General features: G+C 42.0%; 3 protein-coding genes across 5 annotated transcripts; 1 reads left to right on the top strand and 2 right to left on the bottom strand.

The window, feature by feature from the left end:
• Nucleotides 1-110,614: 110,614 nt before the first annotated feature.
• On the top strand, nt 110,615-180,429 carry nr5a2 (nuclear receptor subfamily 5, group A, member 2). Of its 3 annotated transcripts, none has more exons than XM_076727201.1 (7): nt 110,615-111,240; nt 114,401-114,519; nt 118,338-118,479; nt 126,420-127,132; nt 150,742-150,861; nt 156,346-156,493; nt 177,326-180,429. In XM_076727201.1, exons 1-7 carry the CDS (start codon nt 111,159-111,161, stop codon nt 177,571-177,573), a joined length of 1,572 nt encoding a protein of 523 aa, XP_076583316.1. In that variant the 5' UTR covers nt 110,615-111,158; the 3' UTR covers nt 177,574-180,429. The 3 variants fall into 3 exon arrangements, with proteins under 3 accessions (XP_076583316.1, XP_076583317.1, XP_076583318.1); XM_076727202.1 differs by lacking the exon at nt 110,615-111,240 and adding an exon at nt 112,694-112,778; XM_076727203.1 differs by lacking the exons at nt 110,615-111,240; nt 118,338-118,479 and having other exon boundaries at nt 114,459-114,519.
• A 1,875-nt stretch (nt 180,430-182,304) lies between these two features.
• LOC143318636 (adhesion G protein-coupled receptor D2) lies at nt 182,305-267,452 on the bottom strand. The gene is made up of 25 exons (XM_076727078.1): nt 267,338-267,452; nt 267,172-267,208; nt 266,303-266,327; nt 265,413-265,637; nt 264,464-265,105; nt 262,045-262,224; nt 261,705-261,778; nt 260,953-261,252; nt 260,742-260,853; nt 260,081-260,227; nt 259,542-259,644; nt 259,245-259,356; nt 258,928-258,983; nt 258,492-258,618; nt 257,376-257,479; nt 255,382-255,484; nt 253,538-253,691; nt 253,110-253,243; nt 252,667-252,782; nt 250,655-250,775; nt 224,414-224,455; nt 220,119-220,172; nt 216,433-216,586; nt 199,406-199,488; nt 182,305-182,442 (listed from the first exon to the last, which is right to left on the bottom strand). The coding sequence occupies exons 2-25, from the start codon at nt 267,205-267,207 to the stop codon at nt 182,305-182,307; spliced, it is 3,342 nt and encodes a 1,113-aa protein (XP_076583193.1). The 5' UTR covers nt 267,208; nt 267,338-267,452.
• Nucleotides 267,453-268,195: 743 nt separating this feature from the next.
• On the bottom strand, nt 268,196-287,826 carry kif14 (kinesin family member 14). The gene is made up of 29 exons (XM_076726586.1): nt 286,787-287,826; nt 285,972-286,226; nt 285,725-285,812; nt 285,421-285,519; nt 285,022-285,074; nt 284,895-284,925; nt 284,529-284,636; nt 284,241-284,357; nt 283,949-284,067; nt 283,172-283,344; nt 281,758-281,905; nt 281,247-281,310; nt 280,835-281,019; nt 280,445-280,547; nt 280,177-280,334; nt 279,882-280,029; nt 279,509-279,655; nt 279,088-279,220; nt 278,568-278,661; nt 277,834-277,975; nt 276,897-277,003; nt 275,314-275,414; nt 274,742-274,972; nt 274,212-274,399; nt 273,550-273,702; nt 272,112-272,234; nt 271,897-271,971; nt 269,878-270,028; nt 268,196-269,217 (listed from the first exon to the last, which is right to left on the bottom strand). The coding sequence occupies exons 1-29, from the start codon at nt 287,824-287,826 to the stop codon at nt 268,850-268,852; spliced, it is 4,902 nt and encodes a 1,633-aa protein (XP_076582701.1). The 3' UTR covers nt 268,196-268,849.
• Nucleotides 287,827-288,358: the final 532 nt, after the last annotated feature.

The following is a 288,358-nucleotide window of genomic DNA, read 5'->3' as shown; positions in this document are numbered from 1 at the left end:
TACACACAAACACACAGACAAGATGGACTGTCTGGTTCAAAAGCCTGTCCCTTAAGCATTAAACGCTATACGCTTTGGCCACAGAAACACGCCACACTGGGGGCCTGCATGGCATCTGCCTCCCAGCTCCCGGAGCCAAGGCATGGGGCCGAGGGAGGGGCCTGGGGCCGAGATAAGCTCTTCCTCCCCTGGTCACTGCTCCGCCGTGGGGACCGGACAGGCCTGGAGCCTCAGCTGAGCACCGCTGATAATATCCACATGAGTGTATGTGTGTGTGGTTTGGTGGATGGGTGTGTGATGAGAAGGAGAGGCTCAGTTTAGGTGATGTGAGCGCGTGTGGGCGGGGTGGGAATATGCACGGATGCACACACTTGCATGTTTGCCCAAATAGTCAAATATCACAGCAAAGACAAAACTGCCTGTCCCTGTGGTATTAAAAGTTGCTGCACAGTTTGGTGCCAAATGTTCACAGAAGTGTGAGCAGATATGTTTCCACATGAGATATGCCTTTGCTCTCAGGACTCATAAATGGTACGACACAAAAACAAAACTCACAAAGACACAAATGAATTGCAGTGCTGCAAAAAACGTCGGCGTGAATAACTAATTTAATCTACAAATGAACTCTGACATCCCGATTTTCCTTAAAATGGCTTTCCAAAGGAAGTAGTCCCGTATGAAGATATGTTAAATTGAGTGACATTATGCAAATGGACTTATCTGCCTCATTTCAGTGTTGATATTCACACAAAAACCTGCACAAGAAACAAATGAAATTATCCAATTTGCAGATTGTCGTGCTTCTTTTAAGGAAATACAATTTTAAGACAACAAAGTATGAAACCCCTGTTAGGCAGGGGAAGACACAGCGTGTAATAAGTACAGTACATTACACTCACTACATTTGACAATGACATGAAACAATGCTGCTTTCACAATGGTGCCCATTGTGTTTTTTCACTCTTTGTATTTTTTTCCTGTATCCTCATTTGCGGTGTAAGATTAATTGCCGTGCTGCTAACAGCAAATCAATCTGTTCTTGTTCACTCGCTCTAATTCATTGTTTATTTAACATGAGTGTAATCTAGTCCTTTGTCGAATGACAGAAAATGGTCCCTCTTTGTTCAGCAGCACTGACCTTATCATTTTAACTTGTCATATTGGAATACTCATTTACTCGTCATGTTAAGAGTCGCCTCACGTAACGAGCCAGTGAGGCAAATTAAATTAATTCTGGACTACTTTTAATCGTGTTGATGTTTCAAATAGCAGTACAGGACAAAAAGGTCTGGATGATGATGATAGAGGCACTAATTGGTAAAAAGATGTTTTTGAGATGGAAGGGATAATTCTTAATATTAAAATATTATAATATTCCACAACATGAGGACCAGGAGGAGGTTTTATTCAGGCTGTTTCCCATCAAATAAGCAGTATTTCTTAACTGTGTTATGTAGTGGCATTGAGAAGTAAATATAATCAATTAAAGTAACAAGTTGTAAGATCAGCTGCATCTACACTGCGTTTTCCATTTTGTTTATTGGTGACATGTAGTGGGAAATTTTGGAATTCTTTTCCATCACAAAACAGGAAGAGGTCAATTTTTTTTTTTTTCCCTCGCCAAAAGAGCTTTGAGTTTTAGAGTGAGTGGAAAAAGTCACTGACAGCATATTTATCCTCTTAGTGAAGCCCAAAAGACAAACGTTGATGGGGAAGCTCGTTTCTCTTTGTGGTAGGAAGCAACAGAGTTTATGGAAGCTGTGGTTTTAGTTTAAAAAAAAAAAACACCAACAACACCAGCACTGAGAGAAATACGGAGATATTAAGTTAGTTTTTGGGTTATTCTCTAAAAGGTTTACGCCTCAGCAGCAACTGCATCAAGTCAAATTCCTGCACATTCATTCCGTGTAGTGATTCTCCAGTGTCCGGCCTGAGTCATTTAATTACAATATCCTGGGTGTGAATCCAGTCAAAGACGTTTTTCACGTCATGGCGTATTTCCTGTCGCCCACCACTGTCAGCCGAGGCAACAATTAAAAGAAGTCTCTGTCTGTGCTCAGACAGTTGCTTTCATGAGTCAGACATGCAGATCTAACCATAGGAGACCCACTTTTTATTACTGTTTGGTGCTGCATTATGTTTGATCCTTGGAGGAAGCGCTTTGACGGAAGAAAGTTTTACTCACTTCCTGCATGTGGAAAGCTGTCTGCCTTGTTAAGAATCATTGTGCTTCAGTGCACGCTTCTGCTGCAAAGTAGTTAGCTGCAATACGATGCAGGATGGACGCATGGAGGGTGACTTTTCGAGCAAAGGGTGTTAGTTTTTAATTCCAGGCGATTGTGTGACACAGCCTAGTTGAGGAACTTGCCATATTATATGAAGAGTAGCGAACATGGTGTAGCATACCATAGCGTGTCGTGTGTGTAACCCTCAGAGTTGAAGCATGTGTTTTAGTGGGGGGAGAGAGAGAGCGTGAGAGAGAGACATACACACAGAGAGAAATATCAAGAGATCCAGGTCAGCTGTGAGGCCTCAGCTGGAGTGGAGGGCTACACCTGTCGGCGCCCGGGGGCCTCTCTCTCTCTCCCCCTCTCTCGCTCTGTCGTCTTTCTGTCTCTCTCTTTCTGTCCAGCTGGACGTGCAGGAGCCTCTCAACCCCCCCACCCCACCCAGCCTCCACCTCCCGGATCCAGGCCAGTTCAGCCCAGCCATGCGTGGCCATCTCTGGGAATTCATTCCGGATGCTTCCTGTTCATTGCATCCACTCCTCTCTCCCTCTCTCCCTCTTCTCTGTCACTCCACCCCCACAACCCTGCATCTACAGGCCATGTCTTCCTCTTTACTATCTGTCCCATAAACCATCTCTTTTTTCCCACGCACATTCTGAAACCTCTCATTTATCTGTCTTTTTTTAAAAAAGTACATTTTAATATCTAAATTGTTTTGAATCTGGCAAACACAGCTGATCTCCATTAAAAGTTCGAATTTTCGCTCAAACTTCAACACCAACTAATTCAGTTCTGGTAAAAAAAAAAAAAAAAAAAAAAAAATGCCTAAACACCAGAAAAACACATGGTATCCGATTTTCCCGATCACATGTGGTGTTAAATTCCCATAAAAGCCTCCCTGCCAATGTCTGACCTGGATTCAAACACCTAGAGTGGAGTTATACCCTGGGCTTCTTTCCTGTCACTGGCTGGCAGAAATGAGCCGCTTACTTTGTTGGCACGAATATCCAAAGTTTTCCTTTTCATTCCAAAGTTTCAGCAGGAACCACTGAGGAGTGCAGAACACATTCCCACCACTCCTGACTCCTGCTGTGCATCCAAAGCCTGCTTTCAACACAGTCAGCGGAGACAGCAGCTGGAAACATTAAAATGCTCCTACAAGCATCCTCTTTATTCTCATATTGTGTCTGTAGCCTATTTCTTCCAAACAGTGCCTGTACTGTGAAATTGTAACACTATAGTATTGCTACAGTGGTGATTACGTTTGCTGTGTCGGCTGAGCGGGAGGAAAATGCCACCATATTGTGGCTACATATTCTGCTTAGAGTTTAAAACAATGCATTCAGTTTGCTGACCCCATCTGTGCAGGAAAAGCTGTCATGCGAGCCCTTTCTGAAGGCAGTAGAACGTCAAAACATTATTTGCTGTTGCTGTATCATTCGTGTCTGCACCAGCCACATAGAGGCTGAACACGAAATCAACACAGGGGTTAAAGGTCGTACCTCATTTATGTTTTCTTTCAGTAAGTGTACCTCGGATATCCCAAATCTTTTGATAAATGTTTTGCAATCCGTGAGAATGTAACATTTATCGCAGTGCAATTTAGAATGATCTTTGACCCAAGCGACTAATGCAAAAACGGGGATTCAATCAAAAGATGAAAACAGGAGAATTGACGCTTTACTTCAACTCCACAAAGAGCAGCTGTGTCATCCGCGCCGAGGATCCTAACAAACCCAATGAAGCTGGCCATGTTTGATGAAAATGAAAGAAGCAGCTTTCTGTCTGGCCTCATTCTGTACAGAAGTGTCAGCGCAAATTATACCTCAGTTATGAATTATATTCTCATTTTTCATCTTAAAAGGAACACAGCAAATGCTATCAAATCGGTTCATTGGCCGCTGATCAAAACATAGGGGTTTCTATACGGTTTCCTCCTCTAAACGGACAGCGTTCCTTCCTTACGTGTAATATTCAGTCTTTCAGCAGCTACAGAAGCAGCATAAAGATTACATCACTTCTGATTTGCCAATCCATTCTGGTCAGTCCTTTGATTCCTGCTCAGAGATGCAAAACTGAGCGTCTTCTCTCTCCCCTTGTCATACAGTAAGATCTTTTTTTATTTATAGCTCCACCTGCAATTTGCTTTCTCATAATGGAGGATGTGTAAAAAAAAAAAACATTGAGCACCCAGGATGAAAGAAAGATAACGGTAATGGGTTTGGTTGAACATGATAGCAGTCACCTGTCAACCTTAATAAACTGCGCGGTGTGAAAACGTGGGCATGGTTTAATGCGCTCTCGCTTACTCTGCGTTACAATTGATTTTGGGATAAATGGCTTGCCAATGACTTGTACTGGCTTTAAAAATAAAACGGCAGCAAGCAGCTGCTGTCAGTCTCTCGTAAACTACAACACTGGTATTTTTCTGCTGGATACCTAAAAGGTGCTCTGGATGGTTTGTGCCTTGTACAAGCTTGTAAAAATCTGCCATTTAACCTCACTGAATCTCCATTTTGTCCCGCAGCAAGATGGAGCTGAGGGTTGAATAACAGTAAGCTTATTCTCCTGCTGCACTCACACCACATCCTATCCTACACGCCGGCTACTGAATTATTCAACTGTTTGTACCTGTGAGGCAAGCAGGCCCTGTTAAGGGCTGCCCCAGTATGATCTATAATTAAATATAATGCAACATGAAAGTGCATAAGACATGAGACGAGGGTTTGGACAAGTCACTCAGACTTCCTCCTAGTTATCCATTTTGTGTTGGTTCATATGCTGACTGCAGCTGTTTTTTTTGTGTGTGTGTATTTATTTTACTAGCTTTTTCAGCCTTGTGCACACTGCAATGTTTCTTCTTCTTTGCTTGGCTACTCTGAGAGTCAGTGGTCCTGAATGTTTGCTACAGCAGTTGACATTTGGAGGGCAATAAGATCATGTCATGTTTGATTATGCTATTATTGTCTCGCTGTTCTCTAAGTACACAGTATTACACCCAATAGGGCCCCTGTCTCTTGCAGTGTGTTTGTTTTGCTCCCCCTAGCAGCTCAATCATAAAGCCTTTCCAAGCTGACACTCAGACATAATCCTGCTGTGCATTTAGAAATATGACCATAACACAAGCGTTTACAGGCTCTCTAAATTGACCATTTGGGATACGTAAAACCCAGCATCCGTCCATTGTTCCCAGCAAGCATCCAACTCTCCCGGAGGTAAATGCAAACAGCTACCTCAACCACAACCACACAGACACTGACATGCTTCCCGAAGTTTAGGACAAAAGACATTTTCTTTTCTTTGAATGGACGGTAAAATCACAGATGTCTTGGACTGGGAGCAGGAAAAAAAAAATGATGCTTAGCAAAATCAAGCGGTAATAGACATTCATTTTATGAGAAAATCAGTTGACAGTTGAAGGCCTTAACCTTGCACACACACACACCCACACACACACCACAGTAGGATCCTCACATCTGTCCAAATGTGAACGGTAATATCTCCACCTTGCAGGCGGCTGCAGGGAGGGAAGGCTTAGCGGCTCGCTCACTTTCTTCCTTCACTGGCTGTGAAGTGGAGTCTGAGGTGTCAGGAGTTTTTTTTTCTTTTTTCCATCCCCCTCTTTCCTTCTCTCTCTCTCTCTCTCTCTCTCTCTCTCTCTCTCTCAGTCTTTTCACAGCGAGTACGTCTCTATAGTGGTTGAGTCTGTGCTTTACAGCGAACACTGTGAGCGCCTGATAAGAGGCTGAAGGCAGATATATACATCCTGGAGTGAGCCACAGATACACAGTCAGGGAGACGGCAAACAGATCACATACATTATGTTTTCAGGATTTACATGTGGCATATGATACAGAGGCGTTAACGCGGGGTGATGGTAAAAGGCCGGCTAACTTATATCTTTGCACCTGAAATGGGCAACGAGTGTTAGCGAGGACATTTTTTAGCAAAAAAAAAAAAAAAAAAAGCCATGCCATGTCTCATTTCGCTGCCAGCCAAATTGGATTGACCCTTCCATTGCTGTTGTGCCAGAAAAATTATAAAAATAATTTCCCGTCAACAGGCAATATAAACAGAGCGAGTGTTTATTCCCTCCAGCCATGTGCTGGGAGTATTTAGAGTCACCCCCCCCCCAGAAAAAAAGCTCTTACCTCTTCCCCTTTATAAAGACCCAGCAATTACTCTGGTTTGCTGACACCCTGAATACCAATACAACAATGCTGCTTCTTTCTCTGCCCCCCTCCCCTCCCCACACACATCTTACTACCACTCTGCCCACCCAAACACCCCACTCTCCCCCCTTATTCCCCTCCTCAAATACAAAGTTGCCCGTGGTTGCCATGGCTACCACTGGAGTTCATAAATCCAAGCGCAGAGGGACCCTTCATTCCTTGAAATTATCAGGAGGATTTTTTTTGGGGGGGGGGGCGGGGGGGTTGGGGAGTGGAGGGGGGTGATCTACGGGACATAGGATGGAGGATTTGGATGAAGGGAGAAAGAGGGGATGGGGTGGGTGAGGCAGGGAGGAAGCCCGTCCCTCTCCTCCTCCACCACGTGCCCCGCTGAAGCAGATGGTGCCGTGCGGCTCTGCCATGCCACCGCGGTCGCCTTCTGAGGACTGCTGCCATAAGGAGGCAGGTTAGTAAGAGATTTGGGGTGACAGTGTTTGGCATGGGCTACAAAGTGAAGATGTAGGGAGGGAGAAAGCGCTCGGCGCCTTGGGCTGACACAAAGGTAAGCTGCTGTTATGTTCCTGTCTCTGTGATTTAGTGCCCATGTGGTGCAAGAAGTGGAAAGCAAAGGTAGATTTCAGGTTCAGGGTTTCAGCACCACGCTGCGCCGCATCACGCTGTGCGTTTTAGTTTTGATGGTAAACTACTTCAATGGTTATGTCTTTCAGTGATCAAAGACTGTGGATACACAGTTTTACACCTTACTATATTTTGCCAGATGGAACAAAAATGCATCTTAGAAAGATGCTTTACATCTGTGCTCAACTCTTGAACTTTGGAATTACATGAAGTTTCTGCTGCATTCAAGATCGAAAATTATTGCCACGTTGATTTGAGACACGTTTAAAAAAAAGCTATCATACCATTGTCAAGACAAGCATCAGATTCTACTGTACATGGTGTGTGTCTGGATCCCATTTGGTCATTAATCAGGTGGAGCACTTTGCAGCACAAAGGAAAATTAGGTCTGTGGCACAAAACATCAACAGAGATCCTTTTGTTTCCATTTCCACCATGTAAATATCCCAATATCTGTGTCGTTCTAACAGTATTTCAAGTTACATATTTGTATCTGTTTTTACACTTGTTCTTGATCATCAAAGAAATCCCAAGAAGCAGTACGGAGGAGTAACAACGTCATCTTTGTGACAAGAAGCAGCATGGGTTTTGGGAACGATGTTTTTTTTACGTTTGAAAAAGACAAAATGTTACATGTCCCTAAAAACTCCGGTCAAGGTGTGATCAAGAGATGACAAAACCCTCGCAATCCATCAATTCAAATTGTTGTGTTACAGAGTGAATGTGGGTGACTGTGAAGTTACTGAGACCTCCATTCTGAAATCCTGTGCCAGGAGATGACAGGCTGGCCTCGGTGAGAACATTGTGTGCAGGCCGAAGAGTGGTGGAGTGGAGATGTGAGTGGGGGGGCGGGCTACAGAGTGGAGGGATGGCAGGCTGGATTGTTGGGGAAAGAGAGGGTTTTAGGGGTCATCTGCCTGAATACTTCTGCACACATCCTGACATGCCGAATCCGTCTGTCTCCCTCCCTCTTGCTGTCACATGCAAACACTCATGCACACATTAGCCTCCCACATGCATTAGACCCATCTGCAGTCTGTGCCTTCTGCACACACATTAACAGCAGAACCACTCCAAAAAACATGAAACACACACAACTGTAGTCTTTGATGCGTGTCCTCACTCAAGCACACATATACACTGGCTTCCCGGCACACTCTATGCACTGTATGCACCAATACACTCCTAAACACACACACAAATGCACACACGGACACAGCAGCCCCTCTCAATCCGTGGCCTGGAAGAATGGAGCCAGTGTGCAGCAGGGCAGCCGGCAGACAAGGGCAGGGCCGGGGTTTTGCAGGGGCATGTGTGTATGTATGTGTGTGTTGGGGGTGCAGAGGGCTGGGAAATGTGGGTAGGCTTTGGGAGGGGCCCTGGCCTATACGTCTGAAACGCAATTAAGTAAATAGACAGAGTCGCAAATAGATTCTGAGACATTCTGGGAGTATTATGACAAAGTGGGAGATCTGTGGCGCATCTACAGCACAAAGCCCTTGAAGGATGTGAGAGTTGGTCCTTACAGGCTAGTTTAGGAATAAATTATTAAAATCATGGATGTTTCCATGCTAAATTTAGCAACTTGTCTAAAAGAAGCACTCAAAGGAATAGAGCAAAAAGAAGAAGAAAAAAAACTGCCTTTAAAGAAATACTGAACCTCAAAATGAAAATTCTGTCATTGTCGTCTCACCTTCTTGTCAGCTGAAACTCCACTGAACTTCACAGAAACCGCAAACATGGCACATTAATACCCATAGGTCTAGCTCAGCCTAAGGGAAAATATAGGAAAAGCATAATTATTGAGTTTCTTGGCACATGCTGCCTAAAAACTACTGCTTCAAACCATCTGGACAATCCTGCTTTGGAGTACTGTGTTCTTCTCGGGTAGCTGTAACACAGATGAACCTGTTAGTCTAGTAGAGGAACACAAGAAGAAAATTCATTCTAAAATCCTCCAAACTTCACCTGAGTATGTGATGAAATTTCACTTGAACTCTGCCTTTAAAATCTCTTTTTTCCCTTGCTCAAATTTCTTGAAGGTACTTTGGAGTCAGCCTCTTAACCTGTCACAGTCTACTCCAACATTTAACTGTGATTAAGATTACGAAACTAAATCTGACTTCACTATGTCAGTGTTTCTTTTAACTTTTAAGCCATTTAGCCGACACTCTTATCCGAAGCTGCTTACACTCAGTGAGCAGGTAGGGTGTTACTGTGTTTTGCTCGAGGACACTTCAGCAGGACACGCTCTCTCAGAGACAAAATGTTAAGTTCACAGGGGTTTATCTCTGACCCCTTTCCATCCAGGAGCCCTTTCAAACTTTCTAAAAGCCATAAGCAGTCGGCATTTGCTGCATTCAAGTTGATTGTGTTTTCGACTTTCCTCATTTTCTGTGTTCGTGATGCAGTTTTAATCACAAGTCCCATTAAAAGAACCATAACACTAAACTCCTTAATGCAATTTGTTGTATTAGGAATTAGGAATCTTCCGCTCTTCTGCACTGCATGGGAACAACAGTGAGTGTTTATGAGCAACCACGTTACAGTACGTTTTCCCATGTAGTTATATATTACACACAGAAGGGCTCATACAGTGGGGTGTAGTGCAAAGCCTCAAAGTTCATAAAAGACAGCCACCAAACTGCAGGTGTTCTTTGTACAGCAGCCATGTTGTGCAACATTTATGCAACGTAGGTGGGTGTGTTTTTTTTTCTTCCGTGCTGAACTTGTCACATTTTCTCATCGCCCGTGTTCACGTTTCATTGTGAGGGGGGTTCTGACAGGAGTGGAGACACACACAAAGCCTGTGGACGGCAGCTGTTTCATTGAATGGGAGGAGCAACGACTGTCTGTGTGGGAAAATTCTGGGTCAACCAATAAACCCTGATTTTCCAACTCGCACCAACCACTTGGAGAATGACGTCGGTTGGCTTTTTCCAAAATGTGTGTACCATCACTCCCACATGGCACTGTGTTGCCAGAGCAGCTTGATGTATGAAAGAATTGGAAAAGGGTCTTAAGACAAAAGGAAAAACTACCACTTTTTAAATAACCTTTATCCAGCACTGAATTATCTTTAGCGTGTGTTTAACATGTTATTAACAGTGAATTTGTTGTCACGTATAAACACAAAGGCTGAGGCTCAATGCTAAGTACGGTTTATGACACACACCTTTGTAAGAAGGCTGATGTCAGGTGAATTTACAGCGCGACTTCCAATCATTCTGCCATTATGCCTCATCATTTCACTCACAGCTCTTTCTTTTCTTCCGTTTCACTCATCATTTTCTTTTCAGAGAAGCAGATGTGAATGAGTCTGCATGTGTGCCTACAGTTTATGGTTGAATGTGTGTGTGTGTGTGTGTGTGTGTGTGTGAGAGAGAGAGAGAGAGAGAGAGAGAGAGAGAGAGAGAAGGAAGTTAGCCAACTAACCCTCTCTTTTGAAACCCAGAGGGCCTGGCTGACTCCAGTCTCCAACATGGCTGCCGTAAATCAGTGGGAGAAGGAGCTAAGTTAATTGCACAGGCGTTTATGAAGGAGAAAGCCTTGATTTACTCCAAAAGCTTTACATCTCCCTTGTGGATGTGGAGTGATGAAAGGAGCGGAGCAAGGGAAAAGGGGAGGAGGGGTATGGTGTAGGGGACAGGGACAGCACATGTGGGGTGTGAACAAAGTTCACTTGCAGCATATCAGATAAGCTGATTGGTAAACTAGATTGTGGACAGATATGCATCTATTGCCTTGGGAATAATTATTAAAACTTGATAGAAGTCAGGATGACTTTGGTGTAGAAGTGAAATTTTAATTATGGAGACAAGGAAGCAGCACAAAAAAACTGCATGTAGTATATGGAAATTAGCATATGCATATTTGCATAATGTAAATACTGTGAAACAAAGTATCACTAACAATTAGGTGCAATGTCTGTATATGGCGTTCCAGCACCATCAAGGTTTACATGTGAATTGTTCGAGGAAAAGCAGAGTCTCACACACTGGAGGCCCACAGCTCAGTGCTTTTTTCTGACATTTTTATGGTAGTGGTACTTTAAGTGTTCCCATTTTGAGGCTGTTAGCAATTTTAGTAATTTTAGTTGTGTGTGTATTGCTGATTACATTTACCCGATAATTGCAGGTTCTATTTACTTCACTTTTGCAAAAAGCTACAATAACCAGTAATAAGCATAAATTATTCTCCAATATTATAGTTCATTTACATTGCACTGTATGAGGTAGTTATTGCTGCTTGTACCCCCCTGGATTATTCAAATATGTCAATCGACTTCCTCATTGCAATAAAAATGTTTAAATGGCCATTGAACTGAATTTGTTCTAATTTTAATACATGAGCAGATTTCAATTTTATTCAATGGATGATGAAAGTTTTGATCTTCTGTACATACTGTGCATGTAAGTTTGTAAATTACAGTTTTTAGGTGTAACCACCTGCCCCAAAACCTGCCTCATGTACTGCCACTTCAACTCATTTTGTACGTTTCTCAGGACAACCTCCACGTCACTCCAGAGAGGCTCGATCACGGTTACACCCCTCGTTCAGTTCATAGCAGTACAGTGGGTGTAACTCTTCTGCACACTGTCTGATTTTTGACCACTGCTGTAACAAGTTGGCTCCAGAAAGAAACCTTCGCTATTTTGCTACTACTATATACTGCAAGCACTGACCACAAAAACTGACATCTGCCCCCAGTGAAAGAAGTGTTGACTATAAAACTGTGCGGCCACATTGGCGATATCTCGACACTCCACCCACCACCAAACAAAAACTAGACAAACAGATGCAAGGTGAAAGCTATTTAAATCAATTCAAGGTGGATGTTTCTTTTGGTCTAGACTGAGGATGTAACTTCATCTCCTCTTTGAGAGCTGACTCAAGCCTATGTGTGAACATTTGGTTACACACACTGTGCATCCATCTTAGCTAATTAGTAGTGGTAACAAACTTTGGATAAGGACACGCTGCTATCCTGATCTCCACCAAAAAGCCGCAGTGAAGAAGTTTGAAGAGTTCCCATGCTTTCTGAACATCTGTTTTATCCACAAAGAGACAGATAAGGACATAACCCCACTTCTCCCCTTTACTCCACATTTAGCAGCGCCAGCTAGCGTCACAAGCTTCTTTCCTGTGTGATGATGCTACCAAGGTTTCGACTGCCTTTTTGGCAGCTGTGTGCTGCATACTCCCCCCCCCCCCCAACACACACACACACACACACACACACACACACACACACACACACACACACGCCTACACACACATATAGTGAGCAAGGAGGTGGAAGTGGTGAGGAACCGTTGAGGCCGTGGTTTTGAAGGTAGGCCTATGTGGCTGATGATGGGAAACATTCGTTACAGTAGGGTAGAAGAGCTGTAGCCACGACATAGGAAGACAGAGAAAAGGAGAATCAAGAAGATAGTTTTTTAAAGAGTGAAAGGCAAAGGAAAAACAGTAAAGAGTGAGAATAGGAAGCTTTATTTTTACAATATATTTTACTTGTGGCTTTTGGATCAACATCAAGGGAACCTTTTTTTTTCCTCTGAGTAAGCTGATTAAATGCTACATATCACGGGGAAAATGAGAGTTTTAGCTTATATGAACATCTGAATTTGACATTGCTCAACACCATCATTTTTATCTTGTTTTTAGCTTCAACTTTTTGATAACATCACCAGAAAAAAAAATCCTCTTAGATCACATCCTCTGTCACATTTTGCACTTATTTAATAATAAATGAAAAGAAAAATTGATTTTATTGTTCTTATTCTAATCCAATGATGTTTTCTTTCTGTAAAACAAAATACGACGTGTGCTTACGTAACACTGAACCAACCAGTTTCAACCAATAATGTCATGACGCCCACCAAACAATCAGTCCTCCTGAAATGCTGTTTCATCTGCGCTTTAAAAACTACAACTTTGGTTTGATTTTGACTGATATAATGGAGAAGTTAAAACTGCCACTGACTTTTTGTCAAGTATGCAGAATTGCTGTCTTCAGATGAAAAGATCTGAGCATTCACACAGAGATACATTAGGTGTTGTAGTTATGTTTTTACGTTAAGCTAAATTAAGCTTAACCTACCTCTGATAACTTCAACTATATGGGAACCAGAGCTGATTTTCTGACTTGATTTCGTTGATATCTTGCTGGAAGTCCTAACATGCAGCTGAAACACAGGCACAGGTTAATGTGGTTTTATTTGCTAGTTTTATTAACCTACCAAGGTCGCCTTATTACACAGGAGCTGAATAGTTTTCAAAGTGTGTTCAAAAATAAGTGAATAAAACATGAAACACTCTCTGCCTTGTGAATGTATTTCTGTGACTTTAATATGTTGTCATTGCAGTAAAGGGGAATAGACTGTCATTCAGTCAAAGCTTTAAAAACATTAAAAAATGCTCCATTTAGGAATTCATAGTGCTGTTCCTCTGTGGTTCTTATTTTCCAGTTCACCACTGGTCTCCAGCAGTGTCGCCACACATAGCGAGGGGGGAAAAAAGGCTAATCTATCGGGATTGCAGTGTGGATACAGACTCAATGCATACGTACAGGAGAGCTACTGTATTTGTGAATGCTTAAAACAACTTCCTGACTGCAGTAAATTTAACCCAACAAGGTTACAGGTCCCATGTGCAAAGAGGCTTCTATCACTGCTGAGCCCTGAAATGTGAACTACCAGCGACCTTTTGCGTTTCCACTGCACCGTAGAAAACGTCATTATTAATAGAAAGCCGCAGGGAATATGAAACCCTACAAACAAGGCGTTCAGAAAATAATTAATCTTCAAGTCTATTGTTTAATATATCAAAACTATGCATGATGGTGTCTGTCAAATGATTATATGTCAAAGCGATGAGTCATTTCAAAGATACCCTCATTTTTCCGCATTATGTGCAGTCAATCACTGTATGAGAAGAGTTGTCACTTTCTTGCCACGGTGGATGTCTCTTTGTGGAACAAAACTCTTCAAATGCCTCCTTTATACGGCGCCATGACCTCAATAGAGAAATCTGCAATCCTCCCTCCTCCGCTAAGCGCTCCGTGTACTCAGGTGCTTGAATCCCTTTAGTTTTACTCCAGAGGGGATTTGAACAGCATGAATATGGATGTGACGATGATGAAGCCAATGATGAAGGTAGTTTGGTCTTCCTTCAGATAAGCGCTAATCGCATTTGGAGACCGTGGCGGCAGAGCTAGGTGTAAACTTGGCCAGCGGCATTATCCGGATGGGGGGTGCAGGGTATGAGTGAAGGTGCTTTTGTGTGTGTGTGTGTGTGTGTGTGTGTGTATGTTTCGATGGGTTAGGGAATCACTCACCGCAGCCTTGAAACACTCACCCAGAAAGGGAGCAGTGGGTGGGGTGGAGGATGTTATCTGCGCACACGTAATCCCAAACTAGGGATTGATCTCTTGACTCCTCCCCTGCTCAATCCTTTCTTCCTCTCTCCTCTGCCTTCCTTCCTCCTACTGCTCCCTCCTCCTCCTCCTCCTCCACTCTTCCATGCAGTTTTTTGATTCCAATGAATGTCGCTTAGTGCTGACGAGGCAGCAGGACGAGGGGTTATAATTAGCCCAGATATCCTTGTTCATATTCAAATTTCACATCTAATCTCACCACGGATTTCTAACGAGGAAACAGGATTGGCTTGCCCATTCCCATCAAAAGATGTGATAGGTCACATCACCTAGCAACAGAGTAAGCCACATCTCCCTCGGTATGCTAATTCGATTGTTAGCACTTTGCGTTCTGCATTGGTGAAGGTGCTTCTACCTGCCCTGACACACTCCTGGCACTCCAAACCAGTTCTTTCAAATGCTTATTCCACTGCGCAGCTCTTCATAGCCCACAAAATTATTACATTAAATACATTTTATTTCAAGTTGAAATGCCCACTTTTTTGGAGCTCACTTCCTGAACCTTGCACTGTGGTTTCTCTTTGTTAAAGTTGAGTCAAAATTTGAGTTCTCCTTACATTTTGTGTAAGGGAATTCTAAACAATAATGTTACTCCAGCTATTGCACTTTTTCAACAAGCTCACATAGGGTTAGGGTTAGGGTTAGGCTCAGTCTGCCATTGTCATAACTTCCTCTTGAATGCACGAAGTCTATCTGCTGTTATTGGCTGGGGGCTACACACCCACTGTCCAACGGCTGCAGCCCAACCACAGAAAATAAAAAGAAAATACAGGTAGAGGGCAGGGTCTCTGCAGATCAATATGCCACCACACATTTCCAGTGGGTCATAAGTGGTGATTGAGAGGGGTTACATTTGTATTGAGTCTATTAATTGTTTTTAGGAAAATCCTGCACAGTATACCTTTATGATTGTACAAATTAATGACCCTTCATGAACTGGAAGTTAGTTAGCCTAGGTTATGAGCATTAGCACTGATTCACTACTTCTTTTGTCAGATCAACACCTGCTGAGTCATTGCCAGCTCCTGCACACTCAGTGCTATATTTGTCATGCATTATACAAAAGAGGGGGTCCAGTTAGCAGGTGTTAGAAGGATATATTTGTTTTTGTAGCAAAAAATGTTTTTTAATTTAAGTTTGACTCATTAAAATGATGGATCACATCTCCTTTAACCTTTTGCTATCCTTGTTGTAAATCACATCCCCTAATATACACAAGCACAAAGGTGCCCTTGAATGACACCACGAGTGTTTAAGAAAACAATCCAATCCTAATTAATAATAACTGACTGAAAATAATTTTAAAATTCCAAATGACAACTTTTGTCTCCTCCTGTTTTTTCAGGGCTCTTTACCAACAGATTACACACTTATTGAAATCTGCTGAAATAAAATCATATCAGCGCAAACATTTTCAGGCCCCAGTTTATCTTTATCCTGAACAATTTACCATATTCCGTGCTGATATCAGGCCTATTTTATTCAGCACAGGGCGGACTCCTCTCTGAGGCAGGGGTTGTGTCACAAGGATGCAGTGAAGCTTGCTTGACGTGTATATAAAAAAAAACCCTCCACTCACCTCAGGGTGTGTGGTGCATCCATGGAGTATGGCCTACATGCTCGCTCAAGCATAAGCCGATGTAGCCTCTGCCTCCCTGGCGCTGCAACTCAGAGTTTGTCATTTATCTCAGATGGGTTTTTATAATGCGCTGAAAGAAAATTCAGTGTTTTTGGACGGAGGGTCACACAGTGGCAATCTCAATAGATATTTGTATGCATTACATGTATTAGAGTAAACCACTGTGTTATGCATTCAGATTCAAAACCTTTAGTTGAGACTCTTAACTAGAGCAACTTGCACGAGTGCTACATTGAAATGAGCTTTATTTCTAGCTCTCCAACACTAAACGCAACCACCACCGAGGACTGCATCGCAACCGCAGCTGCCAGAGAATAAATTTAACTATATATCTCTGTTTATAATAAGGAAGCAGATAATAAGAGCTTTCAATAAAGGTAGGCAGGTGTATTTTTTTTTTTTAGTTCAAAAACAGGAGCAAGTAGAGAAGGAACATGTGGGGAAGAAGGGTGGGATTGAAGGGAGGGGAAGGGAGCACAGGACATGAATTATTTCTTGAAGAGCTGAGTCTACTGGCTATGATGAAAAATAAGCAGTAAGAATTTTAAATCATCTTGTTTTCTCTTGTTTGATTTTTTTAATTTTGATGCTGGCGATCTGATTTTTAGACACATTTTGTCCCTTTCAGGTCATTTAAATAAACAATACTATATAATATACTGTATTGTTATAGTATATAGTATATATAGTATTGTATATTATATATTTTGAGATTGACAGATTCCCAGTTTCTACCAGTAAGATTTGTTCTGTTTTAACATCTTGTGCTTCTTTGCAACTGTAGTAGCAGGTTTTATAGACGTTTTCAGCTCCCTGTCCCCAGTTTTATTGTATCTAGTCACAGCTAACTAAACACAACTCCTAGCAGTAAGCACTGCCAATCATACAGGAGGTTTTTCATTGTTTTTTAATTCACAGCCATTTCTATCAACATTCAAGGCCATTTTTATTCTGTACCCAATTTACGATCCCGCCGCCAGCGTACGCCATCAGACTATCCTGATGCAAAAACTCCACCCATCCAGTCCTCCAAGTAGGTCACACCATCCGCTAAGAATGATTTACACATGCTAATTGGCCAACATGTGATGAAAGCATGACAGCAAAGCTTAATTGGTGCAGAAGCTTTTCTGTCACAAGGTCACATGTTTATCTTCCACCCTCAGCTCCAGTTTATTTGAACAGCAGAGCCCCACACCTGCTCTACCACTGAGAAGTCGCTCTGGAGAACAACATCATGTTAACTTCTCACATGCAAAAAGACATATCATACCGCTGTGATTCCATCAACACAATCTCATATATTTAGTTTGTCATCTAGAGACCAAAACAATTTCAACGATTGTTATTTGAACCATATAATCTGTCACATTGTTCACTATTTGTTCCTGTTTGAAGCAGCATGATGAAAAGTCCACAGACAGAAGCCACCTTGTGACATGGCCGGTGCCAGCTTAAATCTTGTTCGCCCACTGATTGACGGCAACGACATTTCATGGTTGGGAGGCATTCGTTCTGAGTGCTTTGTCTCAAGCTTGACCTGCCGTCATGTCCTTCCCCCATGAAGAGTTTGAACATTTTTCTTGATGTTTCATGTCATCTGTGGGCTTTGACTTTAGACATTCTTATATAAAGCCAGTTTTGTGGACTGTCCATCATTGGAATAGATCAGAAAAGACATGGAGGTAGTTGGCACCACAAATTGATGCGGTCAGTGGTTTGATTTCAAGTTGACCTTAAGTGGTATAACAAGGCATGTAATCAGATTTGTGTCCTTGTGTTAGCTTGTAAGCTTACTGTCCTCACATTTGTAAATCATGAATATGCCCCTTTTATCATACCTCAGCCAGTTAACTCAACCTGTTCAGCTACATTAGAGAAATCTTTGCACATTTAAAACACTAATCCACCATTAAAGGCCTCCTCGTAGTCAGCTCAAACATAGATGATTACAGTGTCACTTTGAGGTCAATGGGTGCCATGTGTGCCTGAGTAGTGGGTGTAATTTGCAACCCACCTGCCAATTTTGCACTTTTAGCTTAGAAAAATGATAAAATGAAAGAAAGTGTATTAACCACATAGTTGTCATGGAAGATTGGGAATTTGAGGTTGGAAATTGCAGAATGAAACGTCATCGTTTAAATGGCAAGAGTTCACAACAGATGGACGCACACCTTGGAGCCAGCCTGGATTTGAGAAGGTGACCTTACTTTTACGGGGCATGTGTTCAGACCATTAGACCATCAGGCCAACACAGGTGACACTGGCAGCAGCTCACACTAAACATTAACTTTGTTCTGCGTACAATGAGTAAAACATTGCATTGAAATCAATAACTTCATGATTTAGTAAAAGGTTGAGTTATTATAGCAGCCCATTAGCCCTTTTACCCAGGACCGCATGGTGTATCAGGACCTTAACTCCTGGACTATCAGCTCTGCGGTCTTTTGCTTTCACAACCTAAAAGTTTAAAGTTAAAGAAGGTAGTATATTTCATAAGTATCTTTTGCTATATTTGTTAAAATTCCACTTACATCCCGACGGCAATCAATAAATCAAATGCTCTGACAAAAAAAGAGAAAAAAATCCGGTATCTGTGGTTGTTGCCAGCTTGTAATAAGTCCATCAAACGCACTCTGCCCCGGCACTCATTACCCATGATCAAAGTCTTTCACAAGGCTAGGCACATATATTGCTAAATCTACAACGAGCGGGTCCCGCAGGAATGGCAGAGAAAGTGCAGCCAAAATTTCCCAAAATTAACATGCTAGCGTGACAGCTGTGAACAATAAAAAACATTCATGTTTGCTGTTTATATTCATTATGATAATCTTCGTGTTTTATTGTATGTGAATGAGACATGAGGTAGTTGGATAGAGGTGAGAATGACGTGCTGCGCTCCAGTACACATCCCCTCGTTCAGTATACACACACACACACTCACACACACACAAACACAGCAGTGAGCAGTAACTACCAAGCCAGGAAGCCAATTCATACTGAAAGACTGAAAGTTGCGTTTTTGACGGCTATTTTGCTTGTATCTACACGGTTGTGGCCTTTAACAGAGATGTGTATTTACATATTTTTCAAAAGAACCACTCTTCTCCTCACTGCATCTGATAACTTTAGATCAGCGAAGTCCGTAGGTGATCCTGACTCAGGATTGACTTTCAAGATGATCAACCGACGGTCCAACAGCTTCTGATGAGAAGTCGAAAATAGGATTTTGCGAGAATGAAGTAAAAGGAAAAACATTCATTTAACAGAAGACCAACGGAGCAAAAATACAGATGAATTGCGAGATTGAAATGATGACAGAATTTTGACTCTTAGCCGAGCCGTTTTACAGATACAGTGCCACCTTGAGGTCGATGAATGTTATTTTATGTGAATTTGCAACACACCTGCCCATTTTGGTGACTTTTGGTCTTACTGTTTTAGTGCAGAAAAATAAGAAAGAAGAAAATTAAAGGCTACTGAGAGAAAAAACAGTGGGGAAAGCAAACGGCAGCAGAGTGAGGTGATGACACGTCTTATTTCAAAATGAATATCATCGTCGGTTCCTCTCAGTCTGGAGATAGAAACTGTGTCTCTCCAAACCTAATGCTATGTAATCAACTTGAGGACACAATGTGCAAACTAGTGAATTATCAGTCTCCATTTCTAACAATTCAGTCGCTCATCAGCTTCAGCATAACGCTGAATTGTTTAGCGGCACTGAATGTTTTGGTGACAAGCACCCTGTACTGTATGGTTTATTCTTAGCTGTGTTTTCCTTGACTCTTGTGTAACAGCTACTTGTTTCACAGCTCGATGGCTTTGCAGACTCTTAAGCATGAATGGTCATAGTTCTAATTGACTGTTAAGGACCTACACTACAGTCACATAAGCTTCCATCTCTTGTCAGTGAATTATTTTTCTGTCTTCGATTTTGATGCAGCATTCGAAATAATATGGAAACAACTGCCCACCTTTACATTTTTCCCATTCTGCCATTTGGCCTATTTATCCACGTTTTGACCTGCTGGCATCACATCTGTGATTCATACCCGAGGCTTCCTGATTACAGATTCATCTTCAGGCAGCTCGTCAGATCTCCTGTACACGGATCACAGGATAATTGGGTACTGCCAATTATTTTGATGCAACGCATGTGATGAGGAAGAGGTTGAATCTGCCTCTGTCCCTCTGAAAAGTAGCGCAAATCAATATCCACACAACTGTGGTCATTATGAAGATCCTGCATGATATGTGTTTAAAACACACCGAGTAATGGGTTTGTGGGGAGTAAGGAAGGAATAGGAATTCATATATATTAGCTCAAATTTTCATATCAAATGGATAAGAAAGGAATATTTTTAGAGAAAATCGACATCAATGCCTGTTTTGCCAACATCACCGAAGTCTGACAACAAGATGACATGTGTTTTATTCAACTTTTAAAAAGTGCACAGCCAACACTCAAAAGCGCACAGCCCACAATAATGCAATTAACTACAGATATGGGTGACGCCAAGCCTTCAGTCAGACTTAGACGATAAATCTCATCTCTTCACTCTAAGAAGACAAAATTAAGCAACTGATTCCTCTGTGCTGATGTAAAGTATCTTCGCCCAGTAGTTATTATTGTTATAATGTTAACACATGCAAATGTAAATTTGGCATGTTTTTAATAAGTCTCGATGTTATACAAACTATTTTCTGTTTTAAATGCACAAGGTGCATTCACATGAACATTGTTCATGAATGCAAACATACAGAAACACACACAAAAGCAGACAAGCGTGGCTTCCTTTCTTCTCAACACATGCATTAATGCACATCCTCTATCTTTCATTCTGGACATGCACTTGTACACCTTCTTTGTCTCTGTCTATCAGCATGCCATACAGTACCTTGTTGTATTCTTTCTTTCCACTGTAAATCTATCGACAGTGCAGTGTATACTGACACAGACATCTGCACACTGTTTTGTCTATAGTGACTGAGTATTGCGTTCATATAATATAGTACGCTACTATATAAACACGGCTATACACACACAAAAAGAAAAGTCTATATCCTCTAAGCTGGATTTTCTCCCTCTTTTTTCCCTTCTTCATGTATCTGAGCAGTGTGTGGGTCCTGTAGGAGACTTAATGGAGTGTGTCTTTTCCAGGCTCTGGGAGTCGGCTCCCTGCTGTTAATGCAGTAAGAGAGGAGCAGAGGAGCGACCGGGCGAGCAAAGACAGCCGCCGCCTCACACCGGGTGACTGACTGAAGGAACTCCATCCTGCGCAGTAATAACACAGCATCAGTGGCTCTAGGTGCTTGGCTTGCGGAACGGTGGCATTGGTAATGCTATTTTGTGTTCAGTATTGTATTTCTGATCTGAAGAACTTTAGTGTCCTATTTTCTTACCCCATGCTGAACTATTGCTGCGCTTTGGGTCTGCCTCTCTGCTGAAACTGTTCAGAAATGAATACTTTGCTCTCTTTGCTGCTGCATTTGCAAATACTGATTTAAAAATGTGTGGTTGAGATATATTAAAGGCTTAAAATGCACTGGATTGATCGAATTGTATAATATTCCTGAAAGATGTGTCTAGTTGTCAACCATTATTTCTGGAACAAAAATCAAATCCAAGACTCTACTGGAGTTGAACTAAAGTGGTCTGGACTACATGTATAATTAAATGCATAATGAAATCTGACATAGGGCACTCGTGGTGCGTCTCACAAAGTGACACCATTGACAGACAACCTCAAGGCCAGAGTTAAAAAGAGCACCTATAATGTGGCAGGTAAAGTTGAGTGCCAGAAAATCAGTTAGCAACCACTGGTGCATACATCAGTGTGATCAGCTAACATATAGCATCATAGCTCTAGGGAATGGCTGTTCTCTTTCTAGGGAAAGAGGACAAACAAAGCATTTGTCTTTTTTTTTGAGTGGCTTAAAATGTTTGCCTATTTCTGTCCAGACGGCACTTCTGGTCACGCGAGTGAGGACTGCCCTCTCCAGAAAATATCATCCGAAAATGACATGCGTCTATGTTCAGTAGCAGAGACGGCAGTAGCATGCCATCAGTGGGTTGCTTTGGAAAGCACTGAAAAATTACTTACTTTGTCTTTTGAGTGTGTCACATGAAGTCTGAAACCCAGGCTGAAACCACGATACAAACGTCTACGGCCTCAAGTTGTGGTTCCACCTTCCTTGTCGTGCCTCCACTGTTGGTGCTCTCATTACACTGCTAATGTAACAAAACACACAGCTGACACTATAACAGATGTAACCTAAATCTCAACAGTCAATCTATTAATGTCCATGCACTTGCACGCGTGGAACAGAAATTTGAGAACACGAGTTTCATCCTGAACGTTTTGGCAGTGCACCAGTCGTGTATCAGCTGTAGCATGTTAGTCCAGCTCATGTGGCAATGCTGCTCCACTGCATTACTGTTTCCCGGAGTAGTTACAGAGAAAATGGACGATGATTGGTTTTGAACTATTGTTTAACTGAATTCAGGTTTTTCTGTGGAAACACATTTATGACGGCATCACCTGAATGCATCGATTACAGACAAGAACGGAATGGAAGGTGAGTCCATTGCACTGAATCGTGACCACAAAACTGAGCTTCATGACAAACCATGAATTTTACATACCCATATGTAAACCTGTTGATAGGTCAATATAACATCCAATATAACTACAGCTGCAGACAGACAGACTGTAAACAGATGTAATTAATAGAAAAATCAGAGAACAGAGCTTATGGAAGAGTGAAGAGTTACTCAGCTCTGAAATAACTTGATATATATCAAAACAAGCTCTTTTTTTTCTTACTTGATTTTAGGTTAGTTGAGAGCTACATTTCACTTTGTAGCAAACCACGTTTGACTGTATGTGTTATTCCATATACCTTCATCAACACAGATGACTATGGTTTGCCATTTTATAGTGGTGTTATTGGCTGTAAGTGGACTGATGCCAGCTAATAAAACATTGTGCTCGAGGAATATTGTCAATAGTGAGAAACCAACAAGGTTTTTGGCTGAAATCCAAGCCTTGTTATAACTTTATGGAAACATCAAATGAAATTCTTCGCATGCTGGGTTAGGCTCCGGCCACAGAAAATGTATGGAATTTATTTATAGTCCCAACCCGCTTTCCACCCAAGCTGGGCTGTGCCTGGTCTTTCCAGATGTTTAATTGAAGCCCCGTCAGTTCCCATGTAAAGTTTTTCATTTGAGTCGACAGTTTCAGGCGGTGGGAGCGAGTTCAGAAAAAGAGGGAAAAAAATGCCTACACATGAAGACTCTATCAAAGCAGTCAGACAAGATATAGCACAACGCCTCTGGGATGATCACTGTCTGAATTTGATAGAGGTACATTCTCTGAAAACGTACAGCCTAATTCCTAACCAGTCCCTTGGCCACCATTTCAAAGCTCAAAGTTGATTTGATGTAGCTGATTTTAAAAGGCTAGAAAGAGACGGGAGAACAAAACCAGTTAACCAAGATCCAAAAAAAAATAAACAATGGATTTAGCTCATCCAAACTGCAGCCCCTGCACAGCAATTGGAAGTCAACAAGGCCCAAGGGAAAAGGGTCGAGGGATCCATTTGGATGTGGGCCCACAGTACCTTTGTATCTTGTTGGCAGGCAGAAGTTGCCCTCCGGCTACGAGCGAAACCACTCTTGCCTTTCCTTTGAGATGCTGCCTGTTGTTGCTGTCTATTTGTGTGGGTAGGGGAGCATGCTAGTGACTCAGGCAGACAGTTGTAATTAAGGCCAGCTTCTCAGCCGGATGAACAGCGAGAGATAATACGGATGTGTACAAACTACCAACCCCCCTCCTCTCCTCTGCTCACACACACACCCATACAAAGCACGGACAACTTATGTGACACACAAGGTTTTGTAGTTATACACAGAGGCATGTGCACAAGATGAAAGCATCTGAAAATCTCTGTAATGAATTGAACAAGTAGGCCACTACTCATTAGAGATACATTTGTGTATGTGAGGCATAGGCCATTCATTATTTTCAGTCGCACAAATTCTGGCGCAAGTCGGCAGAATCAGAAGATATTTTAATATGTTTTCAGCTCAGAAAATCTGTTTAGCAGTTAGTCAGGATGGGTGCACACCCAAACTGGATAATAAACATTTGCTTTAAATGGCTTTTGCCGTCTTCATGTTTTTTATTGCGGTGGCACGCAAAGATGAAAAGAACTTGAATAGAGTGTATTATGTTTAAATGTCAGGGTTGAGGGTGAGGGCAGAAAAAAATGCATTTCTGTCCTGTTGTGCTCAAAGTCAGAGGAGATATAAATGGATCGGTGGCGTGAAGATGGATTAACACAGCAGACACCAAATATGCATTTTGCATTTTTGATGGCATTTCAATCTCGAGCCTTGTCAGCTTTCGCATTGGTTCCTTATATTCATTGATGTCTACTGTAAACAAACTGGGAAGAGTCAAAATTTTTGCAGCGCTAGTAAGTAGCCTAAACAAATATGGTGGCAGCTCGAGCAAAGTCAGCTGTGCCCCACAACAACCCCAAAAGCCAGTGTGCTGTAAATCTGTCATAACTTAATTCCTCCTCTGCTGCCACCTTCCCGCTGCTAAACCCCAGTCCACCCCAGTGCCCAGGCTGCATCGCTGCTTGGCTGCCTGAGGCTTCATTGAATAGACACTTCCTGTAGTTTAGGGCCGTGATTAACCAGCCCCTTTATGCTCCCAAGCACCCGTCGCTTTTGTCATCAGTACGCCTCACTTCCCCCTCACCGGGAGTGCAGCAGAAAAGACAACAGAGAGCTCCCATGCCTAGTCAAACACACAAGCACAATCATGTTAACCCACCATTGTTTCCCACTCTTCTCCATTGTAGTATTTTAAGAGTAGTGGTACTGTGGACCTCATTGCAGTAAACCTCTCAACGTGTTTAGAGCCCCATGGCCCCTTTCTGGGCAGGGGCGTTGCCTCCAATTACGGTGCTACTGAGACCCCTCTTCTGTAATTACGCACAAGCCTTCATCCACATGGCTCTGAAAGAGGGCCTTCTGTTTTGCATGTGAATCACCCGAGCCACATTGTTAAAGTCAGCTTTTGTTTAGCTATATGAACCAAATGAGCTATGGTCCCTGTAAATATTAGATGGATGCAAAATAAATTGGTTGCGTTGCTTTTAGCTTCATGAAGGCGCCTGTTGTACAACTCAAGGACAAGTAAATAAAGACTGCAGAGCTCAGAGACGTTTCAGATCATGGTCTCTATTATCTTTTGTTAATATTTATGATTTGCAGCTTTTTTCCATGTCACAAGTTAGAGTATTTTTACAGGAGCTAGAAGCAAAGGGGACATATTGTTCCCTTTGAAATACAACTAAGGCAAGAAGAAGAAGAATTCAAATTCCTGCACTGAATGCATTTCCCTTGTGATTGCCTGGCTTAATTGGTGGCAAAACCAACCAGAAAGAACCTCCAGAGCTGAAAAATGAACGTGAAAGCGGCAAAAACTGCAGTTCCTCAAATGGCCACTTGAAGCTGCCAACAAAAGCGAGTCCATATTAAAATGTCCAACTTTACAGCAGAAATAAACATGTTTACAGTGTGGTAAAGAAAATCTTTTTGGTCTCTATTGCTAATTTCCCTGTTCATAACAAATGCCTTAATTATATTAAGGCTTAAAGTTATGCATAATTATGGGCATGGTTGCTTTGACTGACAGCTTGCTGGTAGGTTTCAGTGAACAGGCTTCATTCAGCCTGCCTCAGCTCCACCCATGTTCCACCTTATTGGATTAGGACTTGCCAAGATGGTGATGGCCGCAGCCACTGTCATTAAGCTTCGCAATAGCTTTTCAGAAGCCTACGGGTGACATCACAGAGCCGACGTCCATGTTTTAAACAGGCTGTGATATTTACATAAACTTGGTCTAGTGAGTGTAAATGGCATTCTGTTTTATACTTTAGCACATTTAATGTCTTTAAATGTATATGAAAGATTGTGGACATTTACTTTGTAATAACAGCGTATCACACTCAGAGTGGTGGCAGTGTGGTCTGATGTCAAATTTACGATCCAGTGACTGTTCAGTAACATGAACTCTTGCTTCAACTTTTCCAACTGTGTTTAGCTCGCTTCAGCTGTTTTGGGAAACTTGTTGACTTTGTATCACCCGGCCCACTTACAGTAAAATTACTGTCCTGCCATGACGTTTAGGAGACAGGTGGGAGGCTCAAAGCTATTTTTTACATATTGTCTGGTTTCCTCTGCTTGGGGGGCATGACACACTCTATCCAACCCGCTACTATGGATGCCACAAGTACCCTCAGATGTGACTTCCAAAAGCTATAAAATGTCTGAGGGAGGACAACAGTGGAAATAAGCCTCAGCTTTATTGTGTGTTTTATGGCTTTTATAAGTGCATGTGAATAAAGTTTACTTTCTGAATCCTTGTCATTATCGTGATGATTTATGATTATTCCATAATGTATCTAAAGAGTTTCTGTTTGTTTTTTAGTTGTAATTTTTAGCTCATGTTGATTTAAATTGTCTAATAAATCATGTGCTAACCTTCTTTATGCATGAGTCAAGTAATGCGTGTGTGTGAAACCAATATGATTCATCAATCCCTTTTCAAAACACAACAGTGCTCATATCACCGCTGTCAAAAAACATTCAGATGAACACTGACTTCGATAGGATCTCCGCTGAAGTCTCATCTCAGCAGCTGTATCACAGCACACTCCTCCTCTCCATAAATAACACCACTGATGTTCTACCGAAAAGAAGCTCAAGTAACTCAAGCTGCCCGAAAGGCTGGCGGTTCGGTGCTGGTTATGGTTAATCATGATGAGTCTCATTTTAAGAGAGAGGCTCTGTCATGAAATGGCTGCTCTTCACTTTTTATTTGACAAAATATATCTAAAAAAAAATAGCACCACATCAGAGACCAGACCTCTTGTTTTCGTAGTTTCAACTCTGAGGCTGAAGTGATGAATGCTCCATACACACTCACACGACATCACAGTGAGACACCTTAAAGTGACCTTTCTGTGATTGTGTCACATTGTGCATTTGTGGAACTTTTTTGGAGCCTTTCACCAACAGATGTTTTTACTTCATCACTTTATTATTTTTTTTTACCTTTAAACAGCCAATTTTAATAAACTGTCACTGAACATTTCTATCATTTTAATGTAGTTGCAGCCTGCATTTAACTCCTATTTCAACATTTGGAATCAGAAGATGCCGCACACAAAGCATGAACGCGCAAATTTGAAACTGATGTGACATGTTTTGTTGCTGCTGCTCTGTGCACGTCTGTTTGACCTTGGAATAAGCTCAGTTAGATGTAGGTTAGAGCCACGTGTTGTTAAGGAGAACTGTTTATTTAGAACAAAGGATGAAGAGTTACATTGTCAGCTCTGGAAGTTCTCATATGTAACCACATAAATGCGAAATAGGATGAAAACACACTACATTGGATAAATAAAAGATTAACTAAGAATGCTCTCTCACATCACTGCTTTCTGAAACCACACAAAACCAGATGGCTACATTTTCAGTAACGTCCAACTGTAACAAATCAATATCAAAATGCATTTTCCCTCCAAAGGCCAGGGAGCCCCCACTCACCTCTGATGGGCCTCTCGCTGGATCACGCACAGACACTCACAGTCTCAAGAATGAAAGGGGTTTGCACAAGGAGGGAGAATGAGAAGGACAAAGGTGATAGGAGGTGGTTAGTGGTGTGTGTGTGTGTGTGTGTGTGTGTGTGTGTGTGTGTGTGTGTGTAAGGGGACGAGGGTGCTCCTTCCTAACCCCTCCCTTTGTCTTGGACTAATTCCACAATCTTGTCCCCAAGAAAAGGGCTCCCACTCACCATGTTTACAAAGGGCCCCTCAAGCGTGACCCCTCATTATGTACAGCCCCTCCCCTTACAACTGACAGGGCCCCTCAGGGCATCAAGCACCAGCAACAGAATAAAAATCACACACACACACCACATTTGCATTTGATTTGATTATCCTTCATGGTTGATTCATGGCCCTCTGAGCTTCTGTTGGGGGACCGTTTAGACAAGCCGTCAGACTGACACACTAACTTGCGCATCACTTTATTTTTCTGAAAAACCCAAATTCCTTCAGTCTCGGCAAAGCGAGAGCGATCAGCAGGTACTTTTTGAAAATAGCTTGAGTTCACTCCATTTTGCAGAACAAAATAGCTGTAACCTTCAACGAGGAAGAGGATAAGTCTTAAAGTGCAGGCTTAAACAAAGTGCTGTACATCTGTGCAAAAAAAAAAAAAAAAAAAGTTCTCCTCACTTCCACAAGCTTTCAGTTCTCAGTTTATTTTCCATCTATTTTCAAATCTGTCTGAAATACTGAAACGTGATACTGTGGTATTTTTATCCACATTCCGAGCTAAGTGGGTAATGGACTATACAATTTGAACACCTTGTAATTTTAATCAAGATAAAACAAGTTATTTTGGTATGAGCCTCACGCGCACACACACGGCCTAGCTGAGCAGTGTGTGTGCGCTGTGGAACCTCTTGCGTTTCATTTTGGTGCCCACATTAACACACAGCCACCGTGAGCAGCGCGGCTCACATGTGGCTGCAGCACTGCATCATCGAGAGATTTGGCATGCCGCCTATTTTTCCCTCTCAGCAAAATTAGACAGGGAAAATCATTAGCTGAGTTCAAATTGACATCATACCAGCAACATTACACCTTTCACTACAGTGTCAACATCTGCATCTGGAGAATGTCACTTCACACTTTTTCTGTCTAAACTAAATGTAAATTAACTTTAGAAATGAAATTATTATTGCTGGCCATTATCAAAGGGACACTGGATGTAAAAACACAGAGCTGGCAGTAGCAACACAGTCTGCGGGGACATCACACACAGGCGAGCTGCAGCAGTTCAGCGAGGTGGCCGTCACACACAGGTAGACGTGGGCAGGCAGTGTGTCCCAGGTGTTAGCCATATCCGTATCAAAACCTCAGTTTATGATTTATGCTGAAGCTAAGTTATCTGAGCTTGTGTTGCCTAACGTTAGCCTCTTTCTGGAATATGTGAAGGAAAAAAATTAATCCACACATAAGAGAAAAGAAATTGCACAGTTTTAACTGAGTTTGAAATTAAACCGCTTATTTGGAAATGAAAATATACAGCAAAAACGGCTCTCAAAGACAAGAAAAAAAGGAAATAAAATGGAGGAAATATTATTTTAAATGATCAGCACAGTGTTCCTGTTCTGCCAACAGAACAGGAAAATGTCACTTAGTGAGTCTTTTATAACAAGTAAAAATATCTAGTCTCAAACACCCAAAGTTATCTTTATCTAACCCAAAGTAGTGCAGCCAGACTAAAAACAAGTACATTTGTCTGAACACAAAGAAATTCTGACTTTGACAAAGCAGGTTTTGTACTTGTCAGCATTGATCAAACAGCTTTATAGTAGTGAAGTTCTAGTTTCAAGTATTAAGTTAGTCAGTAACAAAATCTCAGTAAGTGGTTTTAAAAGAACAAAAAGCCTAAAACAAGTGCAATGCTTGATCAGAAAAACTGCTTGTATGTTAAACATCCATTGGATCTTCTTCCATCTAGAAAACAGTGGCAATTATAATTTAAGTGTGTTTACTTAAGTTTCACCTCCAAAGCTGTTTACATAAGCAGGTGTCAGACAGCTTACAGCAGGTTCTTTCATTTATTCCTGTTGTGAAGTTGCAGCAACTACTAAGTGTCACACATCCCATGATGTAAGCAAAGCAAAACCAAATGTAAAATATGTTATCTTCATTGCTGTAATGATGGTGAGAACAAAGGTTAAAGCCTGCCAGTGGGTGTTGAAGCAGGGGTGGAGGTAAGGTGATGTTGTTATAGAGGAACAAAGTCCACGGAAGGATGACATTAACAGGCAGCGTTGTTGTTTTTTTGTTTTTTAAACCATAACCTTGATTATAACATAACCTGAACCAAGTCTTTATTCTTGTAACTGTGACAACGAAGGTCACCTAACCTTGACAAAGCAGTAAGTTTAACCCAAACGGTGATCTTTCCTGAAACCCTTTTGTGCCTAAACTGAACCAAACCTTGACAATCGCACGTCACATCCACAGTGATTTATAACAGTTTTGGAACAAATTCTGTCATCCCACCAATCAGAGCGTCAGAAGAGAAAATGCTTCCCTGATTACAAAAAAGTTGGGATGCTGTGTTAATTGTAACTACATTTGCAAACTAACCGTTTCCTGAGCCCATGGATGCCTCTTTTATACCCAATCATGATGCTATCACCTGTTACCAATGAGCCTGTTTACCTGTGGAATGTTCCAAACAGGTGTTTCTGAAGCATTCCACATCTTTCCCAGTTTTTAGTTGCTCCTGTCCCAACCTGTTTGAAATTATGTCAAAAACATTTAGCAAATTATCACATTCTGTTTAATGTGTGTATAACTAAGGGTCCCAAAATTTTTCAGAATCAGGGTTTTTGTTCTCAAGGATTGACAGATCATGTATTTTGTCATTTCATTTGGATGATGACTGGATCGGATGACTTGCTGCTAGTTTGACATGTCACCTCTGACCTAATCGATGAGGCCTGGTGGATCAATCCTATTTTGTCATTTTGCTTCATTTGGTGTCCCCTCTGCCAAAGTGTCTAATGAGACATCAGCCATCTGTTTAAGTCATTCTTGCATTTTGTCAACCAGTTATGGGAAGTGTTAGAGCAGCCATACGTCAAATGGACCTCAGTTACATTGCCTCTGTGTAAATACTGACAACGTTGAGCTTCACAGTTTCATTAGTTCATAAAATTCCAGCAACCTTTTATTTAATGTGTACCAGAATGCTGTGCTCTCTGTCTTCCTGCTGCAGTGGCACAGTGCAAACGCAGTGCAAAATGAGGTCTGACATTTCAAGTCTGTCTAGATTATATGCTTATGAGAAGCAACAATAAACTTGTGAAAAAATATACTTTATTTTATTTCATTGTTTTCAACTTTGCTTAGTCAATTAGTCACCCCTGACTACAGTATGAATCAATCAGAGCCTCTGGCCTGGTCCATGAGCAGTCAGCATAGCAATATATGAGAGTTTCTGGTGTTAGTTAGTCTGGGGCCTGTTGTTGTGACTGACACAAAATGATTCATTTTGAGTAAAAAGCTTTGTTTGGGCAACAGTTTGGAACAAGCTGATGTGTTCTGCAGCCAAGGAGATAAACAAATTCAGAAACACTGCTGATAATTGCAGGCAAATTGAGAGACAAAGCAGGTCATGTTTTGAACATTAAAAAGGGAAGCTTTTCTCTCCTAAATGGAAAAATTTCAACGCAATTTATAGTCCTTGAACTCTCTACTTTGAAACCTCTAGTTCAGTAAAGGATGTATCTGAAACACATGGGGATCATTGGGACAATAAGCACTCTTTTGTTCTTTTCTGAAATATCTTTTTGCAGATACATGGCTTTTGTCAGACAACAAAAATGTAGTCATATGTTTCTGCTCCGAGGCTGTTCAGACGCTCTGCTTTCCTGTTCCTGTTTGCCTGGTGCATGTGTGTGTGTGTGTGTGTGTGTGTGTGTGTGTGTGTGTGTGTGTGTGTGTGTGTGTGTGCGTAAGCACATGTCTGCAGGGCAGCTGTGTCCCCGATATGTGGGGACCTGACCCAGCTGTCACTAACCATACTGTGGGAGGTCTCTCCGAAAGCACGGAAATAAAATGTACGTTCGTCTCTCAGCAGGAACTGGCAGGGAATTGTCAGTAGTTAATATAAACAAATGAGTCTCTTCTGAGCACATCTCAACTTTAATTTCTCACATGATATCGGTGAAGTTAACGTAGACTCAGTACAGGACCGGGAGAGGCAACAACGCTTGTCTTTATGCCTCGTCGTGCTTACAAAATGCACGGCTGGTCGAAAAAACATTGTTGTACATGGTAGGTCAAAGGTCACTGGTTACTGTCCTACCTGCTCACATGAAACTCAGTAACATGTAAATGTATGGCAATAGAGATGTTTACAACCATGTTCCACGCTATGCAAAGAATAGACCTGTCACTGTGATTATTAGAGGTTGAAAGATGCAATGTGACATATTGTCGTGGTTCACTGTTAGATCCTCTGGCTGCACATGCTGTTGTAATGTGCAGCGATGATACAGTAGACATAAACAAAATCAACCTTAGTTTTCATTCATACATCATGTTGTAGAACTCCGCAACAATTGTGTATCCTCTATCTTTTCCCCCCTGTCGTCCACAGTGCGCACAGTTCTCCGGGGTTAAATATAATGTGGACGAGCCCTTTCAAGCAAATGCGATCTGAAAGGCTGGCAAAGGCAAGGGGACGCAGCTGTCGGCGAAACATGTCTTTTTTAAGGGCTGCCCCTAATGATTGGAGACAGTTGGCAATTACGTAAGTATTCACTTTTAGGCCACTGGGCTGTACACTGTGCCGAGCCCCCCAGACCCTGGCACACATGCAAAATGGGAAGAAGAAGAGGAGGAGGAGGAGGAAGGTGGGGGTGGGTGAACAAGAGCGAGAACAGAAGAGTGGGGGAGCTGGCCAAGAACCAACAGGGAACAGCGATGCACGTGGCAACGTAGAGAAAGCAACATATACAGATGGACAGAAAGAGAGGGGGATGGAGGAATGGGAGGAAGGAAAAGGAGAGCAGCGAGTAAGAACAAAGGAAGTATAATCGCTTGAAGAGGTCGACAAGAAGAGAGGAAAGACGGGGAAAAACGTGAGCAGAAAAAAAATGGCGAGGAGCAGCACTCTGCAACATTTCACGTATGGTCCTGCAGGTGGTAAAAGTTCACTCAGGAGCTATAATTTAATAATAATACAGCATTGCATGTGTGAAAGATTCCCATTCCTCCTCTGCAAACTGTTTGAACATCAAGATATTTAGGCCTTTCTATCTCAGAATGATGAAATGAGAAGATATGGATGACAGCAGATGTCGCTGCGATTTTTATTCTGTTGCTATATTTACTCAAGTGTCAACATATGAGCAGGGTGTTGTAATACTATTGTCTTGTTTCAGCAACGATTTATTCATTGTCAAAATGCGTGCTGGGTAAAGTGGGGCAGAGATCACAGCGACTCAGAAGGAGAAAACCTGGCTTTCGCATGCAACCGCTGCAAAGCTAGATTTTTACTCGTGCGTAACATGGCAGAAAATGAAATATACAGTACAAAAGAAATACACCGAATGACCTCATCGGGCAGTGTTTAGCGCAGCATTAGCAACATGTCTGCTGTTCGGCTGTTTTGGTGTTTCCTCAAGAGCATGTGTTTGGCCCCACCACCTGTTTCTCATTCAAAGCTTGGAGGTTAACAGCTGCCTGAGAAGAAGATTGATGCGAGCATGCACGCACACACACACACATACCCAGACACGCGCGCACACGCACATTGCATTATTCATCAAGCAAGTGGGGATTCTGACTATCCACAGCGTGACCATCAGAATGATACTTTATTTGGTACAATTTGTCTCAAGTGTAGCAGCAAATGCACGCAGATCATTTGGAGGCGCGGTATTCCTCACACGCAGCATTATTATTGAAATCACAGTTGGTCAAAAAGCATCAAATTGCTTTTTCATTCGCTCTGTTATTGATTGTGTTGACAGTCTCTCAGTAGCACTTGTTGATGGTGTGCACCGACATGCACAGCACTGCACGTGCACGTGCGTGTGTGTTGGTGTTGTTGCGAGTGTGTGCGCAGGTTTGCACAAGTGTGCGCATCAGCAGGGGTGTGCGTGTATCAACTGCTATCTCGGCCGGTGGATATTGAGTGTGGTCTTCAACGCAGGAACCGCTGATGGCCTTTGCTTTATTAGCTGACTTGTCGGTGGTGCTTGGAGTGGCGTCCCACCGAGCCCACTCATCTGTTGTCAAATATTCATAAATGTCACGGAGCTAAGGCCTCCAAATGATGCCAGCATATTCTGTGAGGGTCCCAGCTATAATGAGGCAGTTGGTTTGTTGAAACACTTTAGTGTGAGCACGGCTATGAAAAAGATTTCCAACCCACCTTGACCTTTTTTGTACATTCTCTTCTCTAATCTAACTGATTCAAAATTCATTTGAAATGAGTTAGTGATGATAACTAGAATCTAATCTGTCGCTGTGATGTTTATTTATCTCGAAACTGGAAAACGAACCGCTTGCAGATTGAACTTGCAAGTATTTGGTTGCTTTTAACTTTTTTGGCCTCATTTTCCACATGGGGAGATCAACAAGAGACATTTTTTTCTCAATTCTGCAGTCGAGTTTTTTTTTTTTTTTTTTTTTTTATTGTTTGCTGTTCGACTGCCTTAACTGCATGAATTACTGAAAACAAGCTCATTGTACTGTATGAATAAGGATTTGGCTAAAGAGAGAATATAATGCATGTGTCCTGATGATTCCTGCTTCTTTTTTTAAGAACTTAAAAAACCCTCAAGTTTTCTCTGTCATTCTTTATGTAATAAGCAACCTTTTACTTTTGCTTATGTAAATTTATTCAGCATCACTTTTGCTTTGAATCAACTGAAAGTTCAACAAAGCTCTACTTGAGCAGTATATTTTATGTGCATTGGCAAACATTATTTAGCATATATCATGTTAATTCGGTGTCACTGTGAGCTTGCATACTTTTTGTCTTCAGTCCTCTTCTGCACAGTATGTGCTGCTGAACCCCACTTATTCTATTACAATCGGCATTTGCGGTAAGAGGTGCCAGTGGTGACTGGTATTCACTTGCACACTTTGTTTGTCTGTTTAAAACAGTGTCTCAGTGAGGAAGCTACAACAAAGGAGCTGTGTTTATTCCCTCAGACAGTCCTTGTCGCATTCTGTTTGTTTGAGCAGAAAGATTATCTTAATAGATTAAGTCTTAGGCAAGAGAGAAAAAACTATGTGGAGTGCGTTCAATTTGATACCGGTCCTGCTCATGAGTTGCTCTTTTTGCATTTTTCATGAACACTTTAATTTACCGAGACTTTTGCTAAGACTACTTAAATCTTTGTTGGGCCCTTTGTTAATGTGCAGGCACCAGCGAACATTAAAGTGAACAGTGTTAGCACCATTTCCTTTAAATATTTACATCCACATATACACATCTGAGTAATACCACACCATACATTTAAAGAGCCTCATGTCAACCCGCAATCAAAGATCATGTGAAATCATAAATCATAATATTTGTACTCCTAATGGGTCCGTGCAATGAAAGCCTCCATCCATCATAGGCAAACAATGCTAGAGAGCAGCAATCAAACAGACAGCTGCTTTAAAGCCTGCAGACCTCGTTTGCATATTTTACTTCCTGTATCCTCGGTACTCTGTGATGCGCCGGCAAGTTTGTCTCCTGTCTCATCACTCCTAAATTCCGAACGGATTACCCCCTGTCTCTGACATGTTGGTAAGAAACAGCTTCGATTTTCAAAAAATTAAATAAATAATAACTTGCAGGGCGGCTTGTCAAGCTGCGATTGCTAATCTATGAGGGAGGATTTGAATAAGTCCTCGGTGGCTCTGCGCTCTCTCTCCTCTCCTCAATCTCTCCCTCATCCCTCGCTCGGCGGCCGACTCAGAAGGAGGGCCCCTCTTCGAGAGCCCATCCTGCTAAGTGAGATTAATTTCGACATCATAAATAACTCGGAGCGGGTCGCTGCAGGGAGCGGGGAGACTGTGCTGCGTTAGAGAAACAAATGTATTTGACTCTGGTTTACCATTTCAATCCGTGCTCTTAATCCTGTCTTTGTTTTAGCAAAGCTCTAAAAAGCCAAGAAGGGACCTATCACAATGACATGCTACATTGTCTCCAGTTCGCTCATCTAAATGGGTTCTTCAGGAACGACTGATAGCGTTTAATGAATGGAGATCTCATATATAACCTGTCCGCCATTTTGACAATCACCATTATCCTCACATGTGGCATAATTCAAAGGCTTGTCATCCAACAGAGACACGTTGTAAATTTCTATCTGTGAAAGGTGACAGATGAGTCTTTCAAACGGCTTGTAAAAATGCTGCTTTGTCTCAACTGCAATTCAGCCTCGCTATTGAGCGGTTATGAATAATATAATATCTAAATGGGAATCCTGATGATTTAGACACACATCTTCATTCATAATCCCGCAGCGGTGCAGGCTCCTGAGTGCTCATGTTACTTGAAGCATGGTATTGTTTTAATCACATCTGGAACAGGATATAAATTTTGATGATTCTCCATATTGTGTCATGAGCAGCTGTTCACTGAGTCAGCACAAGAGATAAAGATATATTTATATTGTTAAAACCTGTCAATTTAAAGATGCATTTTTTTTTCTCACAGCTTTAAGCACTGAGACGATTAAAGCTGTTAACAAACTAACAGAATGATCACTGAATCATGGATCCAGCAGTCGATGAGCATCTCCAGACAAATCTAAGTTCAACATTTGCTCACTTTTTAACTCTGCTATCTGGGTCTATAGCTCATCTTTACCAGCCACTCTTTTATTTCGGTTTGACAGGGTAGGGCACAAAAACTCAGCTTGTCTGAGGATGGTGATTCAGTCATTATAACAGCATTGATATGTTGGATGTACGGTCAGCTGACACTTGGAACAGCTGTCAGTTTCTTGAGCAAGAGTCTGAAAATCCCCAGTCAGTTTTAGAAAATAGACACTCTGAAAACAGAACTAATCTGAGCCACATATGTCCCCATAAAATTAGATATACAGTACAATATATGTTTTTACTCGCAAGCCTCTACCAGAGCGCACCCATATTTATATATATTTATATGCGAGTGCATCCACTGTGCCGAATTCTTTTGTACCTCCCTGACTCGAAACACGCACACACTTCGCCATAAAAACCAGCCGTACAACACAAGCAAACACAGTCACATTCATTACATCAGACTTCAGAATACATGAATACATTATTTGACTCGCAGAAAAGCTCAACAAACAAAACGCAAAAAAGAAAAAAAAAAAATCGGCCTACGACCAATGCAATCTAAACAGGATTGACCTTAACTCAAACAACCCTCCTCGGTTCCCTCGCTGAAGCTGAATTTGCGTGCGTTGGTCTCCATTTATTTGAGGGTGTCAGGGCCTGTTCCGCCTTGTTTACTGTTAAGAGGATGAAAATGAACAGCCAAATAGTGCTCCATTTATAAGCCTGTTTATACATGCTAATACCGGAGGCTGTTTTGCACCCACAGCAGCACTGTGACTCAATCAACACAACGGTGCCCCCCACACACACATCTTCATAACCAAATATGAAAGTACATTTAAAGGCACAGCGGAATGTCGATAGTGGCCATGACTGACAAAATGGCTCCTTGGCATTGAGGTGGAAATCAGCTGCATTGACCCTTTATTTGAAGACTCTAGGAATTCACATATTTTATAATTCATGTACATGGCCCAGTCAGTGCTTGTGTTGATGAACAACTTTCTCCCATAGCCGGCACACACAAGTACTGAATGTCACTCCATCTTAAGTCATTTAATCTGCTGCTGCAGCTTCAGAGGAGGCATATTTCTCAAATGGAAAAACCACAGGCTGATACATGAGCAGAGTTTTGTGCTTTGCTGGCTTTAATGAAGGTGAGCTTATTACAGCAGCCCTACTTCTGTCAGATTATATCTCCAAATTTTCATTACATTAGCACTCACACCCTGGTAATGAATGTTGTAACATTTAAAGGCATAATATGTAACATTAAGATATCTAAAAACGACTAGACCATACGTTATATATTTTGATGGGTTGCATACTTACATTATCCCTGATGTTTCCAACAATGTTCAAACCTAAAAAAATCCATCATTTTCTTAAAGCTAGTTTCATATGGTCACCTAACAACGGCATCATATCCACTTTACCCCCTCTCACTGCTATAACTTCCAAGGGAAACAAGGAAAACACAAGAGAGTTGGCGAACTAGCAGCCTACCCACTCTGCAGAGGTGGTTTTTTAACAATGAAGACAACAAATCCGATGATCGCATGTTACTTCACGACGTCATCAAACCCCTCGCAGCAGAGATTATACATACCGTGCATTTCAACAAAAGCAATGTGAAGCAACTGTAAAAGGGCTACGTATTGTTAAGTTTGTATAATAAGAAAAATTTCCTCTACTTTCAGGCTTCTCCTCTGCACTAGAGTTCAAGAACAGCTCCTACGTAAGTGGCCTTGAATCAAGATAAAAAGAAAATCCCCTTCAGCAGATTTGGTGTGAAAACATCCTTAGAGTCACTGGTTCAACATGTTAAACTCCTTATTGATTGTTTGGGTGTGTGTGAGTGTTCAGTCCTGGCAATAAAAACGCAGTGAGAAGTGTGGAAATATTACTGTGGCGCTGGACTGGTCATACTGGAGGGAAGTATAAAGATGTGCAATAGTTGTACGGCTGTCAACAGAAAGCATTTCTCTGCTGTACATTGGGTGGAAGGACAAACACTTCTACCTTGTTTGGAACTCTTAGAGACAGTTTTACCCAGCTGGCACTGGAAGCAGAGAATTCTAATAAAATGGGAAACTGTCTGTTACCAGGATTCCTGGTTTGATAAGTCACAACTATAGACAACTTAAGCTTTCTTTGTTGTTGCAAGCTGTTTCTATTAAAAACTAATCCATGTCAGAAACTTTGTTGGACCTCTGCGAGATCCGTGGGACTATCTTCAGGCATGGGAATATATCTGCATATTTTAGAGATGAAGTGCAGTATAATCGCTCTAGAATTTGGTCAAACTGAATCACCTCTTGGCAAGTCAAACACCGTTTGTGTCTGACATTATTGACACAGACAGCGCTGATGTGTCCAGTAGGTGTTTTGGGTGTCTGAGTTGGAAAAACTCCCTGGCTTCCTCCTCTGCTATCACTCCCAGGGACACATTCAGAGAGTATTCAACACCTCTTGACAAGAAGAACACAAGTTAAAGGGATGACAAAGTCAATGTTCCTACACCTGCCCTGAATCCCCTGCAGGAGATCTCCACACTTTGCCGACAAAGAGCTGACAGAGAGGCTTAGGCAAACATTTGCCTTTGCGGTAGACATCCTGCATTGCTTGACTTATTCACTTTGGTGTCTGTAAGGTTGTGTTGAAATGTTTTGGCAGGGTAGATTATTGCCAGGTCCTATTAAAACCCGATTAAGACCACTTAAGTGCCAATTGGCACGACATGAACAAATGAACACATTCTTGAGGAGGCGATGAATGAGTATTTCTATTGCAGTTGACAGGAATGTTGGCCAGAAAGTCCATCCTGTTTACCTGTGGAATGTTCCAAACAGGTGTTTTTGGAGCATTCCACAACTTTCCCAGTCTTTAGTTGCTCCTGTCCCAACTCGTTTGAAATATTTTGCTGACATCAAGCATTTATTTACAAAAATCAATGAAGTCGATGATGTAAAACATTAAATATATTGTCTTTGTACTGTTGTAAAATGAGTTTTTGTCAAAAAGCATTGGCAAATTATGCAAGTGCATGTAAAACTGTGCCAGCAGTATGCATATTTGCATGTTGCTTAGAAATTCAGGCTCTGTCTGCTACCATCTGAAAATAGCGTATGACGTAGAGGCTCTCAGTAGATGCACAAAAAAAAATTTATAGACAAATGTCCAACGTGAACTCACAATTTGATTGTTAGTTTGATTAACTATTGTCACTGATAGAATCAGTGACTCTTAGCAGCAGATCTCCCCTCACTGTCAGCTCAGCTGTGATTCACTGTATGCTCTTTCCTCTTTAAAAGCCAATTAAAAGACCTTGAAAACCACAAAAACAATCATAACCTGTAAATAACAAGCAGCTGCTATTAACCTTCTGTCCTTATGTACAGTGCTTGTATAGGCTACCTTTGTCCTGAACTGAATGTGACACATTGGACGAGCACACTGAATGTATTGGTGTTGCGTAATGAACTGCCTTTGAATGGTGATGCATTCACTTACTGGTGTATTGTTCATACTCAAATGTATTTCAATGGTGATGTGACCTTAGAGAATCGATCTTAGAGAAAAAAAAGTGGAGGAACGACATGAACAGTACAAATCTGAATGAACTGACTCAAATTAGCAAAGTGATTAGTGGTACTACTCGCTGCTTCTCCAAACTGGGGCCATGTAATACACTGACTGTGGATAAGTCCATCATACAAGCCCACTTCAAAAACCCTGAACTATTCCTGTAAGTTTCAGGGTTGGTCAGTTTGTTTGTGTGTTTGTTTGTTGATAATTCACCTACAGAACTCACTTCAGCTTGATGGTAAAAACACTGCCCTAAAGAAATGTGAAAAAACATATAAAAACATAGAAAGCGTTAAGAATTTTATTGGCTAAAGTGTGACTGGTGTGATGAGTTGAAAAAGAAATTTCTCTTTCAGTATCAAATACAGATTCTACTTGAGCTTTTAGCTGTATTTTGCTTTTTTTGCATTCATCACTCAAGTCTGAGTCATATTTGCTTACAGTCATTTTTGTGCTTGAAAAATCTTAATTTGAGGCAAAAAAAAAAGAAAGAAGAAGAAGAAAAGAAAAGAAAAAGAAATATAATCTCTCCTGAGGGGAGGTAACCTCCACCAACTCTGCTGTACACAGGCTTAAAAATGGGACATTTTATTCCCTTCACATGAATGAATTCTGTCTCATAATGTTTCACACAGTTCTAAGCAGCGCCGCGCTCCAAACAAAACAGCTTGTCCAAATTGAGAGCAAATGTGGATGGATGGATGAAGTGAAATCTACAATACCTCCAAAGCATGCATGTTGTCATTCTCTTTGTCATCCATCTTGATTTGCTGCCGTCTTTCATTCGTACACAGTCTCTGCATTCTACTGCTGATTGTGAGCGCTGCTACTGTCCCTCTGGGAAACAGACAAACAGACAGACAGACAGACAGACAGACAGACAGACAGACAGACAGACGGAGGGTTGAAGGAGAAAGGGCCCAGCAGCCGCCCACTGCACCCATACAGATTTATTATTTGTGCAGTTGCTCAGGACATTTCACAGCTGTGTTTACCTTGGACCCTGCTGTGAGTATTAGGTGGCAGGGCCCGGCATTGCAGATGTGATTACCCATTCACAGATCCACCACCTCTCCATCCACAGAACCCCTGACAACCCCCCACTACATTTTTTAATATGTCTTCTGACACTATTAATCAAAAAAAAAAAAAAAAAATCCCAACAGGCGTTTTCCTCAAGACCGTAATTCACAGCACGATTCAAAGTCAAAGCTTTATTTAAGGGGGATTTAGTGGTAATGTCATGACAGTTCCCCAATTAGGTCGTCTCAGGGTGAAGTCATCACGAGCAGCCTCAGCCTTCGTAAGTCTGGGAACGCTTCCAGCACGTCTCTGGATGGAAAGATCGACAGGGTTTGGAGTTTATGTACAGCTCTGCTGGAATTGGATAGACCGGCTTTGTCTGCTCCGTCTGGCCCATACATTCAAAGTACCATATATAGGAAATAAGAACCATACTGTACCAACCACACAAATGTCTTGACTTGTGTAACCAGGCCTGGGGGAGGCTTTAGGTTCGCTTGATTTTAGGGTTGTTATGGAGGGAGTGAGGGAGGGTGAATAAAACCAGCCTTGGTCTGTATCAGCATTTGTGTTTTATGAATTATTTCCTACTTTTCCTTAACCTTAATCAATCCATAACAGTGTATGAAAGACTTTTTTTTCTCTCACTAAGTGTACCACACATTCTCACCTGGGAGTACAACCACGGCCAGCCGCTGACAAATACCAGCCATTTGACATTCATCACTGTCTTCGTCATTATCAGCTCAAAACAAATATCATGTCATTTGTAAAACTGTCTCCCTCCATTTTTTTTCTTGCTGATTGCTTCTCATTTCCTCTCCTCTTTCCCACCTCACTTTCAGATTGTCCATCACTTTATTTGAAATGCAAATAAATGTGCTGCTGCTGCTGTGTTTGAAAGCCGACCCTCAAGTAGAAAAATCTCAGTGGAACCATCAACAAATAGAAAGATTTAGAAAAGCATTTTGCCAGCCTGCCTCCTTCCTCTCTTCCTTACTGTCTTTCACCTTCTCTATTCATCACCTGTTTTAAAACTGTCTCTTAAAACTGGCCTCCTTAACCTGTGGAAGGGACTCGGAACAACCTGGACTGATGAATGCAAAATGAATGAAACAGTTAAATAAAGAAAGCATCATGCCTACTCGTCCTAATGCTCTCTGTCATTCTCGCATTATAAAACCCACTCCATAATGATCCAATTTTGTGCACTCACTCACTGAAATAATCTGTGCTGAAAGCAAATAGCCTGGAACTGGTGATTGCCTTTGCCAGACATTTTCTCATTAAACTCCCAGTGTATCAGGCAATTACCAATTCACATACATAGCATTTGAGGGTAAGGGATAACAAGAGAGCGAGAGAGAGAGAGAGAGAGAGAGAGAGAGGGAGAGAGGGAGAAAGAGGAGGCCGGTTGCGACTGTGTGCTGCCGTAAATTCACACTCGCGTCCAACATAAATCCACCCTGTTTATACTGGTGCACTTTAGTCTGTGCCATATCCGACACATAGTAATCCCATATGTATATTATCTCCTGGGTTGCCCCATCCTGTGTAGCTCAACTCCAGATTTACAGTGAGCTAAAACCATTCCTCACATAACACCACCACACCGTAGAATGTAACAGCGAACGTTGTGCCTCCAGAACTGGAGGATTTAAATAATTTTTATCACAGGGTTAAAAAAAGAATAATAATAATAATGAATAACATGCATCAGCTCTCGAGATGCTCGGCCTGGTGGAGAGGGCTGATGCTCCACCCGATCAGGACATGTGTTGCAGGATGTTGCCCGTGTCCTTACGGTTGACATGGTTTACACACGCTCGGCCGCTTGATAAGTATGTAAATTCTGTGTCACTTCACATGCAGGCAAAACAAGCACATATGGATCCACTTTTACATGTCACTGAGGCCACGTTAGAATTAAACCTTTGTGGATAAAGCATGGCCACAGTGAAAGGTAGTGTCGATCAGCGTGGTTCATTCGGCCATCACGGTGATGATGCTGGTGAGAGCCACTCGTTTGTGTACTAATGACAGTATTCAAAGTGCAACGTGAAGCTTACGGTTCCATAAGAAATGTCGCTGCAGAGAGGGCAGAGCTTGGTGTGTAGGTACAGTAGGTCATGTGTGATGGAATACGCATGCATGCATGCACACATGCTCGCACATATGGAATGCCCATCCACAGGCATGCATAAACATTAATTCAGATGCATGAATGCACTGGCATGCACAAACACACTTTCAACGAAATGCAGTTGCTGCTAATTACACTGGGGTTGAAGGTCGTGCATCATGTCATCGAACTTCTTTATTGTATCTGTCAGAAAAGTTACAGATTGTTATAAAAACATGCAGCCTCCCATCAGAGCCACGGATTTCCTGTATATAAACTTTGATTTTGCTCTTAAAATTTTAAATGGCCCCCACTGTTTTGCTTATATTGTTAGATGTTGTTGTCATGCTTTATGTTCTGCTGCATGTTTAAATGCAGGAGTGTAGAGGTCTGGAGGAATTAACCATCCCACAAAGGGCCTTGATGATGTTTTCACAATGTAAAGCTGCAGTTGTATAAAAGTGCTGTTTTTCATGTTTTGAAGAAAAACAGATGGAGAAATCAGTGACAATTACAGCAACTAATTTGGAGTTAAATTACTGTCAAAACAGTGAGAGCTCCTTGCAAACACTTGCTGATCTGGCAGGCAAACTGTGAGTCCGACCTGGTCTTTCTGTCTCTAACATACAGTGCTCGTGTGGCACAGTGAGTCAGGCACAGCTGTCCTTGGTGAATGAATCTTAGATAAACAATGTCCATAGATGTCAGGCGCTCCAAGGAAAGTGACACCCTTAACCCTTGCCCTGCGTCGGGCATTTTGCATTTCCTTTTTCCTCTCTCGTGGCGTTGTTTGAAATTTGCTTTTTCATTTTGTCTCTTGTTGTTTTTCCATAACCACAAATGTATCATGATGCGGCTCTCTTGACCTTGTCTCCCAGAATAAAAGATTCCTTATCTCGCTGGTGCTACATGGTTAAATAAAGGTTAAATTAAAACAAGACAAATATTGTTCTTCACCATCAAATAGCTTCCTACCACCTCGGACACAGAGATCTGCATCATCCCTTGCCATCTGTTGTCCGCATACCAAAAAAGCCCCCATCACAATCATCCTCTCAGGATCAAATCAGAAACAGACTCAAGATGCAAACAGCGAAGGAGACCGTGGCTCCAGCAGCCTGTCAGCTCCGTTCACGTCTTTATCTTTTCTCCGTGTCTTTCTACAGAGAAGACAAGTGGGAGAGGGCCCTGCCTGTGGCGTACGGAAGAAGGAAACGTCCATTCTAATATCCTGTCTGGGGCGTATACTCTCTCTGTCAGCCTCACGTCTATCAGTGGATCTGGCTGGATCTGGTGTAGGGAGGACGCAGCCGCACTGATATCTGATGTTCCCCTTGTTCTCTCTCTTTTCACATTCAACATGGCAAGGACATGCGGCAAATTGCTGGGGAAAGGAGACACGCATTGCACATGGTTTATGAGGCGTGTGTGTAGAAATGAAGTCATAGAGGATCCATGTGTTAAACCAAAGGAAGGCTTGCGTAGATATTACACTAGCCAATGAAGTGCACCACCCTGGGTCAAAAGTCAAATAGTCAGGTTAGATTTTTGTTTTGCAACAAAAAGAGGGATATGACCAACCTTAGGTACAAACTTCAATGCATAAACAGCCTCCACCATATGGACAGATTTTTTCTGTCAAATGCAGCCTAACCAATCCTGAAAGGTGAGGGGAAAAAAATACAGTTTTTACTGTTTTCAACATGTGCAAGCAGAATCTTTTTCAGAGTTTCTGTCAGCCTTCTGCAGATGCCTGACTTTAACACCACTGGCGCATGAATTCAACACAGATTTGTCTCAAGGTCTCACCACAGTGAATGATTCTAAAACAATTATTTGCTGACTTTTGCCAGATTCCTGCTGTTGCCAGACAGTGGCAACCGCTAAAGCAATACTGACTCAGAATACCAGTGAGCAAACATTACATTTCCCATTTGTACATCTATTTTTTGCCAAGTATTGGCTGATTTATTGAGGAGTGTACAATATTTTGTGAGAGAAAACTTTGTGTAATACTCTCCTGAAGAGCTCACAGTGCAGTTTGATATGGAAGTGTTTTACTGCAAGGCTGATAGTTCATCAGTTTTGGATCTCATAAGCATTAAATTCACACATGCGCAATGGGGGGGGGGGGGGGGAGTGTGCAAAGACACCAGCAGTGCCTGAAACAAACTGAAGGAAGTGAGGGAAGGAAACAGGGGGAGAAAAAGAGACAAAACGACAGCTCACACATCTGCCAGAACCTCATTCATGGCACCTCTCCATCTTGCCTTGCATGACCTTTTTTTAAAGTACAGGCTGTGAGGTTTTTCCCAGTTTAAAAATAGTCCCTGCTAAATTCTACACTACACTGAATTATTTCGACAGTGAGGGTTTTTTTTTTTCCTGCTAACACTGGCACTTTTACCTCACCCTTCATTGCATATCGTACGGACAGAGTGCCAGGAATATGCCCAAAGGTGTGTACCAACCACCTAACATGTTTACTCTTACCACGCTTGTGTGCTTCCAGAGTTTGTCTGTGGCTGTACAAAGCTCCCATCGTGCAAAAAGCAAGCTTCAGGGACTACAACGTTCTGTCTCTGAGATTTATTTTTTCACAAAAATACACGTAAAGGGAACTCGCTGAATGTGCTGAGACAAGGTGTGAAATCATTATTTTCACACACCATCTTTTCTTATCGAGTTCTGGCGCTGCTTGAAAAAAAGAAAAAGTGTCCAGCTGGAAACTGGTCACATGGTGTAAAAATAGCCAAACATACTACTGAGTTAGTTGTTACTGTTGTAGATGAGGAGTTAAGATGTTTATTGTGAAGAAGAAGTGAAACTATTTCATTTGTCAGGAAGCTTCTCCAGTGTAGTTAGTATACAGGGATTTATGGTGTGTCAAAGAATAAAGCAACCTGTAGGTATTCAGGTGATTTTATTTAGTTTTCCCTATCATCATGTCTTGCTATAAACTACTTTGTGAGAATGATCTTTTTTTAATCTGGTGAAAAATCTACAGTCTCTCTAATAAAATGAATGTACATGAAAACCAGCCTGTCGATACCTCATTGAGAATGTTTCTGTTTTTTTGAGCGAAGAGATTAATCTTGCAGAAAATGCCTGCATTCAGCGTCCTCGTTCCCCTGGAAAAGTGTCCTCCTTTCGCTTGACTTATTACTGTGTGAGAAAACTGCATATGTTTTGCATTGGGATACCAGAGGGGGTGCTTCCACTAACATTATGGATGCAATTTTAATTGAATAAGCACATACCTTAATGAATAAAATGACAGATCCCAAACAGTTGGCATAGCAGGAAAAGCTGCCATGCAGTATGGGAATCCTCACACATGGAGCAACAATGGAAGCCTAAATGTGAACAACATGAATGTAATTAGCCGGCTATTTATTTGCATATGCTAACTGCACCCGAACAATAACACAAAACGCCATATGTGTTACATTATGTGTACCAAGTGATTATCATTGATGCATACCAACACCTAAACAACTAAATAGGTCGATTGCTGTTTACTCCCAATACAACATATATGACCATTGCAGAGTACCAACCTGTCACGTGGGTAACATTGTCGAATGGTTGCATTTTGCTCAGGTTTAGATACAAAAACCACTTGGTTAGGTTTACACAACACAACTACTTGGTTAGGTGTGGGAACAGATTGTGGTTTGGGTAAAAAAAAAAAAAAAAAACGTCACTGTTGTACATGCTACATAACTATAGTTTGCTACAGAAGTTACAGGTTAGGGGTTCGGTTGACTTTCGGATTCACACAGCCAACCTGTTCCTATTGCCAGACCGTCAAATACTGCTGCTTTGTCACGCCCCTGGCATCTCATACAGCTGCACAACGTAGTGTCTGTGTGAGACACATCAGGCTTTCAGCTAATTCCACTGTACACCCGTCCAGGACCGTGTCGGGACGTCCAACACATTCTCATCCGAGCAACACTCAAGGCCTTCCTGCCAAAAAGCCTTTCTAATACATAGTAAATGTTAAATGCCCACAGTTTGGAGAGGTTTAGGCACCAAAGCGACTTGGCTAGGTTTAAGCAACACAATCAAAGTCGTGTGTTTGTTTGACCCATCCAATTCCTCCATTTGTGTACTTTCATGCTCTTTACACTGTCATCTTGCTCTGAATATCTAATATTACGTGAATGAGTTTACAGTGGAATTAGCTGAAAGCCTGGTGGCCCAACCCGTCTGACACATGATACATTTGTGCATCTGTATGAGTCTATCAGCAGTCTCCAAGGGCAAAGTCCTGGGTGAAAGTTACGTGTTTGTCTGACACATCCATCCACCCCCACCACCTCCATATGTGGACTTTCTTGCTCTTCATACTACGTCACCTGACATCCTCCTTTGCCCCTGTCATAATTCTTATGGCCACTAGAGGTTGCGGCCTAACAATAAATATAAATATGGGTCATAATAATGACTACTTGCGCAGAGGACCTATATGTTTCCTCCTATTTTTTGTGTCTTGCTGTACTATAAGTATATCACATCTGAGTTTCCTCTGAGGGGAAAAATCACAAGATGCAGTGCAAGTGCCCTCTTTGCCTGGGTGGCTGCCACTGATCTTGCCACTATGTCTTTTCTTGGAATGGATGGTGGGGAGGGAGGTGGGGGACAAGGTTTCAGCTTGGGCCCCAAGTACAAAACCCAAAACAAAAAGAGAGCCCCAATCACCAGCTTGGGGTGCAAAGTGCAGCTGCCCTGCTAATGAGATTTTAAAATGGGCCATAACGCCCCCTTAAACGGGCCCTACATGGAGAATTATATGCTTCATGTGTTGATTTATTCAAAGGGGGAGGGGGATTCGGCATATGTATGTGTGCATCTGTGTGTTAGTGTGTGTCTGTTATTAGACAACAATAGCCTGCAGCTAGGTCGACTGTCAGTGAGCGGTAAGCTCACAGGACAACTGCCCTTCACCTTCCCAGTCTGACAGACTGCACAATGGAAGAACATAATTTTAACCACATATTGATTACCTGAATATAATAACCTGATTTGTGAATATATGTAAGAGACTGTGAAGTAGTCGCTATCCTGTTTAGTCTTGTGAAACATTTGGTTAATAGAAAGGAGATAGAATAGAAGGGTGGATATCTCTGCTTGTTCTAAAACACAGTAAATACTGATCAAGACATTAAACGGTGCTAAAATCAACATGGAATGTAAACATATCACTACCTCACTCATGCAGAACATGCATATGATTGTACTCTATTCCCAGTGCTAACAGAGTCCCAAACCTCACTTACTTGGTTCAGTGCTTTTGCAAGTGAGCCGCACACAGTGCTAATTGCTGAGATAATGTTTTAATATATTGGCTGCGTACTTATGGTGGAAAGAACAAGCGAGCTAGAATAAATGGGTAAATGTTGTTTGTGTGAAGGAGGACGGAAGAGAATGAGAGCAAGAGACAGAGCCAGAATAAAAAGACAAAAAAAAGGACATTTATCTCTTGATTGGGCTTCTTTGTTAGCATGCTGAGAGGATGTGGTTATTTAGGGATTGAACAAGGACAGCCAGCTGAGAGAGAAGAGATAGAGCAATAGAAAGAAAGAAAGAAAGAAAGAAAGAAAGAAAGAAAGAAAGAATGAAAGAAAGAAAGAAAGAAAGAAAGAAAAGCTCTGGTAGTGACAGAATTGGATATGGAAAGGCCTTTTTGTGCTGTACTTTCTGTGTGTGGGCATGTGTGTGTGTGTGTGTGTGTGTGTGTGTGTGTGTGTGTGTGTGTGTGTGCATGTGTGTGTACACACATAAGTACCAGTGATAAGATCCACTTGCTCGCATTCAGAGGGGCGACCAGCTGTGAGGATGGGTACAAGCGAGTGCATTTGTGCATTTGTGTGTCTTTCCCCTGCGAGTGTGTAAACGCATGCAGGGGTTGTGTACGTGCGGGCCCGTGAGTATGTGTCTCACGTAGTCTGCGCGTGAATCTCAATGCGTCACTGTGTTCATCAGACAAGAAATGACTGTATCTGGCCACTGAAATGGGACTCTGTCAGAGCGTGCGTACTGTGAGCGTGTTTCAGAGAGAGACAGAGACGGAGAGTTACGGGCCTGTCTGAAGCCATCTTTTGTATGAGCTATGTATGCTCTTTGTGGGGGGAAATTGAAAAACATTAGCATGATAAAGGCTGGCTAGGGCTGCCTCGCTGATCATGTGACACATTACTGAAAAAGCGCATAGATAGAAAATGACAGCCAGCTCATTCACGCACACAGAAACCAATGGGTGTGCCACTAATATCTGGGAGAGGCAGCATTCATGGCATTCAGTGCACAAGCAGCATCAGTTCATGCAACAACAACAGAAAAAAGACACTTGCTACTTGTCATTTTTTTTGGAAGGGGTGTTGTAAATACACTAACTACTGTACTGTGTTCTTTTCTTTGATCTCTCTGGTCTTTCTGTAATTTGTGTGTGTGTGTGCATGTCTGCATGTGTGGTTTCTGTGTGTGTGTGTGTGTGTGTGTGTGTGTGTGTGTGTGGGAGCATGCAGGCATCTGTGGGCCTCTCTAATTAGAGAGTGTGGCTGGGCCAAGCTCTTGTTTTTAAGATCCCATTTCAAAGCTGGAGACATAGAGGGCTTATTTTTGGGCCGGGAACGTGTTGGTTTATCCACAAACCTTACTTGCTTGACGACTGACAAAACAGGTCAACGAGGATGCAGCAGGAGTGATTTGTTCACTAGAATTGTGCTGTTAAATGGTGGATTCAGACAAAGGCCGTGTGCTCATGTGTCGCTGCGTGACTCTCTAAACGCTGACAATAAGTGATTTGGTGTGACGGTTGTGTGAGGCTTTATTTAATGAAGTGATGATGGTGGGGGGGGTGCACACAAATGTCCAAACTGAGACCAACATCACCCCCTTGTGGAAGGATAGTAAATTGCACCGATAGCTTATTAATGCCATCACACATTCAGAAATTAGGCCTGCTTCAAAATCAGGTCAACTGAGATGAGATTTGAGCAGTAATTTGATGTAGCCTTCATACTGTTGTGTTGGGGGTATGTGATTCTTTGTGGTGATGATTTAATATAATTACCCATCCACGCTCTGTACATGTATAAATGCGCATGCATTACCTTCTTTTATAACCAACATACCTACGGCGCGGTCACCCTCCTTTGTTTCATTTGGCATCAAAGCCAGCTTTTCATGTTGGTGCTCATCCTAATTTAGAAGCACGAAAGGATAATTACATCAGATGTCTGTGCATTCATAAAGGAAAACCTGCAAAGCCAATAGTTTCATCTTACCTTTTTATCTAACAAATAGGAGTGTGGGTGTTACCACAACAGCCCATAATTTACATGTGTCTTCTGACAGTGACACACCCCGGTTTGGTGCAATTAGACACCAGCTGACGGAAGTGAACATCATCATTATGGCACAGTGCCTGGACACATCTTTCATGGCCATACAATGCTGTTTTTAATTGTTTTATAACGGCTAATAAGAACCTGTTGAAGTGTCGGTGAAGAGGGCAATAAACCCCTGCTGACTCATTCTAATCCGCTCCAGGATAAAGCATCATCTATGTCCATTAAAAGATGAAAATGTAGCATCTTCTGAAGAGAGGACAGCTTTGAGTGCATGGACTGAGCTCCCCTTTTTTCAATGGAAATATCCACTCAGAGGCGGTGTGCAAAAGATGAAAGCCGTCCAATGGCCTCTGACTGTAAAGGGCGTTTCCTTTGGTCTGGTGGATGTTATTAAAGAGGAAGATGCTGTCCTCTAGTGACAAATTTCATCATAGCAGGTTACCTCTCAGAGTCCAAGGTCTTCAGCCCAGTGGGAATAAATCCAATTTTGGAAAATATTGCAGCCCGACATGAATCAGTCTGAGACTGTTTTGCAAGCAAAGGTCTTAGGGTGACTAATAACTTTGATAGTAAGACATAATGTTCTTTTCTAGTAAGATATCAGAGGAGTCATCACGTAAGTTTTATTAGTTTTATTACCTAATATGAAAGCACCCATCTGCATCTGATAGCAGAACAGGCTCAGGATGGTTTTGAAATTTAAAGACCAAAGGAAAAAATGTCCTCTAATGATTCCTTTGAGAAATATGAGCAGTCAAGGAAGTTAGTTAGTTATAAGGCTTAGGAACCGAGGAAAGGACAGACAACAGAGGGATAATTTCTTGATGTTGATGACAATATGAATATTAAAAAAAATGTATATTGATACGCTTGTGTTTAAACTTTAAAGACTTTTTTTTAATCCAGTGATGTTTTCTTCGTGTTTTCTGTGTAGCTGCATGTCTTTTCTCTTTTTCTTTTGTTGTACACATCTCATTTATATCCATGCAACCACTATGTTAAGAATGGTGATGAAAACACACGTTTTATCAGAAATTCATAATTCGATGTAGTTCTGAATAGCCACACCTATCTGCTTTAGCAACATGAATTCATAACCTTTTGAGATAACAAGAAAAACAAGGAAATGAAGATGATGCAGCTTTCTGACAATGATGAAAGACCTCTGAATAAATATTCATAGACAGTGAAGCAGTTGAGCAGTTGTTTTTAAGGGAAAATATCAAAGCTTTTTCTTCATTGGCTTGCTTCTGTACACCTGTCAGTATTGAGTGCTACTAGTACTGTCTTTTAGTAACATCTACATTTCAGTAATCATTTAGCAAAATATGGAACTCTTATACTTGTAAAGTGGTCGAGTTTAAATTCCACTGAGATACAATAGTTGCTTGTCTCTGTATGTATGTGTTGCTTTACCTTGAAGATAGCGGTCATGGCACTTTTCTGAATCACTTAAATCAGTTTGATAGCAGATTGAAGGCTCAGCATCATTCCTCAAAAGACATTTCAGTCTATATACTAACTGAAAAAACCGGACCGCATATACAGGTGCATACATTTCCCAGCTATCCCAGATTAATAGCAGACCTACTTTGTGTCTTGGTACTGTCACGGGTCTATGGAGAACAAAATTATACTCTCTGAAAAGCTTGTTTGTCATATATCAAATAATGGACTTTAGGTTGTGACTGCAACCTATTAACAATCTTCACACATATTATTTCTACTATTCATACTGCTGCTTACATTTGATCTGAGTGAAAATTCGCTGTACAGGTTTATTTGTTTAAACACCAAACTGGAACATAGAGGAGACAAGCAGAGGCAGATAGCCCATAACAAGGACAGTGAGAAATATTTGTCCTGTTGTCAGCGGTGAACAGGAGAGGTTAATCACTGACAGCAGGAGCGACAGCGGGAAGCCTCACAGGTCCTACAAACGGCTCTGTAACCGACAGATCCCGGGTTTGATCACCCCAAAACCCAGTTTGTGTCTGTCAGCCCTGCGAGTGCATTGTTAAGGATTTGCTTATTCATTGTTTGTAATAATACTTAAAAATGCAAAATTAGTTCTTTTGATTCTAACAGCAGTCACACGTCTTGTTAAAAGTATCCTTGAGAAAGGCGCTGGACCTCCACCTGCTCACTCACTGTAAGGCGTAAGTCAGTCAGTGAAGTGCCTCATGGGAAAATAACATAGAACAATGCTCAGCTGCAACAAAATAGATATACCTCACTGTAGCTGTAATATCTCCTCCAGAACCCATCCTCCCACTAACCAGCCAGCCAGCCAGCCATTGTCTATGATAGGTGGGGGTGGGGGGAGAGACAGATGAGAGCCACGGCGCGCCACGCCACTTCACCTTCCCTCTCCTTCAGCCTGACAGGACCTGAATTACAGTAAATGATAGCCCTCCTCGGCCACAAAGCGTTTTGACCTGCAGCCGTCTCTCTCCCTGCTCTCCCACCCCCCCTGCCCTAATGGGTCCCCAATGGGTGGCCGAGCTCCCTTAGGACCCAGTTGGCAGAGAGGGACAGTCTGTTTGGAGAAAAGAGGGATGGAGGTGAGAGGATTGAGGAGGTTAGTGGAGGAGAGCTGGCGCTGTCTGCAGCAAACAAATAGATATCAGTCGCACTGAAGAGCCACAAATATAGTCAAGGCATTTTCAGAACAACAGGCTGACTGTGGCAATTCTACCTTCCACAGAAAACAACAACTGTGTACAGTTATTAAGGAATATAATACATATTTCTCATATACATTACATATAATAGAACACTGAAAAAGGTTTTGAGCATTTAAATTACAGTAAAGGTAAGTAAAAATTGGGAGTCATAATACTTGAAGATGGGGATGAGCAGCTGCTGACACTGATGTTTTATGAGCCCCTTGATATTTTTTTCAAATCAGCCTTCATTCATGTTTCTTATCACCTCATGACCTGTCTCTTTTATGACTGCAAATCTACATTTAATCACAGTGCGAGGAAAAACGGTAGGGTTTGATGAAAGTGATGAAGAGGAGGACGGTCCAGGGAGTGGCTGACCTGCCAGCAACCCGCAACTTGGGGTCCGCTGTGTCACTTTTCTCATTTGTTGTCATTTGTGTATACATGAGTGTGCCGTGTTCCTGTGTTAGTGTGTTGGCCTGATTGAATATTGCGTTTTAATTAACAACCAAAGGTCCACAGTCCCAGGGGACAATTGCTAAAGTCTGCCCGTATGCATGTTTCTCTCTGCATTTAGCTGTGTATTCAGTGTACTTAGGTGTCCAGGAAATCAAGAAATTCCAATAAAATACGTGTTGTGTGGTAGCTGTGCAATAATCTCCGAGGAATCACTTCAGCTCCTCAGTGTGTTGCTATTTTTCCTTCACCTTAATTGTAACAGTGAGCCGTATGCCTCACAGTGCAGGAATGTTTCCTTCGAGGACTTTAGCGAGAGACACTTTAGCTAGATTGTTGCTTAACAACTGGCTGGCCTGGGACAGCGGAGGGTTTGGGTTTCTGCCTCACCAGTGACTCGTGAGACATTAAATGTGAACACAAGTCTTGTGTGGAAATCAAGGCTAAACAAATTGAAGGTGATTATTTCCTCTGAACAGACACAAAGCAATTTCTGCAAAATGTATCTAGGGAAGGCAAATAGGATGCAATGGGAGTTTGTATCAGCAGAAACCAAGCTGAAAGAAAGAACACAGAACATGTTGGCTCTGCTTCAGATTACACCTCAGATATCTGTTATTCAATATTTTGTCTCATTTTACTCTGTGGGTCATTTTAAGCTTCTGGTAAACACAATTGCAGTTATACTGGTAGGATACTTACATGACAACAGGTCAATTATCCAGATGCAGGGTGATTAGGTCTGCTTTGCGGGTCAAAACCAGTTGGATGCTATGGCCTCATCAAGTTCTTGCTCATCATCTCCCAGTGTCTGCTTGGCATCTTGCACTAGTGGTTTGACTGAAAAATAAAGCTGCATGTCATCAGTATAGCAATGATAAGAGATGCAACTGAACTGGCTAACTAGGACACCTTGAAGTAACATGTGAAGTAAGAAAAGCATGGGGCCAAGGACTGAACCCTGCAGAACGCCACAGAAAGAACAGAAGTGCAGCTGAGGGAATAAAATTGCCTGACAACCTGAAACTTTCTGCTTGACAGAGAGGACATGAGCCAAGTGAGAGCAGCAGGACCAGGACCGAATGACAGTCACACTGTGACAAATTGCTGTAAAAATACAGGAAATTTTGTACAGTAATGTACTGTTCTTCATAAATACGGTTGAATACTGTAAATGTCGATGCCTCTGAGGAACAAAATATTAACAAGCTACTGTAAAAACTTGTAATCATGTTTTGTTTCTCAAAATAGCTCATGAAAATGAAATCATTGTTTCATAATGATGAGAAGGTCGTTATCATAAGAAAACATCCGAGAATTTTTATTTGGTGAGTGCATTACATGCAGACAATCTTACCACTCCAAGTATATGCTTTCTCTGTCATTACACATTCAGGCGCTTCACTGGTATCAACCCCAAGAGAGGAACAAAAGGTCAGCAAGGGGACGGTCGTGTCCAACAAGCAGCTGTTGATCTCCATGTGACTGTCCTTATGAAAAACCTCATGGACTCTGAGTAGAGTTTTAGGCCACAACACATCTCCACACAAGACCTCCCTTTCACAAAGGAATTGCCCACATTTCAAACAGATGGTCATGTTATTTCAAGGTAACAAGTCTCAGTATTATGGTGTGTTAAGTTCAGTATAGTTCACTCCTGTTGTGTCTTTTATGCAGTGCCAGGCTTGTTCTTTCACTTGCTTTCCATTGCACATGATCACAACTCATGAAAAATGGATACTGAAGGCAAGGTGCATTAAGTGTGATATATAAGTTGTATACAAATTGTTGAGAACCTGTTTGAAATGATTGATTGATCTTGTGGATTGTATTTTACAATAAATTTGTCATTTGAAGTGCATTGGCTACTACGAGTAATAATAATGTGAAGGCATCTCTTGTCTTATGTCAGGAGAAAGAGAAAGTGAATTCAGGGAAGATGGACGAGGACATGCAGACTGAGAACCTGTCAGCACGAGGAATTGTGTTTTTAAGGATTATGTTTTACGTATTCTACAAAAATGAAATTGTTTTAAATTTGTCAGTTACTGAATGTGTTGGATAATGCACTGACTTTAATAACAGACTAATTTTGTAAGGTATTAAGTTCTCCAAGTCATTTCTGTGCTCGCAATTTTCAGGGTTTTTATTCTACATTCCACAGTTCTATAATACATTTTATAGTAATAAACCAACCAACTGGTTGACAGTATTATACTGAAAAGCTAAAAATTATACAGCACGGTAGCGTAATTGTCTTACAGTAATAAACTGTTGTTACTGTAGAATAACAGTTTCATGCATTCAACTGTAGCAGCCAGTAGTTTACTGTAATTTAACAGAGAAATTTCTTAGACTGTCAGCCCACATGAGCATGTCATTTGTCACTCACTCCGGATAGGAATTTATTGAAAATATTGTGTCCTTCAATGACCTCAAAGAGCTGCTGTGAAATTATTTTTTCAAGAATTCTGGAGATGAATGGTAGTTTTGAAATTGGTTTGTTATTTGGCCGGGGGTTGAATCAAGGACAGGTTTTTTTTTTGTTTTTTTTTGTAATAGGTTGGAGGCTCGTCAGGAAAACAGCCAGAGGTGAAAGAGATTGATAATGGAGAATAGGCGCACATGGGATATAGTGTCAATAAGATTGTACAAAGAGAGCCGGACAGTAGACGGATGACTAGGAGGGAACAGTAGCATTGTTAAAATTAGATCAAACTTTTTTCAACAAAGGAAGACAAAAAAAATGACCGCAGTCTTCAGGGGAGGAGGCAGATACAGCAGGATGCGCAGGGTTTACAAGCCAGTCAATGGTATTAAACAGGAACTTTGATTGTGTTTGTTGTCGCTAATTAGGCCTGCAAAGAAGGCAACTGTCACAGCTTTGAAGTCCTGTTTGAGCATGAACAGCGATTCTTTCAGACAGAGAAGATAGACCCTGAGTTTGGATCTCTTCCAGCTCTGCTCCTCTCCTCTAACTTCCCGTTTCAGATGACAAATGTTGTCATTGCTCCAGAGGCAAGAGTTAGCTGAAGAAAAAGTAGTGCAGGGAGATGTGATATCTGGTGAAGAGGCACACTGATCATTGAATCAGGTTACAAGATCATTAACATTGTAGGGGTCAGGTGGGGGAGTACAAGAATCAGAAAAATAGGATGAAAAAGTAGTCAGACAGAGCACCGTGCGCTTCTGCGGTTGAGCAGAATAGAGCATAGTGTCAAAAACAATGCATTTGTGGTCAGAGACAAAGCCAAACATAGAAAGAGAGTTCATGCATCGAACCTGACGTGTTCAATGAGACCAATAACAAGAATAAGGAGTTCCATCTATAAAGAGCTTGATTATGATACTCAAAGCACTTCAGTGAAGGGGAAGAACTCACCTCATCCACCATGTGCAGCACCCACCTGGGTGACGCACAATAACTCACCGCACATCAGCTTGAGGAGGAGAGAGAGGGAAACACTGGGCAGATTACACCAGGTGATGATCATCCGGCAACACCTCCTCCAGCAGCAGCTTGGTTTTTCCCCAGAGGTCTCCCACCCAGGAACTCACTAAACCCACACATGCTAAGCTTCAGTCACTCAGCACAACCAGGGTACATGTCAGTATGACAGCTGGCAGATTGGGTAATATTTTAAGCAAGTTGGTAGCAAGAGAATTTGAGAGGTTGTCAATATGCACATTAAAAATCTCCAGCCACAATAACTGTCATATTTGAGAACCCCTGCGGTTAAGAATTCAGAGAGTTCATCCAAATAAGCATCATTAGGTTTGGGTGGTCTAGACACCTGAGCAACAGACTGGGATTTCACAAAAAACAAATTTAAAGCCATGTCATGTAATTTGATTGCAAGTAAAATTACTTTACAACATTATTGTTTGATATTATTTTATAAACAACTGCAATACCCCACCATGACCTGTGAGCCGAGGGAGATTGAGGGTGTGGCAATTGGAAGGACAGAGCTCTATCAGAGGGCAGCAGTCCCCCCAGTCCTATGCCGCTCCAAATCATATAAACGGCCCTTTTGGACGAATCTCTAATCAAACCATTCTAAGCCGCTTGCTTACTTGGTTTGGTCTGAATCACAACACTGTTATAAGTCAACCTATAGACAGATGAACAGCAACAGCCACCGTGGCAAATTAGAAAAATGGAGCCACATCCACAGATATTCAACCATCAGCGACATAAAATCCAAAGAAGACCTGCGACAGAACAGCGGTGTGTTCTGAGAGCTATTGTGGAGCTTTCATCTGTGAATCTCATGAGAAGGGAGGATGGACCGAGGTGAGAGAGGAATCGAGAGGAAGGGTGAACTCAGTGTGTGTGTTGTCATTTGGGATGACACATGCCCTTCGCTAATGGCCTGAACTGCACCACTGAGTCCCAAATGTGATCAAATACATGTAGAAGGGCCCAGCTGGATCCCCTCTGAGGATTATATTTGGGGAAGAGTCCCTTTTGTTGGCTGCGGGATCCAGGGAAATATGAAGGAGACTCCCCTTTGAAATTTGAAGTTCACCGCAGTGAAGGTCATGCTGTAAGAAGAGGAACATTTTTTTAAAAAATGGCAAAAATTGCCTTTTGCACCAAAGGATTAGCTTGTATGAAAGGTCATCTTGTCTGTTCAATGTGGAAATAAACACCCCTTCAGATATTTAAAACCTATCACCAGTCTGATGTAAAAATAAACAGGGGTATGTCATTACTTTCAACTTCTAATAATTTCGATTGGTTTGGAGGTCATCCTGTGCCTCATTTTAATGCCATCAGTTACTAGAAGGTTTTATCTTAATCCATAAATCTGGTGCATTTACCATAGATTACCATAGTTTACCATACCATTATTATTATTATTATTATTATTATTAGTATTATATAGATTTTTTGGAGGCATTTTGCAGTCAAATTAAAATGATGAAGGGTTGTCATGGCTTACATTTAATTTGCTAAGAAGAACCTTTTTTTTTTTTTTTTCAATCTAAGAGTAATGTCACAATTTTGGGGAAAAAAAAGACTTTATTTATATAAGACTTCATAAATAAAATTTAAACCGTGCAAAGCAGAACAGAAGTGAGACCATCATTTGAAAAACTTTATAGACAGCTGTGCAATAATGGAGCAACAATTTCCAGTTCTGACAGACACTGAATACTTTTAGACTATATTTTGGTGCTTGTAATATCATTGAAATATACTGTATAATTCTAAATTAAAATAGCGTTGAGTGCTACTCAAATCAGTGTAAAAATCATCACTGCAGGATATTTCATGAAATGAAAGTTCTGCTTTTAAAAAATCTCATGAAAGGAATGATGGATCCCTAAAATGTTGCTCTAAAGAAACACTTAAATCCTGTTACGGTCTCACCTCTGACCTCAGTCACAATGGCATAAAAAGCACCTTTGCGAGGAAAGCACCTCTCTTTGGCTTGAGCGTGCACGTGTGTGTGCAATGGGAGCTGCCTTGGACTGAATGTCCAGTGTAGATTGGGTGGTGTATGTGGTCTGTCTGTCTGTCATTAGATGGCAGTATTGTGTTGGTAAAGGACAGGCAGGTTCTCAGTCTCCCAAACATCAGCTTCAGTGTGTTGACAGATGTCATATATTTTCACCGTGTGCTTAATAGATGCATGTTTCATGAATTACAAAAAAATCATCTTAACTAAAGCAATGCAAATTCTTTCCAGTAATGATCTGGGCTCTTACCTCTCTCTAATGTCATAATCAGAGTAAATCGAATAACCTGTCTATTAATTGCCTTAAAATTAGAAAAAAGTCTTTGAATGGATCTGGAGAAAAAAAAGCAAAATAGGGGGGGTTTGATGCTTTTTGGATAAAGAAGGTTCTTCTATTCAAAAATTCAACGCATCAGTGATCAAGGACAGCGTGAACTGACTGAACGCTCCTTTCTCTCCGATTTTACATTAAAGATGTGTGATGATAGCAAGCTTCTCTCTTAAGTCAAGATACATCAGTTGTCTGTAATTACCACCCTGCCAGCCTATTTTGATCGTAACAGCTCGCCATGCTCGGGCGTATTTAAAGCAGTCTGAACTGCAGGAATGCCATTGTTGCTATACATAGGTCAGTTTAACACTCAGCCTGTAATGACTCTGTTAACACATGCTTCACTGTGCTGAGATGTTTATCAGGCAGTATGTAAATAATGGCAGGTTATGTGTTTATTTTTGGTTGTTTAATGGCTTTCTGCTCTAATGGTTTTGTCACTTACACTTTTAACTGGAGCAGAAAACTTTGGTCTTTTTATTCCCGGGCTTTTTAAACTGTACTTTTTCCCTCATCATGTCACTTTTTCTTTACTTTTTAAACACTTTTATGTGACGTGTTTCAGTCTTGTGCTCGCCAAGAATCAAACTGTGTTGCCAGTACCGACACACATTTTTCTTATTGATTACATTTGTTTCTGCTGGCATCCATGTTAGCAATCACCTCTAATGCTAACCACCCCGTCAAATCCGATTTGCTCCAGTGTTCCAGTAAAACAGATAATGTCAAAGTGTTCATGAACCGGCTGATTGAATCACAATTACAATATGTAAACAAAGACATCTACCAGAGCAGCACTTTAATCAAATGAAAATGTTGCTGATTATAGATTAAAGTAAGCAACTTTTTTCCACACGCAGACCAGTATTGGAAGAATAAGCAGATTTGTCCATAGCCCCAGGTAGACTTCTCTCTGAACACTGTGGTAATAGCTGACCCGAGCAGTGCCGCTGCTCTCTAGATGTGTAGAACAGGTGTTTTACTGGACTCTTCCCTATTTTTACTGGTGACAGGGGAGACACAGGGCCTGTAAACCAGTAAGTGAAGTTCCCTAAGCCCACAGAGCCTGGGAGTGGACCTGAGGCCATATATCTGCCCCGGTTCACACAGCCCCCCTGCTGTGTGTGTGTGAGAGAGAGAGAGAGACAGAGACAGAGAGAGCGCGTGCATTCACCTGCGTTCATATTTTCAGCTTCGGTCTTTTTCTCACGCTTGTGTGTGAGTGTGGGCTGTACATATGTATTTTGTGTGTGCACTGAAAAACATATTCAATGAGGTGAAGGTTAACCAGTAAACTGTTTTATTCCAAATCTACTACTGTGACATCAGCTAAACCAATTCATGTGATTTTCAATGTTTTCTTTTCAGTAGTTTTCTAATGTAGATCACATCAGTCCTTAAGATGCTTCATAAAAATAATCCTTAATGCAAATGAAATGTCTTTCAAAACATGGATCCACAGTGTGGAAGAAATGCACTAATGAAAGAACAGGTGGTGCTTACAGGCTCCAGTTCAAACAATATGCTGCACAGCAAAACATCATTCATAACATCTGAGATCCAGTAGGTGGATTATATGATTCTGACTGGACAATTACACCCAATTAAATCTTTATTTTCCTGTCAGGCTACAAATAGTTCCTGTCAATTTTTCATGATTTGCTAAGCATGGGTTCACCGATGGATTAATTTCTCACTTAAATCAATCGTATCAGACAAAAAGTATCCTCAAGGCCAGAATGCATGTTGAATGAATGGTGCATGAATGTCTGTCAGTGTTGACTGAACGTGTCGTCTTTGAATATTTCAAAAGGTACAAAGTACAACAGCATACGGCGGTGCTGGTATTAAATAGTGATTTCACACATCAGAAGTCATTCATAACTCTTCTTTGTTAATGTATGCAGCTGAGTACAAGTATTACTCATGACTGCTGCAGAGTGTGAGAAGCACATGCGTCCTTCTCTAGACAACACTATTTAAATGCTGAAGATTGGATACACTGAAAAAGTGCATAATTTTCATGATATTTAATGCTCCCATTCAACAGACACTTCATGTTAGACTAAACGATTAGAGTGATTTCAGAGAAGTTAAAGCCAGCTTCTTACCACATTGTTCTGCATTAAGAGTAATACCAAGACAAGGTTCAGGGTGGGATTCATGTCAAACTGTTGAGGCAGAAAAGGAAAAAGGGAAGAAAATAGAAAAAAAAAAAACAGCAAAGGTTAATATTTGACATGGGTCGTGGGAAAGAATTTCTACAAACATTTGGGATGTTTTACAGCTGGATTTTATTCTCATTTCCAGCTAAATTAAAGGTTATCACTCACTGGTTTTGGTGTGATTTTATAAAATGTGAAACTGAAGCTCAAAATTTGAAGGATGTGTTTTTATTGAAGCAATAATTAAATTGATCTAAAATATGTGTGTGGTTTCAAATACAATACTGAACGGTTCAGACAAGAGCTGTATAAAATACAGCCCATGCAAATTATTATGTTAATCCTGTGTGTGTGTATGTGTGTGTGTGTGTGTGTGTGTGTGTGTGTGTGTGTGTGTGAACGCAGACATCTGCGCATCTGTCTATCTATATTTGTGTATGTGGGTTTTGTGTTTATACATATGTTTGCATAATAGCATCTGTTTGTACGTGGGTGCGGTGTGCAAATGTGTTGGACATGTGTAACGTGCGTGTGGCTGTATTCTCAGCAATGAATGAAGGACAGCTCGAAATAAAAAAAACATTTCCAATGCTGAACACTAAATGTGTCAAATCTAACTGCTCACCGTGGTTTGGATACACCCATTCAAGTCAGTGTTTGCTCTGGAACGAGAGGTTTGTTGTGGGGGCAATGCTCCAAGTTGGGGGGGGGGGGGGGGGTAATACATGTAGTACGTTTATCACAGTTCTGAGCTTTGCAGGTAGAGTAGCAAACATGCTGCACACCTTTGAATGTGCTGAAGTGATTTTTTTCTGAATGTAAATGAACCACAATATGCATCATGAATGGCAATTTGGAAATAAGTGTTTTTATCGAGCTAATACACTGTTTTTAAACAGCCAGCCTGCAGTCAAATTACCCTGCTTTCAGAGTAGCCTGACATTATCATTTGATCCATCTAAGTGATCCCGTGCACACTGACAACCGTGTGCTCTCAGACAGACTCTGCCCTCTAACCACTTTCTTATCGCACTCTAATTCAATTTAACTGCAATAAACCACCCCCAACAGAAAATTGATAGCATTGGTCAATTAAGAGCTCAAACAAGCAGTGACGGAGGAAGAAAGCGCCGTGACACACTGCAACACTGCAGAAGGTGACAGTTGGGAGGTAAAAACATTTGATGTCAACGTGAGGACTCAGGGTTTGCAGCTCATCCTCTGACCAACATTCCAGCATGACTGCAGTCTTTCCTTTACCCAGTAGCTTTAGTTGCCTCAGTTTAACCATAATTTAACCAAAGAGGAGGTGGATTAAAACAACCTTTTTTTGTCATTTAGATATTTACTTATCGCCAAAAAAGGTTTGAAGACATTTTTTTGAAGTTGGGTTGGATTTAAACTGTAAAGTGTTTGCAATAAACAGACAAAGGCAGACAGATTGTGTAATGTGTCTATTATTAGAATACTTTCCAATGTGGACTGGGGAACACTGTGTGTGTGTGTGTGTGTGTGTGTGTGTGTATGTGTGTGTGTGTGTGTGTGTGTGTGTGTGTGTGTGTCAGATACAGCTGTTCATTTGCTCAGTGATTCCCTTTTCAGTTGTGCAGACATGGGCACATGGTGTGAATGTGCTCATCAAACGCTACACACACATTCACACACACATGCGCGCGCACACACACACACACACATACACACACACACTAGAATGTGCAATATTCAGTACACTCAGAAATGTACAAACGCAAACGCTTTATCAAACTGGCTGTTGAATTGCAGACTAAGACACAGTTAAAAACATGTTAACACACACACACACACACACACGCACACACACACACACTCACACTCACATGCTCAAGGATATCGTGTTCATACAAATCGTGATGCCTGCTGTGAAGTAACCTTTAAAAAGACTTTGGTTGATAAAGTGAGATACTTTAACTACTTTAACAGAGTGCATCTTTGATATTTGACAAACTTTGGGTACAGGTTGTTTTTAAAAACACACACACACACACACACACACACACACACACACACACACACACACAGCACATATGCTTCCCTCGAGTGAATTAGCATCTTTACCAAAGCTTCCCTGTCTAGTCTGCTATGCTGTTACAAGGTCACATTCTCACTTTACTAAACAATATTCCACACAGCAGCATCACTGAAATGTCTATAAACTGGAGGTTGGAATCACTTTGAGTTTAATTAGTGCAGAACGTGGATTTCCTTTTGAAACACTGTCAAAAATAGACACATATGTCTGAATCCATAATGGAAGAACGAGGAGTGCAGCTCTTCCTCATTCTGTGAAGAGAAGTTTCTGTTTTCATTCTGGATTGATTAACCTGAATCAACCTGTTTTGTGTGTTTTCCAACTGATCAGAATGAGCTTTTTCTGTTGTGTTTATAAACCTTTGACATAGTCAGAAATCTGTATTAAAATACTTTAGTATCAGTATGGGAGAGATAAAAGCAGTGAGTTTTGAACTATGGGTTTGGCTCGGCACACTGCTGAACATATTCGCATTAAATCAAACTGCTGAAAGCTGCATTATTTTAACCGAACAAACCTGTAATCAGGTACGTGAAGAGGACAGAGGGAAAAACAAAGAGTTTGACTGTGGGTGGTAACAAGGCTTGGGGTTTGGCTAAAGGTAAAAGTTTGATGGGGAAAATATCTTCTTGGTAGCCTTTTGAGTTAATTGAGCCATGATGGAAACGCACTTTAACTCATATTTTAATGATCAGATTTCAGTTGTTCTTTAATGTGCTTCACAGCTGCATGAAAACACAGCTTATGTGTGCATTTGCAAACAAATGGGTCCATCTACACACATAAGCCTCCCAAACACCTCCCTCTTTAACCACCCTGCACGTTGTTTTAATGAGATATAGGATATGCACGGTACACGTCCAAGTTGAAAGAATCAGTCACTGGTGGCTACAGTGCTGATCCATCAAGGATAGCACCTTTTACCCTGAAAATTCTGCCAACTCAGGAGGGCAATTAACACCTCGGCAGCCCGGGTCAGAAATGAGCTGAAGATTTCTCCCCTGTGGACGCCGTGGTTGGCCGCAGAGCCACAATGCTCTTTGCTGATGCACTGGTCTATGTGTGTGTGTGTGTGTGTGTGTTAGTGAATTTGTATGTGTGTGGGAGAGAGAAAAGAGAGGGGAGGGTTGTGCGACTGTGTATGTGAGGAGAAAAGAGAGAGAGAAAGTGTGTGTGTGTGTGTGTGTGCGTGTGTGTGTGTGTGTGTGTGTGTGTGTGTGTGTGTGTGTGTGTGCCTGTGGTCCTGTGTGTGTCTGTATGCAGCGCTGACAGGCGGCGAGAGGTGTGCAGGTAAGGTGCTCCGCAGGGTAATTATGCACAACCTCGGGAGAGTTCACACTGGGGCATTGTGGGTATTTTTGTTTGTTTTAGCCATTTCCTTTTCCCTTCTTTTTTCCACAGTTGTTCACATGAATGAAATATCAAATGTACCTCAGTGGCCCGTGCTAGGTTGAAAAGCGCATTCATCTGCATATTAGGATTGATGCTAGTGGGAAATGTGATCACGTCTCTGGACTCCAGACACAGGTTTGTGAAATTAATATGCACTCAATAGGCTCACAGAAGAGATGTTATGAATATTCATTAGGCTTAATGTGGATGTCTGCAACCGATATCACTGTCGATTAGAATAAAACATTCTTAATGTTCTTAATTGGCCACAGTCCCATGACTGCATTAGGTTTTCATCTTATAAACATTCGACGTGTCCAATTCAAATCCTGCAGCCTAACCTCTGAATACTAAATCTCCTGACCTTTGATCAAGGCAATTAACCCGCTCTATCAATTATCAAATGAAGCATAACATGGCAAATTCATGTTCACTTACAGAGTAGAGATCCATCTTGACTCAATTTCCTTCTCAGGGGCCAAAGTACACTACGAAATTAAAGAAAATTAAACCAAGATATCCTGCTGTGATCAATACATTAGGAATTATTCAATTATTTGCACTTGTGTAAGGATTCCAGTGTGAGGTTCTTACAGTTTTAGTCACTTTTACATGTGATGGGTGTTGTAATTGAACTGAAAAGCAGAGTCTTCATCTTGGCCTCCGTGAGAAAACACTGTATAAGATCAGGAAAAACCTGCGGACACATCAGCAATATTTAACCTGGACACCTGCTCCTACTTAGATTAGTCTAATCCAAGTGACTGAAATCTGACTATGTAACCACAGCTACCAGCGCTGCACACCGCTCTTGTTCGTCTTGGCCCTCATAAATGAGAACGGGAATGTGCGGAGAGGCCTGTGGACCGTGGGGTTCACGAGGCGGCTGCTGGGGTCGTCATCCGTCATGGCTCTTTTGCAAGACTAAAGCAAGTGGAGTCGTACTGGATGACCAGGAAACCCGAGCCTCGGTTAGACAAACACATGGTACTTCCAAAATAACAATGTGCTCCTGTGACAGCGACCAGAGCATTCTCGGCAGACAGGAGGCATCATGACAGTTAAATAGGGGGGGCGGGGGGGTTGCATTACCAAAAATTTGTACTCTGAACCACGAAAAAATAAAATGAAGGAGGAATAAGAGAAGGGGGACAAGCACTAAAGATAATCATAACTGACAGTTTGGTGGGCTGTGTGTCATAAAATGAAAAAGGTCAGGAGGGATTGTTTCCTTGCAACTGATACCTGAAAATGTAGAAGGTCTATTGTCCTCGGGTGCATCTTCAGAATGTGGTTTAACTCCGGGCCACCAGTGGGTCTGTATATGGAGCCAGGGATTATATATAGCAACTAAAATACAACATGCTGCCAGCTACTGTGTGGTGGCTGCAAATACTTTGGTCCCATACTCAGGCTTTCATTCTGTCTGCCCTGAACTAAGCGAAACATTTTTCCATTTGTTTGTAATAATTTAGGTTTTTTTCAGCAATTCAAGCGTCTAAATATCAGTTGATTCAAGCATTTTTCTGTTGGCTGAAAAGAAAAAAAGAATTACCCAATAAGTTGATGCATAAAAGACACATAAAGGCAGGACTAATTATCAGTCCTGAATGGAGAAACTGAGGTGCATCATTTTTTTTTTTGAGTGCCAGAAGATTTTCTAAATTCTTTAATGAATTCCACATTATACTTTATGAGGATGATGCATTCAATCAAATGAAGTGAAACAATTAACACTCATTAAAATCAGCTTTTTAACATTATTGAGATCTATTTTTCTATTTAAAAAAATCCTCACAGCAGTGTTCTTCTAGTATTACCAATGGGTTTTCCGTCTTGACAGAAAGAGTAGCTGTTGTTTGACAGCAGCATCACGGGTTCAATGCGGCAACAGCAGCGAGTGCCTGTGCGTTTGTGAAGTCACTCTGGATACAGTGTGTCAGCTAAATGCAACGTGAACATGGAGAAGGAAGTGTTCTGTCAGCTCAGAGCAGGTATCTGTCAGCAGGCTGTATCCTTTTGGGTTACAAGAGGAGGAAGCAGCCTTGACCAGGTCTTTTTGCCCCGCACCGCCACCCAGCTGCCCTGGACGGGTGGGCAGTAAATCCATACTGGCAGCACACACTCACAGACACACACACACACACACACAGCTGGATTACACACACATGTATCTGCACCTGGATTCAAGTGTTGCCCTGGTGTGTGTGTGTGTGTGAGGTGCTGATTGAAATATATATCAAGAATGTTATCACGGTGGCAGTGTGACTATTTCCACAGTGTGATTCGTGTCGTGTGTTTCCCAACAGTCGGCAAATGACTTAAAAACAGTAATAATAATAATAATAATAATAATAATTATAAATGAATTAAATGACTTTCACACCACTGCCTGATTGGTGGTGTTGGCACTGGACTGGACTGGATGAATTGTGTACAGTGAAGTTGTACAAGACTTTTAAGGGAGTCTGGGCTTGTCAGAACTGAGGAAGCGTCTTGAACTTTTTAAACTAGTTTACCAAACAAGGTGGGGGAAAAAAGCAGCTGCTACCAACCTGCAATGGGAAAAGTCACTTATTTTTGCCACTGAGCAAGACTGCAATAAGTATATTCACCACAACTTCTATAAAACATTATTGAGGAAACTCTGATGTTGACAGGGATACTTGTCAGGGTCATTTTGGAAGGGTCTGACTTCTTAGGGTGCTAGCCTCTGATTAGCATTAGATTTAGCTTAGACTGAATTAGTGTGTGTGTGTGTGTGTGTGTGTGTGTGTGTGTGTGTGTGTGCTTGACTGTGTTTTTGCTAAGCAGCAGGGGCAGTGGAGAGCTGGCTGAGCAGCTAAACTCCTTCCTCTTCCTCCCCCTGCTGCCGTACTTCTTCCAGCTGCTCAGATTTACAGGTGCCACTGACCTTTTCATCATAGGAAGTCTCCACAACCGCCTGGGCCTCCCTCCGCCAGCTCTCATCCATCTACCCATCGCTCCTCCTCCCCTGCCTCTCCTGCTAGCAAGCCAGGAATCGCTCTCAGTGAGTCCATCTTGCTGGTTAGAAAGAAGAGCAGTGTTGGCACGGCCCCTGCGATCACCATCTTACATCTGTCTTGCATAAGCCCACACTGCATCTGCACTGGTAGGTGGTTGTTGAGACGTTTAGTGAATGTAACACCTGGACATTTATTTCAAAGTTTCTTACTATACCACTTCGTGCATTTATTTTACAAATGCAGGAGGTCAGATTCTGGCTTTGTTGGGGCCGACCAAGGTAGGTATGAGTATGACTAATGAGCACTCGGTAGAAACCGCAACACTTTCTGCTGCAACACTTTATGCCTGATTGTTTCATTACGTTGTATTGTGTAGGAGTTAAATTGAGCAGCCAAAGTTGGATGTTGAACACTCAGTAATAACCATGATGAGAAAGACTTCTAATTAAACATGTCTAAAGTCTGTATCGCCAAGGTATTATAAATCAAGATTTCAACCAGATCTGTTTCTAGCATTTTAAGAACTTCCGTCCTGACAGGGAGAAGAAATTAATCCCCGATAATCTAGAATTTAAAAAATAATATAATAATAATAAATAAGCCAACAAAACAAGCTGAATTTTGGTTACTTCAACTTAAAAATGTTATGGGTTTAAATTTGTTTCAATAAAACTCACACCGTCTTGCCATTTATGATCTCCATAAATAAAGTTATTACTCAAACAGAGGTTTATATCTATTTCTATGCAGATGATACAACCATTTATGCACATGACTCTTGTCCAACTCAAGCCAAGTGATGATAAGACAAAATGTGTTTCATTCACAAGAATCTGTAATTTCATTTTACTTTTTTTTTTTCTTGAAAAAATATGCTACTGTTTTTCCTTAACATCATCAGTAAAACCTTAGTTCTACAGTATATCTGTTTTATGTGCTTATTGACTGACATGATAGCTCCAAACCACAGGATCACAGAGCAAAGTTGGCTCACACTGTGCCATTCAAAGTGGCTATTAACATCTCCCCACCAGATAGATTAGTGCAAATAGCCTCTTATATGCCTGAAAGGCAATTACACCACCATTCTTGTAATAATGAACTCATGAACCCAGCTTTATTGGAAAAGGCTGAGAGATTGGAATCAATACGAATGGACTGGCGAGGCAATGGGCGCAGTGAGCTAGATTCACTGCGCAGTCTGAAAAGCTTCCCCAAATTTGAATTTATTTGGATGTCAATGGCTCCCTTACAAAATCCATCTCGCTCGCCTGCTCAGCCTGTATTGCTTATTTGCAGGGAGTGATAGAAGTAGTTGAGGTAGACAAATTCAGCTGTGTAAAATGGATATTTACACATTTGTATAACAGGGTGACACGGTAATGACAAAATAATTAATCTAAGTTACAGGTTCCATCTAGAAATTGTGCATAATATAGCTATTAGTTTCTATGGATTGAACCCATGGGATCATTCAGGGGTCCTGGGAAGAGGAGTGAGTTTGTCTGGTACAATTTCACACTTGTGCATACACACACACACACACACAGAGAACCACAGCAAGCTAAATGGAACCCTTCCAGCCTTTCGCCCAAATGGGATCAAAGTCCATTGACCCCCTGTACTCCATTACGGTGAATTAATTTGCCTGCATATCAAAACACTATTAAAAGCCTGAGGTCAGAGTCAAGTAGGGGCCAAAATGCTATTGATTTTGGAGGTCACATACACGCTTAGAGGAATGGAATTCAGAGCAAAGACATTTACCGGACATTGCGAGATTACCTCTCTATAAGGTTGGATCATTGAGGGGGAGATCGACATGAGCAAATGATGCCAGTGGCAGAGACAACACCTACATGTGCTGTAAAATGGACATCAACTTGTATGATTTTAGACTGAAGTCCTTACTTTGGCTCAGATTTACCTGCTGACCAACCAGCCAGGATGCCTATGTTTAGTTTTTGACCCCTTTGAAAAGATGAACTGCTCATTATGCAGCGATGAAACGCTGATGAAATGTTCATAGTTGTTTTATTACATCCACACACACTGTCACCCTCTCACTTCCCGAATGGACGGATCACATTTTAATGAGAAGGAGAGTTGAACGCCAAGATATAACAGGGGAAGTTTGAACTTTTCCTGAAACATGAACATATCAGCCAGCAGGTGAATAATAAATCCTTGAAATAAACCAGCTTTTATCAACATGAGCTGGCATTTATCGCTTTATCAGCATTTCTTTTCCTTTTTGGACTGGGTTGGGGAGGACTACAATGAAACAAGCTTTAAAAGCTTATACGTTTGAGACTGAGACCAAAATGGAGTCCAGGGGACATATGAGTCACACAACGGTGTGTTTTGTATTGTGTTTTGTTGTCTTGGTTGTAAACTCATCCTGTGCCAATTCTTAGAAACCCAATGACGTCATCTCTCCTACTTGCACGCGATACACTGCAGTCCTGAGTTTTAAGTTTGATCTCTCTGAGCACACATTGTGTTTCGGACCTACTGTAGCATTAAGAGATAAGGAAAAGGTTCCTTTATAAACACACACAGTCTGTGTTTAACAAGATGGCCCCTGGCCACTGAGAGTCCCCTCTGATGTGAACATTTTTTGTGCGGCTTGTCCCTTTTCCTGGTAAACAGTGCTGTACCTGACGCCTTTCCCTAACATGGGGATAGTGGCACGGGATTCTCAGGATGGGACGTAACCGCTTTCAGCACTTCCTTGCGTCACCCCCCTCTGTCTGAAGTGCGACTCTTGCGTGTTTTATTGCGAGGCCTGGGTGAGTATGAAAACAAACGGGGGCCCGACTCAGAAGCTTTGATCTCCCGTTTCCTGGTCCATTATTTACGTCTGTTTCTCACGAAGCTTTTTTTTTTCTCTCTTTCACTTGATTACTATGTGTTTCCTCGCACATTTTCAACCTGACCCCCAGACAATGTGCTCAACTTTAATGGTTTCTTCTTGCAGGAAGCTATAAAGGGCTTTCGAGTTATTGTCTATTTTTTTCTGTTGTTGTTGGTCCGTCTGACAAACCAGCCGGAATAATAATAAAAACAAAAATATATAAAAACAGGGGCAGCATATGCAGTTAATTGCAGACATAAGAGATCTTGTTGAAATCATAACTTCTATTCAGCGTGTCGTCAGTGTGGATCAAATATGTCTAAGGTAATATTTTTCACGCCAATAGAAATAATGGAGAAAATGATGAACTCGGTCAGAAAGCGATGAAGGAAAATAGAAGTCAGATTAATTCACCTGGGTAAGTGGGAAGTTTACTGCTTCCCTCTGTAGTATCCTCTGGATTATGGATTATGTGGTTAAATAAACACATTTTCATTTATTAAGTCTTACTTGCAGCCTTACTGTTGAGTGAGCGCCTTGTCTGCTCACCAGGAAAAAGATTTAGAAAACATGTACTGATGAATTACTTTTCTAATTGCATCAGTGGAAATTTCAGGATGGATAATTATTGATAATTTCACAGTACGTAAGGCAACTACAATAATTAAAATAAAAATTCCTGTACATACCGTCAAACTTTCTCTTTAATGCAACATATAATGTGTTTCCCTAACTGAAATACTGTGCGGACAGAAACTATTAGTTGAACCTGCATCGTCCAAGTTTGTGGTTTGAAGTTAAAAACCTCTGCTTCCAGACCACCTCTGAGCTAGACCCAGCAAAATACAAGGGGGAGAAAAGGAAAAAACCTGTTCAATGAAATGACCAAAAAAACTGAAAAGACAAAACATGGAGTCGGTTGCAATTAACCAGAGCTCTTCGCAGGTCTGATCAGCAGGTCTCTCACCCTGACCCATGCCCTGCACCAGCTCAGCAGATAGATCAAAAAGGCCTGTCCTCAGTGGAAACCACCGCACTGTTTGAGTCAAGCTGGTGGATGTCATTAGGGACCCTGCCACCGAGGGTCACCGCAGGGCCCAGTTTGTGTCCTGGGCTGAATTTGATGTATGATCCAGGAGTTTTTTTGGCCAGTGTTGCACATAAACACACACAAACCCTCCAGTTCCCTCACTGTACTAGGTACTGTACGGTATGTGTATGACTGTAAATAGTAAACGCTTTCCCCTTGTCTTCTCCATGATGCTGCTTAAAGGAGCTTTGTGGTGTTTTCTTGTAAACAGATGAAAGTTATGTTTACATTCAGCATCAATGTGAGAATTCTTGAGGTCTAACAAATGTGTTGAGAGTATTTCCAGGTGCAGGCAGAATTTCTTTAGATTTCTTTGAATGTTTCAAATACTACATTCAACTGCAAGTATATTTACTAATTGATTGATTGATTAATTCATTAATTCATTGATTGATGGTAGTTTGTCAGCAGATTTTACTTTTTTTTTTTTTTTTTCGTCTTTTGGTGCAAAGCACTCTGCAGTTCTTCTGCTTGCCAGAGATCATTTGTCAATCATATACTCTGATGTCCATCTCTGTGATTGCTGGAGGCTAAGTTTCAGGCGATGACACACTTTTCTTTATTGATTCAGCCATGGTACATAAACATTACTGTACAGTGAGAATCCCAAGAAACACTGAAAGACAGCAGGTGTTTCCTGCGGCAAACATGAAAACTGACTACAGTTAAGTGATACAACAGCGAGCTTAAACGAAGTAGCCAGAGTCCATTTCAGAACAAACCTACAGTGAGGCTTTTGTTTTAATGAGCTGTTTTATACTTGTCTCCAATCACCCAGTCATCTGTCATTACGTCTTTCCTTGCATCCGCCAGTCAGGTTCTAAATATCAGAAGCACTTAAAAGCGCCAACGGAGAGACCGGAGTCGTGACACTCACTCGCCACAAACACATCATGGGTGAAATAATTGGAGCTTGTTTGGGGGTATTTAAGCTGACATAACTACAAGGAAAGACCCTGTCCGGAGAAGGGGGTAGACATAAAAGGGCTGAGGGGGCGAAAGTGACAAAGAGCTGGACAGATACAGAGTGCAAGATGGGGGAAGTGAGTCTGGCCATTGCATGTTTGAAAGCAGCAGTTGGGACCCTGATGACAGAGTGGTCTTTGGGAATTTAAGAGCAAGGGCTCAGAAGTAGGCGTTTCCCCCCGCAGAGGACCGGGCCAGGAAGGAAGGCTTTGGCTTTCAAAGCGTCCACAGCTTTATTTATATTACATATTTTCATCGCCAGGACTCTTTCAAAGGGAGGAGAGTGCTGTTTTCCGATTTCCAATATGCTTTGGCCTCTGTCTTTTATTTCCCTGCTCTGTCTCCGACAATGTATTTGTTTCCGGAGCGACGTTCACCCGGGTCTGCATGTGAGGATTGTGTTTACTACTGAAAGATAGAGTCAGAGTGTTTATTGAATGTGGAGGGAGTGATGGGAGGTTGCGTGATTGTTTCGCCTCACCTGTTTTCCAGTGGGGTCTACAACCAGGGAGGAATAGCTAAAAAAACAATGGCACAGAGGCCTTGGAACAACTGTATGATGAAAGGTATGGTCCCCACACCGCAGAGACATCAAGTCCTTTTGTTGAAAGTGGCCTTTGTTTTCTTTTTCTTACAACTGCATGTGCTCCCAGGCTCAAATTACTAACAATGACAGATAGTTATGGCTGTATTGTTGTTTTGTGTTATGATTATGGTGTCAACAGATATATACTGTATAAATACTGAGGCATCCAGGGTGAATTTTAGTTCAAATCTAAATAAATCCTGAATGGAAAGTTTTTGCTGAATGTGTTTTCCATGCAGCCCGCCTGGGCTTTATTAATGTATAGAATTTGAATTTGGAAGAAACAAATCTCTTTTTGTTTGCAGCCACGACTCTCAACTCTAATTTCTGAAAATCTTTGCGCAGCAGCTTTTGCATATTAATTTTCCACTTGATTTATTGACCAAAAAGCACCAAAAAGTTCAAAACAGTACACATCACCTCCCCTTTGACAGTTAACCCTGGCCAAGCCACCAGTGGCATCATTAACCATCATTAGGCCAAGACAGCTACTGATAAATTAGTCATCCATCAAAGGCTCCCATATCATCTGGAGTCCCCTAGTCATTATTGGAGGCAAACAATGGTGTCACATGTTCCACTGTCAACCTGGTGCCTCCTCTCATCTCTGTCTCCTCTTGAGAATGGACAACCCCCACAGCCAAGAGAGGGCAGAGGACATGTTTTACCTCCGCCTGCCAGACAGCAAAGCTGTCGAGGTCCTGTCCAAAACTCAGGTAACTCTCTGATAAAAGAGATGGCATCACCTTCCTGTATCTCTTGCCCTGCAGGTTATGCTGGCTGTGATTCAGTGTGTGAGCTGTCCTCCGAGGGCTTTAGGACTGCTTTTAAATGCCGTGGGCAGCTTGAGTGAAAGGGAGCTGAAAGAGGTAAAAGTGGAGCAACATGTTCTTTGACCTTGTTAATGTGTAGTTAGTGTGTAGCGTCACACATACAGAAACATAAAAATAAATATATATAAAATATATATGAGAATAGTACATCAATTTTTGAAATGTGACCACAAAGATACATAAAAACTGAAAATGCCATGCAACACTAATTCATTGTGATTCTTATTAACAATGATTTATATTGTGTTAAACATTGTTAAATTGTTAAAAGTTGATTTATGTGATAAAAAAGATCATTCGGTCTCTGTCTAACAATGTAGCAACAGAAGTTTGCAGGGAAGTCTAATGCAAAAAGATGACTTCAGGTAAATACACTGTGTGTGTGCCTCTGCATAGCAATCCTCAGACACCTTCCTGCACAATGCTTAATTAATTAAGAAGGGGGTGCCAATTGCCCCCAGGACCCTGGGGTAATCATACAGGGCAAATTACAGCATGTTGAGCTGTGGGCTGGGAGAGGGAAGCCGCTGACGCTGTTGTCATTGTTGATTAATTTCTCCATATAGATCCTGACACCGCTGTGCATGTGTAGCCTGTCACAGACCACCTATGTGTCTATTAATCACTGCCTGGGAGGTGTGTGTGAATGTGTGTGTGTGCATGTATGTTTGTGTGTTGAGTGTCTGACAGAGTGTACATTTTTGTATGGAGTTTTGCAATGTGCTGTGTTTGAATATGTGTGCATGGGGTGTTGACTGTAGGTAGCAGGTGTTCATTGTCTGTGTTTGAGTGCGTGTGTGAGCCTTTTGGTTGCATTAATATGTGGTTTGCGTGTGTACAAGAAGGTTCATGTGTGTGCCTGCTGTATATATTATCATTATTGCATGTTTGCATGTGCTTATGTGTGTGTGTCCTTGTGCGTGAGATGGGCAGCACGACCATGTAAACAAGATGGTGATGCCTGATAAGAACAATTGACGTTCCTGATGACAAACGGCTCATAACGTCTTGGGACTGAGGGGCTGGGGAGTACTGTGAGGAAGTATATTGATTAGCCTTATTACCCAAAGCATCCGTCTTAGAGCGAGCGAGGGGAGGGGACAGGGGTGGGAAATTAGCCGGGCTCCACCTCCGCTGACGGACTGATTGCTCCGGGGGCCCTGAGGAGAACAAATGGCCCCCGCCTGTCATACACTCACTCACACACTTCATGAAACATATCTTCCCTCATTCAGTTTCACAATCTTTTCTCCCAGCTGTGTCCCACACAGTCTCCTCACTTTTGATCTTATGTGGAGATGGTACGAATATAAAGAACATGACTGAATTTAAAACTCCTTCAGTAATATAGAGGAAGCAGACTGTGTGGTTTTGTGTTTTTCCAACCCTGCCTCCTAGAAATTCTGTTTATATACGACTAATTTGAATTCATAATTATGTTGCAGTGGTGGGCATGCAAAGTGTAGGACTATGACACCAAAATCCAGTGTTTGTATCCAGACTGTGGTCAGGTTTAGGCAACAAAAACACTTTCATTAAGGTTAGGGAAAGATTGTGATTGCTGCTGACTTTGACTGTATAAAAATAGACCATGATCTTTCCCTAACATTAACCAAGTGCTGTCAATGCATAAACATAACCATAACAAAGCTGAACAATGCTGTAGTCACTGTGAGTGGACAGTCCATTGCCTATTTTGACAGAAAACACATGTTCAGTATCAACATTTTTGCAACTTTCCAGGTACATCAATAAAATTTCCTCATTATGTTGATACAAAACATAATTTGCTCAGCATTTCCTTCTAACTGTGTTTGCTGTTGCTAAATTAGTTCTATATACTCAATTTTCTAACCATAATTTGGTTATATTTAGGGTCATCAACTGCTCTTTTACAGTAATAAAAAAAAAACAGTTATCAAATGCTGGCCACTGAAGTAAATGTCTTCATTATTATACAGTTATTGCACTTAGATTGTACACTGATTCAACTGTGTAATAATTAAGACATAATGACAAGTGAAAAATTTGACTTTAGGAAACAGTTACACTATTACTTATCTGAAACCAGCCGCTGGTATCCTTTTGCTATTAGCAGCCATTACTGGCACGGTCCCATGTTGCTTTTGCCCGGGACGCACTGCCCACCTTAGCAGCATGTGTGCGTCGGGGAACCTCTTGCTTTTCATTTGGTCGCTGATGTTGACAGACCAGAGCAGCTGACGCTGACTGGGAAAGTCCTGACCTGGAACATTCTGTCGCATTCTGCTTCTATTTACTTTTTGCACAGCGTCCCAACTTTTTTTTTGGAATCAGGATACTTGTTGATTGAATTGAATAATGGTAAAAACAAATCACGTGCAGTAACAGCTGCACATTTCATGCTCATTGTTCTCTCCGAGGCAGCACTAACACATCCAAAGTTACCATTAGTACATAATCAGTATCCTCTCATCGTTTTCAATCAACAGTAATTTATGCTATGTAAATTATGTAGTACACTTGTTTTATTCCATTTCTGTATATGCCTCTCCACACTACCCTACAACTTCAGAGTTAATCACATTTCACTGTAATGATCTACTTTACCGAGCTTATTGATGAAACAGCTGCAATTACTTAGCTCAATATTTCCCACATTAGTCAGCCTAAGAAGTGTTTCACACGTCAATTTATCTGCATGGGTTTTTAAAGGGCATAAAATCGGCTTCAAAGTGCATTCATATTTTATTCTATTGAGATATTGCTTGGCTGAAGGGCTGCCGGTAATTCATAACCCTAAGTAGGGGTAATAGCCAGATGAACATGGACTTTCCTGATAGGAAAGCTGTTTCCAGTGGAAGGAGTTTCTCTTCCACTGCTGAGCTAAAAGATTAATCCATTCAATTACCAGTTTCCCTGTCAAGCAGCTATGAAATATGGTGACTGTTTTCCTACAGACAGAAGAAAGATGATGAGAAGGGTTTTTTTGTTTGTTTGTTTTTTGGTTGTCGTTTTTTTTTTTTTTTTACTTTTGTTTGTACATTATCACTTCTTATTTGCGAGCAGAAAGTGAAAATTACTTCTGTGAAGTGCTGAGATCTGGGATGCTCAGGTCTGTTCGGGTCACCATAAGTGTGACCGTCTTCGCGCTATAAAAATGAGGTCACATTTTTCTGCTGTTTCACCAAAATTCCTCAGAGGTCAGAGCAGAGAATCCAGAGCCATCCAGCTCCTCTTTTCCTTTCCGCCGAGCATCCTTCTATCTCGTCTTCTATGCGCTCTTAAAAATGGATTCTGCAGTTAACAGTTCATATCTTTTCAAAGGAAATCTAAATTCTGTCCTCATTTTTGGATAATTTCTTCCCATGCATTTGTTTTACACTGAAATAACAGTTAGTTACCACCACTAATGCTCATCAGATACCAATTACCGGCCCCTGACATCCTCCTTACAGCAAGCCAATTCGTATTCCGAGCTCTTCCCCACTTAACTGAGGGTAAAAATCATTATGTTTTCCTCTGTTTTCTGATTGCATTATTCTTGGTTAAGAAAAGCCCCTGGTTCATTAAGGTACTCCACATGGAGGGAGAGGGAGGGCTGCTGTGTTAGTGGGATCAATCAATAGCCATCTTCCCCTCGCCTTACTGTAAATGTGCTAAAGTATTTATGAATTAATTGACTTCCTTTGTCCAAACAAGAGGAACCTACGAGTGTCTGAGCTGTGGTGTGGAGGTCACAGGCACTCTTGGTAATAAATAGAAAAGAACTCTTTTGTGATGACAGTGGAGTTGGTGGTTACCGCAGCTTAAATGTTGATGAAGTGACAAGTAAAAAGCTGAACTTGACCTGTTAGTGTAGGTGTTTTGTGCATAAAGACAGCTTTTGCATCGGTGGAAATTAGATAAATATTACAGAGATTAAACATTTTTTTCATTAACGGCTTGGAAAATCTGCGCAAGATTGCTCTTTTACTAAACAGCAGTCAGCCATATTGTCTTTTAAAGACCTAATGTCCTCCAAACTGCCTCCTATCATTATGTAGGAAATTCTACCTGTCGAAAAGCTGCCCTATTGCTTTAGAGGCTTCCATCCAAAACAATGCTTTACTTTCAAGGGTAATTTATGGCATTCAAATCGTCAGATCCACCACTTTTTCAGGGCTTGTTAGATAGTTTTCCCAGCAATTAACAGAGTTATTCCAAGTACAGGAACCATTTTTTGATGTTTTGATGCTTGATTAGATCTTGCAAACCTTAAGATGGAGAAAATATCTCCTTGTAGTTGTCATTTATTTGTTTATATACACACATCTACAAACATACCAGCGGAAATAGTGCACCACAGGCAGGGTTTCTTTTTGTTTTCATGGAATAGTGGGGCGAAACGCTTGATGAGCTTGTTGATTGCAAAGCCTGGTGATTCTGTGGATGGATTGGTGTGTGTGTGTCACACAGATCCATTGAGTTTTGGTGAAGGTCAGTCCCATTGTGACCAAGACTGTAATAACCACAGTGACGGATTGGATCGGGGAGGAGGGGTGTATCTTTAATGTCTGCATCGCTTCATAGCCTGTATCACTGAGGTGTAGCAGAGAATGAAGATCACACCTTGTAACCCTGGTGCTATGAACAAAGATGGTGCATTAGAGTCTGTCAGTTGGCCCAATCAGGCTTGGAGAGCAGTGCACTGAAATATGCATCTGTTTTTTAGCTAATCAGGATGGATTAATTAATGCGCATCGGTTTCAAGGTTTTCCACAGGTCTCTGTCAGATCAGGTACAAAATATTGGATCCATAGACCTCTTCTACAGGTTTGATGGAGCAAAGCTGAATGCTTTAAATTCTGCCATGACACCAAAACTACAGAATGAAGTGTGAGAAAACTCCCTGAGAATGATGTGAAAATTGGTGGACATAGCAGCCAATGTGGAATCTGCCATTGATGTGCACTGGGTTGCTGCAGAGTAAAGAGGTCACATGACAGGAAAAGCTGTGTATTCTTTTTTACATTTAGCCTTTGTGTTTTCTGAACTGGTTCTGTAACCTTGTCTATCAGATCAGGGGACACAACATCCTTAGTCCCAAGACTAACCCAGGTCAAGAACCCAGTCCAACTGCTGCTTTTGTAAGATTTTCCATCCTGGGAAAATACAGTTATCAAATTGAAAACACCAATTTAGTCAAAAGGAAAAATATTTTGTATCAGTCAAACCCAAAAAAACAACTAAACTACAGCAACAGCAACAAGCTTTAGAATATACTCTCTGAAAAACCTTCTCTCATCTGTGTATTTAAATGCTTGTACCTCTCTGGAGTCTTGTGGAAGAAAGTTCTACTTCTGTGGTTGGATTCTTCTAATGCGTCCCAGATTATGGACCACCACTATTTGAGGTGAATTACTTTTTGGGGCACCCAACATACATTAGCAGTCTGTATTTGAAGCAGTCTAAATCATGTGATGTCACAAGATTCAGTTTGCTCACATTTTGCCTACCCCCACTTGGCGTAGGAGGCTCCCCAACACTTGGGTGGTATTGGAGAAAGAGGGAGGGAGCAGAGCTTTTTTTTAAACGGGAAACATGTTGAACAAGCTTCTTCCTCTGCCATGGTCTAGCAACCGCGGGAGGAGAACAGTGTAACCAACCGCCTTGAGAAAACATTGTGGTTCGACCACCACTTATGACGCTGGACTGAGTATGAAGAGATGCTGGTGGGGGGGGATTCTCAAAGGACAAAGGAAGGGAAGGTTTGCCTGCAAGCAAACACTTTCCATGGCTGCATTTTAGAGATACAAGATCCATGTGAAAAGCTGTGTTTCTCCTCGAAAGCTGTTAGCAAAAACCTACCTCTGCTGTCCCAGAGAGTAAAAGATATGGCATGTCTTTTTCCTCTTTATTGGAGAGAAATGATATTTTGTTTCTGTTTGGGCACAAACCACAAGGTTCGCCACCTTCCAGCTGTGATATTAACTCTTTTCCTTAAGGTGAGACCACACGTGAAGCCCTCTCACCCCTGACAAGGGAAACCAAAGAGTATTTTTAGAGGAAAAACTCCTCCAGTTGACTTTTCTTGTAGAGATTTATGATCCCCTCTCTCAAGGCAAATAAAAAAGAACACACGAATGAACTAAGAATACCAGCCACCTACATAGAAAATGATACCAAGATATATTTGTATCTTTCCTGTTTAAATGAGCGTCAAATACAAAAGCAGGGCGTTTCAGCTTCAGTTTTTCACCTCTTATCTCTTAATTCTGATTTGCCAAAGCAACAGATGTTTTGTCAATTGGATAAATTCTGAAATGAATGTAGGTGTTAAATAAAGAGAGAGTAGGCAGGGAGAAAATGAAAAAAATAAAATGAGTTCAGCATTGACCAAGAACTAGATGAATATGATCAGCAATACAATATTCCAACTTGGTCAGCAATGACCAAAATAAATGAAGGTACCTACATGGTCAGCAATGGATGCAGTGATGGTTGAACATGGAGGCAGGTTGCATCATGGACGGCTGAGTAGCAGCGAGGGTTACTAATGATGAACAAAGGCTAAAGCATTTTTAAAACAGGTACCAAATGCTGGCATCCATTGCTTGGGCCAGAGACTGCATTGGTGGTGATCAGGATGTCATCAGCAGCAGAGTGGCCTGGAGATGAACAGGTAAAACTTGAATACTGCATCATTATTAAGCATCAGTCGTGGGGTTTGTGTATGAAAATGCTCTGAGAGAAATACACCGTCAAAGTACATGTGTGAGAGAGAGTATTTGTACTTAGCTCTTGCCTAAAGCATTTCCTTGATCTTGCATTATCACTTCACCGTTGGCCCGCAGCCCAGTTATTTTATTTCAGACCTGTGTGTGTGTTGGTGTGATTGGGTGTGTGCGTTGTCATTGTTCGCACAGTAACAACATGACCCAACCACAACGTAGCTTCACAGATCCTTTTTGTTGTTTGTGGGAGCACTTGTAAAAATATGTGTGTGTGTGTGTGTGTGTGTGTGTGTGTGTGTGTGTGTGTGTGTGTGTGTGTGCGTCTGTATGTGAGTTGACAACCCTATCTGCATCCTCCTTGGGTTCGGTCCCATTTCCGTGTGGACAGTTCCAAAATAACTGCCCCCCTTTCCCGCCCTACACAGACACACACACACACACACACACACACACACACACACACACACACACACATACATTCACACACTTGCAGCTTCCTCTGAACACAAGAGCACATCGATCAAGACTAGACCTGGACTTTCTATCTCTTCCTGAGACAGCCAAGAGGAACTGGCCAACAACACATACACACATATACAGCAAGCACATTCACAAACAAATGATGTTATTTGTTTCCTACTTGTTGGTACACATTTAGGCATGCTCACTCAATCAAAGACACATACAAGAAACTGTCGCAGTCATTTTAAATGCAATAATTGATTCACATTTCTGTGCTTGATCACTGGCACACACACATATTCACACACTCCCACAAGTCACGTTGGCATTCAAACTGATTGGCACACACACACCATGCTAAACTAAACTAAAGATATCCAACGTACTCAACCTCCACATTTTCATACACAGCAACACATCTCGCCATGTTCCTGGTGGTTTCCTATTTACTGGCAGGCTGCATTGTTTGAGCAGCACAAGAAGATTCTCTAACCACTGAGTCATTCACCTGCTTCAAAACTCGGCTCACAGTAAACAACCATCCGTCAGTGAGGAAGAGTGCCTGTTTTCCTCCACCAAGAAACCAGGAAGTGCATAGCAACCAGTGAACCAGATATTATATATATAATTATGATTCCTTCCAACTGAATTCTCATTTCTAATTATCTCAATAAGGAAATGTTGGTAATGTGTTGATACTGAACGTATCATTGAAATGTTCACTGATAGCACATTTGTTTCACATCAAATGAGGCAATCTTGCAATGCATTACCCTCTTGTGGTGAATACAGCATTGATCAGCTTATTTGTGGCGATGTTGGTTAACGTAAGGAAAAGATCAGGGTCTGTTTTAATACAGAAAAAGCCAACATTAACGTAAGACATAAGATGTTTTATTAACATTTAGTCAATGTCACAGTCCTTTCCTAACCCTGACCAAAGTGCTTTTGTTGTCTAAATCTGACTGCAGGTCTGCTGGTGCAGTCCTGCACTTTGTGCAGCCGCCATCAACTGCGGCCTCTTCGCTGTTCTGCCATAACAAATGCACATGATATTTCACCCCATAATTGTAGGGCAGGACACAAAATATTTTAGGCAATCATTAAAGGAAAGTTGTGATGCAAAATGTATTTACTCTACTCCTATTAAGCTTCCAAACATACCGATTACCTTACCAAATTGCAATAAACTGTGTGCACTATGTAGGTGTGTTATGCAGGAAACAAATACAGTGTGCTTTTTCATTTTCTTTATTTTGTAAAAAATAATGTTTTTGTCACTCTGTCTCACCAGAATGCAACATGTGCATCCCATAATAAATATGCTGTATACATTGCCACTCTCATAGAATATCTGCAGAATTGATTTTTTTTAAAGAATTTGAAGCATCTATCATTTATATCCATATGCGCTTGCTAGTAGTTTTCCTTTCCCTTGTTGTTGAGCGTTGATTCATTTCTTCATCAATAGAATAGCATGAAACTACTGCCATGGGGATCCTCCTGCCCATGCATGACATATTAACATAATGGACTCCCAGTCTTGAAATCCCTGCTCCAAGTTTTTATGTAGGTCAAAAACATCTTTGTACTGTGTTGGAGAGATATCAACTGTTAGCATCTAACCCGCTAGCTGAGGTCAGGTTTCTCTATTTTACTGAAGTAAGACAAGCTTAACTGCCAAATTGTAAACTCAACGGAAACAAAATAAAGCTCACCAAAGCCATCTCATCTTTTCACTGTTCCAACAATCACCAACTCTGGTTTGGTTTTCCAAGTTAGAAGCGAAAATATTCTGGCTCCACACGCTGCTGATGGCCGACCTTCCTCTCACTGTGCTCCCAGTTCACAGCTCTCCTGTCCTGTCCTGACATGTCTTCATCATCCACAGAATCAGAGTCCTGGTTGGAGCTTCCATAAATCACCTCAGCACCGTTTTCCCTGTCGTCACACTGGTCTCAGAGGTTGTGTTCGGTCCCAATCCAAGCGTGTTCACAGGGAGGCTGCTGAACACGGTTCCGATGTCCACAATGTAAACACCGAAAATCCCCCGGTGTTGCGGGCAGCCTAACCCAGCTAACACCAGCTACAGCCATAGATAGCTACAGCAAAAAGTACAGTGACCAGTGGTTAGCAATTACTCTGGTGATATGCTGCCCCCTGTTTGTTGGAGTAACCTCGACAGGTGGCCAATTCTTATACACTGAGCCATTAAGCAAAAGTCGCTCCAGTGCATAAATGCTCTGTTAGTTCTGAAGCTATGAAATAAAGCCTTAAAATGAATGTAGTGCAGTAAAAAGTATATTATTTCCCCTTGAAATGTTGCCACACTCTTACAGTAATTGAGTAAATGTATTTGCATACTTTCCACCACTGGCTTTCAGGCTTGTCAATAGTTGTTTTTCATGTTCTTGGTGACGAATATAACAAAAAAATCATGTTAGTTTAATGCATCAGTGACTCACTGATGTTAACGCACCTCTAACAGCACAAAGTCCTCATCTAAAGTTTCATCTGAGTTTTCGAACAGTGTCAGAGATAATGTTTTATGTCTGTCACTTGATTCCTGGCTGTAGTTCCCCTCAACAAAGAACACGCCACCTGCTTTCCTTCAAGAGCAGCTCTGCGGAAAAGTACCATACAACTCCTCATATGGTTCCTCTCTGAGAAAATTATGATTATATCCCAAAATTCAATATGCAAACACAGAATGCTTCCTTAACAATGTGTTCTGTATATCCACGTACATACAGTATCCATTTGTCCATTTCTATATCCATTTGTGGATATTTCTACATATGCATGCTTGTGTGTGGTTGTGACTGTATGCATGTGTCTATGTATGTTGACGTGTGAGCTAGTTTCCATATGCATCCTGTTCCACTCCTCTGTGCTGGCTGTTTGATGAAGTTTGAAACATGGAAATCCAGGCATAATCTCCTATCCGATCCCTCTGTGATCAACAAATCCTGGAAGGGGATCCTGGAAGTGCAGAGGGGAGGAATGACAGGACACACACTCACACAAACACACGTGCGCTTTTTACATATTCACACGGATTTTGAACTGACATGAGCCCCCATATGTTCCCACTACGCTCACGCACAAATTTACATGTATATATAGCAACACACAGAAATGCACACCATTCTGGCACATAAACAAACATGCATACTGTCACTCAAACACACCTGTATGTACATAAACACACACACTTCACGGATGAGCGAGCTGTAGGGGGCTTTTGCAGACTCTGGAGGGCTGAACATGAGTTTTCTTTCCCAGCCTGGAGCTTTTTCCCCTCTGTATCCTTCACATATTAATTATTCGGCCTGTATGTCAAGGGGGAAATAGTTAATAAACCATTCAAATACTTCCTGGAAAACACTGACATTGTGACACACATGCAAAGAACAGTACCAGATAATGTTGAGTAGTCTAGACACTCAGCCTCATCAGATTAAAATAAATCTTTTTCAATACACCGGGAGTAGTGTGTTTCACATCATTTGAAATGAAAACAAATCACTATGAGACTTTTATTGTTCAGTGTCTCTAAGTCTGAATCCGCTCTGTAACAGGATTCTCACTTTGTCAAGCGAGACCTCCCTTCTTAATTTTATGTTAGTATTTATTTTGTAAGAGGAGACACGTTGTCCAGTGGTGAAAAATACGTTTTGGAATGAAACGTTTCAAAGGCTGAAAACCTGCACATAAAATGCAGATTATTCATCAAGTGGTGTCTTAAACACTTCATTTAAACAGACACGGACATGGTATCCCTCACATCCTCACATCTGAAGGGTTTAAAGTTTATCCCTTTTGATTGGGAATTGGCCAAGCATAGCAAGGGCTGCTCTGTGTAGAAAATGTTCTTCTTCACTCAGGATCAAGCTTCGTATAACTACAGTACGAAGTATTTGGCAGAATGCTCAAAATGTGTAAATAACTTGAATTTCATGAAAAATATCACTGCATTATTTTTCGAAAGTGCTGAGTGACTTTTATGACCCCTGTACAAGTAACAGCACAGTTGTTCAATGTCGAAATGTATGGACGTCAGTAAAAAATCTGTAACCTTTTATTTCATTCTAGAAAAACATACGTTCCTGCAGATGCGTGTATTTAATCTGAAAAAAGCAATATGTTCAAGTCTAACATTGTGGTTTTATGGCAAATCGCAGAACATTATTTAAAAGAAAGTCAAGGTCCTGCTGGCCCAAAATTTAACTTGGAAAATGTGCTCAGAAGAATTTAAGTGCTCCTTTTGTCCAATTTATTTACAGCACTCAGCACCTACAGCATATACACCTTGCATGAAAACATTGTTAAAGCCCCATCGTGTTGGAGCACTGCCTGCCTCACTCCCGTCTCTACCCCAGGAAGGGAGTCTTTTCCTGGGGCTGCTCTAAACCCTCAGACCCACTCCCCCCACCCCCCATGCTCCCTGGCTGCTCACAGCCGGCAGGGCTCCCAGTACTAGACCCACTAGCCTCCACAGATATTTCCTGAGGAAAACATATCACCTCAGGCTAGACCGGTCGGCTGACTGTGCTGAGGCAGCAAGCAGCCCCAGCCCATAATCCACCACAGGCCTCAACCTCACTCTCCCTCCCTTTTCTTTCTCTATTTTCTCTCTCTCTTGTTTGCACTTTCTCTTTTCTCTGTTTCACTCTGTCTATCTTCCTCTCTTCCCCTGTTTCTGGCAGTTTCTGTCTCCTTCTCGTCTTCCCTTCTTTTTCTCCCGTACTGCCTGGGAACAGACACCCGTTACAACCAGTGGTCGGAAAGTAATTGCAAATACAAACACAGCACGGTCAATCGTTTTTATATTAAGACAATATTTTGATTGAAGAAAAAAAATCCATGAAATCGTCTCCTCCAGTCGTTAACATGGCTGAGAGAGGCCAAAATGTACTGCGAAATTTATCAGAAGGGTTTTAGTATTAACATGGCCTGGTATTGAAACAGGTGCTTGTGGCAGATAAAGGAAATATTTTTGATATTTAGAAGATTTATTTGTCATGTTTGCATTTTGCTAATGTGTTTTTCAAATAGATTTTTTTTTGTAAGATGCTGTAATCTTGTTTGCCTGTGAAGTGCAAAATAAAATGAAGTGCAGTGTAGCATTGTGTTCCTTTTCAGTGTCTAAAAGAATTCAGTCTAAACATTGACATTTACAACGCTGCACCCTGAAAAAAGGGACTATTTATTAATACATTTGAACACAATTAAACACGTGTGTGCGCATCCAGAAGCGTTGGCATGTACATCCTTTATACACAAAAAAGTTATGAAGGCCATGTGAAGCATGCCATCTCTAGTCAAACATTTCCATAGAATAAAATGATTACTAATGAACAGACTGTGGGTATTTTTTTTTTTTACTGTTTGGTGCAGATAATTACTATGCAGCACCTGCAAAGATGTATGTTCTCGTGCTTCGTGAAACAGCCATAGTTTGATAGAAGGCCAACCGTCTCTGTTGTCCATTATAATGCAATACAGTTATGAAGAAGGCTATGATAACTAATATCAACTGACATTCTTAATTCTTCTGAATTCTTCATACTTTAAACTATAGCAAAGTGCAAATGATTATCAAGCTATCAGCTGGAGATACAGAGTCCTCATACTCAACATTTTTCAGCATCGGTCAAAAACCTTGTAAGGGCAACACACTGAAGTCTCTGCCTGCTTGCTCTTTCGAAGTCGCTCTGACTTTGAATGTTTTTGCCGTATAAGCTGACCTTACACGTTGTAGCCCCGTCGTCTTTGTGGCTTTTCTTTTCTGCTCTCCTTTTTTCTCAAACATAACGCCGGTTAAGGAGAACATAGGACTTGGCTTTTGGCAACCGTCCCCATCCTTGAGTCCAAACTAACATCCGTCAACATCTTTGCAAGCTGCCGAGGAAAGGAAGAACTCGATGATGTGTTTTATGTTGGGACGGAGGGTGGGAACCCAGCGGTGCGATAGTAAAACAGAGAGGACATGTTAAACGTATTGATACCATCGCCTCAGGAAATCCCTTTTACCCCATGTGTTCTCATCTCCCCGTCTCTCTCTCTCTCTGCCTGTCTGCTCTCCGGTCCCCTCTTCCCATGAAAGCATTATAAGACCAAGGTCTGCCGTCTTTGTTCTCCCACCATTCTTCCTCGATATTTCTGGAACAAATTGCTATTATTGGATGAAAAGTATGAATCCACAGAAAGTTTGAATTTTCAGTACGGTACATTTGGTTGTTTTTGAACAGGTTTTAGAGTCACTTTTATCAGGATCTCAGTGGAAAATCTGACATCTTGATGGTCTGCATTAACTGAAATACCCGTGGCCATCCACCAGTTATTGTCATAAATGACAGTAAACCACCAGCTCCTAAGGTTCTGTGAAGTGGTCTGTATAATTGGCTTTGTTTCTCTCTCTGAAAGGTTCTAATCAACATGGTGAATTTCATCTAAATGGTAAGTTTTAACAGCAACACAAAGTTTGCCTATTTGTTAAGGGATTAAGCAGGAGCTTCATTGTAGAAAAAAATGGGCCTAAAATTGACCCATGAGGTATACCGTAGGTACCGTAGGCACAGGCAACTCAGTGAAATTATGGCGCTAATTAATGAATTTCTTATGCTCTATAGTGTCAGAGGAGCACAGAGGTCTGGCACTGCAGTCAGGTGGACCTTCTTCAGCGAGTAAGTAAAGGTTCTTTGATACTCAGCATAAAACTGTCTGTTATATCATGACCTTAAAACCAGATTAACCTTTTTAAAATTATTTATTACAACTTGTTTAATTTTTGAGACAGCTACTCCAAAAAAAAGTGTCATGGCTGGGCTTTTTAGGGAGTATGTTTAAAATATAGGTTGTCACAAGAGGAGCTGAGAGAGCTGTAAATAATTTTAATGAATATTGGGTTCAAATGTGTGTTATACTGACTTGTTAAGATATCAGCACATCAAGTAGATGAGTTTATATAAGTTCACACAACACTTACTCTTACAGAGTTTGTGGAGATACCATCTGAAATGAGTCAAAGTTGTCGTTACATGAAAAATGCTCAGGTCAGAAGGGAACAATTTCTTATATTACATACATATATGTACATATGGGTCCAGATACAGGAGCTGCTGCATCCTAAACTGACTCTGACACCGTGCAGCATCAGCTTCACTAGCTGGAGAGCAACATGGCAGTTTGCTTGGCAGTGATTTCCTGATTGTAGCTGATGGTTAGATATACAGTATCTGACAGTGCTGACACAAACACAAGCAACCATGCATCCGATGAATTAGACACATCTGCGTCTAATTCAAATTGACTCATTCAGAAGAAGTATAACGTTTCTTGGAAGACATGATTTTAAATAGAGATGCGTGTTAACTGGCAACATTTTGTTACAATGCAAGAAATGTAGTTTGGCATTTTAATGCTGCAGTAAAAAATAAATAAATAAATGGAGGCTGCTGGATGAATGTGTATGTGGCTGACTGTGCAAAGTATATGAGAGTAAATTAACCTGATGAAGGTCATGAACCGCTGTTTAAAAAGTCAAGACTTACTGGAGTAAAATAACTTCAAAGAGATTTGTTATTACTGATAACTTTATGTATACCCCCCGATTAATTATGGCGTATGTTGCAGAAAAAGTTCAGTGCAGACATTATTCAATAAAGTCTATTTAAAACCTGAAATATTAGTATTTTAGTTAGAAGCAACACTCTGTGTGCCAAGGCTCCATTTTAAAACAGCGAATATATTAGTAATACCATTTTTTCACCAAAAACAGCAGATTTATGTGTTTGACATTTCTATTCCAGTTCTCAAGTTTCCTCTTTTATTACTTATTTGTTGTTATTGTAGTGACTTCACTGCTCTGAGACTGCTGCATCATCTCAGTTGTCAACGAACAAACTGTTTACACCCAAAACAGTCCCAATATCATTAAAATGCCAGCAGTGCATTGTGTCAGGAGGATGGTGGGCACTTAAGCAGTAGGAACATACTGTGTGTTATGAATACAGTATGTCCTCTTTACTTTGCTACCTAATATGAAAAGTTAATACGGAAGCTTTAAAAATGAAAGCACACAGCAAGACTTGTGCCATCAATCATTTTGTAATTTCAAAATGGCAGCTATTTCACTTTGGATCAAAACTGTTCAGCCGCTGTTTGACCCAGGTCTGCTTTCCACCCCGCACTGTCTCTGAGGCCAGAGGAAGTCAAGGCAAAGAGGTCCATTACACCTCGGGGTCTATCTCAGCCTGCGTCAGGACAATCCCACTTAGCATGAAGGATGACTCTATCTGTCCGCTGTCTCATTTTGCCTGTCCGAATGCCCCCACTGGCCCGAGCCTACCTGCCCATCGACCGCTGTGATTTGTCGGGATCCGATCCCAGGAATGATAATTGATTTAATTGGAGGTGATGAATGAAGGGCTTTTATGGAGCATGGATCATAAGTTGGTGACAGTCTGGGGGATAATGGGGAAAGTTTATGGGTCAAAAGGCAGAATGGTCTTGTTGTGGGTTTGATAAGTCATAGCTGAAGCAGTTTGTTTGGTCCATGCTGGAGTTTTCTTTGGAAATGCCTCTTCCAGGCAGCATTTTGTCAGCAAGTGATGAATTTGGGAGGTTCAGTTCAAGTCCCTTTGAGCCTTCAAGTTACCATCTGTGTGTGTGTGTGTGTGTGTGTGTGTGTGTGTGTGTGTGTGTGTGTGTGTGCATGTTGCATGTGTCTATGTATGAGTATCACTCTGTTTATATTGTTATATTCTATATTTGCATGTGAATGAGTGCAGACACATGATGAATGCAGACGCTGCCATATGTCAGTGTATGTATGTATTTTTTTTATTTATTTATCCACTCCTTGTCACTTGGAGTATCTTTGTGCATGTGATAGTTCATACCCGTGCTTATACATTTCTATTAATGTATCATAGTGTCTGTGTCTGCACGTGTTTCTATTTGATATAAAACATATTTACTTATGTATCTATGAAAACATGCATGTTTGTCTTATGTGTATGTGTGCAATATTAGCATTTAATTTTTCCTTTTTGAACTGTCATAAGCTTAAATAAGCAATCTGCATCTGTTTAAACACATGGTGACTCTGTGGCGAACACACACACACACACACACACACACACACACACACACACACACACACAAACCTACAACAGGAAGGCCCCAATGAGATCCTGTTTGATGGATAGGTTCCCATTGCTGTTGCACAGGTTACAGATGACATGTTAAAAGTGTGTGTGTGTGTGTGTGTGTGTGTGTGTGTGTGTGTGTGTGTGTGCGCGCGCGCGGTTTGGTAAGATAGGGTACATCAGAGAGAAACACTTTTACACAAATATGTTATATAAATATTCACTCCCTTCCTTTCACATGGCAAAGAAATGACAAGTTTGGCAAGCTATTTTATGTTTCAGCCAGACTTGGCAGCCTCACTTCAGGATATAAGAAATTAAACCTTGAAAGAAGAAACCTGTTTTAAAGTGCACTGACTTTAATCTCAGTAAATGCAGTGAAACAATCTGCAATCAATCAACCCAGGAAAAATTACAGAAACCAGTTACCTGGAAGTGTAGTCAGATGATTCAACTGAGCTATTCTTAAATAAACTTGATAAGTAAGGATGCAAGAAGTCACTCAGTACTTTGTTATTTTCCTGCAGTGCTTTCTACCTATACATTCACCCTTTTCGCAATCTAAAATGAATGTAATCTAACTTCTGCCTCTCCATGTCTAGCATCTTCTTTGTCTCTTCATGTTCAGTGTCTGTGGGCAGAGGAAGTGGAAGAAAAGAGGAAAACCTAACAGTTTGTTTCAGACAGATGAGCGGAGTCGTCTGTTTTACGTGCAGCTGAGACAGGAAGAGGGTGAGAGAGTAAAATAACGGGATTGTGATGCGGGAAAGAAAGGGAAAGACGTGCTGAAAGAAGAGAGGAAGTGTAGGGGGATGAGGAGAGGAAGGACGAGTAGAGGAATACTGCATTTGGGAAGAAAAGGGGAGAGAGAGGAGGGTGAGGAGAGGAAGGAGGGAGTGACAGACAGTAAGGGATGGAGCAAAGATAAAGAGAGGGAGAGTAAAAGCAAGAGAGATGCAGATTTACAAAGACAAGAGAGGACAGGAGGAAAGTGGTGGAGAAAAAGAAAAAGCTCAAGAAAAAAACAGAGTTAGTAGGGTGTGGGCTGCCAGGATCCGATTCCACATTCTTCCTATCGCCACACCTAAATCCTTAATTGTGTGGCCACAGACAAAGTACTGCAGAGACCACAGCACTCCTGCTAGCCGGCGTTTAGCTGCCGAAAACCTCGCTGTTTAAATTGGTCAGTGACCCAGTCTGCATGCGACTGGGGTTTTGGAGCGAGCAAGGGAGAGAAAAGGATTGAAAAATAATACCAGGAAAAGAAAGGAGAGACAAATGAGAGAAAATCCTTTTCGGAATTCGAGCTTGGCGAGGGCAACTGAGAAAATAAATACCTACATTTCTGCAAATCAAATCGCCACCACACCATCAGTGTGTCAAATGTTTTATGGAGGGAGTGTGGCGCCTAACGTTTTTTAATCAAATCATGTAGGGGAGAAAGTGATGGACTTGAACATAGTTTGTCTGCCCAGTTACAGTATTTCGGTCAGGTACTTTGGCCAAATAGTGAATTTGGACAAGGAGAACATAATGTGGGAGTCCATTCGCAGTGAGTGAAACAGTACAAAGGAGTCAGCCATGAGGGATCAGCCACAATATTTATATGATATTTACCTTTAGGTGGAAATCAGGGAGAAAAGAGTATGATGTGTCCATGATATAATAACAGTTAAATACAGTAATAAGGCAAGTAGCATTGACTGAAAACTGTTTTGATTAGCGAGGTATGCCGGCTAGCATTTTTGCAGTGAGCTAAGCTAGCTGCAAAGTATCTGAGTATTCACACTTCAAGAAAAGTTAATAAACTTTCTCAAACCAAAGCTGATTTTATGCGCAGTGAGCAATGACGGAGGGAGAGTGGCACTCCTTTCTGAGGCCAGATAACACTGTGGAAGTTTTCACTTCAGTATTCTGCAGCACTTTGAGTGACCACAAGAACAATAACAAAGATGGGTGCAAAAATATCCCCACTGGACCTCACCTTTAACACAAACAAACATCTGGAAGAACCGCTGCCGCGTTGCAGCGTTGCCGCAGCCTATAGAGGCCTCCTCATTATCCACCCATCTATTCAAAACAGTGTGTGTGTGTGTGTGTGTGTGTGTGTGTGTGTGTGTGTGTGTGTGTGTGTGTTGGGAGCGAATGGGACGGGGGAATAAGTGACTTGAAGTGCGTGCAGAGGGGTGGGGGGTTGGTTGTCTATGAAATAGAAAACTCAGAGAGAACATCATTTTCCTGGAGGTCGACGGGCCTCAAACCCCCCACCCCCACAACCACTCCACCCGACATGCTGTCTCTGATCAATAAACCTCTATTTTCTCCCCCACACAAGGTTTCCCATTCAATACAGCTGCCACTGGCTTTAAAAACATAGAAGCATGATCCATTTATTATTGGCTGTTACTATGATCTATCTACTCACCCCACCCTCACCACCACCCCACCTCTCTTTATGTTGCTGCCTACTGGGGAAAGGGGGGGGGGCTCTTTATTTCCTGCCCATGCTGCTTATTGACAGGCCATCACTGAAGTCCATCAGTCATCACGCACTGTACATGAATGTGGAGATATATGGCATATTGTTTGGAAGTGTATGCGATTCAGATGGTTTGCTTTAGGTTTATGCAGTCATCCTTTATTTGTTGAGCTTCTCCATTTCAGATGCTTTACTGTACATGTTGAACAGTGCAGGGCAGACTGTAGGGAGAAAATACAGCAGCATAAGCAGCAAGTTTGTCTCTGAAAATGTTGCATTTGGCCGAGTCTTATTGAGGATGACGTAGAATAACAGCAACAGGAGAATAACCTGCTCACACTGCAAGAGAAAGGTAGAAAAAGGTACATAGATTTTTTTTTAATGTTACACATACATGACATCATGGTAACAACACAACATCTAAACGTATTTTCATATTAACTTCAAGCAAAGTGCCTGATGAGACATCTAAGGGTCCATTACCACTTGTCATTTCAAGTGTTTCTTATCTCTTTCATTTACAGTTTATCACATCCATCTCTGTTGACCACAAATCTGAATGTAGCCCTTCTCGGTTTTTCTGGGCTACATGAAAATCAGGGTCAACAATAAGATAACTTGCGACCATCCATAATCTAATAATTTGGATTAATCACAGTGATGAACTACAAGCCAGACTAATGTTTTTTAAATGTTTTCATGGTCTCTTACTCACGTCGCTCTTTCACCCTCAACACCACTCACAGATTCATTCTGTGGGTTCAGATTTTATTCCATCTCAAATGATTCTTACAGAGAGGCAGTCTGTCAAAAAGCGACAAAGCAAAACATGTGTAGCATTGAGACAGTGGGCAGGATTTTAACTTCTCTCTTTAGGTCTCTTTTTTTTTCAATCTATACACAACTACTTCCATCCTTTTCCTGTGTACAACACACTGCAACATCATGGGTGCTGTCCTCCTTTCAGAGCCAAACACTTTTGGCTGAAGACATGATCAGATGAGACATCATTTGACATGATTAATTTTAAGTGTAATGAGAACTTTAAGAAGCTTAACTGTGAGTGGTTTCAAATTTTAGTTTTTAACTTAGTCCCCTTGGATTTGTTTGTATGTCAGAAAATGGCTTTTTTTTCTGCATTTGTCTGTTTTGTGCATGTGTCTCCTCATCTGTTTTGTGCCTGTGTGGGAGAACGGCTACATGTTTCAGGTTTGCATCCATGTCCATTCATTTGAATGTGCTCTGTGTCTCCATATTAAAACATACGAGTATGAACAATTCCCACACACACACACACAGTCTTGCCAAACCCAAACTGGCTCACCATTTTCTCCAGAGGACGAAGCTGTCAGCTTCCTGGCCGCCACAGGCCCAACTCTACCTGACCGCTCCAACTGGAGGTCCTCATTAATGTGGTCCACGGCATGCCAACTTTTAATAGCTACACACAACTGTACAACGTCAGAAGATGGGGCCTGCTGCTGTACGTAAAAAATAATAATTAAGAGTGACCACTGAAGCCGTCTCACCGCATTCTATAAATACCACACACGACTTTTCTGACTGTGTATTAGTGCCAACCTTCAATGACCTCATCTTATTTCCAACCCATGGTGTGTTCTGAAATGCTGATGCCATGGGAGAAGATGCAACAGCCAACCCGTCCACGCCGCGCCAGATGAAAAACGGAAGCACGGAGATTCAGTATTCATTTTTCACTCAAGAAAAACAAAACAAGGAAATGTTAGTAATATTGATGAGGTCAGAGAAAGGTAGCAAACAGAAGAAAAAGAAACCCTACGACACACACTTACACGTCACCTTAAAACTTGCTTACCACAGGATGTTTTGGCTGGTCAGCGGAAAAGGACGAAGGCGACCATTTTGTCCAGATGATGAATGGGCTGGGCTGACAGGTCACTTCTCTCTCCCTCTCTCTCTTTCACTGTCTTTCCCTCATTCCCTCCGTCCTTTCCTCTTCCTCCTGCCTCTCCACCACCCCCTCTGACTCAAAGCCACAATTTGTTCCCTCCGACTGGGGGCCCGGAGACGGATTCCACCAGGTGACAGATTTATTGGCATCGGCACGAGGTAAAACGCCTCAAACCCTCAGTAACGCCCGAAGAACCACTGTCGGGGAGACGAGATTGAAGCGCCATTTATATCTGCTGGGGTCCCAGTAAAGGGCAGCTCCTATATATCTCTGCAACAGGGGACTGCATTTCTCAGAAAATTGCTCTCACTTCCCAATCCAGCTGGAAGGTTAGAATTTTCTCATTCCTAAAAACATATCTGGATTTCTTTCTTGATGTTTCTTCACTTCTGGACAAATGAGTATATGAACCATATGTGTGAGATTTCCCCCTTGGGCCTAAAGGGGGGGAAAGCTGGGAGTCATTTTCACCCTGGCCAACATACCTACCGCCCCATGTCAGGGAGCTGGCTGGAGGTTTGCAGTGACGGAGTTCACAGGTGTAACACCCCCTCCAACCTGCCACAAAACCACCTCATACAGGGACCATAATTAATCCAGGTCCAGGCCTCACCCAGAGACGCTTCAGACCGATGGGTGGTCCACAGCGAAGTACACACAGATACACACATGCACATACTGTACTGTACTATATGTACATGGTGTGCAACTTACACATGAAATGTACCACTTGTTTCCTCTCTTTCTGGTTCTCTAGCACACACACACACACACAGACACACGCACATGTCTGCCTGTACTGCTCTGAAAATATACAAAAGGCTTACTTGGCTGTTTTGGAACCCGCCAGACAGACTAGCGGGCCAGCTGCATGGCTGGCTGACTGGTGACTGACTCACTCATTAACCAGCTAACTGATTGGCTGACTGGTTGTATAACTGGTGGAATAACCTGACTGGCTAACTGATTAATTGTACCACAAACTGAACGGCTGGCACATTGGAGAGTTTAGGGGCTGGATGTCGGATAGACTTGCCAACACGTCAACTGACCAAGTGACCAAGACTGACTTACTGACTTACTGGATGGACAACTGTTGAATTTGTTGGCTAACTCAGACAGACTGACTTTGGATGTCTGGTAGACTTACTGGGTGGCTCATCAGCTGAGTGATTTTTACCTGTCAGTCAGTTATCAAGTTCTGGTCATCTCCCCAACCCATTGTCTGTTTGGCTGAATGACTGAATCTTAACTGCTGGACTGGCTAATCAACAGACAGACAGGCTGTGAACTCAATGGCTGCCTCACCAACTGGCTGGCTGACCGACTCTCTGGCTGACTAAATGATTCAGTGCAGAAGGGACCCCATCCAGATAAAATGAGCCCACATCTCAACTCTCCTTCCGTCCAAACTTCTGTCAGAAAACTCGCTGGCCAACCTCCTCTCTCCATTCCTCATGTCAGCTGAGACTGTAAAATGACTGCATTAGTTTCAGGGAGGAAGGTAACATTTTTCATTTCAGGCATTTAGCTGACTGTCTTATCCAGAGTGAGTGGGTGAGGACTCAGGAAGATGATCAAAGACAGTTCAACGAGACATATAGTGTGGCTGTAGTGTCGACACAGTGACATTATAGGTATCAAACTGGTGATCTTTAGCTTAAAGGGGCTTCTTCTAATGCTGCTATTAGCTGCTGCCTCACCAGAAAGCAGAAATATGGAGAGAACTATATATCTTAGTATCATCTGGCATCTCTAAATGTGTGGATCCAGTCCAGAGAGACGTTATCAGTGACTAAGTTTATTGTTCAAATGACTTACTGTGATCTGCAAATGGCAATATTTTTTTTATCAAAACATAAAATCAGAATAAAGTCACTTTTTTCAAATGGTTTCAACCAAATTGTTTCAAAAGGTGTTCAGAAGAATTCTCTGAGGGAAGTGAAAGACTGAAGGGATTATTTGATGAAAAAAATAGAGAAAAGGAAGTGGACTTGTTGGTATGACACTCTGATGCAGTGTTTTTGAATATTTGGGAGTAACTTCTCGAGTGTTTATGTAAATCCATAAATACTGCACGTTTGTTCTGGGAGTTTTATTAAGTTTGATTAAAAAAGTGCCTCCATATGAATGTGATAGGATTTTGTTTTGCATGTGTTTGAGAGCAAATGTTTGATGCTATGAACTGTTGTCTTTATGTTTTTTGTACTTGCCATGGTTACTCTTGCTGTTCATGAGTATGCCCCTGTTTTTCTATGCTTGCATAAGAAACCATTGAAAAGGAGTTTCTATTTAGTGTCAGGTGGTCTCAGTGGAAGCACTCTTTATATTCTATTCCCCTAAGACACATGTTCCCAAACCTGTGATTCTCTTCTTGTACAATTGATTGCGCATTGTTGGAGGGAGCCTGAGAATTAAGAATTTCATCGCCAATGACTGCTTCACTGTTGAAACTTGAAACAAGCTGTGGTGAAAACAAGCATCAAACAAATAGTCCCTTCATCATCAGTTGGGTCACAATTGGAAAAGTATGTGATTTAAATCATATTCTGAGTCCGAAAGCTTTCTTAAATAATTTTATAACTTGCTGATTGACAGGGGTTTCTGAATGAACAAATTATTTTGTCAAAAGATAATTTAACTATGAGCCAGACTATTCCCTTGCTTATTTTGGGAAATTTGGGGATCTGATAATGCAAAAGGTGTTGAATTGGATAGAAATCTGATATGGTCTCACCAAAAAATGTGTGGACGAAATAATTTTTAAGTTATATGGATCTCCTGATTACTGTGACTTTAACATTGTGTAACACTGTCATGGAGGGGGTTAAAAAAAAACATAATATTAGCCATCATGAAAAAAGTTGTAACTTTTCAATTAGATTTTAACAGAATTCTTACAACTCCATCCATCAGTGATAGATTATGCTTAATTAAAGTGCAACCCCCTTCCTCCATCACTATACGTTCCCATGTGAACAGAAAAGAACAGAAGAGCATAAATTTCCAGGACCAAATTCCTTCAGTCAAAGAGAGGAACTGGCCATAGATAATGTTTCCTAGTGTCTCCATGACCAAACATTATGGCACAGTTAATGGTTAGGATATTTGTATTTACTCTCCATTAAGTCTAAGCACACACAGTAACACACACACACACACACACACACACACAAGCTGTCATAATGAACAAGTGACCTGCACATCACCCACTTCTTCCACCTCTCACTTAGAGGTAAGCAAACACACAGACACACACGTCACCAAAAATTATACCTTCAGGCCTGCACAGAGAGGTAGGTAAACATACACACACAGACTAGAGTGGGGCTTTATCATTGGAGAACAATGCCCACCCCCACCCCCTCTTTTAAACCCATAAAGCAGCCCTGCCGGCCTCTTCACCTGCCTGACTTTATGGATCTCTGCACCGCAATTAGGCTTTATTAGCCATTCCCTGAATGACACAGCACAATAGTTGCCCTAATTGAATACCAACACATTGATTAGAGGTGTTAGCCCTTCAAACTCGGGAGCAGTGGAGGATTTAGGTCAGAAATGTTCACAAGAACGATGAATGTGCAGAGAGGAGTCGTCTTGGTAGTGATTGTCAGAGCAATATGGTGGAAATCCTCCGGAAACAGTCTTCATAATGTAGAAATCTTAAAATGCCGACTTTGTGTTATACTGTATGCAGGCCTTACTTGTGTAAGCCCAGTGATGGTCGGGTAGTCGTGTGTTATATTTACTTGAAAAAGAGGATAAGGAAGGAAGAGATTTAGCCATTTTTCTATTGTTCCTCAGTGAAAATGCGAGCATGGACACAATCATTTTCACACAAAAACAGTGTTTTAAAAGTAAGACTTCGGGTAGGCATAGTGTCAAAGTCAGAATCTAGTATTTCTGGGGGAGTTCATCCTGTATATTATTTCAAAAATATGCCAAATTTAGGATTTAAAAAGAAACTCCTGCTCAGGTCTTAAAGGATAAACACGAAACCCAATATTATCCCAAATGTTGTTTTATACCAATTTTATAGCTATGCTAGAGGCAAAAGTGAATCTGAAAAATGAACTGTAAGGTTGTTCATACAAATATTTTCTTGCAAGGTTGCTAGTACATTCATACTTAACACTCATATCTAATATTTACAGTAAAATATTACAACAAAAACTCATGAGTTTCTACATACAGTAGCTCTCACTGATGTGAAGGACTGCAACAGCCTGATGCATAAAATGTAAATGGGAAGCTATTGGAAATGACATCTTAATGTTATGCATGTTGGCAGAGGTGGAGGTGTGTGTTTCTTAGATGGCCTTTTAGCTGTTCTGTGCCATTAGCACAGTGGTGAATGGTAGGGCAGGTTTGTAGAGAGGGACAGGGGTTGGATAAAGGGAGAAGGGAATGGTCCATTGGGTGCAGTTGTGTGTGTATCTCTGTGTGTATATATATGTATGTGTGTGTGTTAGTGGCCAAGGGTCAGCCAGAGGGGATACAATGTGTCTGTCACAACTGACCGCTCCGCGACCACAGACAACAGTCAACCAGCCACTACTATTTGTGAGTCTGTGTGTGTGTGTGTGTTTGTGTGTGTGTGTGTGTGTGTGTGTGTGTGTGTGTGTGTGTCTGTGTGTGTGTGTGTGTGTCTGTGTGTGTGTGTGTGTGGATGGGTGTGTGCGTGTGTGTTACAGGCAGAGAGAGTAAAAGCAGTCCATCCTCTCAAACACACTTTTCCACTATCCACACTGTTACAGCCAACCGCACACTGACCCCAGGGTCGACGTGAGTGTGTGTGTGTGTGTGTGTGTGTGTGTGTGTGTGTGTGTGTGTGTGTTTGTGTCTCAGATAGAAGACTAAAGCTGTTAACAACCCACACAATCACCCAGGATTCACCTATATTAACAGTGATGTGAATAGAGAGTGTATAGAGTCAGGTGTGTGTGTGTGTGTGTGTGTGTGTGTGTGTGTGTGTGTGTGTTTGAGTGCGTAAGAGCACCTTTGTCATGAATGACCGCACACTCACCTGGTGCCTGAAACTGTCCCAGTGAGAAGATTCTGTCCTTGTTGTATTCAAATCACCAAGTCTGCATAGGGAATGTGAGTGATGGGGTTGATGGAAAAATCCTTCTAAAGATTCTGTTATATATACTCTGTGATGCTTGTTCCATTACTATTCCACTATATATTCGGTGATAAAGTGATATAGTTTACTCCTGTGTGTATCCATTTTGCCTCAGCCTACTGCTTATACGAGAGTCAGTGAACCTGCGTGTCCCCCAGAATGGTTGTTGAAACTCTTTGCCTTATGATGCTTTACATTTAAGCAGCTGTTGTCGTGCCATTTCAATATTTTTGCAGTTATGGTGGTCAATAGTGTCTTAAAATGATGTTTTATTTTCTCAGCTGAAGAAAAGTTAGACTCCACTTTATGGCCTCGACACACCAGGATTTCAAAATGTGAAATTTAGTGAAATAATTCCATTCAGATTAAATTGCTGCAATCAGGGGTCACTGTGCTGACCTTTGAGGGTGTAAGATAGAGGAAGGAGTCAAAACTCTTAGCTGCTGCACAATTCACTTTTATTTAACCTTCTCCGTTGGAATAAAAATGATCTTGAATTTGTGTAAATATAAGTACATACATTACATAAATTCAGTTACATTCATAACACAGGAAATGAACAGCAGCCTCCTGGGTTAAAGTCGTCCATCAAAGACGACCTCCTCCCTGCGTGGACTTTGTCAGTCTTTATACTATGTCACCTGACTTCCTCTTTTGCTTCTGTCATAACAACTAGAGGCCACAGCCTAGCAATAAATGTAAGTATGTCATAGCTTTTCAGACAGCAACTCATCCTATGGCAGCATTGTATATTGCAAATGGGCTGGTTGTCAGTGTCATATGGTTAGGAACAGTTGTCTAATGGCTGAGGTATACTCAAAACTACCACACCAGAGGGCAAAAGCGTGTACAGCTGGCACGAACAGCCACACAACAAGGTGGGGTAAATAAAATGGAGAGAGAGGAGGTGAAGATTAAAGGGCACACTGACGCCCGATTTCAATGTCAGAAAGGTGTGAGGGGGGGCTTCAGATGCTGTTTAACTATCCGACAAGCCCCTCTGTTGGTGTATACTGGCTCCTTAATGTGGCTTTTAGTGCTCTATTTTGTTGCCATTGATGATAGTCCCACCTGCACAATTAAAGCAAAGCCGATTCTTTATTAGATTCGTACCATCCCACCTGCAGTGTGTTCAGTAGGAAGTTGGGCTTCCCTGTAGGTCTTCAGAGCTGAAATTAGTGGAGACATTTAAAGCCTTCCAACAAACTATGCCCTGTAGTTCAACCATGTTGCACAGCCATGTGAGACGACAGCCAAAGAGAAAGCCAGCATGTGTATGTTGAGCATATGGGTTTATATTAAGAGGTGGACAAGGACACTGCTGCTGATTAAAGAACACTTTTTTAGAGTTTCTCCTCGAAGCTATTCCTGGAGAAAAGCTAAGCAGTCAACACACGAATGTGAAGATTTTACAGAATGAGAACTGTTGACCACTTGTATCCCTGCTCAGTGTCACACATGAGCACAGCCGGCCAGTTGCTGCAGCACTAGCTGTTTGAATCCCACACTAATATTTTTTCAGCTGGAAATTCAGGCTAATTCAAGAAGTTAAATTCAGAAATGATATTGGACTTTGACTTGACAAAGACAATGCTCACATGTGGACAACAAGTCAAACAGAACAGTCCTATTCTTAGGAATTTATTTTTATATTGTCAACTGTGCATCCTCATATCAGTCCAGCTCATAAGAATGTCACATTGAGCAGCAGCAGACATCCTCTTTACTGTGGAGTAAAGAGTCGCACTTAAACCTGCATGTTAGGAACTGCATGCTTGTCTGAGGGGAACAATGCCATAAGCTGAAATTCCTTCTGCAGCTGTTTTTGATGTTTGCACTCACTTCAACCTTAGAGCATGCAGTCCTTTGAATTTCACCTGACGATGCTAACGCTAGTTCCTGTAAACAAACATCCACAGATGAGAGAGTGCAGGGAGCTGATAAGGTGTGTGAAGTTATTAATCCATGCACGCATGACATCATAAACACAGACTCTACACACACACACACACACATAAACACCGTATTTCCACAGAGACCTCAGCCTGTGGTTTGTTTGGCGACCTGAACACCTGACCGTGTTGGTGACCACTATTGTTCCTCCTGCTGGCTGTTGAAAACAGGAGTTTATATGAAGCAATGAACAATGACTGTTACATGACCTGTTAATGGATTTAGCAGTCACTCCGTGTTTGTGTACGTTTGTGTAAGTGTGTGTTTGTGGGCTCATATACATGTATCTAAGTGTATGCCAAGTATTCAACATACCATCTCATGGATTAAGGAAAACCTATGGTCTTTAAAGTGGCACAACAGCTCTCGGGTCTCAGCATGCGTTCCTTTTACACAAGGGCATAACCTGAAATGGACCGCAGTGTCTGGTATTTGTATTGTGAAGAGGAAAATGCTTTCATATCCTCATTTTCCGATTTGACATTTTGGGTTCTGGCCTAATGCTCCTTTACAAATTCATTTACAGTCTGTCCAACGGTAGTTACTTCTAAATGGCCCACATTAAAGAAACAAGTAGAAAGAAAGTCAAGGGTCAATGCTGCAGCAGTCTGACAGTAGATATAACAATTACGCCTCTGTTCCTAAAGAAGTGCTTGGAAAAGATCCAGGAAGCAGGCAGATTAATTATCATTGTGGACATGCCGGACTGTGTGTGTGTGTGTGTGTGTGTGTGTGTGTGTGAGACGATGGAGAAGTGGTTAGGTTGTGTGAGTCACACAGTTACCGCAGCATATATCCCTGGACATTCTCCGGGCATAATGTTTATACTAGGATGAATTATATATGTGTGTGTGTGTGTGTGTGTGTGTGTGTGTGCTTTCTCACACTCTCAACCCCCTCTTATATTCCGTATAGGACCTTAATTGTTTCTTTTCCTTCTCTAATCGTGTAATCTTGTCTCACATTGTCTCTCTGCTCTTTATCTGACAGCCTAGTTTCAAACTTTGTAAAAATGCGTTCAACGTTAAGAATGCAAAGGAAACACAAAAAGAACAACAAACTTGGTTTTCTGCGACGAATGCATTTTAACGGGAAGACAAAATTAGACAAAGACCATCATTTGACATTAGTTGATAAAAGTGTTCCCTCAGCCATCAGATAAAATTGGCTTGGTGTCCAAAGTATCCACCATTCCCATGTCTGTAGGTGCCAGCAGGGGCGGAGCTTGTGGACAGGCAAGCCAGGCAGTTGCTTGGAGCCTTCGGCCACTAGGGGGGCCCCGGTCACTTATTTACAACAACTATTATTGATAGGCCTGGACTTTCAGGGACCTCTGTTGGTCCCTGGACCTCACTTTGAAAACCACTAATCTATTTTTTCAGTATTCATCTCAAATGTCCCAGAAATTGTGCATTTATGTGTGCAAAAACCAAATTTTTGCGGCGTGCACAGGTGGGTTGGGGGCCCCAGGGATTTCTTGCTTGGAGCCCCAAGAGACCCTAGCAACACCACTGGTTGCAAGAAGTGCAGAATTGCAGGATGAACCAGCTTGCAAAGTTTTGCGATAATTCGTTGGAGGTTCTTGTCCATTTGATAACATGACATACAGGTGGGTGACAAATTAGAAAGAGACCCAACACAAAAAATCTTAGGAAAGGCCGGCAGCCAAAACAGCTTCGCTGCACTGGGAATGATTCTTAAGTCTAAAACCCAATTCTTCTAAGAGATGTCTGCTGATTTGGTGTTTTAGTGCTGGCAGTGCAGAGTCTCAAATGAGTGTTCAACTGGGTGGAGATCTGGTGACTGTGAAGGCCATAAAATAGGATTCACATCTTTTATTTATACTCATCAGACCATTCAGTGACCTCTTGTGTCCTGTATGAAAACACGTGCATTTCCTATATTTTCCTCCACTTTGCCATGCGCAAATGTTGCAGAAAAGAGGATTTTTGAGAAATAAATAAAATAAAATAAAAGCATTGGAAGTAAAAAACATTGTCGCTGAACATAATTTGGGCTTTTGCAGAATATATACATCCTATCAGCATTCGTGTCTTTTGATTGGTGTTCAGCACAGCTAGAAAAATCCCTCAGCATTTATCGCACTCCGTCTGCATCTCCTCCCTCCCCGTGTTGGACACATCAGTGGTCTTTTACCCCATAGCAGCTTCCTCTCTCCTCTTCCCTCTGCTCTCCCCTTTCATTCTACCCCTCCCCCACCACCCCTCATCCTTCTGTCAGAGATGTTAGTGGGACATTTGGCTCTGTCCAGATCTTCCTCTTTCATCCTCTTCTCCTCTCCCCTCCTTCTGTCAGAAACATTAACAGGGTAGTCCTCCGCTGCCTCCCTCCCTCCCTCCCTCCCTCCCTCGCTCGCTTCCCTTTCTCCTTCCACTTTTTCTTTGCCACCCAGTTTACCATCCCTCACTCCGACGTGATTGACACTTTATCAGACATGTGGAAGTGCCAAGCCTTGACCTGTTCTATGTCACAGTAGCCCACAGCATTTTTATTAACCTCTTATCTCCTGTCTGCACCACTCCATTTACCAGCATTACGGCTGCTATGTGGAGCATATGTTAGAGACACATTAATTAGTATGCCTCTCTGTAAGCACCATAGACAAAATAGACTAAAAGACATAATTGGTCATAATTTGTCTCAACGGCTGACGTGAATGATTTGTAACTATGTTTCCCAGCTTGTTGCAACTTATCTCTCTTTATGAGTATATATGTTGTCTGGCTTTATGAAGAGGATCAATATGTTGCCCATTCCACAATCAACCACTGCAACACATAGAGGCTAAACTTTGCTTTGGAGTGGAAGAACAGCACCGTCTTTCTGTTCAGCAGAGGCTTATCTTCTTAGTGATATTCTCATTTGTCTGGTTCCGCAGCATTTGCGTCAAAACTTCTTGCATATCTGTGTTTCTGTGAGCACAAAGATGCCAGACAAATACTCTGGCTACTTGCTTGTCATTTATATATTTATATCCCTGTCTTTTCTTTTGTAGGGGAACCAATCATTAAAATGTGCATGCACGTGTGTACTCCAGCTCACCTCACTTTTATGTTTTCTCAGCCGTTTGACATGGAGATAACCGAACCCCACAGACGACATCAGCGCCTCCACTTGAGGCTGTCAGCAGCAAACTTACGACACTGAAACCTCTTTACGCAAACGTGCGCACACACAAACACACACTCTTTTGTTCAGTCAGAAGGGACAGTTTTTGTTTGATCCCTTGTGAGGTTTATCTCCTAAGCCCAAATGTCAACACTTGTTGTTTACAGACTCAGTTTCCTCCAATAATCTAGTGACCGTCTACATCCTCAGACCTGGAGGCCAGCAGGTAACAGCAGTTGACCTGGGCCACAATGGAAAGTCAAAGGGATACAAGATATACTGGTGAGTGTGATGATCAGAAACAAGGCAGCGGCATCATGCAGGAATTATGCCCACGCTTTGAAAATGCACCCTTTCTTCTATTCTGTTTTGACCATCTGTCCACACAAAAGCAGTTTTCTCAACCAAACACTAAGCTTTGTGAAAATGCTCTTTAGAATAGATGTGAATGCCAGCGCAGACAGCCTGAGGTAATCTAACTGATCACTCATTTTTAACGCAAGTGCAGTTAATCCCATACTGCAGGGGTTCTCCTTGATCTGTGATTAAGTTGTTAAATTGTTGTCAGACAACTATAAAATGGTAATTTGATCAATAATCAAAGAAATTACAGTCCGCCTCGGTTAACAGGTACCATGCATGACCCACAGTAGAACAACTAATTTATACTATACAGTTGTCCTATCACAGAAACAGGATTTGTCCCTGAGGACAAATTAAATTTGGTTTTTGGTTCTATTGCAGCACAATAAAAGGGGTCACTGAAAGCAGGAAGCAACAGAGGTTTGACCAAGTGAGTCTGTGGCTCAGCAGAGTAACTGCGCTGTATTTCTGTCCCATACTTTACCACCTGAAGGCTATAACGCAAAATGTTAGCATTTATCAAACAAAATGAGAGAACCAGGAAGGTGGACAAAATAATAATATAATAATCAAAGCTAATTAAACGTCCCAACGCTGTAGTTTCTTGAAACCTTTAAGCATTGTTCGTGTAATTTTGTTTTGTTTTGTGTTTAACATGCAACAAACTTGACTGTTGTCAGCCTTCCAGCAGTGGCAGGCAGCTGTTTTCAGCAAGCTGCTCAGCACCGAACGGCAGGCGGACACAATGAACTTGGTAGAGCATTGGCATCTAAAGAGCCAAATATCTCCTTGAGGAGCTGGTGGAGGGCAAAACGGAGCTCAAAGGAGAGTGACCGTTGGACTTCCTTCTGTCAGGTTAACTTAATAAGGTGACACAGTGTCAATGTCTTGTTTACAGCTTGTCGGTTAATGCAGTTGTATGTTTTCCATTTTGCTTTATTATAGACATTTAGATCACTGTATCTAAGACAGGGTATTATACTCTCTGCTCACCACTTTCATCTGTATCTACTTCTTACAGTTTGAACTGAAGGACTCCTGTTCTTGGGTCTTGTTTACATCAGTCACACCATGCTGTTTGTGTCACTCCACCACCTTCTTTGTTTTGCTTTGTGAGTCATAGCTCCGTATGCTGGGTCCTGCAGTATTTTTAGAGCCAGTGACTGTTTACATTAGATCTTCAGTACAGAAAGCAGAGGTAGGTGGGGGGAGAGGTGTGTATGCGTGTGTTTGTATCTCTGTTTGTGTGTGAAGGGGGTGGGGGTGGAGGGGTGGTTTCCTGGTTATGAATAGCAAGTGTGTGTTGATTATAATTTAATGATCTTGGTGTGTGTGTGTTCACTCATGAGCACAAACATGCACACACACACACTCATAACAGACATGCATGCTCAGACCTGTATGCAAACACACCAGCATGGAAATCCTTCGCATATCCCATATACCAGGCATCCACATGGTAATGTACACACATACAACCTGCAACACACACACACACACACAAAATAATGCACAGAGGCTCCTCATTAAATTAAAAATGAGAGACAATGATTTTTACGCTTTAATCACTCGCTGCATGTAAACGTTTATTTCATAGCCAACAAAGTTGCTGCTGAAAGGGTAGTGTGTGTGTGTGTGTGTGTGTGTGTGTGTGTGTGTGTGTGTGTGTGTGTGTGTGCGCGTGTGTGTGCGTGTGTGTGTGTGTATGTGTGTGTGTGTATGCGCCAATCAGATAAATCCAAACTTGGAAGTGAAACGTGGCACAGGATTAGTCCAAAGTTTGAGTCATGGTGTCGGCATGACTTCACTTCTCTTTTGATGAGACTTTCACCACCTCAAACTGCAAACCGTCTCCATGTCAGTAAGCTCCTGGGTGACTCTCTCTCTCTCTCTCTCTCTCTCTCTCTCTCTCTCTCTCTCTTTGCTGTTTGCTTGTCTGTTGTCTGTCTTTTTGAGTTCAAACCTACTGACCTGTCTTTTACCCTTCCCGTCTTCCTCTTTGTCCCTCATTACATTTAATCACAGCACTCACTCTCTCTCTCTCTCTCTCTCTCTCTCTCTCTCTCTCTCTCTCTCTCTCTCTCTCTCCATACAGGTTAATCATTCCAGCAGTGCTATCTTGCCAGAGAAGACCTTATCAGTCTCTCTGTGTGATTTTATAACCTAACCTGCACCCCCTCCCGAGCCTCCTGGCCCTACTTGTCCTCTTCCCTTGTCATCCTCTGACTCCACCCACTACTGGCTGCAAGTTACCCAGCTTCAGCGAATCACAGCCTAACATTAAGAGTATGTTGCTGATTGGTGGAAGCTCCTGCAGCCTGTCAATATAGTGGTTGATGTGCTGGTCACCAAATGATGATGAAAAAGAATCTACATCCGTGTGTTTATGTGAAGGGATTCTAGGTCAGGCTAGTTTCAAAATAAAAGTTCACAGCAAGTTTAGTGTATTTAAATTGAGTGTATTTTCTTTTCCAATTTTAATGTATTGCATCCCACCCTTGTGCTGACTCCAGGTGAATGTGAGAAGGAAATTATTCAACAGGGGTGAAATAAATGGGATATTTCTGGTAAGGAGACATTAAAGAAACTCTGTGTGTGTGTGTGTGTGTGTGTGTGTGTGTGTGTGTGTGTGTGTGGACCTGATCTGGCCAGGTGAGCTTGATTATAGCTGATGCTGTATTTTCAGCACAAAGCACTTGTTAACTGAAACATTTGTTTCCATTGGATTTCTAAAGCCTTATATCCAATGTTGTCTTAGTCATATAAACTTTTAGAGGGCAAATTTTATTGAAGTGGTTGAAATAACATCTGGCTCACACATGAGGATATTTGAAAAGAGGATGAAAAGCTAACACAAGCGTTAGTGTGACTTTAGAGTCTCCTGGTGATAATGTGGTATAGTTTCAGTTGATCACCAAAGCTCCAGGATGTGTTCTGCACATAATAAAGCATATTTATGTGTAGCTGCATTTCAAGTGATGCTGTGGAAATGAAATGCAACAGGTCAGTGTGTGTCTGTTTTTAGACAAGGCCTGTGGTTTTACACTTTTGTTCTGCCAGCTTTCCTCTCTCTCTCTCTCTCTCTCTCTCTTTTTTTTTTTTTTTTTTTTTTTTTTTTTTTTTTTTTTTTTGGCTGTATTTGTGCTGCTTTTCAATACAGGTTTAGAGGACTGGGCGGGGTGTATCGGGTGAGTAGCCCGATAAATATAGAGAGAAAATCATAACCATTTTTCTAAAGGTTTCTCTTGGAAATTAAATGCTGTGCTTACAAATTCCAGACACAATAAAAAAGGACGTGAAAGTGCGTTGAGGAATTTATTTAAATAATGTAATGAATGCAAAAGTCTAATAGAAAAAATTGTTTTATTTTAGGATCTGAGGGTTTATATTCCCCTCATGTGCTTGGTGGTGCATTTTCCTTCTCTATTACTAAAATATTATCTTACAGGTTGATATTAAATTAAAATGTGTATTTCTCTGGGCTCGTTTTAAAGGGGTCCTTTTGTTATTCTTAACTACTGGACACGACTGAGTGTCCACGTGTGTGTGTGTGTGTGTGTGTGTGTGTGTGTGTGTGTGTGTGTGTGTGTGTGTGTGTGTGTGTGTGAGTAGCTCGCCCTCTGCGACCCTTCAGGTGTGTCTGGTGGTCCGCCCCGTGACTTGTCTGTGTCTCCCCCTGCTCGTGGTCGCCGGCTCAGACCGAAGATGAGGATACACAGTGTTTAACTGAACTGAAATAAGGGTGCGTGTTGAAGCGCGTGGAGAAGGGGCTTTATGGGGACGTAGACGCATAATTATTATCATTTCATATTTGTGTATTTCACTTGGAATAGGCTAAATAGCCCGAGTCTGACGTCAGATCACTAATTGATCCCTGCTCAGCCAATTACTGATAATAATTCAGAGGCGAAGGTATAATTTATTGCGTAAGGGGGATGATTTGATACGAAAAATAAAGGCCGTTTTAAGCCTGAGGCCGGCGATGCTCACGTTTTCACAAAACTGAACAAACAAACCCAAAAGCCACCAATGCTACAGAGATTATTTTACATCTTTTTATTCATATGGGTCTCATACAGAATTCACTACGTCCTTCACCTGCATTTAAAATGGGATAGCCCTTTTAGAAAGAAAGAAAGAAAGAAAGAAAGAAAGAAAGAAAGAAAGAAAGAAAGAAAGAAAAGGATTGTTACGTTGTATTTGACCATGTCTTATGACTTTTTAATGATCATGGGGGGACGTCACTACAGGCTCCGTTAGACACAGAGAACATAATGAAAAATAATTGATTATTGAGGTTAACTAAACATTGGGATAACATGGATACAACAGGCAGGCTGTACAAAGTTGGGGGGAAAAAAACAACAACTTTACATTGTAGAAGCGTGTGTGCCCGCTTTCGTGTGTGCGTTCGTGTGCTGCATTGCGCTCCTTTTAGAACACGCTCCAACCCACATACCTTGCGCGCTGCCTTTGCGCTCTGTGCGCTCATGGGGAGTCTGCTCTCACATGCAGTTGCATCACCTAGCTTGATTTCCTTGTTCTCTCGCCGCTTTTAAAGTCCATCATTAACGCGATTAATCAGCTGAGATTTTGGAGAGATGGAACTGGAGGGTTTGAGGCGATGTTTCCCGGTCTCCTCGCCTGATTGGACCTGGGAAAGATGATGTCAGACGACCGCATGCGCCCCGGATTGGAGAGAGCGGAGTAAACAAAGCCGCGAGGAGGAGGAGAGGTCTCCACATCTCCAGACAGTCCGACCGACACACCGAATCCGTCTTTACGCACAGGAGAGGGCGGCCCCGGCGGCGCGTACACGTCTGCTAAAGGCTGAAAGTAAAACTAACAGCCGCACTTTAACGGGTGACGTCTTTTTCCAAAAAGACTTTTGGAAAAGCTAAAGGGAAACTTACCATCGTCTTCTAACTCGGACGCTGTGCAGTTTTCTCGTTTGAGTAAGAGACTGATTCCCAAACTCAGCGCGCAACTGTTCGAAAAGTAGGCTGTCGAAGGAATCACTCGTGTCAGTTCTGCGTTATTATCGCTGTTCGTCGCGCAAATGCAATTATGAGAAATTAAATGAGTGAAGTCAAATCAGAGCAGACGCGCACCGGCTGTGCAGCCCGGCCGTTGGGAGACAGAATCGTTTGAATCAGGCTTCACATTCAGAGCATTTCCCGATAACTGGAAGACAGAGAGAGACAGAAAGGGAGAGATTAAAAGCTATAAAGCTATTTGGGACACTCTGAGGCGTGTTTGTGGGAACGTGTGTCTCTCACGTCCAGGTGTCCCGCCGAGCGGTGCGGAGTCTCCAGCTCAGGCCGGCAGCGCTGACATGCTGCCCAAAGTCGAGACTGATTCCCTGGGACTCTCTCGATCGTATGGGGAACAAGGGCACATGCCAAGGAATATGCAAGGTAAGAGCTGTCATTCCATTTCCACCTCTTAAAACTGCAGTGTAGATTCATACGCTTCCACTTCAGTCGACTTATGGGACGTTATCGGACTGAAAGTCCTCAGTGCGTGCCTCAATGTCACCAAAAGTTTTGAACGCGCTTATACCCGACACACTTCTGCGGACAGTGTAGGCTAATGACCGATGACTGTCAATGTAGGCTATTAATGACTGATGAACGTGTAAAACCATTAGAATGTCATTGGTTTAGAGAGAGCTTTGAATTTCTACAGTTGTGGTATTACGGTAAGTTTCCGTTACATTCTCTCAATCTTTACTCGGACATTATAATTACAAAGTATGATTGCAGATCAAACTTGGAAACACTTCTGTAAGGTTTGGCTCGTGATCAAACGGTGATTGTACTCAGCTGTCACTCACGCTGGAAGTGTGCGGGCGCCCGGTGCGTAAAAGCGGCGAGACGGAGCAGAGGAGACCTGTCTGTGTACTGACGAGCAGAACTGATGCGTGATTTAGTCTGTAGCCAAAGAGCAGTTAAGACAGAGCTGTTGATAATTTATCAGGAAGGGGGAAAAAATATGCAGAGTATAATTGTAGAGATTTAATTTCGTTATTGACCTCGGGACAGTAAACTTTAGGGTACGAAGTCTTTTAATTCTGCTCTGATTTATACTTTATGGACACTGTAAAATGGTTGTAAATCTGTGAAAAATAAATCTAAATTAATTTAGATTTTGTTACGTTCTTAACTAATTTCTGCTTTGTAGTTTCTAAAATGTTGGCCTAAAAATGAAATGCAATTTCAAAAGCAGATTGAACTAAATTAGAAAGGGCAGCCAAATGTCGCTTCTGTGATTCCGTATTTATACATGTGCATTTATCTTTTTTGACCATTTTTCCATCTCACAAATGATGTCAAGATTTCGACAATAATTACTTGAGATCCTTGAATGTGTGAAATTAGGTTTCTAAACTGTGCCGCTTTGACTTAGAAAAAAAGTTTGCAGATTGAGCACATATAATAAAAATCCCTGCGGCATAACGTTAAAATTATCTTTTTTTTAATGTATCGGTTTAAATCTGTTTAATTTAAAGAGGGACCGACTCTTGTCGAGATGAACTCACGATTCCCCCCTCCGCCCCCCCCCCCATTCCCCTGATGCCTTTTCACAGCCATATAAGCGGGCAATCAATTAGCCCGGTCCTGGTTTATGACACGCTGATAACATATACTCAAGACAAGGGTTGGCTTGTTAGAGAGCCTGTTATCTACTTTTACGCATGGCTAAAACAAGGTAGCTCGGACTGGAAAGCCTCTCTCTCTCGGACTCATCGGCGTTTTTGACAAATGTTATACCTTTTTTGGACATTGCATGAGCAAGTGGCCGTCGAAGTGAGAGCGACCAGGTGAGAGACTTCGTGGACCGGTGTGTTTCTGCACCTTCTAAAGCAGTGGAACCTGCACACGCTCTGTTTGCGCAAACCTCCGCTTGTTTATGAAGCAGGCATGCAATCCCCCGCATGTTGACACCAAAAAAAGTATGTTCTGAAATGCAGACATAATGCATCTTCTTATGCTGTTTTAATTTATCGTGAAGTCAACACGTGGTCTTCAGCATAGCAGCAGCATAGAGACTGTACAATTTTAATATGTGGATAAAATCCTGAAAGATAAATGTTCTTTATTTGTGGCGTTAATTTAGAACTAGAGGTGCTAATTTGATAATTATTTTAAATCTACCACCGTTTCATTCGCTGCATAACCGCAACCAATGATTCGTGAATGTTTATTTCCTCTCTGAAAATGTGTCTGCAGCTGTCCTGCGTCATGAGAACAGGCCTCTCAGATCCTCTCCTTTATGCGCTCGAAAGCAGGAGAAATTTCGGAAATGGAGTTTTCTTTGAGCTCCTGTGGAAAAAAAAAAAAAAAAAAAAAAACGGCAGCTCGTGGAACTTGTTGCTTCAGCTGGAATATGCAGCGCGGATCCCAGCAGGGCAACGCGCTAACAAACCAGAAATCATGTCTAATTAAAAGGTCGAAGTGAGCAGATGAGTGCATTTTGAAGCAGAGCAGTATCAGCCTATATGTCAAGGCCTTTGAAGGGGTCCAGTTGACAAAATATTACCACTTTTACAGCCACATCCACTGAGGTTTTCCTGTTTGATCCTGGCTGCTTTTTATGATTAGAACCATAAATGCTTTTGTAACTGCTGTAAATGTCAGCCTGACTGTTTGCTTAGCGCTGTCACACACAGTCTTATCAATGCAAGTATGTCTAATTCGCAAGCCAAAGGGGTGCTACATACATCGCAATAATATCCGGCGTGTTTAGAATATTGAGTCCTAGATCTTGATAAAATGAAATGGAGAAAATGTGCAAATGATGTGAAATTCCACTGATTTTTAAGTCGATTTTAAATTGCAGTAATTTGTGTCTTTGTTTACTCTTCATTCTTAATGAAGCTGCGCTGGAAACAAGACAAATGATCATATTTAGCGCTTGTAAAATGCACTAGTTTTTCCAGCGCACGCAGAAAGTCCCATAAAACGCTGCATCTGCTTTTGCGCCACTCAAACACATCGAGAAAAAGAAAAAGGAATTAAAGCAATTTGTGTCGGAGCATTGCGAGTTATTCTTCGAGAGGGAAAAATGCTGTTGGTTGAAGTTGGTTTTGGATGTTTTTCTCTTCGCCTGCAGAGATAAGGGCTTCTCTGTGTGTCTTCATTTGTCTGTGGGCGGTAACATTTTCTCCTCCAATCCTTAACTCTAATATCTCTCCATTTCCCCCAGCGATTTCACGACTTAGATACATGCATATTTATGAGGCTCACTTTCATGCGCTTTTTTTTTTTTTTTTTTTTTTTTTTTTTGTATTTTTTGGCTCCTGTCTGCTGTGACTATAGAAGAGAAGGCGGCAACAAGAAGAAATAAATGCTTGCGCTCTTTCAACTCTTTCCAAAATCGACTATTCATCGTCTTCCCCTCCTCAAATTAAACCTCCAAATGTCCGACAGAACTTTGAAATAAAATAAAGTAAAAAAAAAAAAAAAAAAAAGCGTCGCGTGGTTCATCCTGATGGATGAAAAGTGGGCTTTTGGAAAAAGAGATTGCTCAGCACTGAACTAGACCTCTGTCTGTGTGTCCGTGTCTCCTCCGCAGCACCCCAGATAAAAATGATGGACTACTCATATGACGAAGACTTGGACGAGATGTGTCCCGTGTGCGGAGACAAGGTTTCAGGATATCACTACGGGCTTTTGACCTGCGAGAGCTGCAAGGTTAGTGGCCCCATTCTGCCCAGTGGAAAACCATTACACTGTTACAATACACACAGAAAGTGTCCTCATGGTGACCCGTATCCGCTTTGGTATCTCGCATTTTTTAGGTGGTTGAGTCTCAATTATGTGGCTGCCTAATTTATTCCGTTATTATAAAGCTCCTGTGGTGCATCAGAGCATGTCAGTGTTTACATCAGGGTTTACAGTGGGTGAACATGGTTTGAGCATCTTGTTATGTGTGTGTGTGTGTGTGTGTGTGTGTGTGTGTGTGTGTGTGTGTGTGTGTGCAGGATACAGTAGTGAAGTTAATGTGCTCCTTGGCATTTTTAGTTATTTACTGTCATTATTTTTGTTGAATTGCAGGTACAGCTATCTCTGCAATGTGGGATTTTAAAATACATCCCACACATAGTAACACTGTGGCTCCTCGCTGCCGCTGCTTTATTTCAGTGTATTGACCTCTCTGTTCATCTATGGAGATACTTTTTTTTTTTTTTTTTTTGCACTCTAGGCATTTAGCCGACATTCTTGCCCAGAGTGACTTGAAACAAGTGTAACTAAAGGATTCAGTTCCTCATCATTAACATTAGAGGAAAACCAAAGGTAAAGAGGCCGAGGGTCAAATATTGTTGTGACAATTGATCTAACAAACTCTTCCTGTGAGTGTCAGAGGATTTTGTAAAGCAGTGGACGGCTTGGCAAAGAAACAGGAGTTCAAAAGCACGCAAAGGGGTTTTTTTTTTTTTTTGATTTTTGCAACCAGCAAATGCAGGAGGTGGAGAGGAGGAGGATTCAACCCAGGAAGCAAAGTACACAACAATACTGACTCTGTTTGCACAGTCCGTATCCGACTGTCTGAAACTCTCATCACAAGTTCATTAAGAGAACAGCAGCATTGCCTGCTTGCAAAAATTTTCCATGCACATTAATAATGAGGCGACTGCAAGGCAAACTGTTGCTGCAATGAATCTGAGCTCTATCAACAACCTGTTTGTCCCTCTCTGCTTCTTTTCACGGCTCTCCTCAACACTGAGCTAATGGGCTTTAGCCGAGTTTTTTGTTGGCCCAGTAAAGCTGTCAGCACAAAATTAAGCTAAGACAAATGTCTCTGTGTTAACACTATTCAGTGTAAAATTGCAGCTCGCAGTATTGATGCCGCAGCGCACATTTCTTGCCTATGTGGTCATTATTCAAAGCAGATGTTATAGATTTTATCCCATATTATTGACCTTGAGATGCTCAGCACTTGCTTGAAGGCAGACGTCAGTGACATCTCTGCTGCCTTTCAGCCTCAGCACAGGCTTTTCCCAGTTTAGAAATGCTCTGGTGTGTGTGCGTGTGTGTGTGTGTGTGCATGCATGCAGGATGTAGATGAAGAGATATTTTATGAAGTGCTGCATATTCTTGTAGAAACATGAATAATATTGATAATTACCTGGAGTCATTGATTATCTTTTAAATGCAGCCAATTCAGTAATTAGTGGAATTTTCAGGGCTGGGCGGATGTATCAGCTTGTTGACATGTTACAGGCTCATATTGGCATTAAATATCCCTGTGCAGTGTAATCCATCTCCAGTGTAATGGAGGTGCTTGCCCTGGCCACAGCTGGAAAACCCAGCAGTTAAATTTTATTATAAGTATTCTATTAAAATGAAAGTATGTCTGTTTCAGTTTTTCTTATGTGCTACCAGAGTGAGATTCACATTTTCCAACTTTGTGGTATCAGATTTTGGAAATGCTTAATAATTTCTCGCGAGTTTTTTGATGGAATCTAATTTGAGTGTATTGGCATCTACCCTCTTCCCCCTGCTTGCGCGCTCTCACCCCACCCTTGCTTATACTTTTCAACCTCCAGAAACACGGTATATTCAGGTCAGATTTTTTTGCCAGTTGCCAGTTTTGAGCTGAGGGGCACACACACACACACACACACACACACACACACACACACACACAGAGAGAGAGAGAGAAAGAGCGAGAGCATGAATCACACAAGTAAAAGATTCCTTAACCCCCTCATAATCCTACCACCTCTCCGAACACACGCACGCACACACACTGCCTTTTATTCACACACACAGTGTTAGTTCATACTACACACCAGCCCACATAAAGTAAACACGGTGCCACATCATACCTGTAGGAATAACAACAAGCTGAAATGGGCTTCATGGTGCTCATTGTGCACAAACAGGCTCAAACCCTGCGTGCTTCATTTCAGGAGACTGACGCACAGAAATAAAATAAAATTAATGCACGCAAAGCAAGTGGAGGTCAAAGGGATTGTTGTTGTTTTTTTTAAGTTTGGTAGAACACATATGAAAGCACATAAAGACTAAGGCAGACAGGGATCGGAGGAGATGGAGTGGTGATGTGAATTCTACTTTTCCTGCTTCTTTGATGGACTTACTGGCCAGTATTGACATAAAGTAAGGGCAGCTTCCTGGTTGCTGCTGTTGTGCAGAGAGTGCCGTTTGTTAGGGAGAATTCCAAGGTCAGCAAAGCCCAGTTACGCAGATAATTGATCAAATTAAAATTATACGGCACTTTTACGAAGATCGACTTCACAGCATGCACTACCAGATTATTGTGATGATTTCAGATTTTAGGTTATTTGTGACATTTTTAATGGGTAAATGAGAAACTTTGATATTTTTTAATGGCAACAGAAAGAGACAGAATTTGCTTGCAGCAGTCCTCTTACAGACAAAAGTTAGCCCTGACAAGTGCCCACTCTCGGTTAGAGCTGCCAGTCAAATGAAAGCTTTTCAGTTAAATGTTGTCCGCTTAATCTCCAGATGTGATATTGTGCGGTTTTTAAAGCATGCTACAATCCAGCTCGGTTCAGATATTTATAGCACACGCTGTGTACTAAATGGAAAATTGGAAAGAAAGTTCTCTCTGAAGCATGGATTTTTTAGCATCGAGAAAGTCGATAATCCAAAACCGAGTGCAGTGGATTTTTTTTTTCTTTTTTTTTTCTTTTTTTTTTGGAGAGGGGGGATGGATCAGGCAATGCAGATTGTCAATTAAATTTGTGTTTGGTGAGATATTGACAGCAGCATGTTCTTTTTTATTTTTTTTAAAGACCAGGTTTAAGGATTCTCCTCCTAGGTTATGGATCTAGAATACGTTAATACCATCTTCCCTTCGTTTGATTTTCGCTGCTGCTGCTTATAATTAATTCCACGTTGCAGGTATGAATCTCTGTAATCCCGGAACTGTGAATTATGGATTTAATTTATTGGATCTTTTGGACTCCTGTGCTCACATTTTTCAATAATTAAGTGGAGAACTGAAAAGATGCTTTCCCTCGTAAATTCTAGAGACGTGAATAGAGAATATTGAGAATAGTAATGTAATTTTGACAGGACACAAATTTTATCCTCTTTATAAAGTAGTTTATAATGCAGCTGAAACACTCAGTAAGGCAGGTATGTAGAGAATTTCTGTTTATTCTGCTTATTTGTCCAAAGCTGAACCAAATGATGCCCCACTGATAATATAGGTGTAATTTTATGAATCATTTCCTTGTGTTCTCAGTTTTCATCATTACAGGAAACTTTTTACAAAGACAGAAATTTGATTCATTTCTCAAAAGTGTGTATTCGTGCCCTGCTTTGTATTCTGCATGTGTGTGTGTCCATGAAGCATCAATTGGAGTGTGGCTTTCAAACTTCATTCTGTGTGTGAGTGTGTGTGTGTGTGTTATCCATTAAGCCTGTCCCTCTCCATCTGTCTGGGAGTGTGAATGGGCCAATTACCATCGCATTGCAGGGGTCAAGCGGGTTGACGTCTTAATTGGTTCTCTCCGTAGGGCTTCTTCAAGCGCACCGTCCAGAACAACAAGCGCTACACATGTATAGAGAACCAGAGCTGCCAGATTGACAAGACCCAGAGGAAGCGCTGCCCGTACTGCCGCTTCCAAAAGTGCCTCAACGTCGGCATGAAGCTAGAAGGTACAGCAACATGTTTACATTTTTACAGTTCAGGTGTTTGGCTTACGGCGGAATGACGCCACAAGTTTTGCTGGTGTTTCGCATCTGTAATTGAGTGTGTTTCCAGTTTAGACATGAGGTAACGATGAGATGTAGCACAGGGAGAGACATTCAGAAGGGTTTCAAAGTGAAATACTGGCTGAGTAGATAATGTGAGGCTGTCAAAAGCTTTGGTTTCTACAAAACAGATTACCAGGACACAGTCGTTGCATGAAGGAGGACGAGTTTTTACGTCCAAACAGCCAATGATTATAACAGACTGGCCACTGGGAGTTCGGTGTCTTGCTCAAAGGCTCTCAGACAGAACAGATGGCCGTTATTAGTACTGCACATGTGACGGGCCAGTCATCAGTGGTGGGCGAAATATTCAGATACCTGCACTGAGGTGAAAGGAGCTGTGTTACAATCCAAAAATACTCAATTAAAAGTAGAGGTACTGTAAATATCATGCAGGGAAAAGTACGTATTATTAGCAAAACATGCTTAAAGTGTGAAAAGTATTCATAAATGAGGAAACTGTCCCCATGTGACTGATGTACTATTATATATTATAATGTAGGATTATTTAACCATGTACTGTTGGGTTGTTTAATTTATGACTATGTATTTTATATTTTATAAGATAATCAAATGTACAGTGACCACTGGAGTAACTAAAGCTGTCAAATGAATGTAGTTGAGGAAAAAGTGCAGTATTTGTCTGTGAACTGCAGAAGAGTAGAAGGATAAAGTAGACTGAAGTGGGGAATACTCAAGTCCCTCAAATATGTACTTAAGTACAGTACTTGAGTAAATGTACTTAGTTACATTCCACCACTGCCACATGGCCTCCAAATGCACAGCAGGTTGTGCTTAAAATGATATAATCCTGGGAGAATATTTCTGTTTTTTGTACACATACTGTACTGTTTATTCTGTGCCATTTCATGAATAGTTTAGCACAGATTTAGTCTATTCGGGGGTTTCACAGCAAACACCTCTCACTCGACTGTGACCTAGAACTTACAGAACGCATCTTTTTTAAAGCACCTTTTGCATTCTGCTTGCTGTGTCATATGTTTTTCAAGATATGATGCCTGTTTGCAATTATAGTGGCTGAAAGTTGGGGAGGAAACAATTATAACACGAAGCAACTAAAATTAGAGGTTGACTGGACTTCCACAGAGGTGCTTTAAAAACTTGTACCAGCGTTCTGGTGAAATGACGCTGCTAGCCTCCTCTTTCATTCACAACTGAACGCAGTTAATCGTAGCACATTAACTTTTTTGGAAACCCAGACTGAAATCTTCCTCCAAGAACAATTTGCATGTGAATAGTTTCCTTCCAAACTGAGATGTCCACCATTTAAAAATGGTTAATACCTGCTCTGACATAATGATTGCCCGTATGAAAGGAGAGGATTATATTTATTTAAACGTTTAACAATGAATATCTCAGTAACATCTGTTCTTCAAAATGTATACCTCGAACTTTGTGAAGTGAAACCTTTCATTTCTGCTACAGTGTTGAAATCCAACATTGCTTATTAGTATTTAAGATGGGGTCAGGGGGAGTTGGGGGATATCTGGTAGCTGCTTTGCACTTAAACATGCCAGACGGAGTAATAGATAAAATATTAAACTTGGCGGCAGGGCGAGAATGGTAATGATGATACTTTTGGCCGGCTGTTTCGAGGCCTCTTTGTTTAATTTGAACGCGGCTCAGAAGCTTGTTCAAACATGGCTATACAGAAGTGACAGGACGGCAGGGCAAGAAACGTTCCTCCAATGTTCAAAGATAACATTTAAAATCAACTATTTTTCCACACGTAAGATTACAGGTTTTATTCTGAAATCACTAATTTTGGATTGAATAAAGCGACCTGAAGGTCACATTTAGAAGTGTAGGATAGAGGACTTAAACTAAGCTGAAGGCAGCACTTATTATTTTGTTAACTGAGAGGTTAAATTACAGTGTTGTCCTTTAAAAATACATTGTTTTACGTTTGATAAGAGCGGGTGTTGCTATTCATACAGTCTCAGTCTAATACTGAAACGAGATTCTTCACGCTTTTGTAAATGAAACCAAATTAAAAGTCCTTGACCTCCTGAAATGATCACATGCAATTGAGAAGAGTTAATGTGTTAAAGAAATAAGACCCTGGGAGAGTGAAAGTAGAGCAAAGACTAACTAACTAAAATCTTTCTGGAGGCTTCTTCTCCCTTTACCTGCCATGTGCGGTGTAATTAATTGCCCTTAATTGTGAATGGCCGCTGGGCAGAATGTCCCGGCCTGTCATTTTCCAGCTGACACAGGCGGGGAGGGGGCAGCATTTGATTTGTTTTGCTGGCGGTAGCTTTCAGCTCGGGGGCAAGACGGGCCCTGCAGCACTCTGTCAGGGGCCAGAAGCTCCAGTGGCCGACTCCTGCCACAACCAGTAAAGACGTCCCATACAGAAAGCCTGACACCCCTCAGCACACACACATACCATACACACACGTACAGCCCTCTCCGGTAAACACATGCATATATTCATGAGAAGCCCAAAAAGGTGTTCAGAAGGCCACAGGCGAGAGGGAGAAGCTGTCATTTGATCTAAAAAAAAAAAAAAAAGAACTGTGTGTACGATAGCGGTGAAAGAGGGAAGGAGGTTTGGGGTCATGTGCTTTGTTATTGCAATCTTTTCATTCCATTACACAGCAGCTTGCAGCAACATGTGAATTCCGGACATCAAGCAGAAACCAAACACGGACTGAAAAAGTGAGGGAAACTTTAAAATAGCCTCAGACTGTAAATTTTTGTCTGTATTTTTTGATTGTTTGCTTTCGCCTTGCTGTTCAGTGTCCGTCCCGGTTGTTTGATAAGCCTGTCAGCCAATGGGACAGTGTGTACAGTTTGCTGTGAGGGTGGAAGCAGTGAAGGAGTCTGTGTTTGTAGTCTGTGTTTGATAATGATTCAAAGCTGAGGTGAGCAAGGTGAAATGGCAGACGGGCACATATTAGCAAGGACATGCACAAGGCTCGGCTTAAGTTGCCTGATCAACAGTCCACTGGCCCTCTTTGGATGAGTTGCCCCTCAGGAGGAAACAAAAAAAAATGTGTTTTTGCTGTTGTGGCTTCATAAATACAAGTAATTGCTAAAGTTAGAGGGTGTTTTTCAGTCCTGGTCCTGCTCTTCATTTCCCTACTCCAACACACCTGATTCAAATGAAATGCCGTATATTATGCTATCACATGATCCGATCTCAGCTAGATAACAGGTGGACGTACAGGCAGCAGGGTTAGGGTTAGCCCCTCAAAATGTCTGTGCACGTCCCTGCACATCAGAGTGATGTTAGCAGTGTTGCCACACGTCTGTCACCCCATCCCAACACTTAAAGATCAGTCGTATTGTCTTGGGCTGATTACAAAAAAAAAAAATGTTAAACCTCGGTGACGCCTATCATATTCTGCTAGGATAAGTAACTTACCTTTGACCCAGCGTGCAACATTCAAAGACACACCTCCCAAAATAAAAGAACCTCTTTCCTGTTGCTGCATCGACTGAGAGCAAAGAGCAGCCTGATGCTGTAGGTGTCAACACACCCAAAAAATGTGGACATGAGTGTGATCTTCAACCTTAATTTTACAAACCCTATTGTTTGTCATGAAATTAAAACAAGCGAAACATATGCGTCATTTTAACTGTATCACTATTAATATTTGCCTATAAAAGGCTTGTTTAATCTTCACCAGTTACTGTGAGGGGCACACACGCACACACACACACAAAGACACACAAACACACTTCTTGGTAAGCACTGTTGCATCTCTGCCAGTGTTGACTCAGTGAAAAAAGAAGAAGAAGAAAAAACAATCCACATCCCACTAAGGTTGGACCCATTAGCACGTCATTCGCTGAAGCTGATGAAGCGTGCCGCACGAACAGCTCCCACTGGTATGATTTTCTTTTTATGCTCGCTTGAAGTTGCCTTGCATCATATGCTTCACTGAGCTGCCTAATATCTCCTTCACTTATGTATCATCTTAAAGACAGAGCCAAACAGTGGTATTTCTGAGGCTGTGAGCTTGACACTGGCTTTCCACTGGGTGCTATTTAATGAAGCAGGAGTTACAAAATGTTTTCAAATAACCTTTGAAAAGGAAAATCTGCGGCAGGCGCTGCGTGAAAAATGGTCACGGTGAATGACGTCTCAACAAAAACGAAGAACAGCGTGCGACCGTCGTGAGAAAAAGCTGATTATTTATCATTTCTTGTCTGGTTCCTTTACAATCAAGATACTAAATGGCAGATAATATTTTTTTGCGTTTAATCCCAGGTTGATTTGAAGCTGTCATGTTTCACCTGGACTTCACTTCATTTAAAGCTGCTGTTTTTGGAGAAGCTCGTTTAGTTTTATTGGACTTTTACTGAACAGATGCACACAGGCTTCCTCAGGTGTCACTTTATCCTGTGATTTTTATTTTTAACCATTGTTTTCACGCACTTAGTCCTTCATCAAATCTAAAAAAAAAATCATTAATTACTATTAATGCAAAATCCTACAGAGCCTTCCAGCTCAAATTAGCGACACCATGTGAGTATTTACTGTATATATTCCTCTCTGTATCCCTCTCCCTCCACTTTTTATTTCCTCCCTGTCTTCACCTTCCTCTCTCTGATTTGTCTTCCGTCAGCCTCCCAGTACCTGCAGTGGAAGCCAGGGAGCTGTCCCATTACTTATGCATAGGTATCATAGGTATTCATGTGTGTGCATGGGATAGGGCGCATCCGGAGCAGGGGCCGGGGCCCCGACATGACAAACAGGGTGTCAGCAAGGCTCCGCGGGACCCATTAATATGCCGGCGGCCGACAGGGATCCTCACCTACGTGCGCTTAATATTCCTGTATATTAAACAACCATAAATCAGAGGATATAAGCGCTGAGGGCTGTGTGTGCGGTGTTTGAGTGTGTTAAGGGCTATGTGTGCAAGGAAATTGTGTGTGTGAAAGATCTGTGTGCGTGTGTGTGTGTGTGTGTGTGTGTGTGTGTGCGCTTGTTTGTGTTTGTACATATTCGAGCTGGTGTGTACAGTACTGGATACTTTTGGGAAGGAGGAAGAGGGTTTTGGTTGGGTCACTTTGTGAATTTATGGATGTGTGTGTGTGCCTGAGTGTGTTTTTTGTGTGGACGTGCTCTCAGACAGCAAGTCAGGGGAATTCAGAGTGGAAGACAGCGTCAGCCTTTTAGCCTTTCAGCCTGGCTTTAGCCCCAAAGCCTCACTGCTAACCCACAATATCCCCCAACTCAGATCCTTTTCACACCAACACAAGCTCCTTCTCATATATTCAAACAGCGTGTTTCTTCCTTGTGATGTTTTCTCTTCACATATTCATTTTCTTCTCGTAGCCTCCCGATTTTTTCGGTTTCCAGTTATTTTTTCCCGAAGCGAAGTGCTCATAGCTGCACTTTCCAGACAGCTCCTGTCAGTCAGGCTGTGTGTGCAGCACTGCAGTCATTTTTTCTTGCATTTTCTGTTGATGAAGTTTGAAATTGTGGAGCTGTCTGTCTTTCTTGTTTGCCTGTTCAGCAGCGGTGTCTGTCACTGCCACGCTAACTGTTCAGTTTGTGGTGTTTATGCCAAATAAACCACAAATATCAAACACGTGACTTTCTTGGCACCACAGAAAGACCAACCAGTGAGCTTAAGTTTGTAACAGACACTGCAGGTTTTTAAGGAAGGGAAATGTGATTCTTATTTATTTATTTATTTATTTATTTATTGTTGTATGAAAACATCTACAGATTACTACCTTAAAAGCAGTTTTTTTCTGGACATAATTTTAAAGTTGCAGGGTCATATGATAACTTTGCCATCATAAACTCAGTGCTGCAGCATCTAACATTGTATTAACATCTCTCCACCTCAGTCAAACACACACACTCACCTTCTCCTCCTACACACACACACACACACACACACACACACACACACACACATACACTGCCCCCACCTTCCATATTAATCTGCATTACATGCATGCAAATCACCTTGTTTAATTAGAAAGAATCGGGGGGTGTGTGTGTGTGTGTGTGTGTGTGTGTGTGTGTGTGTGTGTTTGTGTGGGGTGGTGGTGAGACCTACATCCCCCAGTCCTGATATTCATGATGTGATGTGGGTCCCTGAGTCCGAGGCAGGCAAGAAGGCAGTCAGGGTCTAATTTTATTTTCCCAGTAGGGCCAACTATTAGTTTCTCAGCTCATTAATTACGCTGTTGTGGAGAAATCATTAATAGTTAAAGTCGCCCTACAATAATGTATAATGGATACATTTGACGGCTCCTGATTTCTTCTTTTTTTGGCTTTGATGTGTTATCAATTTTTCAACGGTCGTGATAATCCCTGAGCCTGAGTAAGTGGGCACTAGAGTTGACCTGAAGCGTGTTGGGAAATGGTCGTGTGTGTGCGTGCGTGTGTGTGTGTGTGTGTGTGTGTGTGTAAAATCACTGTGTATAAATTACACACCGTTTGAGCCGTCGGGGGCTCTCCGAGGTGGCAGAGCGTCTGGCCTGCTAAAAACTCTGTGATCTGGACCGGTGTGTGTTTGTGTGTGTGTGTTTTCTTAAAGAATGTATGAGAAAGAGTCAGCATGTGGGTGTGAGTGTGAGAGAGTGCGTGTGTGTTTGTATGTGTGTGTGTGTGTGTGTGTGTGTGTGTGTGTGTGTTTCCCCTCACGGCTCCTCTCGCTCAGATCAGTGACAGACACTTTTGTGACGGAGGTCATTAAAATCACTCCCAAGGCAGCTCGGAGTGTGTGAGCGTGTGTGTGTGTTTTTGTGTGTGTTAGCCCCTCTTCACCCCCAAACTCCGACCCCCCCCACCCCCCTCCCAATTTTCTTCTTCTGTTCTTTCATTCATCCGTCAAGACATCATGAGCTGGAGTGGACCCAGGCTGAATCTCCATGTTATCTGACTATTCAGTGTGTATGATGTGCATTTATTTGCATATATAGTTGAATATATGGGTTTCTTTTAAAGCCTGAGCCAATACCTTTTTGAATACAATGAAAACAAGCCTATAATATTCTACAGTATTGGTATTAGTGAGCGTTTTTCTGTTGCGGAGTCTCCCAGACGTCCGTTAGCTCCTTGCACGCTGGGCTCGTCAGAATAAGAGGTAATTAAGTATGAATAATTAACACCAGCAGCCCCCGACTGGGAGACAGCAGAGCAGCTTCCCCATGGCAGCAGTCAGCCAGATCACACATGGTCCTCGTAGCAGTCCACTTTGTGCCCGGCTCGTTCATTAGAAATACCCACGGCACAGACTCGTTGTGATCCTCTCCACAGGATGCTGCACTGAGGGGCGAGGCAGGGGGCATCACGGGTGTGTGTGGTTCATCAGGGGGGAAAAAAAAAATCCAATTTAGTTATTGTCAGCCTTTTCAGCCTTTTGGGTTTTGTAAAGAAAAAAAAAGTTTCTGCTAATGGACTGTGGTGTTTTGAAGTGGCATTTCAGATATTGCATAATCAGATGCCATTTTAAAACGTTTGTTCTGCAAAGACAATTTTCTTTGATCTAGCTTTTGAGGTATGTAATTCCTGAGTGGTACACAGAGATAGCCAGCTGTACAATGATCATTTAGCAGCGCGGTTCATAGAAGTTTGTGGCTCTAGTCAATGAGTAACAACACTATCTGTTAGACCTGTGGAGTTTAAGAGTCAACATGTAAGTGTAATCACCACAGGAAAACCTTTAACCTACATACCAACTACAAAAAAGGAGTTCACTTTCATAACACCATGCTTATATCCACATACATGGAGAAATCTAAGCATGAATCTGAAAGGTGGTTAGTGTTGTGCACAATCGTGTGTTTTTGCAAGGACGAGCTGTAAGTGATAATATTGTCCTTTCTTGTCTCCTTTGTCCGTCTGTCAGCTGTGCGGGCAGACCGAATGCGTGGTGGTCGCAACAAGTTCGGCCCCATGTACAAACGTGACCGGGCCCTCAAGCAGCAAAAGAAGGCGCTGATCCGAGCCAACGGCCTGAAGATCGAGGCCATGACCCAGGTGATGCAAGCCGTGCCCACCGACCTCACCATCTCCTCAGCCATCCAGAACATCCACTCAGCCGCCTCCAAGGGCCTCCCGCTGAGCCACCACGCCAGCCACCACACCGGTCACCACCACCACCACCACCACCACCACCATGCCACCGCCCTCCCCCCCACAGACTACGACCGCAGCCCATTTGTCACTTCGCCGGTCAGCATGGCAATGCCACCGCACGCCGGCAGCCTGCAGGGCTACCAGGCGGCCTACGGACACTTCCAGGGTACGCGCACCATCAAGTCCGAATACCCAGACCCATACACTAGCTCGCCAGAGTCCATCATGGGCTACGCCTACGTCGACGCATACCAGTCAGGCTCGCCGCCCAGCTTCCCTCACCTGATCGTAGAGCTGCTCAAGTGTGAGCCAGACGAGCCGCAGGTTCAGGCCAAGATCCTGGCCTACCTGCAGCAGGAGCAGGCCAGCCGAGGCAAACACGAGAAGCTCAACACCTTCGGCCTCATGTGCAAGATGGCCGACCAGACACTCTTCTCCATCGTGGAGTGGGCACGCAGCAGCATCTTCTTCCGCGAGCTCAAGGTAGGTTTGCATGATCCATGGGGTGAGAGTGATTTTGTTTGAGCGGAAAAATCTTATAAATGTTATTTGGCGTTGGCCATCATTCCCATCAGTAAAGGTAGCATACTGCTGTTGCATCTTTAATTCTATTTGCAGTTACTCTACAGGCCTTAAATAAATTATCCCTCATTTTGTTTCAGTGTTAAATCTTTCACCAGAATGTCATCCATAATTGACAGTACTTTACACAGTTCATGACCATCATCTGCTCAATCCTTTATCTTCAACAAGCCTTTAATCTTCCTCTTGCATGCACTGGCTCAATACTACTGGCTCAGTACACAGGGCTGTGGGGGGCGAAGGGGGTGTGCTGGTAGCTGCCACCGCTGTCCGTCCCATTGCCTGATCAAAATTCAGCAGCCAGCCGTATTTACCCTGTGTGTGACACATTTTGGCTATGGGTTGTGAAAACTTTGACTCAGAGCTTCAGGCACTTTTCATACTAACGGGGTCCTAGTCTGAGGGTTTTATGTGAACTGAAAACTGAAGACCGCCCATCTCCCCTTGAAATATTCCTCAGATCTAAGTGGGCACACACTGTGTGATGATATGAGACAGTGGCCATTAGCATACTGGCCAAACGAAATGCAGAGCGGACCATATCACACAGAGGATAGAGCCATAATAGCAACAAACCCTCTATTGCTTTTCCCTTGAAATTTCAATTTAATTAAATTTGGTTAGTTATCTGTGATGGACATTGTTCAAAACCATTTTTTCTTGGTTTACATAATCTATCAAATCTATTTAAAAAAAAAATTGAGCCCGGCAAACACTGTCCTCTTTGAATGTTTAGCATAGTCAATCCCAACTGACCAATAGTAGCCGTCCACCAACGGCTCACTGTAAAAATGTGATAATTCTTGCTTATTCATCACAGAGCCCACGGGAGAGATTCTGGTGTGTGTTTGTGTGCTCGCGGCTTTATTTGCTCTGAATGAAGGTTAATGTTCAGAGCGACATAAAAGGCATTTGATTAGTCTGTGCTTCACCTGTTTTTCTTCCCGTTGTCTGACTCCTTTGTCTGTTTGTTTCACATCGCATCGCCAAAGGCTCAGCTGCATATTCATGGGCCCGGGCCTGTTGCAAAATTCCCTCCAAATATTTAATATTATTTTGTTTTCAAAGGGGAAAATAACACATGAAATAAATGTAATATTAAAGACGGAGCCAATTACAACACAGACAAGAGTCCTTGAAAAACACATGTTGACATTTAGCACGCGTCATGTCCCCACTATTGACATTTTCGAGGTGTGCATTTGCATTCAACTGGGGTGTGCAGCACTTCACACATACACACACACACACACACACACACAGTATCGTCGTAGGGTGTAGCCGCGGTGAATAATTGTGTGTGGTTTGCCCATTAACTTTGAATGATCATTTTTGCTGCACTGCGAAGCCTCTCTATTTCTCACACCCTCGTCCTAATTCAATTATCTCACCCACTTGTGTTTGTCACTCCCTGATTTGCTGCTGAATGAAATGTCATTATTTTTGCCTAATGACTACCCATATTACTGCAGCTTAATAGAAACTGAGCTGGGTGCCTGTTTACAAAAGAAGAGAATAACCTGTGAATGCAGGAGAAACCTCGTCCTGTATCCCCGAATCCCCCCCAAAAAAGCCTCTCCTGCTCCTGCTGCACTGGCCCCATTGGTTCAGAAGGGGTGGGGGCGTATTTCACTTAAGTGAGGGAGATAATTGAACTAACCCCCCCACCCCCACCCCCACCCTCCTGTTTTTAAAGAGCCATCTAAAACACAAGGGGGATTGAAAAATAATGTGCTAGCTGTGGCACTGACAGTTTTTCCCACACAATCCTCTTTTCTTTGCTTGTTTCTCATTTGTAACTACAGGGAGGACTGCTGAGCAAGGCTCAGTGTGGGTGATGGTGAGGAGAATAAGCAAACCATGAGCTAGCCAAACCGATTGGCTTTCTAGATTATCTGATGCCGACTTTGAACGTATGCACTGGCATTGGGCATATTGTTGTGATATGCTTTTGGCTTTAAAATGTCTCCCTCAAAGAGTTTTTCTTTTGTTAGCTCAGCTTTATTGCTTTGATTCGGTTATTAATCGTAATTGGAGAGAGTGTGTACTGTGCAGTGGGTGTGTGGGTGTGTGTGTGTGTGTGTGTGTTCGTTTGTGTCGTGATTCTTTTCTGGTGCCAGCTTTTATGTGTTTGCTGCTGCAGTTCAACACCAAATTATGTAGAAAAACCCACCCATGACCTCTGCACTGTCCACTTGTCTCCCTGTGAATATGCCTGCTTTGTCTGTGTGTGCGTGTGTGTGTGTGTGTGTGTGTGTGTGTGTGTGTGTGTGTGTGTGTGTGTGTGTTCATACATAGGAATACAAGCGTGCAAACTGCTCAAGCATGACAAAAATTGGCAATGTTTTCCATAGATGCTAAAAATGTACACACCTGTCATACTGTACGGCCCTTCTACGAATGGTGTGTGTCCCGTCGTTTTAACTCTTGACTACCATTTCAAGTAAAAATATCGCGTTTTTGAATCCACCTGACCTTTGACATCTCCCGTTAATATAGATCTGGCGATCAGATGTGAGGTCAAGCCTGGGACCACCGAGACAGGAAGCGGAGTAGAATTAAAAGTTAGTCACAGGAGTAGTGTGGTGCTGTAGGAAGCTATAAATACACTTTCATCTCACACATACACACACACACACAGACACATACCCACATTAAGACACAGACACCGCTCACACATAACGCACAGCCCCTCTCACTATTATTAGCTCTGTAAGAACAAAAGAATTTCTCTGGTAATAGAGCCAAGCTGGGAGGGTGTGTGCGAGGCGTCTGCCAAAAAAAGTGTTTAAAGATTTAGTTTCCATAAGTTGGCCTCGGTCACAGGACTCATAAATATTTAGCCATTAGGAGTACCTTCTAAAGAGCTCTCCCCATTCTTTTCCACTGCAGCACGATGCCGCTCTCTTTCTCCCCCTCTTTCTGGGAATGAGGCATGACGTGAGGGACGTTTATTTCTAACACCTTGGATCCGAGAAGTTGGGGTGGGCTCTTACCGCCAACTCTACCCCAGCTATGATTGGTTTAACACATCGACAGTTAGAGAAAGTCAGGTCTGGTGCACTGGTTTTGAAATCAGTGACTCCACGTCATGATGATGTGTGGTTATTTTATAAATATTTGAACGGGCTGAAGACAGGTGCGTGAGTGCGATTATGCCTGTAGGTTTATGTCTGTCTAGATGCGTATGCTTTTGCACCTGTGAGCCTATAAATTTTTCAAGGAGTCTATTCAGCCCTTAATATGAGTTTCTAATCCCAGAGTTGTGTTTTCCAACATATTAATGCAGTTTTTGAATGTATGTATCAGAGTTTTTTTTTATTATTGTTGTTAAATGGCCCTAAGTTGTTTTTTTTATTTCCCCCAAAACTACTGCAAAGTGTTATTTTTTATTAGAAAATATATCGATGTCTTTGGGAAAATGACAATTGCTGAACTAATTTTTTTAAAATGATTATGCGTTGCAGGAAATATTTAGTAAATATTTCATTATTCACGTGGGTACAACTGTATTTTAAAATGACAGTGTACAGAAACGTGTTTTTCAGCCTGCATTTGAGTTCTGAAAACACGCAGAAATGGGCATTCCCAAATGTGTTTCGCAGTTTGTATTTCAAAGTATATTATCAGTGCTTAATCCAGTGTACGAGTGTGTATTAATGGACACATGCCAGTGTCTGAGTGTGTTCTAAGGGGGGAAACACATGTGTTTGTCTCTCACAGACATTTGCGAGCACAGGGCTGGTACTCTGCCACCCCTCCCCTCCCCATCCTCCCCTGTCCTGCCATGAACCCCTCTCCACCTGCAATAGTGTCGACCGCCAAATAGGCAACTTTGTGTGCTAAAGGACAAATCCACTCGAAAACACTTTTTAAAGGCGTCGACGTTGATCTTGACTTCTAGTTATTAAACATCCCAGACTGCAGTTTCTCTAGTGACAGTGGACTCAGTAAAACTCCAGATGGATGCTGTTTTTCATTCTGGGAAATGTAGTAATTGTCTGACTGAAGCAGAAAAAGGAGAGACAGGATGAGCGAGATGGGAGACTTTAACGAAGATCGCAGTTTGAGTTACGGGTTGAAAAAAATGTAAACAGATGAACCTTTGAATTTTAAAAAAGGATGCTTTCTTTGTGAACACTACAAACACGGCCTTCTTAAAAACGCCTCCTCTAATGTTCCTGTTTGTGCCGAATATGAGAGTGGATGACTGACTGAACATGTGTATCAACACTGTGTGTGTGCGTGTGTGTAGGTGTGCGTGTGTGTGACGGTGACTCATCCTGTAGCTGCTCCAGTGCTACCCTCTCCTCCATTGTTCCAGCGCTGGGATGGCTGGCCTGACTCCCACCACAAACACAATGAGAGGGAGAATTTAGCAGGGCAATCGGGACTATTGATGATTCATATGTTTATATCTTACCTTCCTAGCTCTACTCCCTTTTCACCACAGCCCCTGTCGCCCCCCTTCCTCTCTACACCCTTTAATAAAAAGGATGTGTGTCTGGTGTTGGGACAGCGAGCACTTTTGTGTGCCTTGTCAACACGCAACATACAGAGGTTGATGAAGGAACGGAAATGCCCACGTCAGGAAAGACTTCTAAGCAATCCAATGTATTATGGCTGCTGCAGCTCAGCCACATTACAGGAAAAAGAAAACACACCTTCAGATACTTATCGTATGTTTCCATCTCCCCTTTAACCCCTTCGTCACACCACTTCAGGCACTTTACTTCATGTCCCAGCCTTTCAACAACACCCAGAAAAGAGATATGATCTTGTTGGATTCAATTAGACACGGACATTATGGACACGTAGATTAGTTAGTTTTGCATTCTTGATGCATCATTTATAGCCCGACCAATCACTGCCAAATGGTATGCCCAGAAAGAAACACTTGCTCCTCCATTGTGATCGTGATCTTGATTGATTTTGATCCACCACGGCATATGAATGCTCACCTCTTCAGAGAAATAAGTGGGCAAGTTTCTGGGAGGACTGCCAAAGGGCAGGTAACAGTGTGTGTCAACCTACTTTAAACAAATGAGGTCTGACAACACTGTTTTGTGTTTTAATACATGTGTAAACCAACTGGGAAAGCCCTAAAGAGAGCGACTGCAGGTGCATCACAAAAATGCTGAAATAATTACTCATGCCAATACATGAAACAGGAACAGTTTGCAGGATGTAGCTCTGCGGCACAGAGATTTTTAGGCATCTCTATTTGTCTAAATCCTTGTCTGAACTAGATTCTTGTGACTTTAGTTATGCTAAAGATGACATGTCGTTTGGACTGTGTAACTTTATACATATATTTAGTCCGTCCACCTGATAAAAGTGTAGCAGGGCGGAAAACTGCCGCGACGTTTTGAAATGTGGATTCACTGTTTGTTTTAGCCATCCAGGGACAGTTTTTTGGGGGGACCCAGACAGGTTTCTGTGCTTCTCTGTCTGTTTCAATTTTTTTTTTTTTTCTGTTTTGTTTCTCTGCATGTAGCGGGAATGGCAAAAGCAGAACGGAGGGCCATTAAGTTGAGGAGGAACTGTATTAGAAGTCTTGTTCCCTGGGAAAGCTCCCAGCTGAGATGGGACGGCCATATTGGATAAACAGATGGCCGGGGAGAGGAAAGGACAGGCGAGGAGAACAGAGGTGAAACAAAGAGAGGAGATGAGAGAGGAGACGAGTAGAGGAGGAATGCAGGGAAAGAGAGGAGGAGAGGGAGGGAGAGGAAAGGGAATGACAAAGAGGAAGAGGTGAGGCAGAAAATATCAAAGGTGATGTGATGGAGGAGAGGAGAGGAGGATAAAAACACAGAAGATAAAAGCGAAGAGAAAAAGAGATATGAGCGTTAACGAAAGTCAACATGAAGGGCTAAAGGGCAGGAGGGGATGAGGCAATGCCTGTAAAACATGGAGCAAGTCAGGTATCGTTTAACTGGTGTTCACATTTAACCAGATCAATGGCAAAAACATTTTTTATCGCAAAAAAACGGACTGTTTTACTATACACACACGTTTACAGACACACACCTGCTCACACACTGTGGTGGCCTCAGGGTTTGAGATGCTGACCATGTAGCTGCGACATCGACGGCTCACATCCGACCTCTGTTGCATGTCAACCACACCTCTGTCTCCAGCTGTCAACCATTTGCTGACATATAAAGGCAGAAATTATACAATAATAAAATAATAATAAGAAGAAGAAGAAGAATAGTAAGAACAATTTGGTAGGTGTCTCGCTCAAAGGAGCTTCAATAATGATACTGATGAGCACATCATTATATAAATTTATATATAAATTTAAATCTAAATATCATTGAAGAAGTCAGTGATATTTAGATTTAAATTAAAACTACACTGCTGATTTTGTATTTGAATAAAATATGGAAAAAATGCTCTACTGAAAAGTTTTTCAGAATTTTTTTTTTTTTACATTTTTCAAATGTGTAATTTCTACATAATTTTGATATAACTTTCTATTTCTATGTTTTAGACATTTTTAACTAACACATTTTCACACATTTTTTGTTACTTTTCAGCAGAACATTATATTGTTAACCACAAAATAATGAATGAAGCTACGCTACTGCAGCTGCATTGTTTTAGAAGGAAAAGTCTGCAGGCTGTGTTGAAATGTTCAGAAACCATGAGCTGATTTCCACTGAGCTGGACTTCCTTTCATACGGCACAAATTCAAAGAAACAACTCCAATTTCAAAAAGTCTAAAAAAAAAAACTCACTAAATTCACAGAAATCTGTAACAATCTAAAATAATAAGAAGAACATGTTAAGCAGTGGAATTATTCACACCACCGGCTCTCCTCCACCAGTTTATTCCCCTCCTCTAAGCGGCAGCACGTCAGTCAATCACGCGTGACAGATCCCTGGGGTGGGGCGAGAAGGGGGCTGATGTTCACAACTCACACCTGAATATTCTCCACTTATAGATTTACCTGAGTGAATAATGTAAGGTCCTCTGATGCGCCCCACTCTGCCCTGCTGCATAATTTCACCCCCTCCTCACCTCCCCTCCATCTATATCCATAAATATTACATGAATTTACTTTGGTAAAATTATACTTACACCACCTACCCGCCCAGTTCAGACTGGAGGGTCTTTTTCTACAGTCTTAGTTATCCTCCTTACACACACACACACACACACACACACACACACACACACACACACACACACACACACACAGCCACACAGCCACCCCTCCCCACATACACACACCTTGTTTTCCATGACCTATCCAGGAGCAGTTTAATTTTCAAGGTGCAACCAAGTGTGTGTGTGTGTGTGTTGTGAGAGGCAGGGAGGTGTATTGCCGCTGCCATGCTTTGACCGCTGATTGCACCTTTTCTTTTTTTTCCTCACACCCCATAACTGAGTGGAAATTAATAAGCCGTTTTAGGCGTGATCTGTGAACCCTGGGAAGTGGTATATCTATACCACCTTCCACACGCACACACACACACACACACACACACAGATTCAGAGCCTCAGGCTGCAATGTCTGTCTTGTCATAGAGGTCAACAGGCCCCCCACCCCACCCCCGCAACAACCTCCCCTCCTGACACCCCAATCCTGACAAACTGCAAGTGTGATGGGGTTGGCGGCCGCACGCAGTTGGCAGAGATTTGTAACCGTGTCCCTGGTCCATTGCATTTGAATTATTCGGCAGGCTGTGCTGCACACACACACACACATCCCATAGCATGCTTGCTTTGCCTTAGCTGGGAGGGAAGAATGACTAGAGAAGGACGGGGAGAGAGCGAGGGACGTAGGAGAGGAGACGTGGAGTTTAAATGAGTTACAGAAGGAGTAGAGAGAGAGACAAGCAAAGACTGTGATGTGAGAGGCAGAGGGAGAAAGAGGGACAGAGTGAATGATTTAGAGTGAGAAAGTGACCATGAGAGAAAGAGGGGACAGAGTCAGAGATGGAGTTAGAGACTGAGAGAGATGTAGCAGCGAAGAAGGGGGAAGGAAGAAAAGGTGAGAGTGAGAGATAAAGAGAAATAGAAAGAAAGAAAGAGAGCGAGAGAGAGAGAAGGAGATAATGGAGGGCAGCCAGAGAAGAACAGAAAGAGGGAAATAAGGAAGAGAGGAAGGTGGGGGGGGGGGGTAAATAGGAAGATGAACAAGGGGGCTGCGAGAGGCAACGACCAAGGGCAAGCAGAGAAGGAGGAGGAGGAGGAGTATGGCGAAGGACAACAGGGGAGGGTGTTGGGGGGTGAAAAGAGGACCGCTAGGTTGGGCGAGGTGGGGTGGGGGTGTGAGGGGGGAACAGGTGGAAGGTTAATGGGCCTGGAGCGGATCCACCAGACGCTCTTGGGCTTGATATATGGACCCGGGGCCTGGTGCGGGGCGTAGGCTTTCAAAGATATATTATTTCATTTGAGGAGCAGCACCATTCTGGCCGACAACGACCCCCCCACCACCACCACCACCACCACCACCCCCACTTCCACCAGAACCCCCCACAGTCTAGCATTTGTCCAGTGATAGATGACACGCCCCCCACCACCACCCCAACACACTTGCACAAATACACATACAGTATTGTCCCCCCCAGCACATACTCCTCTCAGGAGACTTTTCTAAATTTTCATTTAATTTAGCTTCTTTCTTTCTTTCTTTCTTTCTGTCTTTCTGTCTTTCTTTCTTTCTTTCTTTCTTTCTTTCTTTCTTTCCTTCAAGCCTTCCTCACCCCCTCCCCTCTGCTGTCAGTCTTTCTCCCAGGCTACAGGCAGGTCTTATGGCCGCCTGTGTGTTTTTTTAAGTTGCTATTTTAGTGGTAACAATATCTGTTTGATCAGTGGCACTGGGTAGGAGGCAGGAGTTTGGTGGGGGGGGGGGGGTGCTGGGGGGTGAATAGGGGTTCACAAAGGCCTCTTTTCATTCATAAATTATTGACCATTGCGAAAGACATCACTCTCTCTTTTTCATGAATACTGTAAAACGGCCCTCCTGACTTTTTCTTCAACACTGCCAATATAAAATGGAAAAAGTTGATTTTTTCATGTGATTTTAAGACACAGTGTGTGGCCGGACAAAAAGAAAGCATCAGTCAGACGTAACAGAGGCTCTTCTGTACCTGTAAGTCTACAGGTCAGGACCTCCTGAATGTGCTCCTCCTGCTGAAGAGTACCTTAATGAGGTGAAACATATACAGACATGTATACTGTATGTTGCTCTGAAGTATAACAGTGTTTGAAAAAGTCCTTATTGCACTGCATGCAACATGTTTTGGCAACATCAGTATTTATTTCCTCGCAGAGCCAAAGTCGGCATTTTCCAGTGGCATCTGCCATGCTTTGGCTGTTTGACTGCAGGCGACCGCTGACCTGACAAAAATCACATTTTCCAATGTCTTCCTCGCGTCCCCTGATGGTTGTAGGGAGCTTTAAGATACGGCCTTTCCAAATACTGGAATGGTCCCATAGGTCCAACCCCAGGGGACTGCAGGAGGCCGGAAGGAACAGGAAACTTGTTAAAAGACAAGATTTAAGGTCGCCTGTCCCACAGGAGCGGCAGCTATAAGGAGACGACGGGGGTTGGGAGGTTTCAGCGTGCACAAAGTCTGCTCATCTACTTGTTGCTTTGATGAGGGATGAAAGGCTGTCATGAAGTACAAGTTTACAGAGCTCCGAGCAATGATAGACTCCACTGTTCCCAACATTTCCTCTTCCTTGTGCTGCTTCATCCACTCAAGGAATTTTTCCTTTTAATTTTTTCACCGTTTCGACATTTAACCGAAGTCCTCACTCAATATGTGAGGACAGGTAGAGGAGCACGCTTGCTTTTGGACACTGACATGTAGCTGTTGACGGATGGACACTGTTGCGTGGATCAAGTGTCTGCACCACCCTGTTAAACCTGTAGAAGAGTTTGTGTTTTTTTAACTTCCATCTGTCTTTGCCTTTCTCCACCCCCCCCCCCTTAAACCACCACTGATGAAGAAGCAAAGAAAAGCAAAAATTGCCTCCACCTCTTCTGTAGTTTTTCATTTTCAAGCAAGTTAACACAGCCTGATTCGCATTTGTGAGCACTTTGGGCATTCGGCGGGAGAAAGAGCAGGTTGTGTTTAAGTCTTGTTTGAGGACAATCAGGGTAAAAGCCTTTTTTATTGGCAGGTCATGCTGCTTGTTAAGACGGTGACGCAGGTGAATATGGCTGTGCCGTTAGCCTCGGTGGCCCCAAACTAACATGGTTGTTGTTTCACAAGTTGGCAACAGTCTGTCCAATCAGCAGGGAGAGAGAGTGTTTGAAAGGCAGAGAGGAAGTGGGAACGAGAGACAAAGAAAATAAAGAAAACAAAGTGAATATGGGGACTTGATTTAGTTGGCTGGGCCGCTAACAAATCAACTCAACAGCGTGCAAACACTTTATACACTCCACCAAAGTACAAAACAACTTTCTCTCTCCCCTCTCCTCCTCTCTGCTGCGTTTACAGTTATGAGCCGTGTTAAATCCACAGTTTATGCAGGAACCTTTCCAAAGTGCCTCCCATCCGAAACCCCGCAAGCCAAAAAAAGCGGCGCTCACAGTTTGCAACAGCAAAGAACAAATTAGTGGCAATGCACGTAAAAAGTATTGTCATCTGCCGGCAGGCTCGGTGGCAGAGGGCGGCGGTATGTTGTCAGATGAGCGGTAAATATACAGACAGAAGCGCTGGTATTTTGCTTCTAAATAGCTCCCGGCTATAGGGTTTCCTGGAGGTCAAAGGGGACGTGGTGTGGCTGCTGCAGCCTTACACCAACCCTCCACCTCTAAGCTAAACTCACCACACAAAACTATGCAAACCTGTCAGCCAATTTATCTTCCTGTTTTACGCTGGCCTGCGTTTCAACTTTGTATAAGACACAGATTTGAAAGCATCAGATAGCTGCAAAAATGGCATCTGATTGAGGGCTTTCACTTTAAAATAAGAAACACACGAGTTGTTGGTTGACATCTACTCATGTATGCATATAATGGAAAATTTTAGGATTTTATTTATTTATTTACATTAGACCAATATAACTGAAAACTGAACAGGGGAAATATGTTGAGAGGAGGTTTAGTATTGTTTAGTGAGGAAGGATTACTGGAAATGACCATTAAAAACAGATACAAGATAATAAATGTTTAGATAGTAAAAATCAGATTCTTCAAATAAAATGTCCTACAATTTAAAAAAAAAATGCAAAACTTTCTCAGGCAAAGATTTTTTTTCCCTCAAACTGTACTCTGAAACACAACGCTTTAACTCGCTTTTCAACTAAGTTAAAAGAAATTTTAAAAAAAAAACACAACATGCCTCAAGCTTCTTATGTTCCGATGTTGCATGGCCTCAATTATCTGCGTGTAATCCAGCCTGCCTAGAGGTTTTGCCCGTGTCTGCCGCTTTCGTCACCGGGCTGTCAACAGTTGTCCCCCAATGTCTATTTTTGATGCTTATTTACGGCTTGTCTATTCTGGACAGGGAGTGGGGAAGCATGGGGGGGTCGGGGGTCCAGAGACAATAGATAAGACAGTGGTGGAGCACAGTCGACAGCTTGCCGGCTAGTTTTACACTTAAAGAGCGGGTATTTATATTCAACTGGGAAGGAGGGTGATTGAATTTGCACGGCGTTGACTGATGTGTGCAGTTCATAGGAGTAACATTAGACATTGTGGCTGTGTTGCGACGACGACTGAGAAATTTCAATGGGGCCACACGCCAAACAACGACCCAGCCGAGAAAATGGCTTCAGCCCCGCCGGCAAAGTAGGACAAAGACACCTGTTCCCTGCCCCTACTTTAAGCATTGCTTTCTTTGCTGGTTTTAATTTTGCTCTTGCTCTCCTTATTTCTTTTACACTACACCAGGACCTTTTATTACTCTCACATCATTCCCTCTTCCTCACCTCTCAATCTGTCAAATCTCCATTTCTCCCAAAACGCCATAACTGCAAACCTGGCACGAGCCACCGATAAATGATTCCACACATGTGAAATAAAGGCATGGCACTAATAATAGGCATTACGGTCCAGCGTTCTTTTAGGATTGCGCCCTCTCAGAGGGGGATAAAAAGAGGCTTTTCAAGCAAGCTGAAACAATGACGAGCAATAAACCAAATATGCTGAAAGGGGACTTGCTGAGAAGGGTGTCGACAACGCCGTTAAACCTCTAGAAATGAACCAGGGAGGCTGAACAAAAACCAAAAAAAGACAAGGTTTTCAGGTGGCAAGCCGCAGTCTCACCTTCCCTTAGGCCAATACTTTATAGGCCACATGTTGCACTGCACTTCCCATCAGCAGCAGCAGCACCACTAGGCCTCATACTGCCTCAGCAGTGCTATACAGAGACGTCTCTCTCCTAATACAGATGCATTCGTGGCGGTTTCTGTCAGACGAGGCCTGGAGATGCACTTCAGGGAGACGCACGGCTCCATCTGTTCTGCGGCGTTGTGGTTTTGATGCCTCGTCCTCCTTGTACTTCGACTGTTCACATATCACAGGAGCTCCGGAAATGCTCAATTAGTTAATTCAGATATTTAATTTGTGGAGATCCCTGTGATCTCTGGAGCTGTGCCATGTTTGGATGTGGATTCACAGCTGTCTGCTCTAAAACCCACCACCTTACACCCCCCCCCCCAACCACACCCCCATCAAAAAAAAAACCACACACACCCATCCCGGCGCGACAAACGCTAATGGGAATCTGTGTCTCCCGCCCTCTTAGACAGAAAGCATCACTGCATCAGTCTCTGCATTTTAAAACAGCTTTGGTCATCTAAGCTGCGTTAAGGTATATTGCGTGCGTGTGTGTGTGTGTGTGTGAAAGAGAGAGGAAAGTCTCTACTGTTCTAAATAATACAAAAGGGGGAAGCCTTTAGTCTGTTGTCTGCTTGGTCTCCTCCTTTTGTCGTCTTCTCTTCCTCTTAACGCACAGACAGCCAGACAAGGATTATGGGGTCATTTCCCACCGTCTGTCAATGAAAGTCACACACACACACACACACACCCAATCGTACAGAAACACACACGTACACACACACATAAATTCCCCTTCGTCACTCACATCTGACAGAGTCATGACCATATAATCAAGTGAATGCATGACCCCACTTTTAACCAATATACACAGAAACCTGCACCCAGTCACTCATCTCCTCACCTCCTTATATTGCATCCCCTTCCACCTCCGTTTCACACTCAGCACACAAACACCGAGTCATAAATTGCAGCATTAACTCAAATAATGATTGCACGGCATGAAAATTCAATGGCTGGGGCTTAATGCGTAGGAATCGCCTGGTAGATTAAGCTCTGGGTGTGTGTGTGTGTGTGTGTGTGTGTGTGTTTGAGTGTGCATGGGGAGTCTGTAGGGGGTGTTGATGGATCAATAGGAGTTCTATGATCAGTACCTCCCAGTCAGGAACCTTATAGACAGTCTACTCGCACAACTCATTTTGCATTTGGATGCCTTGTGTTTTCTCCATCTGCAAAGACGAGAGTGGAGTGGCGGGAAGGGAGCAGGAGGCTGCACGTGTGTGTGTATGTAAGTGTGTGTAAGTACACAGGTATAGATATTACTGTCAAGCGTTTGTTATGTGTGTCTCTGTGTAGGCATGCAGGTCTTGACATGATTGCATCTGTGTGTGTGTGCGTGTGTGTGTGTGTGTGCTGGACTGAAGGAGAAGGAAGGGTTACTTTTGGGAGATGCTGTTCCCTGGGCTGCATGTGTATTAGCGGCCTAATGTTCATGTGAATAATTGATTAGAGCCTCTCTGTGTTTTTGATAATTAGTTGATAGCTTCTTAGCTCTAAGCCCTGAGATTTCATGTGTGTGTGATAGAAAGAGAGAGAGAAGGAGGGAGTGTGTGTGTGTGTGTGTGTGTGTGTGTGTGGTTTGGGGGTAGCTAGTCCACTTCTGAGGTATCCTGAAAACAATAGCTTTCAAAAAGAAAAGAAAAAACCTCTCTCCTCTAAGCCATGCACTCATGGATTAACTTTCCTCAGAAATGAAGCAACAGCACACACATTTCTTTCTCATAGCCTCATTTGTTGCTGGAGTTCTCTTTTCTTCTTCTTCTTCTGCATGATCGCGTTCGACGCTCTATCAGCTGGATGATTAAGATGAACCGTCTCTGACATTTCATGTATGATTAGAATAAAAAGCTGGCAGACGTTACCTGGTTTTGTACATATGTAGTAAACAGACCAGCCGTGGCAGACAACAATAAACATTGCATGCATGAAAAGATAGCAATTGAAATTCATGTCTGGCCCCTCACTGGTCCGTTCTCTTGCCTTATTGATTTTTCCATCTTTCATATGCTTATGCATCAAGTAAAAACGGAATAGGGAAGTTTGGGCGTGCTTGGTTCACCCTCAGATCCCGGCGCTAATATCAGACAGAGAGGAGGGTTTGTTGCCATCGTCAGCGACCTTGAGAAAACAAGACGTTCTTCCCGCTGCAGCACGCAGACCCACAGAGATACTTTGTTTTTCCTGCCTCATGAATGTAGTGCAGCGCTTCATATGCATCCTCACAGATGTGTGAATGTTTGTGTATGTGTGCTTATGTGGCTTAAGCTAACAACTTAACCTTACATGCTGTGATCCATCCAAGATTATTTTTGCATCTTTGTTATTTATTTTTTATCTATTCACACATTTGGTTTGCTGCCATAGACGGCTGCTGCGTTTCCTGTATCTGTAGTGGCCCGAAGAGGCCCAGGCAGCGCAGGAAGACCTTATTAGGCCCACATCTTGTTTCCTCTCGTCTCGACAAGGCTCGGGACAAAAGGATGCTGTCCAGGATGAAAGGACGGACGGGGGGCGAGAAGAGAGAGAGTTTTCCCTTTTTACCACTAGCCTGGGACAAGAAGAAGAATGTCAGGATGTGTGGACGGGTGAGAAGATGTGAAGGTGGGGAGAGGGAGAGAGCGCGGCCAATCGAAATCACAGAGTGTTCTCAGGGTCAAAGGTCAGCCTCCAGAGTCTGTTAATGCAGTCACCGTGGGAACCGATCAATCTCAGCGCCGCGGCCGCATCGATCAGACGCGGGCACACGTGGACACACACTAGCATTCTTTCTGACACACACACACACACACACACACACACATAGAAAATACAGCATTCATTCGCTCTCACAAAGTGCTTTCTGCTCTCCAGCACACTGAGTTCATGTGCGTCTGCACACGCCGACTCACTCAGAACACGTTGCCTAATGCTTTTCAGAGAAGAAGACAGACGCTGCTCCGACACAAACAGTTTGAAACTTCAGCAGCAACAACACACTTTCTCCGACTGCCTTCGAGTTCCCTGACAGTGTTCCTGCACCAGCAAATGTCACGTCCAACCACTGTGTCACATAAGGCTTGAATAATACACTTGATGGAGTCATTCTTTGTTGCAACAAGGAATGCTAAAGGACACTGCAGCTGCCTTATGTTTACTGATACCAAAAAGACAAATTCCATTTTAAAAAAACAAACAAAAAAAGGAATAGAAACGCCGGATAACTTGCGGTTTATTCAAGGACGTCCAGGCGCCACTGTTCAGCGTTAATGTCCTCACTGATTTTCTACTCACGTAACTCAATTAAGTGAGAAGAAATGAACATTTCTGCTGTTGAGTTTGAAACATTATTGGGTCATTCTCTCATGTCAAGTCAGTGTATGGCCACAGAGGTCTTCAGCGCCCACACGTGCCCGAGGTGACAATATGAATAACAGTTTGTTCTGGTGTATCTGAATGAAGGTGCTCAACACTGGCAAATCAAGACCTAGTGCTATTTCTTTGTAAATTGTTTATCAGTCACTTCCAAAGGCATGTGAGCTCTGTGTGCCGTTTCTACACTGCTCCTGTTTTCAGTCCTACCCAAACCCCGCAGAACCTACAGTAGACCCTGCACCTGTTATGTCTTTACAAACACAATATTCCCGCAAACACCCATTTGCCTGTCACCTGTCTAGCCTCATGTTGCTCTTCAGTAACTTTGACATCAAAGAAAATCTACATTACTTGTCATTTAACATGCTCCACAGTACCCTGAGTGAATACATGTTGATTAAACCCTGGCAGTGCCGTTCTTCACAACGAATGGATAGCACATTAAGTGTTTGCTCGAGACATGGAAACATAATTGCAAAGAGCAGATTCCACTTTTTCTGCAGCGACAAAAAAAAAAAAAAAAAATCTCTTCTTGAAGTTGAAAACAACTTTTCTGCAGACACAAGGCCTTCTTGTGACAAAGGTGATATTTTCCAAGCTCACAGCTGGCCTGTGGCATCTCGATGGTTGTTTGGGGACATAATAACAGTCTAGGGTTTCTGTGCGCTCCGTCAGAGATAAACCCACGAGCATTCTCCACTACCTGATACGTTGGATTAGAGACACATGCAACCAACAAACAGGTGCCAGTGACATGAAATGTTGATGGTGCTACATACTACATTTAAGAGACTGTGTGACTACAGACAGGCTGATGTAATGGCTTTGCTTCTTTCCTTATGTTGATCTACTACTACAGAGTATTTTTTTTTTTTTTTTAAACTGTGGATTAAATGAATGTCCAGCTGGTTAAAAACCAGTTCAGTTTTATTGCCTTTGGTCGTTTTGGTGCAGAACAATAACCATAAAAGTATTAAAATACTGTTTAAAGAAAGATAAAAAGCAAGTAAACATCATAGGAGAAGTGGAAAGAGTTGTTTTTCTTCTGAAGGATGTACATTAGCTATCCAAGCATCATCCGTGAGCACAGTGAGAAAGCTTTTAATGGCTTTAATCTTTCATTTGCCATTGAAAAGACATGTAAAATGATTGATTTAAGAAACAAACTCACATGTGAAAGGGCATAAGAAGCTCAGTTTTTTGTTTCCGGGCTGCCCAGCTCTGTAAATAGATATCTGTTGATTTGCTGACGTGTTGATTCACTTTGTGAGTGCACTACCAGCAGCACTGTGGACGAACAGCATCCTAAAAGTCAGCCGCAGTGTCAGGCGACATGGCGTGGAACCAACAGGTATTCTGGAAGCTTTAATCTTCAACCTTGTCTGCTGGCTGACAAACTCAGTTTTGCTGAAGCTCAGTATATTATCTTCAGTATTATCATTCCTCTGTGTAGACCCCCCTCCCCCTCGACTAGCAGCGCCACCTGCCACCTGCTTATTTTCCCAGCATTCTTATCACCCCGCCAGCCGTAGGATCAGGCCCACACGAACTGTATGCCGTGACAAACAAGAGTTGGTTTAAGGGAAGCGGAGAGTCGGGGATCGTCTGTATTCTCACCCACTTCTGCAGTGTGTAGAGATGAGCAGGACGCAGCTTGGAGGCCCCTCTCCTCTTCCACCAGGTCACATAGCTGGAGCGTCCTGGGGATTTTGTCACTCACTCTGTTGTTTTTTCTGATGGATGTAACTCTATTTGTGGCATTGGAAAGTTACGACTGCCAAAAATGATTTGCAGCCAGATTCAAGAGGCATTTGTGACCTGTTTTTTTTTTCCCTCCCCCTTGTCATTTGGTATTTGTTAAGACAATAGGAAGGGTAATAAAGAGAGCGATAGTAAGATCTGATCTCATGTCAGCAGGTTTACACATGCCTCCACAGAAAAAAACTACCAGCCACTCAATGGCTTGTGACACACTGATGACCATTTAGTTGAACAGAATCATATTGTTGGCGATGGCACCCCACACTGAGACTCTTTTCAATTAAATTACCAAACTGCACTGGAAATGGGCTACAGAACGTTCAAGCACGGCATAATTAAACCTTCGCAACGCTCTGAGAACAACAGGCGCTGTTCTAGGTGAATTAATGCCTGTTCCCAGGTGAATACAGGGCCTGTTTGGCTCAAGGCGAACAGATGCCAAGACAGGACTGCACCAAAGGACCGCTGCTAGAGACGCGCGAGCATTGATGTCAGCTTCAAACCTCACCTGTAGTACTCCGAGACAGCATTGATTCTTGTCCAGCAAAGAGAGACGGAAAGATGGAAGCGCAGCTATTGTTTATGTACAAGTCGTTAGAGGCAGATAAACTCACGGTCTGTGTGTGTGTGCGTGCGTGCGTGTGTGTGTGTGTGTGTGTGTGTTCTCCCCCCTGTGTTAAAAAAATAGCGTGATTCTCTCCATTCATTAAGGCTCCACAGAAGGAGATTCCATTAATCTGTTCATTAGGCCACATCAAAAATGGAACTACTTATTAAAATCAGATCCAGCTGTGTACTCTCGTTAAAGCCCGCCGTACCGTACGAAGCTTAACAATGCTCGTGGCACTAGACCAAAACCCGGCCACAAGAAAGGGGGGTAAAGATTCTACTACATTGGCCTGTTTTGACTCAACACACCATGATAATTGCTCCACTCTTAGCAGGGGGCTATGAATAAACATTACTTTTGTCAGCGAGCCTCTGAATGCTCCATTTCCAATTAATTTACATTTGCCCAAAAATGGAGGGAATATCTGCTCTTAATCACTATGTTTTATTTTCTCAATTTCCCCCAAGTCTTTTCTCATTCTCTCATTCCCTGTCTGGCACTTTCATTCCCCCTCTCACCCACACGCTCTTTCTTTTTCTACCTCTCTCTCTGGAAAATCCCATTAATCTTAGGCAGTGGTTTTGAACAAAAGCTATGGGCTAAGCGATTGATCCTGGCATTGATCCCACTCGCCTGAACGATCATAAAGGTGTTAAATTGGTTTCTTGGAGGATATGTATTTTTCATTGCTGGCTGCTGCAAGTAGAAGTTCCTGCTTGGAATTTCTCTCATTTCTTTAACCAAACACTGGTGATGATATTAAAATATTAAATAGATCACACCTTGAAAAGTAGCCTTAAATGTGGATTTTGAGGCTGGTTTGAAGCGATTTCTGGGGAGTGTGTTTTCTGCATCAGCGTGAATCTTAAAAGCTAAATCCTTACAATGGGTTTTGCTCCATCCAAGGACAGGCAGAAACTTGGGATTGTCCAAATGCGCGCGGTGGAAGGAAAAGTTGAGGGGGAAAAAAAAAACAAAACGTATTCACTTATGTTGCTGCAATTCTGCTGCGAATTCATCACGAGTGTGTTATGTGTATTATGTATATTTTCATGTCAAGTCATGGCCAGCTAACCTTTACCCAATTATCTATTTCAGACTGAGGTAGGTTAAGTATCATAAAGGTTAAGTATTTCTGAACAAGACTAAGGCCTCTGAGCAAGATGAATACTTCTGTTCATCGGCAGCGCATTTGGTTGCTTTGCAAGATTATATTCAGCATACAAAGACTCAAATGTGAGGCTATGAAAGGCATTCAGCTGCAAGGGTCCTTTTGTCCGTGTAGTGACCAGCTAGTATAACCTACCAATTTCATAACCCTGAGCGTCCTGGAAATTCAAAAAGGAGGAAGTGTTATCTTAAAAATGTCTCCGCTTCACCTTCAGAGTAATTCATGCTCAGATTTATATTTCTGACGTTTTCTATTCAGCAAATTAAATTTCCTTCAGCAACACAAATGAAAACTGGAGAAATGACAACTTTGACCTTTGCCACAGATTTTTATATTTCTGTCTTTTCAAGGCAGTGCAAGTGCTATAATCCATCAGGCCGGCACTGTGCTTACCATTAACAGAGTAAAGCTTTACAGAAGCTTTTAAAAAGAGGTGCTCATTTATAGAAACTAAATAAATAGGCTGCACTTGAATAAACTTTATGCTGATTTACTTTAGAGGCAATCACTGAGCTGAGGGAAAAGACTAATCAGTGTTGTTACATTAAAATGAGAAAAATATGGACCATGTTTCACATTCCTGTCCCACAGGGAGTTGCAGATATAGCTCGGTGCTTATGTTTAACCTATGCTGACTAATGTATTTTATATTAACTAATAAAAGAATCAGCTTAATGTCTGGAAATAATCCAAAAATAAGTCATGACGTTTTCCACAGTCACTCACATGTAAAAAGAGAGATATACAATCTTTGCCGTATAACTGAAAAATGCTTTACAACCACTCGTCCACCATATCCTGACTTCTCAGACGACTATTTTGATGTCCAGAGAGTAAACACATTTTACAACATTTTGAGTCTAAGCTGCTAAACCCAGACACCCTGTCAATAAATAACATCGAGTGATCTTATTTCAGGATTCTTTATGTTAGTAATAAATAGCAGACAGTGATAGCAGTGATAACAAGCGTGTTGTGTATCACATAGCAAAATGAGGAAGTGAGCAACACTCACAACAACAACTTTGTTTCCTACTGAGTCGACATCGCTGAGAGCAGTAAATTAACGAGTGGCATTGTTGTCTGAATATTCCATGACCACAAGGTGAGATAAGAATTGACCGATTAAATAGATAACATGTTTTATGAGATCAACATATGAACTTCGTACTGTCATATTGTGGATAAATCAAACGGAGAATATGAGGTTATAATCAGTCACTGGCAATAAGCCAGTGTTTTACTGACTGCAGTGGCCGCATGGTACTCAAGACTCGCTCGCGTGAAAACACAAGACGGAGCGGTCGTGGACTCCGTGTCAGAAAGTTCATATTATCTGAGAGAGCAGGCAGCAGATCTTGTAAGATCAGGCGCCATGAGCGTCGCTCATTTGACAGAGCAAAGGAAGAGCTTGTCAGGGAAACAGCTCGTGTCGCTGGCACTTAAAAGGTCAGCGAACTGAACCCCAACCCCTGGCCCGCCCTCACGCCTGTCTGTCTGTCACCAGTCCCCCTCTTCCAGGCGGGTGTCCCCAGCCCTCGTCTCGGCTGCTATCACCCGCCGTCATCCCCTCTGAGCTGCCCCCCTTTGATGACCCAGGCCTCTTGTCAGAGCAGAGCTTCCAGGCAGGCAGAGTGAGGACAGCCCTTTGATGAGGACCCCGCCACTTGCCAGCACTGCTGACATGCAGGGGGGGTGCTTTGAAGAACCCAGGCCTTACATGTACCCATCCGTCCACACACACACACACACACACACACACACACACACACACACACACACACTTACACACTGTTACATGTGCTTCCAGGATCGATGGAGAAACTCACAGAAGAGGATTGGGGCGCAGTCTTGAAAACTCCCTCCTTTGACTGTGTTTCTTGCTCTCCGAAGGTTTTAATGAAGGCATTTGAATTTTTTCATCCTGTGCTTGAGACGCCTTCAGTTTGGGACCGCAAAAAAATAGATGTATAGGAAGGAGGAGGAGGGAGACCAACCACAACACTGTCAAAAACGTCAGAAAAGGTCATAGAAGCTTTGTTGTATTTTGTCATTTGACTTTGTCTGATAAAAGAGAAATGGAAGATGTGAGGCATTCAGAGACTAGACACTTTGGGGGGGGGTTCTGCATAATTTCACTGTTCTATTCATCTATTATTTTGTTAAGTTAGTTTCACAATGGTTGGGGGGCCAGTAAACTTTGGTAACCAGGCCCTCAGCTCAAAAACATTATGCATAACTTCAGTTTGAGGTTTCAGAAACCCAGATTCATGGTTAAATACAATGCATTTTCATCTGCTATATACAGTAAATATGGCAAACACACACAGCCCATATAACATATAAAACATGAAATAGTTCCTAATTTGGTGCAATATGCTCTGATTCTGTCATCTTCAGTGAAGGGTGAGCACACTTCTAAATACTGAGCTTTATATGCATACAAAAATGAGGTAATTCGGCCAGTCGTAACAGATAGTACTGGCTGGGCTCATGCAACATAAAAATAAAGAGTTACCTAAAGCAGAGCCAGTACAACCAGTGCCATAGTGTTCATGCCCTCCAACGGTACGTGTGATTTGGCTTTGCCAGGTCAATATTATGGTACAGTTGTTGTTATGTCTACCTTAAAGGTGAACAGAAACTGTTTGACTCCGGCCCTGAATCAGCAGTCATAACAATCCTAATCAACAATCAAGAGTCTTCACACGTGACCTCAGACACTGCCATGTCACACAAGGCAATAAAAAGTTTGCTGTTAGTTGGCAGAGATCCAGCTGTTGATATCAAATTAGTACCTTCACGTAAGGTCATTGTGAATTTCGACAAATGGAGCCCTGTACAATGTCCAGGCAGCACAAAAAGACATTCCTTTCAGCTGCATTCATGCTGCACCTGCCCGTGTCACAGCGTTAACATCGATCCACATTCTTCACTCTACAAGTGACATTGGCGCTGAACATCACAGACCATTCTCACAGACTCAAAGCAGCAAAGTAATTCACATCAGCACAAAAACCGCTGTGTGCCCAGACAGACACATTATTCCCAATGATACCACAGAGAGGACAATGTGTGTTGATAGAAAAAGGGGGAAACGGAGAAGAAAGAAAGAAGCTCTCATACATTTTCCTCATTCCTTCCTTCTCAATGTGGCCTTTTTTTTTTTTTTTTTTTTGTCTGACTCTGACTATATGGAGTAATGATTAACACAGCCAGGCATGGGAAGAGACTAACAGTTACAATGGAGGGGGTTGTTTTGGAGTAGAGAACCACCGATTGACCTGCCTCAGCTTCCCAAGCTCACCTGGCAGGTCCCTGGGAGCCAGCGGCTGGCATTCAGGAAGAAAAAAAAAAGGGGGTACTTAATCATTATCATCTGTGGAATCACTCAGAAACTGCTGGCAATGTGCAAACAGATAAACCCGGCAACATTGTTAAATCAGGCACGTTGCAAAGTGCTTAACTGAGTGTGGAAAGGTTCACATGAGAAAGCTTTAGAGTGTGTACAGGGGACTTTTGAGCTTTGTGTAAAGTTGAAAAAACAGTGTCTGTGGTGCACAAGTGATTGACCTGTGGCCAAGTTTACCTTGCATACAGCTGCCTGTGAGGCTGACAGCGCCGCAGCTTTTTCTTTTGTGGGTAAGACACTCAGTTTAATCCTGTGTTTAAGTGAAAGCTTTTAGTGTTTCAGTTTATATATAAAACAGGACATACTTGTTTAAATGAAAACCTGAGATACAAACAAAGAAAGTAAACTTTTTTTTTAAAGTGCGCTTTTATTTCTCAAGGATATCTTTCTGTGTTAGCAGTATCCAAAATTTGAAATGATTTTGTCCAACAAGTACGATAAGTGTTTAAAGATTTGCGATGCAGGGACGAATCAGCAGTTTGTGTTGTGAAGAGGTAAATGTAGATTAGCATGCACCAGGTAAAGAAGGTCAATGGTGCCACAATGTCGTGGCAGCTTTTTGAATAGACATTTTTAGCGTTTAGAAAATAAGCAAAACTATCGACCATCTTATTAAAATCTGACCAGACTTGATTGATGCTAGTACCTATTTATGCACTTTGAGGTAACAGGGAGGATCTTTTCTCATGTTGCTCCTCATGAGCTTTCACTTTTTCTGGTTTGTTTTCACACACGTGTGTAAGGAAACTCGTCCATACTGACAAACTTTCCCGCCTGCAGGGACAACAGGCCCTGACACACAGTAAAGGGAGACAGCCAAAGACATACAATCTGCAGTGACGGCAGCACACGTTAGTCCCCTGTGTGATCCTGACCTGGCGTGTTTATTTCTCCCAGGTGGACGACCAGATGAAGCTGCTGCAGAACTGCTGGAGCGAGCTCCTCATCCTCGACCACGTCTTCCGGCAGGTGGTGCACGCCAAGGAGGGCTCCATCTTATTGGTCACTGGCCAGCAGGTGAGTTGGTTCAACCCCACCCTGGAAACGTCCAGCTACCTCCACCTTTTCCTTTTTCTTGCAAAATCCCGCTAACTCGTGCATCACTCGCTCCTCAAGGGACTCCGCAGCAGCTCCTCAGCATTTCCCTTAAAGCCTTATTGATCACTCAGCCACACAGGAGCCACTGCTTCATTAAAAATAGATTATGCTTATAGATAAACACTAATGTCACCAGAATAATCAATTTTGCATTTTTTTTCTCCGCCAGTGAATACATAAAGCGCCCGGTTACGCATGCTGCAGCATAGTGAGTGGGTGGACAGATAAAGAATGTGGCTAAGTGTGTTATTTTGTTTTACTGGGGCCTTTGAGGAAGTTGGTGGGAGCTGATGCCCGAGGCCCATAATGGAGGTCCTCAACGCATCAGGATACTGTGATTGTTTTCTGTTTTTGCTTCACACATACACACACTCACAGAACACACTGTCAAACAGCGAACGCACAAACCAAGAGCACGCATCGAAGACCTCTTCAGCGTTCAGCGATTTTCATAATCTCATGCACACACAAACATGAAACTGCTCATCATGAAACTGCGTCTGACCAGTGGCGTGGCTGTCAGTGAAGATGAGAAGTCATAAATTATTGATTGGCCGGCTCTCCAAAACATTGCTCTTCAACAAAATGTTTTACAACAAAGAATTCTGGTATAAATATTGAAGCAAGGCAAGTGCACCGTATACAGGGAAGTCCTGCTTTAACTCCATGATCCTGAATGAAGACAAGGTCAGGGAGAGATTTTCAGAACAGGTGAAGAAGTACTGCCTGTGGTAAATAAGCAGTAGTACTTCTAGAGCAACCCAGTCACTAGACTAAATGTTGGCATTGTACGTGTCGGCAAAACAAGGATATGATGAAATATGACATTTCTTTACGTTTAAAGTCGATGTGTCAGTTTTCAGTTTTATCGTGTGCAACGCTCTGGTGAAGGTCTCGTTAGGTTCAGGCACAAAAACCACTTGGTTACCCAGGCGAAAAGATATTATACTTAGATTGTGCTATTTTTGTCACCTTTAGTATACTTAAGTGTACTCAAGTAGTCCTTGAGTACCACTTGATTAATACTTGAGTGTACTTGAAGCATGAATAGTACGCTTAAGTGGCACAACTTTCTAAAAACTTCCAAACAATTGTATTACATTATCAGTGTGTTAGAAATACACCTCAATATATTTAATATGACGTGAAATTAAAGTACACTTTAATTAAGCATGGTAATTATGCATCACAAAGGACTGAAAAATAAGAATACGTTTCATAAATACACTTTATTACTATTAAAAGTATTTGCAACTTAGTTCCCTTTTTAAATGTACACATAAGTACAGTTCATAACACACTTACAATTAAGTACACTTCTTATAAGTACTTTGAAATAGCACTTAAAGTATTGCAGAGTTCGTGTATTCATTTTCAGTACATTTAAGTAGAACTTAATGGCATCGATTTCTAAGTAGACTTTTCAAAAGTATATGTCAAACAGGCTTTAAATTAAGCACAAAAAGCGAAAGCGTACTTGTAATGACTTCTCTATACTTCTCAACATGCATGTTTGGAATTTCAAATAAACTAAAGTATACTGCTTTTGACCTGGGTAGAGTCAGGAAATTATCAGGTTTTGGCTAAAAATGACAGATTTAGTCGCCACAAACACGGCTTGAACAGTGATCTGCTGTCACACACAGTCATCCCCTCGGCTCATATTCATACATCAGATATCTGAACTACGTCACTTTGATACCTGCTGTAGAAAAGATGATAGTGACTGGCTGTCTAGTGGTGCATTGTACAAACAAATAGTACAATCATAGTGGAAGTATTAGGAGAAATACAAGTACATCATACCAGTACACGCTTCGGTCACAGTCTGGCAGTATCACCAAGCCCTTTTGATGCAGAAGAGAGTTGATGATAAAGTCAGCAGGTGAAGAGAAAAAAGAAAATAAAGGACAGAGGAAGAGCACATTGGGGTAACAGGTGGAGGAGAGTAGGAGAGATGATGGAGGAGGACAGAAATGGAGGAGTAGAGACACACCATGAGGACAGGCGGAAAGGAGTAGGGTGGAGAGGAAAGAGGCATGAGAGAAATAGATGGAAGGAGAAGAAGGGATACAGATGGGGAGTGAAGACGAGGAGAAATGGAGGACAGAGGACATGGCAGAGAGGAGAGAAATAAGGAAGAAAGGAACAGGAGAGATGAAGGTGGTGGGAAGGAAGGAAGTAGGTGCTGGTATGAACAAAGGAGGAGAAGAAATTAGGTGAGACGTAGAGGACGAGGCAGTTTGAAGAGACAAGAGCAGTGAGGAGGAGGAGGAGCTGATAATCGGGGGAGGCACAGGACAGCAGTTTCGTTTGCATACTTTGGTTAATGAACAGCTGGTGTTGGGGTGGTGTGTGTGTGTGTGTGTGTGTGTGTGTGTGTGTGTGTGTGTGTGTGTGTGTGTGAGGGGCTCTGGAACAGTTCATTATTTCCTATTATTCTCTGCCTGGCCAGGGGTGACAGCATAGCGATAACACCAGGGATATTTAGAAGAAGCAGCATCACCTAAAGCAAATGCTGCTACACACACACACACACACACACACACACACAGACACACACACACACACATAACAAATCACATAAGGACCGTTTGGGCTGTGCATTCGCCTCAGTGGTCTGTAATGTGCTAATAACTTGTTACAATATGCTCATCATATTGGTCTGTGGTCTATCTGTGTGAAACATCTGATGTCACATGACTCAATCAAGTGATCTTGAGTAAAACATGTGCTGTCTGCTCATTCACAGTATTCATATAATCAAAAAAGAAAGAAAAAGTTGAGTTAGTTGAACCCTTTTTCCTCTTGTATGCAGTTACAGCTAAGTTATTTTAAGCTCATAGAGGGAGATTGAACTTTACATGCAGCCAAAGACAGATTTTCCTATTCAGAAAAGGTCCACATGATCTTCTTGTTGTGTTGCACTGTGGTCTACCTCCTGCATACCAAACTTATTTGTGTCTATCAAAAAGTTGGAACACAAAATTGTCGTCACTGTGGCTCCACCACATTGATAGCAGCTAATAATTCTCTTTAAATTCCGGTAAAGTAGGCCAGGCCTCTCATGATAGAAGAAGTTTAAGATGCTAAAGTTTGTGTCCTCACACTGGCAGATATTTTCAGTTCTTTAAGGATTTGTTCAAATGCAAATTTGGACAGATGTTTCTCCCCTTTTGCTTTGAATCAGGCCCCTTCTTTGCTGGCGTCAGTCACACGCTGCACTCATACTAACCTTTGAACAGCACCAGCAGATTTACAGTTATAGCCTGTCAGCTGGTGTCTGTCATGGTCTTTCTGGTGTCCTCATCTTCCTCGCTTGCTAATTTCTTCCTTTTTCTTACTTTCTGTCTTTCTCCGTACTGCTGCGTGTCATCGTGTCACCAACAGCAGAAAGAAATGGCCATGAGTGGTTTGTAGTTTTGGTGGAAGACAGGAGGCTTTTTCTGTATCCTGTCATAAGATCAAACGCACTGTGCAACTTGTACAAATGTGTGCAAACATGAAATGACAAAGATTGGACTGAACTGCTGAATGATTAAGCGAGGCCTTGCAGCTTGGCAGCCAGTTTTCAGGATGAAAATCCAGATATTTTGATAGCACAGTGCTCCTGGTGTACATGAAATTCAAATGATGGTGAAATGCAAAAAAAAAAAAAAAAAACCAGTTTCTCAGCCAGTCGCAGATTTTTGTGCTTTTTTTTTGTGCGTTTTCCAACCCCATGTTCCGCACACATGAAAGCCCCCTACGCATCAAACCGAGCTCACCTTCCATATTCATCTTTAATGTTCTGCTAAGATTGTTAATCGTATTCATGATGGGTTAAGATTTGAAGGTTTATTCATATATTTATTCACTCTGTCTCTCCAGGAGGGATAATGAAGTAGTATTGATTGATTGACTGACTCACAGGTCACCAGGGTTAGTGCCAAGTCTGCTATAGTGACATTATAGCGTTTTTTCTTCTCTCTTTTTACTTAAGGCTAGAAGGCAATAACCCAAGGCATCGCCATCAACAGTCCAATCCTTCAATGAAGTTATTTCATGCACAGTTGATTTTATGTAAATTGATTGACACCTTGGAGGGGTTGGGGAGGGGGGGGGGCAGTGTCTGCTTTTCACCGAGTCATAACTCTTACAGTCTCGAATGTGGGAAGAGAGAGGCAGAAAGGAGCTAAGGATTAACTGGAAGAGGGGTACAGGAGCGTAGTGCAAGAGAAGGAGGAGGATGGGAGAAGACAGAAGAAAAGAGGAGAAACATTGTGCATTGTTAACATTTACCCTTGCCCTATTCAGACAGATGAAAAAACGGCTCCAATCATACTATTTACCCCATAAATAAATTCCAAATCCAGGCGTGTTTTTAATTGCAAATGGGAGCGCACTGGGACCCTCTTCCTCCCTGAGCTTTAGGAGCTGCGCACGCCAACATCTACCTTCCCCTGGAAACCCTTGCACAGTCAATTATGGTAATGAATTGTCAATAAATATAAAAATTTAATATGGTCCTGCTTACTTTGAGTGGCAGCTAAGGACTTGCCTCCCAGACAAATGTGCTGCGGCTGCAGATATGAAGTGCACCTGAAAAAGTAGTGTGTGTGTGTGCGTGCGTGCATTTGAACGGATGGGTTGGACCAAAGACAGATGGGTTTATGGGAAATCTATCTATCTATATATCTATCTATCTGTTCTTTTTTCTTAACATGCATGTTTTTCCTTTTGCTGTATGACAGGGAACAGAGAGAGAGAAGTCAAATCTGGCAGTCGGTTGGAGGTGAACTCCCATGCTCTCTCCATATGCCCACAGCGTGTTAGAAAAAACTGTTAAACTGCAAAAACCTCCTGCCTGCAGCTGCCTTTTTTTTTTTCTTTTTTTTTTTTTACACATCCACCAGTGTCTCACACTCTGACAGACAGACCAAAGCTTTTGACTCCGTGTTGAGAGTGCGGTAGAGCTGGTATGAATAAAAAAAATCATTACGTGAAGCTCATGGTGGTGATGCATTCAGGGTACAGTCAAGTGTTGTATAGTTGCCAATCATTTTTGCAGTTTGGGATTCTAGATATGTTTTCATTGGTTGAAATAACCCTTGAATGGGCAGAGATAAGCTATGCAAAAATAACAAATTTCCAGAAGTACAAACTGAATCCAAGTGAAAAGGATACAAAAAAAATGAGACAAGGGGAAGGTAATATGTATTAAGCTGGCTAGACTAGCTAACCTAGAAGTTGCTAAGGAGTTGTAGCTATCTGGACAATGAATGCAACATCCATGAATAATGAAAAAGCCTTTTGCATTGTATCTATATGTAGACTACAGCGGTCAGAAACTCCAAAGGGTTCCTTCAATGCATAAATCTGTCTTCAGTCTGACTCACATCCCTCTCTCCCTCCTTATTTCAGGTGGACTATGCAGTGATTGCATCACAGGCGGGTGCCACCCTCAACAACCTGTTGAGCCACGCCCAGGAGCTGGTGGCCAAGCTACGCTCCCTGCAGCTGGACCAACGGGAGTTCGTCTGCCTCAAGTTCCTGGTCCTGTTCAGCCTGGGTGAGTCCCTGAAAGCTGTGAGGCTGTAAGATTATCAGGAGAGGTTCAGGTTCATGGTCCTCCTCAGCCTGAGTAGGTCTCCAAAAACCTAATGGTCCCTTTAGAGCTCTGGAACTTTTTAAGGAGCCAATGAACCAATTTAGGGAATTTAGGAATTGTACTTTTGCCTTTTGAGGAACATTTAGTAATCCTAAAGTCACTGCTCCCAAGAAACAGGGAGGGTGGGAGAGAAAGGAAATAGAAGGGAGGAGGGGCAAAGCAGGTTCCTGGTACTGGTAAAAGATCCATAGGTGGAGGGGGGGAGTGGAAAGCAGGAAAGGGAGGAAGAGGAGAGGAGGTGGGAGGGCAGGAAGGAAGGGACCAGTGGTCTGGAAGGGACAAAAGAGAAAGTGAGGGAGGAAGGAAAGAGGGGAGGTTTGGTGCTCAGACCTTTACGCACAACTGTGCAAGTTTCCTTTTATGCAAAACAAGTTTAGGTTTATGTATATGTATTTTTATCATAGGCATGTTTCCTTTTAACAATTTGCTTTCTCGTGGCAAAAGTAATAGAATAAGCATAATCTCCTCCATCAACAATATTAAAAGCAATGGAATAATAAAAGGGGTATTTTTTATCTATTTAGCTTTGGGATACAGAAACAAGCCAAGAAGTGAGCTGGTGGGGTGAGAAAAGGTGCATGAGATGGAGAGTTGGAAGTGAAGGGAAGCTTTTTTTTTTTTTAATTAATTGTTCTCTCCGACTGAATTTTGGAGGATCGGAAATGAAAGGAGGGAGTCGAAGGGGGTCGTGATCAACTGAGGACGCGAGAAGAGGGGAAGGAAGGGATGAGAAGGTGGAAATGGGAGGATGATGAAGTGGGAGGGAGTGAGAGGAAGGCACCATGAAGCATTTGGGATAGATGCTGAGGTTGGGAGGAGAGAGGGGGCATGGGATTTGGGAAGGGAGGGAAGTGGAGGGATAAGTAGCCAAATGAGTTAAGGGACGAAGAGAAGGGGGTACGCTGATGTGTGTGCATGTGTGCGCGTGTGTGTCTTCTCCACTCTCTAAGCCGAGGTCAGACATTGCCAGGAGACTGTCATCTCTGTCTCTTTCCTAACAAGTCTGCAACAAATGGCCTCTGAGGAATACACACACACACACGCACACACACACACACACACACACACACACACACACACACACACAGACACACTCCACCAAACCTACTTTAACATCCTCCACTACTAAAGGCAATGATGTTGAGGCAGCTTCGCTCAACCTGGCCTCTCTATGGCACTGAGAGCAACAGTGGCATACATATAGCATGATGAATATTTACCTCATCCTTACCTACCCCTCCCTCCATCCATCTGTAAACCACAAGGGTCACACTTTCACTTGTCTGCCTCCTCTAAACAAAGAAAGAGGGAGTAATGAACTGCTCGGCAAAAGCGCACACACACACCGTACACACAGAGGTGATCAGGCAGGATTAATGTTTGTGTTAGTGGTGTTTGTGGTACAGCGAAGTAAGAGGGAGGGATGGGGAGGCTTGCAGCATGCTTTTGGTGTGTGTGTGTGTGTGTGGCGGGGGTTGATGCTGGGGCTCAGGGTCTAAATAATTTGGCAGAAACATCATCCATAATGAAAGGCTCACCTGAGGGATGTGTATCGCCCCCGGCAGTGCCTGTTCTCCAGCGTGCCCAGGCCTCCCGCAAAAGAAGCCCGACGCAGACGTCGTAGAGCTGGCTGAGGGGATCGGTGTGTTGGAGGAGGGGATGGTGAGGGGCGGGAGGGGGCTTGAGTCATGTAAAGCCGGGAGATTTAGAATAGATCAGATTAATATCACACACAGCTGCACAGAGATGTGTGTGTGTGTGTGTGATTGGCTGTTAGAAGGCGGAGGTATGTACATTTACCTGGGGGAAAGGGCATGACGTGCCTGGCAATGAGAGAGCAGGTGTGTGTTCATGCATCTGTGTGTATTTTCACACAGCTGCTTTTGAGGCAGGGCCAATTAATAAGGATTGTAGTGAAATGAGGCATGAAAGTAGCTCTGCACCGACTGCTGAACTAAGAGGCCGGACTCTCCCGCTTTATAAGCTTCATTTCATCTGCAGCTCTGGTCACTGTCCTCTCTTATGCCGCCACCGCGCTAATAGCATCGCTTGCACCACTACTACAACTGTCTCATGGAGGCTCTCTCTCTCTCCATCTCTCTCTCTCTCTCTCTCTCTCTCTCTCTCTCTCTCTCTCTCTCTCTCCATCTCTCCTTCTGTGAATGGACAATCAGTCACCTCCTCCCCACCAGAGGAGCTCTTAGTTAAGCCAGTTGTCAATAACGACGGGGATATAGGCGTCACTCCAGTTGAGAGGAGACACTTGTCCTGATCTGTTGGTGTGCTTGTTCTCAGGGTTAGACAGGCCTCTTTTTAAATTAAATTTTTATATTCTCTCTCTCTCTCTCTCTCTCTCTCTCTCTCTCTCTCTCTCTCTCTCTCTCTGCTCATCTCTCTGTCCCGTCACTCTTTGCTTGTCTAAAGTGAAGCCTTTCACCCTCTATCAAGGAGGAGATTATCACTCTGAGAGCATTGATCTCTTAAGTGTCGGTAAGTCTTTGAGCAATGAGTGTGTTGGCACTGAGCAGCAGGCACACACATCGGCAGGGAGAGAGAGTGAGTGCTGCCGGGGTCAGAGTTCAGTAAAGGATTACTACTAGTTGTTGTACGGTGTCAGAACACTGTTAATGGACCTTTGATTTCCTTTAAAAGGCTTAAAGGCCTTATAGAAAGACTGACAGTTTGTTTTATATTCGACCAGGTGACATGGAGGCCCAGAGGTGAGAACATGGAGGAAAAACAGTCTCCTCTTTCCACTTTAGGCAGAATTCTCCCTATCCCTAAAATGAATGAGTTCAGTGATGTTGTGCTGCTTGAAATCTGCTTAAATCCCCCCAAAAGAGAGAGAGAAAAAGCTAAGTATGTCTGATACATGGCTTCCTTACTGGCAAAGCAGACGCAGTGACAGAGGTGAGACAGTGTTCAGCCAGCAACCAGTTAACCCAGCACTACAGGTCAGACCCCGTCACATGTAATTAGGTGAGACAGGCGCTGCCAGTCCTTGTCAGCTGAGAGGAGAACCAGAGGAGCTGCCAGACCAGCATGGGGTGGTAAACGCTCCCAGCAGAGAGCGCAGATTTGTGGACATGCAGCTCTAAATAATTCTCCCATATTGAAGCCTTTAGGAGGAACAAAGTCAGTGAAAAGCTGATAAACTGAGGTTCATGTTAGATTCCCCTGCAGTGACGGTTTATTTAAATAAAGTCACATTGTCGGTACTGTTAACTAAGAAAACTTCATTTCCAAGTGTTCCCTCTTAAGTTACTTTAAGTGTAAGAATAGGGAAAAACAAAAACTGTATTATTCATTACTTTTTCAGTACTGTAAGTGATTCCATCTTTAGCCTGGAACCCCAAACTCTGTGATCACACTGATCCATAATGACATGTTTATTTGAGCTATATCATTTCAGTGTCAAGTGAGGCTGGAACAGATGATTATTGATTATTCTGATGATTTTTTCAATTCATTGATTAATCGTTTGGTCCAAAACATGTCAGGAAAAATAAATAATGGCCATGAGGATTTTAAAACCCCTGAGCTGATGTATTCAGATTACTTGCTTTGTTCAACAAACAGTCCAGCACCCAGAGGTATCCAAGAAAGTCAAGAAATCAAGAAATCAATGAATAGAATAATAGTTGCAGCTCTTGTATCATATGTCTTCTTGTATGCCCTGAACACACGGATAGAAAATTACCTACATATTCCCATCAGCCTTTAGTGCACATTCAATACCTGAGGACATTATTCACTGTTGATTTTTCAACCAATTTGCATGTCACAATGCAAAAATTCACAATATAAACTCAGTTAATACAATAAAATAAATATACAAAAAGCGAAGAAATGATGTGTAACAGCGACTCTTCATTATTCCAGCTCACTGATCAGAAATCAGTAGTGCTGTCCATTCATAAGAAACCAAGACAGCCAGTGATTCAAGAGCTGCCTCAGCACCACATTAGCTGTCTGTCAAGTGATTAGTCAGGATCTGAGGTTGGAGTTTGGAGACACCCACCTATCCATCCCTCCTGCCCCCCCTCCCTCACCATCCATCCAGCCCCTCTGCATTGTCTCGTCTCTCATTGCTCTGTCCTCTCTCTTTTTTTCACATCCATCTTCGTATGCCTCGATCTATCACAGCTCCATCCTCACATCTACCTCCATCGCCTCTCCGTTTATCTTCGCTGCTATGCGAACCGGCGGTTTATCTCTTTTCCTCCTTCCCTCAACTTTTCCTCCACCCCTTTCCTTTCTTAAAATGTCTTACCTAAAGTCATTTAACAACAGTGTTGACTACAGTTTAACTACAGTGTTACTTAACTGAGATGTTGACATTTTTTTGTGACATGACTGGTGTGAGTTATTATTAAGGTGTTATAACATATATGTTGTAGACATCCATTCTGTAAAAATATTGAAATAAGGTCAATTCTATTGCAAACAAGTGAGATTTTGCCACAGAAACATTTCACAAATGACTCAAGATTTCCCATCTTCCCTTATTGCTTTAACCCACCTCTCCGTTTACCTTTCTCTTCCCACACTTCATCAACCCCCACACCTCCCAGGCTCCTGTGCGAGGATGCGTCTCTCATTAGCATGTTTAGCGCACCACACACTGAAGGCAGACTTTTTCTGTTTTGTGCAGCGCGAGGTCAGACACCAATCTGCTGACAACCACGCAAACACAGCAAACGTGATTAACCTTGATGAAAAAAGACGAGTCTTCTCTCTCTCTCTCTCTCTCTCTCTCTCTCTCTCTCTCTCTCTCTCTCTCTCTCGAAATCTCTATCATATTTGTCTCTTCACACAATGAGAGAAAAAAACCAACATAATTCCCAGACAGGTACGTCCTAATTAAGCAACAGCCGAGGCTGCTCAGAATCAATGCCCTGATCCTTGGCCAGCGAGCAAGGGAGCTGGCTAATTCATGCACACCACCCTCCCTCTCCCTCCATAAAGCCTGGCAAATATTCATTTCCTAAAATGAACCGAATCATTTAGAATTCGGTCGGGGATTGATTAACATCAAGAGGCAGCGACGGTTCAATATTTATACCCATTGAGACAGATGTAGGGGCCAAATAATGGAGCATAAAACCGAAACAACGCTTTACGGCTTCATTAAAAGCAGCATAATAGGGACTTTTTTTGTGCTGCTTGCTGTGTGGGACCCAAGCTTTTTGCTGGGCTATAGGTCAACAGAGTGGAATCATCAGCTGTACTTTGACCTGAGCAATGCATGTATAAGGGCACGGTGAGTGTGTGTTGAGTGTGGGTTGTGTATGGGAAGCCTTGACTCAACCTGAAACGTGACCGGCTTTTCCTGCTCTCAAAGGGGACCAGGAAACGTCAGCATCAGCCAGTAAAGCATTTATTTTCCAGAAGTGAGGCTGTGTTGCTGAACGGGAACACGGCTAAAATGACAGACATGATGTAACTTAATCAAGCGTAGAACAAACAAAAAGCACGAGTCCTTATGAGGACTTTATTACAGGTAAAACACTGTTTTGATCTACGCTGAAGTCACATCAGGCTTGAAGTGGCCACATTTGGTTTGCAGACATGTGACACGTTAAAGCTCATATGCAGTTTTAATTTTTGCTCAGTTCATGAGAAAAGACAGATACTGAGCGGTGGCACAAATCATGTTTCATGGTGTGTGTGTGTGCGGGTGTGCAGCCCCCTATGCTTGACAAATGTTTGTGTGTCCCACAAATTACAGACTCAGTGACTGGATTGGTGCAACGACAGCAGTAATGGAAAATACAGTAGTGGTGATTTCAGTGGGGCTGAGACAATAAATGTATGTATAAGGTTCATAAAGTGCAATCCATGCACAGAGCGACCGCATCTAGTGCTTTTTCATCACTCCGATTTCAAACTTGGAGAAGTGCTCGGCAAACGCGCGCTGATTGAAAAGTATTGGACTCTCATCTTTCAAACAAATTTTTTTTTTTTTTTTTTGCCCCCATCAGCTGCCATCAAGGCATCAATGTGGCCCAGAAAACAAACAAATAAAATTTGCTGAAACTTTGTCCCCGACAAAAGAGGCAAACCCAGCTAATCATGTTTGAGTGTCCCAACTTTTCTTTCAATTTCTTTCATCTTGATCAGGAGTAGGTGGGAGTGTGCCCTAAAGCAATGAACCTAATACTTCTGCCTATTTTCTGTCAATTTTAGCCTAAGAAATCTAACATGGCGTGCAGTCGCCTCCTGACGCCGGCCGCCACTTTGTAGGGAATTCCACGTAATGAGGCTGCCTAAAAGGCTTTCAGACTTTATCAAGCAATAAAAGCTCCAGGTCTCCAGTCCGCCACTATTACCTGGCAATACTGCAGGCTGTTGTCATTAAGCAGCAGTTGTGGTGAGTTGTGTGGTGGCGGGGGATATTCTCACCCTTGACCAGACTCCCCCTTTAGCCTCAGCCTTATATCTCGCCAGAGATAGGTTACAGTTTCCTGATGGATTTTGACATTTCCCAGATTATCTCCAAAGTATCTCTCCGATTTACAGCTCAGGCTTCTCTTTTTAGGTCTTATCACATTCTTACAACTGGAGTGATTTATATTGTGATTATGTTGACACTGTTCTTTATCTGGTTTCAGGCAAGGCCAGTTATCAGCGAGTAAAGCAACATAATGGTGGGTGGGGGGTTGTTTAAATGGGGATTTGTAAATTGACAGACCCCAGTATTAAACACTTAAGTGATAAATAAGCGATAAGACAGAAAGCCACATCATTATTGTTCTCCATGGCCTTGCTTGTTGATAAAGAGCATAGTCTACTAATGAGTCCTAAGGATGGTAACATAAACATAGTTATGGGCCTTAAATACTCAAGTAAACAATAAAATAAGTCAATCAGAGGGCTCCTGCAATAGTGTGGGCCAACAGAGTGGCAATGCAGTAGCAAATTCTCTCACCGTCTACCGGTAGTGTTACAAGAGTAGTAATCCCTTAATGAATTTCAACACTGTCCACACCCAGCAACAGTCAGCACACGTGCAGCCCAGCACTGCACTCCTAGCCGAATATGGTGACATCTGCACGGTGGCAGCAGGATTTAATACACACTTTAACTCACTGCCCCACCAAAGCAATACAGGACACATCCCCTAAACTTCTGCTTCCCTCCATCAATACACTCGCTAACTACCGTAGCAGTGAGTACAACCAGACAAATGCTCCTGTAAAAGTTTTTTTCACTAAAGAAAAAACCTTTTCCTCCCCTCTACCTCTTCCTCGGCTCCTCTCCTGCACTCCCATGTGGGGTGATTTAAGACGGGCAAGCTATGGAGAAACTGTTGCCCTCCATCTCTCCCCTCCTCCCTCCTTCTCATTCTCCCTCTCCTTTGGCCTTATTACAGGCTGTCAGTTTATTATAAAACATTAGGAAAGCAGAGGGACACTTGCAGTTACTGTCCTATCGATCGGCAGGGATAGATTCTGTGATTTAGAGTCAGCCTCTGCTCGCGCCCTCCACATTCTCGGTCTCCTATTAAGGCACCAGCGCTTTGCTTTGGCTATTGATGTCTCAACATTAACAGTTACAAGCTGCTACAGAAAATCAATGTTCAACTTTTATTACCGACTGCATAACGCAGAGGACCTCCCGCCAGCTGGTACTTAGCAGTCAAAAGGAGGCGCGGATGGTCCACCCAGCACGTCAGTTGTTTTCTAAGTGATATCTGCAGTAATATCAATCATATGTACAGCATATAGGGGCTTTCAGGGGCCAGTCGAGAGCTTAGGGGTACAGCATAGAAGGTGTACCTTCCCCGCAGGTGAACCAAACAAATTAGCATATGCTTGCAAAATCAGTCTATGTGCTTGACTTGAAAGTGTGAATGTAAGGTGAGCAGGAACGTTTTATCTAAAATTCTCACCCTTTTTTTTCCACGTATACAAAGCGGCAAACAGAACTGAATCTCTTTGAACAACACAGTCAACACACCTCCAGAAACCTGCCACAAAAACACATACAGCACACCACCTAACTGTCATCAAGCTAAAATACGATCGATCCCTCCAACCACCACCACCGACCAGCCATCCATCCATCATCAGCATCAACCTGGATGTGTGTGTGTGTGTGTGTGTGTTGTAACCCAGGTAGGGTGGATCTACAGCGGCTCAGGCCTCTCAAACATTTATGAGGGGCTACTGAGCAACGGTACGGCAACCCTTCTGGGACAAACAGCCCCCGGTCCTGTACTCTCAGTCCCGATCAATGGAACTGAAGTTCATTACACACACTTTTCTGCCGAACGGCGGCAACTGATTTTTTTTTTTTACCCCCTCTCCACCCCCAATCGTCGAGCAGCCCACCGCTGGGGCTGCATTACACTTGCTTGTTTACGTGACTGCGTGTACGGGGGGAGACGGGGGCAAGGAGTGCGTACCAGTGTGCATTTGTGTGTGGAGTATGTGTGTGTGAACAGGGGTTACTCCCAGTGGCCAGAGCTTGAGGTTATCATTATGTACAGGTTGGTCCGCTGCAATGCTAATGCTAATGCATTCTCAGTGGCCGCCGCTCGGGTCCCAGCGCTGTGCTAGCTAGGTTGCTATTCCTCTCCAATTAAAGGCTGAGGGATGTGTGTTTGGAGTAGGGAGGACAGGCCTGGGCTATCCAAGGCCCTGCGGAGAACAGGCTCACATTAGTCGAGGAAAACAGACTCAGAGAACAAATTGTGCATACGTTGGAGTGCTACGGAAAATCTCACACTTGATTTGAATGATTTGTTGACTGGAGATCATCTATTCCCTGGCTGTGATTTCATGCAGCTTAATAAATCGTTTAGAAGACTTACTTAGTGTTATTCAACATCACGTTACCTTACTGTTATCTCACTGCCCCAGCTGGCTTCGGGCTACCGTATCGGTGCGACCTACAGTTAAATTTGGTCAAGGTGGACAGTAGCCATTTTATTGTCTTGAGTCAAAAAGCATGATCTCCAGAGGATTGCAAAGGAAGACAAACTGTCAACAAATCTGAGCTGATTCTTGCGATCGAAAGAGCATCAGTGCTCTGCTCACAAGCTGTAGATTTTACAGCCGCGCTGCAACATGAAGACTGTGTGTCTGTGGTTTGCAGTGTTACATGACAGCAGGGAAAGAACAACTGCCACCGTCATGCAGCGTATTGATCAGACCGCCTGCTTCGACCTTACTTAAACATTACATACAGTAGCAGCAAAGACTTACACAACCCTCCCCACGGAAATTTCTTCGCCACCAACCTTTCTCGGTTGTTTTATCTTGCTCTCGTGCACTCTAGGAAGCCTTTGCTGACACACACACACAAATAATATGTGCACAAATAGACACACACAGATACAGTATATACTGTATACATACATACATAAATATATATATGAATGTAAATGTGCTGTACATGTAACACACACAGGTAAACACAAAGACCGTAGGATTCAGTTAAGAGTGGTGGTGGTGAGGCCCCTCACTGTCTAAGCGTGTCGCAGGTCAAATGTTCAAAAATACACACAAATGCAATCAGGTGGACCCTCAGCTTTACACACTCGCCTTGTCAATTATTTGTAAATGTGAATGGTAAATGTGAAATAGTGCTGCAACTGTTGTTCCTGCGGCAAAGACAAATCTTTATGACAGGACATTTATAGGCGCTGCAGCTCATGATGTGTCATTAGTGTTACTCATTGGACACAACACAAGAAAGTGGAATGAACTCGGAGGTGTAATGGCTGAGCAAGATAAGAGGTTTGACGCACTAAGTGGAGTGACTTAACGTCCATTTAGGATGCCGCTGTAACTGCTGAGCCTCACTTTGCAGTTTTAGACTCGCTGATTTCCGAGTGTACCATTGCAAGCGTGCAAGCTTCCACGTGGCGATTTGAGTAGAAGTAAAAATAATCTTCTATATTCACCTACCGCCCTGATATCTCAAATGGAGCTCAGTGGCATCGCAGTACTGCCCGGCATGTGGATTGTCAACCATTGTGCTCCTGTGCGAATGTGTACGGTGCAGAGGCATGTGTTTAAACTATGGCGGCGGTAAGCTATATGGTAGTCAGGTGGCTGCTATAAGATGATACACCCTCCCTGCCTTGCTCTTTGAGCTTCTGTGGGTGTGGGTGTTTGTGTGTGTGTGTGTGTGTGTGTCTGGACAATGTGGTTACAAGATACTCCTGGCAGGGCAGAGAACAGCGGAGCTTTACGGTGATGTGTGTGTGCATGCTGTGGCGTGTGTGTGTGTGTAACCAGAGACAGTGATTAAATGTTTTAAAGCACAGATGATCCAACAGGTGCTCTGGCTCGCTGTCTCTTGTTCTTCCACCCTCTCTCTCTCTCTCTCTTTCTCTCTCTCTCTATGCTGAGCCCCCACCCACTCTGTGACCCCCCCCCAACACGAACCATCACAGCTCCTTTCTCGTCTGTTCGTTCTTGTCCTGAAGGATATTTTAAGCCACAAAGCCCTGTGAGTGCACTGTCTTACACATAAAGACACACACGTTGAGCATAGCTATTCCTTGTACTGCATTAAAAAAGTGTAGTGTAGTGCAGTGGAAACCTTTAGAGCTGCTGGCAACTGTTAGAAACAAGGGTCAGAGAGCCAACATGTGTTGAAACACAAGAGGGCATTAATCAATCACACGCACACAAATCTACAGTACACACACATTTATCATCAGAAAATAATGTTGTGTAATGTAACGGAATATTCCTGGGCACTGGCAGACGTTTGTCATGCCAGCTCTTGGCCTGTACACGCTGCCTTAGAGCATGAAGTTGCACTTTAGTGCCACCTGGCACTGATATCCACAGCTACTGTTGGCAATACACCATAAGCCTGTAAATTCAGTGCTCGGTGATGAAAAGTTTTTGTCTGTTACATGGACAGTAAACTCAACAACCTCAATATGAAGCCTTACAACAGCCCACAACTAGGATATGATAAAAAAGAATAAACAGGTAGCCATAAAGGTAATCATAAAAAGAGAGCAGCCACCTAAAGATGAGTTTGACAGTATTTCTTTTTTTTTTTTTTAAGGCATGAGTGTTCATTTTCCCAGCACCACTGTGAACACAGGCTGGTTTCTTTCTAATTGGTGCAGTTAGCATCCCATGAATCCTCAGGGTGGTAAACATCCAGGATCTTTTCTTGTTTTTTCTCCTCTTGTTCTATTATTTTTGGAATTTTACTTTTGCAGTTAGAAACTATGCAGCACATGTACTGGAGGACATAAAAGCGCACACTGAAACAGGCCCATTTTGTCTCTAAAAATTCTTCCAATAAAACCGGTAAAACACTGAAACCACAGTGGGTGCAGAACACAAACAGCCACCCACAACCGCAGACAAACACACGCCACAATATCTTTTTTATTAAACAAGCGTCTTGGTGGTTTATCCTCACAATCACTCATTTCCTCCTCTTTCCTTGTATTGTGCATCTGAAAGTCCGGACATTTGGTGCAGCAGAAACATTTAGTAAAACCCTTGTTCTCTAAATCAAGTCCAGCTTTTGAGTGGCAGTGTGCAAACATGTCATCTTACATTAGCCCTGAGGGGGGAGGAGAGCCCAGCGACCACCATCCAATACTTTGGAATAAATTAAACCTCAATTTGCACTTAAGTTGACTCCACTTGTCACATGACTGGGGCCGAAAATCACACAGAGAACAAAGAAGTTAAAATACGGTGTGGAAAACATGCAGCACACTCGTTCTTTAGTCCGCACTCTACCTGCTGGCTTCCATCATCAAATGAGAACGAAGCAAAAGAGGAGGGAGAGAATCGTGGGGTAGATGTAAAATGAGAGTGCTGGAGAGAGGAAGGAGTGCGAGAGTGTGTGTGGGGGGGGCAGGGGGGGAAATGACGCTATGGATTAACTGTCCTTCATGCTGAAAATATACATCCCCAGGCGCTTGGCACTGAATTATTAATTCAAATTTGTCAGAGAAAGAATGAGAGAAATCTATTGACGAGGAGACGGGCCCTTTAATGGTCTCATTAAAGGGGAGGCTTCCCACACCAGGCACCTTCTGTACTGCTGCAGGAGTTTTCGGGGCAGTGGAGGTTTGGAGGGGGGTACTTGACCCCCCAATGATTTTCTGTCACTTTATCATAAACAAGAAAGGTTGACATGCCCCTCCACTCCCCGCGCCCTCCCCTCCACCACCAAACAAACCCTGTGTGTAATTAGCCAAGGGGTGCAAAAGTGCACTGAATGTAAACGAGGTTCATACGCACACTTTGATACAGGCGGCAGCGACACACACACACACACACACACACACACACACACACACACACACACACACACATTAGATGCTGCGGTTGCTTCTGCTGTTGCTGAAAGGTACAAATGAAGTGAGAGGTGAAGTCCAGAGGAGCCTCACTTCACAGGTACAGCCATATTGATTTCTAATTCATTAGAATTGTATTTCTTTCCATTCCGCCTGCTCCATAGATCATTTCCTCAGATTACACCAACTGCGGCGACTTTTCGTCCAGATCGTTGTCCATTAGATTCGAGGCTGTCAGTCAAGCGTTAGCGTCCTTAGCTGCATATAGCTACATGACTGGGAGCTGTTGTGGTGAGGGGGGGTTAACATTAGGAAGGTGAGAGAGCAGGGACCTGTGGTTGCGGCGCGTCGTCCGAGGTCGGCTCATTGAAAGGCATTTGGGTCTGCCTGCGGGGGGGGGGGGGGGGGACTAGAAGAAGGGGGCAATGGGGGGGTTGCAAGAGGGACCACAGAGGGCTAAGCACTAGGTTCATTGCTGATTCAAGTCTCTCAGTATCCCTCTGGCAAATGGATTTTCATAATGCTGAGACAATGTGATTTTTTCTCCCCAGCAATAAGACTTTTATCCCAGTGAGTCCGCAGCATGTCAGAAATGAACAAGAGCAAATGGGGCCCATTGACAAAAGTATTTTAAGCTACATTACAGAACTAGAGAGATGATTTTAACAATTTAACCAGTAAAAGTTTTTTGGAGTGTGAGTGTACTTTGGCACTAATTTTTGCCTCACGAACTGTCAGCTCATTGGTTTATCTCCGATCACAACATGTGCAGTAGTATAAGTGAATGTACATTAGGGTAACAAGTAAGGATTATTTTAATTATTTATTAGCATAGCAATCTTTTTTTTTTTTTTTTTTTGATAAACTGATGAATCATTTAGCCTAAAACATGCCTGAAAATGCCTATCACAAGTCCCCAGAGCCCACATTTACATTTTTTAACTACTTATGTCTCTTTGATGCATATTCCTACTGATATTGTCCTTCCTGGCTGTGTCCATCTGCTCAAAGCCTCAAAGTCCATAATAACAGAGCCACAGACAGGACCAGCTGATACAGGATGTAAATTTGTTTTCCCCTTCACCTCAGGATAAATCCCCAGCACCTTCCAGCCAGCATAGGCAATGAGAGAAGCTTGTCTCCTTCCTGCTCGGAGCGCCTTTTCTCTTGTTTATTTTATCGGACCTAAGGCACTTTTCCTTTCCTCTCAATATCTCTCGACCTCTCTCCATCGCCCCGCCGAGCCCGCCAACCCGTCCTTGGGCGACAGTACTGAACTAGCTGCTACCTGTTTAGCTAAACAACAATAGCAATGTTGTCGGCAGAGGTTTAGATTTGACTTAATATATCCCCAACTGGACCGTACCTACTTAATTCTCTTTCACAGCCGCATGGCGTTTGGCCCCCTGAGTGGCTAAAGGGAGGGTTTGATGAGTCGGTGGGCAAATTGAGCCTTCATGCTTTATTCTGACACGCTGACAATAACCCATCCCCATTGGTGGCCTGTTTCCAGAGCCAGGAACTGTGAGACAGTTGTTATTATGCATTGTTAGCGCAGACGATATTTGGCCTCCGGACATAAGACTCTACGTTAGCTTGAGGGCATGTAGCAACAGTATGTTACTGTATGCCGATGAAATAAGGGGTCACTTTTCAAGATGACGGGTCACTGTTCGGTGCTTAATGAGGCCTTTGTTAAATGAGTAAAAAGTTAATGAGTGCAAAGGATACTTCCTGATATCCTTTCACTGCATTAGATACAGAAGAAAAGATAAAAAATTAACTATTGCCTACAGGTGCTCTATAGGCTCAAATAAAACTGTCAGCCAAGCGGTGTATGTTAAGTTGCTGTTGCTATAATAAAGATATGAAAAATGTGGAGAGGCAGTAAAACGAAAATGTATTCTTGTCACATGAAAACGATCACACAAAACTGACTGTGGATGAGGCGTTTCAGTGTTAACCCTAACCTAACCCCATTTTATAGCCTAAGGGCGCCAGTATGCTCCAACCAAAGTGCTCGTTGGATGGTCGAACAGCATGCGAACCCTCTAACCCCTGCAGCTTTCTGACATCAGAATACATACACATATATATCTGGAGATTATAATCCGATAAGTGAGCTCGCTTCTCGCAGTGATTGGAGAGCAGAAGTGTGAAAGTAAGCCAGGTTTGAACTTTCCTCGCTCTTTTTTTCTTATTTATAACTTTATAACTATATAGATTTGTTACTTTTGGATGTACAAATGAGTGCAGCACTACAAATGCAGGTCAGGAGAGTCTGTCTGAAAGTGTGCGCCTTTATGCTGAATGATTGTGTTTCACTCCACACTATGACAGATGGCTTTGTAGCCTGCCTTCGAGCAATCGAAAAGGCTATAATAACCACTTTTACCAACACAACACGTACACAAATGCTGTCTCTTCTGAGTATACAGCCACCTTAACCCCCAGACAGTCATGTTTTGCAGCGTGTAGCAGTGCTTGTCTCCACTTCAAGTTAATGTTACAACGATAAATGAATCCATTGAGCTTATACATGCTCCTCTTGTATCCTGTGATAAGATACTTATAATACTAGTTATCATCTTAGCCTTTGGTATATCAAGTCTGAAAGACCCTCCATTAAATGTTAAGGAGCACACAACTCCAGCTTTTTTCTCTCGCCTCTAACGTGGAGGCGTCGTATCGGAGAAAGGCGAATTCCCCAAATGGGACTTGAAGGAAAACAAGGAAGCGGAGAGCTCCAGGGAGCAGGGAAACTTGTTTGCTGGCAAGCATAGATAGATGAGGTCTGAAATACTCTAATGGGGAAGCAGAACCTCCTGTAGAGGAAAAACACACACACACGCACTTCCACGTGAAACGCTGTCAGTGGAGCATTGACGGGAGCTGAGTGTGTGTGGAGCTGTGGTGTTTGTGTTCTTCATGACTTTATGCTGGTGTGAGGGTAAAAGATCCATCGGAGCAATGCACCACAACTCAAATAATAACCCACTTAAGTGATACCATTAACCACGCGGCCATCGCCCCTTGCCCCATGAACCTTATTTGCTTTGATTGCCCCTGCTGCCCTGTTTTTTAACACCACACTCATGCACAAACACACAGCCACATTCTCCCAGTGAACATGTAGCTCTACATGTTGCTTATTGTAGGCAGGCCTCACTTGATCCTTTCAACCCACCCAAAGTTAAAGGTTACTGGGTTCTCGTCTTTCAACGCCCCTGCCTCTGATTGGAGCCAAGCCGCGAGGCAGATTGATAATGAATAAAGTAGCAGTGGACAGACTTGATAACAATCCAGTAGGGTGCAATAAAGAGGACTTGGCCTGGACATGGGATCAACTCCTCGCTCTTTGAAGCACCGCTGCCATAGTAAAAGGTGCTTCAGCTTTGATAGGCTCGTATACACGCCTGTGAAAGTCCATATTGGGAGAGCCGAGCCTCTAATTTCCACCTATAGAGGAAGTGACCAGTTTGTCTTTGACTCAAGTTTAATTGGCCAACTTTACTGACAGCACTTGACTCAATAACCGTTTATGGTCCAAGAGTTTTATGTGTTGTTTTTGGATGCGGCAGGAAGCTCAGGTTGTGAAGTTTTGAAAGGCACAGTGAAGTGGCAGCATGTGACTGAGAGGTTTATTGATCAGAGAGCGTAAGGTGAGAGACCACGGCGTTATTTCGTCATGTTTCGTTCATAGTATATCTTGGAAAAAGGTGATAGTTTGATGAGGAAATGGTGTGATGGAAAATAAAGGTGTGGAGGGGGTCAAAGGTTTGTCTCACTCTTAGTGAGAAGTGAAAGAGGTTTTTTTTTTGTTTTTTTTTTTAGAAAACATGACCTCACCTTTATCTTAACACAGTGTTTTATCTTAACAAAAGTTGTTTTAAGCACACAGCGGCACGCAGGAAATCATTTAGAAAACATTTGTGCAAAATGTAAATTTTTGTTATATATTTTTTAACAAAACTGTATGTTTGAAGTGGAAAAAAGATGATGGAAAGTAAAGGAAGTAAAGGGTTTGTGCAGGTCAATTCCCAACTCATACCACAAACTGTTTTTTTTTTCTTTTTTTAATCCCTACCAGAACTTTAGCACTTTTTTTTTTTTTGTCTTAACGCACGATGTTCTGTGATTAATCGAAGCAGATAAAACTTAACTTATCATTTGGCAAATCATTGTGCATAACACATAATCTGCCTTTCTGATCTTTTTCCTTTCATTTTTTCCATTATTAGTATTTTTTTAATTACGTTTTGGCCTTCACATGGATGTATAGATGCATAAGCTCTCATCTGTACTGAGCACTGTGATGCCTGTTTGCTTTTGCAGAGAATGTTGAACTTTGACACCCAGTGATGTTTTTGAGTGTTTTCACATCACAGTGTCCACTCGGTGAGGCATTATTAAGATCAGAGTGAGCTAATGGAGCGAGTATTTGCATGAGTGAATGTGCAAATGCTGTGTTTGTGTGTGTGTGTGTGTGTGTGTGTGTGTGTGCGTCCCTAGAGCAGGTTGATAGTAAGGGGCAGTGAAAGAGCAAAGAAAAGCACATGCGGACACACACACACACACACACACACACACACACACACACACATACACACATACTCATAGCACCGAGCAGATCTAGTCTAATTAAAACGCACAGCGGTGATTTCAGGGGCTCTGAGAAAGAGAGAATGAGTGTGTGTGTGTGTGTGTGTGTGTGTGTGTGTGTGTGTGTTTTTGCATTAGGTCGCTGGCTTCAGCATGATCGCCCGTCAAATGAAACAATGTATTCTGCGGGACCTCAGGGTTTCCATTTGAGTATTCAGACGCAGCGCTGCAACGAACTGTGGCTGTTTTATGTGAAAAAAAGTTGATAATTAGTCCCACAGTGACTGAACAATGAGATGGAGAGAGAAGGGGGGGGGGGGGGGGGGGCATTGAAGGAAGAGGAGACAGCGCTTAGCACACTTAATGCTCCGACCTGACACTGTCTGGGAATCATTGATCAATTGTTGATTTTTTTTTTTTAATTTCCCCCCAAACCCTTTTCACTCCTTCATCATACCTCCTGCCGCTCAATGATCAGTAAATTAGAATCAATCCAGTTGTCTGATTTGATTCGCAGCAACATTAAGAAACATTTCTCATCAACCTGAGCGCTTTTTGTCTGGTTCTTCACTTGCCCACTGGTTTTGGAAACGGGACTAGATATCAAACTACTGTCATTTGTGCTTTTTCTCTTTTTCTTTTTTGGAAACCCTCATTCATTATTTTTTCAAAAGGGGCTCTGGTAATAATTAGCAATTAAAATGCTGTCTTTTTGCCTCACTTTCGCCTAATTAGCTTGACAGAGACATTGGGTACTAATTCTCTGTGGTTCTCTTTCCCCCCCACCCCCCCCCACCCCCGCCCAACATCCGCACATACACCCACCGAACTCCCCTCCGCATGCATGCACACAAACACAGGCAAATCTTTCTGAGAAACCATGGCAACACCTCGCATGTTTTTGCAGTGATCTGGGCTCACCTTGTCATGTTGCTGCAGAATTAACCAAATCAAAGTCAGAATAGGCTCTGACATCCCTGAAGTGATTATTAAGCAGCGTGAGATGTTTGCTAGCGACGGCATCTATACTGAAGAGAACGCTCGTCCTTCCTTGTATGAAATTATATCAAAGATTTTGTGCCTAAAAATATATTATCCTTTATATGAACTGTGCTAGACAGTATTCTGCAGTTTCATATTGTAAATGTCCTCTGTCTAATCAATTTTCAGACATTTTGCTGGGCCTTGAATTTGAAGTTTTAATCAGGGTTCAGTATTCAGCGGTTGTACAATGCGTCTGGCAACATCATAAAATCATTTTAAGGCACAATAACAGATACTGTATTCCAAAAAATAACTAATGAGTCAGCAGCAGGGCTGTAAACACCACGGAGGAGTCTTCTGTGTTATTTTGAGGGGATTTGGGGGTTTTAACAGCCTACAAGGAGTTTATGTTCTCCAATTTAAGATGTATACATGATTCCAGTAAGCTTTGAGAGGATTTACTTAAATTTTACTACCTTTAGGCCAACAAAAATTCATTTAATAGAAGATCTACAGCTGAGCATTGACAACTGACCCCGTACAAAACCTTACTTTTGGAAATAACATGACATGAGCCGACTCTTTTTTTCATTTAACAAAATACATCAAACTGCTCAGTGCAGCATAAGAGCATTTATTGGCAACTTTTAACACTTGACACTTGCAGTCAGTGTTCAGGATGTATTTAAGTTTCTGTATTTTCCTGACAGAATTTTATTCTTGGTGGTGTGGACAAAACTTACAGAAAATTTACAGAAAAAACAGTTCTAAATAAAATAAGCCAAACCTGACTCCAGTTGAAAGATTACAGGTCTGCAGCATCTCATGGACTCTTTCCTAAAATCTCGGCTGTAGCCCTCATCAGCAATAATATAAAACCATTCCCCACTCAGAAACTTTCATTCCCATGTCTCTGCTACATTTGTTTAATGTGCAGATGAAAACAAGTCTATTATTTTTCTTGTTGACCTGCGTAGGACGTGTGTGTGTTAAAGCCTTAAGCCCACACTCTTACTGGGTTAGCTTATGTAAGGCTATGTTCATGCTTCTCCGAGCTTTTACTGGCGTGAAAGGAGGTTCTGGAGTCTGATAGGGGGTCAGGCAGCTGAGTGGCAGCAGGAAAAAGCACATGTCATGTTTGTTTGGAGCCTCCTTTGTCACGGGCCACACCCCCTCCCCCTTTTCCTGCCCTCCTCTTGGCCTTATTTAGCCCCCCGCCATGTCACCCAGAGGTCAGGGTGAGAACGCACACGTTACACACCAGCTCATACATACACAGGCAACACAGGAGCAAACAGGCATGCACGCACACACACACACACACTTACACACAAAGATGGTAATAGCATGGTAGAGTGCATCATAGATGGAAGTGCCTTGAAGGACCTGCTTCTCATTCTCTAGACCTCATTAGCTACTGATTTATCTCCCCCTCCTTCCTCCTAATGCTCTGGGTGGGTGGATGGGGTGTATATGTGTGTGTGAGTGTGTGTGTGTGTGTGTGTGTGTGTGTGTGTGTGTCGGGGGGGGGGAGTATACTGTGTGAGAGACAAATATTATGTGTATTTCCATGGATTACTGTCAGCGCCTGTGTGTGTGTGTCTGAGATTTGGTGTGAAAGATGGTATATTTCAGTGTGTGTGGGTCCGGAGGTGTCAACTAGACACAGGGACTCTGTCATTCCACATTAGCTCGCAGTGAGCACACTCGACCTGGGGTCAAACAGATTAATAAAAGATCACACACACACACACACACACACACGCACACAGAGCTACTAGCTGATTAAATATTCTGCAGCCCTGCGCTTCATAATCATGACAAGTACACACAGCGCTCTGGTCCACCATTATCCATTTAGCAAATTTTTGTCTTGTCTTGCAATAATCTGCTCAAACCCCCTGTGAGCTTATTATTGTCAAGGAAAAGTGCTTATAGCTGCGCGTAAAGGTAGGATTTTGGAAAGATGCAAAATGTATTTTGGACAAGGAATTAATAGTGAAAAGACTTCCCACCAAGAGGAATTCTTTGCACCCTGTAGTTAAAAGTTACAGCTTTTCACACGAGTGATGCTTTAAAAAAAAAAATCTGTTTTCACTAACAATTACAATACATTCCAGTTTGTTATAATATAAAAAGAATGGTGAAGGCATTAGGTTAAGGAGGAGCTCTGGTGCTAATATGACTGTAACTCTGGCCTACATAATTCATGGACTCCTGGGGAATGAATCTCTGAGGAGGAGAACCTTTTTCTTTTTCTTTCTTTTTTTGCTTTTACCTGATTCCCTCTATATCGCAGTCTCCAGAGAGGATTCAGAGGAAAAAAAGCAGGGGGGGTATTTCGTCATGTGGTGCATTCTGAAGTCCTCTTTTAAGTAAAAAAAGAAAAGAAAAAAAAAAGCCACAACCAAAGATGACAATTTGCACCACTGTCCCCTGATAAATGAGCAGACTCATTATTCTAACCTTTTTGTCTTTGCAATGTGAACCATTACGGCCCCTTCGTTTATCTCAAAACTGACGGTACTGTGACTCTCTTAAACTGCTGTGAGTTATAGTTCCCGAGCTGTAATACACATTCAATGGCATATTCAAGCGTTAACTAGGACATTAATTTAGCAAAGAAACTGATGTTAATTATACCCAACATGATTTTTCAGTGCTGTGGATAATCTTTTGCTCCCCCTCAATGAATCTGTCATCATGCACCTGGCCTAAATACAGGACTGGGTGTGCACACAGCTACTAACCAGGCTCTGTTATTATTTTCATGACTTTGTTCTCAAACTTCTCAACAGCCAACCTCATCATACCTGACCTTTTTTTTTTCCTGTTGTTGCTTCCTCTTGTAGACGTGAAGAACCTGGAGAACTTCCACCTGGTGGAAAGCGTCCAGGAGCAGGTCAACGCAGCACTGCTGGACTACGTCATGTGTAACTACCCGCAGCAAACGGACAAGTTTGGCCAGCTGCTCCTCCGGCTGCCGGAGATCCGAGCCATCAGCCTGCAGGCCGAAGAATACCTTTACTACAAACACCTGAACGGCGACGTGCCCTGCAACAACCTGCTCATTGAAATGCTACATGCCAAGAGAGCTTAGGAGGGGACTGCGCTACCCACAATGCAGCTGTGCAGAGTTTCGCTGCAGCCCAAAAACTCCAAATAACGCTTTCACCAAACTGAACCTCCAGCTCAGACTTGACTGTGTCACATGCACACACAAAGAACATATGGATCCCTTTATTCTAAAATACAAATAAATAGATGAAAATAAAGTCTGAAAGAGGAGGCGCTTCTCCTCATCCACACAAAGACAATACGAGAAGGAAAACAGTAAAACACTTGAAACTGACACTGCATTTGACACTTGGCACGGGATGTAATAGTCTGCACTTGCACAGACTATCAAGACTGGCAGGCTGCAACTTAGAGAATTAACAACCCTTGAGTGTTGTAGCGCTGGTGATGCTGTGAGTGTGCTGAGACAGGAAGTTGAGTAAAACCGCTCATCTTTCAGACAGCCCTGTGACTCGAGCGGTGGCCTGTTTTGGTTCGACGATCCTCCGGTGCGCTCTCTCGCTGGAACCGGCTTTTAGCCGTCGTTGGTACTGTAAAGACAAACGGACGAGCGGCCAACCAGGCCAGAGACTCCTGCCTGCCATCACGTCTGGTTTTCAAACTCACATGAGACGCCTGCCACGGCAGCTTGACCTGACTGAAAAGGGAGAACTGATGGTTAAAAAATAAAGGTCTAAAAAAGGAACATTCTTTAATGAACAAAATGATAAACAGGCCAATAAGAAGAAAAATAAGATGTTTTTTTTTTCTCTTGTAACGGAAGTCATTTGCTTCTCATGGTCACCTTGTGGTTCCTCTTTCTTATTCCACCTCCCCGAATCATCTTAAACTATGTACCTCAGAAAGACCAGTGTTAAATAAATTCAATTAATATTGTCAGCTGAAACAGTTGTATTTATAGCCCTTTTTTCCTGCAAAAAACACCCTTCCTTCGAATTATTTCATGACAACTGGAACAAAACAAAGTGTGATTCTGGAGACGGAGAAGGATCGACCCTGCCTTTGTCCGGAAAGACCAAAGCCTGCTGCAGAACAGAAGAAGGAAATTACAAAAAACCTTAATAATCAGTATTATAAGAGAAAAAAAAAAAAAGATTTGTGATGTCACAGTTATGTGAGTCTTGCCTTATTTCATTACCATGCTAGCTAACCGTGCAGATGTGAATGGAAATATGTACAAATATATATATAAAGTATTAATGTTGTAAAAAATTAAAAAAGAATAATTCAACAGGTGTTTACATTCATGTGGTCATATGGGAGAGAACTGTGATGAAGCAGAAATTGCAAAGCAATGATTTCCTAAAAAATGAAACCAACGAAATGAAAAAAAAAAAAAAAAAAGGAGAGATCCCTCTGGTTTGCTTTCTTCGGTGTGTGTACAGTGTTTTATTTTTTATTTGTTTTGAGCAGTACTTAAATTATGTCGTGAGACACTAAAATCAAGAAGGAATCACACTTAAAATATTCATTTCTATTTGTGTCTGCTGGCATTCAAACATTTGTTTCTTAAGCATTTCTGTACAAGGGTTCCGTTTCACTTTCACCCTTTTTTTGTAGACTTTTTTCTCTTTTTTTTTTATTTACAGTGCTTTTACCTTTTTGATGTACAGTATGTCACTGGTTACGCTTAATAATGAAGATAATTTATTGGGTCTATGGGTTTCCATCTATGTGTTACATGACGTGAGGTGTCTGCGCCAGAATAAATTTGTTTACTGTAGCATGTTCTTGTTTTGTTTCCACGAGTAGTTCAGAGATGCAGGTCTGGAGCAAAATAACGGGCTTTCAATGGAAAAAAGAAGAAAAAAAAAAATCACTGCAATTTTATTTTTGGTCTTTTTAAATGTTCATGCAACTGTGTACATTGAACAGAGTATTGTGCTTTGAAGCGAGTCGGTGCGAAAGACGTTTGTGCCACATCAGTTTTTCCTCACTGGATTTCAACCTGCATCACTGTTCTGTCCAGTTTGCTCTTGTACCAAAGACTGCATCTGTCCCCCTGTGAGCTGTGACTTCTAGTATTGTGTCCGAAAATGAACAAAACTGGCTTGTTTTTCCTTTCGTTTTTCCTCAAAACACCCTAAATTATTTTCATGTGGAGTTCTTCACATGTACAGTAGTTGTTGTTACTGTTTTTTCAAAAAAATGTCCCAGTACTTGCCTCCCACAACCACCTGTGGTGTTTATTTGTTTACCTGTAGACGCTTTGTTAAGTCATAGAACGATCGAGTCTTTCAGTGGCATGTTTAATGTACAGAAAATTCACCTAAATCTCATGTCATCAAGCGAATCTTTGCCACGAGCTCCATTTTCTCACGCGCTCATTAATTGTGTCGACTGATGGGACAATCTTTTACCCCCCCCCCCACTTCCTCAGATCCTGTGTTCAGGTTCTGCAGCTGCCTCGGACTTCCTGTAACACAAAGGTGAACTTTATACAACGTGCAGGCGATACGGTCATGCGCATTAATGTGGCCATTGCAGAAGTTCATTTTGTGACTGCATCTTTGGTGACGCTGCTGCTGCAGTCCAGGAGTTTGACCGGAGACTGACTTTAGGAAAAGCTTGGAGAATTAGCTTTCTGTCATTTCAGCTAAGAGTTAAATTCAGCTGTTTACTTTCCAACAAACCAGGGCAGTCAGGACCGATTTGTATGCAGGATAAATGCTTTATCAAGGACTTAAACAATGACTACCTTTGCGCTTACACATGCTCATGTACACAGTCACTCCCTGGACCCACAATTCATCAAAATGCTTTTTCCCTGCCGCTTGTCTCTGACTTTTGCCCCTCCTGCCGACATTCTGACCACCCTTATCACCACCCCTGTCCTGGGGAGCGTCTCTCTGAGGCTAACTGAATTTTTCTTCATATTTCAATAAATAATTATGCTTATAACACCAGATTCTCGCTTCCTGCGCACACTAACACTGTCCAGTTCCATTACATGTGTTTTGTTGGGGGTGGGGGGGGAGCTGTTCCAACGATCCTTGAATAACATTATTGTAAAACAACACTGAGGAAGGAGATTAATTCCCAAGTGATATGCAGATTTAGAAAGGTATCATTCTATAGAAAAAGTGTTCAGTTCCTGCTGATGTTGGCACGTAGAGGGAAACACACATGAAATTACATTTCTGTTTGTTCCTAAATAGTAGGTACTTCATTTCTCAAATTTGTGTCTTCAGGGCAATGCTCCTTAAACCCATCTTGTCTTGTTGTTATCAGCATCAGCTTGGGATCATAGATGTCAAGAAACGGCGCTCCGTTGTGCAGACACGTTCTCTTCTGTTTCATGATAAGAATCAAACACGACATGCAGGAAAACATGATTTCGCTGTTCTGTCTTTTATTTCACTGTCATTCTGGCCGTTGCTTGATCGTTGACAGAGTGATAGGAAACACTGGGAGAGTTCAGGAGCAGGGAATGTTAGCAAAAGGGGCTTAATCGCATTTTTGATCTGTCTGTGAACATATGCCTTCTGCTGTACTCGCAGAATCAAGAAGGATGCTGTACAACATCAGCCAGCTGTTCTGCTTCATCTTATTTTTTCCAAGTCATTCTGGCCTTTATTTGATAGTTTGACAGTTCCAGTGCAGAGAGAAGGGGATGCGTGATGAAAGCGTTCACCTCAATCAAACCAGGGCCATCGCAGTCACATGATATGCAGCTCACAATAACGGGTCACATGAAGGCCCCATCGCTCAGTTCATGCGGTGCGACCACACACTTTACTGGACAGCAGCGCTTTCACAAGCAAATGTACAGCAAGTGAGGCCATTACAGAGAATACAGCATGAAAAACACAAATATACCAAAATTCGGAAAACTTGGAATTGAAGTTAAAATTACATTTGAGGCGTTTAGCTTACATTATTATCCAGCACAATTTAAAATGAGAGTTTGAAGCAGAATCCTGGATCACTGAACATACAAGTGCAACACTACAGAGAGTGCTGCAGGGATGACGCGTGTCTGTAGGCCGACCTGGAAGTTAGCCTCACCCTGGTTCCCTCAACAAAAAACCCGGTGGGATTTTTCCATTGGATTCTGGATTATTGAGGTCTGTAGCAAGCGAAAGTTAAGGGTACTTACACATTTTGTTCATCAACATCATCTCCACATATGAACACCACTTTTATGATTTTCAAAGTAAATGCAATCACCAGAAAGCTAACGTCAGGCTATAACTTAACTACGCCGTGGTCACGTGACTCCAACGTCACCACCACTAAGCTTCATAATACAATATATTATATACACTTTATAAATCTACAAATTGGAAATTTTGAGTGAGAATAGTTTGCAAGAGCGCGAGTTTCAGCCTTCAGTTTAACATCCCCGACAAGCTCCGCAGTCTCATTTATAGCAACTTAGCAATCGCCTTTTTTAAAAACCTTAAAAGCTTTAAAGTTCATAAGTAGGGTATTTACTGACAAATTTTATGTGGTGCAACAAAATGTGAAAATCTCTTCAGGTTAACCACAGTCCTTATTTTAGGCACCTAGCCAAAAACTTACTCAAAAAACCCACCGGAAGGAACTCAATTCCAGGTTTTAGGACTCATTCCTGCAGCACTTTGTTTGGACACAGACAAATCGAACATCCCTGCGTCTCTACAATGATCACGGGTGATGCAAATATGGAAGAGTTTAGGAAAAAGGAGCTATGATACAAAGAAAACATTTCATAAAGTCTGTGAAAAAAATGAATCACAATATGAAACTACAATCACCGTCACCAGCCCGGTCAGTCAACGTAGACGAGGCCGTAGCTTTTCTGAGGCGCAGGGCTGCGAGGGAAACAGGAAGCTGCAAACTCCAGCTCCATGGGAACATGAAGACTACAGCCGGCCGGCAAGGCATCCACTCCTGAGGAAAGGGGCTCCTGGGTGGGAGAGGGGGTCACAAAACACTGAGGTCACAAAACACGCTGGTGGAGGTAGGAGAAGACACAGGGGACATTTCCCACTTCAGATTAGGTTCAAATGTCTTGTATGATCCATCAGCGTCTTTGAAACACATTTGGATTTTCATCTTTTGTTTCAGTCGCGCTATCAAGAAAAAACTGCCTCACCTATATTTGCAATAAGTCTTTTCAAATAACAAATTGATGAAATGGCAAAATATTTAAAAGAAATTATACGAAATGTCTTCAAGCCTAATTTAGAGAAACCAGTTAACATCAAAAGCCATTAAACTTTAAAGTGCAGCTCTGTTCACTGTGTCTCAACTTCTGACTCCACTCATCCCACAACCTTCAGCAGGACAAATGTTGGTGTTTAATGCAAATTAGACCTCCATTATTTATTGAAACATGGCTATAACAAAGTGATTTTTGGCATTATGTTAATGAGCTATCTAAAGCCCTTCACCTTCCTAACAGGTACAGTGTTGTGAAAAATACTTGGAATCATTATCAAACAAATGAAGAATCATTTTTCTAATTCTCCTTGTATTCCATAGCACGCAAGACATGACATCAGACGAGAGCGATCAGATATCAAACCACAGCAGCACATACAGCGTTCAGACATCCTCCTTCTGTACGATCCAACCTGCAGCTAGCTGTGACACAGGACCTGCCTTACCCTCTCTCTGGTGCATTCGTGCCTTTTAAAGTTTTCTTTAATACCCAGAGCATAAAGGGTCAAAAGTACATTTTGCCCTTCTAAAAGCTGTTAAATGGTTGCCTGTTTTATTAGCTTCATCATATTGGGATTGTAAGAGTCTCTGCAAACTCGATCTGAAAGAAGCACGGTGCAGCAAGAACTGCTGACGTTGTTTCTGTAATAGAGCACAGCAGGCTTTTAACTTCTCTTCATTTTCAGGATTTTTACAAAACCAAACTCCAGCAATCATAGCCAACAGGTTCCTTAAATGTCCTTTGTAAACTCAAACTCAAATCACGTTTATTATTACAATTACCTTTCTTCAGTTTTTTCTCAGTCGAGTAATGAGGGATCATTTGATTGCTGAGGTGTTGATAATACTGTTAGTGCTGTTCTCGTGCAGCATTAAGGATGCCGGTCACAGTCGGGCAAGAGGCCAGCTCGATCCCCGGCGCGCAGCGTTGCAATCCTCACTTGGAGCTTGGCTTGCAGTGCCTGGCCTCCTGTCTGTAAATGTGTTAAACCTGCTTTCACTCGCCCTGAATTTGTATAAATAATGTATATACATTTATCCACAGACTCTAACAAGTGCAGCCTCAGGTGAAAATACTCAGAAATGCATGCTATGCGCATCCCTGAAGGTGGACATCAGCTCCAAACCGACCAACTCAAAAGATAACCACACAGAGAGCAAGGAAAAAAAAAAAAAAAAAAAGAAAAGCACAAATGAATAACTTGCCAAAAGCAACATAAACACACATACACACAGTTTTTCTCTTTCTTTCTCTCTCTCTCTCTCTTACATTCACACTCACACAGACGCAGTGCTGTCAGTTTCTAAACAAGTTTTCCTTTCCATCACACAAACAGCCCCAAGTTGTGTCTGCCAGTGTGATGTGAAGCTTTTAAACTCTGGAACCACTTCACTCGTGTTTACCGAGATGCGCTTGTATGTTTCCCTGCATTGTCAAAGCACAGTCAAAGAGAAAGAGATTGAGGGCACAAGAAAAAACAAAAGCTTTTGGAAATGTTCCAAGATTGCAAGAAAAGGTGCAACTGAACACTGGAATGAGCCAGTTTGGTATTCAGTCCAGTTTCAGGCAGGACCGGAGGCCCAAGAGGCCTGAGAAAAGCACAACCAGTCTGAATAAAATGAACACCCGCTCAGCGCCACATGGTGGCAAAACTCGGCTTCGGTGGATTCATCCGCGAGGATAACCTACTACACCTATCACTTTATAACAGATGATCAGATTCGATCATACACTACATGAAATCTTAACTCTTTACCTTCATTTGAAAGTTTTTCTAAGCGACCACAAGTTTTAAATACGCGCAGGATTACGCACGCCTGTGTATTCACCTCTCTGTATTTTTCCCATTCAACTTAATTGTTCCCTCAAATTAAAAAGACCTTCCCAGCAAATTAATTGAACCATTATCACATGAAAGCACACAGCCAGAACAGGCACTGACTCCACTGAGTACAGTCAATTTGCATGCAAGTGTACAGCAGGCGCTGACCGTCGTCTTATTGTTCATTAGCGAGTGACCACCAAGTTCTCACTGGTACAGCAGTTCATATCAGACTCCAAAAAAATTAAATAAAGAATATGAGAGCTTTGGCAATTATTTCAGACAGTGGTCGGTCCTGATTTCATAAAACGAGCTGCCGTAAAACTGCATTCACTGGCATTTTATTTACTTTTTTCTCATATATCAATGTACTCACTACAGATTGTCAAAAAAAAAATATTGGAAAATAATCTCCAAAACCTAGAGACAAAAACTTCATTGCATTTTATTGATGAACAAAGCGGTTTATTCGTTTGTCTCTGAGTGTTAAAACTGCTAGAGGCTTACAGATGATGAACAAGAAGGCTAAAAAGAAACAGCACGACTCTTCAGAGAGGCAATTAGCCAACTTTCTAATCACTTATACCAAACAGCAACTGGGGGACCCATTTTTTGGCGGCCTGATGGACAAACTTTAAAAAATGTAAAGATCAAATTAATAGGCAAGCATTGTTAATGGGAACACTCACTATTGTTATGCAAAAGCCTCACTGTGGCATGCAAAACAAATACACTAAGGTTTGGAGATGGAATGGTTCGAAGGCCGCTGCCGTTTCATTTCAAAGCATGCATTATACATCATTGTGCATAAAGAGGAAGCCTACAGCATTATGATGTTTTTTTTCCACGATGATTATCCTTTATTAGTCATTAAAAAGAGAGCGAGAGAGAGAGAAAAAATACAACTTTTAAGCACCTGAACCTCGCTGCCAGCATTCCATTAATTGCCTGCACAATGGGGAGAGCCTTTGGAGATTTTTCAATTTCAAAAAATGAGGAGCATGCATTCATTCAGTCGTGCTCATGTTATACCGGCACTTAAATCCTACAGAGCTCACATAAAAAAGGACTCAAGGTTGCATCCGATTGAAAGCCTCCAACTACAGCCACTTCAGAAATCCATTTAGCAAGCGGGGGGTTAGAACATCTAATTCAAACAGAGTCGCCCTGTTAAAACGGTTGCACCAATGTCTTTTAAAAACACACACACACACACAAACACACGCACTTTCAGGTGCACACTTTCCTCCCGTGTTTGCTTGGCTCCATTGTGAGAAAGATGAACCTGGCACACAGAGAGACGGCAAGGCACAAAGAATTAATCTTGCCAGACCTCAGCCAAGTGGCGAAGGTGAAGCACGTGGACTCTTAACCTTTGCTTTGACAGTGTCAGAAAGAGCTCTGTGGGGACGTCAAGAGAAAGAGGTCTGCGGCGCCTGTAATAACCTGACAACCTGACAGTCACGACACCGTTCCTCAGCTGCAGAGAATGTTTCCTTACAACAATGTCCAAAAGAATAATTACATTTTTTTTTTTTTTTTTTTTTTTTTGATTAACCTCAAAGTGCTTTTTGGAAGCGGAGACAATTCAGATAAAAACAAATTCAATTAAAACAAGAAGGGGAGGGAAAATTGGCAGTTCCATGTTTTATTTGTTGAGGAACTGATGACAGATTATCTTCAATCTTGAACCGCTACTTGTTATTAGAATTTATAGCGATTATTATTTATTTATTCATTGCTTGTACTATAACACATCAACACTGGCCAGAAAAACCTCCACCACAGCATCGTCTGGATAAGTGACTATTTTCAAACTATCAATGGCTTTGAACTTGTTGTTCTGCTCATGCTCATACAAAATCACCAATTATGCAGCTCTGATTCTGTTCGTTCCTGAGAAACTGCTGGTTTTACAGCAAGAAACATGACATGCATCACCTTTTCCTGGAAAAGAGTGCAGACTATTAGACAACAGTATCAGCCTGTCTTGTACTCGTAAGTGAAGGTGTTTGTGACAGGTGCTTTAGCAGAGAAAAACAAGCTATAGGGAATCAGGACACCCACACACTGTCATTACTTGCTTATTTATTTCTCAGAAAGTCTGATTTTGTGACCTTACACAAAGTGTTTAGAACAATAAAAGTAGAGATTTTCATGACCAAAGAAAAGACTGAATCAGACTGACAGGCACACATGCAAGGGCTCACAAACACACAACTTAAACTACATCTTTGTGGCAACACTGTATTGAAAGTTTAACTATTGGAGGCTGTTGCATGCCCTCATCTTAATTTTAACCCTATACACAAAACTAAGAATTAACTCTCAAATCTGAGGACAGATGCAGGCGATTAACTTTATTTTTGATGGAAATCTGACAGAAATCTCTCCACAAGGATTGGAAAACTCTAGTGTGCATCATTTAGCCCATTTAGACTTGTAACTGGGGCAGGGTGGTGACCTCAGATCCCATTACATGAAACCAGAACATTTTTAATCTTACAGGACCACTCGCAGTCTTGAGCTGTGACCAACAGCTGAGGAGCTGAAGAACCAACACAGAAAAGGATCATCACCAATCACACATACACCTCCCACATGGCTAACATGGCTCATACTCACACATATGGCTGTATTAGGGCTGCCCCCTAAAAGTCGATGATTTGAGTAATCAGTCGAGAGGACCCTGAGTCAACTGCCATTTTGTCAGTCGAATCACTGCACTTTTCCAGCTGTGCCACTGTACGCTCAGACTCTTACATTGACATTACAACAAAAGCATTACAACATGAGTCTTACAGGTAAAGCATGACTCATGTAGGCAGATAATCTACATACACCTATATATATATATAGTATATACAGCATATATAATTGAACAGTCAAATGTGATTCGGCTGACAAAATTCGAAGTGGGATACAGCCCTCGGATCCACGTAGCTATTTATCCACAGAAACAAATACAAAGATGCACACTTAACGATGCCTTTTGTGCAAACAATGATGCCAACATTACTGAGCTGAGAGGTACGCTCGGTGTCAAACAAAGGCAGCAAATAGTTTGGCCAGCAGTGCTTCTACTGAATGCTTTCCATCAAGGCCCCGTGCAATTTCAACCAGATGCCTGAGCAGGTGATGTACAGCATTTGAAAACACGCTTTTTACAGACTGGCCTTAATGTAAGAGTTTTCATTGAACTGTCTTTACTCCTTAACTGTCTTTTTAACATCAGTGCTTGCAGTGTAACCTTTTTGTTTCTTATTGCAAAGTGCTACATAAATGTTGCAGAACAAAAAACAAAAAGGAATACATGTCAGTCACAAATCAAATGCTGTATATCCTTGAGTGTACTGCATTTCATACCTGTGACAAAAACAAAAGATTCTGCTTCAGTTCAGTGCGCGTACACGTGTGCGTCAACAGATGGATGTAAGCATTTGTGCGCGTGTCTCTGCACATACATCTGCAGGTCTGTTGGTGAGATCAATATCAAAACCCTTAAGAGGACTGAATAAAACAGACAGAAACTTTCCTTTCATCTTCCCCTCCCTTCATGCCTCCTTTCTTTCCTTCTCTGCTTCAGACCGTCACGGACAATTGCTGGCAGGCCTTCAGATGCAAACAGCTGCTCTCACATTGTCACTGTGATGGGAAACTGATTATTTAGTCTGCTGTCCCTCCTCTGGGACAGCAATAGTTTCTGTAAGCTACTGAGCACTCTTAAGAGGCTGGGTCCTTTGCCAGAGGCGGCAATAACAGTGTAATAGAGGCTCCTATAAATGAACATCACAGACTTAAGCATTGCTATGAAAAAGCAGCGTATGGGCCCCAGGGAAGATGTTTGGGGAGCATCCCCTTAGCATCTGTTTGGGGCTGTGGCTCTGTTTTAGAGAGGCCAGGAGTTAAGCCTAAGAGGGAAAAGGCTGCCTCTCATTGCCTGGAGTTCTGGGTTTGTCAAGCTGGTGTTGATCAAGCTTGACCTGACGAGGCCTGGATGAACACCACGTAATCAACAATTGTACCAATCATCTGTATTAAACTGTTAACTGTATAAACATTTGATTATTGCAGTTCTGAGCTTTCTGGTTGGGGGGCTAACAGGTAAAACGTTTGGGTCTACAGGCTTTGTGTTGGTAGGACCTCCAAGACCGTCGCTCAACCCTGCATGGCAGTGTATGCTCTATGTTTTTCAGATACCCAACCAGGTCACTGCCTCAATCCAACAGTCCCTGATTGTCTAATCTGATTGGCCTTCCAACTCCATTTAAAGCAAACATCTCTCCAAACTACAGCATATGATACAGCCTCTGAAAAGGCTCTGGTCATTTTGTGTGTCTCACAACTCATTCAGTATTGAGCTAGGGACGAAGATGAGCAGTTAGCTGATGCTGATGCAGAAGCATGATACACGTTCAGGCCCCACTTCATCCTCAGAACTGCCCTAAAGTAATGTCTGAGGAAATCATAAATACATGAGTGAATTCTTCTGAATTGTTTAACCTTCTTTGAGTCTTTCATTTTGCCTAAAATGTTGTTGTTAGCATGGACGATATTGCTGATTTTGTCTGGCAAAAAGCCACCAGCTGGCAGGGAGAGAGTGCATTGCTCATGCATGAACACCACATTACTACCAGTTATAAAATAAATGGGTAACACAAAAAACACCTGTGTAACTATTTTCCCACAAGATCAGAATGGGTGAAAAAATACAGAGCTGGAGAAAACGAAGAACATGAATTTTCTCTGTCTAAACAAGGTTCCACTAACAATACCAACAATTTCTGAATTTTTTTCCAAAAACAACTCTCAAAAACACAAATGTATAATAGATGGCACAGCATTGCCGAATCGACCTCCAGCACATAGATGCAAGATTGACAGAGAGTGGGCGGCATTCTAGTAGAGCTCATGTTAACTGGCATTTGACAAGTTCTTTCTCTGGGAGTGTACCAGAGCCTAACAGTGCACATCAAGCTCTGAGTCTAATGTGAGGTGAGTGATGTGAGGTGAGGTGAGGCTGTGTGGAGCCTGAGGCTGAACACCAAAACACAGGGCAGCCGTCGGATCAATAGTGGGCTTAGCCACAAACAAACGAGGTCGGGGCAGTGGGCTGCAGAGACGATGTTTCCTGATAGACCTGGGATGCTCATTCATGTACATGCATGCACGCACACACACGCACACACACACACACACACACACACACACACACACACACACACACACACACACACGACATATTCATAATAATAATGGTAGTCCTTGTTGGCTTCTACCTTCATATTGTATTTTCCTGCTTTTCTTCAGTGTTACACATTAAAAATGACATAGAATCAGAAAAGTATTAAAAGTAATCATTCAGTATATTTATTCACAGACTGACTGACTGCACGGTTAAAAGGCCAAACTTGATCTGCTGAAGAGTAGTTGGATTCAACTGTGCAGTCTACAAGCCAAGGAGAAAACTTAAAGTCAAATAGCTTTGGAGTTATTATTGCATTATTGCAGTGGATTTGGCAATAGGAGCAGCTATTCTACTTTCTTCTGATGTTATCAAGAATGTTAAAGCGGGGGTGATTAATAGCCTATTCTTTGTGTCACCACCTAATATGTCACGGTTTGAAATACAACCCCTCACTTACTTCCTATCCTCTCTGAAACCACTGTCAAGCATAAAAGTAATAAGAAACCTGCACCCAACAGTAAAATCCTTGCTTTGTAATACCCAGCAGTTGTATTTGACCAATATTTTCATCTTGTTAGCAGGAGGACAGACACACCCTGCACAGCCAAATCAGAAACAGACATCCACAACTGATAAAAATGTCAGTTGAAATTTGTAAAAACTCATAAATAATGGATGCTCCAAGTAGGCAGGGGAGCATCTTCAATGAGCCCAGAGTGCCGAGCATGCTTTCTCATCTCCAAACCGAGGAGCCATCTTAATGACTGCGCCCGGAGACCTAGGGGTCTCCATAAACCCCCCCCCCGCCCCCAATTTCCCCCGACCCCACCATCGGACCCCCCTCATCAAGCCCGTCCATGCTCCCAACCACTGCATATCGCACAGAGGGGAACATGAGCTCTTAAATTACACATTCACAGCAGCGGCCGCTGCCCGTTTTAGGCAAATCAGCAGAAAATGAAACAAACAGGGCACTTCAGGAAGGTCCATGTGTGTGCAATTGAGACATTTTTTTGGGGAGACTGGGGGCTGGGGTGGGGTCTCTTACATCTTGTGGGGAGCAGAAAATGCAAATAACGTTATATCTAATTTTTGTGTTTTGTGGATGAAAGAGGCTGTTTAGCAGTTATCCATTTTGGTACACTTTATTTTGTGGATATATCTCGATTTCATTCATTGACAGAGAGAAGGGAGAAAATTAAAAAACTAGAGGAGCAGAAAGACAGGTATTTTGTTCAAAACACTGGGCTCTGGAGCATCCTGCATCATCAGGACTGGGGTCACCTCTGGGGAAGGATGACAGTGGATGGTGTAGCGACCACTATTCCCCTCTATTGACCTGAATTCAGACATAAACAGGAAATTGCCCACAGGAAGGAAGTCATATTTTCTACAGCTGTGCCCTGGACGAGGACAGCATTGTGCAAGAGCTACATTTTCTAAATCCATATGAGATCTGCTCAAGATGTCTGATGTTTACAATGAGCCATTCACTATCTCACACAACCTGGAAAATGACAAGCCAGTCAGAGTGAGGCTGGTGTTTGTGTCTTGAAAGAAAACTGTGGTCATTGTCTTTTCCTGTCACCATTAAAAATGCCTTTTCCTGCACCAGCCACAGATAAACCTTTTTGTCTCATTGTTTTTGTTCCTGGATGAAGATCAAAGCATTAGGTCCAGACTTGGGGCTTGTGATCTGTCAGGGTGCAGGGATTTATACAGCACTTACATCCTACAATACTCATCACATCTGCAAGTCACAGTGATAAATCAGATTGACAAGCTGCACAGTGTTACATATACATATACGTATGTACATATCTATACGCTGTAGCCGTAAGGCAACAGATTCTAGTTTTGAAGCAAAGGTGTTTTGTATTGTTTAAAGATAAAAATACAGTTGTCTGATGGGGTCTCAAGCCTCCTCTCTCTGTTATTGATGAGTTATTTGACTCATCAGTGCAATACCTGAGAGAGGTACCCACAGCAGCACACACACTTTTTACACACACAAATGAAGAGGCATGATCAATTTCTCTGTCTGCCAAAAGGCCAGCTGAACTGGGCTGAGAGGTGGAGGCTGAAGATAGGGGGGAGGCAGCCAGAGCCCTACAGGAAGTGATTTAATGTCCAAAAAGACATGCGCTTGTTTTTGCTCTGTCTCTTTCCTGTTGTGTTCTGATAGGGACTTCCTCTCCCCAGTGGGGATGGATACGGGTGTCATCCGTCCATCCATCCCACCCACCCCCACCCACCCACGGCTCACGGAAATATCATTCTGCTGCCATGCAATCCATGCAAAAACCCATCAAACTCTTTGGACAGTGTAAATGGTCACAGAGGAGTGTGTATGTGTAAGCATGTAGCTGGGCAGGCGGGATGAACACTTTTATCGCTTTCAAAAAGGTTCAAAACAAATACTGAGGAGTTAAAAAGTTAAGAGCTAAGAGGCCAGGGGGAAGGAGACAGTACATCCATCTCTGTAACTTTGTGTGCATTGGCATCCCGATCCATTTGAAAGTGTGTGAGTGTATCGGTAATAACCTGCGTGTGTGTACTATGTATGGGCCTGGGGAGCCAGAGGGCTCAACCCCAGCCATGGTAACACCGGGATGATCTCTTCCTGTCTGCCTCAGTATCTCTGCAACCAACTCCCTTCCTTTCCGCTAAAACATACAAGCGCACACACACACATACACGCACACACACACGCATGTGTTACCAGAGGTATCTCTTCCTGGAGACATACTCTATCCCTAAGCCCTTACCCACACCTGAACCTTGTTGTAATCCTAACAACAACTCATTTTTCATTTTTACAGTTATTAGATGAATAGAAATATAATGCAATCCAATACAAACACAGCCTAGAAAATGGAACATTAGGCTTTACAAAGGTAGTATTGTAGTGATCCTGTCATGGATTTAGGGCTAGGACGATATGCTTAACTCGATTTGATACTATCACGATACTGGGTGCTGATTCAGTGATTTTGAACTATTACATTTTCTAAATGTGATGCACGTCACAGTCGGTCTTTCTACATTTTATCTCAACAGCATCATTGTTATACTGCACGTAAAAGTGGTAAATAAAATCCATTTTTAAGTAAACTGCTACATTTAGCAGTGTCTGCTCACCAAGCTAGTGTCGTGTAGATTGTAGCAGTAGTAGACTGAGTTAGCAATGTGAAGTCATCAGCTGTGAGTTCATTTTCACACAGCACAGGAAATATAGGCCAGCAAGTATGAGCACAAAAGTCCTTTTATCTGCAGCATGTGAAGCAAAATGGATTATTTATTAGGATAATATTTCAGTTAGCGCATTGGGGTAATTCCCATTATGTGTTAGCATGAAGCTAATGGACTAAGCGCTCTGTCAAACCATTAGGCCAAGCTGTGAGCTAAAATCAGATGGAGTCATCCAGACATTTACCAAGAATTACTGATAAACATTCAGAAGGGTAAGGGTTTGACTTGAAAACATTTCCTATGGTTGAAAACTAAAATGTGGTGATATGCATGACTAAAAAACAATATCGTCACCCTTACTATCGTCTCTGATTTAAGCTTTTAGTCAAAGTCTGTCATAGAGTGGATTAGACATAGCTAGCCTTTTTTCTGCAGAGAGCAATGACTTACTGAGTGGGTGTGTATGTCACCAGGTCTCTGTGGTGTTTCCACCAGCGACCAAAGCACATCATGCCACAAAGCTTATCTGCTTTCTTCTCTGTTGAGGGATTTAATGCTCATACGCACACACATACACACAATGACCCACCCTCAAACCTCCTCTGTAACTCATTCACTCAATCTACGGACACACTTGTAAAGTGTTAGCCTCTCTTTCTCTCTCTCTCTCTCACACACACACACACACACACACACAGATGCATATGTGTGCACACAGTCACCTACAGATGGAGGAAATAAGCTCAGCGCTGACTGTGTCTGCTAAGGATGTGAGGTGCAGTGATGGCACATTAACGATAGGACCCATGACAGCAGTACGCATCGGCCGCACTGAACAAAGCATGCAGCCAGTTTTTAATTCAATGAGGATTGTTTGAGTCAAACAATGGCTTCGTGCTCCACTGGGGGTTAGGAAAGGGTGAGAAAGGTGAGTCTGTCAGTGTTAGCGGTCCGATGTTTTTGTATTTTAAGCTACGGATGATCCCGTGGGTTTGATGGGGTCGTGCATCAGAAATATCGCCGTGTTGCAGCAACATCCGCTGTTTTGCAGGTAACCAACAAAAAAGGCTGACAATGAGTGGGATGAAAGAGAAATACTAACGGACATGCCCATGATGGTCCAATAAAGATGACTCATATATGTTTGTATTTTGGAACATTATTTTTCCGGCCATTCTTACCAAGACCATCATACGAGTAAGACAGTATTAGGAAAGAGTTTGCTTTGTGTGTTTGTGAGCTAAAAGCTTATGAGTGCTGTTTGTGACATTATGGTCACAAGACAGTCTCCGTATGCAAGGCATTCATAGCTGCTGCATTTATTTTAGTAGTCATCAACAACCCCAAAAAGTAGTTAATTAATCATGAGAGATGGATCTGACTTTTTCACCTAAGAACAACAATCAATTCTCATAAAAAAAAAAGGTATCAAATACAACCAGTTAAGCAAGAATTAATGTAAACTGGACCAAACTGGGGACAGGTGGAAGAGCAGAGCTCTCAATTGGCTCTGAAAAGCTGTTTGTAAATGACCTGCGATCTGATTGGACTAAACCCAGAGCAAGCTTGTCTGAGCTGGAGATAATGTTTGACTGCAGTAACAATGCATCTACTTTCTTTGCAGGCATACCCAGAAGCTCTCCTTCTCTAAATACCTCAAAATCTGTTTATTTAACACAGCAAGACGAAGAACATGACTGAAAATGATTTCACCATTAAATACTTTACCAATTTGAAATTTGAAATTCCCAGATATCTCCACGGGATTGGAAAATGTGGCTACGTGAAATGCTGGAGGTGAATTTTGCTGAACATTTTCAGAGAGGAGAACACCTCATTTAAGAACTAAACTCAACATTTAACCTAAAAATAATCAGTATTTTTGCAATATAAAGAAGGAGGATATAAAAACTGGATTATCCAATCAAATTTAGCAAGAGTAAATGTCCAAGAAATGATACATTTGTGATTCCAATTTACAACTTGTATTAAGATCATGTCAGATAGAGAGTGTGATATTAAACAATCTATAACTAACTGTACATGAACACTAGATATTGGGCAAAGCTATGTGGCCTCTGTGTGTGTGTGTGTGTGTGTGTGTGTGTGTGTCTGTGTGTGTGTGTGTGTGTCTGTGTGTGTGTGTGTGTCTGTGTGTCTGTGTGTGTGTCTTTTCACTCCAGCATTTGCATTCCTCACAGCCCATTTGGTCCATGCTAATGGAGTCTACTCATGCAGAGCAGCAGGTCTTAATGAAAAACCTTTGGCTGGTGATCAGTGGTATTGATCAGCCTGAGCCTCAGCTTTAAGCAGGGCTAATTGATCAATCACCACTGGTTGCTTCAGATTAATGGAACATGACTGCTGTTCCCCCCAAGACATACTTCTCTGAGGGAGTGTGTGTGTGTGTGTGTGTGTGTGTGTGTGTGTGTGTGTGTGTGTGTGTGTGTGTTGTAAACATCTTAAATTGTGCATGTTTATGTGTACGTGAGAGAGCAGGCATGCAAATAGTACTAGGTTACCCCTCTCAAGGGAAAATGAGATTACCCTTGATTAAAAGTACAGAAAAAGGTGAAAATAGATCTTTTCAAGTCTCTGTCACTCACAGATAAATAGTGTCTGTGAAAGGCTCAGTGTGGCATTTCACCATAAATACATCACATTTCTTTGGTGCTCACAGAAGTCAGGAGCATGTTTTCTTCACAGGAAAGTGTAAAACACTTCATCAAACATCTACCGATTTACAAAATGTTATATATAGCTTTAGATGTGCTGGAGGGTATTTTAAAAGCTTTTTATTGGGTCTCGCAGTGAGCTAGAGCAAATATGTGGTCGGGTTGATCAGTAATTAGTCTTGGTTAACTATAAAACTTTACATTGATTTATATTTTTTTAGGGAATGGGTTTACTCTAAAAACATCTGAAACATTTCAATAATATTTAGAAATCTGCTTTCCGTTTTTAAAGGCAGTTGGTTTTAAGTGATCCTTTGTGAACACATTTATTGGCAAAGGGGCATGAACACAATTTGAGAGATTTTTTAATTCAAATCTGCGACAACATCTACAACAAACACCTGGTACGTGTGGCTGCTTGTTTGCTGGCACTGCACTGATAATGGCAAAACCTGATGTTGGACTGATGCTTGGATTAAGACATCACAGCCCATGGATGGGTTGATGTTGTAGGTGTGTACCCTTTTCATCAACAGTCTCACCCTCAGGAGTCTTTCAGTCCTATGCTCTAAATGCTGTTCTAGAGAACTTTCCATCCTGACAAGTACGCAATAAAAATATAATACGTTTTTGACACAAGTCCCCATATCAGTTTAATTTAGTTGTATATCTTACGTGTCTTCCTAGTCCCACAGCTGACAGACGTGACACCAGCAGTCCCCGGCCAGGAAGGACTGAAGCACACGGGCCAAAACAGGATGCCCCAACAACACCCTCAACACGCACACGCACACATACACACATTCATAACCCTCCCACTGAATGACTGACAGGCTGGCTGGCCAGTGGGGGCTCCATGGAGGATTCGTGTCTGTGTGTGTGTTGGGGGGGGGGGGGTTGTGGACTGAAGGTTCCAGCTGGCCCGTCATGGGACTCCCAATCGCGTGTGAGTGGTACTCAGAGGGAGCGATGGCTAACTGGTCCAACACTGAAACACTCAGCAGGCTGGAAAAGGTCAACTGGGGTGAGTTCAGCAGGGTAAAACCAGGAATACTGTGTGTCTGTTTAATGCAACCCAACTCACGAGCCTGTGGATTCTTTCAAAATGTCGGCTCATTTCAAAAACGCTGCGTTTCTCATTTGGATTGGAAAAAATTTTACGTATTATAAAGATGAAAAAAAGTATAATCACAGTTTCATTGGGTTTAAAAGTAGATTGAACTGGAAGATAAATGAAGAAATCTGCTCCATAACGTTTGTCATTACTTTTCACTTGTTTCCAAATCAGAATGTTTTGGAAAATGACTCATCACTGAACATTTCTGAAACACTAAGTATCCTAGACTCTATGTAGATAAACAAGCTAAGGGTATATGTCATATTTCTACAAAATGAGGTGTGCCTAACAACAATCCAGCCACATAAATCACATCATTAATCAAATGTAGCTGAAAACATCTGCCACACTTACTAAAACCTTATCTTAATCGCGGCTGGACGGCACGACCTCTCAAGGCAAAGTCTCCAATGGCAGCAGCCAGCCCGTACAGAGTCTCCCTAGCCTGAGCTGAAACCAGAGGACCGCCCCGACAACACACACACACCATCTCATATCATTTAGTCAACCTTGACCAACTAACCAACCACACATAAACACTCACACCCTCCTATCCTTTGACTGACTCGCACATTTTGTGGAATGAGACCACACTTCCACCCAATAACCTCTGGTGTGAACTTAATTGTGTATATTCTGGGATTGAGTTTCGGACCATGCCTGGGTCCCATAGCACTCAAAGAGAAACAGACGCTGTGAACTTGACAATGAGCGAGAGAGAGAGCGAGATAGAGTGGGAAAGAGAGAGAGAGAGGGAGAGGGAGCGAGAGACACGGACCACCCAACGGCTGCGAAGAAAAACAAAGCTGGGTGGAGAGAGAAGTCAGCTTCGATCACATCGGAGGTAGGACAGTTGGAAGTTGTTGTGTGGTAGCAGTTCGCCAAGGGTGAAAGAGGCAGAGGGAAAGAGAAAGTGGAGCGCTGAAGAAGTAATTTGATTTCGGAGTCCGCTTTTAGTCGCATTTGCCTCAAAGCAAAAATGCCCAATGAGCTATATTGTTTAAAAAAAACTCTTGTTTTAGATTTAAATGAACTCGTAATCATTCTCAACTGAGGCCATTTCTGTCTTGTTTTTCTCAGTACGGTTGCGTATCATTTCCTGTGTTATCAAGGGAGCGGAGATGCACATGAGTTGCTTTCAATATTGGACTGCGCTGCTGTTTTTCATTTTCAACATTTATCCCACTTTCACTGATGAGTCAGAGCTAGGTTTGCTTACTGAGGGACAGAATAAACTAGAGCAGCCCTTTAATTCAAAAAAAAAAAAAGAAAAAAAAAAAATCTCTCTTCTCAAAGAGTTTTGTGTTGTGACATTAAATGAACACAGATGCTCAAATAATCAACCCTTGCCATCTTTTTCAACACGCCATGCAGAATAATTTAATCTAACTTTTTTAACAGGGAATTGCAGTTTTCTTAGTGGCATAAAAACAGGATTGAAAACCGCTGGACTGGAGGTTTTGAGAAGTGGGCTTAGATCAACTGCAAAAACCTCAGAAGGTAAAGTGATTAACACTCTCACCTTTGTTAAGAATAACCACTCGTGTGTCCTTGATTTGGGTACTTAACCTCTTAGTGTATGAATCTAAAGTGCAGAGGATCCTCAGTGGACTCTTGTCTGGATAAACAAAGGCAAAGACACCAAAGCAACGGTAATTTATCTAAAGTGCTCTCTCTTATTTACAGTTATTCCAGCCACATTCAACATTATAAAGTTTGTTCATCATCAGATTATGTAACTTCAGACTGACTCAGATTTTCAGCAATATGGAATATAATACACTTTAAATTTAGCATGAATTCAAGCAACTTGTTAAAGGAAATATGAGGTGATGTGTGATGTGGTTCTAGTGCTGGCCACCAGGGGGACGGGGACATGCAGAGTCTGATCAGGGAGTCGGAGGCTCCAATTTGTTTCAATGGAGAAGCAGTCAGTCAAGCACTGTCAGGGTTTGTGTGAGAGAGCGTGAGTGGGAGAGAGAATGGGACTTCTGCAAAGAAGTTTGGTTTTACATAAGTTTGGAGGGACACTGGTGTTTTTTGGGGGGGTGGGGGGTGGGGATTACTCTGGATTTGGAAAAGGAGAAACGATATCTGCTGTTCGTTGATTAATAAGTGAAAAGCAATTCATGTTTGAAAAAGCACTAAATACTAAACTAGATAATTTGAACATTATTTCTATCGTTTAACAATATAAAAATCAAATGAAATGGGTGACTAAAATAACCAGTGTCAATAATTCTGAATGAGTGTGATTCTATGTCATCGTTGTGTAGCAGGAAGGAACATAAAGGGCAAAACTCATTTAATTTGACTTTACTTAATAATCAAGTATTAAGATGTGCATGGCCTCATATTTTTTTTTTTCAAGAACACTGTTAGAAGGCTGAAATGTTTAGATTTAATGGTACAATGTTTTATCATGTCTTTGTATTTATTTACATTCATGGCAGATAATCACTCATTTGTTGTAAGTTCTGGAAATGAAGCTTAATCAGACTGAAGTGAATCAAACTGAAGTGTACTGACAGAGCTGCTGTGTGTCAACCCAACACAATAACCGCTCAGCCACTGACTTCAGTCTGTTTTTTGTCCCGAGGTCAAAGATCAAATGTGCTGTTGACCCCCCTGAACTGCCCCCAAAGCTCAAAGTCCCAGTAAAGTGACTGATACACCCTGTTGTGGGTATGTCTGTGTGTGAAACCAGTTACCTTTCTTTGCAGATGAATGCCTTTGGACATGTGGCTCATGGGATTTTCTAGCCTCTCTGGAACACAAGGAATGGACAGCTGACCTGAAGACAGACATACACACAGACAGACACGTAGTTAGCTCTGCCAATACTGTTCAGCTCTACCGAAAAGCAACCGAATACACACATGCACACACACAAGGACACGTGCTTGGAGCGAGTAAGTGAGCAGGGGTATCTTAAAGTCATGTTGCAATGAATAATAACATATAAAAGACCATTATTAAATATTTGAAGTTAATAAGACATGACAGAATTGTATGCATATTTTACAAACCAGCTATTACCCTGTAAATCCTAACACAACATTGTGGGTGTAATTTTTATATTTCATATTTGTACTGAATAACTATACAGACGACATCCAAGAGCAACATTCAACAGAGGCTCAGTCTGCTCTTACTCATTCATTTGCATGTGCTGCATATCCCCAACAAACACACAGGCATTTGGACCATCAATTAAATGCCAAATTCAGCACAATGTTGTATTTTAATTTCCCAGAAGTAGTTGAAGGAAGGGTTAGCTTCAGAACTTAAACTGCTCCCTCTCCTATGGCTGGCTTACCATGTGTCATTTAAGCATTTAGTAAGAATGAATAGTTCTCTTCCAATTCAGAACTCATCTTGAAAAACAGGATAATAATTCAACAGTTCAAAATACGTGTGTGTGTAGGTGCCAGTTAACCTAAATGTGTAGGTGCCAGTTAACCCAAATGGCACAAACAAAGCAGAACTCTTGGAATAACAAAACAAAAGTATTGTACTGTCCGTGTGAAATATGAGTCAGGTTAAATAGAATGAAAATGATTCAAGGATTTCTCCCCTCTATGTGACCTGTAAGATGCACTGATCTGAACCAATTATAGAAGGAAACAAGACAGAATTACAAAGGATGGCCCAAAGGTGGAGGATTATAAATCGGAGCCAATTAAAGCAGAAAACGAAGAGGGCAAGACAAGCATGGCTAATGATACCATATTCATCAACTTCTGACACTCATTTTACATCTCAGGCACTTAGGAGATGCTCTGATCTGGATTGTCTTACAATGACTGAGCAGGCACTGTAAGGGTTGTTCAAGGATACCTCAAGAGGCCAGATGACTGCTGACTGACATCAGGGTCACTGCTTGGATCCAGCGGAACAATTATCTCTAATCACAACGTCACCTTGCTATCACATAGTCAATGAAAACCATTTCTGTAACATCGTATCGTCTCATTTTTCTGCTCACTAAAAACGATTAATACAGCTGTGGAGATTACTGTGAAGCACTTCTATGTATTATTTATGGAAATGTATTCATAATGGACATGGAGATACCATTGATTGCTGATTTCAACAGTTTGTATGAAAATATTGAGTGTAAATTTTGAAACAAATTACATCAATCGAGTTCAGAGAGTTAACGAACATTCCTGCTCAGGTGCTAGTGTCACCAAGTTTAAAATTCTGGCTAGCAGGCTGAGAAACCCTAACTAGCAAAATTCAGCTAATTTATTGGATATTATTACTCCCCCCACCCTGCATAAGCTAGTTTCTCATGTTTCTAGGGTTATTTCACAAGGAGCTGGTATTTAACTCCACATCCCTTGTGATAATGGGAGGAAAAATAGTTTTAAAACAGAGGGAGGACTGTAAGATTAGCTACTATGAATATTAGCAGAGTCAGCTGTTGTCATTGGGCTGTGGCTGCCGATATATGATAAACTCAGAATGACATCATGAGGATGTGAACTTTCATTTTAATTATAAGCAAGTGATTAAACTGTGGACGGTGACTGTTTGTCCTCATGATGCTTGATTTGGGATACTTTTACATGTCGTGGTGGGGAAACTTGGTCTTTACATTATTCATGTCCCCAGCAGTTCAACAATCTGTATGTTAAACCTGAAAGTTACATACATAGATATATGGACACAATCTCAGCAGGTATATCATTGTCATGAACCCATCCGCCCCATCTGTCTGTCTACCTGCCTGTCTCTCTCCTCTCGTTCAGGGCCTGTCATGACTGCTCTCCAACAGGCCTCCTGTGTCTGGATTAATCTCCCTGGTTGACTGCTGATCTGAAGGTGGGTCGGCCGCCATCCACCAACACGAAAACTAATTTCACTGTGTCACTGCGTGACACCCCCGCCCACCATCCCCACTGACACCCACACCATGCACGCACATTGCAAAATATCTTCATCTGTCTCTGTCTCATCTACATGGACGAGGGCAGGAGGGCGGGTGACTAGTCCGAAGGAGAAAGGTCAGCGCATTGAAGGAGTTCATCATTCTGAGGTGTCAGAGTTGCTCTTTAGGAGAGAAGATGAAGGGGATAGGAAGGAGGAGAGGATGGGAGGGAGTAACAGAGAAAGGGGGGGTGGGGGGTCTGTTTTACAGTTGTCTGGTTATTGGTTATCAGCCAAAAGTTCGTCATGGCCTGTGGAGTTGGCTGGCGTCCACTGCGCGTAAATCAATCCTCACACTGATTTTTTTCACCATCACGTGTCTTTGATTGTATCTTAATTATGAGAAACCTACACACACACACTCACACACATCATCCTCAAGCTACGAATGGTCATTTGGTGGCTGAAAACACACCACACACCACGTTTGTTGTAACACCAGAAGCTGGTCGTCAAACACACATACACACGCACACGCAGTCATTCTGAAATGATCATACAATGCATCCACCACACGCGCTGGCGTCTGGCATGAGGTAAACAGCTTTTAATAGCATCAAACCCGCTGCAGTTTGTTTGGGACCATCTGTCCAGTCTATTGTGTTTCTCTGTTGTGGCTCTTTGGAAGCCCATCGGGTGACAGCTGATGTATGGGCCCTTACAAAGTCCCCAGCCAGGCCCTCGGGATCCTGCCACACCGTTTTCTCTCTGTCTACTATCTATTTCTTCTTCTTTTGCTTCTGTTTCTTGTTATTTTCCTTGTCCCTTTTCTGCTTCACAGAGTATTTTTTTTTAGATCATGGTGTTCCAGGGGTGCTGTATCAGTTTATTATTAGCAGTAGGAGTAAGGGAATAGGAAACTGTATTCATGCATGTGTCTGTGTTGAAAGGGCAGGCTAAGGATCAATGCTAAAGTACAGTGCTTATCAACTGCTTTTGGAGGCTAGACTAGGGTGTATTTTTGGACATTATTCTTTTTACATTTTATTTCTTAAGAGTAGCTTTGAGTTGCCCTTTGTACCTCAATACAGTCAGCTATTTCAGCATTACAGGAAAGGCATATTAATGCATTTCCCCACTAGCTTGTGAATAACCCACAGACTGTATAAAACAATGGACATAGTCTCCGTGACATCACCCGCAGGTTTCTGAAACTCCAGTGTGAAGCTCAGTGATGGTGACTCCGGTAGTTGCCATCTTGGCAGTGCCTGACTCCGGCAAACTCCTGGCTAATCCAAAAATGGATAAAGAGGTGGAGCGTGGGTGGAGCTGAAGTGCGCTGAATGAAGCTTGGTTGCTGAAATTAGCAGCTAGTTGTCACCCAAAACTTAAAGTTATCCATAGTTATTTTAACTTTAAGCCTTAATATGATTTAAATGACTGAGTTACGTAAATTCACCCCCTGTACAGTTCAGTTAGAGGTTAGAGAGGTTGAGCATTTTAATATGAGATCTATGGAGACTGACTCAGTTTTGGAGCCAGCCTCGAGGAATTTCTGTGTTTGGCACTTCCGTGTTGGCCACTGTATAAGATGGTTGCTAAATTGCTACTGTATTGTGCTTTCATTCAGTTTCTCATTGGAACAAATAAAACTGAAGCCCTGAGAAGACACAGTGTCTGTAAACTTGAGGATTTTCTGCAGTACAAATTTGGGAAAGTTGTGGGCCGTGAGTCCATTCATGTCAGGCTTAATTCAGGACAGACACATGACGCAGTGACACACAGCTTAATTGGAAGTTACCTTCTGCAATAGCTTCACCGGCCTACATCAAAAAAAAAAAAAAAAAAAACACCAGTGCGACTATAAGGTGGTTCTTTGAGAGGTTGAGGGGTACACTGGAGGTGAGGGCTGGGGGGTGAACACTGGGTTCAGGAAGTTTTCACTCCTTTCTTCCCAGGGTGCCCCTGGCCTCTCCAACTTCCAGTCAAAGGCTGAAAGAAGCCAGATGCAGGCAGGATAATCACCACCTAATAAGAGGCTATATTGAAAGCAGGCTGGCGCTCAAACTCTACAAGCCTGAAAGGTGCATGCACACACATACACACGGGTAGTTAAATACATATGCACACACATAGTCGGGGCAGGTGTAATTATGGTGCACGGTAACACACTTTAAAGAAGAAGCCTATCACTCACATTCTGTACACATGTGTACAGAAAACAACACGCACACACACACACACACATAAACACACAGACAGCTAAACCAGATCCAGATCATTTTTCCTCCTCTGACTTCAGTCCTCTACCACCATCCCAGAAAAATGTTAGCACATGGAAAAAGATATCAATAATTTCATGACAGAGCAATTTATCAATTTAGGAAAAGGCAGAGCAGGAACCCCTATGGTTTCGTGTATGGTTGGTGTCTGTTTGTGTGTGACCCTGTGAAAGAATACGAGGATAAGCATTGAAACTGAAGTCCAACCCACACTCCAACAAGTCCAACCTTTGTGAGTCTAAATGTTGGAGCCAAAAGTGACCAAAAAAGAGAACTCTGTATGAAGGGTTCATGAACTCTATTGCTTAAAAAAAAAAAAAAAGAGAGAAAAACTTCTCCCATAGATTAGTTTTTCAGTTGTGATATAAGATTTTTTTTTTTTTTCTGGTCCTCATTAAGCATAAGCATAGATTTGTGCTGTCTTTGTATCTTGGAGGAACCTCTAATGAAGTCTACAGAGTATGCTGGCAGGGCTTGGCAAGAAAAACCCAAACAGCTGAAGGAACCACCAATCTTACATTTCATGAGAAAAAAATGGCTCAACATCAACCACTGTTGGTGGGCTTCGGCCCAAAATGAAATCAGCACCATTTCAAAAAAATGTGGCACTCCTGGACCGTTCCGTGTGATTACAGCAATGAACATATTATTCTCTAATGTGTAGCTTCATGTTTTCTGGACTCAAACTAAGAGGGTGATGTGTTAATTACCAACATGACTGCAACATTTTGAGTCCATGCAGGTTTTCTATTTTAGCACTGCATTTACTAACAGCTGAGTACAGCTGCAGTGTACAACACCGGAGAGCGCCGCCGCTGCTGCTGCTGCTGCTGCTGCTGCTGCGACCACAAAACATTGTAATATTAGATTGTACTGAGGCAATAGGCAGTAGTGTTGGAGAGACACTGGCTATACTGCTCAACTTTTCAATATTCTTTTACTTTGTTTAGAAGAAGGATAGAAAATGTTGCCCTCCAATACTATGTCGTCTGCACATTTCTTGAGTTTCTGTCTCATTTTTCTCATCATCTCATCTCCCGGATCTGCTTCTATCTTCTACAATGCCTCTTCTTTTCACCTTTTCTCTCTGCACCCTCCTCTGGGTTTTTGACTTGTGTGGGCTGATGAGCATGCTGTGCAGGGAAGAGTGAGGCGATGCAGGAATCACTGTGGTAAATGAATATTGGCTTTAGTTATTTCTGTCAGAAAAAAAAAAAAAACCATGCGAAAATCACTTACAACAAGTCTTTTTTTGTTTTATTTTTCTGTCCTCATGATGTTTGTGCACAATTCTGTTTTTAAAATAATCACTTTCAGGCAGTCTAAAAAAAAAAAAAAAAAAAAAACACAGAAAAAAAAAACCTCTGAACACCCAAACACATGGTGTGACTCCCAATAACAAAATGAGTATGCAAACAAATGCAAGCCCCTATTGTTACACACACACAAAAAAATGCCCCTCTCTACAAACACATATCCATAATCCATCTATCTTTTCACACACACTCACACACAACACAACCATTAGTCCAAACGTACACATCCCCCCTGTGGCACGGCGCACCCCGTGTCCTGCTCTTACACCATCAGCAGCATCAAAAGCAGAATCTATATTCTCCCCTCTGCCTTTTTTCATTTGAGTGACTACGAGGAGCAGCAGCTGCAGCCTCTCTCCCTGCCCGTGCTCAGCCGGGGGAAGGCAGTAGGTTTAGCAGGCGAGGCAGATTTATGGCGGTGGAGGTGACCTCTGGGGCCGTAACACGGTGATGGGTGAGTGGCTCTCAACAGTAAGCTACTGGCACTTGACAAAGTGCCCGAAGCAGAATGAATTTACTTCTCTTTTCCTCAATCATCAAGCAGCCACTGCCCTGACCCCCATCCTGACTGCTATAACAAGATCTCCCATCTCACAAGGGCCTGAAAAATTTACTGTCACATCTACTTTTCAATGAGCTCAAGTGAGCACTTCTTTCACCTTCAGCGGAGCAGGTGCCGGTGTGGAGGAGGGCTAACCCGTCCCAGTGTGTGTGTTCTATGTGGGCTGTGTGTGTGTGTGTAAGAGAGAGCGAGAAATTTGTGTATACACACACAGGTCCACCGACTTCCCCCTCACTTACCCAAGCTCATTGTCTCACACTCACAGACCCTCACACACACACACACACACACTCACGAGCTTTAACGCAGCATTTGCAAACACACAAGATCACACATACAAGAACCAGAACATACAGCATTGTAATCTTGTTTGCAGACACATAGTACAACAATCCCCCCTTCTATGAAACGCACACACATACACACACACACACACAGACAAGGAGAGAATGAGGTTGCCAGGCGGGGACACAAAGGGCACAGCTATACGGATGTCAGTAGACACGTCTACTGTTTATATTAGAAGTCAATCTACCTCATCCCATCCCTTACACACACACACACACACACACACACACACACACACACACACACACACACACACACACACACACACACACACACACACACACACCAGGGATTATTCAGTCTGCGCGTTTGCCAGCTTTCATCAGCTTGATGGCAGCAGAGTTGGACTTAATGATCCTGATATTTTCTTTATATGCAGCCGATAAATCTTGGCACACACACATTCAAAGTTCACCTTTCTTGCACTCTAGTTGTTGGTGTGAAGTCACAGCGGATGTAGGCCACACTAAGATCAACATCAGTATTTCAAATACAGTGCATTAGCAGTTGGTTGCTACAGTGTTTGCTAAAGTGTTGTGTAATGGAAACAAATAACATATGTTAATTTAATCAAATTGCATTTCAATTTTGCTTCAATTTAAAAATTTCACTTATAAGACAGCAGTCAAATTTTGTATATTCTTTTTTAAACAATATGTGACATTAAAAAATCCAATAAAAATTCTGAAAATGTTTTTCTGTCTTACAAGATTTTAATCAATGGGAAACAGAGCAAAAGAAAGGAGGGGGAGGAAGGAAGAGAAGAGAGAAAGTTTTTTTTAAAATATTTTAAAGGCATTATGTACAGTAGGGATAAAGAATGTGTGGAAAAGGTATTCTACATGTACTTTTACTCATTAAAATGAACTGCATAAACTTAGTGGTAACATATTTCACAAGGTGGAACATTTTGTTTTGGAAACCTTGATAGCAAAAAGTAGGGCCTTCAACAAAAAAAGCCTTTCTAAATGTCAACCAGCAGCTGTCTTTGCTGAACTCTGAGTGTCATTTGACAACTTTACTTTCTTACAGCCCCATCAGAAATCATGCAAACAGTATATTAAAATTCCTCGGCCAATAAAAATATGGTCATAGCTGACATTTAGTCTTACAAACCCACAAACAGGAAGAGAAAAAAAATCTAGTTCCACTTGTTAAAATGGTTACTGCATGAAATTGTCTGTGTATATAATAGTTACAGAGCCAATCAATACACTGTATATTAGACAAAGGAAGTTGGTTATGCCAACATTTCATTTTGTCAACTTCGCTCTTTAAAATGTCATAACTAACTCAACCTCTTTTCTTTTATGAGCCGGTCTTTTCCCACCCTCACCCACTGAGATAATGTTATCATGATGAGCCAATAAAAATCAATGATTAAACATGTGTAATTTTCCAGAGACGATGTATTAAAATTTATTGTCTCTCTCTCTCCAGCGAGCCATCACATCAGCCCTGGAGCGGCAGACACTGTGGGTTACAACTGAAAATAAAGAAGGGCATTAAAAGCTATTCAATAAGCCACTGTAAAATTGATCAGGCTATAAAAGCGGCTACACGCCTGCTCCCCTCCCACCAACTCCAAACAGGGGAATGTAGCTGTGGAGGGGTGTAAGGAGTGACGGGGAGTATGGAACAAGACGAAAAGAGAGAGAGGTAGCAGGGAGAGAGAGAAAGAGAAGGGAAAAAGAAAAGGGAAGGAGGAGAAAGAAGAAAGAGAGGAAATTTTTAGTGAGCAGAAAAAGAGAAAAGTGAGACAGCAGACAGTGGGGGGAAAGTAAGAAAGAGTTTGAGACAAAAAAGATAAAACAGAGAGTGAGAGGAGCTGTGATTCCTTTGCTGATGCAGCACTCACTGTGTAATCACATAGCAGTTAAATCGTGTGATTTGCAATATCAGACTATTATTAAACCATTGCAAAGACTGTACCTCACTATATAAGGTAATCTGCATTACACACACCAACAATCCACAACATGTACAGTAATTTACAATATGTCCCCCTTTTTCCAGTTTTGAGCCTTTGTGGTTATAAGGTAGCCAAAAAAGTATCACATCAAACCAGCACTGCAGAAAAACTGCATTCTTGGTAAAAGGCCCACTGGAGGTTTGATCGTCGACACTACACAGTCAGTTATAGTGTGCTTTTAACTTCACAGCTCTGATGGGACGTCAGCATCAGGAATTAGTTTACAAACCTGATTCCAAAAGAGATGGAAAGCTGTGTAAAATATACAGGATGTGATAATTAGCTAATCCTTTTGACATATACTCAGTTAGAAAACAGTACAAAGACAATATATCTAATGTTTTACCTCATCAACTTCATTGATTTTTGTAACACATTTCAAACAAGTTGGGACAGGAGCAACTAAAGACTGGGAAAGATGTGGAATGATCCAAAAACACCTGTTTGGAACATTCCACAGGTAAACAGGTTCACTGGTAACAGGTGATAGTATCATGATTGGGTATGAAAGGGGCATCCTGGAAAGACTCAGTCGTTCAGAAGCAAGGATGGAGCGAGGTTCACCACTTTGTGAACACATGACTGTATAAAGGAAATTAGTACATGGGCTCAGAACACTTCATAAAACTGTTGTTGGTAACAGCTGGTTTCTAAATGATTGAATTCTGCTTTTTATGTTTTACACAGCATCCAAACTTTACTAAATCAGTGTCTTTTCTGATTCTACCACTAGGAGTTGCCAAAGTCAGACATGTAAGTGATATGCTGTTGATTTGTTGTTGACTTGTTGTTTCAAAGGCGGTAACGCACACATAAAATTTTAACATTGTCCGTGGAATATTCATAGTGCACCCACATCAGGACTGCCACACTCAGCGCACGACACAAATGTCTGGCACTACATTCTGTTACTATCTGTGTTAAAACAGTGCCAGGCTTTGTGCCATTTTATCACCAACTAGTGTCACTGAAGTCAAAGGAAAAAGTCTCTAATCTCTTAAGAAAGAGTTCATTCATCTTATTAACCTCTGCCACATTTTTGAAATAACAAAAAAAAAAAAGAAAGAAAAGAAAGAAACAGGAGGCCAATTGAGGAGGCAAGCACCTCAGGTCACTGAAAACGAAGAGATTCATTCTCACACCAATTTCAGCAAGCGCAGAAAACTCTCCAAAACTGGGGAACCTACTACACAACAAAACCCCTGAGATTTATTGTTTGATAATTCATATGGACAGTATGCCACTTGGGCCTTTCTACTGCCATCTTAAAAAAAAAATAATAAAAAAAATAGATGGAATAAGAAAATTCCAGTGGCAAAGAGTGGTGCTGTCGGCTGAATCAGTGGCAGTGGCTCGGCAAACTGCGTTTTTCTTTTAACTTTCAATTCTCCTAAGCATCCGTGCTTCACAGCCCCTTGGGCTATTGCCTTTCTCAATCTGTCCCTGGAGAGGCAGGAGTTATGGCCCCTGTCGATTGAGGAGAAAGGGATGTTATTTCCCTGTCACCTCCTGGTCGCGCCGCCATCCTCCCTGCCCTGATCTACGGCCCGACTCCCCCCCTTACCCCTTTCCTCTTCCCCACTTTGCTTCGTCGTAAGCTGCTGGCTATGTCGTTGCCATGGGCTGTTGAGATGAGGACGATGGAAAAATGTTCTTGGGGGGGAAGGGGTGGAGGTGCAGATATTGGTTTAGAGGTGCTGTTGGCAGCTGCACGATGGTAGTAGTGGTGAATGCTTTAGTGCTGTGTTAAGACATGTGTGTACGCGCACATGTGTATTAAAATGCATAGTAAACACATGCAGGAGAAGAAGGAAGGACGGAATTGTCCTGATGCATTTTTATATAAAGATTTTGTGCGCATATGTGCAGCACAACGAATATTTACTAAGAGAGAGTGCAGTGTCTCCTCTTTGCCGGAGAGGGGGGTGATGAAGTGGGGTGGGGGGAGCAGTAAACTGTTTGGCCCAGGGGAGGTGACCTGCCCCCAGGGGACATGCAGGTCCTTGAGTGACACCCTTGATAGGGGAGCGGTGACAGGGTTAAACATGAAAGGCAGTTAGCTGGCGGCTGTGTGTGATCATAGGTGTGGCGTTCTCTACCTCTTTGTTACAGGAGTCCCTGTTGGTTTGGTTTCATGTTGGATTGCTGACTGCTACAACTGAATTGTATCAATCCAGTATTCTTCAAATATATCATACACGAGAATGTATAAAGTGCCACAGTTTGAGTTCATTTTGTGTTGGTTCAATTTGTGACTCTGTTGTCTTTTGAAACTTTTGGACATGTTTGGAAAGCTGAGGGGAGCAAGACAAAACAAGCAGACACAATGAAGAATGCTTTGGTGGGATTCAGTCCTACAACAGCAGGGAAACAAGTAGCTCAAGATGGGTAGTAACCACTGCACCGTCCTTAGATACATACAGTACTAACAACAATCCTTGCAGAGAAAAAAGCTTGACTCTAATGTGTGCTGAAATTTGTCTGGACAAGTTTTAGCGCATGTTCAAATACACTGTATTTCATTTGTGGTTTCCAACAAGGTCCTCCAAACAAAATGTGTCATGGTTTTGTACTCTGGTTCAGTTGAAAGAGGAACTATCAAGATTCAATAAACTGCAGGCCTCCTTAAACCACCAACACCACCAATGAACATCAGCACAGACGTCAGCACACGCGCCATGTGCACAACAGCGGACTTCCAGACCTCGGAGAGCTCGGCCCCATTTCCATACTGGCCCACGCTCTTTTAGGTATTATTGCACCTTAGGCAAATCCTGAGTTTGTGAGGGTCTCTCTGGGTGAAGGAATAAATAAATAAGCAGATAAATAGATGAATAACCCAGAGGAATGGGAGCCCATGCGGCTTGGCCATCCATCATATATCCTATTACCACGCACTCAGCGGCACCTGCAGTATGTATAATGCAGTCAACCTCAGTAAGCAGATACAAATTCAACTCTTTTCCTCCTCAATTTGTTATATCTGACAATGCCACAGCTTGTGCCTTGTTGTTTCTTTGAATTATGAATAGATTCCCTTCACCAGACTTCCGCCTGTGCGTGATAGCGTGGCGTTGTTATGCAGAACAGCTGCGGAAAACAAATTCGAGAAGCCTGGTACGCTTTGTAGCGGCTGGGCGAATATGCATAAACAGTTGCGCTTAAAGCCACTTAAGAACAACCAAATGGACTCAATATTTCATCTTTGGATTGGTTTCATCGGGTGTGATGAATTCGAAATGCCAGAATGTAGTATGGGTGCAGAAAATGCAGTTGTTTAAGTGTTTCAAATGATCTAGGAATGTTTTTGAGATTTTTCACACAGCGGTGAGAAATGGTAGCCAAGTGCTTTAACTGACAATTTAAATCTTAATTCCTGTCCTTTTCCTATTTTAGCCGTGACACTTGGAACCACAACTATTACAAATGTAATTCACAAGCTAAGAGAATAAATGGAATGGAAGGAGTGTGTGTCAGAGGGAGAAAGGGAGCCAAAGAAAGAAGAAAGGAAAGCTAGCCAGCAAATACAAATTAACAAATCTGATGCGAGAGAAAGAGAATGAGAGAAACCAAGTGGGAGAGAGGAAGAGGAATGTAAATACATGGCAAACCGACAGCACATTTTGACCGCTGCCTGTTTGTTTGGGTATTTACGCTGTGAGACTACAATCAAGTCCTCAAAGCTTCAGCCCACATGACAAGAGCCCATTTCAGGGCCACATATCCTCTGAACAGCCAAGCCAACAAACCAAATCTCAATCCACATTCAAACAGAGACACACACCAAACCCCAAAGTTCTATCCACTTATTTGTCCATCACAAAATGCAAAAAGGAAAATGCATCAAATTCAATTTAGTGCAGAGAGAGAGGGGTAGGGGAAGATAAGTTGCGAGGAAGTGATTGTTTTTGAGACTTGGCTGAACTTTGGAGCCCTGTTTGGTTTGAGCAGATGTAGAATTAGCACACATCACTTTGCATCAGAGAGACATTGAACACAAGCTGCTGCTCACAGGCCAAATACCTCTCTGTCACACATACACGCCTCACCTTAGTGTCTGTGATTCTGCTGTGGTAATTATCAATGTGATGTCAACTCCCACAGCGCCTAATTCTTCTTCTTATTCTTCCTGAAGTACGGTTGGCGTCTCCAAATATCATTAAACACGATCCGTTTTATATCACAATAAAACATGATCACTTTCCCTTGATTTATAGTGATGTTTAGGTAATTTATTCCGTACAGTCAGTACAGTGCTCGGTCCAAAGAAATGGACTTGCAAATAGAGAAACTAATTCAACAGGTGATATTGCTGCAAACATGCTGTCATTACACAGGGGATTTTTCTTTCTTGCACTTTTGGTGCAGGGGGATCCTGTTGCATGTCAATGAAGCGGGCTAAACATGCATGACAAGTGATAGCGTGTGGGTGGAGGGAGGTAAGTGGAAGTCAACCCCGAGGTGGTGTCAGGGAAGGATCTGTGTGTAATCTGCAGAGGATGCATGCAATAGACCGCCACGCTATTTTATCTACGAGGCCCCTAATTGAGAGGGATGCTGAGGAACACATGTTAGCAAAAGAGGAAGGGGAAGGGGGTGTCAGATGTTGGCAATGTGCAGGCATATGGTTCCTACAAGTTGTGTTATGTAAACTGGAAATGACACCACAAATCAGGTTTGCTACAATGAACTGGTGAGGACTGCATGATACTGCATGACACTGTACATATTGTTCAGTCCAGTCAGCTGCTTAACTGACTATTAAAATGGGAACAGACTGACACGCCAGTTGATCAACTGCTCTGTCTATTGCTGAACCTGTTGGTGCTTAAAACTCTAAATCACTCCACATGAAATCCCGACTAAAATGTCTAGCACGATTGTGACCCTCACATTTAGAAACACTGACATGAAGGAGACATTACGGACAAGTGTCATCACCACGGCATTATCAAACACTGGCACAAACTGGACACGGAACAGCATGACAAACCAAAAAAAAAAAAACAAAACACAAAATCTCTTTGATGTGTTCAGAGAACTCACAGGAAAACTCAGTGTATGACCTTTTGAATTCAAATGTGAACCATAAAAGAAAGATAACTGCTTGGCCATCTTTGCTCGTTGAGGAGGAGGCTTTAACAAAGCAAGAACGTGTCGCCAGGTAACACTGGTGACCCAGCGTATTATTCCCGCTTAAAAGGGCTCGCAACCTTCAACTCAGCCATTGTGTGGGGCCATCTCATCAGGAATGCAACACTCATGCACATACACAAACACCCACACAGCCCTTCCCCTTTCAATTCAAATCCCCCCACACTTCACCCCCTATTCCTCTTTTATTCCTTCATTTTGCACTTGTCCTTCTCTTATGTTCACAGCAAATGCTTTACTTTGTTCACTTTTTTCATCATGTACCCTCCACATAACCCACTGTCTGCCTTGGACATTTGTGCCAACCAACTTGAGTAAACAGAAGGATGGAAAAGGCATAAAGGTATCAAAAGCAAAAGACTCTCTTCCCTATACACACGCCTACCAAGAAGGGGATGACCTTGCATTCAAGCTACCACTATCATTTAGGAGATGCTGTGGTTATTGTTGGGGAAAAAATGGGGCCCATCTGTTTGGTGTTTGTGCTTTAGGGAGAGAAGACATTTTGTATCATATGTGCAGCGTACAGTCAAATTAATGGCATCACCATTGTAAAGCCACCACTTCCCCCAAAAGCAAGATTCTGCTTGTTCTGCTGCAGGCATGGATTGACTGACACAACTGTAAAAATGCTATTTGATCCAATTCAGCAAACACTTTATGTGTTGTACTGCTTGCTAAACTGTAGATTAATTTCATATTCTAGAAATCCTCTGTGACAAAGTTAATAATTGAATTGATTATTAACTCTCATGTAGTACAAGATAATAGTCTGCTGTGTTGGGTTCTTCATGACGGTTCGTTCCAGTGTATTGACAGAGCTTGTCTGACCACGTGTACACTGCTATATGATAATATGCATACAGTACCATTAGTTTGTAGTGTGTGTCCCAGCACTCAATCACAAGGCATCGACTGCCTTTGTACCAGGAGTCAGGAGCAGATTGGAGGAGCAGCAAATGGGCTGAATAATATATCTGACAATCAATTATTTCTGCAACTGTGTTACACTTCTGCTGCCGACTTTGATTTGTCAAGTTACACTGGAGGCGCAGTCATGTAAATGTGACGTAGGGACTGATTTAACTACTGCGCAACGTGGGGACTGATTTAACTACTGCGCACTGAGTGAATGAAAGAGACAGTAATGGTGTCGAGGACCATGCAAATCACCTGTAAAGGAAACGTCGTAAATCACAGTCTAAGAGGTGCACAGAGCGGCAACAAGGAGCAATAACACACAGCACATGTACTATTCAAATGTGAAGATCATTATTGTACAAGTCATAAACCATGATCCATGCAGTATTTACTAGATGAAGTTACTGTGTGTTTACTTATATTCAAATGTTCCGCTTCATTGTCGATAAATAAAAGCAAGTATTAACAATGAAAATAACAAAAACAACTTAAGAACAGTGCGCTTAAAAGGATGAAAAAATGTAGGTTTATTAATCTGGTTTTTCCATCAAATGTCCTGGTATTTGAGCTTTTATCCCAAACACTGTCTGCCCAGTCATTCATGAGTGTTCATTTAAGCAGACATATTTTCATGAACCTCTCTGCAGAGTACCCCCTCCCCCCGTTCAGTCGTGGTTTACTCTGTTTTTTACCACTTTTGCACATAAATATTACAAGAATAAAAATGCTTTAACACTCCAAATTCGGCACGAACAAAGGCAACAGCACGAGTGACACTAAGACCTAAGGCTTTAAATTACAGAATGAAACCAGGGATCGACCTGTCCCTCTTTCTTTCCCTGCTTTGAAACTGGTGTCTCCAATCTTTTCCACAACCAAATGACTCTTAACTCTGCTGAGTGCAGCATGGGTCAGGCCGCTAGATTGAAGCCAGGGTGTCTGGTTAGTGTTGAAGTTTAACAGGAGATTTCTTATGTCTGATTTCACTCAACAGGCCAGCCGCTGCTCTCTGTAATGCCTTGCAGATATGCTAGTGGGGGAACAGTGGGGGGAAATACAAATATATACCTTCATTCACCTTCATGACCATTTTGAATGCTGCAGTGTTTTGAATATTCTGACCGCCTGTTTATATCAGTGAGGCTAAATTAAATATCGCAAACACCAACAAAAAGTGTTAACGTATTACCTCAAAAAATGTGAGGGGTAGATGTCATTTGGACACCTCTGATCACACATTACATGTCTGGATGAATTACGTGCAGCCTACCTAGTCTGCCACCCACATACTGTGCACGCACACACACACACACACGCACGCACGCATGCACACACATACACACACACAAAAGCTCTCAACATTTGTTAATGCCATTGAATTAATCAGTGAAAAGGCTTAGGTGCATTTGAGGTACTGAACAGTACAGTGAAAATTAAAATCCTTCACACTTCTGAACTGAAATTCTCAAAAAGCAAGGCTACAGGTGCTGCCCTCTTGAAAAGAGAGGGTACATTAAGCAAAAAAGGTATACAACCCACAAAATATTTCACTTGTTCTTATATATATATTCAGATTTCATCTTTCATTCTAAATGAAGAATATCACTCGATGGGTGGCCTTCCTTGTTCTTTTTAAGTGATGGTGGATTGGTTGTGCTTTTGAGAAGCAAGGCCAACAGAGAAATCAAATTAGCGAGCAATCCTGTGACTTGATATTATGTTCAGTTCCAAAGCTAGTTCAAGTCCTCTGCTCAACTTGGAAAAACTGTGTGTGAAAGGGAATTTGAGCTCGTAGTGATACAGTTAAACCGCCACAGCCGCATCTGTAACTGTAATCACAAGTTAGCTGGTCCAGGAGTAGCAATTGCTTGTTTCCAGTGGCAGCTATATTGAATTATGCTCGTCACAGTGAGGGCTGAAGCACTGGTGTACTATGAATACTTGATATGGTTCACATGACTGCTGCTCAGTTAAGTTTTTCTGGGTCATTTTTGCATTTTTGGCCCATAATCCATATGAATTAAAGTCTGTCGTGAAATGTGAGAGTATAGAATCAAAGTCTGAGAATATCACGGGGCATTGCTGCCTGTCATTGTGTCTTTATTAACATGGTTACCAAGTCTCAAAATAAATCTGAGTACGAGGATATTACAGTGAGGCAGAAAAGAGGGGAATCTGACTTCAGCAGACACATGCAAGGGAGAGAGCATTTTATTGTTTCTGTGGCTTTGCTTCTTCTCTGGGTCTTCCTATCTTTCCTTTGGAGACTACGTCCATGTTTTATACAGTCTATGGTTTGACTACTCACCTCTGGTCCTCTCCTCCTCCTTCCCCAAGCCTGGAGTGGTACTGCAGGTGTAGGTGGTGGTGGCCTCTTCCTCTTGGCTCGGGGTAGTTCCTAGTGGGAAACTGACAGGGCGAGAGCTGGTAACGGAGCTGGATGGTCGGGAACTGGCACAATTCTGTCAGAAATGAGAAGGCAGTGTCAGCTTCATTTTCACTAGTGTTATTTGAGAAAAGTTTTTCTCTGATTATCAAAACAAAAAAACTGAATTACACCCAAAGGGACTCATAAAGTACCTCTTCTTCTTCTTCCTATTAACGTACAGCACATTCAGCTGTTTATTGTTTATTGTTGTTTAATGTTTAAAAGGATCCCCATTAGCTGTCACCAAGGTGGGACTAGCTAGTCTTCCTGGGGTCCACACAGAAAGACAAACACAAAACAAAACAATACACAAGATATGAATCATAAGCTGTCACAGATGATGTAATGAAAATACAACCCTGATTCCCAAAAAGTTGGCACGCTGTGTTAAACTTAAATAAAACAGAATACAAGCATCTGCAAACAAACTGTTAACTGACAATGTTTCACAAAGTATTCCTGAGCCCATGTACTAATATCCTTTATACAGTCATGTGTTCACAAAGTGGTGAACCTCGCTCCATCCTTGCTTCTGAATGACTGAGCCTTTCCAGGATGCCCCTTTCATACCTAATCATGATACTGTTACCTCCAATGAACCTGATTACCTGTGGAATGTTCCAAACAGGTGTTTTTGGAGCATTCCTCATCTTTCCCAGCCTTTAGTTGCTACTGTCCCAATTTGTTTGCAACTTCAGAATAATTCAGAATAAGCAGATATTTATGATGAAGCTGATGAGGTAAAACATTAAATATACTGTCTTGTACTGATTTCAATTGAGTATATGTCAGAAAGTGTGAGCAAAGTATCACATTGTTTTATGTTTTACACAGTTTCCCAACTCTTTTGGAATCAGGCTTGTAAAAGGATGTCATGGGCTATTGTAGACTTTACTGGCCATCCCACAATCCCAGCACCAAACATGAGCAGCTGCTCTATGAATTTAACTCCTCCTTGTTGCACACATGCACAGACATCTTCCAGCCAGACCAAAATAAACGGCAATCACAGAAAACCCATTTGTTTGCACAGCTCTCAAACAGACTGGGGGTCTTCTTATATTTCATACTGTACTTTCTATTGGAGAGGAATTCCTCACATGGCAAACACTTGGGGCCTGCCATTCTGGCTGCTTTTGTGTATTGTTGATGTCAAGCTTCAGTGCACACTCGGACACCCACAAACGCACAAGTGAAAAGAGACAATTACATGCATAGACACACAGCACTGTAAGTCCAACCAGGGGTCCCATCAACACAAATGAATGACATTTCGTCGACTGTCCATTTGTGAAAGTCCAGTCCAATTAATTTTTTTTGCACTAAAACTGATTCTAACCAACTTGCAGCTTGCTATATGTTGTCAAAACTTGAATTAAGATCCAAAAAACTAATCCGCTCCCAGTTTCTATCTATATTTCAGTTGTGTCAGGGGGATGGAATATTGAAGGGGGGGGGGTTGTTTTTTATTTGGGTCCTGCAACTGACAGCTTTATTTCACAAAGCAATCTGGCAGTGTGTGTACAAGAGGGAGGTCAGGGTGGGTCAGGAGGTACTTGGTATCAAACAGGCAGGCTACACTGGTCAAAGCGTGTGTGTGTGTGGGGGGGGGGGGGGGGGGGGTATAAAACCCAACCCCTCGGCTAAAAAGCCGTGTCTGCGACCCACGCTCATGTTGAGGGAAGGAAGGGGGCTAAAGAGGTCGACAGAAGTGTGTAGTTTAAGAGGGGAGAGCGTGTGATTAGATTTGCTGGAATTTATATGAGAGGTCTTCAAGGTCAGAGGTGTGTCATGACACTGTACCAGGAGCAATATATATTTAAATCGGTCCCCGAATATTTCCATGTTTTTCATGTTTTGTGTTAAGTTATAGGAAACACATTTGGTCTGATGTCATGTCCACTGTTTAGATACAGTAAATCAATGTTACAGCATCAGCACGGTGCTTGACCTTCCCTAAAAAAATCTGCGTTGTGTTGATCATCCAAGAGATGCCACAATATCCGCTTAGATCTACTGACTTTAGCAGAGCTTAGTATTGGTTGCTTGTAATGTTGGTGATCAAGGAAAAAAAGGTTCAAATTTCAAGTTTAATTTTAAAAAATACTTCAGATCCTTAAATTGAAGTTGTAATGAATTACCCCATTGGGTTAACCCTTCAATCGTTACAAATAATACAGGATATAAACCCCTCTATCTCCGACAAGTTCCATTCGTCTTCAAATGACCCCATATGCAGTAACATCGCCAAAGCCTCTTTATCCCTCAGCTGCCGAGGCACGATACCCAATCCTATGTTTTACAACAAGGGGATATATAGGGGCATGTGCGGTCATCTAGAGCCAAATGTCTCCTATCTAACCAAAGGACAGGTAGATACAGTATTTCAAGCAGGATTTATGGCACAAAACAGCATTAGCTAAAAACCGTCAGGCGGCAGTGATGGCTAAAAAACGCATTCTGGTAGCGGAACCCGGCAAGATTGGAAAATTGTCACCACCAGAGGGGAGAGGAAGCAGTAAAAATGAGGGCAGATGTGGGGGGGGGGGCCTCACTGATAACATGAGCAGCCAATATATCAGACTGCACCTAGTGGCAAGGGGCCCACCAGCCCCCCAACACACAGACACATTAAATGTATCTATTTATTTATTTCATTTCTTCGCATCCTTAGTGTCCATCTGAGGTGGGGGGTCAAAAGGAAGTAGGGGCACCCTGATATTTTAAAAATCAATCTGCCGTCAAAAATGGTTTCATCCCTTCTTCAATGACCATGAAATGTGTAAAGGTGGGGAATACTGGGTGGGTACATATGTGTGGGTCAGGGTGCAGTGGGAGGGGCAGGACAAAGTGTTACAGTCCAAAGGGGACTGGAGTTAATGTGATCACTCATAAGGGACAAAATGCATTTTGCCTGCATGTGCATGTGTGTGTGACGGCGGGGGCAAAGGAGTATGGAATGATGAGAGTGGGTGTCTGTCAAGGTGCTGGGCTCTATAATTGTCCATATGTATGTGTGGTATGTGCTTGTTTGTGTGTGCTAGAGACTATTAAGTACTTTTAAAGTGCTTTGTGTAGGCGATGATCTTCCAAGGCACACCCATGCACACGTGCACACCACCCCCTTAACACACGCAGCATCCCACCACTTCAGCCAAACAGCAGCGTCCAACAAGGTATAAATACTGGCCTGACACTTTAATGTCAGGGGACTGCTTGTCCTGGATTAGAAACTTGTAACCCACCACGGAGCTTGACATTGCTGGGATGAAGGTGCTGCAATATGGACAGGGGAAGGGGGGGGGGGCTATTACTGAGGGTCTATGTTTGATGTATAAGGGCATCTAACATGGACTGTCTACTAGTGAGAACCTAACAGATGTACAATGTTGCTTTGTGGCCAGCATTCACATTCATTGACATCGCTAAAGTGGCGATTTTTTATTCTTTTACCACGAGAAGCAAAAGCTGGAAGGAAAATTGAGTCTGTCGCACTGGTGTGTTTCAGAGACACAAGCACGCACACGCACACACTCTTATTCACAGGAAAATAGAGGATTACATACTGAAAAATTAAGCGCTTTTCTCCTCTCCTTGATCCTGTTGACCGTGCTCCGAACCTGAAAGAGAGAGAGCGAGCGAACGGGAGAGAAAGAGATAAGTGTATCTGACACAGCACTCAATGAAACACACTTACAATGAATCAAAACAAAAAATCTTTCACTGCAAACTCCTGCGAGCACCCAAAGTGTAAAATGGAGAGAGGAGAATAAAATGTGGAAGCGAAATAACAAATCTTGAGCGTTAGTTTGTGGGCAGCGGCAGCGGTTAGGGAAGTGTGTGTCTGTGTGTGTGTGTTTGTGCACGTGCGTGTGAGAGGGTGTTCTAGTATGTTCCAGTGGCTAATGGGACTTGAAAGTGACACATAGAGCTGGCAAACTAAGGAGACGACTTCAAGCTATCATCTGTCAGCATAGAGCACCGGGACCAACAAATGGAGCTATTGGAGGAGAAGGGACCGCCCTAGCAGAACAGATTACATTTTTACACTCCGGATGAAACAGTGTACTGCACGCCGTCATTTAACACATAACACATACAATACAAGACAAGAATGTCATAGGTTTTAGAGATACACAGTATGCATGCATGCAATTTCAGTATATGTAACCTAATTTGTAATTAACCTGCGCATTAGCAAAATTCCTTCAAAATAAAAAAAGATTTGTGAATTTTAAAATAAAAAGATGATAATTCTGTAAAACTGTGGAGGTTAATGCCAATTCTCTTCGCCAAGAGTCCAGTGATAATTTGTATGACCTTTGATTATATCTAACTGGTGAATTTCACGTATATTTCATGTAAATATTGTGTAAATAATATCACATGATGCAAGACAATAATCCCGCAATTTAGTCTGTCCTGAGTCTACTGGATGAAACTCTGCATAAATTAAACTATGCAAAACTCTGCACAAAATAAAAATATTTTTGATGGACAAAATATGTGTCTGCAACTTTACAGTCAAAAAGTTCCACTTATCACTCAATCATAGCTAAATACATATAGAATAATTTAATGAACTTTGTGTTACTGAGCAAGACGTGGCAGAAAATAATATTCCAAATTTTGGATTTAATTTAAAATTGTTCCTACATATTTTTAAGGGAGGCCAGAGGAGGAAAGAGTTGATATTCTGTCACTCAGCAGCAGCTGAGAATGAATAATAACTTATTGTTATTTTAGTTATATTTTTAATTCTTCGCACAATATAAAAGGCCTGCTGACATGGGAAAAAATATTATTAGCATTAATTAAAATCTTTCACAACATTTTCACTATGAGAAATGTTACTGCAAACAAGACCAGGACATTATCTGTTAAGCTTCACAAAATCTAAATGAAACAACATACAGAACAGCAGGAAGTACTCAGCCTGTGCTAGTAGTTTCGTTAAATAGGCTGAAGTCTTCTGTGGAAACCCTCTGGCATTTATAAGGTCTGTACGTGTGTGTGTGTGTGCGCGCGCGCGTGTGTACGCATTGTCAGCGCTCACTGTAAATTTGTAGCGGCTGGGCACTCATCACTACAGCCCATCCCATCCCAGCCCACCACGTTAGTGAATATGCATTATGGCTTATGGCTTCATTAAGTCGCAGCGTGTTATAAATTATGACGCCACACTGAACACACACACACACACACACAGTCTCAGAGACAGCGTGTGTATACGGAGGATGTTTTGCATACATACCAACGTTGAAGGGCCACATAATGAAGAGAGCCCAAGCCTTGTGACAGGGCAGAATCAACAGCATCATGTTTCCAAATCCCTCCTATTATTTCTGACAAGACCTGCAGAAGGCCTTCGACACGGTGCAGATGTTGGAGAGACACCGTCTTAACGCAATTTAATGGGGAAAGTAAGTCCTGGGGATTTCACTGATATCAAAAGCAGCCGGCGTGCTGAGGCAATTACATGACACAACTTAATTAATCATTTGACAATGAGGGGAAGGGCATTGTTTTAGATGATCGTTATGTGTTTAAGGGGTTTTGCGCACACTCAAGGTTTCGCAATGATGCAAAGCGTGGTTCCCCATGTAAATGGGCGCTCAGCGATTACCATATGAAAGCGGCGCGCCCGACAACACCTGCCGACATCCTTGGAGCTGATGGAAATAAAAGGTCATCAAAGCGTGGGATTACAAGGTGACCACCAAGGAAAAGCTAATTGCAATGAATAATGGAAAGCTATTGTCAGGTAATTAGCAATTAAAACGATGCATTTTGAGTGTAATAGCTGCACACACAGTCTTCCACGCCATATTTGTAATTATTGAGTCTGGAAACCAGCCTCATGAATGGAGCATTTTCTGAGGCACTAGTTAATTCAACACTTTTCTTTAGCATATCAAAGTAAAATGTATTCACACTAACACGGTTAAAGACTTATTTGTTCTACCAGGTTAACTACTAATAGCAACTTTGCAAAGTTTTTTCTTCACTCTATAGACTTTGTTACACAGAGCAGACTAATGTGTGTGATAACGTACTCAAAGGAGGGGTTACCATCCCCAGCCATCAAAACTGGTTAGCTTAAATGAATACAGACAGAGCAAGAACCTGTTTGGCCTCTCTCCCTGCCACTCTGATTACAGGGAAGACACAGAGAGAAAAAACTTTTGATCGTTCCCATTCAGGGTTTCAGTGATTTTTCTATTAAGCAAGTATTTCCTTTTAGGTGTCATCGGCGGGTGAAACCTGAAGCCAGCGGAGCTCTTTGTCAAATGACAAGTTAAAGATACGAAACAAATTATGAGCAAGGTGTGGGGGAACAAAAGGAGTCTCTTGGAAAGGTGGTGAAAGAGAAATGTGTAGCGGTGAATAATGGCAAGATTACTTAATTTTTTTTTTTTTTTGAAATGTCAACAAAGAAGCGTGGTCCTTTTGATAACCGGAGCATGTACATGAGCTGCTCACAAATTGTGAAGACCCCAGGGTCAAGGACAACTTGAGTGTACGAAAATGGATTCCCAAGCGCTAAAAAAGCCACTTAAGCAAGAATGCTGTGTTGATTTATTTTACACCGTGAAGGGTCAGTCCTCCCTGGCTCTGCATTGTTGGTGCATCGCCTATGACTCAGGGACAGCTCTTCATGCTCCGGAGACGACATGGGTGAAAAGCAAATGTTAATGAGAGATGTCCTCTTGGATAGTCAGACAGACAGAGGTGAGGATGTCGGAAGGTGGCTAGCGTAACTGTGCATTACCCAGCTGCTTGTGTACAATGGGCGGCAGTCATAGCAGCAAGAGGCAAATGAATGGATGAGGTATGTTTGTATCAATCAGAAATGAAGACTGGTCAACCTCGGTTCAGTCTACCCACAGAGAAGACAGCTTGTTAGATTCACCAACTTTTTCTTGATGTGATATTAACAGTCAGTCTTTTCCTATTTATCACATCGCATATTTTTGGCCCAAAGAATTCTTTGAAAACAGATTTTTGATATGGCTTGTCAAACGTTTAAGAAATTATTGTAAAATCAGGGGGCAAAATGTCTGTGCTACACGGCAAATTGTTTTTGGATGTTCAATTTCTCCTTAAAGTTATGAATGGAAAGTGTTGAACAATGAGAAATAGATCGCAAGTCCAGACTAAAAAAGTGTTGTATTTTAAGGAGGCTCAGATGCAGAAGTTATTCCTATTTGCATATACAAAGAGCTACATTTGACCAAGAGTGATTTTCATGACTTGCGTCTCATCCATTAAATCGTATCTCCTGGTCTCTCGACCCTCCGCCCCCACACTACCACGGTGTATCTAAATGGTAATAAAGCAGCATCTCAATACGATATACTCACGCCCTCATTGCATAATGTTGGTTGCATATTGTTTTTGGGTTTTTTTTGTACGACTATGGTTACTGCTTGGGGCCCCGCGAAGCCCTGGCCAGCAGCTTTGTCAGGATGCTAAATGGAGGGCCGTGAGTTTAAAAACTTAAAGAGGCAGTGAAATATTAGCCAATGTGGGTGAGGAATGAGTGGCTGAGAACCGCGGCGTGTCAGTGTTTAATGGTCGGACTCGGATGCATATAAGTTAGTCCAAGCATGAAGGGCAGTGGGACGCTCGCGTGGAAACGATGTCCCCTCCCCTCCTTCCCATTCCTCCTCCCGTCCACAGACACGCATTCACACACACGCACACACACACACACACACACACACACACACACACGCACACACACACACACACACATACTCTCGCACCCCACCCACACAGCTTTTAAGCAGCGAGCCCATCAGAAACTTGTCATTTCTCTCATTCACTCCGACAGCCTTGAGACACAATGCAGACTTACCTCTGTGTTGTACACCCCATATATCAGGAAGATGAACAGGCCCTGCAAACACAGACAAAGAAAGAGAGAGAGGGAGAGGAGAGAGGAAGAGGAAGACAAAGTTGTTACAGTTGTTTTCTCTCTTATCATCTAGTAAAAAACAGAAGATCAAAAGTAATGAGTGGAGAGATGTGTACGGGGTGGCTTGATTCGGACTGAAGAAGAATGTAGTGAAAAGTGAGAAGAAGCCAGACTTAAAAGAGTGCAACTTCTCCAAACTGGGCCACCTCCGTAAGGCTCAGCTTGCGTTTGTTTCGTCTACAATAGTCGTGCTCCTCATTCCAGCCCCCACTAAGTCATCAAAGGCTCAAACCCAAGGTTCCACACGGCTTTATCAAAATAGAACATCTCAAGTGCCCGTGTTCAGTCTGTGTTCTTCAACGCAGTAACACACATATATCCAACTAAGCACCAACAAACACACATAAAACATACAAACTCACGTATGTATACTTAAACGCACAAAGTCAGAGCACTTGCAAACAAATGCAACGGACACAAATAGCCATAAACTGAGGAGAGGAAGACAATATGAACACAAACAGATATTAAAAAAGAAAAACACATATAACAGAGAGACCATCAAGGAAAACCACTGGAGGAGAGTGGAGAAAGAGAGAGACAGAGAAAGCATAATGAAAAAAATGACACATAAAAGAAGATATTTCATGTTCACAAAACTCCACGGCTAGTTCCCCGGGCCCAAGAATGCCATGCCCTTGGATGCATAAAGGCTGCACTTTTGGTCACAGAAAAACAGATATTTTTTATTCCAATCCATTGTGGCATCCATTGAATGTACAAGCTGTGCATTCGCTACTGTTGCCTCAAAGGAAACAGTCAGAACAACATTCTCAGAGCGCCGATTGAATTGTGCCACAAAAACATGCACAGAGAAAAATGAAAAGGCAGGTGAAATCCTATAAATTTCAAGGCTGATAGATACAGTAGATGCTTTGATAAGCCCTGCAATATGTCGATGTGGCTCGAGCTAACACAAAAAAAAACTTTTAAAAGTACATCTCTCCCCTTTCACCGCTTAGAGTGTGTCTGTGTTGCTTCATCTTTATACAAAGGTAAGGACACATGCTGAGGACAGGCAGGCACACCCTGGTCAATGCATCAATCAAGTTGAGTTTGGAGCATCCAATTTTTGCCGGAGAGATCTCAATGCATCACCATTGACAACATGATTTGGGGGCCCATTCAGAGTGACAGGCCGACGACGGCCGACGACGGCGACCTCTAGCCCATGCTACTGCCCATTCACCTCCTACTGGCTGCTCGCCTGTCCTCCAGGGACTGAACTGCCCTGTCAGGCTGTCAGGTGACACCTTAGGACATCCATCCTCTTTAAACTGACAATGCTGCTGGTTTCTGACATGCTGAGATATAACAAGAGATCTGGGACCCATAATTGTTTTACTTTTTTCAATTGCGTGTAATATTGGCTACAACCTAATAAAGTGCACAATGTCATTAAAAAAAATGTTTTTTTCTGCGTAATGTGACCATGAGGAGAATGACAAGGTCGCTTACGAATACCAGGGTTTGCACAAGTACACCTACAGCTGAGACTTCCTACTTTAGTCACACTTGAACTCTCCGTTTCTGCTCGGCACAAAATTATTCACAGTTCTAATTTTTTTCCGTAAGAGAGGACGTCACTAAAAAAAGTACAATCACCATTTAACACAGTGTTTTGGGTAGCAAAGGTAGCAAAGCCTTTTTCTCAAGCTAAAAATATCAACGACAAAGCTCTTGGGTCAGCTCCCAGCTACTGTAGCTCAAAGAGACTGTAAGGCTGCAAAGGTGGGAAGCTGTCCTTGACACTTTCCTAACATGATGAGCTCTGACCTTTCCTCACCAACGAGCTTTCAGAGGCCATGTATTACTTGATTTTACTAATCAGCTTTGCTCTGCCACACTTAATGGACTTTGTAACTTCAAATGTTTCACATGGTGCATGATTTCAGCAGGGAGGCTTCCATGATATCAAACAAACTAGGACAAAATGTTCAGAAAATAGGGCCCGCTGCAGCCCGTCTTTGGAATAAACTCCCAGCTGCCGTCAAGGAAGCTGGCTCCTTTGTAACTTTTGAACGTGATGTAGGCTGACTGTAGTAATTAAGTAAGTATTCCACTGTGTCCCTGCTTTAAAGTCACAGGAAATTAGTTGAACTATACATCACCAACAATGTGCAACAAAGGCCTCCTGGTCAATGCAGTGCTACAACTGTAGTATAGAGCCATTATTATAAGAATGTACTTCCATTGCTTTTAGCTGGGTTAAAAACAGGTTGAAACACAGCAGTAAGGCCACTGTAATGTGAAATATCACTTTTATTTTTTACTTAATGTAATTACAATCTGAACCTGTGATGCTGACTGACAATTAAAAAGCAAACTATTGTACATAGAGTTTAGCATGTTTGGCAACATACTCTCATTTACTCTTTTCACACACAAACACGCATGTACACAAGTACACACAGACAATAACTGACAGTGGCTGGTTAATTTGCAACACATACCCTATTGTATTGCATTAGAATTCCAATTTCTAACTTACTGTTGCAATTTGATTATCATGTTTTTGATCATTCCTCTTATTTGTAATTAATCTTTTGTTGTGTCGTGAACAAAGTGGGGAGAACATACTGTGCACATTAGGAAAAATGATCTATTAAAATGTAATTGAGTTAAAAATAAGTGGCAGCACAACAATAATGATTGTTTAAAATGTTAATTCATTAATATTCCCCCTAAAAAACAAACAGACAGAAAATGGGGCGCATTATTTAAATGCGTGTGTGCTTTTCTAAACCCAGTCCTGTTTCTTTTGAACTCAGCAGCAAATGCTACAAATTTATGCAAAGAACGAACGCGGTTGCTTTCAAAGTATTGCTATACTGTACATCAAACAGGGGAGCATAAATTAATTAGCATCCAGCTAATTAGGGAACAATTGTATGTTTAAAAAGTTAAAGCCAACAAACACTGTGTTTGACCAAAAACATTATCACCCAAGAGAGGTGTGCTATGCTGCGATGCAAGACAGAAAATAGCACTTGTTTAAACTAATAAGCGTGTTCCGTCTTATCAGATACTGAGAGCTCTGTCTGAGAAAGCAGAGAGAACAAATCACAGTCAGGGATGGATTTACTTACAAGAACTCCAAGTCCATTCAATTAAACCAGGATGCCATAGTTCTGATGCTGTCTACGACTGGCGGTCGGTGATGTTGACAGCCTCCTTTTGGAAAATTTACTTCATTCTACCTCTGCTGTCCTTGTAATTCACTCTTCCTAAAAGCATCAACTAAGTGCATTAAATGTTTAAGGCGCTCCATCAACCACTGGTAATACTTGTAATGAAAGCTTTATTCAAGTGTGTCTACTTAATAGCTTCAATATATCTGAAAATGTCAAATTAATTAAAAAAGCGTAGTTTCCTCAAACGTCAAAAGCTTAAGATCTTTGGCAAACGAAGCGTTTTTTTTATATCCTGTCTATTTAGATTGACAGATATTGCATTATTAGGTAAAAACGCTGTTTGAATTTCCATTTGCAGCTAACTGCATCAGTTCCCAGAGAGCAGCCCTGATTGGAGGCCTCTCACATATTTAGACAAGTGAATGAGCATGTAGGAGCTCAGTGTTTAGCTGGAGGATGCTTTCTTAGGAATACAAGGCTGTTGATGGATGTACTTGTAGCTGCCAGGATTGAGTCTGTGACCTTTCAGTTACAATTTTTATGTTGAAGTATGCCAGCGGCAGGTAACAACCAATACATAATGGACGGCATATGATTTATTTTTATCTGTGATGTAAAGTTCCGCATCATTTTTTTTAAGTATAATACATAATGCAATGCACTTTTCCTAAAACCCACAAAACACCAACGGCTATTTCAATCTGTCACAAAAATAAAATGAAATCAAGAATATGATGGCTGAAGACTGAAGCCCACATTGACTGACCGGTAAATTCTGCTGTAACTTGTGGTGTGTTCACAACTTCTACTGTTTCTGTTTCTACAAGCATGCTTTCAATACCCTTGCTGTAATGAAAGTTATGGACATACATCCAGATTTTACAGGAAAACTGCTGTTTGCCTAAATGAATGAATGAATTACTCGCATGAGCCCGACACATATAACTCATCCTGAGCACAGAGAGATAAATAAAGACAGGAAAGTAGAACAGACACTCAAGGATGGTTGTTTCCTGCATCTGATACTCGAGCGTCAGCGCTAACAGACTTCATCCTTGCACATGTCCAGCAGTCATGCAAACCTCCCCAACAAACTTGGCGGCGAACATTGATAAATCCATGTTAAATCCCATACATGAGCCCTAAGCTTCCACTGCATATATATATAGTCCATATTTTGGCAGACAGCACACTGTAGCAGTACCTCCTCATTATTTTGTGATGATAAACAAATTGATTTCACTTTTCATCTGGGGAGGTCACCTGCCCTGCTTTATACATGCTTCACCTGACACTCTACTGCAGGGCCAACTCAAACAATCCACAGTGATAGTTGCTCCACCTTTCCTTCTGTGTTACAAATAATTAGAAATTCTCAAGGAATAATGTCTCTGCATTTACCTCCTCCCGTCTTCCCATCCAGCACTCCTATTCCATATCTCCATCAACCTCCCAAATGTGTAAAGTTAGAGAGTGCAGCACTATCAGGGAAAGATTTCAGAAAACAGCAAGTTTATGACATTGTCCTTGGGAAACTAATTCTCAATGTAAAGATATGAAAACTATGATTAAGGAGGGAGGGCGGCGTCTTGGCAAGGAGAGAGCGACTGGCAGGGCAGCTTTCTCTTGCTTGCTGGAATATATTGCTGCTGTCAGCTTAGCGCTCGCTTTGTATGAGAGGGGGACAAAGAGTTAACGTGGTATAATGACTTGTGTAATACCACGTTTTTTAAAAAACAAAAAACAAAAAAAACAAAAACAAATGGTAAGTGTATTGGATGTTTTGAAGGATAATTCCTTTATCTCAATCTGATCCATTTTCCATAAATGTGGCTAAAGTGGCTCTATGGATTGTGCTAACTTTGCACTCTCCACCTCAGTTGTTTGAGGAAACAAGCACTCGTGTATATTGAGGTAAGCTGTGCAAAAACTCCTACAGCCTTCCAAAAAAAAAAAACTATGCTTTTTACATGAATCATTTCAAGCTTATCTCAGACCCAAAGTAAACATTATGGATAATTTCATCAGCATCAGCATCTGAGGCAACTTTGTTTGCATGTCTGCAAGCTGCGGATAGCTCTGTTTAGCGTGTGTTCGTGCTAGAGGAGTAGTGCATTTAACAAACTAGTTCCAACTTGCAAAAGTGAAAATGTCAAGACACACAAGTGAAGACACACACTGTGCAGTTTTCATCAACCAACACTACTGCTGGCTGATAGACTCCCGTTAAGGCTAACTGCTCTGCAAGCTGATTGAAGTACCACTCAGAGATTTTTTTTCAACTCGTGCTAATTATCCAACACAACTTCTTGCCAGCTACCATTCTAAGTTTGGATGATAATGGGTAAAGGAAAATGTATACCCAGATGCTTATTTTCATTTCTGGACACACTGTAAGGCCTCACACAGCATTTGACGTGTTGTACTTGTTTTCTCTAACCGTATGGAAAGCTGACCATTTGGTCCAGCTGGCCTCGGCCTTTCTTCCAGTTGATTTTGGGGAAATGAAACAAAGACTGTCAGACGACAAGTTTGATAAGCACTGCAAATTCATTTGTTGTAGTTACACAGCTGGGATCACTCATCCGTTGACACATCTATTTTCCAAGCCTGGCAAGTCACGCTCTGTGCAGCAAAAAGTTTTCCTCCTCAGTCGGCTGTGGAGAGCAGGGAGCGCAGGAACACCACCAGTTCGGAGAGCTTCGCTGTCTTTTGGGATGATCCTGTTGCCTTTCTGCCTTAATTTTTCCTATTCCATTTAATTTAGCTACTAATCTATGTAATCCAGTTTGAACAAATACAGTACATTGGACAACTATTAAAGTGAAATGACTCACAGCTGTCCTCTAATAGTCCATAGGGTAATCCTCCATTGCATTTATTTTTCAAGTGTATTTACAGGACAGTATAATTGCAGTTAAAGACAGTGTCACACATGTAAACGAACCAGATTAGGTGAGCCAGCTGACCCGGATGCAGATCTCTATGCAGTTAGTCATAGGTTAGGCTACTTTTTGTGTTTGCTTTCAGTCAGACTCAGAGCCAAGTGCTTGAAATAATTCACGTAAAACTTAGTCCTTGTTCCCGTTAATGTCTACAAAGGAGATGGCCAGTGCGAAGTCAGCATGACTCACAGAGCCACAACAGCCACATGTATGAGCATTATGCCACATTGAAATGAAATGGAATTATTCTTTAAGTCTACATTGGCAGTCACTCCAATGACTAACACTATGTAAGAATTTCATCAGCTCCACTCATCAAAAGACAAGTTACACTCGTGTCAGGCCTATGTGACCAGGCATGGTCACATACAGTCCGAGTTCAGTCCAGCAGCGCAGGACAGTAACTGAAGGCTACTTCAGTTTCTACAAAGCCCTTCGGCTCTCCAAACGTTAATATAGCTACACAGATACACACAGGGGTTCTGGCTTAGGGGCCCGCTTACCCCTTGAGCCCATACGCCTGTGCCTGTTTGGTGCCAGGTTGGCCTGTTGTATCCATGGTGCTTCTGCCAGCAGTACATTTCCAGATATGGATTTGAAAACAAGTTTCTATTTCCACTGTGTCGAATATGGTGACTGTCCTACACTTCAGACTGGCCTCCAGTGTTTTCTGATCAGCCACTTCGATGGTTAAAGCTCAAAGATAACTTTCCGTGTCCCCACAGCTGAGCGTCAACGTGATTTAAATTTAATCATCTGCCCACTGTGATTTGTTATGTGAAAAACAGTCAAAAACACAGGCATGGTCTTTTAAAGCCTCAAGCTTACATTGTCTCTTGTGATAAATTCAGCCTTTACAAACATACAATGTCAGAAATTAGTCATTTGGGCAAGTCTGTCATGTCAACACTTTGTATACTTTAAGCTGATCTTGGGCAAGCACTAAAACTAAAAACCATGACTCAAGTTACGGTCCATCTCAGCGCTCCTTATCTAAATAAAAAATAAATAAAACAGAAACCTCTCACAAATAAGAGAGCTGCATTTGGTTACTATTCATTACAGTAATTGTAAACCACACGTTCCACAGAGTTATTGGAAAAACTTCAGGCGCTGCCATTGCTCAATGTCAGAAGTGATTTATACATGTCTGACCCAAGATCAAAAATCAAAACAGATATACTTTTCACAAATGAAATCTCTCAATCGGACCAACAGCTTTCTCTTAAGTAGCTGAAGACCGCAACCTCCACATCCTTTCAGAGAATTCCAGGCTTCGGCGTCAGCCAATGCCAAAAATGGGAGCTATTCGAACAAGTTGGACCCGCCGTCAAATATCTCAGCCTAAATTCAAACACACAGAGACACTTTTCACAAATAGAGCTATCTGCATCCCCACTTGGCAAAAAAGGGGAGGAAAAATTCTGCCCTTGCACCTGGTAATCATTACGTAAATGAGAGACAGAAGAGGTTAAAATGCTGTGATGGGGGAAAAAGAAAAGAAATTCACACTTCTGCGCTGGGGCTTGCTAATGTCTCTGACCCCTCCACGCATAAACAGTTTAATTAACATGTATACATAACTTTCACTTTAACTGCTCATGGCATGTCAAATCAAAGTGTCTGTCAAAGCTGTGAGACAGGGAGTTGATGCTTTGCAGGTCCTCAGTTCAAATTCAGCCTGTGTAACTGCTCCAGCTGGCAGGAGAAGCTGGCAATAAGACACACAGGCAGGCAGACAGACGGGCAGGTAGACGGGCAGCCTGCCACTCTGTCAGTCTGATGAGGTAAACACCACCCAATAAAAGCTTTAACACCCAGCTAAGCTTTGCTCAACGCTCAACTCAAGCGTCAGGCAATACAGAGTGGTTTCTGTGGGGGAAAAACAAAATGTGAACCAAACATAGAAGAACTCAGTATGACTTTTTCATTTAGTCGAACAGGTTTTACAAACCCAGGTGGGTTGAAGTTGCGGTCGACCACTTGAGCATTCAAGAAAGACTGAAGATTTACCGTGCTGTTCAAATAAACCCATGCAAAAAAAAAAAAAAAAAAAAAAAAAGAACTGTGCTGTATCGAGAACAACCTCAGCCCTGTTTTCTGTTTATTTTGAATCTCAATATTTGTGAAATTAGCTGCAAGCAATTAACAATGCACGGGCCATAGTGTGCATCCAGTATCATTAAGCTCTTTATGTGGTTCTCCTCACAATGACGCATTACAGTGTATAGCCTGTGTGTGAAGGCGGGGTCGGGGTCAAAGTTCTTCCTGTTTCCATCCTGTTGTACATTATTAGGGAAGAGAAGAGCTATTAGGACTCTCCCTGTTTCTTTCTCACACACACACCATCCAGTCAATGGTGCTGTCACATTGAAGAGGGGACCCCCAAGCATGCCTAGCTATACATGGTGTATAGCTACAGAGGAAAACTGAGAGTGTGGACACACACACACATACAAACAGGCACACACCGAGGCCCGGCAGCAACACCAGTGCTGGTGTGCGATGGCTCAGGAGAGGAGGGAGAGTTATTAGCTTAGCCCTGAACCACCTACTTAATATAGGGGCCGGCGGTGATTGCTAACAGAGCCTGGCAGAGGTGACAGCTTTTGGCCCTGCTTGAGGAAATCCAATTGAAAAGCAGCCAAGAGGAACAACAACCCCGAAACAGATGTTGCTCGCTACCACTGGCGCAACTTGGGTACACACAACCCAGCGGCAACAAACCGCGGTGGCAAATCTGACACACAAACATACACACAGTGGACACAGAGCGGAGCACACACACGTGCACTGTAGAGTCACATGAAACTGTACAGTAACTGCTTGTGCAAGAGGGAAAAAAAGCAACAACAGAAATGTCTCCAAACACATAAATGCACCCAAGTAATTATTTGTCAAGCACACTCTTGGTGCTGTTTCTAGTATTTGCATTACAGTTGCCATTTTTATAATCTACGTTTTGTATTACTGATGCTTTAATGCGGTTTTCACACATTTGTCTTAATAATAAAGCACACTAAGACATCCTTTGATTTTTTTTTTTTTTTAAATAATACATAAATATAATGAGCTCTGAAGCACTTCATAAAGAGAATTTCTATTAGCATTTACCAGATAAATAGAGCACAATAAAATAACAATAAATGACATTAACAAATATTATTAAGATGAAACGGCATGATACAGGTGAAAAGTAACACACTCACACCAAACCAAAGACAAACACATATGCCGGGTATTTCCCTCCAGTTTAAACATGATTTAAGGATCCATAAACTATCAATCCAAGGTTACCGAGGAGTTTTTTCCAACGTGGAGCACAGAACACTCTCCCAGCTAACACAGAAATGGAATTGAGAGGAAAAAAAAATCAGTTTGTAAATCTGTTAAAAATATCTATATTGAGTGGAGGCAAAAACAAAACATTTCCCACTTGAGAATAGACCCACCCAACCATCCATCCATCCATCCTTCTTCTTTTCTTTTCTTTTTTTTTTTTTTAACATCTCTGGCAGGGGACTTCAGTGAAAACATAACACGCAGGCCCTCAAATCATTACAGGCCCTTGCTCCAATATTAATTGAGTTTGGCAAGGCTGACCATGCCTCAGTCATAATAACATTCATTTATTTTTTTTCTATTACCGCTACTGCAAAAGAGTAAGGGGTGGGGCGGGGGAGGGGGGTGGAGAGAGGGGGGAGAGAGAGAGAGAGAGAGAGAGAAAGAGGGGAAAAATGGGCTAAAATCAATTCTGACACATCTTTATTGCCAGTCGATGACAAATGATGGCATATTTGCCATTGCTCTGGCATCGTGTCAGTGTATGTCATATCGATTTTACATCAGATGGACAAATGTTATTGATGAAGCGCCCGAGTAACAGATGAGCACTCTATTTTACTTGTTTTATCGTTTAAATACAACAGAATGATGGGGGTTGGGGGGGGGGGGGCAGACTCATGTAGCGAATCTTTCCATTTGCTAATACACATGATTTTTTTAAAAACATTTTTTCTTTAAAATTAACTCAATTCTGAGGCGTTTATACAAACCGGGCCTGTTGGGAGTGGGTAACTACGCCCTGAACCTGATCACACTGCACACATGTGGTAATGTAATGGGGGGTGGTGGGGGGAGGGTGGAGGAAGAGCTCACGAGAAAGAGAGTGAACTGTAAACAAACTAGCTTTTAAACAAGACAATTTAGGGTTGCGAGTCTGAGGCGCCAAGCAAAACACAGCCATGGAAAACTGATACAAACTTTTAACACATGGGTCAAAGCAGGAGTCTTTGAACTGGTGAGGGAAAGCACGCTGCCAGTGCACAGAGCTGTTTAATTAAAAATACTTAGGTATCCAGCGGGCCTTTCTGTGGCGCCCCCCTGTCAAATTGTATGTGATCCCGCTGTCAATCTCCCAGGGTGTTTTCTAACAGCATAGTTTTCCACTGACAGCGAGGAAAGATGTTGGCAGAGAACAAGTCATGAAAAGCAGCAGCTGGGGACTGGGTTTGGTTTGAAGGAACTGTACACATGGACACGCACGTGCGTACACACACTCGCGTACAGTATACACAAACATGTTCTCTTACAATGTACATCAGCTGCTCGAATTACTGACGGACATCACACACATTTATGGACTCACATGCATCCATCAAAATATGCTACACATACACAAAGTTCTGAGTAAAAGTACAAAACCTTCTACTTGTAGATCTATTTAAAATGTTTCAGTCCATCAAATACAGCATGTTATTACATACTGCAACATTTAATTAATGCTTTGCATCAACAATTAATAGTCAGTGTGCACAAATTTCATCATTTAAGACAACTTTTGTTGGCCAACAAAGGGTAAACAAGCAGCGAAGCAGCATATAATGTAGCATCAAAGCTGTGTGAGAAAGAGAGGGTCAAGGGGACAAGGACAAATGAAATGAAGGTGACAAGTTTCTTTGCTTTTGATATGAATTTAAAGAGGATTCCTACATTAACAGAGAGCATCTTGCCTGCTGCTAACACTCTGGCTGAAGGCTGCAGAGAAACGCAAGCGACCTTTGTGACACATGGTATTGCCAACCATGCTTTTTGACCTGGCAGTGAGGAGCTGCACAGGGAAGGCATAACGCACACTACTCCCAGAATAGAGCAACCCTCGTGCAGGTGCCCACACAACCCAGCCAAAGGTACAGCTCCCAGGAATCAACCCTAGGTTTTTGTGGTGGTGGGTATGTAATTTGCCAACAGAGCCTCAGTTTTCTGTGGAAACAAATGTGTTTTTGTTCCATAAAAGAGCTTTTCTCAGGAAACAATGGCATGTGTACCCTTGGTCTATTCTTTCTGAGATGATGTGCAATGTGTCCAGTTATTCATATGCATACATTTGTATGCATGAAAACAAATTTAAAATCACCTGACAGATGCATGTGCACACACAAATGCACGCACGCACACACACCTTAGGCATACGCAGTAACATTGGAGCAGAATACCTAAAATTGCACCGCTGACAAGACTGTTGCAGTGCCCTTGACTAACAATGACAAATGGATGCAATATGCAAAGTCTGAACAAGTTGCTTTTGGGTACAAAAGGAAAAAGATTGCTTCAGGTACCATTATGGGATGCGTTTGCTCTCCTGTTTCCCAGCTGAGGTGAGCCGAGCTGAGGTTAATGGCATGTGTCAAGATCAAGAAGTGTGTAGGTGAGTGTGTGAGATGTGTGTCCATGAAGTCATGTGCGTGTGTGTGTGTGTGTGTGTGTGTGTGTGTGTGTGTGTGTGAGTGAGAGAGAGAGAGAGAAACAGAGAGAGTCTTTCACTTATTCAGTGGTGTGAATTGTCAGTGGGTGAGTCCTGAGATGCATTATTGTGCTAAATCTGTGACCTTGTATTTGCTGGGAATGTAAATGACAACAGATATGTTATTTGGAGAAACGATGCACTTTAAAGATACAAATTCCTTCTAAATGTGAGTGGTAATATCATCTTTTAATTAGGTGCATCTAACAGTCAAAGTTTTTTTTAATATAACAGAGAGCAGAAAACTTAAGAGAGAACAGTTGCAGAAAAAAAACACTTTTATCACTTAGTTTTCTCAGCATGCAGCAACAGCAGCAGCAGCAGCTTCACGCGCTTCTATTGTCACTTTCTATCTGCTTCTGTTGAAATAATTCCCCAAGCACATGTTTTATCTTCCATTCAACATGTCCAATTCAGTATTTTTTTTGTTTGTTTTCTTTTTTTCCCGGTTTGTAGGATTTAAATGACTTTTTAAATAACTAAAATGTAAAAGGTTAGTAGCTCAGAATTAAAGTTTTCAAAAACACGCCATTTGAAAGAGGATGTGAAGTAACCTTGTCTCTGTGTGCGAGCATGTGTGAGTGTAATATCTGGGTCGAATGGGTGCTTTCCGCGTCTGTGTCCGTGCACACACGCCTGCATGTATTTGTGTGTGCGTACCTTCGTGTGCGCATGTGCTACAGCACCACCATGGTGGCAGGGTGTATTCATCATTATAAACCGGCAGACTCGGCAACTGTCACATGCAATCACACTTCACTACGGTTCGCCGGACTTCAAAGTGAAAATGAATGGTAGTTCATCGACATGAAGACTTCATATATCTTCGTTTTTTTTTTTTTTCTTCTTTTTCTTGCTTTTATTTTTTGGAGGATGCTTGTCTCTTTCTCTCCCAGCCCCCTTTTGTTGTGAGGATCACTTGTGTTTTTGTCACTGTCTGAAATGCATGGTAGGACACATGGATTTTGGGAAAAAAAAAGAAATCTATTCCATCCATCATTTTCTATCAGGGAATTTAAAATCGGTTACTCAGGTTTTCACAGAAACCTGACAGAGTCTGCATAAAAAGCTTTTCAGCAATTAACTCCAGTGACAATGCCGCTCACATTTCCATATGGGATGGAGAATGTCCAGTATGACTGAAGTTATAGTGGACTTACAGCTGCATTAGGCTTTGTGTGCATGCTAGAGAGCACAAAGACTCCAAAACAACCTCAGCAGTGAGTCATGATTCCACATCATCTTATCAAGTTGTTTCACTGCTTGTTTTGGCAAAGACTTTCTTGTCTACAATTCAACAGAAGTAGAGCGACATGTGACCTTGTGAGGCAGCTAGATCACTAGATCACGCAAGAATCCACCTTGCCAGATTTCAAGTTGTGCACTTGTGGCCAAACCGCGGTGGTTCAGACCGATCAGCGTCCTTTGAGGAAGTACTGGCAGCCATGGTTGTGTTTTAGGTGTAATAACAGTGAGAAGCGACCGTTCAAAAACAACAATGGCGGCTCCTAAACAGGTTAGTGTAGATGCTGCTGTAGCATCAGTTCAGTTATATCACAACTGAACAGTAGTTCTTCACAAAGAGGGAAGAGCAGCCCTGAAGGCGTTTCTCAGTGGAAGAGATGTTTCTCGGTGTTCTCACAACCGGCTTTGGCAAGAGTTTCATTCCCCTATTACATCTTATGGTTTGTTGATCTGATTGACTGAAGCTGGAATGAGACAGACGGTGACAGACAGATGGATCATCCAATCACCTGCCAGGTATTCATTGAAAGTGCCCTTTTCTAAACTGTCTCCATGGAAGCCTTCTCAGATGGTTCTGTGTAACAAACGGTTGCATTTATACATAAGAAATACTTTTAATTAAGCTTTAAATGTTTAATGGTTGTTTAATAGTTAGATTTTTATATATACGAAATAGATTTAATTAAGCTTTAAATTAAAAAAAAAAACTCTTCAGTTCAAGTAAGTGGAATACTGTTGATAAAACAATTTATCCAATATATTGACGATTTCTTCAGTATTACCTCCCAATAATTCCAACAAATTAATGCCGTGCCGCTAATGCAGCAAATGACAGAAAAGCTCCTTTAACGATTGAAAGGTCTACATGGCATTAAGCTGTAATTGAACATGGCAAGTGTTAAATGTGATAATCATCAAATTTGTAACCACTAGAAAGTCAAATGAGCCATAATAATGCCAATGCTGCAGCTGCTGCAGGTCTCTCGCACCACGGTACAGCTTGCCTTTAATCTAGTAATGACTCTGAAATGTCACTGTGCTTTAAAAAACTGCAGAGATGAGGCTATAGGTCTCCCTGCCTCCCTCCCTCCCTCTCTTTCTCTCTGCCCTGGCCCGGGCCCGGCTCTCGCTCTCAAGCTGTTTGATTGGCACATGCTTTCACTTAATGAGGGATAATTACTAAGGAAAACAAGTGGGAGACCACATCTGCTCAGTGTAAAAAGAAGTCCAGGCCTGGTGCAATCCGTCAGACGGGGCTTTCAGGTTATGTGTGTGTGAATGTTTTACCCACCTTCAGCGGCCTCCCAGCCCGACACAGACCCACCAGGACCCTCCCTCCGCCCCGTCCCGACAAGAAGCAGATTAATAGGAATCAGCGTGTGGCTGTAAACACTCAAAGGGAAGAGTGTATATTTGTGTGCGTTGACGCGCATAGGAAGTGACCCGCGGTATCTGTCGGGGACAAGCCAGGGGCCACGGCAGGAAGGGCAGGAGGCCAGTGGGGACGATCAACATCAACATCCCAATCAGTGTCCTGCTGCCAGAGCTGTTGTTTCCCAGCTCCCATCGCCACTGTTTTGTTTACTTTCACACAATGCTGTAAGGGTGCTGCTGGCCATAACTCATCTGTGCACGGGATTTACTTTGTGCTAAATGGTTTCTTAATGACCTGCCCGTGTTAACAGGTAGTTGTCTGATTATAGTCTACTGGTACTGTAAATCAAAGTTTTAAGGGTCCCTTGTCATGTTTAAATGGAGTAACTGTAAAAAAAAAAAAAAAAAAAAAAAAATTTGCTTGACTGGCAAAATTACTATTTATCGTATTGTTAAGTAGACATTAATTTAAAGAGACAAATGTACACGTGTGTGTGTGTGTGTGTGTGTGTTTCAGAAATTAACACTCAAAACAATGTTTTAGTCTTGACATACTCAATCAGAACTGAATACAGTGACTATTCTGTAGGTGGAGGTTCATTTGTGCTTGACGCTCTTGACAGCAGCCTCTCAACAAAGTATATTTCACAACTTAACCTCTCCACTGTTTTCATGCATGAATGGGCTTGAAACTAAAAGTTTTTTTGCTTAGTTAGTTCAACAACTACAGTAATCTCGCTTGTTTTGCCCGCTTTATTTTAAGGCAGTGAGACAGTACTTCACAATGCCAGACATTCTAAATTTCCATTCATTACCCCTCTTCAGTGAAAATTAGACACCTGGTGCCAGTGGCGAGCTGACCGAGCCTAAATAAAGTTAATATTAAGTCTAAATTAATTTTTCAAATTCATTGAATAGTCATTTGTCTCAAATATATTTGCTAGAAACAATCTAATACTAATTTGATATTGAATAGCAATAGATTTGACAATAAAAATCATAAACCCTGACTAATATGGGATTTAAGGAGAGCAGACCTTCACTTAATGGGGATCACTTCAGCTGCTTTTATTTGTCTTAGGCTGGCCCATGGCAATCATGACTTTAATTGAACCGCACTGCCTCTCTCATTTTGTAAACCAGCATGTAAGACAATTTAGCATTAATCTCCTCACTTGATATCAAAGCTGCAGAACAGAACTGCATTTTCCGTCTTTTGAAATGATCTAAAAAGAGAAGCGAGACAGCAGCGTTTATTTGCTTTAACCTTAATGCAGCAAAAAGAAAATGGCTCACGTGTAAGCTGGATCTGACATCTGACAGCCTTTTAACCTCCCAACACCCTCACCCCCCTCCTCCAACCCATTCAACCACCTCCCTGCCACCCACCCACTAGAAGAACAACAGGGTTTTGCTTTCTTGCCCTGTGCTGACCCAGTTCTCGCTAATTACCCACAAAGTATACATCAAAGCCGGGCAAATCTGCAGATCTGCTGCAATGTGGCAGGGTAAGGCAAACCAGGACTATCCCTAACCTAGTCACAAAAAGCCATCACTGATGTGTGTGTGTGTGTGAGAGAGTGCGCGCACGAGTCAAGTGGCGTCAGCCAATACAAAAGGCAAGGTGCTGAACTTATAAATAGAATGGTCATTGTTTCAACGCAGGTAATTTTGGGTGTCGGAGTTGTTCCTGACACTGTCGGCTGTGTGGGTTGGATGAGGGGGAGGAGGGGAGGTGGAGGAGTGAGGTCATGAAGTTGGGAGTCAGCTGATGGGATAACACGCCTGTTGACATGGATACACACGCATACACAGACAAATGTGAAACCATGGACACACACGCATATCGCTAAATCAAAGAACAGATGAAAATATGGACGCAAATGTGAAATAAGAGATCAAATGAAAGCACACTCTCCCTCTGTCTGTCTCCTTCTCTCTCTCTCACACACACACACAGACACACAGACACACAGACACACACACACACACACACACACACAGGTATGGTAGGGCAGGGGCAAAGGGGATGGTTTGCTTTCTTATGACACAGGCCATTACTAAATTGAGCTGGCAGGTAATTCTAAGGCAAATAAATGCCAGCGGGTTTAACACAAGGAGAGGTCTTCGGGGTGCCGCTGTGAGCAATGACAGGAATTCTCTCGCCTCTTTTGACAGGAAGCCTATTATTCTCACCGCTTTATTTTCCCAGGCCAGTTTTTAAAAACTGATCTCTCCCATACTATTTCAACCCCCCAAAAAATCAGTCCTCCTTCATCTGAATTACCGCCGCTTCCTTGCTCATTTTCGGTTGCCGTCTCTTCACTCCCAGACTCAATATTTACAGTAGAAGAGAATATGTGTAGGTTGATTTTTTTTTTTTTTTAACAACTTCTTTCACTGAATCCTTTTCAGTTAATTTCAAGGGTACTTAGGTGACCATTTTTACGAGGGCTTTTCTGCACAAAAACCTTGATGCTAATATCCTGAATTAAGCCTGTCGGTAAGAAATCCTCCCTTGAAGTAGGTGAACGTAGAGCATTATGAAATGTGCAACAGAGCTCGAATGTTAATGCTGCTCAAACTTAAAACAAAATAAACATAAAAATACAGCCAAAGATGAAAAGACAAAAGAGCAAAAATAAGAACAAGTTGAGACAAAACACACTATAAATACACTACTTAAAAAAGCTGTGCTACATCCTCATTATAAGTGCCATCTCAGAGAAGCGTGGTGGGAGTCAGCGCTGACCTTGGTATCCCGTTTGAATATTGTTTTAATGCCGCGGCTGGTAATTGAGGATGCAACGCAAACAGTGGACTCTTTTTCAAAGGGAAAGTTATTTTCCCAGGCAATGGGAATGCAAACAATGCTGTCGTGCATTTATTTGTTTGTTTTTCAACTCCACCTCATAATTATCCAAGACACTAATTAAAATATGGATTTATAAATAAATCTCCATGATTTTACCTATGACTACATGAACTTACAAGTTTTCATCACTCTTGCGTGGAGGCTTGTTTTTATTCCTTGAGCATATGCTTGAGGATCTTGTTGTTTATAATTGTTATTTGTAACGATCTTATTAAACTGTGTGTTTTAAAATATCTCATTATTTGCTGTGTAATTAAAGGCCACTATAAATGTAAAATATTTGTAATATGAGAAAGATTCATTAGAAGTTAATTTAGTTCAAGTGCTGCATTTTTCAATTTTGAAATAAAACTATTCAAAAGTATTAGAGTATAAAGTACATGTACTGCGTGAGTATATAAAGCATTTACATTGTAAATAAATGTAGTTTTCATCCCATCAAGTGTCGATTGAAAATTCTTACTGTGTACTACTAATGAGTTTGTCAAAGTAGAATACGTTACACAGAATGGCTCCACGTCCCAGTGTATCCAGCACACTGGGAGAGATGGCTGTTGTTTTAAATTGTGTGTGATGTGAGACACAGCCGACTCTGAATAAGGAGGTCAAGGGAATACGGTTCCTGCTTTCTCAAACAATCCACAATGAAAAACATTTCCCTCCATAATCCGACCGGTGAGAGGTTTGCCATGTATGCTCCTGCTCATGTCCATGGATCAGTGTGTGTGTGTGTGTGTGCCTGCACAGTGTGTGAGGGGGGAGCAGGGACTGGGTTCCAGCCAAGGCTCTACTGAAAATCAACCTTTTCTGCTTATGTGGTAACTTTACTATAATCCAACTATGTGACAGTGATCCTGGTGGATTTCTGCATCAGAATTCTATTCTGTGTTTCATTAAAATTAATTCAGAAATCTAATTTCTCCATAAATGTAATATGGTTTTAATATCAAGTAGCAATAAGATAACAATAAAATCTGCAAATGTGATTTTTTTATTTTTTTTTGCATGCCTCTTATTTTATTGTTTCATGATATATATATATATTTTTTAATCTCACGCTTAATGGCAGATTTAAATCTGGAGTTTTCATAAATGCTGTCTCATTGGCTTTTCCACACTGTCAGCGCTGACACTGTGGGGGAATCCTGACAATTTCCCAACATGAAATACATCACATGAAAAAATACTACATATTGGCAAAATACCAGCTACTGCAGCTTATTTACAGAAGTATCACTATCAATCGTCAAAAAATGAGGTGAGCCTCAATTATAACATGGTACAGCAGGAAAAAAGAAACAGGGAGGGAGAGCAGGAAAGGAAAAACGAGGCTGTGAATGGGCCGGTTGTGCGGGGCCGGAGGAGTGGACTGGAGATGACTGACTGGGAAACTGGATCCAAGTTCTGCTGTTTTTGTTTCTTCTGCCAAATGAGAAATTAAAATAACTTCTAACTCCTCGGTCAGTAGGGGGTTGTGGGTAATGGTGACAAGTGGTTATGCGCGCACACACACAGGCACGCACACACTTACAATACTTATGAGGGCATTACATGAAAAATTCAAGCTGGTCTGCACAAGATTAGAAGTACAGGATCACACACAGACACTGACACATAAACTCCAGCGTCACGTGCTGGAAGCTTTTGGCTTATGTTCAGCATACGCCAGCCAAAAACTCTTTTTATCCACTGGTTTATTCTCTGCTTTTGCTCTCCAGATTTTTGGCAGTTTATTCTTACCTGGCCTATTTAACAGCAAATGCCCTCTAATTCTTCATTGGACAGCATGGGGTTAGAGTTAAAGCACAGGTTGAAATTATAATTTGGAGGAGAAATATTTGTGATGCACCAGCTTTTTAGGATGCATGAACCAGGCTGCTGCGAGACAGCAGCAACAGCAAATCACACCTGATTAATAAGTGACAGTGTTAGGCATAACAGAGACCCCAATATGGATCCACTTACATGTGATTTATTTAGTTTTCTACTTCAACAACAGGTATGGAGATGGCTTTATTCTGGCTTTTATGAGAGCCTCAAACCTGCAGGTTGACTCAAGGTAATATTAAGGGCACGCTTTCTCCCACTTATAGTATATAGGAAAGTTTCCAGTCTTGCCTACCACCTGTTAAGGCCTAAATAAGAGCTTCCCGTAAAAATCATCGGGCCTCGCTGTTTTGTTATTTTTATTCTGTTTGTAAAAACCAAGTAATAGAGGAATAAATAAAATCTTCCATCTGATTCATGAAACATTTACAGATCACTGACTTGTTCTTACACATGTGAAACAACAAACAAGATTGATCTTAAAAATGGTGACGTGTCATTAGCATATGTAAATGAATCATGAGCAATTAAACACCCACAATCCACATCTTGGCTCAAAAAACAACTGATCCAATAAGCGCTGCAGGTGGACTAACAATTTGCCAATCAGCGCTGTGGGACTAACCTTGTTGTCAAGTGTTGTCAAATTGGCGACAATGGCGGCAATTACAGACGCTGCGACACTGTAATATCTTTGCTCCGCTCCACTCTTAAACCCTCTGGCAAAAGCAGCATGTTAGCATGGCTATGCATCACTGCTCACTTAAAATTATGTTAGATTCAGGCAGATACGTTGGTCTCCAGTGACTGGTTAGGGAAAATTGAATCCTAATCCCCCACAGAAATCGGTTAGAGCGGAGGCAATGCTACACTGAGCTGGAAACAGAGTGTAACGAGTTAACAATCCTGTCTGATATCAGGCTAATCAAGTGTGTAATTTCTGTATTTTTAAATATGCTGGCAAAACATAGTGAAAGCACAATAAAAGAGCATAGAGTAAAATGTTTTACAATACCAGCTCTATTGGACTTTCATTTTACATTTAATGTGTCATCCTGAACATCTGTAAATGTTGCTTTAATAATATTACATTTTTTTTAATTAAAAAATACTGAATGAATCTCATTAGCAGGACAAAAAGCTGAATTAAAACTGAATCTGTGCATATGAGCTCTTTATGAACGAAGTCCATTGTGAGGTCTGGAATGCTTACATGCCGTTGGGTGGAGACTTTTTCAAATGAGTATAAATGTGTAAAGATTAAGAACAAAATGATTTTACAGTTTTTTCCAGCTGTGAGCAGTCACATCTGAGGTGACATTTAATAAAAGGATGATAAAATCCTGCCAGTGCATCAGTCCGAGCTTATCCATATCTGGCGGTGATAACGCCATGCTTGTGCATTATGATAAACTGGGAATAGAACCATCAGTGGTACAAATACAATTTTGTAGTAACTGAGCTACAGGACAGACAAGAAAAATCCCCCCTTCTCAAACAATCACTTCAGATGCTGTAAAAGCATTGCTTACTCACACAACAAATCTCCCATATGGCAAAAATCAATAAGCAGAGCAACACTCTATTGATCATATCTATATCTTGGATACACGCTGATGTCATGCTCCACTAGCCAAGTGTGTGAGTGTGAGTGTGTGTGTGTGTGTGTGTGTGTGTGTGTGAAAGTGAGGCGGTGCTACATTTTGAATTAAAACTACGCCTCAGATAAAGGGTTACTTTCCCAGGCATTACTGGGTGTCTCTCCCCACGTTCGACTTGTAACTACAGATATCCTCATGGAATTGAGAAGCATGCACTGATGCAATATACAACAAACTGTAACGCAGTGTTGTCTTTAACAAGTGAAAGGCAGTTTGTAAATTTTAAGAGGTGGGATTTTTCTGACAGAACGTAAAATAATTGCCCTGACGAAATTTCCTTGTTTATCCGAAGAGGTAATGAAAGAGAGCTTTAAAACTTGTTACCACTTCAAGCTGGTGATATCAGAAAGAGAAGTCAGGTCAGCACTGTGCATTGTGCTACTCTTTCAAATGAGAAACTACGAAACCAGTACATAATTGCTGCTTTATTCAAAAACATATACAGTACTTCTTTTCTAAAGTCAGATTTAACCTCGAGTGAAATGATAAATTTCACTTCCAAAGCTTTACTGAATGCCTGTAAAATCTCATTATCACTCACCAGTCTGTTCATTTCATAAGAAAGGCGAAAACATTGTTGTCATCAGTTCCTGTGACATAAAAGACCATAATGTGATATGAATGAAACGGCTCAGATAAATTCTCTCATTGATTTCTCTATATTTCGACGCTGGAATGACAAGGCACAGGGTTGCCCTCCACAGGCAGCAAAATGGCATAACAGAAGTAAAAGAAGAAATCCTACACAGATATCTTTCCTGCAGAGTTACCAAAACAAACCACAGGAACTCGCTCGTACTCTCACCAACTTGCGGTAGACGATCATTACCCTAACATTTTCTTTCCGACTCCCTAACTTCCTTCACCTCTCTGCTTTGTTTTCTCCCTCTCCTCCTTTCTCTTCCCCCGCCGTCTCCCCCTGCAGCTCGAAGTTATTGATAGTTTAAAGTTATGGGCTAATAATAAGATGGACACTGCATGGCCAGGAGCCTATTATTCCCAGGTAATGGATAGTGCGGGGGTTTTGAATGACATTGCCCAGAGATTGCATGACGAAGGGTGGAGCGATTTATGGGCTACCCAAAGACACCCCCCCCCCCACACCTCTCCCTCACACACACACACACACACACACACACACACACACACACACACACACACACACACACACTCACACAAAGTGCTATTTATCTCTAGCTTGATAAGGAAGCAGATGAGGCATGCCTTTATTTATGGTGAAGATGTTCATAAAAACTACTGGCTCAGAGTAGGAATTTAGAATTGACAACAGCGCACCCATTTAAAACTTCACATGCACCTTGCTGATGCTGTCCAACGCAAACCACATGAAAACAACTTTGCGTTTTGGATGGTCTTGCATGACATGATATCGTTGTGTGATTTTTCAACCATTTGGCTTTCATTTTAAAATCCCAAAATCTCACACATGCAGGGATTTTTGATTTTTGATTTATTTTTTTGACAAAATCAGTGACATAATTATTTCATCCCTTCCTGATGAATAAGGCGTTGTTTGGCTTATGAATGTTACTGCACTGGTCAAGACCGAGTTTGGTGAAAATCGGGACATCAAAATGAAACATGCCTTTTTAGTTGCGTGGCTTTCAGATGCAAATAAAGTGCTTCAACATGACCAGCAGACAAGTTGAGAAAAAAGAAAGCATGCTCCTTAGTTTTAATAAACAAATTTAACAACTTCTGCACATCAGTAATGAAGTTGTGGTGAAGTACCACAGATACAGATATATCCTGGCTGCTACTTTCATCCTTTATCAGTCAATGAAACACAAGTAAAAATCAAAAGCCCTGGTTGCTGAGACAAGTGCAGGAGGCATGCATGCATTTATGCCAGGTTTAAAATATGTTTGCTCAAAAACGGCCTGCTCAGGTCTCTATTGAGTGGAATCCCAGCAACAGTAGAGACACTTCAGACAGTGTTGACAAGATGCAGGGTGAAGAGGAGTAGCAGGGAGGGCATGAGGGAGTGCAATGAAAAAGGCTTGTCAACATTATCTGTTTTATTGATTTAACAGTAAAGGCTTGCCGCTTAAGCTTTATGTTGCTTTGGCTTGCTCCAATGAAAATACAACAGCAGCAAATAAAAAACGATTTCCTAAAAAACTTGAGCGTTTTTATTTATTTTTTATCTCGGGCCTACCAGCTCAGGTTTTGCATGCATTATTGTGAAGCTTTCACACATTTCATCATCTTTATGAGTAACCATTATGGTGGGATTATGTACAACTCTGCTGTCCCTCCCAAAGGCATCAGTGCCACGAAGGAGGGCAGGACAGTCTTAGAGAGGACAACGGTGGTCAGTGTACTGCAGGGTCTAAGTAACGTATTGGATCATCGAGGCTTAGTAAAAAAAGAAAAAAAAAGAAAAAAGGCCCATTTTCAAGAGTCTACAGCTCTATGAGGCTGTACTTTAGTCTGGAAATGCTTTGAGCAAAGTGCCCACATCAGCATGCAAACATGATGACAATAATAAAGGTAGCAAGTTGATGTTTACTAGGTATAATGTTAACCATCCTAATATAATGTGTCAGCATAGTAACATTTGCTAATTAACACTAAGCACAAAGTACAGCTAAGGCTGTTGGGAATGTCATTATCTTTGCAGGTATTTGGTCACAAACCTTGACCAGATAATGGCAAAGTTTTTACCATTCATACATGTATTTCTGTATCAAATTTCACTGCAATCCAAAGTAATAGTTGTTGAGACATTTCACTGTGAGCTGAAAACGTCGACCTGTTGGTGGCGTGAAAGCTAAAGTCATTAGCACTTGACTATCCGTTGCAACTTCCATTGCAATCCATCAAACTGATGTCAGGTTACTTCATGTCTAAACCACAAATGTCAACCTTCTGGTGACATTGAGGAGAAGTCAAGGGATCACCAAAATCAGTAGGCTTCAAAAAGTCCTTAGTCACATGTGAATTTGAATTTTACATTTCCACCTTGTTCAGCAAAAACTGAAAAGGGTCTTGTGTAGTTGTAGTTACGAGGTATCCTATTCCGAGGTCACCATCATGGCTGAACAGGCAAAGAGAAGAACACCAGTACAATTAAAAGTTGTATTTATTGTTATTTTGTAATTTTATACTTTCGTATTTTATTTATTTTTTGGGCATCCCCAATAAAAAAATATAATAAGAAAAGACCTACATGAATGTGTAAAACACAGGATTTTGAGGATTATCACTTTAAGTGCCACTACACCCCATGCAGACCAGAGAGCAGTGGGGTCAACAGAGTGTGTCATTGGAGCAGCTTGGAGCCTGGTAGGGTTCCTGTTGTGTCTTGACCTGTTGAGGCTTATCAAAGACACACTGCGTAGTTCTTTTATGCCAGAGCAGCTGGTTATTACCAGAGGCCTCATACAGCTACCCAGAAACCCCATCAACACACACAAACAGACACACATACAAAACACATGTTAAATGATCTAGGTTTTTATGCAAAAGAGGTAGCACGAGGCATTAAGGTATTTTCTTAACATTGTGTCATTAGTGTTCAGAAGAGATGTTTTTGTACAGAATGTACCAAATTTGCAATGTGTGATTTTGAATAATTATAACTGGAACAATTTGAATACTGTTTAATGGGGCTGATTGGGAGAAAGATGAGGTGAACAGACAAATAACAGACCAAGAGAGGCAGACAGATAGACAAAGGCTGCTGACAGACAGAGGGACAGCTGAACTTACAGAGACAGACAGACAGATGCATGAGACAGAAACAGAATAGAAATCAATATGTTGTGTTAACATGTGAGACTGTGAAGTCGTATAATAAGAGCCCAGAAAAACCTTCCATATTAATTACTGTCGACACAGAAAAAAAATATAATTAGATATGAGGGGGAAACAGAAACTATTTATGGCAACTGAAGGGCCTTGCTTAATGATCAGACTGCAGCTAAAACCTCTATTGATTTTCTCGTTAAATATACAGCTCAATTAAAGATACAGCTGATTAAAAGACGACTACAAATCACAGCGGTGGATCTGGACATGCTGGGGAAGCTGTGTAACATGAGGCCGTCCGCTGCACTCAGAGAAATACATGATTTCACCCCCACGCTCTCTCTCATCACTGCAGTGCAGTGGGAAATAAGGCTACACAGGTATTAGTCTTTTTCCACGCGAAAACCAAGTCAAAGTTGTGACCATTTCCAGATGGAGCTGTAATGCCCACAGGCACGCTACTTGTGGGAAAACGATGTGTTTAATTTCAGCACTAAAAGCATAAAATCAACGCTGATAAGCCACAAACAACAACAATAACGCTGACCTCAGAATACATAAGAAGAAATAATCAAACAAACAACACAAATCGACTTTCCTTGTTAAAATGAAGCACCTGCTTAACCCAAGCCAGACCAAGGCTCTTTTTTCCCCTTTCTGCCTCAGCCTTGTCGCTGACAAATAAAAACCTTGACAGTCTGTGTGCCCTAACCACGGGAGAAGGGCAGAATTACAGTGTATAATGGAAAACCTTTCTCTTTCTCATCGAAGACAAAAAAAAAGCAGTTTAAAGTCTATAAACTGCTGAAGTTTTTCTTTTTTTGTGTAAGTTTTAGCCGTGGAATTATTTTTTTCTTCTTTATTATAACAGACGTGGCTGTTTTCAACAAGGTTTAGGTAGAAAAATTCGAGTTGTGTTTCTGTTATCAATAGTGTTACATTATGTTTCATGTATTTCAAAAGGCCAATCACTCATTTTTAAGAAGATAAAGTAACTACAGTTACATAAGTAAAGAAAAAAAAAACAAAAAAAAAACAAACACCTGTTTTCTCAGGTTTCTCTAGTTCCCATAGTGTCAGACCTGGTCTTAAAAGAAATCCATAATGATTCAATTCAGTTCCAGATCTGCATTTTTTAAAAACTGTACCCTTACGTTTACATTTGGAGCATAGATTGTGCTCGTAAATATATGCTTTTCTTTTTTTTCTTTTATATTGATTCCTGCATTTCCCTGTGGTCAAAGCAAGGTAAAGACCTTGTATGACCAAAATGTCTACCTTACACATGAAGAGCTAACATTATTTTGCCTCCATATGAACACTATGACCACGACTCCAATTCCAACTCAATAATGAAAGTAATTCTTCTGTTACTTTTAAATGTGAATATTTCTTAAGTTTCAAGATTTACACTCAATGATAACAACATCTGTGTGTGGGTGTGTGTGTGTGTGTGTGTGTGTGTGTGTGTGTGTGTGTGTACCTGCAGGGAGTTGAGGAGGATGAAGATGTAGGCCATGACAATGGAGAAGGGCACCAAGACGCCACACAGCCATGTCAGTCCAAGGATGGGCAGCAACACTAACACTGCTTTCACTGCAGCCCTGTGCACACATGCACATGCACACAGAAACAATCCATTGTACAAAATGTAATACACATGGATAATGGAAAACACACATGCACACACATACGCACCATAAAGACTCTGAAGTTGTGGACTTGCGAGCTGAGACCACACCAGATAAAATTAATTGAAGTATTCCCTAAAACCTTTCCTTGACTGTCCTGAGATCAATCAAAAGTTTCTTAACTTTTCAGCTCTTCTTGGACAAAACTGAGCGGCTTTGGCATGCAGGCTGTTCCATATACAGCACTGTGCGGCTGGGAAAGCTCATGGGGTGACAACTTCCCACCTTAAATCCGCCTTAATTCTGTTTAGAGTGGAATTATCTTCCTGCTCAGGTGACCGCCAAACCACACCAGCTGTGTGTGTGTGTCCGTGTGTGTGTGACATGGCGGGCGGCGAGCCCTAGTTTACTCAGCGGAGGAATGTGTTTGAGTTTCCGCGACGGCTGCCACCCAGGGGTGCCAAATGGTTCAAGGCCTGCTTTGAAAACCTTCATAAAGCACCTACTGTGAGCCCTGGTGGGCTGAGGTAGTGAAAAAACATATACACTTTCACATGATTTTCACTGATAGGATCATATACAAGCCTGCTAGGGGAAATCTACTGGATCACATGCAGCAGAACTGCAGTCTAATGAGTGCACACCAGTGCCAGAAGGAAGTGAAAGACAATGCTAAAGACAGCTGTGATAGGGCTTGACAAGATATTGTTTCTGCAAGGACACTGTAATAGCCAGAAAGGGGGCAATGAAGGCAAGTTTAGCCACAGTATACCACATTACAACTGAAGCAAACCTTATAGAATGTCTAGTTTATCTGCTAAATACCATGCAGTTAATAAGCCTGCACTTCAAATGACCAATCACAGTCCTTCTCAACCACTCCAAAGACAGACAGATTAAATAAAACAAGCAAGTGGAATCACATGCAGCAGACAGAGCCATACAAGTCACACGTACATATATTTTTTATGGCATTTCATTTCATATTTCAAAAACCCAACATATTGCAATTTTCTATTGTTGCATCTTTGCAATTATCATTCAGCCCAAGGTAGCAACAAGAATGAGACGATTAAATAATATATAGAAAATGAAATATAAAAATGCAAACATTCTTGCACCACACCATTGCAAGGGATAAGATATTCATCCATCCAAATATTTTAGAGATCATTTTAAAATATCAATATGTGAATTAGGGTTTCATCAATATGGTTTTCTTGAAGGACAGTACTGTAAAGTGCTGCTAATTTCGGCCTGCAGCTGCAGAGAGATGATATTTTACACTAATGGATTCAAACCATTCTCCAAGAGTTTCCCCCTAAATGTATTTAGTCTTTCCAACAATAATATTAATAGCACGACAGCCGGTACTGTACCTGCTTCTACTGCTGACAGTTATAACATATTTCAAATCAAACAATCCTACTCCTGTAAGAAATTCAGTATGAGAATAAGACCCTGTGCTAAATTAACTGTTTTGATACATTCTATAATATTTACCTCATCCATACATTGGAACTAAACAACACCAAGGACATTTTAATAAGCCATTTAAGAAATCATCAGAAAACTCACATGAACCATTTCTGTATCTTGTCAACACTGAAAGATACTAAAAACCCACACAAGTGGTTGAAGCTTGGAGCCTTTTCTGAAAAGTATTAATGCAATCCATTTAAATAGTATTCCTTTCTTGTTTGATAAATGAGGCTTGCCGTTTTAAAATGACAAATCCAATATAAAATCTTGCAGCTGCTTTTTGTTTGACGTCCACTAGCTGCAGCTCGTCTGCTCCAAGGCCTGTGGCCTGGGTGAATACATTTAAAAAAGAGGACAAATGGCGCCTCCTTGTGGTCTGTACCTCATTTGCTCATAGGCTTGCTCTGCAGGACTGGTGCCCATGGCCAACATGATGGACCGTCTCTTGGCTGTGGAGATGGTGATGACCACCACCCTGGTCAGTACCATGATATTCACCTGGAAAAAAAGAAATCATAAAAATGAGAGGAGGCAAAGGTAAAGTGACAGAGAGATGAGCACAGAAGACGTGCACTGACATGAGAGGGGAAAGAAAACGCAAATAAAAAAAGATGAGGAGTTCAGATATACATGTTAACATATCTATGACTATGAGATTGTGGGAGATGAAAGAAAGATTAAGGAAACAGAGACACTTGCACTTCACTACTGCTTTTTAAAAAGCAAAGTCTTAGTACAAAATGGCTGAATGTGCCTTGTATTTTGGATTTTAACAATTTCAGCCCCAACAGATTGCATGATATGATTAGGATTTAATTTTCTGACCATGATGATGAAGATGACTGGCCCGGCGAAGCCCCAGATAACGCCGTTCTGGACACTGAGCCAACAGTAGCCGTCGGCAGAGTATTTGCCTGAGGCTGATGCCAGCGTGATGGTGACTATCAGCACTGGCAGACCTGGAGGGAGGGGAAAAAAAAAAAACAGAGGAGGAGGAGAATAAAAGAAAGGAAAAATGTATCAGGAAGATAATCAGGAAGAGGAAGGGATAGGAGCTACATTAATAGAGTATTATGATGAAAATGGTCACAAACATCAGGCAAAGATCAATTTTAGTGTCAATCAAAAAGATAATAACCAGAATTTTATCATATCCTTTATCATTACATTACAATGTCCTTCACAACAAAAACCATGGACATTGACTACACAAGTGTGAAGAAAGTGGTTTTGCTGTTGTTAAGCCACAGTACCCCAGCCGATGAGATAGTAGTACTTCATGTGTCGGTCCTCGCTTAAATTGACTGCGACCACCTTGCTCCAGAGCAGCAGACCCTCCACGAGCATCCAGCTAAATGCAGCCATGAAGAAGAGATGGAGGAGTGCCGCCACCAGTGTGCACGCCACCTACAACCACACCAGCACAGGCATGCAGGCCGACACGTTACACTTCATGTTACAAGCATGCAGGTTAAGCTCCTGAGTGGCACGTATTAACAGCAAAAAGTAAAATTGACCTCAAAACCTATGTCACAAACATTACAAGCAACTAGTCTGGTTTAACGTAGTGCAAACGAGGGAGAGTTGGTTTAGTGCTCCTTAATCTGGATTCACTATGTTCATACAATTTGTAAGCATCCACTAACTGTGAATTCAATAGAAATGTCACATGTGCATCTAGGATCTACACAATTTATAGCAGATGGGAGATGGACAATTTCACTTTTCTATTCTATTAGAAAAGCTAGGTGTGGTGTGTGTCCTGAAAGACACACACAAACACAAAATGTCAGAGGTTAAATAACTATATGTTGGTGATGGATTGCGTAAGGGCAGCTCATGATTGCAGGTGATGAATGAGGTGACAGTGGTCACTAATATCCCATTCAGACCATTTACAATCCCAGACACACAAACTACTGTTTGTTGATGCTTTTTAGAAATGTACTCCAAATTTCTGTCTCCAAATCTTTCAATAATGTAACAGGTTTACAGTGTGCATAAACTTAAGATTGTGCTGGAAATATATTGTGTTTATTGTAATCTGACAATAATAGATTAATATCTATTAAAACAAAACATTGTAAGGAGGATTAAGAATGACAATGTAAAAATTTAACCCTCAAATAATGGTAGAAGAAATAAAACAATATTGAAAATAGAACAAACAGAGTTGATCTAATATGAGAAATGCCATAAAATATCAATTACATCATAGATTAAATCCCTTCCAGATATGTCAGACAGCAACATTATATCCCTTTGAATCTTCCTTAGCAGTACACTGAAGCCCTGCAGATTAATTGATTGTCAACAGGCCCAAACATGTGTTAAAACCTTGTTGACATCTGAAAAATGGTCAGCACATACATAGATATGAAAGTGTTTGATGAATTTCCAACAAGCTGCCACCTGCCCCAGGGGTAAAGCCCACCCTGACGTGACCTGGGGTCAAAGGACAAGGGGTCAAACCAACTACAGGCCAGTGGGTGACTGCGGAGACGGCTGGACCATGTGTTCTGGGTGATGGATCAGACATTAGTGGCCACTTAGGCAACACCCAACACCGAGCCATTGGTTTCACTTGGAACCCCAGTATGGATTTGGATTTCAAGTTTCATTAAGGCTGTTGATTTCAAACAGTGCTGTGCGTTAACATTTAAAAGAATAGGACAGTGGACAACAGCTTAACAGCCATTTCAAATTTCATAATCTATGAGGAGAGGGTTATAATATTCAAAAGCATCTTTGAAATCTCAATTATTACTTGAGTTTATTTTATTGTGAAAATCTTTGTATTAATTGCCTTAATAAAACATAAAAATCCAGTCTAATGATATTTTTTCTTGCTTTAGAAAAAACATCCTTGTATCTAAATAAACTATGTTATCATTTGTTAAGCTGCTCCCATTTTCATCCTCCTACTGATGATCGATTTTTCATGTAAAGTTTGACATAATCCAACACATCATATCTGTCAATAGCTAGCAAATGAGTAGTGTCTTACTGTCCCTCCTTCTCCTCCCTCCTTGATATAACAACATTTAATCCTCCATATTGGTAAACAGAATCAGATGTTTTAGTTGGCCGCCTGTACCTTGTTGTGAATGGCTGAGCCGCTGCAGAGCAGGATCACCTGGGCGCAGATCAGAGCGATGAACAGGTTCTTATGAATGGACGTTCTGTCAGATTTGGGGATACTACGGACAGAGACGGGGAGAACTTCAAATTCTTTGACAGACATTGTCTTAAAATGAGATACGGTAAGAAGTGACAGTGTTACAACATAGCGATACCAAAAAATGCCAACACATAAATGGTCCATTTTAAAGCAGAGTAGATCAATTCAGTAACTTAACATAACAACCAGAATATGCAAGCAGCAAAAGAGGCTGAATCACAAAGACAATAGGATTCATCCACTGGCAACCACATCTGTCTGTTCCAAACTTGACGGGAATCCATCCAGCAGTTGTCAGGATATTTGATTCTGCACCACAAAGCTGGACTGATGGACAGGCTGACTGATCAATATTCCCATCACTAGGGTGACTTAAAATCAGAAATGTCTCAGGCTATAAAATGGCTTGACTCTGATTAGCTTTGAATGACTTTATGGATTCTTGTTTGACACTTCCCCCCTGTTGATTGTTGTGCTGCATCATTCCAGATCTGTGTTTTCCATTTATATCTTCGTAAGAAATTTTAACACGTCACGCTTAAAATCGCAATTTGCAGTGACTGTTTTAAGTTTTCCAGTATGCTTTGTTGCTGGGCTGATATCTGATTAATACTATGCTGAAAGGTAGTGTATAAACACCACTCATGTACCAGATACTTTCGCATTGGAACCATCTCTGGAGACAAAAGTATATTCCGTCTTTAGACCACATCAATAGGTTAAACATTTCCATTTCAGATTTTCAGTAACATACCATGAATGACACAGACAGATGGATCTGGTTTAAAGTGGTAAATGAACTCATTACCTTCTGATAGGTTCAGTCTATTTAAGACTCATTCCATATGTGGATCACTGCTTGTGACCGCCATAATTGTACAGTCTGATTATGCATGCATATAAGGACACATGCACCTCTTTGTCTGTGTGTGGTTCTTATGTGTTTGTATGTAACACAAAGGCATGTACCTCATGTGCCAGCATGTGTGTGCAATGCATGGCTGCCCTCTCTGATTTCAGGACAGTCATAAATCATCAGGGCAGCTCCTCTCCAGCTGATCGTGATCCCTCAGTGACCCTAATGTTAATTAACGTCTGCAGGATGCTGCCATAAACCTTCACAGTGGACTCACACGTAGACTGCAGTAATTACTGAATCAGCTCTAGTCAATACTCAGAGCAGCCTTACAAACAGAGCATGAGCAAGAGTGTGAGGGAGAGTGTCACATCAAACATCTGACAGTGGCACATACAGTATGGCTTAAAAACACCCTAAATTGGTGGAGTGCATGGTTAATTTGAGCATATTTATGTCGAAAATTAATTTAACTTCACAGGTGGTTTACCTGTTCATCCATATAAACAAAACCAAACACATTCATGAGTGGCAGCAAGAACTAATTTCTACGGATGTAAACTTTATTGATGCAATTAGATTGGTGGAGATCCAAATTTCCCCAGTGAATAATCAAGTTGGAAAGTCCTACAGTGAGCAATGGGACCATTCGTGATCCTTACCTTGAACTGACTCCAACGGTTGATCTGATTCTATCATACTTAAATGTTGTCATTAGCTTTGTTGCTATTATTACTAATATCAGTTAATTGGTTTTGAGATCTTCTCCCACAAACACATATAAAATTCTTTGAAAATGCAGAATCATTTTCATGATCTTGGCACAGAAATCGTCAGATTTCAATACAGAATTACTACCAAATTTATAAGTTATTAATATTTTCAAAAACAGTGTGATACATAGGAGTTAATTCAACTCTTGTGTTATTATAAAAATATAGCTCTTGTGCAGCTAATGTGTTCTCCAAGTGAAAGAGGGGTAGAGGCTCAGTTGTGTGCATGACATGCTATGTTGGCATCGTAGGCAAGCAGGACATGAAAATCTGGTACTCACTCTAGCACAGTGAACAGCATTAAGGTCACTACCAGCGCACACAGAGACGCACCAGAGCCAATGAACGTCAGCTTGGTCAATATAAGCTCCTCCTCAGGACTCCACTAAGACAGAGGGGAAAGGTAGTTGTGAGAGGCAGAGAAGGAAAAGGAGAGAGAGGGGAGAGCGGTGTGAAAATATCGCAGGTCTGAACCACCTGATGCGTTCTCGAAGACACCGAGTTTCTGCGTCATAGCTTAATATGTGGAACAGCTAACTGGTATGCTAATGCTAAAGCTAATGTTTTGCTTTTTGTTTGTTTCACTCCCTTTGTGCAGACAGAAAGAACAGTTCTACCAATGAATTCCTCAACTGGAAAAGCACAATGGGAGTGACGCCTGCTGGTTAATATCGTGTACTACAAATCCTACCCACAATTTTGGAGGTTAATGATCATGACCTGGATTTAGATTTCACAGCAGCAGCATTTAGACTTAGATTTTTTTTTCTTTGTTTTTTTACAGTGACTATATATAAATACTCGACTCAAAATATGACTCTACCTCTTTCCAATCTATTGGCAATGTAAGGCAGCATATCTTAACAAAACTAAACAGATGCACTGATTGGTTCCAAACAGAAGTGAAAATGAGGTCTAATCTGCCCCAAAATGCAGGTTAATTAGTTGTAACGTAATGTGACTCATCAGTCTTCAAAGAGTGTACCGCGGGGCCTGTCTATCAAGTACATTTATGTGCATCAGCAACAAACACACAAACTGTCCCAGCACGCAGCAGAGGGGGCTTTCGTATGACAACAAAACCAGCTGAGCTTGCGTTGCAGTATGAAGTGTGGAGAAAATGTTAGGTCTGGCAATGTGAGATGACACAAAAAACGTCAAAAAAAAAAAAAAAAAAAAAGTTCCACAGCCGAGTCATTGCTCTGGTTATTTGATTGCTGCAAATGATTCCCAAGATTCAGTTTCTCTTGTCCCTCAATATTAAATACTTCAACACTGCTCAAGTGTGTGGGTCTACAATAGACCCAGTTCTAACATTTCACCACACCACTCATAAACTTAACCACAGTTTAATTTGAAAAATTTTAATTTGCATCACAACACATCTCATGACGTACCTTCGACTCCAGGTAATTCATCAACACTGCAAAGTTGGTGGTGTGATTACACAGACAGGAAGTGACACCAGAGCCGGCAAAGATCACCCTGCAACCATCACCAGACCAGTTGTTTGTATGATTTTGCCTGTACAGCCCAATACACAAGCAGAGACACACATAAACACACAGTTAGTTTCAGAGAGAAGAGACATCAGTATAAACATGAAGGATTAAATATACAGTATGTGAGGGTTTCATAGCTGTCTCTCTGAGCATTGTTGTATTCAATAATAAAGACGAACAGCATCAAAGAGTGAAATATGTAAAAAAAATTAATAATACACAATAAGAGACCGCCAGTTCATCATTTACCCCAACAGCCTGAATCTCTTATTGCAGTAAAACATTAATTTATCAGGGCTGTTCATGTGACTGTGTTGTTTATCAAACTTACACCAAGCTGAAGTTCCAAAAGGCACAAACAGGAATAACGCGCTGTGAATACTCCACCTACAAACAGAAACACATGTTTGCACCTGTTTTCTTTCTGCCATTTTCTCTCTTAATATATCACTTCAGCCTCTAAGCAGCCAGAAGCGACATGGATAAAGGCCACCTGCTGTTGGCTGCGAGATTAAAAGTATGTAGTAACATACTGCATTTCAAAGGGCAACAACTCAATTACAATTCAACTGCTCTTTGCGGAGAAGGGTAACTTTCTATAATAATAATAAAACTTTCTAATAATAATAATAATAATAATAATAATACCACATGTGATGAGGAAAGGGTGTACTCGACGGCCACAGGGATGGTTTGGGCCTTAGAGGGATCACGCACGGTGGCTGATATGACAGCAGAAGCCAGGTGACCTGGGAGGATTCTGGAGAGTCAGACAATGGTTAGCACTTACATCCATCTCACAGCTTAAATCCAGACTACCGGTAACAACTGTCCGAGTCATACAAATAAAATACGCTGCTGACACTTTGTGTGTTTGTTTCTGTGAGTTGTGTCAGAATGGTTTGCAATGTTTAAAGCAGATCATAGGAGAAAGCTCCAGCCAACCTTTTTACGCTCTCTTGGTGACTCAGTGGAGCCTCCTCGCCTCCAGACACAATCTCACTCAGATGGCTGTAGTGGGTATGAATAAACATCAATTCTTTAAAACCTGGTTCGAGAGAGAGGAGAAGAAGAGCAAATTCAGCTTCATCCTTTAATGATACTAAATATTTTGCTGAGCATCACTTTACTTCTGCAGTGTTGCACTTCAAACACCACTTTCACACATTCACACCCGATAGTTGCCAAAGTTTTATTTACCCATCTGCTTAGAGTTCTGTTACCAAAATGTCTGCCAATTATTTTATATTTTGATTACTTTTTGTAGCCCCAACTGTAGTTCCATATGCTGCAAGTATTTGGACAAACTCTCATAGTAAAACCTCAACAGAAAAGGATGTGTTAGGGTTAGGCAAGTAGTGGTTATGGTTATGGTTAGGGTAAGTCGCCAGAAAATGAATGTAAGTCTGTGTAATGTCCCCAAAAGTGATGAAACCTTAACGTGTGTGTGTGTGTGTGTGTGTGTGTGTGTGTGTATTTCCTACCCAGTGTGTGCATCCTGTGAAGCTCAGTGTCAGGGATAAGTAACTCATCCTGACCGCTGCTGCTGGCGATGTGAGAGCCGAGTGCAGACGGCTTGAAGACGTGACGACAGCTCTCGTCAGACAGCTTCTGCCACTTCATGTACACATCTGGCGACAAAGACAGCAGAAGACACCCAGACAAGAGAGACAGATTTATAATAACAGCAGCCACGAATAGAAATGCAAGAATCTTCTCTCTTTTTTTTTAATTTATCAGTTTTACAAAGTCAAGACCTACCAATGGTTTGGGTCATTAACATTATATCTGACTTACTGGTGTACTAAAATGATTCCTTAAAATCTGAACATGTAACCAATGCAAAGACAGAGAGATGAAGGGGTGCAATATAATGTAAACAGTTACGTTCTTTAAGAATAGCGTGAATACACAAGAAAAAAAAAAACAGAAAATGCAGTACTCATTGTTGCAACCTCCACATCACAATAATGATTGTGAAAGTGAAATGTGTCAGACAGTTTTGTCAATACATTTTTTTAACCCTATTTTTCACCTATCTACAACTTCTCCATAAACTTTGATCACCATTGAAGCCATTCCTTCTGTATTTTGAACTAAACACTGGGAGATAATCAATGTTTTCTTTGAAGATGTTTTTATTACCTATGTTCTTGGTTGAAAGAGTGAAGCCTCTCCCCTCAGCAGACAGCATGTCAGCAAGAGTTTCAGTGAGGTTGTCAATGCTCTTGACGACAGTAAATGGCCCCACGCTGACCTGCACAAGAAATCCAGACCCACCAACAAAAAGTCAAACCAAGATTCATGGAGGAGAAAGGACAGCTTTCCTGGGTATAAACGCAGGTCGTCCCCTCACCCCATCCTCTGTCAGGCCCATCCACTGTGTAGCCATGTGGGGCTCCAGCATCAAACTTGCCATCTTTACATAGTTGGTAGCAATGGACACCATGACCTCTGCTGCATCCACTCTGGCAGAGGGAGCGCTAGCTAGTGCGGTCAGGTCCATCTCAATCATCTGGGTGAGGTAGAGGACATCGCTGGAGGTGAGGAGGTTCAGGCCACCGGCCTCCAAAGTACTCAGAACAGACTGGGTCAGCTGCCGCAGCAAGGTCAGATCTCTGACCCAAGAAGTGTTACCGCTCAGCTCCTCCATCACCTGAGGAAAAGATGGGGGGATAAACAGAAACTTTATTACCTTTATTTATGCGATGCTGCTAATTCACGAATCCCTTGTCTACACACCACAGGATCACAGTCAATTCCGTTCACTGATTACAACAGATTCTCTAGTTTTTGTCCCAGTAAATCCTGACAAACATCCGATACTGGGGAAGAAAAAAAAAAGGTTATTAATTTCCTGACTGTAATCTTGTAGTGATTGTTAATATTTGCATGTCTGGTAACAGACATGTAATTCTGAGTTTGTTTGGAAGGTGTGTATTCTACCTTAAACAACAGGTGTGTTTTTTATCATATCAGTGTGCAAAGTCTCTGTATTCTCAGGTGTCGAGCTGCTTCTGCACCAATATCATCAGGATGAGGTCCTGTGAATTTATCATACTAGACAACTGAAGTGATGATGTGCCACAGCTCAACTGTCCAACTCACAGGTTTGGTCAGATGGTCCTTGTTCAACCCACTAAAGAACGGCGTCTTTGGTAAAGCGATAACTTCCAGCACATCTGCAGACAGGAACAGAGACAAATGCAATGCAATATAATTCAGCCTGTTAGACAGAAACAACACACTACAGCCACAGACATCAATATAAATCAATGACAATTAAAAAATGGCAATTATCTGGACATTTGCATGGCAATGTCCAGATAATGCTCTATTGTCATGGCCTCTAAGGTTAGATACAAAAGACCAAATCATCGCATACATCAAGAATACAATGCATAAACAATCACTGACATTATTATTATTATTAATAATACACTGGTACCTTTCTTAAACTGGCAGACAGCCCCTCTGAATGAGTCACACTTCGCTTCACCCCAGCTCTCAATAACAGGGTCAAAGATGCCACAATCCTCATCAGACTGAGGGCTGTGGAACAACTCAAAGGGCAAGGTTTGATTCTGCAAAGAATGTGCGTCCAGGAGGGAATCCAAGAACCGATTTGCTACAACAGTGAAGGAAACGGTGAAGGTTAAATGAGAGAGAGACACATCAAGACTGAATGTCATGTCTAGTTGCAGTATTGAGGATAATGCTACACTTCAGAAGTCTTGCACAAGAATTAAACAGCTCATCAAGATGTAATTCAAGGGAGGTGAACACAGCATTATATGAATGCTTTAGCATTATATGAAGTTATAAACTTCATGTTCCTTCATTTGTTTTCTCAAACATTATCTCCATAAAGGTGTTGCTGAGCTAGCACTCCTTTAGCCAACAAGTTACACTTAAAGTAAGTTGTTCCATAGTGATCCAAATCATCTGCTATCCCCATGACTAATGTACAACTAACTCTATACAGCAGAAACTTCAGGTGCAAAACCTTGACTAACATTTGAACTGCTATCACTGGGCTCAATGGGCTACTCCCTCTCCTCTTTGCTGCCGGTGCCTTCAGGGTCACTATGTTCAGATGATTGACTGATTGATGTAACAGGGTAAAGGTGATTTTCAGTCAACCTGACCCACAGTGCGAGGGACCCACCAGGATTTCAGTGGCTGGTAGATTAATCAATTTCACTCTCTAATTCACAAATTCATCTGCATTTGGCTGCTGGCAGGTGCTAATTTCCAAACCTGGCACCAGGTTCTGTCAAGTTGGTTGAAGTCCTGTAACTGAAAGATGAACGGATCAATCCTGGCAATCCTTCAAAAGCTGATCTTTTAAAGATCAGCAAATGAATTTCTACTCTGTGACTGAAAAATCACTGAAGGAGTGCAAGCTCACTATCCTTTCTGCACATTCAGTTCCAAGAGGAGGAGTCAGTGTTTTAGACTCTCATTACTCACTGGGGAGCATGATGTCAGAACGGGAGAAGTTTGTTTTGAAGGGTGGGATTCAGAGTGACGTGAGTCACAAAACATTTACAAGAACCATTAGGAGCCCTGCCGTCTGCCAATTACAACTTGGTCACCATCTCTTCTATTCATTGCAGGGCAAAAGCAAGAGAGAGCAAAAGAGACAGAAATTTCCTCTTTCCTTCAATCTCATTAAACTTCCAGTCATGCTTAATGCTGGAAAGTGTGTGTGTGTTTGTCTACTCTGCGTATGTAGGTTTGCCAGAGCATGCCACAAATTCAGTGGGGATGAGGGATATCCTGATCAAGCTTTTTTGCTGATCCCTATCTGAGTCATTTAATGATTGAGTGCCAACACGAAGACCTAAAATGATATCTATATTTTCCTACATCACACAATTACATGGTGTAATATAACTAGGATAGTGGGGACCAGTGACACTGAATTGACACAGCAGCTACGGATATATGGAGCATGGATATACAATAACCTAACGCAATATAGGTTATTCAGTTAATCACAGAAAACATAATTGTGTTTTTTTTTCTTTTTGCTCTTGTTTTAATGATGTTTACTGATGATGAATGATGTCTATTCAGTATTTTGTAACAAAGTAGAAACGCTGTCATTTTTGGTGTATTTACTGTACGTAATGGAGAGAAACTTCAAAACAAATTTAAGGGTCAGGTGAGACAACTTAAAAAACTATGTAATAGAATTAGTGAACTTTGTAGTTTGCCTTGCCTTTTAAAAGACTGCGGGATAGTGGCTATAGATCAGGACATTTTCTTAAGTTAGCCTGAAAAAGATCTGAAAAAAGATCCATAATATTTGAGAAGAAGCCAAAACGGCCATTATCTTTATCATATCTTGATCTTTTGCAGTCTTTGCAATTGCATTGCTGCTGTCCACACTGAACCCTAATGTCATCATGATTGAGCCTAATAAGAGAGATTAGATGAGTGTGGATGTAGAGGAAGATGAAACAGAGACAGAGCAGACGTATCTGCAATTTATTCATAGCATTTATTTTGTCCTGCTTGGAATGCCAAATGGGTGGAGTTTACCACATCAAGCCAGCTTAAATCTTGGCACGTTACTGAAAAGTGAGGAGTCCAAAATGACTTTCAAATGGTCTCTGTGTGATTGTTTTTTTTCTGCATAGCAACCCCGCACAGCCCTCGTGCCAAACTAGCTAAACTGTAAACAGAATTTGAAAGTCATGCTTGAAACTGTACGACTGGACCTTGTGGATAGATTGATAGTCTCTTCTGACTTTTATGGTGTAAACTACCCCTGTACTTCCCTGGACTTGATGATTAAATTAGCTTGATTTAGCTTCTGGCAACCCTCATACCCTCATGCTGCATCCCAATAAATGTACCTTGACATGGGTTGTCTCTCCAGAGCTTCGTAAGGGAGGACTCTATTTCCATGGCTGCTCCACTCCATTTGAACACCAGCCCAGAGGAAATGGATGAACACTCCTTTTCCATGGTGTAGATTTCGCTGCTGTTCAGTACACGATCCCATATGTGCAGCTCTGTGATGCTCCCTGAGAAGGACTCATCCTTCTTAAAAGAGCCTCCAAAGGTATCCTGCTCCTGTCCAATAATGAAAAGGCCGTCACGGCCAATGCTGTCAGAACTGTTTAGGCCGTCACCCCTAGAGACCACAACACCATGACTAAATAGTGCCCAGCGTCCACCATTTTGACTCCAGGAAACGCACACCGAGTGCCAGGAGTCGTCGTGGTCGAAGGCTTCTTGATAAGGTCCATGAATGCCATGGACCAGCAAAGCCAGCTGAACAAGCTTGCCCTGGATCAGGTTTGCACGGAGCTGGAATTCATTAATATATGACTGAATGGAATAAGAGAAGATGGTGGAAAATCCAAAGCAATTCGGATCAAAGCGGAGACGGGTGCAAACAGTCACCGAGCCCATGGAGGGGAACTTGTGCAGGAGGCGTGCATGCTTCCTGTCCGAGCGCCCGGTGAACTCCAGAATCAGGGTCTGGAATGAACCTTTGGTTTCACCCCAAACAGAGAGAAGAAACAGGCATTACTATGAAGAAAAAAATCCTGGTACAGCTCAAGGAAAATATTGAAGCTAATCATAAAATTGCACTTTGTGGTCTTATTTCTACTATAAACACTTTCTATTCACTGTAAACTAAGACTGTTGTGTGGCAGGAGAGTAAGTACAATTTCATATTCTATTACATCTCAAGTCAGTGAGTAAGGAAATGAGAAAAACAACCAGTCTACTATTAAAAAAGAAAAGGTGCTAATACGTTCATATAAAGTGTCACAAATAGCATACTGAACCTACTTGTCAGATGTGTCATGACTTTCCTGGCAATCCACACTGGCTGAGAGATGTTCAAGGATTTTAAAAAGCTGGTAAGCTCTTGCTTCTCTGCTGAGCTGGAGACGGTGGCTAAAGCCCCGGAGCGCTGGCTGCACAGTTCCCCTGCACCGTTCCACTGCAGGCGATCAGGCACATACTCATAGTAGGACTCATCGTATGTCAGGGTCCTGGTTTGCAGCGTAAAAGCTGTTCAACAAAGACAAAAGAAGAAATTGGTGGAGATACATACCAGACAGCACCGGTTAAAATTCAGGCTGTGACTGATAAATCATATAGCAAGTGACATGCTGTTGAACACTTGCGCCTGTCACGCACACATACACGTCAAATCTCCATCTAAATGTACAATACACTTCTAGAGGATTGGCCAAAGGAAATGGGAATTGATGTGCATTTCCATCCACTCCTCCCAGGAAAAATGTTGTTGAACCATTGCAAAAATAAGAGGATGTAAGTAAAAGAGCACCAGTCAGACCTCAAGCAATGGGAAACACGATGGAAACGTGCCATTTAAGCTTATTTCATGTGTTCATATGAGGCACATTACACTCTCCTCATCAGCCCATCTGATGTTTTTCTGTTGCCATTTTTCGTCTCATGGCAGCAGGTAAGTCAGAAAATGTGGAATTTGGATGACAATGCTTTACGATTAGCATTAATGGTAGTTAGCCTCTTAGCTTTAGTGAAACCTCTATCTTACTAGTTAGCAGTTAAGCATAGCGCTACTTGCTAGGTGTGGTAGACTAGCTAGGTTAGCTAATTACTTAGCTAGTCTCAAATCAACAGGCACCTTAGCCTGGCCGTCTGAAATGAAATACTGTTTAACTTCAGAGAAATAAAAAGTGACTCACCTGATATGTAGCTGTGAAAACAAACCTGAAAAATAGAAGTTTAAGTTTTGCTCATTACTGGAAGTTTGAAGCCAGATTTTTTTTTTTTTTTTTTTTAACCAATAAGAACAGAAACACAACAGACATGGTGTTTAACGGAAATTCTTAAATGAACGAGGGAGGGGCGAAGAACACCTGCGATTCCTCCACCAAGTTAGTTAGTTAGCTACTTGTCTCGCACAACTTACTACGTCCTGTTGCACTCTTAAATCATATTGAATATAAGAAAGACAGGATATTATCAAATGGTTATCACATTCTGACCGTTTGGAATAAACGTAATCCACGACTCGTTTAAACAGTGCGCGTGCAATTTCACTGAGGGCAGTGATTCAGAACACAAAGGAGGCTGAGCCCTGATCTTAATTGACTTTCTAGCCAATGAAAAGCGAGTATTTAAACTCTAACAAATTCCTTTCCAACAGGAAACTATAGACATTTAGTTCAGGAACAATTATACTAGTGTAATTAATACAGAACAATGCAATGGGAAACTCACTTGAGCACAAGGCACATTTAAACATCCACTATTATTAATAGAAAGATACAAAAACAACCATAACGAGATGAAAGAAATAAGTTCGTAGTATTATTATTATTATAATAGATTTTCCTAAGATTTTTACTCCTGTAAGCCATGTTTAGAAAACAACCGTAACACACGTGAACGCGGTGCATGGCATTTTGTGTCTAATTATCTTTGAGGAATGGGTCAGGAAAATGGAAATATTGGGATGTGGGCGTTTTACACAGCTCTGAAAAAATAAGCCTTGTTAAAAGTCGACAATGTGTCTAAAATGTGGAGTGAAATACAAAGATTAAGTACTTACAAGCAGGCCTAAACTGGCGAACAGTAACCAGTGCATTCTGAGAAAAGAAAAAAAAAAAAAAAAAAAACATCAGCTAAGAGTGAAATGAAAATTAAATTCAGTTTCATCGTACGAGGCTTTCATCTGTCGGTCAGGCAAGAAAAACAAATGACATCGATTGTTTTACCTTAATTACTTGTCTTGCTAAAAACTTTTTTGCGCGTCTTCTCATCCCAATCCCGTCGTGTCTGTGAACGCAGCATGCAGCCACTCCTTAACGCCACGGCTGTTTGTTGTTTTGTTTTTTTCAGTTTCCACAAGGTATAAGGTTACTCAATGTATGTTTTCTTCTCAGCTGCGCTCTGTCAGGCCGTCACTGAAGTACAGGAGGAACCCTGGCGGTAACACACTTATTACAGCATAAGGGGAGGATGCGGAGAAAGCTGCAGAGGACGAGTGGGTGTAACCTGCAGCGAGCAGAGGGTTGCCAAAAGTAGGGTTCAAGGACCTCCGGGGGCCCTTGAGTGGCTTCCAGGGTGTCTACTCAAGCTACAGGCTTCCACAATGACATAATACACGGATAAATGTGAGTCAAGTTAACGGATGCAGCCATAAGTTTTTCAACGAACTTCCCATCATTTAACACATTGAGATGAACTTATAAAAGCTCAATCTGCAGGTCTCACTGTTCACCTACAACAGACAGCCAAATAGTATCTTACCTAAGTGTGAATTCCAAGGATAAAATGTATTACACAGATCAATAAGCATGTGTATTAGAGTGCCAATTCACAAATCTTCTCATAATAGGTGCAGCCTTCACCAGGAGTCCATGCTTTACTGAACGGTGACCTGTAATATAAAAGGTTTGGGTCCTTATCAAATCAAGCCACATGAATTTATTGCAGGAGTACAAGTTGCTACATTATTTGATATATCAAATTTTCACGACGTATTACAAAACACTAAAAGGACACAAAACACTGCTTTGTGAAAGTACATGTATTAAGAAGAAGCAGAGTACGCAAGTCACTCCTGAGTGCAAATTGTTGCAGTGTTATACATCATAAAAGAGCAAATATGAGAACAAAATCAAACGTAGCAGAGAATGGGGAGAAAGGCTGTCATTATTTTTCCCAAAACACCACCTGAGCTGCTGCATGTTAAACTCTTACATGTTTGAATTAAATTAATGAAAAAAATGCAACCAAGAATAATTTAGTGGCCTCTAGAAAAATAGTACAACAGAGAAGGCCTGGTACAGCACAAGTGAACATTCTTCTTACAGCCATTTACTGCTCCTAACTGTGTTTATCCATCACAAATGACTGTTAGCAGTGCTTTCTATACCATATCAGAAGTGGTACAGACATAGGAATCACTGCTGTAGATTTGAAACGTCTACATATTCATTTCATGTTTGCCTTCATGTATTATTTTCTAAAAACATAGCCCCATAAAGATATTGCTCACATTTAGAAGGCAGAGTTGGCTGTATGTAAACGCAACATTTTTTTTTTCCTTATCAACTTGGATGGCAACACTAAAGAGTGTCTGCAGTGTCTGCCGCACAACGCACCTGTTATCACCAGCAGGAGACTGACTTCAAAGTTTCCTCAATATCAGCAATATAATTTTTACAGTAAATCAAACGTGACGTGAGCACAGCAAAGACAGAAACACGGAGGATTAACGTACATCATACCCAGTGTGGGCTGCCTTTGGACGACACACCTGGAGGGAGAGAATACACCATCTTATTCACAACTCGAACGGCACTGTGAGCGGGAGCACTCTCTTTAGTTAAGATTTCATCGTCTGTGCTCTTATCGGAAGCGGCAGAGCTTTTGCTTTCTCCTGCCCCCTGTTGGTTCCAGGAGGAGGACAGGGACTGCAGGGCAGAGTGGAGCTCTTCTTGTGCAGCCATGGTGCTCTGAAGAAATGGAGGCTGCAGGGCCAGCGTCAGTGCTCCTTCCCTGGACAGACCAGTGATCAGCTCATCGACAGCCTTGGCAGAGGAGGAGATGAGCTCTCTGCAGCTGCTTAGGTTGGAGTCCCTGTCTTTTCCTGGAAGGAAGATGACAGTCAGATAGAAGTGACGCCAGCAACAATTATCCGGTCAGTTTTGGCAGAGGGTGGTGTCCATGCTGTTAGCCACTTTGCCAGCTAACTAACCATTAAAACTCTCATACTCAAAATCTACATTTTTAATCAATCAAATAAATAAAAGGTGTCATAGCAATGATAATGGGAAAAGAAAAAAATGCCACATTATTATCACATTATTATACAGGCAAAGCTATTAGGAAACGCAGACTAAAGCCTGACCTGTCACGGCATAACTTCATTATATGTACTGATGCACTAATAAAACTGAATGAAGCCATTCAGTTAAGCTGGTAAAGAACTGCTCACTTTAATACAAGTGACTGATTGAACCAATTGAAATTAAAATATATTAAAATACTTTTTCTTGAACACAATGATATATGAGCATCATTTTACAAATCTTTATCATGAAATGGCCTCTTTGCTGTGTTAAACTGTAAACTGGGCACTGAGAAAATCTTCTTTGTGAAGAACAAACAGAACTGGCTTTGGCCCTAGACCTGCTGTTTCTTCTACTGCTTTTGATCAACAGATGTGTCCTGTTGCTGTACAATAAAGGCTACACTCGAGACAAGTTTTAGCTGAACATCCAGGCTGTGTGTATGTCAGAAGCTTCACCTCGCAGAGCAGCGCACAGGGAGGAATGCAGCTGTCTGATGGCCTGGTTCAGCTGGAACAGCTTGGTCGCTGCAGTCCTCAGTCTCTGCAGATGGGAAGCAGAGGCCTCCTCCTCCCCCTCCTCCCCCTCCTCTGGGTTAGTCTCCCTCCCCTGCTCGAAAACATGAACACACCCAAAAAATCGAATACAAGACAGAGCAAATAAACAGCACTTAATGTAACACAACCAACAAAAACACATCATAAAAACACACACACACACGTAAGATCAGAATGTTGGACAACACACAATGAATAAAAACTACACTTAATCGGTGGATAACCAATAAGCAGCTCTTAGTGGCACTTAAACTGCATGAGGGAGTGTTACAAACAAATGGTCTGATTCTTATATTCCTCAACTATATTTTCCCAACTGGTATTGATATTTTAACCAGTGTCAGGTCTAATCCTGTATGTAGCCTTAAAGCCACTTCAAGAAACACACACACACACACACACACACACACACACACACACACACACACACAGTTACAAATGATGTCACTGAATGAACGGGGCTTCCATGGTGATGTGTCCTTTTCTATGACATAAACCTAATGGCCTCCTTCCCAGTTCACTGCAGTACAGCAGAAAATGTTGTTAAGCCCTGCCATTTATTCCAGCACACAGATGTGTACACAACCTATTTTATCTTCTTTCACTACTGCAAACTGCAAACTAATTATTAGTTTATGTGGGGGTTTTTTGTAAATAAAATAGTATATAAACATTCATATAGTTGCATTTTGGCTGCCACATGTAATGGTAATTCCATATCTTCTTTTTAAAGGCTACCCTTTCCCAATTTCTACAAGCATTTGAATAACTAATCACCATCCCTTGAAGAGCTGCAAACTCTAAAAGTTCAAAATCTTTTGGTTCAATCACTAAATGACGATGTATGCTGCAGTACATTTTTATAGACGGGTCTGCGTCCACGATCGCACGCATGTGCAGTCCTTGGTTTCATGGAGGTAGCTGCTTCAGGCTATAACTCAGGTTTATTTGACTACAATAACACTGTGGGCAGCAAAATGCCCCTGCGCCTATATGTGTCAATGATTGGTTTTAACAAAAAAAGAAACTGCTAGTTTGTGTGGCTAAGATAACGGCAAACAAGCCTGTTAGCTGTGACTGATGCCACTTCATTCAACACATTCATTACCCGAACGATCGGCAAGGGACGACTGCAGAGAGATAAGCCTACAGAGCACTGAGCTTTACAGGAGCAATAAAGGCTGAGTGGCATCTTTAACGGGGCTGCTGTGGGTGTGGGTATTAATCTGTAACATTTAAGCCTGTGTCAAGATGGAAGATTGTTTTTAACCTTTACATATGCAGGGAAGCTTTGCCGAGCGTGTATTCTTTCTTTGAGCCTCAGTTTACCCAAACAAATACCAGCAGTTTTAGTAATGAAGCTGCAGATAGCCGATAGCTAACACCATTCATCAGATATTTAATTCTGAATGTTTTTAACGCCAACGTTCAGAATTCTTTTCTAAAATTACATTCTTGGCAAAATAGAATATGAAACATTATGAAAGGGAAATATATTATTTAAGGTGAGTTTGTGCTACAATGAAAAACTACAGCTGATATTAAAATATGTGTGGTGTTTTGGGTAATTTTCTAATTTAATTCCAACCCTTTTGCATTTGTTATTTCTCGTCCACTATAGCTTCATCATGTCACCATTCTCTGAAGTCTGACTACATACAACACAACAAATTAGTCCACATTTGAATTGATTTCGTCATTCATGAGTCTTCAGAAACACAGAAAATAAAGAGGGCAGTGAATGGTCGGGAAGTACTGAGGCGTGATATTTCTCAGGAGGCAATACAATTAACACCCATGTAGCTGCAAAAATCAAGATTTAGTTTCCCCAGACTTTAGGAAAACTTTCCAAAGATGTGCAGAAATTAGAAGTGTTGGAATAACTCCTAGATTATAGTTGATCCTGCTGCTGAAACTCACCGTGATAAGGCAATGCATGTAGCTCTGCAGAGCTAGGGCTAAATCAAGCATCTTGGATTTTAGGCTCTGCAGGACCTGTAAGCACAGATGGATTATGAATGGTGACCCATTTAAAAATATTTGCATCCCCCGTTATGGAAAGTAAACACACAAAATCTAGTTATATCACCATGACAACACAATTTGACTGTGGCAGCCAGGTTATGATCTCTTACTGGGTTCCTGGGGTAGGCCAGCTGAGCCTCTCTCAGCATTTCTCTGGTGAAGACGAGGCTCTCCTCTAAGAGAGAGGTGATGCCCTTATTGGTCCCCTTTAGCAGACACAGGACAAGGGACTGCTGAAAAGATGTGAACATATAATGACATAAATCATATTTTTGATAGCACTGTTATGGTCAGTCAGCAAAAGCTACAAAATACAATAAACAAAATATCCCTGTTGGTTTAGAAGAGAGTTATGGTGACACTTTTTGTAAATACCTCAAATGTAGTTTTTCTAGAAGCTGTACATTTTACCATTTATATATTGCTTTACTGTTTCTTTTGCTGGTTAGCCTGTTGAATTTGACGTTATCTCCAAACCTGACACTGCAACACAAGCTCAGCTGGTTTTGTTGTTCTAGGAAAGCCTCCTCTGTTGCGTGCCACGTTGGTATGTGTGTCTGTTGCTGCCGTACGTAAATGCACTTGATAGATAGGCCCAATGGTACACTGACTGTTGTACTTAAATAATAAACTTTGGGTTTTCTGCCAAATAAATGCTGTTTGGATGCCTAATTCTACCCCTGGTCTCGCTCTGAGAATGAATCACATGACATTTACTAATTAGCCCACATTACAGAGCAGGTTACTCCTTCCAAACCACATTTAGGCCTATTCCTCCATTTCACTCCTATTTAGAGCAAATAAACACGTTTTTTTTAATAATCTTTCTTAAGATATGTTTCCTTACATTGCCAACGCAGTGAAAAGAAGTGGAATCATGTTTTGAGTGGAGCATCCCGTTTATTTTTGTAATACTGTATATATATATGTATGCGTATACTGGGATATAAATTTTAAGTTCTATCACCCATCCCTAGTTCTCACTTATCATTGCTGTGGTATTTTTACACAATGTGTCCTACATATCACCTGTCAGGTAAATTGTCAGTATTGGGAGCCTTTGAAATTGGATTTTCTGTTGATGAGTTTCTGGCAGGCTTTCTTTCTTTCTTTTGTTCAGCCAGGTTGGTTGTCACTGCTTATGATATACCCTGCGGTTGTTGTGACTGCTTTTTGAGAAAAAGTAACAAACTACTGAAAGTATACAAATATGTGTAGATACATGCAAATGAGGAAGTTCAATAAAACTGAACATGAGACAATATAATGGAATCTTATGATGTCTGTCACCATCCTCCTGGAACTAAATGTTTTACTATGTGTTCAAACAGCATAATATAATATACCGCTGCACTTGCACATCAACAAATCAAACACAGCGTATACTTATTCCGCTCAATAATTCTCCACCCCTTAATGTGATCCTTACTCTGAGATCCACACAGCTAATATTCCATTCTCTAGTATTGTAGAGAGGGGGCTTGATTACAGTGGACCCCTGAGCTTTGACATGGATAGGAGCTGCTGTGGTATTAATGGTGGCGTTACCTTGCCTGTGGCCCGGGCACCCCGCTCCATAGCATTCAGCTGCATGCCTGTCATTGCCGCCAGGTGGCCGAGTGCAAGCAATGCAGCGTCCAGGCACTGACTGCTCTTCCTCCGTGCCTCCGTTACCATTGACGTGATCTCAGATTCACAACCCTGCACGGGGAGAAAATTTTCATTTTCAGTCAACATCAAGTCAGCACAAACAAACAGGTTGAATTAAAATTGATTTAACAGTAAATCAATGCAAGCAAGCCAACAAAACGGCCGACATAGTCTGAAGGGTTATTAAATAAATTAAAATGCTAGAGAATGTGAAAAATCAGGAGTGAGCGAGGAAAACTGGGTGTTTAGGTGCTGAGGCTTGTAAGGAATTTAGATTTATTTTCCATATATTCATGTTCTGTTTGGGGCTCAAGGTTGAGAATTCCCTCCGCTTGGTCATTTCCATAGACAGAGCTCAAACAGCTCAGAGCTAAGACACGTCAATTAATGCTGTGCATTTTGATTAGCCACCCCGTCAAAACTACACTAAATCGAAAATAATTTCTCAGTTCAGATTTTGCACTCTTTTCAACTTACTCTAATACTGTAAATGTCAAGAAAAGCACAATATAATGTCGCCGCGTGCTCTTTAATATAGTGTGCTAATTTCTTGTGTTTACCTGAATGAGCAGCTGGAAGAATCCTCCCATCTTCTTGACTTGGCTCTTGAGCTCCTCGGCGATGGTGTAGAGCAGGCCGGAGGAGGGTTTAACACTGGCCAACCACTGCATGGTAACTACCACTGCGCTCTCTATGGCTGTGGTGGCCTTGACCAGCTGAGTCTGGGCCACCAAGTTACACACAAACACTGCAGGAGGAAAAAGAGACGAGAGCAGTTCAGTTCACCCACAAATTAGATTTCTTTAAAGATATTGATATTTATTGAAGCTTAATAAATTAAAGAACTGGCATCTCATCCTAAAACCGTGAATTATATTGATGTGTTTTTTGCGCAATACCAGACAACTACACGGAAAAATAAAACGCGCAGTGATTGTTTTCTAGCTGCTAACCATCTATAGTTAACTGTGACCTGTACCAATTTAATTATTATATAATAAAATATTCAAACAAAAGCCCCCAGCTTGTTTATGTATTTGGATCCCCATTAGCTTGCTCCTCTCCTCAGTCATAAAAGTCTGGATCTCACCGTTCTCCTGGCTGTCATCATCCAGGCCGTCATAGAGGTCAGACACCGTCTGGACCGCCGCATACACCAGGTGCAGATCAGACGCCAGCCTGTCTGCCAGGCTTTCTTCTGTCCCACTACAACCACGCAGACGGGCTACTGACTGGCCAATCAACTCCTTGCAGACACCAGGCATGGCAGAGTCTGTGCTGATGGAATGGGTGGAGGGCGGTTTGACCACACCCATCAACCCTGGGACAGACACAGTGAAGAGTTGGGGTGTGCACACAGCTGACTTACCCAGACCTCATTCTTACAACGCTGTGTCACAGTGAAAATAGATTTATCACAAAATCAAGTTTAGCAGCCAATTTTACTTTCACAGGAATAACACTTAATCATTGCGTTTATTTCCCAAACTTTTAATGCGTGTAAGGATAGGACAATTACATCAGATACCTCAAAGTGCTGTATGTTCACACGACACATTCCCATCTCAATTTCACCACTACTAAAAAAATCTGTCTGATATTTAAAATACAGTGTTATTCAGAAAGCTGCAAATATTCAAGCAATTTTGTTCAGTGTCTTACCAGCAGACTGTGAGGAGCCGTTGTGGAGGCTCTGAATCGGATGGACCCGGATCTCGTAGAGACGCCCTGAGATTCTCCTGCTTTTCAACAAGCTCCTGCTCCTGATGTCAAACAAACCAGAGGCGAAGCCCTGTGAGTACCCTGCCAACGTTTTACATTTACATTTATAATTCATAAATAATTATTAGGCATGCGGATGCTTTTATTCAGAACGACCTCCATTGTGCTTAAAATTAATTTGGTGTCTTCTCTAAGGCTGGTTAGCACAAAATCAGTTGCAAAAACCATTAGACTCATTGCAGCTCAAGGTTTGTCTGCACGTTTGTTGTCCCAAACCTTTTAAAAATCAACCACTGTCGAAGTTTGTTACTCTGTACTGTCTGTTCCACTTTTCATTTGTGTGGATTTGCTTACTGGATCTGAGAACTATAATTCATTTGCTGACGTTGCTTTGAGGGGATTGGAGACAGACTACATTTACTCCCGTTAACGTGGGCAGTGCTTCTCTAACCATCTCTGGACATGGTTATGCTAATATGACTTGAAGTACGTAAGAGGCACATTTAGACAAAGGTTTGGTGTTATTTTGCAAAGATGCATGTTAAATTCATGTGTAAAAGAGTTAAATGAGTTCAGCAGGAGAATAGATATTGATTATGATGAACAAGCTACAGGAGGGAAGGCCAGTAAACAGCTATGACTGTGGCCATAAGGCTTAGACATGGGTTTAATGGAGAGAGAAGGAATGAAGGAACCACAGAGCCTGTGCCATGTTTCATTTGGCTGGGTCTGCTGGTAGTTCAGGCACCACCAGGAGCACCATAAACATGCTTGACAAGAATAACAACAATGTGAGAGGAAAATGTTGGGGGTTCTGCATGTACCATGCAGGCTGCGTGTGTGTGTGTGTGTGTGTGTTTGGGTTGTGGGCTGAGTGTGAGTGAGAGAGGCAGAGACTCTTAGTGTCTTTTCCTTTTCTAAACCCCTTGGCCTGGCTTTTGTGGAAATGAAATTAATAAACAGAGGAAAAAGAATAAAGAGGGAAATATTCTGTGGGCAGCAACTTCAACATCAACTTTTCGTGAGAGAAAGAAGGATGTGTTGAACGTCAAAAGTGCGTGCCAGGTTGTAAATCACATTGGTGGAAACTAGGAGGACTCTGAAAATAACCAAAATCTTCCAAACTGTTTTATAAAAATGACTTTCCATGTTCCATTCACATACCTTTCAACTTTCCATATGCATCCATTTGCCTGACACATTGTTCACATTGAAAGAGTGCAGGAGGCTGTGTGCTGAGTTGAGTATGAGGGCTGTGGGTTTAAGAGCCACACACTGAAAGGCAAAAGCACTGTCCATCCAAGCCCTGGCACTGCAAACAGTGAGGTGGACACTTGCAGATAGACTGTCCTGCACTTCCTTCAGGAGCTTCCTGCTGGAAGTGTTTGTGAACACTTGCGTACTTACACATTTCAAGTCAGTGGACAAGAATACCAATTAAGTCCCTGAAATCTAATGGAAATGGCAGGTGCTGGAAAGAGGGATTGATGGATAGGAGAAGAGAGGAAGAGCTGGATAATTACCTTCGGCGGGAGAAGGAGGAGGTGGAAGCAGAGGAGGCCGATATATCTTGCTCCCACTCATCATCAGGGTCATAAAACACATCGTCATCTTTAGAGGTGGAATCCCCCTGCGGAGAGTAAACTATTGCTGACATGCCCGCTCTCATTTACTCAACTTAATGAGAAAAGCGCAGCAATGTGAGGCAGCATCCTTCTGTCAGGCATAAAACAACCCATTCTGGACTGTAAATAAGGTCAAACGCCCGGGAAATTGGCAATTGCACTTGAGGTGATGTCAGATTGAATATGTAGAGCGAGGAACAAACAGGCTTGATGGCTGGATATGCTTCACTCCACAGGCATCATACATCACCTTATTAGAGCACTGATCACATTAAATTAATATGCACAAGCTTCCTAGGATTTTTCAAATATTTTGATGGCACTTCTTGATGGTTTATCAGCTTCATAATGAGCAGTTTCATAAGGGTTTCATTAAGGTTATAAATGGGTTTATGATGTTATTACTTCCATAATCACTCTGAGTCTATACACAATATTTAATAAATATAACCATATATTCTCTGAATCCTTTATTGTGAATAAAGATCAGAGGCAGCTTGAGACCATCTACAAAAACTGGCTAAAAGGAGAAGCACTGTGGTGGAGGACACTGTTAAACCACACAGGGCCTTTTCTGTCTGGTGAAGATTCTCATCACTGAACGTCTGTAGCACCCTGTGTACATTTAAGATTTTTAAAACCATCATTACAAACGTCCAGGCTGTTTCCACACCAGTAATCAACTCTGTTTTACTCTCATTTTCATCAGAGTAAAAGGTTAATTATTCAGGCTTCAGATAGTTCAAGACAACGTGCACTTCTTCATGTTTTTTAAAAGGTGAAAACAATCAGCAAATGTGATGGCTTGAAAAGGCACAAGTGACGTAAAGCAGACCTGCTCGAGTTCCCTCATGGCAGCCATGTTGTTTTGGAACTTGTCCAGGCTCCAGAAAGTGGAGATCCCCAGCTTTGTGTTCTGAACCCGCACCTGTAGCGGACCACCCTGTTCCTGGTTCTCATTGTCAGAGCTTTCGTGTCTATAACATAGGAGAGGCAAATCATTTTTGGCTTATCTTAAACGAGTCATTCGGCAGAAAGACTTTTGGTATTTGCTGAGTTTCAAATTCAGTGAATTTCTCCTCATCTTCGGTTAGCTGTTCTGTGTGTGCCAATCAGTAATTAGAGGCATGTCTCTGTCAGCCTTCTTGCTTGCTTGGGCTTTAAATTTGAACAACCTATATACTTGACACCCAAACCTTATCACGTTATTCTTATCTGGATAACGTGTCCGGATCCATGATTCCTCATTCCAGCTATAAATTGGTCAAAGTGGCTTGGACCGAACCACACAAACTATTCCAGCCAAACAGCAACAGGTGGCGTTCGCACTTGTGCGCAGGACAAGGGAACAAGGACGAGAGAGGGACGGAAGGTCTGGCATGCTAACGTGTAATTGCATTGTGAAGAAGGAGAGATGGAAACATCAACAATCTTTCTCCAGAATGACTCACCGCACCTTTAAGGAAGAGGATACTTCCAAATGCTTTCAGTCAGGGCCTATTAACATCAATGTGACATGTAAGCCGTATAATAAATCATATGAAAAATGAAACCAGTGTCATTTCATACCTGCTGAAGACTGTGTTTTTCCTCAGTTTAGCACTGATCTTATTGGCTTCTTCAATCATCAGGGAGAACTTCATGGTATCCCACTGCGGAGTGACTGTAATATGGACACGAAACACATTAACTTGACCAGAGCCAACAGCCGAGTCAAAGTGTATGTGGCTTAGACAGTTTTTATTTCAGCCTGATGTCATAGCACTGGATGGAAGAGATTCAACCTATGACAACTGTTCAATTACTGTTGTTAGATAAGTTACCAAGTATCAAATGTTACACTACTCTTACCGTTACTGTATCTGATTTTCAAGGGCACTTCACAGTCAGTCTGAAACAGTTCTCTACACACAAAGCTCCTATAAAACTCATATTTACTCCAGTGCCTATATCGGCTATTCTCACTACTCCAATGTGCCTGGCTTAACAGGATGAACCCCATCCATCTGGAACTCCACTTACATGGTGTGAACTGTCACTGTGGTTCCTAACTCCAATATGGGCTCAGTAGTGACTTGAAAGCTCTCACCATTTTGGGGTGTGTGATTTTTCCTTATGGCTCTTTTCTGCTGCATCTCCTCAACCTCTTTGCTGATCTTTCTCTTCTCCGCCTCCAGGGCCTCAACAATCCTCACTTGACGCACACGGTGTTCCTCCATCGCCTGTGAGCGAATCATGGTAATATACACAATATTAAAAACTGCCAGGCCAAAACATTATGCCGAGAGCCAAGTTCCACCATGACTCAAAACATATCCCAAATGGCCCATCAGTTAAACAAAAAACCCAGTGTCAGCATATTTGCTTAAGCTACTCAAGCTCATTATGAGATCATCAGAAATGGTGAGAATGAGCAAATGAAGAAAAAAAAAGAAAAGAAAAAAAAAACTTTCCGGAACTTAAAGGGAGAAGGAAATTTATCATTCCCAGGTGTCATCCTGGATTCTGACCTGGGCTTCCATGTGCAGGCGGAGGCGTGTCTTGTGGGTGTCCACCTCCTGCTCCAGCTCGCGCTTGGCCATTTTCAGCTCTGCCATCTGGCTGGCCACCCTCTGCTGGTCCAACTCCTGCTGACGCTTCCGCTCAGTCTCCCCATTCTGAAAACATGTGGACATTACTCAGTATTGCTTGCACAAATTTGTGGGGTGTACAGGATACACAAAAGTTTATAAATGACAAAAACTATTTGATAGTTCTGCAACAAGGCAATTTAGTACACATGGTTTAAGAAAATGACTATTTGTGATAATAGTTTTGTCAGTTTGGCCACAGCTTTTGAAAGCGTAATCACTTTGTTAACAAAAAAGTAGAAGTTTTGTGTACCAGCTGTCTCTCCAGGGCTCGGATCCTGTCCTCATAAAGCACCTTCTGGTCAGAAAGCTCCTTCTGGGCCACCTCTTTTGCCATTTGGATTCCCTGCATCATCTCCTCTTTCGCCTTCAGATGGGCTTCTTCAATTTCTGCCTCCAGCCTGGGACACACATAGGTGGCTTAGCGGGGTTCTGATTTTAATCATCAGACTGTGCAAATACTGTGGATGGTGCCTTTGACAAGGGATGACTGATGTGGTGATATTAAGATTTTTTTTATTTTTTTTAATCTGGTTATTTGCACTCACTGAGCTCTTTGGGCTGCCAGAAGCTCATTTTTGGCAAATTCAAAGTCTTTGTGGCCATCGCCTGCGCCTGTCCAGCATGACACCCGCTTCCCAGACTGCACCTCTGCTGGATGGTTGAAGCGGAAGTAGTGGTCTCCACCAAGAATCACCCGGTCACCCTGGAAGCCATAACCACAGAGAGTCAAATGGATAAACACTTTACTGTAAGTTTCTCCATAGCATAATGCTAAACTTCAGTTGGGTTAGGGGATCTCTCTGATCTACTTACATGGTGTAGCACAGTCGAATCAGATATGAGGTTCCCATTAACAAAGGTTTTGGCATTTTCCATGGGAGTGATGCTGACTGTACCCTGGATGTTGGTTATAACACTAAAACAAACGAAAAAAATACACACGTTGACTGTCTGCTGTAGCCAAAAAACATAAGAGATGATAGCTAGATTAGAAAAGAAAGAAGAAAAGCTAATAAACATTTGGTCCTAAAACAATTAACAATGATCATGATTAAAAAACTAAACGTGACAAAGTATCGAAACAGCATCTCTGCAGTGGTGCACCTCTGCTGAATAAGCACACGTTCAGACCACATACAGCACTATTTTACTGTTCTCTCCCTCCACGAGCATTTCTGAAGCCGTGCAGCGGTTTGTTCTCACCAGTGTTGTTCAGCGATGAGGGCTCCTGTCAGCTGGATGTCATGGCTGCACTCAGACTTGAGCTTGCCCACTGTTGTTCGACCCTCTTTGATCATGTAGAGAAGCATCTCAGACAGCTGGGGATCCTCGTTCAGGTTCACCAGGTTTGGAAGACGATTGTCCACTTTGAAAGTCACACCTGCTTTCTGAAAACACACAAACACTACATTACAAACACTTCCTTCACACGTTGTTATACGTACATGGACATGAGAATACTTATCACAGCTTGGTTCAGGGTTTGCTACTTTGATCACTGGGGTTAGCGCGGTAAAGAGACACAGTGGATGAGAGCCTTGACACAGTGAAACTGAAAGTACTGTACATAGGAAGGTTAAAAAAAGAAAGCAAATAAATCTCTTGCTCAAAAAACCTGCAATTCTTTGGTTTCTTCACGTTTGCGGATTTCAGCTTGCTCCAGTTTCTCTCTCCATGCCCTGCCAGAAATCAAGATGAAATTGAACAAAAAAAGTAAATCACCTGAGATCAAATTCTACTATGATTGTCCAAGATGTATCCCCCTGTTCAATCATTTATGAACCTTTCACTGACTGAAGTTCATGAAAAGGAAAACATCAACCTTGACTTATAAAGTGTTTTTGTTTATTGTGAGTATTTCTTTTGCTTTTTTAAAAGGAAAATATTTGAATTATGCTTTTCACCTGTACAGAATAATAAGAATTGAAGATGAGAAAAACAAAACAATATGTACATATGAAAACAGAGCAAATACATGCAAACGCATGTACATCATAACTGTGACAAGAGCGGAAATGTAAATCAAATCTGTTGAAATCTGCCGCAGCTTTCACTCTGACCCTGTCAAAAAGGAGACTGCTCATATCGGGGTCTAAAAAGTTCCAGTTAATGCAGTAAACACTGACCGGTTGGCCTCGACCATCTCTCTCTCTTGCTGACAGAGTTTGCTCCTCAGGGCGGAGATCTCCTGCTGGAACAGCCTGACCCTCTCTGGTTCGATCCCCTGGGAGCTCATCTGGGCTGCTCGCAGCTTCTCCACCTCAGCCTTCAACTCTGAAGACACACACAGTTTGTCCAAAATGCTTTGTAAAGCTAAATCATAGAGCAGTTTAGAGGAAATATACACAGAAAAAATTTACCCGCCAATATGAAACTGCGGGGAGTTACATAAAAGTCATGAAAAGGTGTTTCAAGACATGACTTTAACAGGGGCTACAGTAATATTCAGATTTTGTAAGTGATCTTATTGAATGTCACTTACTGAAGACAATTTACCGAGCAACACTGACCTGATTTATAACGGTTGAGTCATATTAACTTTCAGTATCACACACTGACAGGTGATGTGAGAGAAATCCACACCAAGAGCTCCCCTTACTGCTAAAAACGTCAAACAGCAGCGCGATCATCTCATGAAAAATAATACTTGCATGACAGTTAGCCGCCATGTGCAACTGACAGTGCATAAATATGGCCTGGAGGCAAGGTTAGGGCCAGGCCTTAATTGAACTGGGTAGTGAATAAGCTTGTGATGGATAGATGGACAGGGGGAGAGTATGCGGAAGAGAGGGAGAGCAAAGGAGATCAAGAGCAAGACATAAATAGAAAGATGGACATTCACATGGAAAAAAAGATAAACATACGGAGACAAAGAGAGGCAGATAAAAGACTAGTGCACAGAAGGACAGAGAGCGAATGACAGTTCAAATGAGTTTGCGTACGTACGTACGTAATAAAGCTATTAAGGAGAGTTATTAAGAAACATGCTCTGTTCACTCTGTGAGGCCACACTGCTCGGTACAGAAGAGCCCGGTGAATGAGGACAAACAGGTGAAGTGCTGTTTGTGTAGGATGGCAGATGTTCAGGTTCACAAAGAACTGCCAAGAACAGAACTTCTGCTGTATATGAAAGACCACGGTGAAAAAATCTCTTTTCCAAGGCAGCTAGGTGTTTTGTTAGCCCTGCTCCACCTTCCCCTCAGTTCATGTCACAGAAGCAAAAGAAATCTATTTGTGTGTGTGAGTGTGTGTGTGTGTGTGTATTTACAGTCATTGATGGCCAAGGACTCACCTCGGCCACATCCACCTCACAACTGGCTACATCCACAGTAAGTGTATGCACCGAAATCCCTGAAAACTCTGCTACAGGCAGGTGCTTGACAAACATACTGATGAAGCATGTTAAAACGATTTACTATATCTATTTAGGTTGAGCAAAAATAAACAGGTTTCTAAAGCTTATTGCTTATAATAAAAATAGGCCAGAGCTAAATTAAGGCCAACAGAGGTTACTGAATACGGATATTTCGCGAGCCTGACCTCTGATGAGCTTGGCGCTGGTGTCCTCGTTGACTTTTGCCACGTTAATGATGGTGCGGGCCTGCTGGGCATAGCGCAGAGTGCTTAGGCTTTCCTCCACATTGCTGCCCGCTGGGCTCAGTGTGGCGATCATGGCCGTCTTGGAGTTACCGCCGAGGCTTTCTTTTAACAGCCTGTGGAAGAAAAAATAATAAAAAAAGGGACATGGTCAGGATCATACTCGGAAATGAGATCTGCACCACTACTGTAAGTTGCAGAAAAAACAAAAAATATATTTTGGCAAGACTGTCTTTTAAGTTACACAAATTCTAACTGCACTCATTTACAATTACTGTCATCTTTATACGAGTAAAATTCAAGCACTTTCAAGGTATCTAAACCAAAAATTTCCAGACTCTCGAAGCTTTTATCATCACATCTGCAGTATTACAAATACAACTGCAAAAAATGAAGCTTGCAGCTTTGATTGTGTGTTATCATAAATTCAACATCATCATTTGAAATTCTAAAACATTTTTGGTTCAATTAATTAAAGGTTTAGATGAAACACCAGATTGTGTTGACAGTCAAGCATTTTCCAAGGAGTATATTCAAATTCAAGCAAATTCCTAACTTTGAAAACATAATTTAAAAAAAAAACAAAACAATCATTTTAAAAACTTTCGAGACTTTGCACAAAGCATGTGATTTACAGACATAGTGATAGTAAAGAGAGCTTACTAAGACAGACAGTATCTTCCACAAGAGCTGCAGTGTACAAGCATTTTGATCCCTCACCATGTCAGGACAGACTCTCTGTACGGTATGAAGACCTTCTTTCTGGTCAGTGCCTGTTCTGACAGGGCAGAGATGACCTTTCCAAGGGTAAGCAGGGATTTGTTGATGCTAGCACCCTCCTACAGGGACACAGTAAAATTGGCATTTCTTGCTTTATAATAAGTACATGCTGTGTTACGTGAAGTATAATGAGTAGCATTATCAGAGGACAGCATGGTGTGTGTGTGTGTGTGTGTGTGTGTGTGTGTGTGTGTGTGTGTGTGTGTGTGTGTGTGTGTGTGTGTGTGTGTACCCTGAGTCGGTCTCCGCTTGTCTGAGCCGTGTTGGAGCGCTCGCTGCCTGCCAGGTCCACCAGGTTGATCCTGCTGGTGATACTGTGCTCGTGTTCCTCGCCCTCCACAAACTCAGTCTGCAGACGAGCACACAGACATACTGATTAGCTGTGTAACACATGACCCCACAAGTTTATTAGTGTCACTGAAGACTTATTCATTTACATACTCTCCACATTATTAAGAGTGTGCGTGTGTATGTTTGAGGGGGTTGATGTGTAACATACAGTAATGTTGAGAGGCCATACCTGAGTCTGGGTCATAACCAGGGTAAAGACAGAGTGGGATCTGGAGCTCTTGTCGTTCATTCCTGTGGCCGCTGTGGCTCTCTGCTTGTTGCCCAGCTTCAGCCAACCCTAAAGAAGGACACCGGGAATAATGACTGAATCTCTTTATGTGAAATCTCTCTTTTCTGTGCTACACTTTGGATATATCTTTGATAGTCAAACCTTATCTCTATTGTGACTGCGCTGTACTCTTAAGACATAAATATTGACTACACTGCGTTTACCTGTCATTGAACCTGCTCACTCATTCAATGTTGTTCTTAAGAACATCGGCTTAAGGACGAGAATTCAAAAGAAGGAAACATATTGACCGCAGATTCAACCTACCTGAATGTCATTGTAAGAACTCACAATATTCCTGTGAAGAAATAACAAAGTGAGCAATTTCGGAAAACACCATTCAAGAATATTTCTTGAAGGGTAATACAACAAAAGAAATAAAAGGGTTCCTCACGCAGAGAGGTCAGCAACGTAGGGACCGTGGACTGGATGTTCCCTCACCCTGAGCTGGAAAAACAAATCAAGAGTGTTTATCTTGTCTGTAGATATTCTCAGGTTATTCAGCCCTACCAATGACCATAAAGAATGTCACCATGGCATTATTAGCAAGGATACAGCTCCAAAAACTGCAATTATGAGGACATGTTCCATGCAATCTTCACTTTGCCTTCTACAACAGATAAGTTGCTGATTTGTATGAAAATACAGCAGCTAGTTTCACTAAAAGCAAGCTGTATTTCTTCAATAAAGCCTTAAAATTAGGATGGTTATGTACCACAGTGGCAAGTAAAACATGACATATTTACAAGCCACAATAAAAAAAAAAAAAATCAGTCAGTTGCAAACTACTTACGGGCATCCTCCTCTGGTTTGGCTCATCTCTGGTCACCAGCAGGTCATGGATCTTCTCATTGTACACTTCAAAGTAGCTCATCTCTACATGACATTTGACCTGAAATGTAAAAAAATGGATCACTTGATGAGTTATGTAACCAGGAAAAAAGGATGGTTCATGTCTTGATTCCTCTTCACTCCAAGTGTGTTCTAGAGGAAAAACTGCAGCCTTAAGACATTGCTATCGGGAAAAATGAGTAAAGGAACATAAAATAAATTAGAAGTATCTAAGCAGGAATAAACACTTATAAGAAAGACTTTACCTCTTCATTTTCCATGGAGGCCAATCTAGAAAAAAGCTCATGGCAGAACCGCGGGATTACTCCTTCCTCTTCTCCAAAGCCCATCATCCTAAATGACAATCATTTCAAACAAGTCAAGCCAATGGTAGACTGATTGTTATTTAAAATACAGATCCCAATTTATGTGCTTTCCAAGGTAAGAGAGCAGAGGGGAAAAGCTTCAGTGGAGCATAGTCGACTGTAATAAGCTGAAACCAAATATACTCACGTGTACGACTTCCCGGAGCCCGTCTGGCCGTAAGCAAACAGGCAGGTGTTGAATCCTTCAAAGGCCCTCAGCAGCAAAGGTTTGGCCAGTGTCTCATACACCGTCTGCTGGCTGGCGAAGGTGGGGTCACACTGATCCACAGAGCAGAAGGAGAAGTCATAGTTGAAGGAGTAGCTCTGCTTGGAGTCTGGATGCTGGACAACAGTCTCCTGACCGTTCATGAAGATGACCTGCAATGCCTTCTCTGCCTTCTCTCTGTAACAGCAGAAACATTGACAAACATTGTTTCACACAGCGATTTTGTCTACCAGAAAGACTCTTTTTTTCAAGAATCTTAAGTCACATAAGACACAGAAAAGCAGCAAATCCTCACAGCTGAGAGGCTTGCACTGGAAAATGCCTGGGTTTCTTGGAAAATGTTGCTTGAACAATGACTTTAACGACTGACCAATAATCAAAATAGTTCCTGACGATTTTTCTGTCCACTTACATATCGATTAATCGCTTCAGTTGTTCCCATTTCATGCAAACAATGTTTCAAACATGTTGTGAAATACAGTGTATTTCTGTAGGGTGTTTCATTTGTTAATTTTCCTAAAAATAAAATTCACTGTCTTTGTGTGTTCAGGATAAACTTTACTGACCTGCTAACAGCCGAAGAAAAGATCTGTTTAATTACACAGCATCTGATTGAACTTCACCACGGTTTATCATTACCGGTACACGGTGTTAGGTTTAATTAGGCAGATGGCCCAAACCCTCATCTACTCCTGCACAATTTGCTCATCAATTAGGGCAAACACTGGATTACAAACCTGGCGTTGAAAGGTCGTACACGCACAGCAACAGTCACTGCACTGTTTTCCATCTTCAGTGAATCCTGCTGCTTCAGAGCCTCACTGGGTCTGGAGAGGGGCTGGTCGGTAGCTGCTGGAGCTGGAGCAGTGGTGGAGGTCCTGGCCTGGGTCGCGTCTCCCTTTTGGCTTGATGTGGAGGTCTGTCTCACCTGCAGCGCGGCCTGAGGCTTGTGCACACCTGCGGACGCCTTGCTGACCCGAGGAGCTGGGACGGGTTTTGTGTCGTCCCTTTGCTGTGCTCGAAATCTGGGCCTCTCTAGACTTGCGGATTTGGCTGCCACTAGTTTAGGAGCTTCCTTCCCTGCCAGCCTCTCGAACACGTCTCTCTTGGCGGCGATTTTCTCAAACGGCGTCTTCTTGGTAGGGGTTTTAAAGGTGTGGGCCTGGTCCTCAAGCTGCCTACTTGCGGAGTAAGAAGCGCAGGGGGGCGTCGGCCTCCTCTGGGTTTCCACGTTAGCGTCTCTTCCATTGCTTTTAGATGCAGTTTCTCTTAAACTCATGGACCTGAATAAAACAGGTGCCCTACCGTTTGCTTCACTGAGAATTTTGGACGTTGCTTGCAGTCCAGAGCCGCTGACCTCACGCTGTCCGCTTTTATCCATCGAAGGAGTCCTGGTCCTGCGCTGCAGGGTCAGTCTCTTCTCCGGTGCCGGCGTGGTATTCTGGCTGCTCTCAACCATCGTCTTCTCCGTTGTTTCGCCCCTGGTCTTCCTCCTTGACCTCCTCTGCAGAGTGAGTCGGGCGCGGTAAGGCGTCTGCTGCCCGCTGCCGCTTTTCGACAGAGCAGAGATGACATAAGTCCTGTTCACCTGCCGGCTTTTATCAGATGACCGGCTGTCTTCACACGCAGAGTCTCCCGATGTTATCTCACTTTTGCCCAGCGTTGTGTCTGTCGCTTTGAGCTCGGCCAGTCGCTCTCTGCCCGGTGTCCTGGCTGTTTGCATGAGATGGTCATAATAAGCTGTGTGCTTCCTCGCTTGTACACTAAATAACGACATGGCAGTCAGCTGCTAAAAGCAAAAAAACGTTAAAATGAGTTTACGGGTTAGCTAGCTAACGGAAACTTCACTCCAGTTACTCTTTTACCTACAACAATACACGACATGAAACATGTAAGACAGGCGGCTCGGTACGTCAGTTAAAACTGAATATTTATCCATTCGTATATAATATGAGTTGTGTCCAGGCGAACAGAGCTACTTTTGTTTGTTATTGTTCCTTCCTCGCTTCCGCCATCGCCCGCTTCAATTTCAAATCGAGTACGCAAGTGACAGCTGATTGGCTGAATTCTCGGAAATCGTTACGTCACGTCATGGAGGAGACATGTTGATACATGGAAACGACGCTAGGTGGCAGCACAATCAAGGGCATCCTACCCTATAGCCATTACTCATACTTTCCCGTCTAAAATTAGCACTCCACCGTTACAAAACTAACGTACACTCCATGTTAAAACAAAAACAAATGCTTTCAACTCCATCAGCTGAGGATGCAATACTGGTTGAACAAGCTCAAGAAAAGAACAGTAGG

The sequence above is a fragment of the Chaetodon auriga genome, chromosome 3 (genome assembly GCF_051107435.1).
Source record: "Chaetodon auriga isolate fChaAug3 chromosome 3, fChaAug3.hap1, whole genome shotgun sequence".
NCBI classification, from domain to species: domain Eukaryota; kingdom Metazoa; phylum Chordata; class Actinopteri; order Chaetodontiformes; family Chaetodontidae; genus Chaetodon; species Chaetodon auriga.
This window is presented reverse-complemented; position numbering and strand designations above follow the sequence as displayed.

Excerpts from the sequence above, each read along its gene's own strand:
- nr5a2 (XM_076727201.1), top strand. The coding sequence starts at position 111,159 with ATGCTGCCCAAAGTCGAGACTGATTCCCTGGGACTCTCTCGATCGTAT. Across the intron at positions 118,480-126,419 it reads CGTCGGCATGAAGCTAGAAG|CTGTGCGGGCAGACCGAATG; the intron begins GTACAGCAACAT and ends TCCGTCTGTCAG. Across the intron at positions 127,133-150,741 it reads TCTTCTTCCGCGAGCTCAAG|GTGGACGACCAGATGAAGCT; the intron begins GTAGGTTTGCAT and ends TATTTCTCCCAG.
- LOC143318636 (XM_076727078.1), bottom strand. The coding sequence starts at position 267,207 with ATGCACTGGTTACTGTTCGCCAGTTTAGGCCTGCTT. Across the intron at positions 260,228-260,741 it reads TCTTTCAACCAAGAACATAG|ATGTGTACATGAAGTGGCAG; the intron begins GTAATAAAAACA and ends CTTTGTCGCCAG. Across the intron at positions 253,244-253,537 it reads CTACTATCTCATCGGCTGGG|GTCTGCCAGTGCTGATAGTC; the intron begins GTACTGTGGCTT and ends CCCTCCCTCCAG.
- kif14 (XM_076726586.1), bottom strand. The coding sequence starts at position 287,826 with ATGTCGTTATTTAGTGTACAAGCGAGGAAGCACACAGCTTATTATGAC. Across the intron at positions 285,520-285,724 it reads CCTCCATGGAAAATGAAGAG|GTCAAATGTCATGTAGAGAT; the intron begins GTAAAGTCTTTC and ends TTTACATTTCAG. Across the intron at positions 274,400-274,741 it reads TGATGACAGCCAGGAGAACG|TGTTTGTGTGTAACTTGGTG; the intron begins GTGAGATCCAGA and ends TTCCTCCTGCAG.